The sequence below is a fragment of the Citrus sinensis genome, chromosome 8 (genome assembly GCF_022201045.2).
Source record: "Citrus sinensis cultivar Valencia sweet orange chromosome 8, DVS_A1.0, whole genome shotgun sequence".
NCBI classification, from domain to species: Eukaryota; Viridiplantae; Streptophyta; class Magnoliopsida; order Sapindales; family Rutaceae; genus Citrus; species Citrus sinensis.
Window position 1 is genome coordinate 28,819,355 of NC_068563.1, and position 280,244 is coordinate 29,099,598.

Genomic DNA, 280,244 nt, shown 5'->3' on the forward strand with positions numbered 1-280,244 from the left:
GAAAAGGAATGTGTGTGACTGTGTGTATATTTTTCAAATTTTGTGCATTTCTATGTACTTGGGTTGGACCAATGGTCCATCTGTTGATTTACTCCTGTTAGTCAAGCAGCAATGGAACAATGCGAAAGAAATAAGTCTAGGTTTTGGGTGTCAAAATGATTTATTTTGTGCTTTGAATGAGTTGTACGGAAAGTAAATCACCGAGAGAATCCATGATTGGAAGAAGTGTTGTTGTGGTGCTTCTAAAAGCATATATACAACCTTTAAAATTAATTTGTTATCCTAGACTCTAAGCTCGATCAAAATAATAAAAGTTAATACGACTATGTAATGTCCCTAATAGAGTTTATACATATTTGCTGAAGGGATTTGAATCAATCTCCATGAACTTAATTTTTCTTACATAAGGAATCCTCTCTGATGTACTTTAGACTGAAATGCACGTGTAATGTCGAATATGTAGGAAAACTAAGAATGTATCTTGATTTTAACATTGCTTACATTTCTTAACCTTAGAATGGTTTGAGTTTCATCTCATCAAAAGGGTGGTTAGCAATACTCTGTTTTCACATGTGCAGTTCGAATCATAAATCCATGGATTGGAAAGCAGGTACTCTGCACATAAACCCCAAGAAATTTCGGCAATATTGCTAAACCTTGCATGAAAGAGATGATAGCATTTCTCAACTGCTTGTCTCTTAACCAGATGAATAGCGAGAAGTGTGTTAGGCAAAAGGAACTTTTGAGCGCGGGAATGGATTGAGAGGTGATTTAAATTTGATGTGCAATTTTTGCATCTTCTCTCCTGTATAAAAAATTTCATCTATTAAGGGATTATGTCCTTCTTATATCCATTGGATATTAGACTTTATGTTTTCTATTAACTTTGATGCAGACCAACAAAAAAAGAAAGCCTTGGGGAAGCATTAATCACAACCTACAGTGGCTTAATAAGGGAAGGAAGTATTCTGGAACATTAATTTAACAAATAAATTTAGTTTAAAATAACACGTATATTTTTTAGGATGTTTATTGCGTTTGTGTAATGTGTTTAAAATTGAAGTATTATAACTTTTAATCTATAGTTGCTATATAAAAAAAAGTCTATAATGATAAAACAAAAGTTAATATTATGAAATAAAATCGTAAATATAACTTTCAAATTACAGCAATTAGTGTTTACAAAATATTTTAGTATTGTAACTTTTAAGTTACAACTGTCTAACCTAAAAAAGATATGTGTTATTTTAACTAGCTTTTGGTATGAAGGAAAAAGAAACTAAAAACATAATTAAATATAATCAAATTTGTATTAAGGGAAACATGGGTACCTCGAGTAGCCAAGGTGTGTTATTTGAGATGGCTTTGGATGAAGGTCGAGAGTGAAAGGAGGAAGGAGGGAGCTCTGGGAGACCTAGATCTAGAGAGAGGGTTTGCTTGATGGACAATATTAAACCTGCAAAATGGAGAAGAGAGGTTAAAGGTGGAGCTGGCGATGGCCAGTAACCACATTCCAACACTCAAGTTAGTTTTTGGACAATATTTTAAATATTAAGAGTTGCCAACCCTTAACAATGGTGGCTGAAGATTGAAGAAAGACTCAACCCTTTTTTGTATGTGTATTTATTATGAATGTTATGAATGAGAAAAATAAAAATAGAGTGTCTTTATATAAAGTGTCTTGGGTGCCCTGATCGTCTGCTACCTGGAGGATTTTTATTGGTCAATCCTAAAGAATAGGTCATTCCTTTGGCTTTTATATTCTCTTGGAGCATTGGAAGCATGCTTGAAGAACAAGTAAGACGTTATTTGCTTGATTTGATCTCTTTTACATTTGGCGCATACTGCATGGTGGTCTTGGATGTCTCAGCAGAGGCTGTCTGGATGACTACTATCCTTGGTGTACCGTCTTTTATTTTTTGCAAGTGCGACAGCCAGTTGTCCTTTATTTTTCAACAAGATATTCCTTATTTGATTTTGTCAAATCAAATATTCTCTTTTGGGTGATGGGAATATTTTGTGCAGCTAATATTCTGAATAATTTCTTTATACACTTTACTTCTGACATAGGGTACTCCACGTACTAACTTAATTATCAAGTGTACATGATATAGGCCGAATACCTCCAAGTGATTTCTTATAGTTATAAAACATCAAATCAACACATGTCATTCTATCATTAAGCTTATATCTTTCCCCAAACGGTGTGTGTACGATAGTTAAAGAAAACAACTATTCTAGTGTCAATATTCAGATCATTATGGGGACCAAATCCTCATCCAAGGCAAGGGATATAACTTGTTCTAATAACTTAATTGGTCGATCATAAACTAAGGACCTTGGCCATTAATTGTCAACAGATGAAAGAGCCCGCCATAGGCTCCGTTTGGAATTAAAGTTGGACAACTATAATTTAAAAGCTATATAATTAAAGTATTTAGTAAACACTAACTGTTGTGGTTTGGAAAATTAAGTTAATTTGATTTTATACTTATACGATAAAAAATATATTATATTTTTACTAATTTTATCAAAATCATTATTTAAAAATTATATTTACCAAATATTATTAATTTTTATTTTATAATTATATTTTTTTTATATCAGTTATACCTAAAAGCTACAGTATCTCCATGAAACAGGACCATAAACTTCTTGTATTATGCACAAATTATGATGTCTGTTTGACTTGATTTGTAGATTTTATCTTGATGTCTTCATGTCTTGATGTCTGGACGTTGGCCCGAAGTCCTTGCCTCTTGCAGCTGTCAGTAACTACATTAAGGGTGCGTTTGTCACATTGTATTATATTATGCTGTATTGTATTATTTTAATGTTGGTGTATTGTATTATGTTGTATTGCATTAGCACTGTATTATAATAATATTGTACAATGTTTGGTGCTACACTGTATTGTATTAATTTTTTTGTGATTAACTTAAATTATATATTTAGAAAATAATATTTATTAGCACCTAGAAAAATACAAAATATAGAAGTCTTAAATTTTAGAAATTTAACATTATTTTTTAGTATAAATATTAAAAAAATAATTTTTCCATAAAGATTGAAGCTTATAACCTTATAATTGATAACATAACATTTATTTTAAATTAATATTATTTAAATTTATTCATATAAAAATATTTTTATTAGTTATATTAAATTTTTATATACTAATTACTATAATATATTTAAATAATGTAATATCAAGTTATATTCTTATTTTTATATATTATTTAAATACTTATTAATCAATTTGATATATTAATTATTATATAATTAAATAATACATTATATAGTAATATTTTTAATATAATAAAAAGTAAAATATGAATAATAAATTATTAATTTATATTAATAATTATGATATAAAAATAAAAGAAAATAAAATTTTATATTATATTAGATTATATTAAAAAGTTATATTATTTATTATTATTAAAAAAAAGCAAAAGCAAAAGTAAAAAAAAAAAAAAGAAGTAGCAAATGCAAAAGCACAAAAGCTAATGCGGCAGCTTTTCCCGACTCCCAGTCGGGTTTAGCTAATGCGGCAGTTTGCTGCATTAGCATACCCCTTAATCCCTTGTAAAATTTTGTCAAACATGATATTGGTATTAAGTTAATGTGAACAGTATTTTAATACCCCCTTAATACTATAACTAAACATGTCCTAAATGACTTATGTCTGTGTTGGAACAGGGGAAGCTAGTGGGCCATAAAGATTAGAGTGGAAAGCATTTGGTTGTGAAGAGAATTTAGGTTAAGTTCCGAGTAACTTTTTTATAAATAGAAGAGAATGTTTATTTTTTCTTTTCTCTTTTTCATTTTTTTCGAATCAAGTAATAGATGATAATTTAACAAGAAGCTTTCTTATAAGTTATAGCTCCTTCTCATTCTCCGCTTCGCGCATTAAGCTACAATTTTGACAACAACTTTTTACGTAACTCATTTTTCTACCACACATAATATTACTCCTGTTTTTACCACACCTCACAACTACTCAATGTTTATACCGCTGGCCCTTATAATTTTTAACTCGGGATATTCTAGAAGCTTGCAAAATTAACGATGGGCCGAAGTTCAACGTTTGTGTGAAGTACATAAACAGCTTTTATTTTAGCACATTTTTTATGTGAACATTATTTGATTGCTGCGTCTATCGTCAAATATTTTGCTCTGATAGTAAAGGCTGCCCGAACCTGCCAAATTTGCTGCATTGCTACATTTATATTTATTTAATGTCAAAAAAGAGGGGCTATCCTCCTCATCAGTCAGCAGTCAGCTGTCAGCACCATACTACCAACAAGTCTAATTTTCATGCGCATCGTGGCTTGCGTGCTGCACTCTGTAATGCAGCAAAACCAAGAACATAAAAAAATATAAATATAAATATAAAATATGTTGCTAATAATGTTCAAAATTAAATCCGATCCACTCAATTTATTTGATCCATAAAAATTCAATCCCTAAAATTTTAATTCGTGGATTGATGAATTTGATTGAAATTTTAAAAATGCGTGGTTAGTGGATTGCATATGAATTTACATAAGTAAATTCATAAAAATCCACGAATTCATAAAAAATAAAAAATTATTTAATAAAAATTAAACTTGTAAATATAATATTAGTACTTACTAATAAATAAATATATTAAAATATAGTTACAAAACACCAGATTATATCTTACATGATAATAATATAAAATAAAAAATAATTAAATAAACAAATATAACTTCCTAAACAAATAATTTTCATGTATTGATCTAAACAAATTAGTTTTTTTCTTTTTAGTGTACTATATTTTGAAACTTTGAATGTATTTTCTACCTTTATTTAAACAATTAATTTATTTAAATTTTATTTAATTTTGAATTTGATCGGCACTAAAATCATTTTTATATTAATTTTTTTTTATTTAGTTAGTTCGTGAATATGACAGAATTAAAAATTTTTGGCCTGCAGACCAATCCACAAAATAGTGGATTGGATATGGATTTGGTCAAATCCGCATTTGATCTGCAGACGTATGGATTGGATTTGGATTGAATTTTACCAATCCGTGAATTGAATTTGATTAAAAATTTATAATCCGTAAAATCGTGGATCGGATATGGATTGATGCCCAATCTGCAAAATCCAATCCGCGAACACCTCTATATGCTGCCCATGTGTCGTTCCTGTCATTTTCAACTATTAGTTAATTATAATAATCCGTAATAACAAAACAAAATTAATAATAATTATTAACACCATGCCTGCATGCACGTAATTCTATATTTTTTTCATGTCAATATATATATATATATTATAATTTAGGTAAAAACTCATTTTTTCCTTATATTTTAAAGTTAGTTCTCATTTAATTTTTATATTTTTAAAAATATCACCAAATATTTTTGTCATTAATTATTAATAAAAAGAAAAAATTAAATTACTAATTTAACTCAAACTAAAATAAAAATAAAAAGAATATGTTTTAATTTTTGTGAAAGCTCACATTCGTCAAAAAAAATATTGTAAAAAAATAATTACTAATTTTTTAGTTATTAATAAAAAAATAATATATTAGCTCATGAGTAGAGTGTTTCATAAAAATTAATAGATATATATTTTTATTTTATTTTTAGATTTTAATTAATAATTTAAATTTTTTTATTGATGTCCAAAAAAAGAAACAGTATAATAAAGCATAATATTATAAAAGCATACTAAAAAGAACGAAAAATAATAGTAAAAATATCAATAATTTAATATCAGAAATATTTTAAAGTATTTTTAAAAAATAAAAGGATTAGCGAGATACATATATAGATTAAACTAGTTTTTATCCAATATAATTTTAAATAAATTTGGGCCTCCGGCACGATCTCACACGTATATATATGTCTATCTGGTGGGATACTTTCGAGTGGACAGTATCTTGATGAGGTGGGATCGGATCCTGAACATCTTTTTAATTATTTGTGCAACGCAATCGTTTTAAATAATTGATTAACCACATAAAATTTTCCACATGGTGCATGTGAACAAACAACTATATAAAGTGAGAACTGAGAATTGAGAGAGCAAGAAGCAGCAGCAGCAGCAGCAGCAGGAGATCCCCATATGGAGACCAAGCAAGAATCCCGTATTTCACCAAGAAATGGAAGGCGAGTGATACTTTTCCCTCTGCCATTCCAAGGCCACATAAACCCGATGCTTCAGCTTGGGAGCATCCTCTATAGCAAAGGATTTTCAATTACCATAATTCACACCAAATTCAACTCCCCAAACTCATGTAACTACCCTCATTTTGATTTCCATTCAATCTCCGATGGCTTAACTGATCCCTCCGCTGAGGATAGCACAACTATTCTTATAACCCTAAATGCCAAGTGCATGGTGCCATTTCGGAATTGCTTGGCTAAGTTGGTGTCAAATACAAATAACAATAATGCTCAGGAGGATTCTGTCGCCTGCTTAATTACAGATTTTCTTTGGCAGTTCACACATGTTGCTGATGAGTTTAAGCTTCCGACGATCATCTTACAGACTCATAGTGTCTCTGGCTATCTTGGTATTGCTGCATATCCATTTCTACGGGATAAGGGTTATGTCCCTATCCAAGGTGAGCGCCACATTTTTCTTTGTCTCTCTCTCTCTCTCCCCTCGTTATTTCTGTATAGGTGTCCAAGTTTATTTGTTTGTGGATAGAAAAAATCAAAAATTCATTTCCAGTGGTATGATTTTTTTTTTCTTTTTATAATATTAAGACAACGATATCTTAAACTTTTCGCCGGCATTGGTGTAGATAAAAATGAATTTTTTAAATGTTCTCCTCCAACCATTCATTGGTGGAGGTCAGATTGTGGGTTCACCACTCACAAGGGTCATAAATTAAAAAAAAAAATTACAAACTTGAGAAGGTCAAAGTAAAAACTCATATACTTAACGGGTCAATCTTATGAAAACCTATAAAGTCCTAAAGATTGCTCCGTCAACACTGTGCGTCAGCAGATCGAAGAGGCTCATTAATTTCGACTTGGTGTTGTGCAATAGTATTGTCTTCGAGAATTGAATGTGCCAGATAGCGTTAGATGAAATAATATTGTGCAACTAATGTTCTAGATATATGTCATTGGAGAAGAAGAATTGCATACTACTAAACATGGTGCAAGAACTCTGGTTTTAAATTTAATCATGACCTTTATATTTCAATAAATTAAGATGTGTTTAATATTTGAATTCTAATATCAAATGTCACTCATCTATTGATAATTTATTTCATAATTTAATAAAATGTATTAATCTGTTGAGACTTTTAATTTACTTGAATATTGATGTACCTTAGCATTACTCTTTATTTATAAACTAAAATTAGTAAAATGAAGCTGCAGTTGGTATACAACGATTCATATGTTTTTTAATGTTAATAATGATAAGTAGCAACTAATAAGTTTACTCTAATTATTGTATTTTAATAGATCTCGTGAATCTCGGAAGGGCGTACAACTATAAATCCCAATGTTATTTACGTGTATATATTTATTTATTAGCGCTTAAGTGGAGCGGAGTAGGCCTAATGTTATAATGAATGTATCTCATTTCATTTGTTTTTCCCCGTTCAGATCCCCAATCAGAGTCACCTGTGATAGAGTACCCACCGCTGAGAGTCAAAGACATTCCAAAACTTGAAACACGTTATCCGGAATATAATTATCCGTTGGTATCAGCCATGGTTAACAATATAAAGGCTTCTTCTGGAATGATATGGAACACATTTGAAGAGCTTGAACAAGCTGCACTGAGCACATTACCCGAGGAGTATTCTGGTATCCCAGTGTTCCCAATAGGTCCATTTCACAAGTATTTCCCAGCTTCTTCAAGTAGCTTACTATCACAGGACCAAAGCTCCATTTCTTGGTTAGACAAACAGGCACCTAAGTCAGTAATTTATGTAAGCTTTGGTAGTGTTGCTGCTATTAATGAGACCGAATTTTTGGAGATAGCATGGGGCCTAGCCAATAGCAGGGTGCCTTTTCTATGGGTGGTTCGACCAGGATTAGTTGATGGAGTAGAATGGCTTGAAGCATTGCCAAGGGGGTACTTGGAAATGGCAGATGGAAGGGGATATATAGTGCAATGGGCTCCGCAACAGCAGGTGCTAGCTCATCCTGCTGTTGGAGGGTTTTTGACACACAGTGGTTGGAACTCGACATTGGAGAGTATATGCGAAGGAGTCCCTATGATTTGCCAGCCTTGTTTGGCCGACCAGATGGTGAATGCAAGATATGTTAGTCATGTTTGGAGAGTTGGGTTGCACTTAGAGGGGAAGCTGGAGAAGAAAGAAATTGAAACAGCGATCAGAAGATTAATGGTGGAAGCCGAGGGCCAGGAAATGAGAGAGAGGATTACCTGCTTGAAGAAGAATGTTGATGCTTGTCTAAGGCAAGGAGGTTCTTCACATCAAGCTCTGGGAAGATTGGTTGATCACATTCTGTCATTCTAGATTTTGCAATCCTACATTCAATGATTCTGTAATAAGTTTTGAGTGTCCAAACTTGCTTGATGAAGATGCTCAAACGAGTTCAACTGTGCTTTTTATTTTCTGCTTCAGACGTTTTAGTCGACAATTAAGTAATCAACATGATCTATTTCAATCTTTAATCCTGGAAGTGTGTATTTTATACTGTTGAACTTCAACAATTTCAATTTCAATCTCCCTTTCTAAATTTTAGATTGTATTTGATATTGTTGCTTGTTTCATAACTGCAATTTACAATGCCCTTGCAAGCAATTTCTTATCTAGCTGTAACAGGGAAACATTTTTCCTCGATCATTGCCAAGAATGAGTTAGTTGAATTTTGGACTTCGGTAGGAATTAGGGCCTAAAATTGGCCCATGATATGGGCTATATTGGTTGTCTAGAATTCTTGGGCCATGGCATAACAATTGGCAATGAACTTTAATTAAATGAATCAAACTCAAAATTCCTTGTAATATTCCATCAACCACCCAAATTATTGAAGTTCAGAACTCATTAAAATCGTGAATTATTTTGTAGAAAAATGGTATGCTGTGCCTGTGGCCTATTGGAGCCTATGTCTTGTAAGCTATAAGCAGCTGATGATGTATAGTATCTTATTCCTTTGTCAGATGCATGTGCAATTATGAACTAAAGTTTCGTTACACAGTTTCTCTTTTGAGGCTGAAAAGCCTGATTGCGGTTGTGGGAACCATGTCAAGCTCGAGCTCGAATATCGATCCCACTTGACCCAGGCACCCAGCTGCTTACATCTGCAAAGGCTGTAATAGAAAATGAGGAACTGTTTTCATGCATCATTTTATCTGGACGTACAACCAGCCTTAACCTGTTTGCATGTCGTCATCGTCATCCATTATTTTTGTTTTAGAAAACAATAAAATGTTGCCCACCTATCAATATATCCATGTATAATGTGGAGAGACAGGAGAGGAAGGGGACAAGTCAATGTGCTAAAGCTGTAGTTTTGCTACCTTTCCAACTAATTAAAATCTCTGCATAAATGTGAGGTGGCTTTTGACACGAAAATGAGCAAAAAGCCGTACGTACCCTGTCAGAATGTTGATAAGGAATTAGATTCCAGCTCCACCAACGTAACTCTTCATTTCTTAGAATCTTTCACTATTAAACAAATCAAACCTCCTCCTTTCAAAAAAATTAAATAAATAAAACAAATCAAACCCTCCCACGTTCTGGATAATGTATATATTAGCCGGCGGTGGCACGATGCTTCATGCATGCAGATTAATTAAACTAATTAAGGGACATAGATAGTTCTTGACTGAGCCAAAAAGGCTAAAACTAATAGCTCCATATTTGTGAAAGTTAAATTGCACATGTTCACCCACATCTCATATATGTTAATTATCTTCTTGGATATATTTGTAAGACGCTTTAATTTTTAAATTATGAAGGAATTTGCACTTCATTGCTCGAATATTTCATACTCCTGTCATTTTAATTATTTTATATGACATAATTAATTATCTTGACGCACTTAACTCATTTGAAGATGTTTGAGACGATGTGCCTCCACTGGACTTTGATAATTCCACAGTTAAGTGTTTTGGTAAATACCAATTTTTATTTTTATTTTCTTTTTATTTTTCATTCTCTTATTTATATTTGACACTTTAGTAATTTCATCTCATATCTGATCTGGTTTCTAAACTATAATAATAATTTAGTTTCAAACATTTCCAGTCTAAAAGAAAAATTTGCTTCTCATTGATTTTTTTCTTCTCTTTTTCATTTAAATTACATTACAAGTCCACTGATATTTATAATAAAAAATCTAACGAAAATTTCGTAGATTAGCTCTATGATGGGTCAATTTAACTATCCAAATATGTGGAATTAAAAGAAATTGAATTTACTTCTAAATATTTGAAAGAAAATTACTATGTGACGCATAGGAGATGACTCAAAATCTTACCTATATGAGAAGAAAGGAAGGGGTTTACTACCAAGATATTTTATCCACTGATTAAACATGATGGGTAAACTCTTAAATTAGCTCGTGATTATACAATAAGGAAAAATCACTTTTATATTGAATTGCTCCTTTGCAAATTGCATTAGTATTCTTACGAAAACATAATGGATGTAACTGAATCCGTCAAAATCTCATTGATCTTAAATAAACTAACTAAACGTTCTTGGATATATGTCAATCTATTGCTGATCTAATGGTTACCAAAAAAATTAGTGTTATTAATACTCAATTAGATAAATAAGTCGAATGCCATGTACGTCATTAAAAGGGAAAAAACAGCTGTATAACCCTAGAAAATTCTAATAATACTTTTGCCAAATGGTGCAAAATAGATAAAAAGGAAATGCTTTGTCATGGAAAAGCAAGTGCATATAACGAACAGACGATGTATATATACAGAGATAACGAAGCACGATGCCAGCGGTGGCGGCGTATCGTGCTATTTCCACCGTCCAGATCGGCCCTAAATATTCCATAGGATTTGATTTTCACAAATGGGACCCACATTTGCTGATGTGGCACAAGGAATTTCCGACCGTGAGCATCTGATGATAAAGATTGATGTTGGCTGTACACTTTGTCGCTAAATCTTTAATGGGCAGGGCCACCCATGCAGCCCATTCTTCTTTCTTTGAGGCTTCTCTCTAGGCTCCCTCTGTGGTTATTTATTTATTTATTTCTCCTGTTAATTAATGAATGGGAGATTGCTGCTTCGCTTTTTGAAAAGAACGAATTTTACTGTGTTTTCTCCTCGATGTCTCATTACTCTCTTGGAGTTAAAAGATCAATTAACCTTTCAAGCAAAAAAAAAAAAAAAAGAGAATAAGATTATTAAAAGAATGATTCTTTGGTGGATGCGATGAAATAAGGTTGTAATGGGATAAGACGGGACAATATTTGTCAATCTTAATTCTCCCCTAAATAGTAAATTGAGACAAAAATATGTTTTTATTTCATCTCGATCGAGATTTGAATCCTAATTAAGATCTCGAATTATCTACGATGACATGAGTTTTTTTGTCATATGTTGCAAAATGTGTCACAAACAACATGCCTTGCACTTATGACTAACTTGTCCTATATTAGCTAAAAATTGACTTTTCATACACATGACCAATATATCATATTTACGTGATTTATTAAACTGACTTGTCATACATTTTTTGAAACTCAAAATTTAGGCCATTTGAGATCTTGATCGAAATTTTTAAATATCTCGAATCCCAACTCGAGTAGTAAATCAAAATAAAATTTTATCCCAAATCTCAGTCTGAACGGGTCGGGATCACGAATCTTGATTGGGATTCGGGGATTTCTGCCAACCTAAGATGAAATTCTATGCTAAAATTTGGCATCTAGAGAGGGAGGGAGTTGGAATTAAAAGTTAGGTGAGAAGCAAACTTTTAGAGGTCAAGATTTAAAAAGAATAATATTTGAGATCTCAACATTTGAGTTTTAGCTTAACTGCTTAAATATTAATATTATGTGTTATTCATTTATTAGATAATGAATATAAAATTACTTATTATACTATTGTTTATCTAATAGATGGATACTACATTAACTGGAACTCAGATTGAGACACAAATTTTAAGATCCTTAACATTATTAATTTAAAAGATTAAGCAAACATTGGTTACACTATCAAGATGCTAAAGTTATATAGGCGAATTCATTTCTAATATATTTTGGTGATAAAATTTATAAATATTTAGTATATAAAATAATTTTTATATGGGCTCTTGATGTAAGGTGTTGTATGTCGCGAGTAATGTACCTTCCGGAGGCCGTAATTTGGGGTACATGTGTTTGTTTTCGACGTATAATATATCGTTTGAAACTTGCAATGAGAGGAACAAAACCCAGAACTGCCTAAGTCGTTCTGCCCCATGGTCGAATTGAAAATTTCGTTTCTTTCCTCGTAATTTTTCAGTTTTTAGATTCTTTTGTAATTTTCTCGATTCTTGTAGGATTGTTATCTTTTTTTTAGAACTTGGATTTGAGTGCTGCTTATTTTCCTTTTCTTATTTTGATTAGGAGAATTTAATTATTGTATTATATTTCAGATTTGTCTATTTTGATAAATTCGCGATATTTAGACTTGTTATAAAAGGCATTTAAAACTCTAATTTTATTCATTCAGACTTTTCAATAAACCTTATCATTATTCATAAACCTTTGTTTCTTCTATCAAACTTCCTTAAATGTTTCCATTTCATTAGCTCCCCGCTAATGAGATAAAAAAGTACTATGAAACTATTGGAGGGAAAGTAATAAAAATAAATTAAAAAAATTAAAGAAAAAGTATCACTTCAAATTAAGTAAAACATAAAAGTAAGAGAATTAAAAAACAAATAGATGTTAATGTCTCACTTTGTTACAATAACTATAACATACAACAACACAAAAATAGTCTTTTTTGTAATTCCAAGTTGTTGCTACTCGGATAGCAACAACTAATTTGAGATGGTTGTTAATTTTAGGTTAACTATAAGTTTCAGTTAATGTAACTTAGTAGCTACCTGAATATTAAGTTCTTAGTGTAATATAGTGACTTAATCATCGAATTATTGTCATGTATATATCTAATTTAAATTATAAATGGACAGTATACACTGAAAGTATATATCAAATATTTTATATCTGGTGATATTTGATCCATTCGTGGTCTCTTAGCCCTAATAATTAATTTTATATTAGTTCTTACATTGTCTTTAGATAAGATTACTGAAAAACATATATGTTTTTTAATTGTTGTTTCCTGAAACTTTTAATCCCTTAATCACTAGATCTTCAGCAATTTGTAGCAACGATCTAATCATCTTTGTGAGGGTTAATGGGTCAGCCACTATTGCAACTTGCAACCATAACAAGAAGTATCACTTTGGTTGTGTGAAATTAAATAGGCAAATCTTACATTAAGCTGACAATGTACGACTATCAACAGGCCTTGCCATTACCATGACTACCACCATCTGCCTACATGAGGAGCACCAAATTGATCAACATTGGGTAGATTAGAGTAACACCAAACGCTTAACGAAATACTAAACTATGCTTGCATTATATTAGAATTAATGAGCAGATTTTTGGAGTTAAACTGGTAAAGTGTGTGAAAAGTAACAACAAGTATTAATAAGGATAAATTGGGAGAAAAGTAATCACGTGGTGACTCCTCAATGTATCTCACCAATTCTCTATAACTATTTATTAATTAATCACCACTCATATTTTATTTTATTTTATTATCTGGCCAATGGACCCAACATGCCACATAAGATTGACGGGACCAAGTCGTGTGTCAATTAGAAAAGTCGAAAATTATGTGCTGATCAAAGCCTGAAACTACTCTTTATCGAAAACGTGAAAAATAAAAGAAAGAAAAGGATAAAAGATCAACCAACTAATTGGAGAAGAGACGTGATTTTGTCTAAAAACCTTTTTTATTAAATTTCTATATCAAGCTAAAGTTTTGAGTCAATAAGCTTAATTCGAAAACGTATATACCTAACCAATATATGATTTAGTTTTTGGCTCATTTAAATTGCCTGATATATCAAGGAAAAGTTGTTAAGTCAAAAAATATGCTTACCTCAAAAGTTTAAATGCCAATAGTGTCGCATATAAATCTCTTATCATTCTTGAATATCCAATATTCCTAGTAACGATTTTTAAAAATTCCAAGTAATTTCATATATTTGATTTTTTTTTTTAAATGAAGTTTATCCAGTCCTTTAGCTGCTTGAGCAAATACGAATTTTTTTTCTTTTTGTTTAATTGCACCCAGTGGTGATATGATCTTTGTGCTAATATTTTTGTATATGTTATTGTAAATGGTAGTTGTTAGATAAAATGTTCTTGTAATTAAATATCAACTATATATTTTACAGGTTTTATGAGTTATGTTTGTGTTTTTTTCTCTTTTTTTTTTTTTTTGTTCATTGTTTTTGGGTAAGGCTCTAATGTCCGACCCTGAATTGTAATATACTTATATCAATTTTTTTTCTTTAATTTTATTTCCTCTCGTTTGTGAGGTTCATTAAAAAGACAAAAAAACTACATACTATTAGAAAATATACAAGTGTTACTGGATCAAAATTAGTGGGGCAGACACCACTCTAATACTATTTATTGTTATTTCTTGAGTATTTGTTGATTTCATTAACCATAATTAATGTGTCGATTTTATGCTAATCTTTTTTACAATAATTGACTATTTCTAAAATATATGTAATTCTAAAACAAAAGTTTATGTGAATTAACTAACTAATTATTAAATAAATAGAGCATATTAGGTTAAAACAGTATCTATAACATGTAGAAGTAGTCATAGCATCAATTACATGACTATGATATCATATCTATTGAGGCCTCCAGGCCACAGAATTAAATAATGCCAAGAGCAGTGGTTATTATAATCCGGCGATTCCCATCAATCGATGGCTCACAATAATTAGAGTACTTTTCAAATTTGGTGACGATGATGAGATTCCTTATTGCAGAAGATAGGCATGCATGCATGGCTTCCGTCTCATTCCTTTCCAAAAACTTCCACCCTCCAAATAATTTAAAGCGACTTGCATGATCCTCTACGACACGATTTCTGGTCTTAATCCAAAAAAGGGGATTCACGAACAGAGTAAAGGAGTAAAGAAAGAAGGAAAAGACAGAAAAGAGAAAAAGAGACAAATTGCAAATTGATGTTCTCAGTTTTAGGGCATGATATGTTCATTAAAGTTGAATTACAACTGGAAGAATTGTATGAAGCTGATAAAAAAGATTTGATAAAGATGGGTAAATTAATTCAGGGTTTTGATGTCGTAAACGATTAGAAAGAGACCTCTCAATGTAATTGAGTAAGTGCCGTGATCTACAGGAATTTCGCTCCTACGCTAATATAAGTTATGCTGAGTTTTTAAAAATCTTTTTGACAGTTTTGTGATATGGGCATTTCTAATGGTTTATGGTTCAAATTGTAATTACCAAATATTTTTATCAAATTTACGACATGGTATTTTGCCCAGCATAATATCATATCGATATGCATGGATTTCTAATCCGATAAGCAAAACGTTTATTGGAACCAAGCAAACAATATATGAGCAGTAATTCATGTGTTCAATGAGAATTTAATTTTAATTGATCTATGGAAAGGAAAGAATTAAAAAACTCTCCGACCATTATGTATTAAATATAAATTTCTGGAGAAAAAAAAAAAGGAGGGGGGTGGTCTTGTAAAATGATGTACTGATGTCGGGTAAAAGCTGTAGGTAACATGAAATTCAACTCAATGGCCCATTGTTTGATGTTTCAAGCTTAAAGAAAAGGTAAAAGAAACATTTTATCATCGTGAAGGAGAAATCGTCAAAATAACAAAAAATGTACGTTACTATATTTTCTTATGCCACCCCGTAAACCGTCATTAATAATTTATTGAAGGCTTGCCTTCCCCAACTCTTGGGAATATACATCTTTAAGACTGAACTTAAATCCTATCAAATACTTGTAAATAACAAAAACTCGACATATGAATCTCGTCTGTGTCAATAATGGCTCCATCACTTGATCGCTCAATCACCAATCAAAATTTGAATATGTCCAATACCTATGATTAATAGTTCTGATCAATCAGTAATTGACCTCTTATATAATTGTAAGTAAATACTTTCTGTTATTCTTTCTTTTCTAGAAATACTTGAAAAAACTTCTGTCACCCGGCGCACGTATGAACTTCTATCAGCAGTCACACGTGCGTCACACTATTAGTAATAACCTTAACTTGTATAATTAGCGCATGTAGATAGCTATTAATTAATAGTAACCTATTTTTCACACACACGAGATCTATACAAGTAATTAATGGTCGGCAGGGTAATAAGGTCTCTATCAATTTATTCATTCAAGTAAATTTGAACTTCCAACTTCTTTGAAACCCCCTTTGGCTAGTTAAAAAAGAAAAATTCAACAACTATAGCCGATCAGTTACTAAGTGATTTATTAATATATTGTATAGTACTTGAGAAAGTTAATTAATGTGTCAAAGTTGATTCCCTCGTTAGACAGCACATCATAGATCTTGCAATTCCTACGGTTGATCCGGAATTTTGATTATGAAATTGAAAAGTGATCCCACCACAATGGACCATTAAGTGATATTATTTTTACAAATGTTATCATCTTCTTTCTCTTTAACGAACAAAGTTTTGGCTCCACTGGCAATGGAGTCCCCTTAAGTGGCTTGATTGGGTTTGCTCCTCAGTTCGAGTCGCAAGGAAGTCCCCTTTGTTGGGAGAACTTGTGCCTCCCGATTCGAGCAAGAACTTCTAATATGGATTGTGGTACAAGTTTAAAAGTGTCTCTCACGGTTGGAGCCCTTCCTAGGATACCTTATTTTTTTTTAAAAAAAAAAAATCTTCTCTCTCTTTATCTTCCATGCAAATGCAGGAGGGGTCACAAAACTCTACTTTTTGAGCATTAAATTACGCACACACAGTACCCACAGCATCTCAAAGAAAGCTTATAGGCGAAGAAAATATCATCCACTCAAAACCCTAAAATATAATAAAACAAAAAGTTAAATGGAGAACGGAAGAATAAGATCAGCACAATAAACAAAAGCCCTTTGCCTAGCTAGCTATCTTTAATTTTCCCCTCTTCGTTGATCTCTTTCTTTAGTTCCCTTTTCTCTTTCTTTCTTTCTTGGTGGCTCTGGTATTCCCTTAGTTTGATTCTCCCACCATTTCTTAAAGACCCAATCAAACTTTATAAAAGATAAAAGAGAAAATTCAAACATGGTTTTTTCATCAGTTCCAGTCTATTTAGATCCCCCCAACTGGCATCATCAGGTAAAATTTTTTTTTTCCCTCTTCATTTTCTTTGAACCAACAAAAGCAGATTAAAGAAAAAAAAAAGATAAATATTCCTATTCCTTTGTAATCTCTTCTTGAATATACCAAATATTTGTTTCTTTATAATTATACTTGTTTTTGATGTCTTTGGTTTATCTATTTTTCAGCAACCAAATCATCAACAAGGTGCTGGCAGTGAAAATCCTCATCAGCTTCCACCTATTCCTTCAGCTCCTCATCATGTTGTTGGTGTTGGTGGTGCACCGGGCGGCGCTGGCTCTATTAGGCCTGGTTCAATGGCTGATCGAGCCAGACTAGCCAAGATTCCACACACAGAGGTACCCCTGAAGTGCCCTAGATGTGATTCCACCAACACCAAGTTTTGCTACTTCAATAACTACAGCCTCTCTCAGCCACGCCACTTCTGTAAGGCGTGCCGCCGCTACTGGACTAGAGGGGGCGCCCTAAGGAATGTACCCGTTGGTGGTGGATGCAGAAGAAACAAGAAAAGCAAAAGCAGCAGCAGCTCCTCAAAATCCCCAGCCAATAACACTGAGAAGCTCCAGCAAATGGGTAATTCAAATTCCACAAGCTCACTTCCCCCTGAGATTATTGGTCATTTGCAACAACAGTGTAATACACCTCATCAAATACCGTTGATGCCTTCTTTACATAATCTCTCTCAGTACAATATGGGGAGTATTGGGTTAAATTTTGGAGGAATTGGAGCATCAAGTGGTGTTGGTAGTAGCCATAGTACTGATCATGTGGGGTTCCAAATTGGAAGCAATTCAAGCATGAGTAGTAGTGCTATATTATCAGCGGGAGGTGGTGTGCAGCAATTCACTTTCTTTGAGCCACCCAATACAGGCTTATACTCTTTCCAAGCTGAAGGTATTGAAGCTCCATCTTCTTTAGTCGTGGCTTCAAACCCTAGGGTTTCTGAGCAGGCTCCAGCGAAAATGGAAGATCATCACCAAGAGCTTAATTTATCTAGACCATTTTTTGGTATTTCTGAGAATAACCAATATTGGAGTGGGAATAACTGGACGGATCTATCAGCACTTAATAATTCCACTTCTACAAATCATCTCTTATAAAATTTCAAGCTTTAGTACTTGAAGCTGCTTCATCTGATCATATCACTACTACAGCTTAACGTAAGATAGATGACTTGAAGTAGGTGCACGTTCCTGTGAGCTTCTTGGCTTGCATATTCGAACTTCGGAAGTGGATAGAGGTAAATTGTCTCTTCATGATCCATGAAGCACCAAAGACTCTAGATTTAATTAGTTTTTGGTTACTCTTTTTTCCTTTTTATGTTGTTTAATTACTAAATTTTTATGTCTTGTATTGCATGGGCTTGTTTACTAAATTGTCTCTGTGTTCCGTGTATGGGACGATCTATTATTTGACATATGATATATAAGTTGATTTCTGTAGAAAAAAAAAAATCCTTATGGTTACTTATATTTCATATATACTGCTTGATCATGAACTCATGTGATAGTATAAAGTTTCCTCACAATGACAAAGATCAAGAGCAGCTTCCACAGAATCACTTACATTTGAACAAAATGATCATTAAATTAAAATGAAGAAGCATTTGGGACTAACTACTGTATATTCATCTCAATTTAGGTAAAAGAGCATACGTGGGTTGATTGTTTTTGTTGAAATTTCCAGTGTTATGCTGTTTACATCAGCTGTGAATTTGTGCTTACACTTGGTGTTTAACTTCTCTCTTGTGCTTAAATTATCATGATAAATTTTATATGGGAAAAGGTGAAGTCTCATGCACTCCCTTTACGGTCTCAGCCCTCCTACATGAAGTAGATCTAGCATAAGCAATTAATCTCCAATCATTCTCATTCATTGGAGATCAAATTACAGCCACCACTCTTCATAGTTTTTGAAATTATAACGTTGGCAATTCCTTGACCCCTTTGGTTATGTTTCTCACTTTACTTTGCCCATTCCTTCACATTTGGCAAAATCTGAATTCCCCACAAAGCTTCTCGTCTCTCATTTTTAGGTGATTTATTACTTCTTTTCAGTCTTCACCTTCTCAAAAAAGGCTCAGTATGCGGAGATGTAGGTGGAGAGAGAGAGAGAGAGAGAGAGAGAGGAGAAATGGAAGAGGGTTTTATCATGTAACTGTTTTAGTAATGATTTTGTAATTATAAGTAAGAATCATGAGATGCGACGTACTTATTTGCTGGGTGAAAAAAGAGAAACAATTCTTAGAAAACGCCAAAACTCCCACTAATAACCATGCAATATTTATATTGCCATTTTCAACCAAACCCAAGTGCGAAGTATTCTAGAAATTTCGTTACAACAATTAGCTTACATCACCATACCATTTACTGTACAAATAATGTGGCCAAAAGAAAGTGAGACCTTTTTTTCAACTTTTTTTTTTTAGCTTATTTTGCCTCTCGATTAAGAAATCTTAAATGTATCTCGTATATACAAAATCTTCCAGAGTAATAATTACCTTTATGTTATACTCTGTTGATATTATAATCTAACCAGCAAGGGTTACAAAAAGAAAGGGAATCAAGGGATTTAGCTTTTGAAAGGACCAAGGGTGGTGCCTTGCGCGAACGAATAAAGCAAAGCAATCAAAGTATAGAAAACACAAGCCAAAAAGCACACACATACACTATGAACACTCTCTCTCTCTCTCTCTCTCTCTTCATGATAGTCAGTTGGCCATGGGACGCCGGGCGCGGAGTAAAAACAGTCAAGTGTGATTCCAAAAATAATGAGGATGCATGTGGATGTTAAAGAAAAAGGAAATTAAAGACAGAAAAAGATACACACGGTATCTACAGGCAGAGTGGTTACTGTTTTGTGGTGGGGGATACGACGACGAGCAATCAATGGAGGGCTCAGAATTCCAAGTGAAGAGAAGGGGGGGAAAAAAAAAGAAGCATTTATCCTAAGTTGTTCATCTTGTTGAAATGTATATGGATTGTCGTGAAGCTGCTTTAGACGACCCAGCTTTCGCTTTTTAGACTTACATTGGACCTTGTTTCTCGCATTCATTCTTGCCCTATTTAGTTTCATGAACAATTCTTCTAAACAATATTATTATATTGTTTGGTCAGATTTTTGTCACACATCATATATCTATTTTTTATTTGGAAGTTGAACGACACACGTAACAAGAAGCCAAATACTAAGGGTGTATGCAACAAGAGCATATAAGAGTTTCTCAACTTATTGACCACAGAATTAATTAAGCAGAAATTTTTTATTCTACATTCGCCGTATTACAACCTGGGAGTGCGGATATGATATGTGTGTATTTTCATTTTTTTTTTTTTGTTTTTTGACCACGAGGTATTTTTGGAAGGGCTCCAATTGTGAGAGGCACCTTTAAGCTCATACCACAACTGTGGGAGACACCTTTAAGCTCATACCACAACTCAGATTAGAAGTCCCTGCTTGAATCGAGAGGCACAGGTTCTCCCAACAAATGCGACTTCCCTGCGACTCGAACTAGGGAGCAACCCCAGTCAAACCACTTAAGGGGACTCCATTACCAGTGGAACCAACACTTTGTTGGTTGTGTATTTTCATTTTTAATTAATGTAAAGGTCAACTTGTTTGGCCATGCATGAATATATGACAAGCTACTATCACTGTTACATGTAAATATGAAAAAAAAAAAAGAGAGAGAAAGATGCATTTATTTCTTTCTTCTGGATCTTCGATGGGTAATTAGAAAGATCTATTAAGTTGAAACAAGAGATGTCGGATTCAAAAATGTTCACGTCCGTAGGAAATAAATTTACTTACCAGTTACATTTTTATTTTAAAAAATTAAAAAAAATTTAAAAAATTTCTCTCAATACTGTTTATTTTTATCAATTGGATTGTTTTATTACTAAAGTGATGCCTTCTTTTGAGTCCTTGTTTTTTTGGACAGTAACGGGCTTCTGCCAATTATTTTTATCATATGTCTGTTGATTTTCATTTTTGATTGATATGTACATACATTATCAGGTCATCTACTGGATGGAAGAAGCAGGAGTAATGACTAGTCGTTCGGATCATTCATTTTATTGGATGGTTAGCGATCAAATAACTAAACAAAATAATAGTCACATTATGAATTCTCTCTCTCAATAGTATAAACTTTTATCGTCATTCAATAATAATTGTTGAACAAATAATCCACGAGACGTAAACAATTATTCGACCCTACAACTTGATTGGAGAGAGGGAGAGTTATATACATGGTAAAAGAGCTCTTACAGTGTAAGAGAACTAATTTTGCAGAGAAAAATTTTAGATAGCAATAAGATGTCTTGATGAGATGTTTTGAAGTCATGAATGTCATGGTTGTGATAAGAAAAAAAAAAAAAAAACTAGAAACAAAAGGATTTATTAAGGGTATTTTTAGAATTCTGTTATAAGTGCGGAGAACAAAAGTTTGTAATTTAAATTTAATAAGTGGGTGTCTGATGCTCAAAATGTATTTTATTGATTTGATTTTTATCACACATCATGTATTTATTTTTGTGGTATTCAAAATATAAGAAAAAACATACGAAGAGATTTTAAACACTTGATTTTAGGTAATGCAAACAAGAGGCGTCCACTAATCGGGAGAGGAAATTAAAATGTTAAAGAATATTTCCAGTAGGGCTCGAAAATAAATTCCGAAACAGCTCAGCTTTGATAAATTATTCTGCTCCATGCACGTCATTTTTTAATTAGCCCCTCTTTTTAGTATTTATATATATATATATATATATATCATTCAATAATGCATAAAATTCGTCGTTGTTCAATTTGTTATATGGAATGCATAAAAATCCGCTCAGCTTCTTCTTTTTCCGCATCTCTATTTGAATTTGACTTGTGCGTTCTAATCGATGTACAGACATGGTTGCACGTAAAAGAAGAAGAAAAGAAACTGACCTCAAATTTTAATCGATTGGTCCACCATCTTCTTCGCACTCCAATCTTTTGAAAGGGGCAACTCAAGAAGAAGCTTTGCACGAGCTTCTATGACGCACCGACAGACCCCAATTCTTTTCTGACTTCGAACCTAGATGGTCCTAAGATGTAGTCAATGGAAAACTCGAAGTTACTTCTCATTCAAATTTTTCTAATTATATACTCTCTGTGTGTCCTTTCATTTTTTCAAATAAATTAGCAGTAACGTTAAATGAATAAATAAATCAAAGCATACGTCCATACTATGATCACAATTTGATCGTACGCACAAAAGTAAAAATTCTATGAATGAGATAACATTTTCCTACTATCAAGCTAAAAAATATAGCTAGTAGTTGGGGCGCGTAACCATATTTTCCTATATCTATTCACTATCAAAACACACGGCACTGTGAATCTGTGATTCACCTCAGAAACCCAAATTACATATATTTAAAACCTCAAAAATAACCCCGAAATTAATTAGAAAAAAAAAAAAACTTACAAGTTTCAAAAATGAAACACGGCCCATAGCTTATGCAATCTAACATCATCCTCTTTTCCCTCGTTCCTTCTACGAAATTTTGAGTGGACAACTTGTTGGGACAAAAAGATAATAAATTATTAAATCTTATTCATTCATGCGTAAAATAAGAAGTTTCGTTTGTTGTGGCGTCGGCTGCAGCAAATTGAAATAGGAATACAAAAATCCTCTCTCCATTGAAAGCTAAAGCTGGGCACGTAAAATTTGGTATCGACATCGTATATAAATTGGCTTGAATACAGGAAACATCTCTTCACTAAAACTTGAGGATGATCACAGTTGTACATGTTACAATGGTACATATCACAATACTGCATCTCAGTCTTTTCCTCCTCCCCCAATTTTTCGATTTGATGACTTTGTGAGTTATCTCGTGGGTGTTTGTCCCCATTTCACACAAACAAATGAATAACTTACAGATTGGACGGGTGATCTTCCACCCCTCCCCCGCAGCATCGCTGCCTCTTTTTCAATACACAAAATAGAAAACAAAATGATCAAATGAACAAATCGGGAAAAACAAAAACCCTCAGCTGTCAGCAGCATTTGATGGTAGCCTTGCCTCCTGTATCTGAGACTGAGACTCAGTTTGAACCTGAGCTTGCTTTTGCTGCTCAATAAACCTGCTCATACGTTCAAGCAGCTGTGCAGCTTTTCGCTTACCCCTGTCTGTGCCGTTTTGTGCCAAATCCACCAGAGGGCCCATCACCCCAAGTTCCTTAGCCTCTGCTAGATATTGTTGGTCTCCGGCACAGAGATGTACCAAGACAGCAGCTGCATTCTCTCTGTTCCTGGGAGATCCATTCCCAATAACCTCCACCAAAACTGGCACTGCCTCAGCAGCCCCAATGGCCGCCTTCCCTTCAGGGTGGCTAGACAGTATGGCCAGGATGGCCAGTGCTTCATCCACCATTCCACCTCCAGGTTCTGTGAGCAAATGCATCAGTGTAGGCACAACTCCAGCCCTCACTGCCTTTCCCTTGTTCCCTTGGTAAATGCACAAATTGAAGAGTGCAGTTGCTGCATCCTTCTTTCCTCTCTGGGTACCTTCGCTCAGCAGTGTCACAAGTGGTGGGATGGCCCCAGAAGCACCAATTGTAACCTTATTTTCATCAATAACTGAAAGGCTAAAGAGGGTAGCTGCCGCATTTTCTCGAGCCTCCATGCTCCCTATCCTGAGCACATGAACTATACTAGGAACTGCTCCAGATGAGACAATGCTTCCTTTGTTATCTTCACAGATGGAAAGGTTAAGTAGAGCTGTTACTGCATGTTCTTGGGTACGAGAATCAGGAGTTGAGAGAAGGCCTACAAGGAGAGGGATTGCACCAGCTTCAGCAATTGCCACACGATTATCTGCATTCCGCTTGGCAAGAAGGCGGATTTCACCTGCAGCAGATCGCTGATCCTCAGGACTTCCAGATGTGAGCTTGCAGAGGAGAATCTCAATTTTGGTACGTTCTGCAGGTGAGCATGCAGATGAAGTTTTACTGGGTCGCGAACTACTGGGTCGTTTTGGTGGTTCAATGCCATTTGCTTCACACCACTGGGCAATGAGACTACGAAGGACATAATTGGGTGTAACTGCAGTACTAGTGAGAGTCTGTTGTGTCTTTGGACATGTCCTATGCCCTGCTTCCAGCCACTTTTCAATGCAGGAACGCTCATAGGTCTGCAGCAGAGTACGACATAGATGAGAGATGTTAGAAAAATAGAGCATCTCTTTTATTAGAAAGAAAAGGCTAAGTTCAGACTGTCTTTTCATGAAGAAAATATCCTGGACTTCTGAGAAGTGGAAACTGGTTATTGTAAGACATTGTGGTCATTCAGTCAAAAAAAATCTTCGCAAGTGGTAAACCCCTCCAGAGTTTGGATATTTCTAAGGGAGAAAAGAGAGCAACTAGTCAATTACTGAATGTCAAGGAATATTTCCTGACTTAATCTTTGCCTAGGCAATCAACTGGATGAAATGACATAAAACAAACTTAATTAAGCTGACAATTTTTTTCAAAATGCATGCTGTATTTTACTGATATCTGAGTTAATTGAACAAGGTGGAAAGGAGATGGAACTTCTAGATAGAAATCTAGAAAAGGGAAGTAACTATGGTCCACCTGCGTTTCGCCATCAAAGAGCAAGAAATTCAAGATGCCGTTACCTGTCCTGTTGAAACAATGACAGGATCCTTCATCAACTCCAGTGATATTGGACAGCGGAAATCATCTGGTATAACTGGAGCCTTGTGATTCCTATCGCTGGAAGCTTGACCACCCTGACTTGGACCAGGATTCTTTTCTTTCAAAGGAGCATCCAAGTTAGGGTTCTCTGTTTGCACAAAATCCTTAATCTTCTTCAACAACATTGACATCTTCTCAATGGTCTCCCCAGGATCTCCCCCAGTGGAAGCAACCATCTCATGCAACGCCAGTGACTCTTGTGTTAGATCAGCTATTCCCATCAGTTGTAACTTCTCAGCCAATCCCCTTAGGACAGCTGGATCTGGTGTTACATCATTGTTCTTGTTATAGAGGGACAAAAGTTCCTCGTACAGCTCAACATCAGGTGCATCAACTCTTCCTTTGGCTCTTCTGAACTGAGAAAGAACAAGCTCAACCTGTACACCATAACAGTTAAAAGAGAATAAAAAACTGCTAGAATGATCCAAGGGGCTTGCCTTGAAGCTTGCTAGGAGTCACAAGGAGACCTTCACATTGTTGGTGTGTATGCATGTGCAAACAAGCATTAATGTAATCTCACAATATCGAAACCAAAAAATAAAGGCTCATATTTAACTGCTTATAGCAGTAGTCAGGATCCACCAAGCATTATCGCAAGATTCATACGCATCAAATGAGAAACATAACATATTTAGAGTGGAAAAGAGGTCTCGTCTGGTTCTTCATTTTTAATAGCCTTAAATAATGAGAGCACGATTATAAGATGATGAATCTCTACCTGTTCCTTGACTTCATCTGATATGTCGAGGTTTTCATAAGAAATTGCACTCAAAGCTTGTTCCAACTGCGCTGTAACCTCATAGAATTTTGTCATAATTTCACCCCTCTCTAAAACCTGCCAGTAGGGTGACTAAGATTAGAATATTCATAATCTGGCAGTAATCCTGCCAAAACAAAAAATTTCCTAGAATTTTATTAGAATAACAAATCCAAAAAGTGAACATACACAATAGATTACAAGGACAACCAGAGGTTCTACAATGTGTGGCTATTACCAAAACTTGTGTAAGTTATATATGCAACATACATGAATATTGATTCAGAAATAGTTTAAATTATAAGAGTATTGTAGCAATTTAAACATACATGTGTGTATACATGGATGATAGGACTTAACCTACCTGAATAATACAGGTTTTATTTTATATCTTTTTAGGACAATTATTGAACAGAAAACCAACGAATACAGAAAATTTCCGTGGTTCAATGATTTAAAACCAAAAGTTCCTTCAAGAAATTCAAGATACAGTCCTAATCATCCTAACTTGAATAATTGTAAACTTAATTTTTGAGAGAGCAGAATATTGTTCAGCCTTTTCAGGACAAGAATGAGTCAAAAACTTTCTCCTTCTTCGCAAATAAGCAAGGAACAAACTGTGGGCACCCACTGAAGATGAATCAGGTTACCAAACAGATTTAAGCAATATTTCACACTTCCATCCAATCCATGAAAGAATCTTCTGATGCCCTCGACATAAAAAATTTTAGAATCATAGCTGAACAAAGAAAAATCAAGAATACAATCTTTCTAGCCTCCTGCTTGCTCCAGGGTATTGTTGAATGTCTGCACCCATTTCTAACGATCAACCAGAGTTTTTCACTTTTGGAACTCCCCACACACTTGTGACAGTTCCATTCAAACTTATAATAGGTGGAGATTCATGCAATAAAATCTAAAGAAGAACATCTGCCATACTGAAGAGCAAAATACCGTGCCTTAAAAATAAAGAAGAATGTGGCCATCCTTTTCCTTTCCTTGGTTAGTTCCCCCTTCCAATGACAAACCATGGCCCATAGTTCACAGGCCCTAAAGGGGTGCTCTTTCTCAGCCGATAAAAGCAACAGAGCTGGGGTGAATGCTGAAGCTCATTTACTCTATACAGAGCTCATGACATCAAAATCTTCAAAACAACAACTACTTCAGATGTAATGAAAATTTTCTCTTAATTCACAATGGAGAATAAAAATCTGGTGCTAAAAGGCCAAAAAAAATATCACTAAGTCAATTATGACGTGCACATACTCACATATCTTATTTATCTCCTCTTCCTCCTCTCTTGTCATTATAAATTCACTCATGAAGTTACGGAACATTGAAAACATCTCCGAAACCAATTACACCAAAGCAATTAGAACTAACCGCAGAGTTCTGCTTTGATATGACTTCAATAGTGCTTCCAGTCTTTCACAATCAAATCTTGAAGGAGAGGCCAATCTTCATAGTTACATAGAAGAAGATCAAACAAGCCAAAGTTATCCTAACTTTATAAATTTTGTTTTCTTTATCTTTTCTTTCTGATTAATAAAAATCCTCCAAAAGCTACCATCAAAATTTTAGATACCACACGAATTCAAATCCTCGAAACAAGCCAAATTGGAACTTCAAGTAAAAGCCTATATTTGTACATAGAGCCATAGAGAAACAACTAAATATAAAACATAAGAAAAGACAAAGTAATACTCTTAAGTACTAAGATATAGATACAATCAAGATACACATGCTTGTCTTGACAAAAAGCGGAAAAATTTAACACATTAATAATGGGTTGGATTTCACAATCCGTGCCTGAAAGGGACACTCGCAAAACTCAAGGAAAATATATCAGGAATATAAGGAAAACAAATAAATTCTAGGATTTAGCTTGAGATTCTAGCTCCTCTAGCCAATAACTCATAAATGACTATGACAGTTGAAACTAGTAGTCCAAGAAACATGGATGAAATGCATCAACACATTTTTTATGGACTCGAGAAAGGATCTGAAAAAGAAGGGAGTTAACATTTTTCTCTACTTCATTGCAAACCCAGTCAAACTTATCAGAAAAACCAAAAGAAGAAAAAAAAAAGGGCCAAAATTCCATTAGCATGCGGTGATAATTACAATTGTCACCTTATAATCTGTCCCTAAAATAATCAAAGAAGCAAAGAGAGACAAAATCCAACTTCAATAACACTACTAAACATAATCGCCAATGGATTTCCAACAAAGCAGAGCAATACAAAAAATATAAAAGAACTGTAAATCCGCAATTTCTTATTATCTACTACATAAACCTAAACTAACAATTCAGCCAGGTTGAATTTTCAATTAAGTTTCATTTTTTATTAAGAAAAAAAACAAAATAAATCACAAAATCCAAAAGTTCATTTGGAAGGTGCTAATTGCCATGCCATAAACATATTAACTGCTTCCACACTTGTTCACGTGTGCATAACCGATCAAATGCTTCATTGCCCTTTTTATTTTTCCTCATTTTCTCACCAACCAAACAGATCGAACAATAAATGAACGAAAATAAAATAAGTTAGCAGTTATGATCTATAGAACAACAATACATACACACCAGGTAAATCTTGCTGCCTTCGCTGCCAAATCTAAGCAACTCCTTAGCCGAAGCTAACGCCTCCTTCAACGAAACCAAAGCTTTAGAAGTCTCTTCTGGAATCGCTTCTTTACTTTCTTTAATTTCCTCAAACATTGGCGTCAACAGCTTCAATCTCCTCGCCAAGTTGCAGTACTGCTTCTTGACCGTACCTCTGTAATCCGAAATCGTCGATATCTCGTTCACTGTGTCGATCAAGCTCTGCACGAGCACTCCTTTTTCGTCTTCCATTATGACGTCTTCAACTTCAAACTAAACACTAAACTACAATCAGATCTCGTTAAGATGCACCGTATTGTGAGTGTTTTGTTTGAGAAAAAAATGAACTGATTTTTGCGCAGATTTGTATTAAATCCGGCGGCGTTTAAGCTCTCGAGTAGTGGCTAGAGTCGTCTCGTCTCCATGAAACCGCAGCTTTGAGAGAGATAGAGAGAGAGAGAGTGTGTGTTTTTTTTTTTTTTTTTGGCGCGGCTTAAGTGAGCTTAGCTAAAGTGAGGTATTGTGAAATGGGAATGTGAACGTGATTTTGAGCTGGGAGTGCCCGTGAGTAAGAGAGGCGAGTGGGGAGGAGAATTTTCAGCGTGGCTCCTGACTCGGCTAACCGTAACGATTGGGTTTGTTATGTTGTCGATACCGAATAATCTAGGGTTGGTTGATTTCAGTTAAACTACCGCCGGTGAACTTGAATGGTCGGGTGACTCAGCAGTGAATTAGTTAATTTTTTTTAAAAGTTAATTAGTTGGTAAAATCATGTCTTAAAATTCATTTAGTTGTAAAAGAATATTGATGTTAGTAAACATCAAATATTTAATATTAAATATTCTCAGGACATTGATTTTATAAATTAAATTCCATTTTACTGAAATTTGAGACACATTTAACCTTGCCGATTGGATTGAGGATATTGAAAGTCAATTCGAATAAGCGTGTAAATTAACCAGTATATGTTTTTCGATCCGCGGACAATTATTATCTTCCACTAACAAGAAAAAATAATCCAAAACAAACCAGACTCGATGTCTTGTTTGACCAAAGCCTAGTGCCTTTAAGAAGATATCGCAATGAATATACATTAAAGAGTCGAAACTTGGAAAAAAAAATAAAGTAGCGAGCAACCTAATGCTAATTCCATCTTTTGGGAATAATGAGTCATGATGGAACAGAGACGTGACCATTCCACTAATGCATATGTTGGAAATTAAAGCCAAGCAATTAGGCATGCATGCAAATTGCAATAGATTTCATTTGAGGGTAGGATTAATGGATTATGTATGGTCCATCAAGAAGCCAATTCTTTCTGGGACTCGGACGCACACCTAATTATATTAATTTACAAAGGCAATACGCGCCATTAATGCACAATTAGCAGTAGATTGTCTGAAGCTATGTACGGTGTTTTTTCAACTTCCCCCGCCTCTTTAATTGTTTGCTATAAATTATAAATTATAAACTCTTTCTGGGTATGGTATAAAGCATTCTTTTTAAGGTTGTAGCTTTGATGATTAAAGTCTTTGTCTCCATTAAAGCCACTACTTTTCGTAAATTTCAAATGCTTATAAATCGTTGATAGTGGGAAGTATTAAATTGTTTAAAGCCATTAATAAAAGTTGAAAAAAATTACTATAAAAATAGTAACCATTTCTAAATATTCATGTGCTTACATTTAGTATGCTCAGGACAAGTTAAATTTTGCCTATTTGAGATTCAAAGAATCGACTCCTTTTCTTTATGTCTTCAAATAGGAAATTGTTTTTTTTTTCCTTTCTTTAAATCATTGCCAATTAGTATTGCCAAATTTTAGGAACATTTCGAAAATTGAAGGCGTTTATGAAAAATTCTTGAATATTTTCACTATATAATTTAATTCATTAGATTTTTATCATATATCCACACACACACACCCCCCTCTTAATTGATTATCTGTAAATAAATACGTGCACGACAATATTTCAACCAATGAGAGTGAATGTTTGTACCCGATATTTTTTAAGTTCATATTAAAAAATATTTCGATTCTATTATAATATAAAGAAAAAAAAAATCTCACATAACATTAAAAAAAAAAAAAAAGTACATAAAATTATCCTCCACAGCTCCACTTCGCGGAAATTTCCTCTATAGACAAAACAACAAGTCTTGAATAATCATAATCATTAAAGGATAATTTAAGTTCTTGGCATGATTGCATTGATCACAGGCTCGCAGCTACGAAACGGCGTGACGGGCAATAACACACGGCCTAACTGGTGGGCCCCGGGGAACCCGTGTGGGCGCGTCCTTTGATTTACAATTGGGAGACTGGTTCACACTAACGCTGCCCAGGAGTTACACGTGGCAAATCAATGGCGGTTTACAGCCGTCTGATCACTGCTCAGACTGGCAATTCAGGATCAGAGATACACGTGGCCCACATGCACGGAGCGGGTGGGATGCACAAGATAGATCGTCATGTTGCTCTATCTGATAGCGACTTGTGTCCAAATTGGAGTGGGTCGCAGTCGGCTCGGCTCATCTCGGCACGACATTCAAGCCTTCTTCAGCCAATCCTTCAGCTCCAGCAGCCTCCAGCTCATGCCACGTTAGCCGAGAACAACGGAGTAGCCAATTAACAATGAGAAAGAAGTCCACATGACTCCTTAAGTGGGCCCATGATTCTTTTTTAATACTATGTGATGAAGTGGGTTCCCGTGTGGACGAAGACCGCGGCACATGGTCTTACATGTTGGCCATGATGACGGTTGTACGGTAATTTCCGAATCCACCGTGGCACGATCCGGTCTTGGAGATGTAAACGAATCGGACCCGTCCATTTCAGGATCCCCCCAGGAAACTCCTTATCCTACGGGAATAATTCAAACAACCTTTTTAAATACACCGTCGAGTTTACATGGGACCCGCAAGTGGGACCTAGGAAAGTAGCAGGGATGATGCAGGGGCATGTGATCCGTCGTAAGGACAGCTCAGATACTTCTAATGAAGTTTTGGTGTTTAGTGCAACGGATTTGCCTTAATCTCACGGAAGTGATTGCATCACCTGGTGGTGACAGCAGGCCCGTTATCAAACAGTAACAGGGCCTTGTATTTTGATTGGTCGGCGCTGTGGCACACGTGAGCTCCGTTATCTGTGATTCAAATTTTATCCAAATTGTCTGCTTTTTATGAGTGATAAACGTTGTTGAATTTTTGTCATTCATGCTTTATCTTCCTTTTGTCAAATTTTCTTGAGGAAATTTGTTGAGTCCCACGTTGTATTTTTCAATAATTTTGAGATACTTCTACGTAGGGATGGTAAAATCCGGGTCCGGGTCCAGGTTTGGTCTTTCCGGTTCCGGACCCAGATATTAAAATGTTATACCGGACCCGAATTTAAACCCGGTTTTTATGACACCGGGTCCGGAACGGGTTAAACCCGGATTATTACGGGTTTTCGGATTGCGGGTTTTCAACCCGGATCACATACAAATAAAAAAAAATCAAATACTTTACAAATTTGCAAAACCAGATTCAACATAAATCAAATACAAAGTAATAAACCATTTTAATTTTACAGATTTTTTATTTCAAAACAATAAACCATTTACAAATACAGATCCATGACATACAGTCACAAAATACAAATCCATGTCTACAACTCAAAATCGTGATTCACAGATTTGGTTCACAAACTTCAACAATCGGTGTCTGGCGAAGTAATGAACATCAGTGGCTGATGATATGATGATGGTGAACACGTCACAGCCGCCAGCGCAATTCGCAAAAGACGGATGAACGGCAGCCAAAACAGAGATCGCAATGGAGAAACGACGGCCAAATGAAGGCTGGTGATGATGATGAATGCGAACACAGCGAAGCGAAGCGATGAGGAGTGACGACGATGATTTGATGAAGAGAAGAATTGAAGAGAAAAAGGATGATTTGAGGAAGAGAAGAAGTGAATGGGAACGAAAATGATGATTTGATGAAGAGAAAAGAAAAAGGTGAAGAGAGGCGGCTGTGAAAGTAGAAAATAAAGAGAAGAGAAAAGAAAGAGGACGAAAAGGATGATTAGGGCATCAGGATTTTTTCCCCTTTTTATATTAAAAAATTATTTAAATATTATGCTAAAATAAGAATATCCGGGTCCGGGTTCCGGATATGCGGGTTATCTCAAACCCAGAACCGGACCCGGATCCATCCGGGTTCTTAAAATCTATTCCGGACTCGGATTTTTTTATACTCCGGTACGGTTCAACCCGGCCCGGATTATCCGGGTTCGTCCGGGTCCGGGTTATTTTGCCATCCCTACTTCTACGGCGTCTTTTCCACGCGCACGCTCCATAGTGTGAATAAATTTGTGTTTTAATAGAAATACAGTATTTTAATACAATCTATTGTGAAATAAAAATAACAGTGTAAATACACATAAGTTGATAAAATAAATTATATGAATTATAAGAATCATATACTAATGATATGAAAAAGAATAAAAAAATCATAGAAAAGCTTATTTCTACATTTGTATTAACATAAACTTTTTTTTCAATCATGTTTTATACCATATTATGAGATTTATCAATTAAATGAATTAACACTTGATTAGAGAAAAAAAAATGGAAACACAAGGGGAACCGGGAAGATGGCCTAAGGCTGAAATTGGCAAACTAGGAATGTTGGTCCGCAAAAGTGAAGCCCAACTTTATGGACTTTCCAAATCTTTGTTGACCTCGACCGTTTGTAAATTGATTCCTTGAAGGATATTTACATCTTTTGACTAAGACCATTCAACCCACGTCATCTCTCGTTGAAAGGCACTAATTATCATTAATTCTGTAATTTCCTAAATTTTCGTTTGGATCGGAGCTTGTATTATACCAATTTTTGGCGCAATAAAAAAAAAAAAATGGTGCTAGTAAACGAGCAGAGGAAGCTCTCGGCTTCACTGCCGTTAATCTGTCGCTGTATAATCTCCTGCATCTTGGTCTTGCTCACTCAATTGACTCTCTCTCTCGTTCCTCGCTTCTTCGCCGCCTCACCATTCATTGTCCAATTCGCGCTCTCAGGTTAGACTAAGATGGATATTCAACATTTATTACATTTATGAGTTAAATAAAACCTGATTTATTTAGTTATTAATATTTATTATTATTGTTTTTGGTTTTGCAGGTCTGGTGCTGCTGTTAGTTCAGACCTTGTGTGGATGGTGCAGGCGCCTTCTTGGAGTGTGTGCGTCAGCTCCAGCTTTCGTTTTCTTTAATATACTTTTTATTTGGGGTTTCTATATAGCTGTTGTTCGACAAGGTGCTTCTATTTTCAATTCTTGTGCTTTCAAAAGTCTCACACATGCACACATGTGTGTATCAGATGGCCTATAAATGAATTTTTTTTTTTGGGAGCAATTCGCACTTCTTCTTGGCAACTTTACTACTCATGATTAAGCCGTTTTAACTACTAATGTGAGATTGAAATTAACCAAAAAAAATAAAAATAAATCAAGAGCTCATACTTTTGGATAGGAAGTTAGGCGTGATACAACCATTTATACTTGACAGCTAGTGATTCTATTCCATTGTAGCAGTGGATTAAAAGCTGTAGTACATCAATCTGTAAAGAACTCTAATTGTTGTATATAATTAGATATGATCAAAATATTTTATAATTCGTTTTTAAATCTGACAGTTCTTCTGCATTGTAGATTATGGTTATGAATGTATCAATAAACAATGCTCTTTTGTATTTTTTTGAGGGGATAACCCTATCTGAATTAATATTGGACTTCCTTACTACTTTACTGACTTGAAAATTTTTCCCACTTTGCAGCCGTCTCAAGTTTAATAGGTGGTTTGTTCAATATAGAGGTTGCAATGATCATAATTGGTTTGTGCAGGTTGTTTTCTTCCTCGTGTTGGGATTATTTTTTAGTTTTCTTTGATGCCATACAGTAGCTATTCATAATTATAATTAGTTGTTTTATTCAACTGTTTCTTTCTCTAATATGATTGTGCTAATTGGGCAGTATCATGTCAAAGGATCCTGGTTTGATAACAAATGAGTTTCCTCATTTGGACAAACTTGTAGAAGGTTCAGAACTTGGTGTTGATCCTGACAACGAGGTGGTAAAATTGAACTGAGTCAAGTAATTAAATAGTTTAATACTCATTTAGTCTCTTCTTCTCTTGTACAAACTGTTGATTCCAAGAATTGGTAAATCTCAGGAATACTGACCATAGTTATTTTAATAGTTTGATTTTAGGTCTAAAGAGAAAAAGAGAACTTCTGTCAACGTATCAAGTCTAACTGTACTTATTACATTTACATGAGATGATGTTTGAGCATTTAACGTTTACGTCTCTCTACAAATGAACGTGCTAGTACATATACAGTCAGCTCAACAATTAACAGACTCAAATGTTTCAAGTTTTACACTTTACCTTAATGCTTTACTTTGTTAAAAGTTAAAACATCATCATCCGGCATGAACTCCAAGATTTCAATCTAAAATTCATTCCTGCTGATTAATTCAGAAACTTGCACTGTAGGTTGATTTTGCATTATTTATCTTGTGTTCAATGTCCACGTTACTCCTCTAGCTGCTTCTGGGCTGGTTCGCTTCAGTACTTGAATCATGGTTTAGAGTTGACATCAAGCATTTATCTTTTCCTCTTCTGCTAACATTGGTCACTTGGAAATTCAGTTCTAGCCAGATGGTGCTCTTTTTATTTCTTTACATTACATATCGTACTATCTGTCTCTCAGTCATTTAGTTAATTTATTGTTTTTAACAATGATTACTTCAGAATTCCCTTTTGCGTAAGAGGGTAAGATACTGTAAGATCTGTAAGGCACATGTAGAAGGGTTTGACCACCACTGTCCTGCTTTTGGAAATTGTATAGGTAATATCAGAATTTCTTGTAAACCTTGAAATATTCTACCTTTATTTGTCCATTTAATTCAACTATATGCCTTGTTAGAGTTTTTTAAAACTCTTTGTAGACTCTGATATTGATAAATAATTGAGCAGGCCAGAATAATTATTTTCTCTTCATTGTTCTTCTGGTTGGCTTTCTTGCTACAGAAGCTTCTTACGTTGCATGCTCTGTTCAATGTAAGCTTAGCCTCAGTGATTCCACCTGCTGTTAATCTTAATTGCTTGATAAGGATAATTTTGCTTTACCAAACACATTACCCCCACCCCATTTTCTGTCATGATGTTCAGATTTATTCCTGCTCTTTCCTTTCAGTTGTTGGAAAATCTCAGAATTTTGATAAAAGTCAATCAGAGGTAGGTATGTTACTCTTTCCTTGTTAGAAATTGTTGCCTTGCTTTTATAAGGGGGCATTGAATTTATCATTGTGATCAGTCATGATAACCACTGAATTTTTTTCCTGTTGTTTGATGTAGAATGATTGGGTTGTAAATTTGGCTACTAGCACCATGCTATTCTCTATTCTCCAGTTGCTATGGCAGGTTTGTACCCTTCTTTTTCTTTTTCCATGTGCAGATTATGTTCTTTTCGGAAATTCACTCCTTAAAGACTTATTCAAGACCTATTCTGTTTGTAGGCCGTGTTTTTCATGTGGCATATTTATTGTGTTTGCTTTAATGTCAGAACTGATGAGTGGGTAAGTCCCCAAGTAAAACAAATATTAGAGTATTGACTAATTATCAGTGTTAATAATATTTAGTTGTATTTTTTTGTTTCGTCATATATTTTATCCTTAGGTTAACTGGAAGAAATATCCCGAGTTTCAAGTAATTGAATCTGAACCAGGTAAATATTTTCTTCAGCATGCTGTTGTTTCTAAATGTAAATTGTTTACTTTATGGTTAAATTTAAAACATTTTTAATTTGCCTACTCAGGAGAAAGCTTTACTAGGATGAGGTTTACAAATCCGTATGATAAGGGGTTTCTACAAAATGTTAAGGACTTTTTATCGTTAAGAAGATAACACGTATTGGCATATATTGTGCCTCTGAACCTTATTGCAATTTGTGGCTTCCCTGCATTAGTCGTGGTGACAATTTTGAAGTTCATAAAGAATGTCCTGCCTTTGCACTTCAAGATTTTGGTGTATTTGGCATTACAAAATAAACCATTCATAGGAGAGTATCATAGGAGAGTATAGATCAATGGAGCTGCAAGTTTGAAATATCAACTGAAGTACCAGAAGTGGTAACTGAGCCTGTGACGAGGCTCTTACGAATAGGAATGTGAGAGACTTTATAATGCAATATAACTTTACAGATTGAAACCATCTTGTATAGAGTAATCACATGTGTACATACATCTTTGTAATTAGTGCTTATCAAATTGACTCGTATATTTGGAAGCTAATAAAATGTGGAAGGATTGAAGTAATCTCAGAATGAAAGTGGAGACATGAGAGGACTACATGTCATAGGAATATGAGGTTGCTTTTTAATTTAAGTAAATGAAAATTCAGGTTCTTGTGTGGGCTCCTAGATATTTCATTGTATTATTCAATGTATGACATTTAATGTATCACAATGTACAAATGACAAATGACGTAAACACCAAATTTCACTTCAATAATGCCTCATCTGATTATCCTTCAACTCTTTCAATATGAATCAGCTAGCTGGTAGCAAGTTAAGGTGTGTTTGGGAGTGAGGTGCTATAGAGTAAAAGATATAGCTGTGGAGTAGAAGTTGAGAAAAAAAAATTATTAAGCTACCAAAACCCAGCTATAAGTGTTACCAAACACTTTAGTAAATGAGATTTAGCAGCCAGCTACCTTACCATACTCCCAAACGGACTCTTAATACCTTCAAAAAGCATTAGTTCTTTCTCTAAATATTTGATTTGATCATACCTGTGCCTTGTTACAAAATAGTTCCCAACTAAAGAACACAATATTCTCCTGAATGTGACCTTTAAAGATTGAGAGTTCAAGACAGTAAAGTTAAAATTGTAAAAAAACGTACAATTATGGTGTTTTTTTTTTTTTCTGTTATAGTTTCATCATTGTGGTAAAACTGAGAAACATTGGGGACCTAAGTATCCTCCTTCCTACCCATAGACCATTCTCGTAGCCTTGTGTACAATGTTAGCAAAGGATTATCCTGCAGAACGCATTGACTTTAGATGATACAATCCCAAAGAATTCAGCAGTTACGTTTAAGAAAATAATAAGAGAAATGAGAAAAGGGATTAGTGATAAGAGACAAGACAATCGGAATTCTAGAGCACTGGAATCACATATAATGAGAAAAATACAATCGCAATTCTAGAACACTAGAACACAAAAATATCAGAGGATCCTCTCTCCAAGTTCGCAAATAATTAAATTAAAGAAGAGGTCAACTAAACTAGTTAGGCTTTTATTGCATTATGCAAGCATTATTTCACAAAATTTCTAACCCATATGAAATTAGAAACCAAACAATCATTTGCATAAATCTAAAATCTAGCGAAATGAAGTTGAAGTTGATTGATATTAGGTAGTCTCGAGAAAAATTTACAGTTCTAATAATGAATGATCCATGATGAGTGCATGCCACAATGGAAAAGCAAGTAGTACTTTTGCTACCAAGGCAGGAGTAACATACCATAACACCCAACGCCAAGTCATTGAGTGAAACCAACTCCACAAACATTTGGAGTAGTATGCCCAACGTTACAAACCTCATTTTCAGGATCAACTCCAATACCTGAATTTTCAGCAAGTTTCCGGGAAGGTGTTAACCAAACCAGCTGGATCCCTTGATATTATACAGTCATATTGACATTACTGTGGAAGAACCGTCGGATACAACGACTAGTGTATGCTAGTATTGTTTAGCGCACTTTATTGACTGTGCTTTCAGAGTTATGTAGAAGCAAAAAATTATGAGTGCCATCCTTAAGATGACAGACAGTTATAACTGTAAAAACGAAGCACCTTTCCCTTCTCTTTTCCTCTTACTCTTACGATTCACAATCATCAAGAGCCTCTTTCTCCTCCTTTTTTCATCTCACTTCCTTTCTTTTCACCCAATTGTCCATTGCAGCAGCGTTAAAACTGATTCTAGTTCAATGCTGCAAGATTTTCTTGCAGGTTCTTCTAAAAAGCATTCGGCCCAGATCTTTGATCGATTAAAGTTGCAATGGCGGGAAGCCGTAGTGTGAAATATAATCAAACTTCATACACTAATTTCTACTTGTGCCGTAAATGCAAAACCCCACCTTGGTTTGGCTGCAGATGATCATATTGCATTGCATCTCTCTCTGCGCATCCTATACGTTTCTATTTCTTTCCGTGTGCCTCAATATTGTGTGTCTCGATGTGTTTGTTTATCAAGAGAAGCCAATTTCAGTAATGATTGAACTCTTCTTTGTGCTTTCAAAGAAACTGCTTAGAAATTTTATGCTGCTTAGACTGAACACAAATCTCAATAAATCAAAATTCATTTTCATTAAAAATTTATCATTTGCCAAAAAATTGACATATCTTCTAAAAATATTTTAGACGACATATCTTAAAAAAAAATGCTTCGACGAATATGCCGTTTCTATTCAGTTGAAAGTAAACTGTTAAATCCTTAGGGTGATAACAATACATAAAGAATCATATTATATAGCAACTGAATCTTGTACTTTCGCGCCTGAGGGCTAATACTTCAGATTCCCCGCGGTATACATTTGCTTCCACGGCACTCTGCAGCATCGAGAAAGGGGTCTTTTTCCAGTCAATTCTTGCCTTTGCAAATTGAAGCGGACACAGACACGGTTGTCACTGCAATGTAGAGGAACCCATCAAAAGGATCCCATATGTCCAGCGAAAATGAATCAAACACATTGGTCCTTCGGCCACCAAAAAATGCTTGGAATGAGAGACATGATCGGAAACCTGAAAGTCATAACAAATTCAGAAGAGCGGGACTTTTTTTTTTTTTTTTTTTTGGGGAATGATTTGGTCAAGTTCAGAACGAGCAAAGACACGTGAAAGGTCTATTTATCGGATTTTGATTTATTGGGAGGATTGCGGTTGGTTTGTACTAAGGTAAATGAAGTTTCTGGGTCTTTCTTGGGCATTCTCCATAACAGTTATTTTATAGGGTAATTTTTAAAAACATTCCATGAGGTTTGGGCTTGTTGTAAGTAGATGACGATAATTTATTTATTTGTAAAAAACCTCCTACTGTCAGTTAACTTTAACATTGACCGTTAGTTGACTGTGCAAAGATAATATTACCCATAACAATAGTTTGTAGACGGAAATAACTAAAAAAAAAATTAAAATTGTTGGTGCGAAAAGCACAAATCATATTTTTTGATAATTTTATCCTTGTCAATTCTAAAGATTTATAATATCATAGGTAAAGATTATAACTATTTCATTTTCAAGTTTTTAATTTTATCTTTTTTGTAGGAACTTTAAGAAAATATTAATAATTTAAAGAGGATTTTCCAAATTTTTAATTTTATCTTTTTTATAGGAACTTTAAGAAAATATCAATAATTTAAAGAGGGTAAAATAGCCAACAATTTTAATTTTTTTTTTAGTTATTTCCGTCTACAAACTGTTGTTAAGGGTAATATTATCTTTGCACAGTCAACTAACGGTCAATGTTAAAGTTAGCTGACGGTAGGGGGTTTTTTACAAATAAATAAATTATCGCCATCTACTTGCAACAAGCCCAAACCTCAGGAGAGGTTTTTAAAAATTACCCTTATTTTATATTATACATTCCCCTTCCCCGCTCACCATTAGCACTGATAAAATTTAATACGATTGGATTGTCCGATGTAAATAAATAAATATAAATCATAAAATTTAACACGATTATTAAATGAATTAAATTTAAATTGACATAATATTTTTTTATGTCGAATTAAAATTCGTAATCTATTTACCTAAATAATAATTTAAATATATTTTTATTTTAAATTAATTTTTAAATTTTTATCATTAAAACTCAAATATTAAAGTTGATTTTTTTTAATTTTTTAAAAGAATAAATATACATAAAATTTTATTTATAAAATTTTATATAAATTTAAAACTTTAATAATATTAATATATAAAATATTAATACACACACACACATATATATAATATTACTTACATATATATAATTTAAACTTTAAATAATATAAATATATAATATATTTTAATATATGTGCATAACATTTATTTTTCGTATTAAATTTAAAAATTATTAAATAAATTATATTTAAATCAAACATACACTCGACACGACATAACACGACATGTAACTCATTTTGCCAAAACTCTACTTATCATAACCAACAAGATGCTCCTGGGTTTTCTATGATCTTCTGCCATCTTACATAGGCTTCCACAAAACTTGCCAGCCCAACAACCTATTAATCAAATTTTTCACATTTGTAAAAATTATGATAATAGAAACAATGGTAGCGAATTAAGGCATATAAAATCTCTTTTCTCCTGCAGGCTTTAACGCAAATTCTAAGCAATATAATCTTCTAAAAAAAAAGATAACTAAAACAACAACCTCTTAATCTGAAACAGCTACCTAGTAATTGCCATTAATTAACAGCATCAATTAGTTCGTATGTAATCGTTTGTTTTGTTACAAAAGCTTTCTAGATCGTCAGCTATTTTTCTGCGTACTAAAGATCTCCCTCTTTCTCTACTTTCAATAGGTCGGTAATTACAAATCAATCCCAAAAATTTTCCTTGATTTAATTTGGAATGAAATATTTCTTATGCACTACAATGATCGCCGTCGGAAACAACTGTTCTATTTAAATTTAAATTAAAAAAAAAAAAAAACCTACAACAGTGATACTCGCATTACAAAATATATTTTATTGCATCACACTTTTTTATCATTTAAAAAACTAGTTACAACGCTTGAGACTGGCTCCTGAAGCTCTTGCAAACACACAAACATAATCACATCAAATTAAACAGGGGGAAGGGAAGAAAACAAACACACACACACATACAAACACACAAGGGCTTTGCTTTCGTACCAAATTTATTAGCAAACCAAAGACACTATCTTGAAAACATTTACAGTTATCACTTAGCCAGAGATCTCAATAGCCTTAACTTCAGGTTTCTTCTCCTCCTGTTTAGGAACGGTGACTGTGAGCACACCATTCTCCATGCTGGCCTTAACCTGTTCCACCTTAGCATTGTCGGGCAACCTGAACCTCCTCAGGAACTTGCCACTGCTCCTCTCGACGCGATGCCACTTGTCATTCTTCTCTTCCTGCTCCTTGCTCCTCTCTCCGCTTATCTGCAGAATCCTGCCCTCTTCAACCTCAACTTTTACTTCTTCTTTCCTCAGCCCTGGAAGATCAGCTTTGAATACGTGAGCCTGAGGAGTCTCTTTCCAGTCAATTCTTGCATTGGCGAATTGGGATGTTTCCCTAGCCGAAGACGGCGCGTTGGTAAGGGCAGAGGACAAGAACCCGTCGAAAGGATCCCATACATCTAATGAAACTGGATCGAACACGTTGGTTCTTCGGCCACCGAAGATGCTTGGAATGAGTGACATTATGGCAAACTGGGACGCTAATTAAATGCTCAACAACTTCGGAAATGCTTTGATCAATCAATTTGAAGATGGAGAAGGATGAGACAAGAGAGGCCTATATATAGGACTAATATGATTTATGTAGAGGATTCTGGATGCTTTCTATTAGACGAAATCTCTGGTGCCTTCGCGGGCCATCTCTTGTTGCCACGTGTCTTCTTTATCGGTAATATTTAATTAGCTTAATGCTTTTACCATCTCTCTCTTCTATCCACCGTATATGTCTTCAAAGGCATCAATGATTTTCCCGACAATGCAATTCCCTGCAATCTTCTTCCTGTTAACTTTTTAAAAGCACAAAAAATATTAAATTTATGATGATTATTATGTTATATAACGATGTAACATATATAATTATACAATCGTTAAATTAAAAATTTAACGATTGTAAAAATAATATAATTTTTTATCTTATATTTTTATAATCGTTGGATTTCATTCCACGATTGTTACATAATTATATAACATAATAAAAGCCTAAATTTTATATTTTTGATTATCTAAGAATAAAAATAAATACCAAGAGAAATAACAGTAATTGGGACATATCCAATTTCTATTACAAGCACATTGAGTAAATTCAAACTTCATTAACCGGCTTCCAAAAATGCATTAGATCGAACTTCCTATTACTTTTTTTAAAAAAAATTGTGATTAAGTGAGGGTAGATCTCATTTCTATTTGACACAATTAATATTTTTGCAATGCTCATTAGGGCTCCGACTGTGCTTTAGTTACATGGGTTTAGGCTTCCTGAAAATATCAGTAAATTGTAATATAATTCTCAAAAATATATGTGTTTAGCCCGGTAGATTAAACTGCCGCAATTCCTGATAATCACTTAAATGTACATACCTTCTGATCGATAACTAACCAAACGCCTCCTTCAAAAATTGTGTAGTGGAACAATTTGCCAAGAGGATATAATCAGGTGAGCTTAAAAATGGCTTGGGTTTTGGGAGCAAAATTTTGTAAAATTAGAATAGAAAATAGGCAGCCGCCCTGCTTATTATAATCTGATAGACATCACTAAAATTAGATAGAAAATAGCCTTTGCCTGAAAATTTCTTAATAACGCGCCGCCAAGTCAACAAAATTCTTTCAAGGCCTCTTCAAAATCATTGTTATCATTTGGATGGACTGTTTTTGCCTTTCCAATTATGAGACTCAACACAAGCACAGCATTGTTTCGATCTTCTTCGTACTAGTCCGCGTTAGAATCTGATCCATTTGGGTTCTTCGGCCTTTTTCTTTATTGTCCCGGCCACACACACTTTGTCAATCTTTACATCTGACAACGGAGCACGCACTGTTCGATTTCTGGAACCAGAATGAGTCACTACCCAGTGACTAGTTGCCTTGCAGTGCCAACAGTTTCTTGAGCTGGCCCAATTTCTCGGTCCAATTCTGCAGAAAAAAGCCCAATAACCAAATACGAGGTAAAGGCCCGGTAAATTCTGGGCTCTCTGGTCCTTGAGTCCGTCAAATTGTAAAAGTTTGCCTGCGGTCCGAAACATGGAGAAATGTCGGCATTTGGAAAATTGCGTGTGAAAAAGAAAAAGAAAAAGAAAAAAAGGTTTTTCATTTCATGTTTAAAGTTGCGCACATTCATCCCTAAACTTCCCAACCCATGAGTCATGATTTCTACTGCAAATTTCCTCGTGCAATCACCAACTGAGTATATGCAATACAGTTAAGAAGGTTCAATTAAAATTAGACCAAACTGCAAATGCATAATAAACACACACACTAAATATGAAGACTTGCTACAAAGTTGAGTTTCACAAACTTCACCATATTATTAAAATTAAGTTAGATGTGTCTCAGGGCCTCATCCGTATTATTTCTATTATAAATGCATCTATAGATGTCTGGGTCCTTTCCGGCCTTTATCTGCAACAAAAAATTGAGTGAAATCCACTCTTGTTATTTAAGGCAAAAGTAGGATAAAGGTACAAACCTCCAATTACATTTTAGCAACCTAAAGATCTGAACCTTCTCCAGAACCAATTGAACTCAAAATTTGACAAAATCAAGAGTAGAAGCGCTTTATACATGAAATCTTTTAACCTTTTTGCTGTTCAAAATAAGCACAGACGCGTCAAACAAAAGGTTTTTAATGTGATTAAAGACGCATCAAATAAAACCCCAACTGCTCTCAATACAGATGGATTACTATTGGAACCCAAGAAAAGAAATGCACCTACGTCGGGTATGATTGAGTTGCGTGTAACATCATTTGACATAATCCATGTATGGAGCACTCAAATCAACTAACAACTTATCACAAGTTGGATCAATACCCAATGCAAAGGAAATATTATTAAAATTTTTCATTCATTTTACTAAAGAGAAATTTTATTTACCATTTCATCATGACAAAATCTTTGTCGGTAACAGAACAATAATATCATTTCTGTTATATATTCCGTGAACCAAAAGGAACGGAAGCAGATTGGCACACATAAGATCCCCCATAATCCAAATTCTTACGTGCAAGCAATTAATTCTTATATAAAAACCTTCTAAAAATTAGACGAATTTCACTGTCTCAATCGGTAATCCAAGATAGAGTCTGAATAGTTCAACCAATGAATTGGGGCAACGTCTGCTTCTAAATTAGAATCTAGTTCAAAGACCCCCCCACAAGTTTTGCAACTTCCTGTAAGCGTACAAGTTTCAGTTTTTTCTTTTTTCTTTTTCTTTCCAAAGTTGTGTAATATTGACATGATAATCATGCCCCACTCACATTATTAAAGCTAAGTGTATCACATTCATGAGTCTTTTTCTCTGCATTGGAAATGTTGTTGCTAGAAGATACGTATGTGGACATTTACAGAAGATCCAAGAAGAAATAAATAACTTTGTTTCGTTCATTCAAACTAAAATTTAGAGAAAAGTAACTAATTTATCTTCATTGCCATTGAATTAAGCCTAATTATTAAGATTAAATTGGCAATTTTTTTCATGGAGGATTTTAACTGTCCAAATCTTTGTTTATGTTACTTTTTGTGCGGTTGAGATAATAAGTTTTTGGTCTGGATCTTCAGGTCTCACGCATGCCTCAAATTTGGAAGGAAACAACCAAGATCAGTAGAGAGCCCCTGGTACCGTTTCACCTAGGAAAGCCTGCTATGGTGGTGGTGCAGGGCTTTTTAGAAGGGCTCAAGTGGTGTAGCTCGATACATACGTGTGTGCGCAAATCAATCAAGTAGACTTCCGAACAATTTGTCAATTTGTTGTTGGATTTAGGAAAGAGTTTAATTCGCATGGAGGTCAAAGCGATTGGTGCGGTGCCCTAAGTAATTAATTACACAAAGTGCCCAATAGCCGCTTCTTGATCACGCGCTAAAGGGGTGAAACAAATTTGCTAGATCCGGAAGCTCAGATAATTTTTTAGAATCTTTTTTCAATATGAATTTAGTTCAATAGCGGACAAATTAGATAGAATTCAAACTCGTCCACCGATACATGTATGATCGCATTAGAAAAATAAAGCCCTGATTTTGATTTGACACTACATACAATACATTATTGATAGTTAATTTGATGACGCCTCCAGTTGAGTTCCGATTGTCTCTTCAAATGCCGCCAGCCATATGCCAAATTCCCTTAATAACATTAGATTACAAATCAATCTGACGATGGGTAAATTTCTCATTAGTCCCTTGAGTTTGAACTAATTATCTAATTGGTCTCCATAATTAAAAAACAAAAAAAAAAAACTCTCCCACGTCATTACTTCCATATTTAACTGTTGGATCTAACTCTTCAAGGCTAAAATAATATTTTCATCGTGAATAACTAAAAATTTAAAACAAATCTGACATTCGACGACAAGTAAAGATTAGAGACTAAGTAAATTTTATCAAAAACAAAGAAATTTGGGCAAATTTTTTTTTTTTAAGCAAAGAGATTGATTGTGTAATTAACAAAGACCCTAAGGACTAAAGGATCATATATTTATCATTAAAAAAAAAATCCGCCACGTTTAGTTGTTAGATATATAATTAGAGTGGGTGGCAGATTGTCATATAATACCAGTAAAATATATGTTGGAATAATGAGAACACGGTTTAAGCTAGGGCAATATAGACCCATATAGAAAAATGACATGGCGACCGACTTGAGCTAAGATTTGAAAAGATTTTTTTTGAATGACTCTCATCAAATTAATTTAGTAGAATAATTCAATACTGAAATACTAAAACTCTGTGAAATTGACTTATCAGGACAACCTGAAAGGTCAGTGCATATATTTTTAGCCCTACCTAGCTGGCTAGCAGAAAATTTTATGCATTTACAAGAGCCATTCCCCTTCCAAGTGCACATCAGAATAGTTTAATTTTGGATAATTTATAAAATTTAGTCTAGGCGTTACTAAGATTCAGTTTAATTATATAATAATTGTATGAATGCCATCGTAAAGTCTAAATTATCCAGCGCTAGGTGGATGCATGGTGGGCGAAAAGTCACAATCCCTTGATGTACAAAGAGATTAATTTATGAACTTGAAAAATATAATTAAAAGAAAACGTAATGTGGCGAAAGATGTCTAATGGATTGAAATGTCGTAATTCTTGACAAGAAATATATTGCAAGAAATAATTTTGATGTTTAAATTTTGAAAAATAATGAAACAAAGATATTTTATAAATGTTGGTTTTTCAGATACAAACACAGAAATAGATGGGATTTTTTACTCTAATAATTAATATCAGAAAATCGAGGGAACTGTTTACTTTAATTAATATCCGACATCGATGGACTTGTTTACTTTAATAATCAATATAATTTGTAATGAGTCATTCACAAGGAACATTTCTTCTATGGTCTTAAGTTATGGATAATTTACATAAAGACGTAGGGCACCAAAGAGAATGAAGCAGACATCTTTTGCTTATAATAAGCATTTTCTGTGAGCCACTGATTGTTAGAGAATAAAATCAATCCCAGAACAATATCACATCTATTCCCCATTACGCACGTATGCCACATCTGTAAAAACTAACCATTAGTTATGATCACTTTAATTGAATATGAACCTCAAAGCTGTAATGCCCTAGAAGATATGGTTTGTGTAGATATGATGGGTACTCCAAAGGGGAACCCACTGACAATAATAATTCTGATATAATTGGTAACTTTTTTTTCTGCAAAATTTTTCCAGCGTGATGTCCACAAGGTGAACTGAAACAAAATAGTTTGATTTACATCGTACGTATATATAAATATTATGGGGGTATACGTCTAAAGTTATTAGTACATTGTCAGGTATAATGCCCCCTAGTCTCTGTTGAAACCCTAAAATTTTTAATTTGTTACTTATTAGAAGCTTGAAACCAAAAAAAAAAAGGAAATTATAACCAAGAATTTAGAGTTTTCAACAAAGGATGTAAGGATTTATCTATAACATGATTGTATTGCAGTCATTCATATGAATAATGTGATGTCAATAAGGGAATCCTATGTCTTGATTGACCCTTTATCCATCGATCAAATCAGGCCAAATGTTCAGAAAGAATATGTGTCATTTACTTCGAATTATTGGTGCTGCATGAGACCTTTTTTTTCTGCAGATTCATTAAATAATTCATGTGCATGCTACCTTAATCATCTTCCTTCACTCACCACGTGATCTTGTTGAGTAGGTGTACCCCATAACACTTTCCTCTGAAAATTCTGAATGCTTGCTTCTAAATCATTTAACAACTCATCACATTATTATTCAATTAGTTTACAAGCCTTATAAACTAGTACCATCACCGACAATTTGTAATTTTAAATAATGATCACTGTTATAATAAAATCAATCTTGATCTGAGATTTAATCCGCCCAAATTAAGTATTGTTTTACATCACTCATAAATTAATCATATATAAAACCGATTTCTTTTTTCTTTCCCCCTATACTTCGGCTTGATGATCATAACTTGAACTTGAACTATTGTCCTCGCTGTCAATGAGGTTATTTAAAAAAGTTATTGGCGTGCATGTACATTAATTACTCTATTGTGATCTCACAGCTACTTGAAAGAAAAGTCTGACCACAGTCTTAAAAATAAAATAAAATTAAAAGGCATAAAAGGCTACTTTTTTTTTTTCTTTTAATAATCCTGTATGAGCTTACACAATAAATATTTTATAACAATGATTTATAGAAGATTATTTGACTAACAACTGGTTAGTGTATATAAGTAACGTGTTAATTAAAAAAGTGGAACAAAAGCTCGTATATGTATCAGAGCCTCAATATTTTAAGTGAGTGTTGTAGTCTGTGCATGCCTTGTTTTACTGATCATCTTCTTGTAATGAAAACATGTGCTGAGATTTTGAGAAACTTGTTTTGCATGTTTCATACAACCGCACTCGTGCTGTAGAAGCCAGACAAAGCCTCTACCTCGGAACTTGAATATGTAATAGAGAATTCAAAATCTAAGCCACCTTTTAAGATCATCAATTTTTTCGTGTTTTGCTTATAGACATGTGAAAAATATTAGACAAAACTAGAAACCCTTGAAAATTAACTATAAATAGAAAAAAGAAAATGCCAGTCTTGAGGATATTATCCCAGTTGGGAATAGTTTTTGGACTAATATTATAAGTTGAGATAATTTTCAATTCTTAATTTAATTTTTAAATTGAGTTAGACTCGTGAATTATATAAGAATGGATTCACATTACTTTTTCACCTGCCAAGGGCCAAGACGGCCGTAGATTTGAAAGTAATTTCATATGTTATGATATAAGATTTGTTCTTATATATTGAAATTTAGATAGAAGTATATTTATATAAACAGTTGTGCTACACTTGTCAAAAAATGAGCAGGCAATGTGGCAAACTTGTGGCTGGCCCTCATGCATTATGTGACAATAAATTATAAAACAAGTAATTAATTGACACACTTTAATCTATAATGAAATCACATCAGGTGGGATGACAATTTAAATACAATATATATATATAACAATTTCTAAAAGCGATAAAATCTATAATAATTGATACGGGAGAGTGAATTTAATTTTCTTAAATAAATTTAGAAAAGAATATAAATGTTTTTAATAGATATTTCTAATCCTGAAAAATATAAAATAAAAACTAAAAAGGGCAAAAAACTTCCAGAAGTTTGAAATCAGACATGTTGGGACAAATCACCATACCAAATAATGAAATAATGTTTCTTCTCATATTATTTTATTTTATTTTTGCCATAATTCTCAGAAAACAATGTAAAAAATAATGAAGGCAATTGGAACACAGAGATGGGAATGCATTCCCGAGGACCCAATATTTTACACGTCTCCCTAAGCATATAACTTGTTGACAAGCTACTTAGAGACAAAAGTGGCCTCCATCAATTTTGACAAACACATGGGATACGATAATTAACAAATGTTGCTTCAAATCAAATAAAACAATCTAGCTTTTATTATTGACCAAAGTCCGAATTAATGAGAATCGTGTTTAGTTTAGATACAAATGCTAAAAAATTTGGTCGCTCTGTATATACTTTTCTTTAGCTTGGACTTTTCATTTGATGGTTTAAAGAACCTAATCATTTCACCTTTGGTTGATGCAATTGTATCAATAAACTTTTGGTTTAATGAGAGAACACTTTCTCTCACGACGTGTAGATTGTTATGAGAGCAAGTGTACGAACTCCCATAAAGTAATCCTAGGGTTTAATTTCTTTATTTAATTATGAAATAATTAAGTAGAGAAATCTTTTTTATTATGAAATGTGGATGGAGTAGCAAGATATGATTTACTTTTTTTTTTTACAACCTCCGACATTAATAAAATTAGGGGAAACATGTCTATCTCAAATAATTTACCTTAAATTACTTTTTCTTTTGTTCTTTTGGTAGAAATTAAGGAGCAAATAACACTCGAATGGAGATCAATAATTACGACCTTGCTAAATTACATATAATTATAAGCTTCAACAATTAAAAAATTATATCTAATAATTCAAAAGTATTTGACAACTAAAATATACTTGACTTGATTGGTAAAATGCTTAGGTTATTGAAAGTTACAATATTTTGTAACTTAGTTATACCCTTCTATCTTTAATTTGTTGCTTCAGAAACAATTTACGTTAGAGCAAGTCGACGATAAAGGCACAAAATCTGTCAATATTGTCACCTCACCATATAGCTTTAAATATAGGGGAAGGTTATAGTACCCATCCAAACCACCACCTCCGACACATCATCTGACGATGCTCAAGTTATAGGGTGTGTATGGTTAATTCATAATTTATAGTCAACTGCTACTCTTTATTATGCATATAAAAACGCGTTGAAGTTTCTGTGCACTCAACTACGTAATTTTAGCTTTATATATATATATAAAAAGCTAGAATTTTTTAATTTATAACACTAGAATTTTTTAAATTTAGACCCTTATCGACATTTTTATGATATAATTCTTTTTTTTTTTTTCAAGTAATTTCTAATTCATCTATATTTTTTTCGCTGGAGAAACATTTTACACAAAAATTGAAAAATACAGAGTTTTCTTTTCAGATTCCAAAGTCCCACCTCGATGAGTTGTGCACTGTCACCGTCACTGTTACAGTGAGATGATAGAAAACTGTCATTCTGACTATTGTAAATATTCTTGAAAGGTACGGGGCAAAGAAGTAATATCAACTTCCAACCAATTTTACTTTGTTATTGGTCGGACATTGGTTCGTAACTTCAGAGATTATGTTACCTAAAATTAAAGCTTCCTTTTTATTCCACTCGTTCAGACAATTGCCGGACGCCAGCTGCAATAACATCTTTTTCCAAAATAAAATTCCAAATCTACCCTCCGTAATCTAACGCTCAAAAATGTCAAGCTCCGAGTTCCAACGGCCAGGATATACTCAGCGATTCGGAATTGAGATTTGGAAAAAAAATAAATAAATAAAGCATTTGTGTCTAGTAAAATATAAGATTAGCAAAACAATTAAGAACTGTACGTGGAAGTAACAACTTGAATCCCTTTTCGGCATTTAGTAGCTTTTTAGAATATGTAAATAATTTTTTTTAAAAGAAATCATAAATCTAAAACAAATAGCATTTCGATTTTCTATAAATTGATAACAAGAAACACTTCGTTAGACCATTATAATCTACTGAAGATCAACGAAGAGACCGACGCATTAAGTGAAATTTAGATCCAACGGTTATCCAAAAGTTTGTAATAAACTTTTTACGAGATTGTAAACTGCAAGTGGTAGTAAACATAAATCGTCATAAACATGCAAAGTAGCATAAAATCTATTACAAGATCAGCCTCTGTTTTAACAAATTGTCAGAGTTAATCAACTGTTTTTAAACAGTAGCAAAAATATCTGATTGCCCCGTGGCTGGAATTAACTGTTAAAAGGGGGATCTAGTCTGCCCGAAAAATATCTGACAGCTGCCCTGAAACACAGGGTAACTGCCCTTTGACTGACACGGTCAGGTTTCTCGCTCTTCGGGCAGCTTAAAACTCCAATACACGGAGACTCTATTACCACAATCAAATCAATTGTCTTAATTAAAACGCCAAGAACGAACTACTTAAATGTGTGACCATTTCTGTTTAAGTAGCCGAAAAAAGTAACCATTTTTGCTTGCAGACAGAGAGAGTTGTCACCAGCACCACCTCTGGTTTATGGTGGCGCTTCACCAAGAACCTATGGTGAAGTGCGCACCCCTCTGAATCAAAAAAAAAAAAAAAAAGAGAAAGAGAGAGACAGAGTTAAAGAGAGAGGGAGAGAGAGAGTGATGGGTCAGGGACTGAGTTGTGGAGCGAGTTATGAGCATGCTTTGTTCACCGCTGTGCAGCATGGTGATATCGAGTTTGTTAATGATTTGTTAGAGAAAGATTCAAGTCTCTTACATCAAACCACTGTTTATGATCGCCACTCTGCTCTTCATATTTCTGCTGCCAATGGCCAGATCGAGGTTGCTAGCTGCTTTGCCTCTTTTGATGTCATTTCTTTGATTTTTGTGTCTTTTTGGTGAATGGGTTGTTATTATCTTTGCAGATTTTGGAGATTTTGCTGAACCGATCTGTGAATCCTGATGCGGTGAATCGTTACAAGCAGGTGAGTGGACGGTCACCAACCGACCATTTTAACTTGATGTTTAAGTGCGAATGAATGTGAAAGTTCTTTTTTTGTCGTTTTGATCTTTTCTAATTGGTGATTTGATTTTGATGACTGTGAATGGTTTAGACTCCGCTTATGCTGGCTGCAATGCATGGGAAGATCTATTGTGTTAAAAGGCTGCTTGAAGCTGGAGCTAATGTATGTCAAATCAAGTTCTCAATTTCTTTTTTCTGTTTCCTTTATGATTTGTTGTTCTTGAATTGGACAATTTTATGGCTAATTTGGTAAAACTTTTGGCAGATACTGATGTTTGATTCTCTCAATGGAAGAACTTGCTTGCATTATGCTGCTTACTACGGCCACGCCGATTGCGTTCAAGCCATTCTCTCTGCTGCTCAGTCTAGTCCTATTGCCGTTTCTTGGTAGGCTAACAATCGATATCTTTAATAGATTTGTAAATAAGTTTGGCTTATTAATGGCTGATAATATTGATGTGTTTGGGATTGGGTTTCAGGGGATATGCGAGGTTTGTGAACATTAGAGATGGAAGGGGAGCGACGCCATTACACTTGGCTGCGCGTCAAAGACGGCCCGAATGTGTACATATTTTGCTAGATAGTGGTGCTCTTGTTTGTGCTTCAACCGGTGGATATGGGTAATGATTGTTGTGAACTCTTTTGTTTTTGTTGATTTTTGGTGTTAAATTTGTTTGTAGATTGATAGATTGTTGATTTCAGTTGCCCAGGAAGCACTCCTCTTCACTTAGCAGCTAGAGGGGGATCTATTGATTGCATCCGCGAGCTGCTGGCATGGGGTGCAGATCGCCTTCATAGAGATGTATCTGGGTAAGATTTAATTTCTTTTTTGGTTGATCACATCCATTGATTTTCATTATAATAATTTGCGAAGTCAGTGTTGTAATTGTTTCTTCGTTGATGTCTCACATTAATAGCTTCAAAACAAGTGCAAAAGGGCACATTTGGATGTCTGGTGAAGTTGCAAAATTTTTGGTGTTGTTTCCTAGTATTTTATTGTAAAACAAAACTATTGAATTTGATTGAATCCATCAAATAACCCAAAAGTTTTAGAACAGAAGCACTTGTAGGAACTCATTTACAAGTTGATCGTTTATCGTCGTTCGTATCTTTGTGATGCGTCATGTGCAGCCTGTTCCATGCAATCAATTTTATTCAAAAAGCAGATGCAAGTTGTCTTTTCTCTTGATTTAATTTTCCAAAGATTTGCGGCTAATGGTTTTGCTATGAAATGGTGATATCTATGTAGGAGGATTCCGTATGCAGTTGCGTTGAAGCACAAACATGGAGCTTGTGCAGCCTTGTTAAATCCTGCATCTGCAGAGCCTCTTGTCTGGCCATCACCTCTAAAGTTCATCAGTGAGCTTAATCAGGAGGCAAAAGCTCTCTTAGAAAATGCCCTGATGGAGGCAAACAAGGAGAGAGAGAAGAACATTTTAAAGGGTACTGCATACTCACTTCCATCTCCATCGCATTCTGATGTCGGAGCAGATGACAATATTTCTGAGGTATATTAATTTCTTAATTATATTAAATATCGATCAAAATTTAAACAAAGAGCAAAACTTTTGAATTACCTGGAAGTGCTGGAAATTTTGAATATGAAATTGGTGAATTTGGTTGAATTATTCAAACCATATGGAGTGTCTCAATTTTTGAACTGTAAAAGACTTGCTCTGCTGTTTTCAACTCAATTGTTTTCAACTGCATGGAAATGACAGACTTAGAAATTCAATTCCATACCGTGACTTGCTACATGGGCCACAAGTCTTTTTGCTGAAAGTGTCAATAAAAAAACACTTGTACAATTGCGAGTGACCTGATACTGTACTGCACTCTGACCAATTGATGAACTGAAAACCTACTTGCTAGCTGATTTGTTTTTGACACGGGTCACAGATTTCCTAGAGGTAGAATTTTTACGTTCCTTGTGCATATCATAGTTCTGTTGCTGAATCAACTCAGAAATTGTGAGAACTTGTGTATAGACTTCTGTATTTGGCAAATTCACTATAGTACTTTTTAGGCCTTGTCCTGATTATTCAGTGATTAGTTCTATATTGACAAGCCATATTACTTAAACTATTTATTTGAACATTTTTTGATTTTGGAAACAATGAGATTGATCTGTTCTCACTCAATGCAGGCTAGTGATACCGAGTTATGCTGCATATGCTTTGAGCAGGTATGTACAATTGAAGTCCAAGATTGTGGCCATCAGATGTGTGCACAATGCACACTAGCCCTATGCTGCCACAACAAGCCAAACCCTACAACTGCATGCCTAACACCTCCGGTGTGTCCATTTTGCCGAAGCACCATTGCCCATCTAGTTGTTGTGAAAATCGAGAACCAGGAAGATGCTGACCGTGACATTGGTGACATAAGTTCGCCAAAGTTGAGAAAGGCGAGGAAGTCACGCAACTTCAGCGAGGGAAGCAGCAGCTTCAAAGGATTATCCACATCATTTAGCAAGATGGGTGGCCGCGGCTCAGGCAGGATTGCTGCCGAAAATGAGTGGATTGATAAGCGTTGATACTTGGTAGCATTTGGTAATCAAAGATTCCATTTGGTCATTAAGAATCCCCTTATGTGAATTCAGAAGAAGGGATAACAAAGTCAAGAGTCTCCCTTCTGGAGCTGGTCCCAGTGGGTAAATATAGACATATGGTCCATTTGCGGTGTAGATTTGGGAAATAAGCAAAGGAAGTGAATTGCTGCAGGTTTGGTTGGTAAGTTTGGTATAATGGTTGCTTGGGGTCTCATATTGTTGTAATCTTTATTATCTTGAGATTGGAAGGAGCCTTTTGGTCATTGCAAGAGTCTGTTAGATACTTGTATTAGTGAAAAGAAAAAAGGGAAAATTCTTATCTCCTTCAAAATTTTTCAATGGCTGCCTCTTTGAAGTCCAGGATATGAACAGGGGTTTTAGTTAATTAGTTATTTAGTTTTGGCCCTACCAGGCATGATCTTTTTTTTAATCAATTATTTATTCGTATGGATTTTTATAATAAGGTACAGATAAAAAATAGAGGCCTGTACGGTTGTTGGCTCTCATGTGATCATGTCTCCAATTGAGTGATAATATAAAATGTTCAGTACAAATCAGGGTGGGGCATCTCAGTGGGCCCAGATAAACATGATCTGACAAGATGCTGACACGTGGTATGGATGCTGGTCTTGCGTGTTGTGAGAAAGCCTTGGAAAGCGTAGGCACACCGAACTTACGTGGGCCATAGACGCCTTTTGATTTTATCTTACGGGCCCTGCTGTTAAAAAAAAAAAAATAGGGAAATTATCATTCATATATTCTGTATTTATTCTGTTATTAAAAATATTATAATATTTTGAGGGTGTATTAATCATCTACTCTTAGTTGATAAAATGTATCAATCGATCACCAAATCGTTAATTGTCGTTTGAAAGTTAACGGAGTTACAGTGAATTGATGATTTTATTCTTGAAAATTATTACTTGTATACCCTTAAATTCTCTTTTGATTACTTGTATACCCTTAAATTATCACTTGTATCATATGAAAAGATCAAATTATCCTTCTGACGTCATCATACTTAAACGGCAACTAACGGTTTGGTGGTCAGCTGATACATTTTGTCAATTTAAGGTGGACGATTGATACACCCTCAAAGTGTTGTAGTATTTTTGATAATGGAATAAACTAATGGTATACAAATGATAATTTCTCAAAAAATAAAGTCTTCTATTTTGTGTTAGGATAAAAATGCAATTACACTGGAAAGAAAAAGATGAAAGCAAATATCTGTAATTATGAATTTCCCTTATTTTTTCAGAAAATAATGATGTAAATTTTTTAATTTTTTTAATTGATTACAATCTATATAGATTACAACATGAAGTCTACTAAAAATCTCTAAGTATATAAACTTTGCAGTATAATTCGAAGAACTATAGGAACTAACTTAAATATTTATTTCCATAAACATTTAATAAGATGTCTACTCTGATTCACTCTATATGTATATATGCCCTTGCTCAAACTTGGAAATGAAGAAGATTTGTTTGTTTCTATTTTTTGTTGTTTACTGTAAGAGCACTTTAGATGATGGTGCATGCGGTATTGCTGATGGGCCACCTAAAAAGATCTTTTGGTCTTTTCAATCAACCCCACTTCCCTGATCGCTGATGTAGACATTTTATTGAATTCGTTTGATCTGGGCCCCATGATTGTGACGTGGGTCCAGCAAAGGTCAGAAAATCGACGGTGTAAATTTCAGAAATGTGGATTGGCTGATTGGAGTCAGTCAGAAGAAGGATGGGTTATTGGGTTAGGAATCGTCTTCACTTGTTTACAATTCAAAGTAAACAATGATCAAATTATGAATTTGTTGACTTAAAACATTATCAAATTTGAGTGCATAACTGTTTGAAAAGTAAAGAGCTCAATTCATAATCCCAAAATATTTTATGATAAAAGCACGACTCATGAGTTAATCGGGTCTCATTAATTCACCTTAAAATCAACATAATGGAGCTTGACCAATTCCTTCCTATTAAAATATGCCCTTGGGGAAAATATCTCTCGAGAGTCATTTTCATGTAACCTTCATTAAAATCTTTTAACAGTTCTGCTAATGTGAATCCAATGAAAACGGTTGTTGCAAATTCACATGAATCTGCGAGAATAAGTGAGTACCCGTCATGCAGAAAAACCAAACATTAGCCGCCGATCACAAGCTGACGAAACCTTTTCAGTAGGTTTGAATCACGAGTTAAAATATCATTATATTAAGTCTGTAATTTTATTAAAAAAAAAAAGAAGCCACTACACAAGCACCGATCAACTTTCGATCAACTCATTGTTATTTCTGCAATGCAACTATCACAAGCTGTTCATCATTAATTTGAGTAAATTTATGATATAACTCGACATGTGTAACGAAAAAAAAAAAAGCAAGCTCCGGAAATGTTATTTTTTGACCATTTATCATGCCACGGTTGTAAAGTAATATGACCCAAGGGGCCAAGCTTTGATTTGTTGCTCCTAGTAACTGTCATGTTCGTTGGAGATGCACAGATACACTGAGATGCGCACACATATTACATACACATATAATATACAACACGGCAAATTGAAGTGAGAAAATTGAATGGAAAGAACACTATGTGCTTAAGATTCAAAAAATCCACTGGTCTAATAAATAGAAGTTTATTTCTTCCTGGAACATCATATTCAATCAAAACTATGAGACCAAAAAAATAAATCTGAGCAAACTTAATGGGAGGATTGTCCACACATGCATGAAAACAATGCTGGAATTCCATATCCATTACCAGTTTCGGGTTCCAATCCTCCATTGTTTCTCCTCTCAGCATCAGAAAATTGCGACGGACTTGATCGTGGGGGAGCAATACGACCATTAATGAAAAGTGAGTTTGATTCGAAGCTTGGTTGAGCCATGGCCATTTGATCATCAGGTCCATAAAGGTTAGGACTCTGGCTCCTTCTACATCCATTGTTAGCAGCTCTTCTTTCCACAGCAAGAAAGTGACCAAGTGATGGAGGATTGTTTCTATTAACATTCGCAGCATCAGTAGTGTCCCTTGGGCATAAAGAAAATAGCCAAGATCTTGATTTGTTGCCACTCTTTTTCTCCTTCACCGCCACTGCTTCTGCTTTTCTCCCTCTTAATGATCTTTTTGAAAGCTCCAAGATGCTTGAAACACCTATTAGGCTTCCAAGTGTAATGCTCTTGTCATGAAAGAAAGACCCTGTAGACTGAAATCAATTACAATACTAGTGTTCAGGCCATCGAATTATCTATCCACTGTTTCACAGCAGGTAGTTTCGTACATTCACATCAAAAATCAGAATAACAGGAAGGGAAAAATCATTTAAGTCACAGTAGCTCCCTTCACACCAATTTCAAAGAAATCTTTTGTAACCCAAGGAGATGTCAGATTGTTGTGAGAATTATGATTCCAATTGGTGATCTGAATTTCAGAAATTTCTGTATCACGTTATTTTGTTCAATTGGATTTACATTTCGGAGAAACTGCATATGCAGCATTCGATGAAATACAACAGCTTTCTTTGCTGAATTTATGAACTGTCACACTCCAATTACAAGGTTAATTACCACATTGTAGCTTCATGTCTGGTGATCCCGGTGTATACTACATAATCTGTGGATTTTTTGCTGGTGAATCTTTATTTTTACATGAATACTTGAAGAATAAACATGCCAAGAATCCGGCAAACAAGAGTGAACACCGGAAGCACACAAGACTTTTCAGGAAACAAATACTACAACCTTAATAGTTTAAATACCTATCGATATCAAGACAATAAAAAATGAGTTGGGTGAAAACAATCTCTAACTGCGGATTCCAGAGTCCAGACCAACAGCAACGAGATTTTGGACAAAAAATAATTTGAACTCTGAAATCTTTTAATCAAGTTATGTCCTTCTAACAGACACTGGACCCTAATTTCTTCTGGCATCTTCAATTAAAATAATCATGATACCCAGCAAAAATTAAGAACTACTACCTAAATATTGAATTATGAATGAGAGGCACGAAATTACATTACATTACCCTTAAAAAAAGCACCCAAAGGTTAAATTGAGCAGTAAAAGAAAATGAGACTAATGACTGGTTAATTTAGCAGAAAGTAAGTACAGTGATAATGAATCAAATGGCTTCCGTTTTTTGAACTGACCTCTGTGTCTAAATCTGAAGAGGAATCAGTGGAGGAAGTTGGGGAACCAGTGAGCAACGTGTTGAATGAAACTGATCCCAAATTATTATCACCGCCATTGTTTCTAACCAACCCAACTCTCGCATTCAGAGGCTGCAAACCCAACGGCCAGCCCTCTTCCTACAATCAAATCACCCCCCAAACGTGATTCAGTAAAAAAAGAATTGTACTGCCAGCAAAACCAAAAACAAAATGACAAAATCCAGAAGAACCCCAGGTGAAAAAAATCCAAAATTAAAGTGAAAGAGAAGACAAACGAATACCTGTCGAGCCATATCAGCTGCTGCCAAGTACTAGCTGGTATGGATATGGTTGTCTTGATTGATTGATCTTTTGGTTAAAAGAAAGTCCAACGAAGTGACCTCACTCACCTCATGAAACTAGAAACATATGAAGCAAAATTCTGTCATTTTCCTTTGGGGCTTTAATGCTTTCTACTCTTACAAGCAAACTGCAACTTTGGTCTATCACTGATGAGTGTAAGCTAGTAACTATTAGTATGCTCTATATAGTAGACGTTACTTTAACAGATAGAGATAGATGGTTTTGGTTCACATGTAGTGCGGTATCAGGACAAGAGCATTGCTTACATCAGAGAGACACAGTAAAAAACAAGCTGAGGAGGGTCAAAAAGTACAGAGTAATGACTAATGAGTATGAGGTCCTATCATTTGTTTGCTGAGCTTTCTTTCTTTCCTTTTTCCCTTTTCCCCATCTTTTCATTGGTTTTGTTGACGAGAAAGAAAAAGACAGAATCATTTTGTTGCCCAGAGAGAGATAAGAAAATCGAGGCAAAATTCCGAGAGAGGATCAGAAGCTGTCTGCCTAAATTACTGATTTACCCAACTTAGAGGTTCTTGGGGGAAAAAAAAATGAAAACAGAAAAATTATGAATGCACATTTTTAAGGATTCCCCTTAGGTGCAACAGTGGCACCGTGCCACAGTTGCACCTAGCCGTTGGATGCAGTTGGATGTCAGTGGATCCCACCAATTCAACTGCATCCAACGGCTAGGTGCAACTGTGGCACGGTGCCACTGTTGAACCGTAGCCTGATCCCATTTTTAAATTCAGTTAGAGAGATTTCTAAATAAATCGTAATTAGTAAACCGATTTAATTTGTCAAATTTCTTGTGTTTTGACAATTTGGTTCATTTTCTTAATTCTTGAATTAAATATGATCAAATCAATTCATAATCAAATTATTATTCAACCGAACCAAATTAAAATGATTGAATCGAACCATTTCGAAGAAAATGCATAACATTAACTATAGCCAATAATTTCTATAAAAAAATTATAAATTCATTTAAGTAATCTTGTGATTAATATTACATATTTTACGAAACATAGTTAAACATGTGATGTAATTTGTTAGTATTGTATAAATGGAGTTGAAATTTTGATTTAACCAGACAATGCCAAGAAAAAAATGTTGCTAATTAATCATTTATATTGGTAAAACTCTAGTTAGATTACCCAAGAATAATGTGGTTCACATTTGTGCCATGTGATTGGCTTCAACGCGTGTTTTGTTAGACCTCATTTTTACTAGAAAGTTAAGGGCATATTAGGAATAAGATTTGGGGATACGGCCGGCCCATTAACTAAGAAAGGTTTCAATGGCTTTTCATAATGATCAAAGAAAGCTTGTGGAAAGAGGAGGATCCGAGGAAGTGTTAAAAAGGAAAGCACTTTTGCGTTGGTGGATAGCAATAACAAGCGCATGAAGAAGTCTAACCTAATCAAGTGTGTTAACTTTCTCTTCAGTCCACGAGCTTCTTAATTCCTGAGTCAGCCCAAGCTTTTACTTCAAGGGTCCACAATCTTGGGCGTCTGGGGCCTGAGAAACTCGTCGAACTAATGCTTTCACATGATTCAACTTCTCTTTATCTTCTTCAATATTTAATTTCATGTTCCAGCTAGCAAGGAAGATTAAAGAAAGAAAAAAATCCCAGCAGCAGCAAGATCAGGGTCCCCCTACAAGACTAAAAGTGTTATTTCTTTTCTTTGAAAGAGAAAGATTTGGACTTAATCCCAGCGTGACATCCCCTTCAAATTCTGTAATTTGATATGCATTATGGAGATAATATATGTGTGTGTTCTTCAATTATTCCAAATGCATTACGGTAATGAAACATGCCACTCTTGAGTCAAAAGAAAACATATTGCATGTTTCATAAAAGATATATGAAGTGTTGACCAAATTATAGAAAAGCGTCAAAACTATATATGAAGTATAAGTAAATTTGGTATCAAGTCATGTTGAGTGGATGTTAATAAAGGGCTAAAAAAAAAGAAAGAATTAGTGGTAAAGAATGGGTCAAAAGCTGGTCTTCGCAACATATCATAGCAATTAAAAAGGCCTAAATTTGTGGAAGTATGATTGACAATAGATCCTTACTTTTTTCAGCATATTTATTTCGTGGGCATTACCTTGCGGAATCATTCTTTTGTGCATATGTTTATGTTTTATAAGTATTTATAAAAACATAAATGGTATGTAGAATTATATAATTTTTTTCGCTGTTTAGGTATTTTAATGGATTAAGATTTTCTCATGAACTGAACTTGTATGAAAATTCACTTCATTTTTTAATATAGACGTCCATATTTTATAAATATCTATAAAAAATATAAATCGTATATAGAATTATATGAATTTTTTTCATTGTATACGTATTTTAACAGTTCAAGGTTTTCTCATGAACTAAACTTCTATAAATAATTCACTTGAGTAATTGGTGGTTAATAAATAAACAAATAAAAATAATAAAATCATATCCATATGCTGAGAGACGTATGATAAGAAAAGAGGGTACTGATTCATTTGTAGCAGCAAGCTGAAATCAAACATAACTGGACTCTCTTGCAAGATTACCATAATAACATAACAAGGAAACAGAGATGATCTCTAGAGGGCTCGGGCTGAGGCATGAATAACATCGGCAAGCCCTAATGGGCTCAATTTTTAACTCCTAATCCATATCAATTTTAGGGCCCGGAGAATATTAAATCCAGGAATCAGGCCGAACCTCAAAACATTATTTGCAAGCCCAATTTTGATGGGAGGCCAAGATTTAAGTTTTCTTAATGCTAATAATTATTTTATATTAAGCATTCTGTTGTTGTTATCATCTTTTCCAAAACAAAAGAACTAGAATTAGGTCAACTGAAATGCGTATAATCACACCATTAAACTTCTTGACAACGATATACTCAAATATGCGCTTCATGGCTTCCCAAGAATTGTCTCTTCTTCCAAGCTTGTAATTAGCACAAAGAATCTGCACAACTTTAATTTGATTCATAGACCTTAAGCTTTCCAATGAGTGAGGTACGTGTATCAACTTCAGGAAAAAGAACTAAAGCTAGCTAGCTACCCTTTTATCACTTCTGCAGCTGCAGGTATATTTTTACTGCACGAAATTGTCTGCAAAAATTTCAAATATGCTTTAAGTTTTTCACGTTTATTAAATTTTCATGAAAATGATTCATTCTGCATCAAACTGACCGAAGATCAAGTACTTGCAACAGAATTCACTTTGTTATTAATTATTTTTAATTAAATAAATAATGAAATGTTCAACACCTAATAGTCTACCTACCCTTCAAGCTCAGGCCTCTATTGATAGCAGAAAAGTTAAGTTACATGGAACTGATAGAGTGTAACAGTTGGGACTTGGGACAATATTTCCTTTTGCTAGCTCCAATATTATTGACATCATCTTTTAGGCATGCATCATCAACAAGGGCTTTTAATTATATAGAAAGCATAGCCTAGAAGCAGAAAAAAGTACTGCTTTTAATTCTACCCCCAAGGAAAGTTGGGGCAAAAGCAAAAGATCATCAATTTAATTACTATGATCACAATAAATTCTGTCATAAGAGGGAATCTTATACATATGTTTCTGTTGGGAAAGTCAATGCATCCCAAAGCAAAGCAAACTTTGTTTCTGTTTTTTAACAAAACCAACGTCAATATATGCAATCAAAAAGAACCAAAATTAGAATTGCCCTATTTGTAGGTGCTTTGGTTTTGATCTTTTGTACTTTTCAAGTTACAGATTCAGATCTGATAGCTAGCTAGCTCATACAAAACCTTCAAGCAGTGATCACAGAGAAATTAAAAAGTTAATATTGGAACAAGATTCAGCGTTGAAACGTATATAAGAAAAGAAAGGAGCTTAGTTCTTCATATATAGCACATGAAGATACATGATGATGATAGCATAATATTGTTAATTCATTTTGTATATTTGATGATCTCAGTTTTGCTGTTTGGCTTTCTTAATCGTGTTACCAAGATCCGCACGGAGAGCCGGAGGAAACAAGGCTTCAATTTCGTTCGACAGATCATAAAGAATCCTTCTTTGAGACTGAGACCGCACTTTTCGCTTTGTCAGTATAGGTCGTGATTTGGGCTTTCTTGGTGCAGCTGGGCATTGAAGCAACACTGGAATTTGGTGATCCAAAGACGTTGGAGTCTTGAACCCACTATCAAAATCTTCTTGATGATCAAATTCTTCTTCAATCTTGAATTCTCCGAAAGAGGGTATTTTTATGTTCAAAGAAGCCACCACAATCTTGCACTCACCTTCTCCTTCATCGTGATGATCTTCTTTGTTAGCAATAATTTCACACGGATCGTGATCTTGAAATTCTAACGTTGATCTTGCCAAGAAATCCATTTCTAGGGCTTTTAGATCCAACATCTCTGAATTTGACACACCCATGATGAGAAAATTCAACAAAACAAAGTAAGAAACAGCCAAAAAAGGGTCTAAAGCAAGATAGACTCAGAATAGAAAACCTAGCAAGCTAGCTAACTTTGGGAGAAAATCAGAAGAGAAGATATATGGTTGATAAATAGCAAGCTAGATACAGAGGTGGGGGCTGGCTTATTCCTAAGAGGAATCAGAAGAAGCCACATCACATATGCTTCTGTCTTTTTGTTTGATATCTCTCAAAGCTTGCTTGGACTCTAGCTCTCAAGAGACACTACCTAGCTCTTAAGTCTCGATGACAGAGAGAGAATATAAGCTTTGAAACCAGGCCACTTCGGCGAAGGATCCAATGCAACATATATACACTTACACACTCTCTGCTAAATTAAAGAGCCACTCTTTCTAAAAAGTCTCTTTCGCTTAAATCAGCTGTTTTTTAAAAGCAACCAAAATCTCGTTAAATTAGGCATTAGCCTTTTTCTTTTCCCCTTCTGTTCTGATTTCTCCAAACTTTGATGCAACAAAGCACGTGCTTTACTACAGGGATACCATCTGATCGACCGCATGACATGCACGTTATCTTGCAAAGCACTTCTCGCGATAATTTGACATTTAGTTTCTCGCCAGAAAGGCCTTTTCTGATGATCAGAAAGTGTCTTGGCTTAAGTTGGCCGCAAGAACACACATTGTCTGGTGCATGCCTTTGTGTGTGGCCCAATGTCATATAATCTCATGATTTGGTGCTTAATATGAATCCAAGACCAAGAGGAAGGAGAGAAGATCGATCATTAACTAGATATATCAATGATAACGAAGGAATGCAAGTTTTATAGCAACATCATTGCCTTTTTTCACTTCTTATCCAAGATGTCTGATGAGAAATATATATAAATCAAATTTTGAAATGGGTTTTTATATATCTTCTAATTTTCATCTTTCATGATCCCGTCAAATCATAAACAAAATTGATCTCACATTATCTTGAAGATAATCTACCCTGTCCCTTAACTAATGGGTAATGAAAACTCGATTTTCGAATGTGAATTTTGGTTGAGCATGACAATACACAGCACTAAAAAAACATTTTCACGTACGATTATGTTTGGTTACGTTATTAGCATCCCAGTCTTTATCTTTAGAAGGATGCTATCATCATATTAATTAATTATTGGCCAATTTGGAATATAGAGAGCTGTTTTGGCTGCATTTTAACAGAATTTTTCACATGTTTCCCGCTCAAGGCCGGCAATTTCAAGTTTTGTGTCCTACGCAACATTGTCTCTCCCGGCAGGCCATTTTGAAATCTAGACTTGGGATTTTTCCCTCTCTTTTAAATGCACTATGGAGAGTTGGAGACGATAACTAGGTTAAACTTGCTATGCTATATTACTTAAATGAATTTTTATGTTTTACACCAGAAATTCGCTTGAAACTTTAGAAGATAGAGTGTTAACTGAAAAAAAAAATGACGGATCTCGGATTTTTGATTGCATATGATATAAAAATAACGGATGTTTCTTGTTTGCCAAATTAACACTGGTAAAGTTTGCCAATCTTGATTAATTATAGTGCGTATGATATTAAAAATTGATGAATGTAATTTTTGTTTACCAAATTAATATTGGGGAAGTATGTTAATTTTGATTATATATTTTCAGTGCCTTGAAAATTAACCTCTGCAAAGGATAGGTCAATAAACTCCTATCGTATTATATCCTGTGTTTAGTAGTACATTACAAAAACGATTATCAATATTATTCGTAATCAATAACATTCCTATGGTTATTTTGTAGCTAGTGTAATTTGACTGTAATTGACAACAACAATTTAAAAAAAAAAAAATTGAAGCAATAAGAACATTCGATAGCATAAAGAAAATTATATATAATACGAGGAACAATTTCTTCAAAAGTTTTAATTTTGATCCACAAACTCTATGTAAATGATCCACAACTATTTTATCGTCGAACGGTTTATGTTCTTCTCATGAAATGATAATGTGAGGATAAGAATGAGTGCAATTGTCTTCTTGAGCGGAAAGTGAGGGACCCAAATGGAGATTGCTTGGATTTCATCACATTATATATTAGACATTACATGGGTATGCAGATTTATCAAGGATCCCACTTTCCTGGCCTCTGTTTTCTCTTTTGTTCATCAATCTTTCTTTTATTTATAAATTCACCACATAGATTTCACAAATCTCCCAAACTTTTCCCATCATTAATCATTTGCCCTTGTAAAATATTAATGTTAGAATTATTTAATTTATAATAGTGTTGTTTTAAAATTGTAATCCAAAAATAAAATAGACAAATATGTTTACTAATTTATTTGAAGAGAGGAATGTGAAACAAAAAGTTGAAAAAAAAAATATATAATGAAAGGATTGAGCTATGGTGCAACGGGTGCACCAAATCATTATTATGATGTTTTCAATTACTTTTCTTCACAAAAAACAAAAGTATCATTTACATTTTTCACAGTTTTTGAAAAGCAATGTGAAAACAGCCTTTGATTTTTCATTCACTTCGATTAATTTTTCATTTAAAAAAAATACCATAATTTTTCATGTTGATTTTTTCAGAGGGTCTCATGTGATATAACCTTATATCAAGTAAAACACAAGATTAAGAGATTATATAATAATTTATATATAAATAATTAAATTATAATCATACACTATTTACATATACATTACTATCGTAAAAGAATTCAGTGAGATCCAAATTCATTTTTGTCTGCATCGGTTGCATTTCATGCATTACACAATTAAGTTAATTGAATAGGGAAAATAACTGAATTCAAATGAAAATACGCGAAAATATAGGGGGCCAAAAGAACAAAAGCTCTAGCGGTTGATACGCCTTGATTATAAAAATAGCAGCAAGAATCTCAGCTATTGATGATATACGAATTAATTTAATTAAGAAATGAAAACATTCCGATTAACAAAAGAAATAAAAGGGAAATGATAACGTGGGGTATGATAGTTAATAATTAACAATTAAATGAATAAACAAAAGTGAAGATACACAAACACACACTCTCATGGCACATAATTGCAGCTCATTCTCATGCTCATGCTTAATGATTTTGCTTCCCATTCACGATCATCATGCCCCACCTCCAACAATCATCTCTCCCCCAATTTCAACTCTTTGCTTCCTGCTTTCCGTACTGTTTACTCCATTTTTTTTTTAACTCCCGTTCTTTCCCGCCATTTTCGTTTCTACATCTTAATTATTCTCATCATTTTTAGTAAGGTTCCCAAAGCCTAAAAGGAAAATAATAAAATCATTTTGTAGCATATACCTACACATCAAAACGTGAAATGCGTACAAAGTTTAGAGTGTTAATGTTAAGAGGACAGTTCAGTTGGTTTGACCTCTTATAGCATTTCCAAAAGACTCTATTAATTTTAGTTTTCAAATATCTATTTGCTTACCTATGTGGCAAAAAAGAGAGTGAAAAAATATGTTATTCTCCAAAAGACTCTTCAAATAAATAATAAAATACTAATTTAAAAAGTCGTTTAGAGATGCTCTTACATTTGTAACTTAAAAGCAACATTAATGGTTTAGGGACAACCCCCGGCCGTAGTAGTTGAAAACTTCTAATAAGTTTTCTGCTGTTGATAATTACAACCCTAAAATTTTCACTATTAACTCCCCCAATCATGATGTTTTATATACAATACACGAAACATTATGAGAGTTAATAATGAAAACTTAAGGGTACATGCAACCAAAAATTTCGAGTTTTCAATGGTGGATGGAAGGTCATTGTGCCTAAGAGTGACTACATTGTAGACATGCCAAGATATGTGGAGGGGTATGGTAAATTTGAATGTGCATACAGTATCAAATAGTTTAAAATGCATGTGCCGGATCAGGTTAAAATTAGAATGAGTTGAGGGAAGTGCAAGTACGTACGAGCTAAGTATGTAATATCAATTTTTGCAAGACAATGCTTATTTATTTATTTATTTTGAATATCAATGTTCTTGATTCGGCGAGAGTGTAGCTACTTGCAGAAGCTCAAGCTTCAGGCTTCACTTCGTTTAGGGAAAGCTTTAGCATGGGAAGTATTTGCCTCACAAGCCGTTCTCTTCTTCTTTCCAACATAAACCATGCAATTATGCAAACGTACTTTACAAACGAAAGTGATTGGGCCTGGCCTCACTTGTATGGATTTCACATCAATCACTTGAGCCGCGGGCTCACGGTAATTTGAATCTCCGTTTTCTACTGGGCTTCGGCTTTTAGATTTTCCAATCCATCCACGGGTTGTATTAAATACACAACACCATGAAATTAAAGGTTGTAGTTAGAACTTTTGTTAGTATATCTATCAAGAAAGTCTGCTCTACGTTTGTGAGTATTCATTTATGGATCTATATGTCCATAATGGTTATACAATTTGTTATTGTTTACAAGGGTAGTTTAGTCAACAGATTTTGATTAATGAGTTCTGAAATATAAACTTCTTTTTTAATTGTTTCATTAGGCTCGCTTTGTGTTTTTTTTAGTCACTTTGAATACTTTTTAGACAATCGTTAATAACATTTACAATTAAAAAAATCATAGATATAAGTAGCCCTTAAATTAGTTTTAATGACACTATTTAGATATAGGTAATGTTAGGGATACTAATAATTGAGTCTAATTTAAGTCTCAAATGATGTGACATTTATATATTAAAGAATAAAATATTAATTTTGTCAGTACCAAGTTTACTATTTAAGAGATAAATGCTAAATAACAATTGAGATGGAATCTTTTATCAAATAGTGAATTTTATAAGTGATAAAATTTAATGTTCTACCCTCCACGACATCAATTGCGACTCAATTATTGAAATTATTAGTATTATTCTTTAGATATTGGTCTAAACTAAATTGGATCTACTTTCAAATATTTGAAAAAAAAAATAACTCTTAATTGATGGACATGAAAAATAACTCTTAACTGACGGACATGGGAAACTTTAAAGTTTAAATAAATATTCGTAATCTTAATATACATACCTCTATAATTGATTATTGGACATATATCATAATATTTAAGTTTTTAATTTTTTATCCATCAAGTAACAAAACGGAAAAAAAAAAGAATAAAAAAACGGGGGGCAAAATCGTAATTGCACTTTGCGTTTGACAAAAGCTTCGTGACCAGCTGTAATTACGGGGAGAACCAGATCACAGGTACACGCGTCTCGACAAGCTTCAATATAGAATAAAAAAACAACGAACGGCCAGGATGTAACACCGAAAACTGAGTTGTTTTATAAAGCGAATTTCATTTGCGGTAAGTTTCATTTGGACGTGGTTTCAATTTCATTTCTTAAATTTTGAATTGAACCCCAGGGCCAAGGGCGGGCTGCTGAGATCGGAGTCTCCTCTCCCCAAATTATCTGTTAATCTTACCGTAATTTTTTCAATTGCTCTGCTCATTCTTTCTATTTTAGCTTGGCTGTTTAATCTGTTTGATTCTTCAGAAAATGTGAGAGAAAGGAACATAAAATTTCAGATTCCGGATTCCCTCGTTCATATAGCTGCCTGATACGGATCTGTTTTTAATAATCATTATTTGATCTGGATTTTATGATTCTTTGTGATTAATGTGCTGCCGATGGATCTATAATGTTCGTGTTTTGTTCTTGTTTGCTGTCTTCATTGTGGAGCAGGAACTGACGATTGAATTATATGATTATTTCTTGTTTGAATCATTTTACTATAATGTGTTAAGCATCAAAGGAGAGATTGTACTTTGTTTCGATTTTTTGCCATGTATGGTTTAAGATTTTTAGTTTCTCCATGATGTTAAAAATTTCAAATCTCGAAAATTAAAACTTATGGTTTAATTACATTACTTATCAATTGTGTTCTGTATGCATGAGGATTGAGAAATTTTTACATAATTTTGTTTTTGTGGGACCATGGGAGAGAGTTTGTTTGTCATCTTTTGATGTGAACAATTTTTCTGTTCTATATGTGGAGTAAGTTAGAAATTGTGTAGATCAAATGACTCAAATTTGCTTAGTTGTGGTTGCTCATTGATTGCTGGAATTTATTATTGATGTCTATGTTCCTGCTTTGTTTTGTTTTCGTTAATTCCTGTTCTAATTGTGAGTCATTACTTACTTATTCCAGCTGGTGATAGAAGATGGCAGACGCTGAGGATATTCAGCCACTCGTCTGTGACAATGGAACAGGAATGGTTAAGGTAACAGTGGGATGCTTAATCTTCAATTTTCTTTCACATAATTGTCATTCTGAGCTCTTTGTGATTTTATTTCATGGTATCTGATATTATTTCATTCTGAGCTCTCTGATATTTTATTCATGATGCATTGTCTTTTTTCTCAGGCTGGATTTGCGGGTGACGATGCTCCAAGGGCTGTGTTCCCTAGCATTGTAGGTCGCCCACGCCACACTGGTGTAATGGTTGGCATGGGTCAAAAAGATGCCTATGTTGGGGATGAGGCTCAGTCCAAGCGTGGTATTTTAACACTGAAATACCCAATTGAGCATGGTATTGTGAACAACTGGGACGACATGGAGAAGATCTGGCATCACACCTTCTACAATGAACTCCGTGTAGCCCCAGAAGAACACCCTGTATTGCTCACTGAAGCACCTCTCAACCCGAAGGCCAATCGTGAGAAGATGACCCAGATTATGTTTGAGACCTTTAATACTCCTGCTATGTATGTGGCCATCCAGGCGGTTCTCTCCCTTTATGCCAGTGGTCGTACAACTGGTAAGTGTTTGATAATATGACCATCATATATATGCCATCAGGTTACTCTTAGGTGTCTCTCTGATTCAATGACTTGAACTGGTTTCAAAAGTTTCTACGATTTGTTTGAAGATAGTGTTAAAGTAAAGAAGAGTTTGGCTTTCAACTGTTTGGGGATTGATGGTAATGTGATCTACGGATGGTGCTGTTGGCAACTGTATTTCTGGAAATCATTCTTATAGGTTTAGATATAGGGTAGCCGTTACAAGCATTAGTAAAGAAGAGTTTGGCCTTGAACTGGTTTCAAAAGTTTCTACGATTTGTTTGAAGATAGTGTTAAAGTAAAGAAGAGTTTGGCTTTCAACTGTTTGGGGATTGATGGTAACGTGATCTACAGATGGTGCTGTTGGCAACTGTATTTCTGGAAATCATTCTTATAGGTTTAGATATAGGGTAGCCGTTACAAGCATTAGTAAAGAGAAATTTAAATATTTTGAGTAGTCTTGGAAGCATTCAGTGACTTCAGAACTTGGCGTACATGAAGCTATAGAGAATCTGAAGGAGAGATGGATCTGTGTAATTGATTTCTTCTGCTTCCAGTCATGTTATTAGAAGGGATGAAAAAATGAAAAATCAAGTTTGTCTTGTACTAGTGCTTCTTGTTCAATTCCTAACTATTCTTTTGTTTTCCTTCCTCAATTTTGCAGGTATTGTTTTGGACTCTGGAGACGGTGTTAGCCACACTGTCCCCATTTATGAGGGCTATGCCCTTCCACACGCTATCCTTCGTCTTGACCTGGCAGGTCGTGACCTTACCGATGCACTTATGAAAATCTTGACTGAGCGTGGCTATTCCTTCACTACCACCGCTGAGCGTGAAATTGTGAGGGATATGAAGGAGAAGCTGGCATATATTGCCCTTGATTATGAGCAAGAGCTAGAAACTGCAAAGACTAGCTCTGCAGTTGAGAAGAGCTATGAATTGCCTGATGGGCAGGTAATCACCATTGGTGCTGAGCGTTTCCGCTGTCCTGAAGTCCTTTTCCAGCCATCCATGATTGGAATGGAATCTGCAGGCATTCACGAAACCACATACAACTCCATCATGAAGTGCGATGTCGATATCAGGAAGGATTTGTATGGAAATATTGTGCTCTCTGGTGGTTCAACAATGTTCCCTGGCATTGCTGACAGAATGAGCAAGGAAATTACTGCATTGGCCCCAAGCAGCATGAAAATTAAAGTGGTGGCCCCACCTGAGAGAAAGTATAGTGTCTGGATTGGAGGCTCCATCTTAGCATCTCTCAGCACCTTCCAGCAGGTACGTGTAATTATGATGGTCACAATAACGGTTGAAATCGTAGATTGTGGGAATGGAATATTATCATTTCTAATCTTGTTTATAATACTTGTTCCACTGAAGCCTCTTTGCAGGATGTAGTTCTTGATATATTGTATTTCTGTTCTTATATTCCTTGTTTAGGAACAACAACAGGCACGACTATGGCTGAACTGTGGTATTATTTTCTAATAATCCTAATGTGATTTCATTGTTTATGTTTTGGTACGCAGATGTGGATTGCGAAGGCTGAGTATGATGAATCTGGCCCATCTATTGTGCACAGGAAATGCTTCTAATTCTGTGTGATGGGATAGTGGAAGCAAAGTTATGTTTTCTGCAAAGTTATTATTGTACCTTTGTTTCTTATGAATTTCATGTCATGTATTGTTGAAGCAATTAGCTAAGAGAGCATTAGAGCAGATTGCAGGGAGTTTCAAATTCTTTCATTCTTATTTTCTGTTACCGGTTGTTGAACAGCTTTTGTTCAATACTAAATTTGAAACGGTCTGCATTTTGTTATTAATCTGGATTTATATGCTTCTACTCGGAAGGAAAAATTTATATTGTTTTATTTTTAGGGTTCCAATTAACTTTTCATTCAGTAGCTAATAATCTTTACCTTTTGGATGTTTGATTTCATTTTTCTTATATGATGATTTACCTTAAGAGATTATGAGGTGCCTTTGGACTAAGAGAATGCAACTCAAAATTAAGATTTTCTCTGGGATTGAAGTGCTTTACCTTAAGTTTTACCTTAAAAGCTACAGTTATTGTGAAAAAAACATTGTAACTATAAAATAAAAATTAATAATATGTAAAAAATATAAATTTTAAATAATAATTTTGATAAAATTATTAAAGATATAATAATTTTTTTATTATACAAATAAAAAATTATATGCAGATATCTTTTAGGTTATAACAATTAGTGTTTATCAAATATTTTAATATTTTAATTTTTAAATTATAATTATCCAACTTTATTTTCCAACCTTATTTCCTAAAGCATCCTAAAAGATTTTTGGATTAAGGTTATTTTTACATACCTCCCCTGAGGTTTCAGATAATAACAGTTTAATAGAAAGTATCTTTGTATTTTTATATCCCTCCCCTACAGTTAGTATTTCCGTCAATTGACCGTTAATGGACCAATAGGATAACGAAAATACCCTTTCAAGGCTGACATGTACAATTTTCCAGTAAATTTTAGCAGTGTAATGATATGAGCGAGCGTGGGCTAGCATGCATTTTTTTTTTTTTTTTGAAAAGGGAAAGAAACACTTTCATAACTTCAACAAAGATAGTACATCCATTATAGGAGCTGGAACACCAACAGCAGAGCCCCAGGCTTAGCCTTAAAGAAACACAAACATGGGAGATCTGATGAAGCTTCTTCACAGCTCAAGAAGGGTTTTAGCCACGAGAGTAGAGCTTCACCGCCACCACCTGCTATTGATCAAGAAGAAACTGTCAAAGAAGTTCTCTCCGAAACCCATAAACCAAAACCAAAGCCAAACCCATACCCAGTTTTCGCTGCTCATATGAAACAAGAGTTGCAGCAACAACAAGAACGAGAACAAGAGAAAGAGGCCAAGATTAGTGATAGCCCCCACAAAGTTGAAGCCTTTGCCAAGAATGCTCAAGATAAGCAGAACTTGAGTAGCAGCAATGAGGAGGAAATCACATCTCAAGTGTCCGAGATTTGCAGCGTCAGCGTTAGTGAGAGCCTCTCAACGATGACTAATGTCACTGACATGAGAGACATTGAAGAAGGCGAGCAAGAAGTGAGGGAATGACCGAGAGTGATTACTAGATCTCCGGCAAAGCCGCCACCGAGAAACGGCTTCAGAAGAGACTGGGTCGTCAATCAATCCCCCACCAGGAGATTCGACCAATCACCCGCCAGACAAATTGGCAGTGGGTCCCCAGTTCAGATTCATGACTCAGGTCGGGTCAAATTCCCCGGGAGAAGGGACCGGGGCGAATGCTCGAGAGGAATGACTGGATGAGAAAGGATGTGGCTCTTAGGGCTCATTTTGTTTTGTGAAATTGGGAATTAGGGGAGCGAAACATGGTGCGACATTAAGGGATCACCGGGAGAGGTGACCACATAAGAGAGGATGTGGCTGTTAGGGATTTACTGCAATAGTTTTCCCTAAAAAAATAATAATAACCTTAAAAAATTTTCGAGTTTTTTTAATTTTAAATGAGATTTTACGATTTTAGCCTTGTATACTGATGCTATACATAACTTTGTGAAACTGCAGGGGAGGGATGTAAAAATATAGAGATACTTTCTATTAAACTGTTATTACGTGAAACCTCGAGGGAGGTATGTAAAAATAACCCTTTTGGATTATTCCAACGTGGGTTAAGGAGCTGGTTGATACGGTTGGAAAAACTATTTCCGTACATGATATATCATAACAAAATATGTGCCTAGATGTTATAACCTCATTTGGTTGTTTGACTCCACTAATTTTGGTTTTTACTCCACCAATTTTGGCGAGGAAAAAGATGAAGTTGATCTTTCATGCGTTGTGTACTACACTCTGGTCAACTGCTGGTTGGCAAATTAAGATATAAGTGGACAATATTTCAAAAAGACGATAGGTGATTTCTTTGTTTAGATGGCTCTTTCATTTAATCATCTTTCCCCTTTTGTTTTATAATTAAAATGTTATATCATTTGAAATTTGGATGCAACGTCCAAATTTAATTGGGATCTGCGAGTGGTTTGGTTGCTTTAAAAGCTTTTACTGTTTATTTTTGGGAAAATTAAAATTTGGAGGCCATTTATAATTTTTTTAGTAAAAAAAAATTACTTTTTTAAAGAAGTATCTCTAAATTACTTTAATCAAAACTTCAAAACTTCAAAACTTCAAAATTACGGTTGAGCACCTCGAGTGAAGAAATTTTAGAATGCAACAAAAGTATTACTTCTAATATATTATACAATTTTTCTCTTGAAGTGAATTGCTGATTTAGCACATATTGGGTGCGGCAGAAGAAGAATAAAGTGTTTTTAATTAACATTCAAATACGAACTTGGAGACTTGGAGTGGTTGTTTGAACTTGATTTAATGACGAATAAGATGATGTATTAGTATTTTTTTTTTTATCTAATTGACTATTATGTTATGTGTTACATGTGTAACAACGAATCTGCAAAAAAAACATGCACGTCAGTATGTATATGGTCTCAGTCTGAGAGACAAAGGAGATGAAAAGTTGACTAAGATTATATGTGACCCAAAAAGGTTTAGCTTGTTCGTTAATTTCCTTTCAATTTTCTTTGCTTGTTTTATTTAACAGCGTCATGAATTTGATGATACACATGATAAGCTCGACGACTATCCATAATTCCAAGCAAGACTCTACTGAATCAATCACGTGTGTTAGGCAGTCCCAAAATTCTTAATGACAAAGTAAATTAAATACTACCACTGTGGCCTGTGGGGCCCCTTGATTTGCTAATCTGCATCTTCTTGACGTAATTGGTCCATTGATAACGCGTCAAACAGCACACCCTGTGTACAATAATGGACATAATTAGGGATTAAAAAGCAGACATTTTCACGCAGTTATATTTGTTTACATAAAGAGAGGGAAAGTTAGTGCATAAAGTATGGTTAAAATATCAGCAATCAGTCTTCACATTAGTGGATTATGGTTTTCTTTTTGTTATTATTATTATTTTACTGGATGAAATTATCATGTGTAGATATTTCTATTTTTATAATTCGGTCTGTAAAATAAAACTCTTTCTATAAAAATTATTCGAAGAGGAGAAAAATCATAAATATTTAAATAATAATTATGGGGTGCTTTTCCATTGAGAATTTGATAAATTTTTAAACAAACGTGGATCTCCAAATATATAAAAGCATATGCTTGAGATTATTGTTTTTTTTTTATTACATGGGACTATTGCTCAAATTACAACTCATATTACATGAGACTATAACTGATATTTATAAATCAGATTATTATTGAAACCAATTTACATCAATGTTAGTAGAGCTCTGTCTAAATTTTAACCCTCTTAAATATTCGAGAGATATCTACTCCTCACATTTAAATAAAAAAAAAGACTACCTTTACGTAAATTTAATTAAAAAAAGGGAGTCCCTATGTTACAATTAATGTAACATACACACTCAACAACAACCACACAAATAATGGGCCCACACAATTTGTGTGGTTGTTGTTGAGTGTGTATGTTACATTAATTGTAACATAGCATTTGCCTTAAAAAAAATATCCTTCACAATATATTTGTAGGAGTTCGAACTGCTGCCTTCCAATTTGGAGTGGAGGGCAGCAGCCCTAACCTAGTGGAAGAAAAATTATTATTAGTCAAGACAAAAGTCAAGCACTCAAAGGAAGCTGAGCTTCATTTTCGTAGAAACTATAAAATGAATGAGGTACCAAGGAAAGAAAATCTCACTGCTTTTCTTTATACGCTTCCCAACTTAACCATCACATGTATGCGTCAATGTCATGACTCACCAATAATAATACCCACCTGCGTAACCCGAACCCGAACCCGGACGGACTCTATCATTCCTTCAATGGAGGTTCTGAGACCGCCACCACAACACAGGCCGACCCACGACCCTGCCCGGTTCATGCTCGAGCGGAAGGTAGCGGTTCCTTCTCAGCTGCCGGAGATTGTTGAAGAGGAAGGAGGTGGCGAGAAAGTTTACGTTGCCCTGGGGAAGTGTGTAGAGAAAGGCTTGAGCTTGCTTCATTGGACGCTTCAACGGTTTGGAAGTAGCAGAGAGATTTGTATTCTTCATGTTCATCAACCTTCTCCTGTTATTCCCACTCTCTGTATGTGTTTATTTTAATGTTAAGAAAAGAAAAATAATTTTTTTTTAGCCATTAATGTGTTCAAATTTTGAACTTTTTAGCTTTTGTTCCGGTTTTTGAGACTTGAACTGTAAATGGGATCAGTTAATGAAGCTGTTTGAGCATCTAAATTTTGTAATTTTATTTTATTTTGTAGGAAAGGGTAGCAAGTTTTGAGTAATATGAGTTTGAAATGATATTGTGTCTATGTGTGTTTGTTGTGTTATGATTTGCAGTGGGGAAGTTGCCGGCCAGTCAAGCTAGTGCCGAAGTGTTGTCTGCATTTAGAGCTGAAGAGAGACAGAAAATGAAGAAGCTTTTAGATAATTACTTGAGAATTTGTGTTGAAGCAAAGGTGATCTTGAGCTTCTCTTTCTCAATATCTATAAGTTGTTTCGATAAATATTGGCTGTTCCACCATGTTGATTCCCTGTTTTTTTCTTAATTAAGGCATAAAGGAAACAAGTAATAAGCCCTGTAGAGATTAGTACCAGTTAAGTTCAATATTTTGTTCATTTGGGTTCGATCGCATCTTAGTGCTTTGATTCAAGTATAATGATACAGACATCTTTTGGTTGGATGAGATGCTCGATAATAATTCTTACTTTATGAAAAGAAACTTAAATATTTGCTAGGATCACTTTGTTATTTTGTAGGGAAATCTAAGGAAGACAGTTAATTTGTAGGTGAAAGCAAGGATCATTACAACTGAAGCTGACAAAATACAGAAAGCAATTGTGCAATTAATGAACATACATGGTATTCAGAAGCTTGTAATGGGGGCTTTTCCAGACAAGTAAGTCGTTTATTGATCATCCGAATCCAACCATTCTTTATTCATTGGTTTATAAATGTTCGAATATGCCTTTATTCTGCAATTTGGTGCTATTTTGAGACTTCTTTGATTATCTCCCGATTTGGTGTAGAACGTAATAAGAGCCCTGTAGTCGTATACCATGTCTCCTAAGATGTTTCTTCTTCTTCTTGTTTGTTGTTTTCCATTTTTCATCTGGCTCTTAACATAATGTCTCGTTACAGTTGCATGAAGGTGAAAATGGGCTCTAGAAAAGCAAGCTATGCTGCAAAAAATGCTCCCATGTTCTGCGAGATATGGTTTGTTAACAAAGGGAAACATGTCTGGACAAAAGAAGCTTCTGAAAGCCCCAATTCTTTTCTACCATTTTGTGGAGCAGAGACTAGGAGTGCAAAAATGTTAAGGTCTAGGTCATTGGAGAATTGTAATAGTACTTCATTATTTAACCCAGAAAGCATTCTTTCCAGGTCTGCTACAACTTTAACCCATGTTGGAATTACTGACTGGGTTCAAAGTGATCCAGTTCACATGGTATTTCCTTCATCGCCCACTATATCTTGTTCAGATATGAATTTATTTAGTCCAAGAAGTAGTAGCACTGGCTCAGGATACATGTCTGAGAAAAGGGAATCCACAGATTCCGATTCAAAGGTTGAGGAAGACCCTCTATATGTTCAGCATAGAGAAGTAAGCATTAAAGCTGAAGAATTAAGGAACAGTGCTTTTGCAGAGTTTTTAAATCGCAAAAAGTTGGAATCAGAAGCTATGGAAGCCATTGGCAAGGTATATCCATGCTTAAGGAACTTGTACTCATCTTATTTGTATTACACTACCAGATTTTGAGGGCAAACTTAATGAAGAATGTGATTCACCTGAATTTATACATGTTCTATTCTTGACGTTGTATTTCTTTAGTATTAAAGAATTTGGAGGGAGAAATTGAGGGAGAGAAGAAAAAGAAAAGGAAGAAATGAAAGAAGCTAGGGAGTGTCATCACATGCATTATATAATCATTAACGAGTGAATATTTTCCATTTTTCTTTTCCTATTTCTTCAGGTCAAAGCTTTTGAATCTGCCTATGCTCGTGAAATGCATCTCCAGAAGGAAGCTGAGGATGCACTTCAAACTACAATACAGGACCAAGAAAAGCTCAAGCAAGAGAAAGCTTTCGTAACTCAGGAGCTGCACAGGACCATGAGAAATGTTGCTCTCTTAAATAGTCGTGCACAGGAAGCAAACCGTAGACGTGATGAAGCAACTGGAGAGTTGAAACTCATCCAAGCATCCATTGCTACTTTGCAGCAGGAGAAGCAAAGAATAAGAAGGCAGAAAGTGGAAGCAGTGCGCTGGCTAGAGCGGTGGAGAAGTCGTGGGCAAGCTGGAGCTGCAAATTATGATGGGTTCATTGGGTTGGTAGAAGATTTGCCTGAGTCAGCTGAGTTTTCATTGGCAGATTTGCAAACTGCAACATGCAATTTTTCTGAAAGCTTCAAAGTTGGGCAGGGAGGATTTGGCTGTGTCTACAAGGGAGAAATGTTGGGTAGAACTGTTGCCATAAAGATGCTTTATTCTCATAACATGCAAGGGCAGTTAGAGTTTCAACAAGAGGTTGGCTTCTCTGTCTCTCCTCTCCTCCAAACTCTTTAGTTTCTATTCTCAGTTATAGGAAACCTTGAGGATTTTAAAATATGACAATTGTTGTGCAAAGTAGCCTGTTTCCAAAGTGTCTGTGCAGTTGCGCCACAGACCTTGCATCAATTGCTAACCTCATCGGGGTTGGCGAGAGAAGCAGCGAGCACTGTGTCACTTGGTGATATGGTCCTATGAAAAGTTTTCTGGTTCATTAACAATTATTTTTGTGCATATCCAAAAGACGCAACAAGATCATAATGTGCCAATATTTATTGAGTAGAAGAACTAGCCATCAAATGTTCCATTACGACATGTGATTCCACCCGGGGCATAAGATTCTGCAGTAAGAGTTGTGACTCAGAAAATGCTCTTATGTATCCTGCTTTGATAGGATTGCCCGGTAACTAAATGAGATAAAAAATATGTATCTATTTATAATTTGTGGTTGCAGGTTCGAGTTCTTAGCAAACTGCAGCACCCTCATCTAGTGACTCTGCTTGGCGCATGCCCAGAAGCCTGGTCCCTTGTATATGAGTATTTGCCCAATGGTAGTCTCCAAGACCGTCTTTTCCGTAAAAGCAACGTTTCTCCCTTGTTATGGAAGGATCGAGCTCGGATTGCAGCTGAAATAGCTAGCGGCCTTTGCTTTTTGCACTCATCCAAACCTGAAAAGATTGTCCATGGTGATTTGAAACCACAAAACATTCTTCTAGACTCTGAACTCAGCAGCAAGATATGCGATTTTGGCATCTGCCGGCTGGTAACCGAGGACACCCTTTATTTGCCCAGTTTTCATCGGAGCACTGCGCCAAAGGGTTCTTTTCCATATGCAGATCCAGAGTACCACAGGACTGGAGTCCTAACTCCCAAGTCCGACAGTTACTCCTTTGGGTTGATAATCCTACAGCTACTTACTGGAAGGCTGCCAGTTGGGTTAGCAGGTGAAGTGCGAAGAGCTGTGTCATGCGGGAAGTTATCATCCATCTTGGATCCATTAGCTGGAGATTGGCCTACGTTTGTTGCAAGGCGTTTAGTGGACCTGGGATTGCAATGCTGTGAATTGTACGGTAGGGAGCGACCCGATATCACACCATCTCTGGTAAAGGAATTGGAACAGCTGCATGTTGCAGAGGAACGACCAGTTCCATCATTCTTTTTGTGCCCCATTCTTCAGGTGTGTTATCACTTGTGTATAAGTGGGTTAATAATACAACAATTTTAATTATCAAGAGCCTTCTTGCTTGGAATTAGCTAACGAACCATTGAGTGGATAGTAACAGATTTAGTTTAGCTTTTAATAATTTCTTTTACAATGCCTAGCTTAAATTTGTTGCAATCAAGCTCTGCTTCCATTTTTGGACATGCTTAGCTTTTGCAACACTAGGGCTCAACTTTCTTAGCAAAAGTCGTTGTTCTGCTGCCAAGCCTGCCACAGACATAATGACTGTTACCCCAGAAAACTCTATTATATAGCACTTTTTTTCAAAGTAGGATTTTGGGCTTCTGGGCAGATATTTATTAGTCCTACTTGTGCTTTCTGAGAATTAATATGTAATGAGAGATACTTTAGGCACGATCTAAACAGACTGCTGAAGCTGGGTTAGCGTCTTTGCTGCTAATAGTTAAAACTCTGAATTATGCTATGCTATTCTCATTTTGTTCTTTGATGAGTATGAAGATGCCATGTCATGATCATGGAGAGCTGTGATGAATGTTCAGCTTGTTTGCTTCCTGTGTGCAACTACAACTTATTATACCAATGCAGTTTATGCATGGGCTGGTTTGCTTTCAGGAAATAATGCATGACCCTCAGGTGGCAGCAGATGGATTCACATATGAAGGGAAAGCCATTCGTGACTGGTTGGAAAATGGCCGTGAAACTTCTCCTATGACCAATTTGAGGCTCAGTCACTTGCATCTAACTCCCAATCATGCTTTGCGGCATGCGATTCAAGACTGGCTGTGCAAATCTTGAATACCCATGAATTCATATATGTATGTAGTTTACATGTTATTAGTGTGTATAGAGTTGCATTACAAGACATTCATGTGTGTCCATTGTATATCATGCAACTAGTGTGCTTAGTCAGGAATAGCCTCATTCTATACGAAAGAAAATCAGAATATCTGAAGTGCAATTTGTAATAGTTTGTTGATATTCTATGGTGATCTGAATACGAAGTTACACTCTTATCAATAGAAAGACCTCTAGAAGTGCTTAACCAACATACTTTGTATGTACATACTAAGCAAGCACAACTGGCTGTTGAACTACATAACACGTGACAGCAGAAAAACCTAACAAGAAAAGCTTCATTGTTTTTGTAAATCTGCAGGCATCATCGGTGCTTCACTCAGATCAGTTGAATTCATCAACAACCTTGCAAGATTCCATCTCTTGCAGAAAGCAAAGATGCATTAGTTTGATTCTCAGTTTCACTGAAGGGATGATCATCTTCTATTAAATTTCCAATCTGATTTTCATCATTCTTGCTTTCTATAAGTGGAATAGATTCTCCTGTGATATGCCATCCATGTGACTCTTCCTTGCTAGGAACCATATTTTCTTTGAAACTTGTTTGAGTTTTGGGATTCCGAAGGACCTCTTCATCAATGCAACTACCCCAAGAGCTTGAATTCCCAGCTCTCTTGACGGGTTCAAAACTTGACTCCTCACTTCTGTGCTGTACTTTCTCAACTTTCTGAATCAATCCTCCATTCTCAAATGGTAGCTGATTTTCTTCATTTTCAAAGTTAGTGAACTGAGAGTTACATCTATCAAATGTTCCCCGGGACGATTCCCGAAGAATTCCTTTTGCTGAAGATCTCTGGCAAAAGCTACCAAACCCTTGAATCCCTCTTGTCAGCTTTCGAGCTCGGTCTCTTTCTTCCTTCAGAAGAGATCCCTTTTCAATCAACTTCAAAATTCTATCGGATTTCTTCCTAACAGCTAAACCCCAGTTGAATCTGCACATACATAGTTTTATTAAGATATGACATTAAAGCTAGTCAAATGAAACATCAGAGAAATCAACGCATGCAAACCCTTTCTCATCGATTAGCTGAAAGCTACCCATCTCTCCAATAACATCTTTGTCACTCTGAAATTCATTTGACACGCTCTCTGGTCCATGAGTCAGCAAGTGTTCAAGTACAACCAATGAGTTGTAAGAGACCCTCCAGTTCTTTCTTTCAAATTTCGAAAATCTAATAACATCAATTAACGCGCACACAATGTTAAAAATATAAACTCAGATAAATGTTGTTTACCTCCTTGATAATAAAAAAGAGAAAGAAATCGAAATGTTAAACAAACCTGTTGTGAAGTATTGCCACGATTCGCCAATAATCATCAACCTCAAAAGCAGCTCTTGATATTGATCCCATGGTCCTTGTATCCGGCGCCCACGTGTTTCCATTTGTAGCTTCTTCAGTCAACCTTCAAGACAATAGAAAACCAACACAAAAATTATTTCAGATCATCCAAGAACCAAAACAGAACTTCCCCAGTAACACAAACACATCAAGTGATTCAAATATTGAAAAGTTAAAGAGAGTCTTTTCATCCATAAAATAAACTTACAGTTCTGCAGGTGTGACGTCAGTCAACGCTAAACGAGCAGTTTTGATCTTCTCCTTGAAGAAAAAGGAAGCTTGCTTCTTGAATTCATGAAAAGAAGAAGAACCCGTGTTGCTGTTATTGTTTTTGCTTAATATTGACATGATTTAGAAGAGAAAAGTTACAACTTTGGATCAGCTTTTTCATACAAATGGTAGCTTTGGTATAGGCAGGATGCAAAGCGCAACTAATCCAATCAAGGCAACAGAAAAATAATACTTAAAGTGGGGCTTTGTCTATGTAATCAAAATATTATTATTTTTTTTAAATGCTACACTATTTACTGCTAATTTAATGGAGAAAATTTCAAAGTAGCTCTTGTGTGACAGAAACAATGAGAGAGTTCGAGATTGAAATTTTCAACTTTCTGAAAAAGATTCATTAGTATTTAAAAATACAGAAAAGTTTAATAAATTATGGAGGTAAAGTCAACATCGAAGAAAGTACTGGCTGATGGGTGTTTTTCTGATTTGAATTTTAAATTTCTTGATGCCAATTAGTAATAACAAGCTGTGCCACCAGATCTTGGGGATGAGCAGGTTCTTCTGGTGATTGCCTTCGTTGTTTTTTTGTCACAAAATAAGATGTGATAAAACAGTCATAAACTATGTTATATTATAGCAACCTTAGGTTGTTATTAATAATAATAATACAAGCATCAGAATTTGAAATGAGGATTTTAATTTAGATGGCTCTTGGTTTTTTTTTTCCCCCCTTTTTTTTTTAATTTTATAACACTATATAGTTCTTCGATTTGCTTATCAAAAGTAAAATGTGGTAAAGACCTAGGTGTAGGTAAATTCAGTTTCAATTATGTTTTCTCAAAAAATTAAACCCAGTTTAGTCTAATATTTGAAACGGATTAATTTTTCTCTTTTTTTTATAAATTCAATTTTTGATTTTTTTTTTTATTTAACAATGGGTTTATAACTTCTAAATCAAACATCAAATTAGACTTTCGTTTAGAATTGAGGTTGAACATTATACAACTTAAAAGTTACAGTAGTAAAGTATTTGGTAAATATTAGTTGTTGTAACTTGTAAGCTAAGTTCATTTAATTTTAAACTTGGATAATGAAAAATCTATTATATCTTTACTAATTTTTATCAAAATTATTAATTAAAAATTATATTTTGTACATATCATTAATTTGTATTTCATAATTACCTTTTTTTTTTTTCACAACAGCTGTTAACTTAAAAGTTGTAGCATCTCAATATCAAGCGGGACCTCAATTGATCTGAACTTGTTAAGTTAAAATTAATAGAATTTGAATCATTTTACCCACCCACACATAAAATGTGCTACATAAAGTAGTAACCTTGGTTTGTTTTCCAGTCGTTGCAACCAATAAATTACATTTTAGAAACTTTGCTAATTTATTATTCTTCATGTTCATGTTTCATCAGCTACATGTTATAGTTTTAATGAGATTAACAACGTTAAGGGAATTAATGTTACAATAGTAATGGTATATGATCAGAGTATTGATCATAGTATTTCTTACTGTATTGTAGTAATAGACTTCGCATTGTTTTGAGATGAATCAATTTGATTTGGATGAAGCAACTCGACCCCAAGGATAAAGTTAACATTGGGTAAGTGGGTGCAGCTGCCTTGGCCGATTTAAAAAATCCATTAAATTACATTCATTGTTTAAATCTTAGTTCCCATGAATTTAATTAAAAAAAATTAAAATTAAAATTTAAACTCCTAACTCTGTAAATTAAATTAACATACCCCATAAATTAAGGCTATGAGCATTTATATTAAATTTATTATAAAGTTATCTCCCATGAACTAAATTTCTGAGTTCACACCCATTTTGGTTGAAAGTATTTTCTTCTTCTCTACTAAAAAATAATTTTAAGATGATAATGTAAATTATCTTAACATGAATAGGACGAGGAGGAAGAATGGATTCCCCCGATTCGCCGCCGGCTCGCCATTGTACATAATAATAATTAAAAAAAGAAATCCACTGATTTGAATGAATATAAAGATTAAATATCTGATGAAACGCGACGAAGAAGCTAAAATATTCAAAGCACGACATTCGTCTTTTGAATTCTTTAAGGCTTCTTGGCTGTACGAAGTTGAACGTGTCCACACCTCGCTGCCTTCATCTCGTGACACGTGTCTCTCCTTCAAATCAGATAGCCTTCCCCATCAAATGTGTGTGGTAGAAGGCAGTGCAAACAAATTGGGTTACCTCTGGAATGAGCTGGGCAGGTAGGTACAACCCAAGTCAATAAAATTCTGAGCCCAAGTAAAATCACTTTCACGGCCCGTAAAATACACATGGCAAAAGCCTGGAGAGAAAAGCCGACTGATTGGAAGTTGGCAGTTGAAATAAATAAAATGGTTTCATTTTGCGAAATCTTGATGCAATTAATACATACAATACTTGCAGTTCAAAAGGTATAGTAAATTGGACTGCCCAGCAATTACTGTTGGGCTTCATATCAACGAGGCAAATGCTTGGGGTAGGCTGATGCTGCAGAGCTTGACCTTGAACGCAATGCAATATTGGTATGAACTAAATGAAAGTTTTTAATTGCTGACACCAATCTCTGATCTCTTCCCAACTGCATACAATGCATTAACTTCTAAAGTAGTTAGCAGTTACAGGGAGTTATATCTGCTCAGGCACAGGCAGGATCTCATAAGTACTTTGATCTTGACTCTTCAGGCTCTTGTTTTGCCATGTGAAGAGACGAATGGGACCCAAAAGGGTCTAAGATTTCTTTTGGTATTGGTCAGTTTTGAGCATTTTTTAAGATGGGACATCATTGTGCTTACCACGGTTTTGACTTTTGACGATCTTGTCTCTTGAGAAGCTTCACTGCGTGCTGTCTTTGAAGCTCAAATTGGACATGTTCGTCCGATTGCATTTTGATTTTAGTATCCAGTTCTGATTCTCTGCAAACATGAAAATACCAGAGTACGTGTTGCCCATAATTGATAGCATTCACTCAAAGGTGTTGCCTTGCAAGTGACCAATCATCCTCATCAAATTTCAAAATATTCTCATTAGCAAAAGCGCCAGTTGAATTGTATACAAAGATGCAGATGCTGAGATGACTATTGTTGCCAATTCCATCTGGCGGGCTGAGTTGAAAGCAACTCCGAGAAAGCAATTGTAGAGATAAAGACGAACAAAACCCTTTTTGCCAAAAGGAATATCATTTTATTTATGGGGAAAAATTACAATTTTGCTATGACAGTATAATTATAAAAAAAAAAAAAAAAAAAAAACCAGCTCTTACAACTTTACAAATCCTCACCACCCAGAACATTTTTTTTTTCCACAACTAAGTTTCACTCAGGCATTCAATGGAAGCTTAATTGTTTATGTTATAAAGGTGGCCAAGGAAAAAGAACTGCAAAAAAGTGAATTGCCTGCCCGACTTTTTAGTGGCTGCCTCTGCACCTTTTTCTTCTTTAATCAGTGGGTTTCTCTACTTACACAAATGATCTCCATATTCTTCCTTCCAAAGATATTACTATGATGGAAACATCATCATGGTATCGCCTTCGATCCCCTTGAGGTATTTCAAGTAACTCGTGAAAGTCCATTCCTGCAATTAACCAAAAAATAAATAAATATACAAATATTTGGTACCATTAGATTCTTGTGGGAATTAGATTTTAATATGCCTAATGATTCTGATCATAGCGGGTTTTGATTAATACCAGCTTTCTTTGCAGCCCGGAAGAGTACTTCCTCAACCAGATGCTGTGCTGGATCCCCCTCTGGTTGTAGCTGGATGAAAAGTTCAACCTCAGAAACAGCTTCCTTGTTCGTGAAGTATTGATAGAGCCCGTCAGAGGATAATATCAAAAACCTGTCTTTCGGTCCTAGTTTATGGTGGTATAGAGATGGTAAACAATTGATGTAGGGAGCAGTGCCCTTGTAGTCGATTCTGAACATCTCTAGAAGTGCATTATTCCACTTTGGCTGCAGACAAAGAAGGGAAATCAGGTGCTAGAACTGACAATCATAGCAAATTAAAATCAAAGAGTTTTTCCAAGAGCAAATGTGAAAATAATAGTCAGCTGGACTCAAAATTCCCGATACCAATCAATTATGTCACAGAAGCTCTAATGTACTCATAAGTTTATCTGTGTAAAAGATAAAAGAATCTACTTGGATGCCATTTTGCATCAGAAACTCTCATGTTTGGCTACTTCACAGAAACTAAACACATGAGATTGGCAGCCTATATTTATAATGACAAATATCACTGCTATGCTAATCAACTGGAAATTTGTGAAGTCTGCATATGTGGTGTTACTTATGTAAAATTGGAAATTGCCCACCTAAGTTTCAGGAAATTGGAGACCGTGTTCTAAATATAATAATATTTATGTTGGTATGCTTGAAAGATATTCCAAAGATCATTCAGGACTTATGCAAACAATGGATTCTTTCAGACACCAAATGCAGCCAAAAGCAACAGCATAGTTAACTTAATATCTAATATTTATGGGGGAAAAAAAAAGAACACCTGTTTGAGAAAGCCAGCACCAAAAGCCCGAGTGACCTTCAATGAACCTTTAACGCGATCATTCATCACAGCACAAGCATCATCCGAGTGTTCATTTTTTATCCTTTGAACTTCCTGAAATTCAATAAAATACAAACCTTTCAATCACTAAACAAAAACTCCCAAGAAACTGAACAGTAAGTCAATGATAGCCAAACCCTTTACCTCTTCCACACTAGTACTATGATCCACAGAAAGCTGAAAAGCATTCAGATCAGATATACAAGGCTTATCTCCATCAAATCCCTCAAGATCATGCAATGTCTCTTCATTAATCCTCTCCAAATCCTGCCTAAATTTGCCAAGCCAATAATCAGGCTCCGCCTTTTGTGCCAAAACCGCTCTACTATCACCCACATTCATAACATACACATCCTCCCCTTTCATTAACATCACAAGCACACAAGAACCCATCAAGGCCAGCTCCGGATTCTCCATCAACATCCTATCAGCTATATCCAAATACGCCTCCTCTGTTTTCTTCAATGCTTGTGACAATGCTTTTAACACATCCCCATGAATCACATCCTGTACCTTATCTTTATAATTGTTATTCAATTGTTCCTTTAGTTTCCTATCAAGTTCTAATCTTTCCCGGTCCCACTCGCACTTCCACTTCCTCTGATTCTCCTCCCATTTCTTAGCCGCCCCTCTATAACTACTTCTGAATTTCTTGCTTCTGCTTCTCCCCGTATTAGAATCAAATTCAACATAATTTGAACAGCTTTCCGCGGTACAATTCGTTACCGTTTCACTTTCTAAAGTAGAATTTTTACCCGGAGACGAAGTAGGTGCATCCATTGATAAAGGTTCAAATTTATCATCCCACAATAACCCTTTAAGTTCTTTATGAACAGCTGAGTATAAATTTGATAAAAGAAAATCAGGCGCATCAGGGCCATTGAATCCATCGTAGATTCCAACAAAAACCCAACCGTGTTCCTCCGAAACGACGACGTGTACACGATCTTCGCCAGCTTTACCCTGAGCCCATTGAAGATTTTGACTCTCTAAAGAATCATCGTCTTCCAATAAACTACCGTCGCTACTCACTGTCAAGTTGTTGCTGTTGTCGTTTTGGTTCTTATCCGACGCGAAAACCCATTCGGGTTCTTTAACCGAAGCCGAAGCCACTCCTTTAATCGGGGCTACGATTGAGTTCAAATTCTGGCCGCGAGAGATTGTCTTGGATATTGCCCTTTGCAGGACCCGAATCAGCGACGTTTTTCTTGATCTGGGCCGGAGAATAAAACTCGAATGTGAGAAGCTTCGTTGGAACCGGTCAGGGACGGAGCTATCCTTTTCAATCGGACCGGAAAACAACCCGCCGCGGTCGAGAGGACCCGATAAGAACCCTCTCTCAATTGGACCCGAAAGAAACCCTCTTTCCAACGGACCAGAATTGTAGTTACCCGGAAAAATGGGACCGGAGTTGATCAGATGCTTGGAAATCGGCTGAAGAGGAATCGAAGAGAAGTTGTTGGAGCAATCAAAAGCGGCGGCTCGATCGAAGCTGCTGTAAGTGTACGGATCAACGAAGGCGGTCGAAAGCGGGGTGGAAGTGTTGGCGCTGACGGAGGCTCCGGAGATAGTGCGGAACGTGGTGGTTTCTTCGGAGTAGACCTTGGAAGAAGAGTGGCGGGCCTGCTCGGGTCGGACGTAACAGAAAGAGTGACCAAGACCTTCGTCCAGCGGTTCGGATATTAAAACAGACATGTCGTTTCGGCGGCGAGCATGTTCGCCTCCCGTGAAACACACAGATAGTTTTCCGATACCGTTGCCCATACTAAAACTAAAATTTAACAACCCCCAGAAGAGAAAAACAGAAGATTTATAAATTTAAAAAAAAAAAAGAAAACAAAAAACAGAGAGATTAAGAGAAGCTTTTAATGGAATCTAATATGAAAGATTTTGTGGGGAACTTTTGTGAAGGGTGAAACAGAGAGAGACGAAGAAGATGAAGAAGAGGCGGTGAGGTTAAGAAAGAGAGAGAGAGAGAGAGAGGCGTTGACTTTTGAGCAATGGGGGCGTGTTGAAAATAAAAGAAAATGCTTTTGTTTGATTAATTTTATTTGTTTATTTATTTTAAAAAGCGGGGAAATTCTTTGGTGGCTTTGCTTTTGGTTCTATTTTTGTGCGTGTGGTGTGGACTGTGAATAGCGAGAAGCGTTGACTATGGCTGGGGGTTTTGAGTAAAACCGGTGGGTTTGGGGAGGATTTTAGTTTGGATTAAAAGCAGTCAAGTCGTAACTTCCTCTATAGAAATAGGTGAGCACACTTTTTAACTCTGAAAATTTTTGTCTGGAAAGTATCAAAAAAGTCAAAACATCTTTAAATAAGCCTGGAAGTCCGTGCCACGATCACCGTTGGATCGAGCGTAGTGGATTAGACAAAAATCAAGGGTTGACTGACACCTGTCATCTCATTATTGCCTCCTTGTGTTCTTTCGTCAACTTGAGGTTTCCCGAGTACTCTTCTCACTCTTCACACTCCCGGCTACAACTTGCCTTGACTTTCGTCGATACTTCTCAGAATATTATTTATTATTACAATAATATTATCAATTTGAAAATTTAACTCCCAATGATGACATTTACTTGAATGATAAATTTTTTTAATTAATTAACCACCAATTAATAGATAACTATCATATAAATTAGGATTAAATTATAATTTAAATATTAAGGATGTCTGACATTGCTTTTTTTAATTATTATTATTATTATTGTCATCATTGGCAAGTTGGCAACTCTCACCAAAATTTTTATTTTCCTATTGTTCTTATTGGGAAAAATTTTGGTTTCTTTATCTAATAATCTTAAGTGGGGTGGGGTGGGGTGGGGTGGGGCTAATTATCAATTAAATATTGTTGTGTGCGTCGGTGTGGGGGGTTTCAGGCAATTTCTTGACCAGTTAATGGCATGATTATTATTCTCAATTGACTTTGATACAAGTGAAGAATAATGAACAAACAAGGATCCATTACCGTTCCAGGAAGGAGGTCCAGTGAATTTCTAAGGCCATTTTTAACTTTACGGAAGAAGTATGTATATTTCTCCAAAATTTAGTAGATAGATAACCTAAATAGGTATAGATGTCACATATTATTCATTTAAAAGTTATAAAATTTTACCATCTAATACACAAATGATGAATTAATAATTTTAATCGTACCCTGCCAGAATAAAATCAAGAGATGTTTTGTATTAAAATTATCATTCTATCAATGCACATAAAAGTTCAGATAAACATTAAAATGTCTGCCATGTCTTGTGTTTACCTCTAATTTGGTAAAATAAAAACCCATCATATGTAGCATTCCCCCCCCCCCCCTTCTTTTTTTACTTCAAGACTTCATACATATTGATACTTATGGGAGAGTTAGGAGATGCCATCATATTGTCCACTCTATAATTACATCAATTAAAGATTTGCATAATAACTTTATTATTATTATTTTTTAAAGGAGCATTCACCACCATTCACTATTTACGTGCAAATTGATAATTTTTTATTTTTATCTCGATACGTGGCAAAATGGGCATCTGCCACGTTTCAACTAAAAAGTCAATGTGGCACATCATGATACAAAGGTAATTGGTTTTGGGTTGATGATTGTTTCCAACACCTTCAAAGAAATTAAGTGCGGATGGAGACTAACCCATTTCATGTACAAATATATTTTAACAATTTGAGAGTCCAACAGAACCTAGGTTCTAACATTAATTTAATAGGAGGAGAAGAAGATTAAAAAGCTTAATTAATTAATTACAATTTCCACTTTCATAATAATATCCCACTTGAGAATTCAAAGCAATCATCATTTCAATATTGCAAGTGGAGTGAGCTTCTTATCCACCATCTCCACGAATTTCTTGACCCCCACCAATATTAACTTCTCTTCATTTTGTCATCTTGAACAGCTCCTCAACATTGCATCATTGTAATAATATATTTTCCTTTTAGAGTAGATGTCAATAAATTAAAGATATTTATTATGTTTTATTTGAATAATAGTTAGCTGCCTTAGTAGAAATAAAATTATATACAGTTCTTTAAAAAAATATTATACAATTTATTTTTATTTCTTTGTTTTAAAGATGATATAATTATATTAAAGAACCAGTCTCGTGCAAATAAACACTCAAAGTGATATTGACTTTGAATAATTTATTGTTGCAAAATAATAATAACAACTAGAATTATAAAATGTTATAGATGATATCTAGGTTGAAATCAATTTTAAAAAGCAAGCAACACTGAGAATATATTTTACAAAAGACACATAGGCATATAAATTTTTTTAATTAAATAATTATTAAATTATATAATAAGTGGGCCATGAAGGAAAATTTACTTTTTTTAAAATAATTAGTTCACATTGGCCTCAAGTTGAGGTTGACAAAATCTATTATTTAATTAAGTTTATTAACTAATGGAGTATTATTTTATGAAGGTTCTACTATATATCTAAAATTTTGTTACTTAAATAATTTCCCCTGTTATAAAAGATTTTGACAGCTAAAATTTCATGTAAAATTGTAAATAAATTTTTAAGAGATAGAGTTATTTTAACCCACTAAATTCCTCACAACATCTTTTTTAAATTAGAAATTTTTAGTTTAGAAATATAATTTGGTCAATTACTAATTTGATCTTATTCTTTGTCCATCGATCACCTTCCCTTATCAATATTTATCATGATACATAAAATAGATATTAAATTTAACAATTAAAATAATAAATTATAATTTGACAATCATTTTAATTAAAAAATAGGTGTTGAAAAGAAATTAATGAGTTCAAATAACTTCATCCTTCTTTCGGAAGTGTTGTTATTGAGTAATTTTATTGAAACAGCCATCAGGCACAATTGTCATTATTATTTTGTTTTGAGAAAAGTACTTTTACACTAAGAAAATTTACCTCTTTTAAGCACCTTTTTTTTTTTTCATTTTTACCCGTAATTTTACTATTACAATCTCTTAGTAAATTTTTTAGTGCTTTCCCGATCATGATCTTGTTAAATATTCTATGCAATGAGATCCAAACAGCTCATACCAAAATTATTTATGTAATGACTAATGAAGCATTAGAAAGAAAAAAAAAATGTTATTATATTTTGAACAATCAACCATCTTCGTCCCGAAGAAAGACTATGGGCCAACTACGTTGACTCAAAAAGTTGGAGGAAAAAGAATTAATCTTGTTTTAGATACTTTAATTAATCTTTGATTTGATTTGATAGTACTTATATAAATTATATGCAAGTGATGGAAGGTATGTAATTGACTTGTTTCAATTTCACCTCTGGCCAACACCTCGATGTTGTCATCTTTTCTGCGTATTTTAGTGGGTTTTTCTTTGGCTTTGCTGGCACCATACATATGCAGGTTTTGTTGAATCGTTAATGCTTTCCAATTCAGCTAAAACCTTTCTTTGTGGCTTTTGGTAAAATAAAATTTTTTCTTTAATTATAAAAAAAAAAAAAAAAAAAAACAGTGAAGTGAATAGCAATTTAACAGTTTGATCCTGAAGAAAACGAACCCGCAAAAGGAATACACCCATTGATAAAAATTATGAAACAAAGCTCTCTTTTTTTACTTTAAACAAACGCTAGGATGTGATTTGCTCGCAGAAACATAAGGAAATTCAGAGACTACCCTAAATTATTTAAGCAAATTTAACCAAACTACAAAAAGAATGTTGAATTTGTACAAGACAAAGGAAGCTTAATTTGCAAAAAAGAAGATGCAGGGGGCGTGGGGAAATTGTAATTTGCAAATAAAGATATTTCAAAGAAGAGAATGTAATGCTAGCCATTGTGCGAGCACAATCCAGATAGATTTTGACTTGAGAAAGGAATTTTGAGGCACCTTGGTCATTGTCATTAGGCACCACCACCAAATTCCACTTGCAAATAGTAACCATTCTTGCATTTTATCATCACTGTTTCAATGCCATTCATTCCCCTTTTCTTTGGCCCTATTTCATGTGCTGCCAAATTTGACAAAAGAGATCAATAATGTGATCTTATAAACTTCCCATCTTGTTCCTCTCATGTCTTCCCTATCTCTTAAGATACACTCATACACATACACTTTCACATATAGGACACTTGCCTATTTTGCTATATATATATAATTCTTATATTCATTTTGGATTGAATTGATAGTGCTTTTTGACATGAACGAAAGCATTACCGAACGTCAAAAAGTGTTTTCTCTTTTTAAGATGTGATTTGAAATATTTTTAACGGGATCCGATTACTATATATAAACAAATTGTACATAAATAATTTTTTAAATAAATATGTTTCAAGTATCTAGTTTGATTACTATATAAAAAATATAAAAATATTGTGTTTCTCCTGATTTCATGTGAATTGATCACTCGAGTCGTCAATTTGTTCACACACACATAGAATTGATCACTCGGATCTTCAATTTGTTCACACACACACACAAATATTTTCCAATCAAAGATTTTAAAGTGTGGAAAATTCCAGAAAAAAATTTAAAATTATACAGTTTTAAAGTTAAATTTTACAATACTATTAAACTCCACATTTTATATATATGTGTATGTATGTATGTATGTATGTACACACACACACACATGGTTATTATTTAATAAAGGATCTCTTATATTATTGAAGTAGAGGCACATTCTAATACGATATATTTTATCATATAATATATTAGAGTATGTATTTTTCTTATCTTTTAACATTTAACATGTAATGTATTAGTTTGTCTATTATGTAATATATAAACAAACACTCAAATTTGTTTACATATATATATAATAATTATCTAACCATTATATTCTTATTTTGAAAAAAGTAAAAATGCCACTAATAGATAAAAAAAACACATATTTTAGTATATTAACCAACAAAAAATAATCTACTATAAATTAAAATAAATGTATTCATATATATATATATATATATTCATAATATCTTCATTAGAGAAAAACTATATATATAAAATTTTCTGAATACATCGAAATCAAATTGGTAAACCCTTCTCATCTTTTTATATGCATGCATGTACCGCACCATATAGAAACAGAACTGGCTTCTAGACCATCTCAGAACCAAATCAAATAAGAAATAAACCTTTTTTTTCTAATAATAATTGATCATATTAATTTGTCAACTTTGAACACGTCAACATTCTCAACATTAGAAACCGAATTGCATGGTCAAATTTTTGATTTGGTTTTCAGGTTTTGAATCAAGCAATACTTTATTGGGTTTCCCAAATAAGGAGACAAAATTCTTCAAAAATATGGACAAAATTTCTGTTTGTGAACAAAACAATTTCTACTTCCGTAATTCAATAGCAACTCATTCACGGCACATCATCTTATGTCCACATTCAACTGACTTTCTGTTACTTGTAATCAAATTTCAAACCCACGGCTTTGACCACAGATAATATTATACTTAAAATTGTCAAAGACAAATTTATTAATTATATTACCAAGCAGCCCCCAGTTGAACTTTGTTTGTAAAAAGCCATGTGAAAAGAATTAATATCTAATCAAATTGTTGAATTAACTGTTGCTCCGACATTGACAATGAACAAATGCTGAGGGCCCAAAAGAAAACTAAAGGGCTGGCAAAGGCCCGCACGTCATTCTTATGACGTTGGTTAAACAGCCCGAGTTGAACAAACGGGCTTTCCGTTCACATGAGTATTTTCAGCAGGAAGTTGCTGAAGAACAAAAGGGACCCAAAATCAGTCATAGGGGGAATCGGTTTTAAGATTTTATTAAAAAATCAAAATTACAGCGGAGTTTATGGGTTTCTTGGAGATGCCTGTAGGATCGGGCTAGAGAATTGGTAGTAACAAGTTCAAATAGAATAAATAAACCATATGCGTCCATCTACCTTACAACAGTTTGTATTTTATATTATATAGGTCGTTACAGAATTTTCATTTTAGCCACAAAATCCTTCATTATTCTTCCTAACTTGTTTATTATGCTTTTCAAGTTTGCATTATGCATAAGGATGCAATCGAAGAATTCAATCATAGAAGAGCCACTTCAAAACATACTGATAACAACTATGGATATGATGTTTGAAAAGCTCCAAATTATACGGGAGAAAAGTGCAAATTTTCAAAACATTTATAAGGGTTAGATTTGATATTACACATCTCAAATTAGGGTTTAACTTTGTAAAAAAGAATAATTTGTGACTTATTTTTACTCTTTTTTTTTTTGAGGTATAATGTAAGTATCGTTTTTTTTTTTTTTATTATATGAGACTATTGCTCAGATTACAACTCATATTACACGAGAATATAACTGATATGTACAAATCAGACTATAACTGAGACCAACATACATCGAAGCTAATAAAATACTGCCCAAATTTTAACCCTCTCAAATATTCGATGGATGTCTACATGTAAGTATCGCTTTATTATCGCATAATCAGGCTTTCCCAGTAAACAACATTTTAGTACGCGACAAAGCGTATGACAATTTCATACACGGGGACATGATCGTTAAATCCATCAAAACCAGTAAACATAAGATCAGACAGTTCCCACGTATGCATAGTGCAATATAGGGCATGGGAACACACACTGTAGATTCTCTGTCCGCTGTCAGCATCAGACGGCATAGAAAAGCGTGGAGGCATCAGGCAACTGTTATCAGATCATATCAGGACCATCGAAAATATTGTGGGGCCGGGCCAGAAAAGAACATAACCCACTTGCCTGACCGCGTTCTGTCACCCACTACTACTAATGCTTTGGCCAACCAACAATTAACATCTAGCAAAATGCCATTACAATCCCAGCAGGATAGATTCTCTCTGTGTCCATCTTTTGACCAAAATACCCCTCAAATTCTAGAAAATTCACTGTAAGTACCGAGTCCGTGATGCGCGCGTGTTTTATCAGCGTACGGTGTACCTGTTGATTCCCCATGCTCCATTTGTCCAGTTAAAAATCTTAAAAATATTTGTCCGCGTGTAATTGTCATAAAATTAATTTTTTTTTAAAAAATTAAAAATAACGAGAATTAAAAGGCTTCAGAAAAAGCAGTGTTTGAAGAATTTGTGGTTCTGGAAAGCTCAGAGTACAGGATGTTACCGAAAAAGAATGGTAGCTTTATCACTTTATGCCAGAAGAAGGCAAGCTAGCTCGTTATTTTCTTTCCAATAAAATCAGCAAAATAACAAAAATGTATAAAAGTAGATACAATCCCTTCATGCTACTCGTACATACATTGCATTATTAAATACTCAAAAGCTCCTTTACAAAATTACAACCCAAGAAAAAAAAAAAAAACACAAATTGAGCAGAGCAAAAATGGTGCTTTTGAATGTAAAGTATTTAAATCATGGACACAATTAAATAAACATCCCCTCTTAAAAAAACCCAAAAATTAAACAATTCGGCTGCTTTTGTAGCCAAATTAAATTCAGCAATGTAACAAAAATAAGAACAGAAAAAAAAATTGTACCCGAAAAAAAAAAAAGGATTCATACCAGTACATACAACAATCCTATACAACACAGAGCAGCTGCAACAACGTAGCTCCTCCACTGCAACTGCAATCCATCAGCGTTTGATCTCATATCTTCGCGAAAGCCGGGTGGCGACGTCAAATGCGAAGAGGGCCCACCGAGTCCCGGTGATTTCTCAGGCGACGGTGATACACCCGGCGGCCGAGCATTGCCTATCTGCTGATTCCCCGGCTTCGTCGTCACCGACGGCTCCTTCCCAAAAATCTCCCTTGGCAGTAACACTTTTGATACCCCAAAAATCGCCAACGGATTCTGATCAAAAACTGTTTGCGTTACCGATGCTTGAACGAGCCCAGTATCGATAGCCACTGAACCATTAACTCTCGAAATGTTTAACGTAAACCGACCGGCTCCCATGTCTTCGGTCGCCAATGTCGGCTGAACCGGGTTCACTATCGACTCGAGCGAACCGAGCGGATAATAAGAATGCAAAACATGGAATTTCAAAACGACAGCTTTTTTATCAGCTGGCAGAGACTGCAGCTTCACGTTATTGGGCAGATCTGCGAATGCGAGATCGGTGGGGACGAATAGAGTAATCCCGGCGCCGCCTTCATCGGCCTCGAATTCCTCGACGACACCGGAGGCTGCCAGCATCGACGCCGCGACGTTGAAGTTGTGGCCGTCGATCAGGGCCTTGGTGATGTTGAGTCCCAACGGCGGCCTGGTCTCGGAAGCCATAAGATCGAAGCCGTAGGGGACCAAGAGGGAGTTGATCGAGAGAATTGTGATGTTGTAAGGCAGGGTTTTGATTAGGGTCAACACGGTGGCGTTTGAGGCGGAGTAAGGAGCGGGGGAGTGGATGGCGATTGCGTTGGTGGCGGGGTTGCGGCTGATGTTGACGGAGCCGAAGTTTGACGACGCGCGGCCGGTGGTTTGGAAGAGCGTGGTGACTAGAATGCCGGAGGAGGGGATCTTGCGGAGGTCTGCCCAGGACAAGTACTGTAACAGGACGTGGTAGCGGAGGAGGTCGGCGAGGGAGGAGGGAGAGAGGCGGCGCGTGAAGTCCACCGAGGAGGGTGAGTTGAGGTAGGAGTTCGATACGGCGAGGAGGGTGACGGAGGATCGGTGGGAGAGGTCGGCGGCGACGGCTGAGGACGTGGAGGAGATGAGGGCGGAGAATGCGGAGAGGTCCGGGTACGGTAAAAGGAGGTCGGTGATGTTGAGGGCCAGAATGGGTGGGGTGGTGATGAGGAGTAAATAGGTTATAATTATAGGGGTAAAATTGGAAATGCGGAGTTTAAAGGCCATTGCGTGTGTGTGTGTGTGTGTCTCTCTCTCTCTCTCTCTCTCAGTCTCTCTACTAGAATTTGCAGAGAGTGAAGTGAGTGGAGTAGGAGATCGCAAGGGAAGGGAGAGTGAAAAGAAGGGATTGAGTGAGAGCGTGATGATGGAGGATGATCAAAAATGATTATGGTGATGGCGATGTTGATGCATTGAATTTGTTTAATTGTTATTTTCATTGCGGATCTTTGCCCACTCGCGATGGAGGTGCGAGTGAGGACACTCGCTTGCCAGACAGAGACAGGGATTTGTGTTCATACCTATCTTAGACAAGTTTTTGCTATCCAAATGTAATAAATAGCAAGGCGTTAGGCGTGAGTCGAAATTAGTAATTATATATATATATATATATATATATATATGGGGTATGATTTGGAGATTGATTCTGAGTAGTTTTATAAAAGAAGGAATCTGATTATGGACAGGATTTGTTATTTACGGCATTATCACATGGACGAATGGATCGATATTCTTATTTCTAATTCATTATGGATAAAACTATTGAATGTGACGGTAATGATTACTTTTTCCAAAACTTCGATCTATGAGAATGGCAATCCAATAATAAAGATTAACGGTAAACTCTAATAACATCAAATTTATTATCAATTATCTACTTATCATATTATAACATTTTCTCTCCTGTGTATGTAGAGTCTTAAAAACAAGACACACAAACTCTGATCTAAAATTTGCATATCAGCTGCACGCCAAGTTGTTTTCTTTCACAAAACTAATCTCATCATGGTATTAATTCCTTAGAAAACAAAATTTGCTAATAAAAAATTATTCTATGCATGAATTACTTATTTAAGTGATAAACCTATTTATAAAAGAGTAATATTAGGTATCTCAATTAGAGATGACAAAAATTTCCTCGAGGACGGGGATCTTCCGGAATTTTCCTTATTCGGAGAGGATATGAGGAGGAGTTTATACTCAATTTTTTACTCGGGGAAGAGATGAGAACGATATTTTACCTAATTTCTTATTAAGGGAATGAACGGGGATGAGATGGAATCACCATCTCTCTCTATTTTCCCATTTTTTATTTTTTAAAATTATTTGTGAATAAATAAATAAAAATTTAAATTGTAGATTATTAAATATTAATATAAATAACAAATATCAAAATATTTATATTATTAAACTTTTGATCCTAATTGACTAGTTGTATTTTTAAATTTATATTTAGGCCATTAAAAAGGCTGGATAGGATCCTATTGGCCCAAATTTTTTTAATTATAATATTCATTAAATATTTTAAACTTTTATCTTATAAAACAAAAATTAAAGCAAAATTATAAAACATAATTTCTAATTTTCAAAAGTAGCAAACATCCGCCTCACTTCTACTTTTATTTAAATTTTTTATTAATTAAATTAAAATAAAAACTAAAAACGTATCAATTATTTGAAAATTGAAGACTTTCAAGAATCCTTTATTATTATTCGGGTAAAAGAGAGAGATTCCCTCAAGGAATTCTAATACGGACGGAAATGAGATAGGGACATATGCAGAATATCGAGAATGGATATGGAGATATCAATCCCTTCTCCTCTCCTCCCCATTGCCATCCTTAATCTCAATATTCAAATCTGAATTTAAATTTCAACTTTGTAACATTCATCTATTGAATGGTGGTTAGCTAATTTTACAAGTTATGAAACCTAACATTCATCTATACAAGGGACGTATGATATTGAAATTTAATTTAAGACTAAAATATTGAGATCTCTAATATTTTTATTCATAAAATAAAACAAACTTTTAAGTTTACAATGTCAATATCTCTCCAATAAAAATTAAAACAGGTTTAATATTATATATTTATATTCATATACAGTACAATGTTTGCAAGAGACTTTCGCGGAAATAAATTCGTAGGATAGAAATTTCATGCTGGTGAGGGTAATATAGTAATAAGGCGTTGCAAGTGACAGAGGACCGTGTGTACGTAAACGGTTGGACGGCGGCTACGACAAAAATCAGCGTCAATAAGTGGAGCAGGCCGGCGAGGCTCTCCCCGGCCTTTTTGTCAAATTTAAATAATTAAAATAATTTATAAAAAAAAAAAAAAAAAGGATCAGCAGCGTCATGAAACTTTTCCGCGGACATAAAAAAAGCTTTGGCGATGACTGATATGACGCACTGTTATTTGGCTTTCTGTGTCAAGCATCTACATGGTCCCACCCCTGACCCCTCTTTCTTTTCTTTTTTTCTTCAAAGCTTTGACTTGTTTTCACACCTCATTGCAGCTCGTTACAAAAGCATACGTTAAAAAGATTAACAACTTAATTAAGGAAAATGAATGTTGAGAAAAACGAAGAAAGTAAACGCGTTTTTTTTTTTAATACTGGTTATATATCATATTATTATATTATATATATATATATATATATATATTTATAATTATTATAGTAAATATTACATTAATATTTATAATTAAATATATATAACTGTGATTTATTTTATTATATTAAATTTTATGAAGTACATACGCAAATAAATAATCCTCACAAACGAGTAATATATCTGCTGCACTAGCATTTTGTAAGAAAAAAAAATTTTAAAATATTTTAACCTCCACAATATTTTTATGGGAGCTTGAACCGCTACTCTCATGCTTACAAGGACATCAGCTTGGCCGAACAGTAAACGCGTTTTTATATATTATTAAAGGGGTAATAACATACGGTGACGCATTAATTTTACGTTGTCTTAAATAAAGATATAATTTGTGTATATTATCAAATAGGTCCCTCGCACCTATTGAAGTAACCTAATCAACCTTTATGAATAACATTGAATTTTGAACCGAAGGGATCGACACTCAACAGAGATATATAGAAATGGATGGGGGGGTCAAGGTCCTATCTTATACAAATGGAAAAACTACATACCTGTATCTTTATTTACGGGAATGTAAAAAGCATAGATCACGATGTTATTAATTACTTAATTTTTATCTAAAATCAAAAACATAGGTGTCACTTTTGTAGCCATTTGATAGAAAAAAAGAAGAAGAAAGTTTAATGCAGAAGTAATGTACAGATCATAAGTCCCAACAGCAGACAGAATTAAAGAAAAGGTTAAGGTAAAGAAGTGGAATATCCAAATCTTTTTTCTTCATTTTTGTGGTGAAAGAAAAAGGTAAAAGAGTGATGCTGTCTTACCCTGTAAACGGTGAAGTTCTGTTGCTTTAAGTTGGTGTATAAATTACTACATCGTTTCTTCATACGGTAACCAGAAAAGCATTTTTTTAAATAACAAGTTGCACGCATTTGGATCTTGCAACAGAAAGTTGAAAAACAACACATATCTGGTTCTGGTGACGCTTATATAACGCCAAACTTGTTTCATATCTTTGCCTGCCCCATTGTATTTATGCAAAAGTTGCCAGAAACTCTAGCTTGTTGGAGGACCAAAATTTAAATTTTGCTTCAAGATGTTGTTTTTATGGGGGAAAGAGAATGAATTGAATTCTTTTTTAATTGAACAGAGCTGGGTACCAAATGTTTTAGTCCAATTACATCACAACGTGAAATCAGAAATTGAGCTTCTGTTTTCGGGCCCATTACTTAAGCTTGCCCATCTGGACCTACATTGGGCCGAAGAAAGTTTCGAGTTTAGCCCAACTCACGTTTCTGTCAACATCTCTCATATATGCTGATAACACCCCTTTTATTGAGTAACACAATAAATTAAGACACGTGACAGAGTCATGTATGCGACATTCAGTTTAGAACGCAAGTTTTGTTTTATAAATGTGTAACACCATTTCTATTGCACCGCGAAAGAGAATGCTATCTAATGGCGCTACTACCAACGATTAATTTGAGTTTTTGGTTGAATAAGGCGTACCACATGCTTTTTAAGCTCGTTGAGTAGAATAAAACTGTTGCCTTCGGGTGTGTGTTTTCAACTTTCAAGATGATTTCATATACTTAATTTGATTGGTCTCATGAAGTGATCATGAAACACATGTAAAACATTGATATGGTGCGTTCTAGTTAACCTAGTATATTTTCAACTTTAGACAAGGAAAATATTGTCAACATTTCAACTATGTGAGGTCATTTTTATATAAACACAAAAATATATATATATATATATATATATATATATATATATATATATATATCTTGGAAGTTTTCAAATTGAGGTCAAGTTTGGGACAGTATATAACATTGGCCTGCCAAAATTGACCTTCTTTTGATAAGCTCTAGAAACTCATAGATTAAGACAATTAATCAAAAATATATTTCAAATTTCCTTTTATAAATCAAACTCTTTCTCCAACCCATACCATTTACTACGAAACAACAATAGATTATTGCGTAACCATAACTTGATTCTTTGGCTGGTCCATAAATATTAAGTAGCCGGTTCTTTACTTTAATAGAGGATAATTGTCCCATTCCGATTTTTAATTCTCCCTTTAATGGATATTATTGATGATGATGACGATCTTATGCTACAAGTGTTACAAGTTTGACTATATCCTATCATACACTGAGTGACAAGAAAGGGTTCAAAGTTCTATCATATAGTATTATAATGCAACAATGATAGAGAACTTTTTCTTCTTTATCTATATGAATTAATACTATTCATTTCCAATTCCTTCCCGATACCTCCCAAGGAAAATCCCGAATTGGATCCCAAATGACATAAGTATAAATAGCGAGTTCTTTGCTACCGACAATCACAATAAATTACATAAAGATAAAATTTTTTTAGTATGGTTGTTCGTAGTACTCTTTGGGTAGAAACATTGTTGAAAAGAAACATTATAAATTATAAGGCATTAATTTTATAATAGAAAATTTTTAATTTTTAACACAAAAAGCTGGACGTTTTGGGTTTTTGAAATAGTGGGGATGCTGATATTTTGAGGATTTTCATAGTTACATATATTTTAAAGAACTTTGCATTTGTATTTAAGAGAAATATTTGGCTTTTGTTGTGATCGCCAACACGCTAAGTAAAATGGGAGAACAAAAGAGTAAATTTTCAATCTGAAGGCCGTTTAAGCCATTTGACGGGGTAATTAGGCTTTGAATTTCTAGAAGTGTGTTTTATAATAATTAATATAGCTGACTTATCTAGAAACAAAAGCCACGAAAACATTATTATTTCTACTTTGGAGAATTATATTAATATGATAAAATTTAGGTTAAGAAATATGTAGCGGGCATATATAACATGCGCTGAATACGTTTTCGACTATTTGAAAGATTATACAAACTTACATTTTGGACCCAAATATGTATACTGCATCATAACATATCATATACGTTAATAGACTTTCAATACAATCAACGCTTAACTAATAACCCCGACACACGTAAAAGAGTAAGCAAATACGTTGATCAAAGTGCTTCGAAACTAATTAATTTGAAAGGTAATTATAAATAACTTAGGAGTCAGTTACACTACACAATAAGATAATACCCAAAATCTTAGAAATCATATATCTTGGGTTTAAAATTTATTGATTTTTGATACCACAAGCCAAATTAACGTGCTCGTATTTTTACATGCATCATGCAACAAAAACGTTTCTTTCTTTTAAAGGGTTGATTTAAGCGAAAGCAATGGCAGAAAAATTCCGTCATAAGTCCATAACAACAAGAAGGCAGTACAACAGCTTTTTTTTTTTTTTCCCCTTGCTTTTTGAAATGCAGTAGAATATACACTGATAAAAGTGAAATATATTTTTTTCCTTCGAGAAACGAAAATTGATGTACCTAAAAACGAAGAAATATTTGTCAAATTACGTGGGCTGCTACCCCAAGTTAAAAATATAAAAAAGTACAAACTGCATGCGATCGCATTTCAGATCATCAACTCACAGCAACTTAGCTTTCCGGCTAGGTGATGGAGTAGTATCAAAGCTAAAAGCTCGTGTCAAATTCATATCTTCAATCTATGAGTCGGTGAGCATTATACTCTTGATCGCATTGCACATGCTTTTTTTTTTTTTTTTGGTATAATTTGTCAGAGACGATTGACGTATTGATTATTTGTTGAATGCGGATCACCCATTAATCACTCGTGGAATAATACTGGACACTCGATCGATAAGCATGTTGATTGTTTATTAATTCTTTGTCAATTGCATGTCTAGAAAGGCAAATTACTTGAGAGATTTTGTATTTGAAATCCATCTCGTGTTTGACTCCTAAATTAAGAAAATTGTCAAATGACAAAGATGTACAACTACTATACATAAGTGATCAATAGAATATATATACATGCAGGATACCGCATATGTGTACGTTCTGATGGGTTGTTGAGCTAGGTCAAGTGCGGTCAGTTAGTTAAACTTCCTCGTCAGTCGTTCATTTTGATATATAAGATTTGGTCATCTGATCAAAATCAAACGTTATATGTAAAGCCAAAGCCCATAAATTACTTAATTGACTTGGCTCTGGTACGCTTGTTAATTTGGACCAGTCTTGCAGGGAAGCCTCAGCTCAGAGCGTGACCTCCTCTGGCGGGTCAACCAAGCGCGCGCCGAAAATACTTTTAACGACTTCTCTTCACGGTCGTTTTGGTAAATATACCCCCATTATAACTGCCAACCTTCTCTTTGCCTCTGTTTTGCTTGTTCAGAGAATTTTATATAGAGCTTCAGCTTCCCAAGTTGTTAATTGTTGATTTTCATCAGGTAGGCTTGATGCTTTATGACCTGTTACTTTGTTGCTGTTGTCGTTTATTTAATTAATTGCTACAAGAAACGTTTTGTGGGGTGTTTTAATTTTGTATATGCTGAAGTTAATGAAGGCGGCTCAGTAAATTGTTTGAAGTTTCAAAATAACATGAATTTAATGTTCTGATAAATTATCTTCTCCGCATATACTTGTTCTTGATGATGTTTTTCTAATTCTGTCCGCTTATGTTTTTATTTTCCTTTTCCTCCTCTTTTTTCTCGGTCAAGGAACCAGCTGGTTTCTAAAGGTGTTTGGTGAAATGAAACTGGGTGGAATTAAAAGAGCATGATTCTTGCTTCTTCTTCTTCTTCTAGTTTTATTACCGGATTCTCTGTTTTATCCGCTTTCGTAAACTGTCAGGTTCGTGAATCATGAGTTTTGTAGTCACGTTCTTCACCAAAGATTAATAATATGAACACAATCAGATATCTGCTGGCTCAGTGTATCCGTTTGGCAACCTGTTTCTGTTTGCTTTGTTTTCTTTCTTCTCTTTCTAATATGTTTGATGTTTAAAGGTTATTGAATTCATAATCTTCTTGGCTATCTTACTTGTCATGATACTTAGCTCTTGCTGTTGTTGACCTTTTTTTTCTTTTCTTTTTTTTTTAAATTTTAGGATTCTGAAGATTCTGGGTTCAGAGGTTGAAGCAAAATCTTTGTGATTGAAGTATGGGAACGCAGTTGCATCGAGTAAACTCCGGTGTTCAATTTGAAGACTACCACCCAGGTTGCCTGTGGGGCATACTCCATGTCCTTCACCATCATCACAGGAATAATGCCAAAAAGATTGTCCCACATAAAAAGCACCGTGAAAGAAGACATGCCAAATGTAAGCAATGTCAGTTTGCCTCATGGATTTTTGCATCTAAAGTTGCAGAAACAAAGAACTGTAAAAAAGTATCTTAATGTTTTAAATAAGCTTTCTAAACTATGTAGTCGAAGGTCTATACTCTATAGGATGAATATGGATTCCCTTACAGAGGCATTTTTAGTTTTTTGTCCTCCTTATAAACTGTGTTTTGAATTTTATACGCAGTTAATAATGCATATCAACAATATTGTAGGCTGTGGAAATCCAAAGACAATTTCTATGGACCGCGATAAATTTGAAGCACGGGGTTTATTGGATGCCGAAGCAGATAAGTTCTTTGTAAGTTCATGATCCTCATAAATTACCTGAGAATCCAGAAAATGCAAATGGTGGTTCATTATATTATTCATAACTAATGTAATCCCTTTAACATGATCAGGTTGAACAGCATCCTACAAAAGTTAGTCCAACTGACAAAAGCTTAAAGGCATTAGTCACTGAAGAGATGTCTGAGGAAGAGAACCACAAACATTGGCTTTTAGGATTCTCTGCAGAACCAAAGTTTCAGCGAACAAATTCAATCAATCATTTAGAGCCCTCAGATTATCGCCTTGGTAAAATAAGCACTGATTGGGCGAATCCAATTATCATCCTTCACAAAAATGCAAATAACTCAGCCAGTGAGTTGGAGTTTTCATCTGTGAAAAAGACAAACAGGAGATCAATTCCAAGAAACAAAGAGTTTGATGTTTGTGATAATGCAAATGTTGAGGGCAGCATTGGACAATACCAGCATTCTGGAAAGCATGTAGGGGTTAAGACTGAGAAAGTAATGGGAACCTCAAAAAGTCTGAACCAGATTGATGTCGATCATCAGGTCAAGGAATATGTGGATGTTCTGGAGATATTTAAGGTGAACAAGGAGTTGTTCCTCAATATCCTGCAAGATCCAGACATTGCAATTTCAAAACAGAGTCCTGGCCCGCTGATTTCCAACAGGAAGGCAAAGTTAACCAAATCAGGATCATTTCCAGTAGCTGATATTTCTCAAGTCAGATATCTTAGGCCAAGTACGCTAGAACATAAGCGGAATGAAGCTTGGACCTACCCCAGAAGAGAAAAGTTTGTACCAAGTATTCAAGTATCCAAGCCGGATGCAGTCAGGTCTCAGGAAGGTTACAATGAGAAGACAAGGCCTTCCTTCGATAATCAGGATGTGGACAGCACCATAAAACATGAACCAAGCACTTCTTCTTCGGGTTCATTGCGGCTATCTAATCATCAAAATTGGAATCAATTGGTTATAGGTCGCCTAAGGGGCATTAAGCAGAGAATAAAGCATGCAATTAAGGTGGGCAAGAAGGAGGAAGGCAAAGCAAACAGAAATCAGTTCCTCCAAAGAGTTCCTACAGCATCCGCAGATGGAGAATATATGCCCAAAAGTTTTGAGCACATTAGCATGAGCCAGGATGGTTCAGACAACTCCATAAGTTGCAATGAGACTGATGGTTTTGATCACAATCTCAGCAACACGGTACTACACCGCATGAGGAGAACTGCCTCTTTGAATGAGTTCATGGATAAATATGCTCGGTTGTTTGAGTCTAGTTCCAGAAGAGAAATGAAGTTGCCTCACTCTAAGAGCTTGAGATTGAGGAATGAAGATAATATTTCATCAAAAGATAGTGCTCCAAAGTTCTTCAGAAGGATTTCCTCTCTTTCTGATGTGGAGTCATTTTATTCCTTAGTAAGAGAGGTGGTTCGTGATTCAGAGAAGGCAGTCAGGACAGAAAATGACTGCAGTGCAAATGCTGGAAGTCATTCTCGCAGTGAAGCAAAGTCCAGTAGCTTTGTTATAGATACAGATAAAACTCAGCCTCTAGATGCTGTTGTGGAGACACAATTTCAAAAGAACATGGATGAAGGAAGATCAGGAGATGAGGGACTTCCTAATACAGACGAACCTGCTGAGAATATGGTTGAGCCAGAAAACCTTACAAGCTTCTTCCGGGAAGATCAGGAGATTGATAAGGCAGTGAATCCTACCGTGGACCCTTCACAATCAAGTCTAGCGTCAGAGCCTGAAATCGTGGACACTACAAAATGTCACATTTCAGAAGGTAACAATATACACCTCTTAGTCTGTTATAGTTTGCATTTCTTTTATTGACTTGTTTGAATATTATTTCCGTTAATAACATGAATTGTCAGAGAATATTTCTGCATATCAATTGCTTGAAGCTTGAAAATAATTACCTCATGCCACATTCATTTTGCTAAATTCTAGCAGGATCAGAGTCAAATCCTCTGTTTATTCATATCGATGAGGCAGATTCTTCTAATGTCATGAAAAATGAGTCCGTAGAAGATTCTTTGCCAAGCTTGTGCAGCGAAGTGAACAATGAGAGCGACAGTCGCTTCCTTCCTTTTGAATTGGGCAATGATGAAGCTTCCTTTAATTATGTAAAAGATGTTCTTCATCTGTCTGGCTTTACTGGAAACGAGTCCCTTGGCAACTGGTACTCGCTGGACCAGCCATTGGATCCTTCATTGTTCAAGGAAATGGAGAGAGACTTGCACCATCAAGTAAATTACTCTGAAGTGTTGAGTGGCATCTGCGATCACCAACTTCTATTTGATCTAATCAATGAACTCCTACTCGAGATGAACGAGACATCCTTCACCTACTTCCCAAGAGCCTTCTCTTTCAATCACCGCATGCGTCCAATGCCTAAAGGACACCGTCTTATTGAGGAAGTTTGGTCAAGAATTTGCTATTACTTGAGCTTCCGATCAGAGGCGGACCGTTCACTGGATGACATTGTGGCTCAAGATTTGACAAAGGGTGATGGTTGGATGAATCATGAGTTTGAAACAGAATGTGTAGCACTTGAACTGGAAGATTTGATCTTCGATGAACTTTTACAGGAAGTTTGCTCATGGTCGTGAGGTAGCCTAGGCCACGTTAATATTGCCGTCCCAACTCTCAAGGTTTTCTTTCCTGTTTTAAACCAGCCTTGTACATAAAATTTTTGTTTCAGTTTGATAGTAACCTAGAATATGATTCTTGTGTAATAACTAATAAATGAGAGTTGTCCTATAATCACAAAGTTGTGATATTAAATTTACAATTTTTGTTATACAAATTAAAGATTTGTGTCATTTATTGTATGAGCGATAATGTATGGATATTAAGTATTTTTATTGTTTTACATGTTTTATCAATTAACCACTAATTACTCACGTAAATTATGATCAAAAGAAACCCAAATTAAGAGAGAATTTTGATATAAAAGGATTGATTGATACAAGTTACCTAGGGATACAACACTTATACATTTTTTTTTAATAAATTAATGTGTCAATGCATGGCTCACTTTATTAATTACATTGTATTCATCGATCAATACTATACCGACACATTATAATGTACAAGATTTTGTATCTCTATCGTTAGTGTTTTAAGATTGCTATGCTAGGCAATGTGCATGTAACTTTGAAATTAAGCACAACATTATTTAATAAATAAACAAAACAACTAGAAACAAGCGTATAATAACCTTCGAGTCGTTATTTCAAATGGTCCAATTCAATGGTAGTCCATAAGTGTGGCCCAATTCAATTATGTTTCGGGGAGAAATGAAAATTTTATAAACCCCCCCTAAAACCATTGTGTTTGCGACTTTGCGTCAGACGGCAATGCCTGAACAGCGCTGGAAATGGTGATTCTGATGTCGAAAGAAAAGCCGGGTTCCTAAAATTTAAGGGTATTCTACGATCGTCTTGTTTACTTTCCTGTGTTTTCTTTAGGGGGGTGGGGGGGAAGTATTGCGTTTGAATATTTCACTCGAACTATCCAAGACAAAACCTGCAGCAGCTTCCAATCTCCTAATTTCCATTTTCTGTTTCTTTTTTCTATAAACAATGAACTGGGTATTCTTCATTTTCTCATTCATGTTTGCTTTATGAGAGGTTGGACATAGGATTTGAGTTTGTCAAATACAGTTATGCTTGATGAAATGCCTCACCGAAATTAATGTTTTAATTTTCTCTTTTTTTTTTTTGTTTTAGGTCACAAGCATTTTAGAGACGCTAATTGAACAGTAAGTTTGAGTTTGTAACGTTCATCGGTTTGTAAAATTTACATTTTGGGAGGCGATAACTGATTTAACTGGGAGACAAATGTGGATGCAACGTGCAAAATCCGTTTGGCACCTGGAATTCTTTCACAGATCTTCAAAATCACCATGGATTTTTGTGTCAGTGTGTTCTTACTCTGATGATTCTCTGAAGAAGACGAAAGCTACTCCTTTGCAGGTTCCCCCCCCCCCCCCCCCCCCCCCCCCGGGTTCCCTTTTAAAAAAACATGCTCATTCATATTTTTTTCTGAGCATTTTGTTTACCTTTATTTTTGTTGAAATATTTGGGATGTTTCTGCAGGAAACTAGAATGAGAGATAGGTTTACGATATATGCCAAAGGAGGCGATGGTGGCAGTGGTTGTTGTAGCTTTCGCCGTAGCCGGCATCTTCGCCGTGGTAAACCTGATGGTGGGTCACATATGATAGCTTTATGGAAAAAATCATCCTTCTATTAAGCATTGAGTTATGTTAATTTCTTTTAATTGTTGTTTATAGTAGCATTACTGTTGTCTTCTTTGACTGCTTTGTTTCTGCCTTTACTCTCTGTGCATGTCAAGATAGGCGATCATTGATAATCTGGTAAGTTTTGTGAGTTAGAAATGATTTATTCGGTGAAATGGTGTTTAAGTAGTGCTAACTAATGTAGGTGGGAATGGTGGAAGAGGTGGTGATGTGATACTTGAGTGTGCTCCTTCAGTTTGGGACTTCCGCAGTTTGCAACATCACCTTGTATGTTACTCTCATCTTTTTGTCATCGTGAACAATAGATTAGCTTGCCAGTCTAGCATTGAAGTGATTGATAGTTATGCTGTGCTGCAGAGAGCTGGGAAGGGGGGGCATGGAGCTCCAAAGAATATGATAGGAACATGCGGGGAAGACAAGGTTCTGTTTGGCTGCTCTCTTTACCTGCAGATGGTGTAATAGCTTTTATTATTAGGCCATTTAATTAAAATTCATTGAATGATTGTTTATCTGGTAGGTTGTCCTGGTGCCAGTTGGGACTGTTATTCATCTTATAGAGGGTGAAATTCCATCTATGGTTGACAATCGTTCAGAATCAGATTTGGATCCGTGGGAACAACCAGGCTCACTTGTTGATGATCCTTCACTATCTAATCAGCAGACTACCATTCAGAACCCAAGTGCTCCAGAGGAAGTCATGTCTACATGTAAGAATGATAGTTCATCTTCTCATACTGAAATTACATCGAAGGCATCAACAAACCTGCAGCATGCCACTCAAGCTGAGCAGGAAGGTGAAAAACAAATACAATATAACATTGCAGAATTAACCAAACAAGGTCAGCGAGTCATAATTGCTTATGGGGGGGAGGGTGGTTTGGGCAATGTGTGTTGCCCAAGTGTTTCAAAAAAGCCTATGGTTATGAAGTCCAAGTCCTACAAGAATGGTCCTTCTGATCCTAAATTAGCCAGTGATGATCAATCCTCCCTTGTTGCTGGTGAGCCTGGTTCAGAGTCGGAACTTATACTTGAACTCAAGAGCATTGCCGATGTGGGCCTTGTGGGGATGCCTAGTGCTGGTAAAAGTACTCTTCTAGGGGCCATATCAAGGGCTAAGCCTGCAGTAGGCCACTATTCCTTTACAACTCTTAGGCCGAATTTAGGGAACATGAACTTTGATGACATACAAATTACAGTTGCTGACATTCCAGGACTCATAAAGGGTGCCCATGAAAATCGTGGGCTTGGACATGCTTTCCTACGGCACATAGAACGCACAAAAGTTCTGGCCTATGTAGTAGACTTAGCTTCTGGTTTGGACGGTAGAAAGGGTATAAAACCGTGGAAACAGCTTAGAGATTTAATTATAGAGCTGGAGCACCATCAGGAAGGTTTATCTGATCGGCCGTCCTTAGTTGTAGCGAATAAAATTGATGAAGACGGGGCTGAAGAAGTGTATGAAGAACTGGAAAGAAGAGTGCAAGGTGTTCCTATCTATCCAGTGTGCGCTGTCTTAGAGGAAGGAGTGCCCGAGCTGAAAGTTGGTCTTAGAATGCTTGTGAATGGTGAAAAATCTGAAAGACTTAGTTTAGATAAAATTCATGTGGATTAGGCTTTGGCACCCACTTTCATAGCAAAAGAGAAACAATGAATTACTTAAATAAATAAATTAATTAATTATATTTCTTTTCCTTTCTGTAGTATTTAGTGCTTGGCAATGGCATGGAGTTGAACGTCATCTGGGTTGTTTCTGTTTCGAATGGCATTGGAGTTGCTTTCGGACTCGACTCGATTTGTAAATTCAGAGTCATTTTCCAGATGTAACTGCTGGTGCTTTTGTTCATATTCTATTGTTTCTTTCAGATAGTGGTCCGTGAAAGTTGTAGTTTCTGGTGTGCTGTCTGCTGGTTTTTCTCAATCGAAAAGTTACATGTCTTGCAACTAGAAGAAGTTGCCCTCGTTAAAGATATTTTCCTGCCTGTGAATTGTGAGTCTTGAAAACAAGAATATCCGAAGGGGTCTATTCCAAAAAGAAAAAGAAAAAAAAAAATCTAAAACGTCAAACTATGTTAACAATTGTTTTAATGCAGGCAGCAGAACCGATAATTTAGTGCTGCTGGCAGCCAGCTAAAGTGCTGAACTTCGGAAATTTGATTGATCCTTTACTGTGTCTTTTTTTTCTCACCACCAGCTAAAGTTGGAAGTAATGTTAATGTTCATTATTGTACTCTGACCAATGAGAATGTGACAACTTCATGGAGCCCAGGCCTGGCCACAAGCACCAATGCTCAGCTGAGGTCCACTTGACATATGAAAGTTAAAGCTTCATCGATGGTGGGTTCTTCCCGTTCTATTGCTGCCCTCGAAATAATTGAACCCGGCCACTTATCAGTCCCACAAGAAAATTTACCTTTTTGTTTAAGAATTCGATCAATGCAAATTTCAAGGTAGAATTATTGTTCAAATCCTGTTACTACTTTCCACGAACTGCAATAATTAAGAAGAGTGCTAATCTACATGCGAAGTAGTTTAAGCACAGCGGTTTTAACTTTTTAAAAATTTTAGTTTTTTTTTTATTACACTTACAAATTTTTCATTGTTGATACCACAAGTCTTCTAATAGCATTTTTATACATAATATATCAATAAGTTGAGAAAAAGTAATTTACAATACGAACATAAGACTGGGAATCCGGCTACCTTGCGACGTAATTTAATCCTAAAACAGGACATTGACACAAGGAACCTTCACAGGTGATAATTTATACATAATCAAGGATTAATTTATGATATAATTTTGTTCTTGTTCCAGAAGAAAAAAGTTGTTGCTAGCGAACATAAAAGAGAAAGGGTAAGTGAATAAATTTTAAGAGGGAATAACAAGTTGAAAAGAAAAGCAAATGCCACAAACAGGGGATACAATCAATTTGAGGCCCACAAGCAAATGCCACAAACAGGGGATCCCATCATCTTCATCAGGACCGCATATGCACTTTGGAGTTGACGATGGAATCGTCGCTTTCTTATTGCCCACAAAGAAAAAGCTCAAGACAATAACCAAAGCAAAAAGTGTTTGATAAATTGCTGCGAAAAATGGAAAATGGGCGTGCAGCGAAAGCTTAGTGCACCTTACTGATCACTCAAACATCTCTTTTCGCAGCAAAAGGGCAGCTGAGAAATTTCATTGTTGATCGATTCACAAAACAATCTAATTCTTTGCGAAGCAATAATCTCCGGAGAAACTATGTTAAAAGAAAATGGGTATTCTTTGTCCTTTACATATTAAGCCTTGGCGTATAAGCCTGGGCTGGGGTGGTAAAGAATGGATCATACTTAAGCAGAGGGTGAGCGTGTAAACATCAAGTTACATAATCATCTCGCAGCATCAAAGCAGAATTGAGGCATTCACGCAAGCAAATTATAGAGAATGAAAATTTCTTAAAACGACGATTCTAGCATTTTCTCGCGGTTTCCATGAAATGAAAGACTAAAAATACAAAGATTTAGGAAGTCAAATGCATTAGGGTCACTCAAAAGAATAGAAGGTTATAGAAGAAAAATATACACCATATAAATGCGTAACTTTTAGCATATTAAAATCTCATTGAAAAATGGTGATAACTTCTAAGAACTTACAAATCTTATTGCCTCGAAGAATCAGTCAAATGCTAACCATTTTGATGATTGCATTTATTTATGAAAAAGAGAAAGATCCATGCTCCATGCCTCTTTTTTTTTTTTTTTTTTTTTTTTTTTTTTAACTTTGATGTGTAAGTATACAATAGAAAATCTGTTGATGTAACCGAAAATTTTATTAGGGCTATAATTTAATTCTTAAAAAAATTGAAAGAAAATCTGTTTTATTCAGATTAGAAGGAGAGATGAATACCCTACTCAATTTTAAAATAACAGAAAAATAGATTCTCAACCCAACCCATTGCCTCAAAGTTTTTGAGAGCTTCATGCATTCTTTTTTGTGAGGCTGTTTGCCGACCCGAAAAAAGATGATTATTGTTAATTACTTGCCTCGAAGATGATTACTTTGAATAAATTTCCAGGGGCCCTACAAGACTATTTCGATATTCCCATTTTTTATGGTTAAGGCTTGAGATTTTGACAGGCAAAATGAAATGACTTTATTATAGCCTCCGTAAGTTGGCCTGCTTTTTATAATTGATCTATTGTTTAACTTAAAAGAAAATCAACATTTCACGTCTCGGTCTCTCCTTTTCTTTGGCTTTTGCGACTTTTGTCTAGTGGGTAACTTGAATGTCTTTTACCTTTTTCAAGTATTCATGTATCTCCTCCAAACAAAAAAAAAAAGAGTATTCATGTATCTCATTATGGGTTAGCTTTGTTACATTTCGATATTATTTAGTGGACTTTTCGATGTAGGATATGTATTGTGGGACCGACATTTAATAAAATTATGTAAATTTGGATATAGTAAGTGGGAGGTGGGAGGTTGTCAATTTTCTCTCTACTTAAATAAGTGTATACCATTTATTTTTATGCAGTTTTTATAATAGTTAAAGACACCAAAAATTAATAGGAAAAGGAAGGTAAATAGGTTGTTCATTCGCTAATTTATCTTAGAAATATAAAATATATATTTATTATAAAATATATGTATAAAGAAAATATTGTATTATTATTTTTTATTCAGTCCAAAATATATATTTTCTTATTTCTAACACTTAAATTTTTATTTGAATTTGAATTATTATGATTTATTTAATTTATAATAAATATAATTAAAAGATAATTTAAAAATAAGATATCCTTTTTTTAGGAAAAAAAAATACCTATCTCCCTTTTTTTTTAAAAAAAAAACTATCTTTATATTTTTCAATCTCCCCCTCCTTCACGAGACCTCAAATCTCTCAACGTGTGAAAGATGAAACCAAGCTTTCATGAGGGGCAAGTATAACCACACAAAACCTCAATAATAAAATTGCATGTTTATATTTATAATATTGCACGAGAAAATCAATTCAAAAAGGCCAATGCTACGTAACGTACGTCATACACAGCAACAATAATAGATTTCATCATAAATATTGTTGCTGTGTGTGGATGTACGTTACATCAACGCAACGCAGGGGGCTCCATGAAAAAAACCTCTTCGTCAGGGACAGGCACAGGGACACAGGAACGGGAGCGGAGCGGACTTCTCAATTATCATCCCACCGAATAATCCCCAGAACAGTGCGTTTATTTGTTTATTTAATTAATTGACGACAGAAACGAGGGGCCAGAATTAATTTTATTATTATTTTACAATGTCAAAATATTACGTGGACGTGGGCAAAACGACATCTAATACTCTACCGTGCGGTCGTGCGGCATCAAAGACGCAATCGCTTTAAGATCCATCCACGTGTACGGTGGAGATCCACAACTTCATTCACCAACCGCACTATAAATACTGGTCAAGGTCCCTGCAGCAGCACTCATCCCAGTAATCTGATTTCGATCTATTTGTCTGCAAATCTTCTCATCGTTATATCACCAAAGGAAAACAAAAAATGTCTGGCTGTGGTGGAAACTGTGGCTGTGGTTCTAGCTGCAAGTGCGGCGGCGGCTGCGGCGGGTACGTTACGCTTTCCATTTATCCAATCCCTTTTATTTAATTAAATTCATCCCACAAACTGTAGTCTTTTTTTTTTTAATTCGTTTTTTGGACATGCAGTAGCGCCATGTACCCTGACTTGAGATCCTTTGAGAGCACCACCGTCGCCACCGAGACCCTCGTCCTCGGTGTTGCTCCTGTCAAGATGTACGTAAATGTGCAGTCGTTACAGAACTGTGTGTTAAATTATTGATTTTTATCAACTGATTTAAAGTAATCTGACGTTACATTAGCCTGCATGGAAAAGGAATCCAAACGGTGTCATTATTTGTATTTTTATATAAATTCAGGGACCCAAATGATGGATAGGTTTGGACTGTATTTGATTTTATTTTTTTAATTTTTTTTTCCTCCTTGGGATCAGGCACTCTGAGGGGTCCGAGATGGGATTCGGAGCCGAGGGCGGCTGCAAGTGTGGACCAAACTGCAAGTGCAACCCTTGTAACTGTTAATGAAGATTACGAGACGTGAACATGCCCCATAATAAAGCAGCGCTGTGAGGTCGTTTAAATTGTAGTATCAATAAAAAGAACTATTTGTCTTTTGTGGTTGGCTTTGTTGGATGTCTTTTTATGAGCTTTTGTTTGTAAAATAAAAACCAGCCATGGCTGCTTCTCCGAATCCTTAACTGGGTTTGTTGCAGATCCATGGCTAGTTAATTAATCATTAAGTGTATCTGTTACTGCTGCTTTTCTAATGGGAAGCTTCCTCTCAGACTTTTATCTATATTGTAAAATGTGTTTGGTTCATGTACTGTATAATAAATTTACAACGTTTGGATTTGGATTTTTGTTGGAGGGTAGGTGAGAAATATCAGCAAGACTTATCTTCTTGGGATTTGTGTGTCAGCAGATATTAATAATAATTTGTTGTGTATAAGATGCCAAGCGTTTGTTCGTCTACCTATTTCTCCAAACTTCCAAGAATAAAATTTCATATTGGGGACATTTGCCGATTGCCATTATGGCAATTGTGGACTTTGGGAACGAATAATTTATTAGACTTGTGACTGACAGCTGAGTACCGACCTGACAAGTTAATATTGTAATGGAAAGATACATTTTTGTCAACCAATCATAGAGCCCTGATTAGGCAAAAAATTACCCATCTGTCAATTTCTTGGCCCTCCGGGTAAGGGGTGACGGTATGTCAGTATGATCTCTATTCAGCCAGGTAGATTATGTGGCCTAGAACAGATTGCTTGTATGGAGATCTTAATTGAGAATGCCCTGTGCGTACTGTAATTTGTGAACAAATAATTTTTTTTTTCCTCCTCCCCCGAAATGTTGTAAACAAAGATGTTAGATGTAAACGAATTCAATTTTGAAAGTTCCATTCTTCAGCGGTAGCGATACTTGTAAATTGCTGGAGCTGTGATTATGATTCTTGTAACGGGCCATTGTTTTGTCGTCTTATTGGGCATCTAAATTCTTTTCACTGGGTTCCCTATGGAGAGGGTGGAACCCATTCCTATAAAGTGACAGCCCACCAAATCGATTATTATTATTATTTTTAAATTGTTTGACATACTGTTTGATATTGAAATTTAAGTAATTATAACTTATTGTTCATAGTTTACAATACTAAAATATTTAATAAATATTAATTATTATAGTTTGAAAATTAAGTTGATTGAATATGTTATTTATATAATAAAATTTTATAATATTTTTTGTTTAGGGGGAAATTTAGGTGTTAACGTGGGTCAATAACTCAGTGAAAGTAAATTAAGGGAAGTCAATTTATTTCACTGGGCGTTATGATAGAGAGACATGGATAAACTCTTAGAAAAAAAATAGTAATTTCGATAAAATACACAATATCAAGGAGCATTATTGAAAGTTAAATTTTGGCGATTAAGACCTGCACGTGAACAACGTACGTGACCTTTTGATACTACTAGAAAAGCAACACGACCACAAGGCTAGGAGGCTACCACATGTCCAACTGTGGAGGTAAAATGGTGGTTGAAGGTTTTTTATCTCCTAAATTCATATATGTCATTATCAATGGACCACAAGGCAAAATACTCAAATAACCTCACCTGAAGGAGGCCAGCCATTAAATGAGCGTTATGTGTTCAAAATTACCAAAATACTCTTAGGAACACTTCTATATAAGCTCCATCTGTTCAATCTTGAAGAGGCTGTCTCCTTTTGCTCCATCCAACTCTAAGCTTGCTTTTTTTCTTTCAGATTTGATTTCTTGAGAGACTGCCTCATTTTCTTCCCCCCAATTTTTACACCTCCATCGAAGATCTTGGCTGTCCATCTCTTAAAGGAGCATTTTCTTTTGTTTTTTTTCTTAGAAAATTCTCTAATTTTCATAAAATTCACATCTCTCTCATGCTATTGTTCACCATAAATAACCTTTATTGAGGTTTTGTTGATACTGTAGAGCAAATTATATAATACTTCATTTATATAGCGGATTAAAGATGAGTTACTTCCATAGATATAGACTAAAGGGCCGAACCACATAAAATCTTGCGTGTTCTTTATTGTTTATGCTATTTTTCTACTTGTTATGATGGTTTTGATCCATATTGTATTTCATAGATGAGTTTACATGAGTTATCTTACAAGCTTAGGGAGTTAATCAGATAACTTCTTTAGAGCTATCCTCGAAGCTCTCTTGAGCTCTCTATGTCAACTTCCTAAATTAACTCCTATAAGCTACACAAGATTGCCATAATATTCCAAACTTAGAACACGACAGCTCACCTCCTAGATCACATTAACTATACCTTATATTCCAAACATTAGAAAATTAAGGTTGGCAAAAGAGCATGAGTTGGCCCAAGCCCGCAGCCTGAAGCTTGGGCCACATAGGTTGGGCCTGGATGTGGGCAAAACATTATCAAGCCTGCATAAATTTGGCTTGTTTAAGGGCCTAGGACAAAAGAGCATGAGCTTTTTAATTTATAAAGAAAAAATAAATCAAATTTAGAAAAAGAAAAAAACTCAAAATATTAAATTATTTTTTATATTAGTATTTATGATTTATTATGTTGTGTTACTAATATTTTGTATATTAGGCTATTATTCTATTATGTATTAGATAATTATCTTTAATTTAAAATTTTTACTTTATTAAACATTTATTTCATAATTAATGGAAAGCCCATACCCGGCCCAAGCCCACAATTTGCGAACCCTACAGAAAATACACCTACACCCAAAATTAGCCTAATTTCCTGTTAAACTATAAATTTCATTTGTTTTAATCATATTTGACCTAGATCTAGTGAGAATAACCACTTAATGATTTGGATTAGGGGTGGCAAAACGAATCAAATTCGAATCGAATAGTAAACGAATTGGGTCAAAATTCTACTAATTCGGATTCGATTTGTTTATTAAACGAATAGAAATCTTAGGATACGGATTCGATTCGTTTAATTTATTTAGTAGAATTAATGAATGAATCGAATCCGGATGCATTTATTATTTATTTATCCTATTGCGAATCCATAACGAATCGAATTAAATCAAGATTTGTTTACAATTCATTTAGAAAAATATAATTAATAAACAAAATTAAGCAAAATAAAATATAAAAAAACCACAAATTTAATATCCTACAACAAAATATAAATAATCCAAACCATATTCTATGATTAAATATACAGTCATCCAAATACCAAATTACAAATCCCTAATAATACAAATAACAATAATTCAAATTCAAATTATAAAGTAAGGTAATTTCTTTAATTCTCTCCATTTTGTCTTTGTCACCTTGAAAATAAAAATCCTAAACCAAAAAGTAAATAAAATATAATTAACATGCTACAATTTTGATAATAGTCATTGTAAAATTTTAAATATTAAATATATAGCAAATTTACAATACTATTAAGAAAATAATAATTAAATCTATAAAACCAAAAAAATAGACAAGATAAATCTACAAAGCCGAAAAAAATAGGCAACATTTTAAGTACTCATGATGCATAATATGCTTCTAGGTTTGGCCAACTGTTACTTGGGTGAATTTCCAGTACGTCCCTCATTTATTATCTGAGCAAGAAATGAAAAATTAACATTGATGGCTACTAAGTAGTGGATCCTCAAAAGACAAATCCAAATCAAGATGAATAAAAGACAAACCCAAGCCAAAACGTAGCACTTGTTGGATGCAAAAATAATAAAAAAGAGAAAAAGAAGTGGAGCTTACTGTGATTTATGCAAGATGATGACTGCTGCTGGACTGTTGGTTGAGAAATTGTGAAATCGTGGCTGAGTTGCTAAGAGATGAAGGGAAAGAGAGTGTGAAATGTGAGATTAGGGCCAGCTGCTCTAATTGCTATTTCACTTTGCTTTAGCCAATTGCTTAAAATTATAATATTAACCTCCCAATTTTAAAAAGTTTTCAAATAAATTTAAGGATAAAAAAGTAATTTAATTAAATGAATTGACTTGTATTCAATTCGTTTATGACATGTCTATTAAACAAATCTTAAACGAATAGACGAATCTAAATCTTTAAACCCGCATTCGATTCGTTTAATTAGCGAATCGAATCGAATTCACCCATTTATTAAACGAATCCATTTTTTCAAACCCAAACTCATTTAATGCGAATCGAATCGAATCGAATAAACGAATCCCGACTCATATTGTCACCCCTAGTTTGGATGAGATCTTAGTCAAAAGCTGGCTAAAACATCCTTTTTACTTTTGTTAAAATTATTGTTAAAAAGTCATCATAGACTACATATTATTAATTTTTATTTTATAATTATAATTTTTTTCACAATAATTTTAATTTAGAATTTACAATACTTCAATACCAAATAAGATCAAATAAGATTTATGATTTAAGAATCTATTGATCCATTAACATTAACTTTTGATACTTCTAAAAAAAATTTAATAACAAAAGCTTTGTTATTTTTGAAATAAAAATTTATTGTATTTGGTATGTACGAGTTTCAAAGACTAACAATTATAAACAGAAGTCATATCCACTTATAAATCATGGCTGCAGGTGTTTCAAGCACTTCGTCAGTGCGGGTAGCGCCCCCCGGTAACAATACCAAATGGAGTCTTTCTTATACACCCATTAATAGAAAAACAAAAGCTAAATGGTATACTTAAATTCTTATGAATTGCTTAAGTATGCAAGCAGAGCAGAAAGACAAACAACCTTTTCATATATTATGATGACATTAAAAAGATATACACATCCTTCACATATTTATACTAAACGTAAAAATGGTAGCTTGCTCAAAGGGAAAACAAAAATGAATAAAACAAAAGATTACAGCTGCACTAGCCAATCATTGAAAACATTCTAGAAACTCCAGCTTGCAGTATTCACGTGAAAATATTCCCCTGCATAACAGTTTTGCTAGCTCATTGAATACACCTCAGCTTCTTCATCAGCTGGCTGCTGGATATTACAGCTCAGGTGGTGTGCCAACATGGCCTTGGGGTCAATTGTTGACTCATCTTCATAGTCTGAATTCTCAACACCCTCTCTCAAACTTAAGGTCTTGTCAAAGACATTAAGTTTGCTTCTAAATTGACTGAACTTGTAATTAGGCAATGGCTTGGTTAGTATGTCTGCAACTTGATCTCTACTGGCTACAAAACTGATTTCTAGCTCTCCTTGAGTGACTTTGTCTCTAATGAAATGAAGGTCTATCTCAAAATGCTTTGTCTTTGAGTGATACACTGGATTTGTGGCTATTGCTGCTGCACTTGTGCTATCACTTAAGATCATTGGAACTCTTTGCATCTTGATTTCCAATTCACCAAACAGAGAATTTATCCAAGTGATTTCAGTAGTACACAAAGCTATGGCCCTGTACTCGGACTCAGCTGTCGATCTTGCTACCATGCCTTGCTTTCTTGAGCTCCAAGCTACTAAATTGTCTCCCAAAAACACACAATATCCACTTACTGATCTTCTGTCATCTGGATCACTAGCCCAGTCAGCATCAGTATAGGCTATCAAATCTAGATGTTCTGACTTCTGGAACTTTAAACACATGTTTGCAGTGCTCTTTAGGTACCTCAACACTCGTTTGCAAGCTGTCCAGTGAGATTGTCTTGGGTCAGACAGGTATTGGCTGAGCTTGTTAACAGAATATGCAAGCTCTGGTCTTGTTAGAACAGCATACTGTAGACTTCCTACAACACTCCTATAAAATGAGGGATTGTCAAGCTTGGTGCCTTCACCCTTCTTTAGTTTCTCTGCTGTGCTGAATGGTGACTCTATTCCCTTGCAACTCTCCATCTCTGTTTTAGCTAATAGGTCTTGAACATATTTAGCTTGAGAGAGCAGAATGGAGTTCTGATTTCTTATAACCTGTATCCCAAGGAAGTAGCTTAAATTTCCAAGATCTTTCAGTGCAAAGGCTCCACTTAACTTTCCTATCACTTCCTCAATACCCTTGCTGTTATTTCCAGTCATAATTATGTCATCTACATACACAAGCACAATGATTATTTCAGCACTGCTTCTTTTGAAGAATAGAGAAGTATCACACTTGGAGTTGTTGAATCCCCAAGAGCACAGAGCATTCTTTAATTTGTCAAACCATGCTCTGGGTGCTTGTCTTAGTCCATAAAGAGCTTTCTTGAGCTTGCATATGTAGTTTGGTCTTCTCCTATCCTCAAATCCCTCAGGTTGTGGCATGTACACTGTCTCTGTCAAATCTCCATTCAGAAATGCATTATTTATGTCAACCTGCCTCAACAGCTAATCATTACTTACAGCCAAAGTTAAAATGATTCTGATTGTTGCAGCTTTAACCACAGGGCTGAAAGTCTCATTAAAGTCAAGTCCTGGTGTCTGCAGAAACCCCTTCACGACAAGTCTAGCTTTATATCTATTTATGGTGCCATTTGGATTTTCCTTTACTTTGTACACCCATTTGTTGCCAATGAGTTTGTAGTTCTGGTCATGTGGAATTAAGGTCCAGGTTTGGTTTTTGACAAGAGCATTATATTCATCGTCCATTGCTCTTCTCCATTTAGGATCTTTCAATGCCACAGTGGAGTCAGGGGGTAAGGAAGTTTGAGATTGAGTGGATGTTTGATAAACCTTTGGCTTGAAAATCCCTGCTTTTGACCTAGTGATCATGGGATGTAAGGAGGCTTGAGTGTTTGGTTCTGTTATGGGAGGCAAGGTGCAGTTTTCTACTGAGGTGTTTGGTGAGAGTTCAACAGGTGAGTGGTTGTCTGATATAGAGTTGAGGCTCAAATTCTGACAAGCTTCATCTTGACTAAAACTTGGGAGCTGTTCTGAGTTTCCAGCAGTGGCCTGAGATTGACTATGAGCTGCATTTTGTTGTGTTGACTCAGGAGGAACACTAGTAGAGAAAGATACAACTTGAAATTTTTCTAGAATTGTGGGGGAATCATTTTGGTCAATGAGCCTTTGCTTGCAGAAATTTGAGTCATTTTGAAAAGGGAATGAATGTTCATTAAATTTGACACTGGCTGAAATGTAGATCCTCCCAGAATGATGCATGCAAATGTAACCTTTGTGACTGATGCTAATGCCTAGTAGTGTGCACTTGGAAGTGTGAAAATCAAACTTATGCTTGTTGTAGGGTCTTAAGTATGGATAGCATTCACAACCGAAAACTTTAATTTGGGAATAATCTGGTTTGGTGAGATATAACAGCTCAAATGGAGTTTTGTTTTCAAGAATAGGTGAGGTTAATCTGTTTATGATGTAGGTGGCATAGCTGAAAGCTTCTTGCCAATATCTCAAAGGCATTTTTGCTTGGGCTAGTAATGTTAGGCCAGTTTCCACAATGTGTCTGTGTTTTCTCTCCACCTTTCCATTTTGTTCATGTAAATAAGGGCATGAGTGTCTTAAGGCTATTCCTTCTTTCTTGAGAAAGGGTTCGAAAGTTTTAAACTCCCCACCCATGTCTGTTTGTAAAGCCTTGATTCTTAAATTTAGCTGATTTTCTACTTGGTTTTTAAACACAATGAATGTGTCAAGGGCTTGTGATTTTGTTGTTAAGGGAAACAACCATGTGTATCTTGTCTTGTCATCCACAAATGATATGTAATATTTGTGTCCATGGGTAGATGGAATGGGTGCTGGTCCCCAGAGATCATTGTGTATTAGTTCTAAGGCTGTGCTGGTCTTGGTTTCAATGCTTTTAAAGTTCAGTTTTGATTGCTTTCCATACTGACAAGCATTACAGAATGAGGGAAAGATATTTTTATTTAAGTTGAGCTGATTACAAGATAATAGAGTATTTTTCAGAACTGACTCATTTGGATGCCCCAGCCTATGGTGCCAGAGATCCATTTCATTTGTTTTAAGATCCCTACTGCTTGTATCAGCTCTACTGGACTCGACAACACTGGCACCAACACTGGCACCTAAAGACTCATTACTACTGAAATTGAAACATGCCATTGACATTAGATTGCTAATGCAACTTATTGACTCGGGTATTGGAAATGAAGATAGCTCAGCAGCATAAGTAACCTTGTTGCCACTCAAATGAGTTGGCATGCACAGCAACTCATATAGTCCATCTCTAGCCACTCCTTTCACCAGAATTCTCCCTTGGCTCTTGTCCTTGATGAAGCAAACAGATTTTTGAAACTCAACATCAATATCATTATCATGAAGCAATTTAGAAACACTAATGAGATTTTTGGTAATATCAGGTACAAACAAAATATGATTTAATTTGATATGTTTGTGTGGACTGTGAGTGCGCAATATAGAATAACCAATGTGAGAGATGTGAAGTTTGTTACCATTACCAACAGTGAGCTTGTCATTACCTTGGTACTCTGAGTTCAGGTTCATGTTTCCAATAGTATTGGTCACATGATTTGTGGCACCACTGTCAAGGTACCAGGCATTGCTGCTTTGTCCTTCTGCTGTGGCCATGTAGGCTCCTCTCCTCCTATTTGGCTGTGGCACATAATTTTTCTTAAACATATGCCAGCATTCAGCAGCTGTGTGTCCCATTTTGAGGCAGATTTGGCATGGACCCTTTGGCTCAGAACCTTCACCTTCTGCAGCAACTTTGCCTTTGCCTTTGTCTTGAATAATTTGATTTCCCTGACCATGACCACCATTACCACCATTTCCAGTGCCACCACCAGGATTTCTGAAGACTATCCCAGGTTGTTGCTGACTGCCAAATCTTTCACCATTGCCCCAGTTCCTCCTGCCATTTCTCATCTGTGTGAAGTTAGCCTTAAGAGTCCCTGGGCTGAGGTTTTGCTCAGTCCTGGTTTCTTGGCTGAGGAGCATGCTGTAGACCTCTGACAATGAAGGAGTTTCTGGCATATAGTTAATGTTAGTGACAACAGAGTCATATTCAGATCCTACTCCAGCTAAGACACACATAATAAAGTCCTCATCACTCATGTTATTTCCAGCTGCTCTGAGTGTGTTTAGGATAGTTTTCATCCTGGAGTAATAATCATGGATTGTAAGAGAGCCCTTTTTAGTGGTTTGAATCTGTGTCCTCAAATATAGGATTCTAGCTCTTGTTCTTGCACCATACTGATTGGTGAGAGTTGTCCAAACTTCATGTGAAGTAGAACAATCCACCACAGTGCCGAGGACACCCTCACTGAGAGATGAGAGCAACCAGCTCAAAAGAATGTGATCCTGTTTCTTCCAGATTTGATATTCTGGATTTTGGTGGGTAATGGTAGCTTGGTTAGGTCCAGGATTGGTGAAATATCTGGGGGGACATGTATAGCTTCCATTTATGAAGCCTTCGAGCTCATTTGCTCGTATGCTGGAGACCACTTGTGATCTCCAGAGCATGAAATTGTTCTGTGTTAGCTTGATGGGAGTGGTGAACACATATGTGTTGCTGGTGATATGTTGGGTAGGAGATGGGTTCATTATGGTCACATTTCTTGTGTTATTATCTGGATTCTGATTGTCGATATTTTCAGGTTGGTTTTGATTCAAATCATTTGGTTGATCATCTGGATTTTCCAGAGTTTGATCCATGTTTGTTTGTGAATTTCTGCTGCTTTCCATAGCTCAAAGTTGCTCTGATACCAACTTAAATTCTTATGAATTGCTTAAGTATGCAAGCAGAGCAGAAAGACAAACAACCTTTTCATATATTATGATGACATTAAAAAGATATACACATCCTTCACATATTTATACTAAACGTAAAAATGGTAGCTTGCTCAAAGGGAAAACAAAAATGAATAAAACAAAAGATTACAGCTGCACTAGCCAATCATTGAAAACATTCTAGAAACTCCAGCTTGCAGTATTCACGTGAAAATATTCCCCTGCATAACAGTTTTGCCAGCTCATTGAATACACCTCAGCTTCTTCATCAGCTGGCTGCTGGATATTACTGCTCAGGTGGTGTGCCAACATGGCCTTGGGGTCAATTGTTGACTCCTCTTCATAGTCTGAATTCTCAACAGGTATCATCCTCCATCAAAATCTTCTGCCATTGTCTCTCCCCTCCAAGAATCACTTATATATCGCTAGTGGGTTCCATGGTGAGACCAGCAAACATAAAGTAAAAAGCCTTATAATGCTACTGTAGATTTGATGGGCATGCCACCCGGCAGCTAATTATACTTGTCAATATATAAATGTAACATCTAGGGGGCCATGGAGATTTGCATAGTTTCTCGTCTAGTTTTTCCCAAACCCTTCTTCACCCTGTATAGGTTGTTGATCCCTTTGTCCAATCCTAAACGGCCTAATAAATTTAAATATCAAACAATCTAAGGAAATTCAATAATTAGAAGATTAAAAGAGAAAAAAAGATGCAAGCAATAGCCCCATGGGGGCAAAGAGGGTTGTTCATTCAGGCAATACGTTCAACAGTCAACCAAACGTCCTCTATTTTCAACTTTTTCTGTACTCAACCTCCCAATAAGCTTCTAACGAGCAACATAGAGCCAGGACTAGAAAAACCTAAGTGCTTATCTTTAAGAATTGAGAGGCTGCCGAGAGGAGAGCCTGTTGGGTCCGCATTTCAAAGCTGGATGCGCGAGGGCTTTCCCGTCCATCGAGGCGAAATTTTTCACTCTATAAATCGTTTGAGGAAGCTTCAACTGAACAAACGAGCTCTTGAGGTACAAATGTCTTTGTTTCTTTATGTACCTTGAGTGGGACACTTATAAAGCAATGCACATGTTTGTCTAAATGCTTGAGTGAGCTGTATTAGATGCTTTTATCATATATGTTACATTAGCTCGTTATTTGTGTTCGTTTTAAGAATTTATCATGTCATGTCCGTTTGCAGGAAACGAGTCTGTACACATAGTTAGTATGCATGAGCGTTGAACGGATTTAAGGCTAAGGTTTTTGCTTTTTTGCCAGGTGATGGAATGGGTGATTAGAGAGAGACCCTATAGGCCAAAAGAATTGGACTACTCTTATCTGTTGGAATTTACTATTAAAAATCATGGGATATCACAGGGTGAGAAGCTCTTTTGCTGCATCCCTAAGGATTATCAGAATGAGTTGCTTTATAACAATCTTGTTATTGCATGCTTGGACAAAGGCGTGATCAAGCTTTCCCTTGAATACATGAAGAAAATGCGGGTGTTGGGTCATTCCATTTCATACTTGGTCTTCAACCGCCTCATAATCCTCAATTCGTCTCCTGGCCGTAGGAAAACCATTCCGAATATCCTAAGGCAAATGAAGGCTGATAAGGTGGCACCACATGTTTCGACCTTCCACATTCTGATGAAAATAGAAGCTAATGATCATAACATTGAAGGGTTGATGAAGGTTTACAGTGACATGAAGCGGTCAGAAGTAGAGCCAAATGAAGTTTCTTACTGCATATTAGCTACTGCCCATGCAGTGGCAAGGTTGTACAGTGTTGCCGAAACCTATGTTGAAGCACTGGAGAAGTCTATGACGGGGAATAACTGGTCGACACTGGATGTCCTTATCATATTATATGGGTATCTGGCGAAAGGAAAGGATCTTGAGAGAATTTGGGCCACTGTGCAAGAACTCCCCAATGTTCGGTCGAAAAGTTATGTGTTAGCAATTGAAGCATTTGGTAGGATTGCACAGGTAAGTCGTGCTGAAGAGCTTTGGCTTGAAATGCAGTCAGTGAAACAGTTGAAGGCAACAGAACAGTACAACTCTGTGATATCTGTATATTGCAAAAATGGATTTATTGATAAGGCCTCTGGGCTTCTGAAGGAAATGAGTATGAATGGCTGCAAACCTAATGCCATAACTTATCGACATCTTGCTCTGGGTTGCTTCAAGGCAAATTTAGTGGAGGAAGGGTTCAAGGCTCTAGAGCTGGGGATGAAACTGATAACGACCAAAAAAGTCAGAAGCTCAACTCCATGGTTGGAGACAACCCTCTCAATAATTGAGATTTTTGCTGAGAAGGGTGATGTCGGGAATGCTGAGAATTTATTTGAAGAACTAAAGAAAGCTAATTACACCAAGTACACGTTTGTATACAATACATTGATCAAGGCTTATGTCAAAGCCAAAATTAATGATCCAAACCTCTTGAGAAGGATGATTCTAGGAGGCGCTAGACCAGATGCTGAAACCTATAGCTTATTGAAACTTGCCGAACAGTTTCAAAAGAAATGATAATCTGTTTATGACTGATGAATTTTATTTATTCTTTGCCACTGATTCTTACTCGAGACAAATTAAGTCTTATGTATTATTGTTGTATATTGAACAAATTATGATAGGCAAGATGGAGAAGGTTCTGCGGAATTTTCCCGTAAAGTATTGGGAAAGATGATTGAAATACATTCACAGATTATATTTATAATTCTGGCTGTACGCATTCAAAGATACAATGCTAGACATTTTTTCTGTTGCATGTTTATAGTTTTTGAAAACGAGTTTCATTGAACGAGCTTCTTAGTATGGCGCTTAACACAGATAGGATTCGTTAGAAGTGATAACCCAGAATTATGATGATGCACATTGCTGCCCATCATCATTGGCGTGATCTAGAACCTTCTTTTGGACCTGCTGCAATGGAACGTCTTGATTGCTTTACCCGTGCTTTTGTCCCTAACCACTATTCCAAAGCCATCATTTACCATTTTTGGTTTTTCTTCTCATTGGCAAAGGATATTATATGAGAACCCCAGGTTTAGAGGTTAAGTGCATGTTTTGATTAACAAATATCCATGTTCATTGTTTCCATCATAAGTTGGATAAGAAATTACAATCATCTTAGTTCAGATAGTGGAGGAAAAAAAAAATACTTCACTTGCAGTCACAACAACTCTTTTCAGGAAACACACCTCATGCAAATACCAGATCATTATACGTTTTCTCTTTCTTGATTAAAAACTGTTAGCCCTCAGAAATTGGTAATGAGGAAGAGCATACAATGAGCTTCCAAATCGTTAAAATGGCTAACATTATTATATGTTTCTTACAACCATTGAAAAAAGTGAAAATGATAGAAGGAACAAACCACGTAGTAACTCAAAAAAAGCAGAGATCAGAAAGAATTCTGGTTGACATTGCTCAGCTGCGGTAACTAAGGAACTCTGCAGCAGCTGCAATGGCACCTCCTGTGAGGGCATCCATCACAACCTTGTCCCTTTTATTTTTGCCAACCGCAGAGACCAAAGCCCCAGTGAAAGCACCTCCAATCATCGCGTTCTTCTGCAGTATATCCAAAGACACAGATAGCTGGAATTAGAATTATTGATTGAAAATCACTATCAAGAGAAACCTATAGATTAAACTTACCAGATTCTCGGAGTCATCAATACTCATGTTCTAGAACAATTTGCAAATAAATCACAATAGTTACAAGCGAGTCCTGGAGGAAATTATACTTTATAACATACCCAGTCTTTGGTGCCACGGACCTTCTCGACCCCATACTCCATGCCTACATAAACCCCGGCCACAGTTCCTGTTGGAGAATAAAAGAAAAACTTCAAATCATTTGCTCTCAGTACAGAATGATCTCAAAGGAGACAAGTTTCATAAACAACTACATGGCTATATATGCAATATGCTACATACTTACCCCAATATGCACCTTCTTTACACATCTTCTTCAACTGCAGAAACATCGTTCTCAATTGGTGAAAATGAATATTTAGCTCTTACAGATAAACATATTATTTAGTAAAAGAGGAAATCTACTAATCAGGCAATAGATATAGAAACACTCACTGCATGCTCAAGATGGTGACGGGAAAAGTTCCCTGCAAGAAAAATGCAATATTAGACCAACAACTCAATTTAGTGACAGAATCCCATTTGATGCGAGATAATCATCAATGCATTTACATCCGAAAAAAAGAAAAAAGAAAAAGCAATTTTTATATCAGTAGCAGTTTTTTTTTTAAAAAAAAAAAAAAGAAAGAAAGAAAAGAAAAGGAGGAGGAGGAGGAAATGACCTCCTTTAACAATATTATAAGTATCCTCAGCAACTGCTCTTGTTGCTGCAACCTGAAAAGGCCAAAAGCGTATAGTTTTGATGAAAAAGATTTGAACGATACAGAACAGCACATACGTAACAAAAAACGAAGAAATGTATCGCTGAAATTACAGCTCCGATCTTCAAGAAGCCATCGACAGTATGATTGAGGAAATCATTGCCCGTGTCTATTCCAACATCAACCCTTGGGGTTGTTAAAGCGCCTGCAAAGCTGCTCTTCGGCATTTTTACTCTTCTTCTCTGCTCTTGTTCTGTTTCTTCTTCACTCTCTCGGTTTCAGTGTATGAGATTCAGATGCATGCTGCTCTGATTTTCCTTTGTTAATATTGTCAAGTGGGTGACTGCCGACAGTTTTTCTTTTTTCTTTTTTAAATATATGCCGGTTTTATTGCTGAGTGACAGGCCCTCCTCTCGAAGGAGTCTCTGCCACCGGGAGTCACTCATCTCCAAACGACTTGTGTCACGCATACGTGCGTCGTGTTACTACTGGGTGAGTGTAAATGCATTTCCTGTAGATTTTTGCATTTTTACTTCTATACTTGGTCTGATTCTGTGATTTTTTGAACAAATAGTTAAGGAAATAATGAGCTGATATGCTTACGAGGTAGCAGCACATGGCGGTATGTAATTAGGTTGTCATATTATCAAATGGTATCCGCACAACCTAAAATTTCTTTCGTGATGTGTACTTGAACGGCCACGCTCTCCCACCATAATCCGAATCTGCTTGCCAACTCACCGTGCGTCACACGGCTTTTCTACTTGCCTTGCTTTCGTGCTCGCCACGTGCACGCCCATCTTTCCGCAAAGACTTGGCACAAGGCTACAAGCCAAGCCGCGACACTCGGCCCATCCGGCCTAACGTGGTGACACTGTGATCGTGATTTTGGACAAAGAAAAATGATATTTGACCACTAACAAAATATTATCATAATAGAAGTATAGTATTACAGTATGAACAGTACTAATGCTTTGTGTAGTATTATTTGTGCATAAATAAGATTCTGTTTTCTATCTTGGTGGTGTTTAGATGGTGATCAAATATTAGTGCTATTTGAACAAATCACTAATAGTGCTTTAATCATTCTCATATCTCATGAGTTGAACTTGTATATCTTACATGTTTAGAAACATAGCAGCTAATAATTACAAACAAAATCACTTAGTAAGAATTGTTTCGGCCACAATACATAACAACGTATCGATATGGAACCTAACCCTAATGAAACATCTAAAAGAACTCACAAGCAGTGGCTGGAATTAGAGCTGAGTGACGTGTCACTTCCCTATAAAACAACTTGTGAAGTTTGCTGTGAATATGTGAGTATTTTTTTTTAAATTTGAACTATGTTACACTATATTTATATTTACAATTGTTACAATTTGAAGTTCTATTGCGTTAGTTTTATGCTTGGATATCTGACTCAAAATGAGTTCAATTTTTTTTTTTTTTTCACAGACCACATAAATAGTCTGGAACCGCAACTTATTTAAAGGTGGTTTATTTATTTATTTATTCAAGTGGTTCCATTCCAACTTCCGAAATGTATGTGATATATCAGTGTTATGAGCATTTGGCAACTCTCACCATTCCTCCCGCTCCATATTGCCCAAGAGCTACAGGCCTCAACTTGTGGGTTTCAGGGAAAAGTGGCCCTGAGTATGGGATTGGGCCGGGTTGCAAGGCTCGATTGATTATGAAACAATTGGAAAAATATTTTTTTTTTTTCGTTTTTTATTTATGGAGGAAAAGATCAAAGGAAGTTGAGAGAAAGAGAAAGGAAAAGAGGAAAGAGAGGAATACGAGACGACAACGTATTGGTGACTGAAGGATAAAAGAGGAAAGAAAAGCCCTCTTTGCCAAAACCCTACCTCTGAGTTCTCAGTTCAACAACATTCAACACAGAAAAGGAGCCGGAATGGACAAGAACATGTTGGCTGGACTTGACGGTCTTCCCGAACAGGACAAGGCCAGAATGGCTGCCATGATCGACCATCTTCAATTACGGGACAGGTTTTGATTCTTTTCCCACTTTGCCCTTTTAGTTTCTCTTATTTTCCGTTTCTATATATCCTGTTCGTGAATCTACCGTTTCTTCCTTGATTGAATTAAAAAATTTTTTTTTATTATATCGCAATCCAGATGAATTATCTTGCCGTTTTTCGTTAAAAAGGATTCCTTTCTTTGTTTTAGCTTATTTTTGTGAAACTCGACTTTGGGATTTAGTTTTGGTTTTCATTTATGGCTTTGCATGTGAAATTTGTGTAATGCAAGTTGCAAGCTTAGTTTTTGTCCTTGTGGCTTGGTTGACATGTGAAGCTAAAGCAGACTAATGTACTCCTTAAAACCAGGCCAGCATTTGTGTTGCATCTGGACGTTTTGGGTACTACATTTGCTTATATATGGTGATTGCTCATTGATATAGTTTAACTAATTTGAAAAGGACATCTTAGTCATGTGGGGGTTTTAATCTTATCATTTTAAATAACAATCTGTATGATGTGTGCTCGAGACCTTGGAGACTATAAACAAGCGGCTTAAGGGATTTAGACTGTCCTTCCTGTAATTTAAGGTCTTTGAAGAGTTCTGTTATTTTTTAATGAGTTTTTCTGCTTCATATTTTCCTTGAAGTAAGATAGTTTTACTACTACCATTATTATTATTTTGTTTTTCTGCTACATTCTGGTCCTTCATGTTAAGTCATCAAGTTTGAATTATATGATGGGTTTGAAAGTTATAGACTTTTTTTGCTAAGTTATTATTTCTTAGTAATCTGCAGAGCTTCACTTTTGTAATACTGGTTTCATGATTGGATTTAACATCTGTGAAAATCGTTTTGGTGAAGCCAAAAGTTGGTTCTCCTTAAAACCAATGCAGCATTTGCTGTGCTGTGTTTGGACGTTTTGGGAACAAAATTTGCAAATCAGTGCTATCCTTTTTCTCCTTTTGGTGATTCTTGTTTCAGATTTGATTTTGCACCCATGTTAAGATTTCTGTTAGAGAACCGAGACCGTCGTTAGAGTGAAAGCCCTAAAAGTATGCAGTCGTCATGCATCCTATTGTGATTCCCATTACAGAACATGTTTTGCGCTTGTTAATGTGTACTTTGGTTTATTTGTTCTATATGCCTCAATCTATCAGTTTTGCCAGTTTCTACTATATTGGGAGCTTCCATATATTTTTCTTGTTAAGTTTTAGCTTGTTGAACTGCTTTGGAAACATCAAATTCTTCTCTAATCTACTCTCTGGCACAGATGTTGATCAAGTGTTCTATTTCTTTTTATCTTTGAATCGAATGTGTAGTTTGAGGATGTACAACTCCCTTGTGGAGAGATGTTTCAACGATTGTGTGGACAACTTTACACGCAAGACCCTACAGAAGCAAGAGGAGACCTGCGTCATGCGTTGTGCTGAGAAATTTCTGAAGCACTCAATGCGCGTTGGTATGAGGTTTGCAGAACTCAATTCACAAGCAGCTACACAAGAATAGTATCCCCAGACGACCATTAACGGCGCCAAGAAACCATTTGGTTTATTCCTGTAGAATTTCTTTTGGATCAAATTAGTGGCTATTAATTTTCTGCTTTTGCCATCAGTGGAAGCCCAAGTTTGCGGTAGGATTCATAATCATCGTCTGAAAAATCATTTTTACACATTTTATCATGGCTTCACATATTGAATAATTGAATCAAATATAACGGAATTCCATCTTAGAATGTAAATGAAATTGAGTCAAGTGCAGCAGCGGCCAAAGATGCGCTAACCTCGGTCAAATTCAGTGTTTGAATAATTTTTCTGTTGTGGTTATATTATCTATCATGCCTATCTATATTCTGATTGATGATTGCGTATATAAAATTGTAGATAGTTAAATGTGCTGTTATGTTATGTTATACGCCTGATAACATCGAAGGATTTTTGCACCATGTACGAACGGAAGATTGCTTCTTCCACAACTTGAAAGCTATGCATTATCACCCTGATTTCATAATTAAGAATCTCAAGGAATCCAACCATCGTGTTACATCGTGGTAGGAATTTCCAGATGAAAGAGATTAATAAGAACATGTACAACAGAACTTAAATAAACACAGCAAGCAACCTCAGTATGTAAAACATAGCGTAGAAATTTATTAATAGCAAATCCGGTGGCAAAAACAAATGGGCAACATAACTACATAAGCATTCAATTTAAACAGCGAAACTAGATATGTAACGCTCTAATCAGCTCAGTCACAAATCAACAGGACACAAATCACAAGAGAGAACACAAAGTTTCCTTTCATCCTACTACGAGGAAAAAAATGACTTTTAATTCAAAGCGTTCAGACAGATTACAATAAACTGTTGTCGTGGTTTGCCTCCATGATAGGTTCCATCACGGAGAAGTTACATTACCGACCGTCACATCCATATTTTCTCATCCTGGCAAAACCAACAAATATTAACTATGAGGAGTTGAAATGTGATAATATGCAGATTCAACAGTGAGAATCATTATCATTTGTTCTTAGAATAAGATATACATCAATGGATTACAATCAAACCTATAACAAATGCTTCAGAATGAAAATTAATAAATTCATAACATGAAGTCTGCAGATACCTTCCTAGGAAGTCTTTATTCATAATCTCTGTGGTGGCGATTCTGGCTCTTCTTGTTAGACCTCTTTACACCCCTTCCAACTCGTGAATCATCCGAACCACTTGCATCAGAATCAGATGGTGTCACAGACCTTCGGCTCTTGCGCTCATACCTTCCACCAGAATCCTCGGATGTACCAGAATCAGAATCATTTGCATGTCTATGACTTCTCCTCCTCTTCTTCTCCTTCCTACTCTTCCTCCTACGGTGTTGACGTTCATCCTCTTCATCTGAGGACTCATCCCTCTTCCTCCTCTTCTCTCTTCTCCTCTTCCTCTTTGTCTTATTTTCATCCTCATCCTCTGAATCACTATATCTCCTCTTTCCACTCCTCCTCTTCTTAGACCTCCCCCTCTTCTTCCTCTTTCCTGACTCTGAATCTGAATCTGAAAAACTTTCATCTGAATCATCCCTTTTCTTCTTCCCCGACGATCTCCCTTTATTGCTAACCTTCTTCCCAAGCCTTGCAGCTATAATCCTCTCCATCTCTGAATCTGCATCTGAGTCTGAACTTTCGCTCTCCTCTTCTTCATCCTCGTCACTGTCATTCTCACTCTCAACCTTACCTTTTCCGTTCAGCTTCCCCACCTTCCCCTTAATTTTATCCAACTCAGACAAAACCGCAGCCTGAATTGCTTCCTGGTCTTTTTCCTTATCTTCCTTAACACTCAGAAAGTTCCTGCACTGAAATGTCAAGTGCCCAACACGACCGCATTTCTTGCAAGCTCCACGAGCCTCGTCGGCATTGGTATTAGTTATGCGGGCAAGCGCTAAAAGACCTTGGTAGCTATTGTACGGATTATCAGCATCTGGTTCATTGCTAGAGGGTTTCGGCTGTGCTGAATTCTTGGAGTCATCTTTGTTTGGTGCATAAGGGTCGTACCCAATGGCACTTTGCCATATACCGTGAGTTTGCAGGGCTGCACTACTGTGAACCCTATTGTTCGCGGGCATGCGAACTCGTCCAGCGGTGGCCGGCATATTGAAGTATCGTACTTACCAAATCTGGATGAAGAAATAAAAGTTAGCAGCGGTTAGGATTTTGAATTCAGTAAATCAAATTCAAGAAATTTCTATCATTCTGTTGTAAAGTAATTTCAATTACAACATCAACTCAATCCCCAATCCAACAAACTAAGAACAAAAGAGGAGAAAATACCTTACGCTCAATCATACGGAACCGACAAAACAAAGAACATGAAATAACAAAATAAAAATTAAAAAAAAAACTCACTATTGGGTTTCAAGATAATTCATCTGGAGATGGATCTTACCTGTGCAGTGATTGATTCGAAATCCCTAATCGAAGAGCTACAGTTCTTTTTTTCTTTTTTTTTTTCTCCCCCTCTTTTGTTTCTGAATTCACGAGATTCCTTTTTCGTTTATGTTAAAACAAAAGTCGGTGGACCAAGCAAGGGACGAGACGGCACCGTTTATCCGAGGGAAAAAAACGACAACGTGTCGGTGGTATAAAATTAGGATGCGAAAATTTGTGTGTGTGTCAGTGTGTGTACATACATATATATAATATGTACGGATCTAAAGAAAATAATTCCTAGAATTAGACAAAATCGCATAGATCTGTCAAAGCCTAAAAATTGTTAACAAATCCGAGCCTCCCAAAACAAACAACGAAACTATATCTAATTTTTTGAAACTTAATTTGCTACATATCATCGAGCTAAAGCAATTTAGTGTTTTGTGCCCAACTTTTAAAAAAAAAAAAGAAAAAGAAATTGTGATGAATATATAATAACGAAATTGAAAAAAAAAAAAAAAAAAAAAATCCCCCTAAGATTCCTACAAATTCATATCATTATATAACACCAAAATTCGTGACAGTTATATACACACTCTGTAAACTCAAAAGTACGCATCGGTAATTATGTCTTCTGGTTCTGCTACGGTGCTGCCCTTGACTATCCTTAACTTAATCCTTGGGATGGGCTTCATTATTTGCATCGGCTTGTGTTGTTATGCGTTTTTTTTTGGGTTGCTAATTAAATTGTTAGATACATGCTCTGCTTCTTCTTTCAACACCTTAAGAGATCATGGCCATATGTGAAAATATCACTATCAAGAGAAAGGAATATCAGAAGCCGTGGTTTTGGACTTATTTTAACATTGAGAGTTAAAAGAGTTCTTAATCTTACGGTAAGGTAAGCGAATGTGCCATATGCATTCACTTTTTTTTTATGTCTATTTTTGTGCCATATGTATCGAGGGCTCGCACCGAATTTGTGGTTGGTTAAGGATTAAAAACAAAAAAAAAAATAAAGATCTTCTTGCCTTGTGTTTTTAGACATTGCATCAACAAATTTTCTAATTCCGGAGATTAGCTATTTCAGCCTTTCTAAAATTTATTTTTATCACTTGGGTTATGGTAAAGTTTTAAATTTTTAATTAATAGCTCATTTCATCAAGAGTGTTAAAATAGTAATAAAAAAATATACTGGTAAAAGATAAATGCGATACTTTTACATATAAATTTAATTATTGGAGGGGTTGGTCTATTTAAACCCATTAATTTTTTTAAACTAAATTTTTATTGTGAAAATATAATTTAATCAATTACTTATCTTACGTTATCCTCTCTCCCTACATCTCCTTCCCTCATCAAACATTTATTGTTATATATGAAGTGAATATTGAAATTTAATAAACAAAATTGCTAAAAAATTAATAAACTATGAATTAAAATAATAAGTTGCAATTTGATAATTATTTTATTCTAAAAAATGGATGTTGAAAGGAAATTAATAGTTGAAATAGCCCCACTCTCAAAATATCATATTTGCCTTTCCAACAATGTGCACTTATCTTTCTAACAACGGTTTTTTATTTTTTATAGGAACAGTGGCTTTATTTACCGCGTAAGATGGCCTCATGGTATTTTAAGTACCAGTAATTTATAGAAAAACAAGTTCTTCCGAGAAAAAAATTTTGTTATTGAAAAGATGATAAAATTGAAGAAAAAAAATTATGACAAATTACTAGGTGCGCGCCTTTTTTAAAAAAACTTTTTTTATTTTTTTATTTTCTCTTTTTAAAATTTCATTTCATTTCATTTTATTTTATTATTTGGTTGGGCTATCCCTCCTTGAATCCCCCATTTGTAATAACAAGTTACCGTATATATTTTTTAAAAATTTTGTTGTGATCAAACAATTCCAATACCTGATCGGAATATATAAAGTTTCCTGAACTATGGTTACAATGATTTCCAATTCCTAATCCGGAGTAGGATTGTTGTCACTTACAATATTATAAATAAGATACTAATTAATCAGAAATATTACTCAACTGTCCCATTCACTCAAATTTGTTACTTTTTCTTAACTGTGAAGCTAGAAGCCATGCCCTTTGCCGCAACACCCTCTACTTGTCCCAACGATGAAGGCTTAAGATTGTTAGTTTTAACCACACCCTTGGTCATATCATCCGTGGTTTGTTTAATTCTCTTCTTATTCTATATATCCTACTATTTATTCACGCAACTCTATAGCAGTCGAATTCAAACGCAGAATCAAGATATCGAACAGGGATTATCCTCACAGCAGCAGCAGCAGCAGCGGGTGATCATTAATAGTACGGAGTACAAAGTGAAGGAGGATCCGAGGGCTTCCAAGTTCAAGAAAGTCTCATGGACAGCTTTCAAACGAGATATTATTAACAATAAAAGCCATCAAAATGATGATGCCGTCAATAAGACGAGTACTTGTGTTATATGCTTGGAGGAGTTTAGGGACGGTGATGAGTGTAAGGTTCGTTCAAAGTGCAATCATATTTTCCATCAAACTTGCATGGATGACTGGCTGGACGATCATTCTACTTGCCCGCTTTGTCGTGGTCGTGTACGGCGTATCGCTTGGCCTTCTTTTACTACTGCTGATGATTGGAGTCCCGACTAATTGTCTAATAATTACTCCACGTTTTGTTTTTCACTTTCCGAATCCATTATAAGTCTTTTGTTTGTGATGATTATCTAATTTTCAGTTGTTTTTCTCTAATATCACTCTGAATTTTAAGTGTTCATTGTTTATAAGAGAATTTGTGTTATTAAATATAATTTTTTCGCAAGGATAGATATCAAATGAATATTTCCCTTGTAATGTCATACGAATATTAATTAGGAGAAGTAAATAGGGGCAATTTATTCTGTTGACATAGACCTCCATATCACTTAGCGATGGTTAAAAATTGCCACAAGCACGGCACCTATTATGTTAGGATCAGGCGACGGGTCTAATTTTACTCTCGCTTTATAAAAAAAGATTAGGTCTGGATATAATTTTTTATACCTGTTGATTGGGCGGGCTAGTATGGGTATAAAACATTGATACCCATATCTGCTTAGTGAACCTATTTGACTATTGACTTTTTTTTTAAATTAAAAGTTAAAATTAACAACTAAATGAAATAAATATTAAAGAAAAAAATTAAAACCATAAAACATAAAAGATTAGCACTTAGTAGCTTAATAATCGGAACAACCGTCTAATACGATGTTATACTAAACATTTACTTTGAGATTTTAATCATTCAATGGACTACTATATTATTTAAAACCTTATCCTAACTAGGAACAAATAATAATAAAATAATGTTTAAATTAAAGGTCAGTTGTAAGGAGTAAATGATGGACAAAGAAATAATAAAGTGGAGAATTTTATTCTCAACCTAGATCTTTTGTAATGCATTGATTAAAATTGAACACAATAGCTATCCAATTATGAGGAATTCCCAACCCATACCCGTTCAAGCCTACAGTGGACAAGAATATCTTTTACCAAATAGATAATTTCAACTTATTACTGTATGCTAAATTACACCTAGTTTCTAAGAGGCGATTAAAGATCTTTATTCCAAGCGATTTTGGACCTGCGTTGACAGTTAATGAAATTTTGCTACCAGTACACCTAGCCTACTTGTAGCAGCATTTTCACTTTCCCCTTACATGCGGTTTACATACTTGTCGATATTAAAGAAGAAAATTCGGTAGCATTGTCACAGTGAAATGACATAAATCCTTCAGAATCTAATTTCCAACAAACGAGAAAAGTTACAAATCGTTAATTTCCAGTTCAATTTATTCAAATATTTAGACTCTACTATATAAAATACCAATTCCATAAATACATAGCATACTTAAATATAGTTAACATGCTTTGTTAGTTTCTAAATTTATTTTTCTTACTTATGAATTAGGTGTTTGTCCCAGTTAAAAAACAAAAAAGTTTTAACATAAGTATCAATTGAATCTTTTAGAATTTTGATTCTCATTGTTAAACCAGAAATAGAATGGGCTAGTTAGGACCCAAGTAAATTTAGTCCTTATAAAGCCCATGAATAGATGGACAAACCACGTAGAATAAACTTCCTAATTAGTAAAGTTTCAAAACCTAAAAGATTTCAAAGCCTAAAAAGTTTCAAGGTCTGAGGGTCCTATCATAAGACAAACCACTTAGGATAAATCTTCTATGTGACAAGACTCTAACGTCTAGAAGATTCTAAGGTCCTAGGATCCTATCCTAAGACAACCTACATAACATAAATCTTTCAGATGATAAGGCTCCAAGACTCAAAAGATTCTAAGGTCTTAGGATCTTATTCTAAGACAAACAACTTAGAATAAGCTTCCTACGAGGAAAGGCTCCAAACCCCAAAAGGTTCCAAGACCTAGGATCCTAAGACAAATCACCTAAGATAAATCTCATAGATTCTAAGGTGCCTATGATCTTAGAGTCTTAGGAAAAACATCTTAAGGTAAAAACGCTTATTCCTTTAATCCACAGACAAGCTAGCATATCCATTTGTCAATTAACATGGGTACAAGAAGATAAGTACAGCTAGATGTCACGAGAACAACAACACTTGCCATCAAAGTTACTAAGACTCAAGTTAAATCAATTTCGCTTATAAATATCCCCTCAATTCTCACCAACAGATAAGAAAAAAATGGACTCAAGAGGGGAAATACTGACTTTCTCTTTCTAAATTTGTATTTCCAAAAATCCAACGATTAACTTGACTATCAAAGAGTTTACGCAGGTAAAGCCGACCTTCTAATCATTTTCTTGTTTTTGCACAGTATTATTAGACAAGGGCATTCTCATCTCCTAAAAAAGTGGGTTATGAGGAGGAGATTCAAAAGCTCATTAAGATTAGTAAATTCATTATTGTCGGGTCCAACAAAAAGGAACCCCAATCTTAAAAAGGTTGGAATCACAACCTAGTAAGGTTGGACAAAATTTACACCTACACCCATTATGAGTAATACCTTTGGAAAGCTTTAATTTCCCTAGTCTCAATTAGGGTTCTCTCAAAACCATGTCCGCTCCCCCTCATCTCAGTGCTCCTCCTCCTTTTAATGATTTTGGATCCGGAGAGTACACAAATAATTATCTCTCCATTTGTTTTAATGTAAATTGCGTTGATTTTAATCTGTTTATAGAGAATGTCTCATCGTCTTATGTGGTGCTAACACTAATGTCATCACGTCACCATACAATATTACAAGAGCAAAACATGATAAAATCAGTGCCAATTTATGCACTTAATTGTAGAATAAGATAAATCGACATTGATTTTACATTGTTTCTGTCCACACTTTGATCTCTTCAATATTTTTCATGTTACATACCAGGGTATGTGCATAGTCGTACACATCGAATTAGAGTCCCCAAAAATCCGTTGTAAGAGCTAGAGCAGCTGGTATAGTTTCAAGAAGTATATATCCCATTTTTTCCAGTGATGTAAGTTTTTTTCTTTTTTTAATATTCTTGTTTGCTGCATTTTTGCATGCTGAAAATTAAAATAAATAAAAATATAATCATATTACGTTTTTGTTTGCTGTATCAAGAATACGTCCGCATAATTTATACGTCATCACGACAGTTAAGGTTTAATGAGCCCAGCTCGGTTCGGTTTTGAAATTCTAAACCGTTCAGCTTCGGTTCGGTTCTGATCCAAACCGTATGAGGCAGCCAAGCCCAAATAATAGAATACACATGAAGTAAAAAATAATACAAGGTACAATTAAGCACTACACCATGCCTACCAAAAGAAAAAATAAAAAACCATCAGGCAAAGACAACATCAAGGCCCAATTTTAAACCCAATGGCGGAAGCTATGCCTGTACATAACGATCCTCTTACAGGTTTTAAATTAGAAAAAGAAGTTGAATAAAAGCTACGACAATAATCTCTATAACGGTGCACAATCCCGTTGAGATTCCCGCCACCGACTTTTCCAATTTTAGAGCTTTTCCTTCCACATGGGTATAATCACATGCCTCGTAACCTGCCCACCACCGAAGAAGCAAAGCAACCCCACTTTTAGCTTTATTTACCAAATAAATTAATAAATTTTATTAATTAATTAAGGAATGCACATAGAAGTTGTGTACTTGGGTCGGCTGAAGTGAGGACTCCTGTTTTGTTGAAATCACAAGCATAGTCATGAAGCCCGTTGGCCTGATAGAAGGCGTTCATGGCGTATGCTGCGTGTGACCGCACATTGTTCGGATTGAAGCAGGGCCCACCGGCTTGTATAGGCTTGCAATCCACGCCAGTGCCGCACACGTAGTCTATGTTTGCCTGCAGCGCTGCATCCGAGGCGTCTGATTTTGGCACGCACCATTTCCTGCCCGTGACCGCGCCTGATGGCGGTTTTGCAACTGGAGCTTCGGTGGGAGGTCTTCCACCTGGTGCTTTCGCGGGACCCTGTGCCTTGAATAAAAGATCAAAATCAACTGTTCAAATTGATTCGACTTTCTTAGAACCAAGATTACGTGTTGTTTTTTGCTTGCACTCTTTTGACACTGAGAAGACGCGGGAATTTTTATAATTTTTGTGACGAATATAGCCCTTGAAAACTTTACATCAAAGACGTAAAAGGAACAAATAAAAAAAAAAAAATCCGTGAGTGGAACGTGGCAGCGGACAGCTAATGCTTGTACGATCTGTCGTCCACAAAAGCATATACAACATTTTCAATTCAAAGTAAAGAAAAGGCTGCCTGCCGGGGTGTCAGAATGACGATGCATACATGACCGGGTAAAATTAACGGATAAAAGACAAATGGGACGACAGTACATTCAAATTACGTGGCAATCCACTATTGGTTAAAGATAAAGACCAGCACAGTCAACGAAAAGAAGTAAAGAACCGACTCCGGTGAAAACCCCATTCACACACTCAAGCTACTTTTCAAGACTCATCTGTAAATCTCTGAGATACGCATAATTTACAAAACTACCCTCAATAATATTTTACGAAAGAAAGCTGCAGAAGAAGGATTTATACCTGTTTATTACGCAAAATGCCCACATCATAAACCGGCGTAAAATCGGGTTTAAACAACCCGAAATTCTGCTCCGATATGGATGGTTTCAGATTCTCGTTGAATAAGGCGAAAATGTACACCTCAAAAGTCCTGTTAGGCATCAGAGGCGTTCCTTTTCCAGAGTTCACGTGCTTCACGAGATTCCCATTATACGACAGCGCATTGGCCAAGTTCGACTCCGGCTGGTTCGGGTCGCCCGCCGACGGCCACCCAGTTTCCCCAACCACAATGTCGACGTCTTCGTACCCAACTTTCTTCATAGCCGAGTATACCGCATCAAGCTGGGCGTCAAACATGTTGGTGTAATTCTTCCCCGTGGCAGGATCAAAAACGCCGGCGTTTGGTTTAAACAAGGCGTAGTTGAGCGTCTGAGGCTTGAACCCAAAATACGGGTAGGGGTTAACCATAAACGGGGATTTAGTCTGTCTGTGGAACTCGAGAATCCTAGCAAAGATAAGCCTATCGTAACCTTTACGGAACCTTCCGGTACTCGGCGGCTCAGAGGTTGATAAAATCCCCAGGGAATGAGGTGTCGACACCTGGACGCTGCTCAGATTGGCAGCATCGAGAGCTGATTTAAGAGTTCTCATGGCGGGCAGGAGAGAAGCGATGAGGACTTTATCCGACGTGGCCAAGATTTCGTTGCCGAGGACGATGTATCTGAAGATGGTCTGGGGGTGATGCGGCAGGATGTTGTTAGCGACCCAGGACTGGGCGGCGGGGAGTTTTGCGAGGGCAGGTATGTCGCCGTTGCCGACTGTGACGGTGACGGGGATGTTTGTGTGGGCGAAGGCGCGGAGGAATTCGGGGTTGGCGTCGAAGAGCTTGACGCGGTCTATGGTGGTTTGGGTTTTGAGGAAATTGGCTACTTGCTGAGGTGGCGGGAGGTTGTTGGCGATGGCGCCGTAGTTGACTCCGATGGAGTCAGCGGCGGAGGGGGTGATGGCGTTGCAAGACAGGGAGAGGAAGAGGAAGAGGAGGAATTGAGAGAGTTTAGTAACAGTAGCAGCCATGATTTGAGAAGCGAAGGAGACGGTGAAAGGGGGAGCTTTGTGTCCGTTTTATGTTTTTGTGTGAGAGAGTGGTGGGTACGCGCTTTTGTTGGACGGTAGTGGGGGCCATTGGAGATTCTTTGATTGAATGATTGTATCAGGTTATGCGACGCGCCGTGATGATGGTGGAGCTTCAGACGTGCGAAAGTGGGTTATTGGGTGATGTTGGAATATTTAGAAGGGCTGCCGCTGATGTTGGGCCAGGCCGATGTTTAATAAAAGCAACGAATACGTGGAGAGAGGGAATTGAATGGAAAGTTGTTGGAATTTATTAATCGCGTCAAACTAGTCCCTTCAAAAAAATAAATGCTTACTAATTGAAGATTATTTCATGCAAAATTTTAGCCACACACACACACACACACACATACATGCATATGAAAGGGATTCATTAAGTAGGCTTTTAGGGAAATCGCTTTGTTTTGGTGGTTCTATATGGTTTTTCTAAATTTTTCTTCTTGTGATTTTTTTATTTTGATTTTTTTTTTCATTTGGGTCGTGTTGTGTTGGTGGTAGTGTGCGTTGTTGTTGCGAACACTACACTAGATTCTTCTTTGAATTAAAAGGTGATTTTCACCTATTTGATAATTTAATATGTGGAGCCATTTAGTCTACTTTCAATTTTATGTCTTAAAAGTTAATCAATATCTAATCATCTCATCATCACACAATGAATTAGATGAAATGGCTATCAGTATGTCCCATCAATTGAAATATAAATTTTGCACTGCAAGTGTAATATTATTCCTAGTTAAATTTCAATCACTTACTTTTATATCGAAAAGGCATGATATTAATTATTTGAGAGAAAATTGTTACACTTGACTTCCAACCAAAATTTGAAAGATGTTGGATTTAAAATGATAGAACCGTCCACTCAAAACAGAAATAGGTTAAGATGTTAATATATTTTCTCTGTCGTATATATATATACTTGTCGAACTTTTGTTTAAAGAGCCTCGGTATATTCATGAGATGAACAACTCTAGACTTTCTCTTAGTTTGGGAACTCACAATCAAGGTCCAATCAAGGTCCAAGACTACTTCTATTATGTTAACGGTTGAAACTCGTTAAAGCCTTGATGAATAATAATTAATAATAAACTCCCATCATCATAAAAAAAACAAAAAAAAAAAAAAAAAACTCCAGTCATCTACCTTAAGATTAAGGAGAGAAGAGTTCGACAACTCAACTAATGCACCATTAGCGAAGTTTGAACCTTACTTCACACTACACTAAATTTTTTTAGAGTTGATTTTTTGATACAATGAGCTCTTGCAAATCTGAACCATTAATTACAAATTTAATTAGTTTGCTAAGTAAATAGAGCACCAGTTCTATATGGGGGACTCACGCAATGGCTTCGAACTACTTACGCATCAAACGAAGAGGTGCACGGTAGGAAATAAAAAGGTATAAATGCCTACATGCAAACCACGAGTAGCAAGCAATCAACAGTCAGAATGGCACAGAGGAAGCAAGGTGAAGGTCAAGCTCTCACTCTTAATCTAATATCAAGAATGGCGAAACTCCCACCACTCAAAGCCTTCTCACTCTTCAACTGGGCGAGTCGGCAAGGCCTCCAGCACACCCCACAGTCGATCTCAATTATCCTCCGCCTCCTACTCTCAAAAATGAGCTCCCATTCCCACGCCGCTGCACAAACCCTCATTTTAAAAATAATCTCCGGCCGCATTACCTCTTCATCATTCACTCCCCGTTCTCTCCTCTGCCACTTAACACAATTGTTCCCATCAAGCTCAAACCCAGTAACAAAATCCCGTCTTTATGAATCTATCATCGATGCCCACTTAAAATCTCGGTTATCAGACCAAGCCCTGTTTTATTTCCATCAAATGCTTGATTCGGGTGTTAGACCCAGATCAAACACTTTTAACAGTTTGTTAATCTTTGTTATTAAATCTTGCTCTTTCCACAAGGGTTGGTTGTTTTTTAGTGAGAAAAGGTCTAAAGTTGAATTGGATGTTTATAGTTTTGGGATTCTGATTAAGGGTTGCTGTGAGGCTGGTGATTTGAACAAAGCTTTTGAGGTTTTGAATCAATTGGAGGAGATGGGGTTCTCTCCTAATGTTGTTATATACACTAGTTTGATTGATGGGTGTTGTAAAAATGGTGATATTGAGAGAGCTAAAATGTTGTTTCGTAAAATTGGGGAGCTGGGTTTGGTCGCTAATCAACACACCTACACGGTTTTGATTTGTGGGTTATTCAAAAATGGGCTTAAAAAAGATGGTTTTGAATTTTATGAAAAAATGCAGCTCAATGGGGTGTCACCTAGCTTGTATACGTACAATTGTTTGATTCATGAGTACTGTAATGAGGGGAAAGTAAATGAAGGGTTTAAATTGTTCGATGAAATGCGTCATAGAGAAGTGGCTTGCAATGTTGTTACGTATAATACTTTGATTTGTGGGTTGTGTAAAGAGATGAGGGTCCAGGAGGCTGAGAGATTATTGGATCAAATGAAAATGGCTGGTATTAGTCCAAATGTGATCACATACAACAAGCTAATTGATGGGTTCTGTGATGCTGGAGAAACGGACAAGGCTTTCAGATTATTCAATCAACTAAAGTCGAATGGTCAGTCTCCATCGGTAGTGACTTACAATGTTCTAATTAGAGCTTTTTCCAAGGCAGGAAATTCGAAAATGGCTTCTGATTTAGTTAGGGAGATGGAGGAGAGAGGCATAACTCCTTCTGAAGTGACCTATACAATACTAATTGATTCATTTGTTCGATCTGATGACATGGAGAAAGCATTTGAGATGTATTCTTTGATGCAGAAGTCTGGTTTCAGTCCTGATGTGTACACCTATGGTGTTTTAATTCATGGATTGTGTATGAAAGGCAATATGAAAGAAGCTTCAAAGCTGTTTAATTCAATGTGGGAGACAAAATTGGAGCCAAATGATGTCCTGTATAATATGATGATTTTTGGGTACTGCAAAGAGGGTAACTCCTATAGGGCGCTGAGATTGCTTGGAGAAATGAATGAGAAAGGACTAGTTCCAAATATAGCTAGCTATAGCTCCACCATTGGTGTCCTTTGCCAGGATGGGAAATGGCCGGAGGCTGAGGTTTTATTGAATCAGATGTTGAAGTTGGGTTTAAAACCATCGGTTTCTTTATATAATATTCTCTATAGAGCCAAAAATAATATAGAATAGAAGATTTCAAGACTCATTGTCTCTCTAAGGCGGTATATATTCATTGCTGAAATCGACGGAGTAAAGCCACTAATGTCAATGCTGAAGCTCGTTTTTGGAAAATGGTAAAAGTCAATCACATTTTCTATCTCTGATTTATACACTTCAAGTATTACAGTATGCATTTTGAAATATGCCATACATTTTGTCATTGTCATTAGAACTTACAATTTGTTACTTTTTCCCACTTTGATATTCAGAACAGTTCAAGAAACTACCAAAGCTCGTCAAATGCACTTTAAATATATGGCTTTCAGAAATGGTTTCGTATAGGTGTTAGCCGGTATCTTCCTCGGAGATTTCTATGTCTGCAAGTAGTTCTTGAGCTAAATTAGATTCTTCAAAGGAGGGACACGCCGCAAGTGGAGCGCACAAACTGATGACTAGAAGATGGAACCTCTTGTCTATTGCGGATAAGTAAAGAGATCATGAGTGGCGATACCATCTATTGACTTACTGCTTGGAAAATCTACCGCCAACTTAGTGCTACGTTTAGGTTTCTTTATAACAATTTTTAACCTGGATTACTCTTGGCATTTAAATGACCAACCCTTAAGTCTTAAACAAAGAGTACAGCACTTGAAGCCAATTAAGAGATTCGTCCCTAGCATGCACCTACAAATTTGCAATAGAATCTGAAAGCTATTTAAAAAAAATGCAGTGAGAAAAGTTTTTTCTTCCCCACTATTTATTTAAATAGTGGGGAAGAAAAGTCCTTTAAAAAAAAAAAAAAAGAACAATGCAGTGAGAGAAGATGTTGCAGCTAATGTAGCCCAAAGTGTTTAGATTTCGTAACAAGTTCATCTTTTTGGTTGGTGCAAATTACACAAAGAATAAAGTCACCAACGTCTATATCAAACTTTATGCACCTTATTTATTTTTACTTTTAAAATTTGAATCTACCTAGCGTGTCCAAAAGGACAGAAAGGCTAGTATATGGGTGCTTCACTATTCTTATTATTTGTACGTTACAAATAATTTATACAAATTTTTATTGGGACTTAATAAACTCTCAACATCAAACGTGCAACACATGTACATAATAAGAAGAGGCTCATTTCCCCTCTTGTGCTTCTTGTCACGAGCCGCTCAAATTTGTCACTAAAAGAGATTAAATTGACCCGTATGAGTTCGTTCGGTAAAATTCCACCCAAAGACTGGATGCATTAAGAAGCAAGGTATGCTCAATAGTGGGCCGCCTCATACAATTAACGAACTGTGGTGCCCTTAGTAAGCAAACAGCTCAAAATCACAAACGGAAGTGAGCAAGCCTATGCTGATCATAAAATTATTTACAACTCACTAGCACCTGTAATTATCTAGAGAAATCCACACTTGTGCATAGTTAATAGATTTTTGGGCAAGTTGTGCATGTTATGTAGAACTCTCTAGATTTAGGCAAGCCACTCTATAATCCGGCATGAAACTTGTCATTTGGCTCAACACCACACCACACACAACACATCACACACCAAGCAACTCAAGCATCCTCATAAAGCTCTCTTATATTCTCTTTTGCGAATAATAAAATTCACTTTGACCATATTACTCTCCTCTCTAATTTTCTCACAAGCATCCTTATTTAACTAGCTTGAGAAATTTGATAAGCTTATAATTTTTATGCTAAAAATTATTTAAGTGCTGCACAGATTACCGTGCAACATACTTATCATGTGACATTTTACTGTCTTTTATGTAGAGTTTCAATAAATTCCTAACTAACCTGGTTAATATTAAAATGACTCCTTGAGCAACATCCCTTATTATTTTCTGAGCAACTAAACGTACCATACAATTTATCACTCGTTGATGGTATTAATGCTGGACAATAATTAGATATAAATCATTGTTGAGAGTATTGAAGTTAGACATTAATCAGGTAGTGTCATGTAATAATATCATTTAAAATTATGTGAGTAGCATTGCTCATTAGATTGTCTTGTCTCTATATTATAATTGGTCTCCTGTATACTTGTAACTCAATGTCCAAGTAATGACAACACTAAAAAATATTTTTTTTAAAAAAGAACTCCATTAGCAAATGCCAAGTTACTTCGTAACTTAAAATTAGTCCCCAACTCTTAAAATTGGCTAACTAGTTTTGAGTTAAGTGTAAATTGCATACAATATAACTACGGGGTATTCATCACATCTAGAACACCGAGCATTGCTATCTGAACACAAGCAAGAAAATATGAAGACAAAACATACATACTGTTCATACTACAGTAATATTATAGCATACAAAACGACAGCAATGTTCATGCTACAATACTGTTGTTTCTATCTTCATGCTGCCTTGCTACAGTTCAAAAAACATTTTCCAACATATACACTGAAGCCTAGCTGCAAAGTGCTTTTTCCACAAATAAGTCAATTAATGCCTACACCAAATCCATGTCAAAATACTATTAGCTCCATATTCAAAGGGAACCCAAAAAGAAAAAAAAAAATCTCTTTGAGTTCTGCTGGAGCCTGGAGGTGAAGTTACTTTGACGGGGAGTACATTTCTATCTTACATATGAATAGAAAACAATACATGAACAAATGTAAGACAGTGATGATAACCCATTAACCAGCAATCATTTTAACTTGTGGCACAAAAATTGCTAATTGGCTGCTTGGTTGAGCAAATGCGAGGGTATAAACCCAAAACCAATCTATTAAGCAATAGGGCTTAAAAATTGGAGAATAATTCTGCAAAAACTGCTTATCGGTCTAAGAGATCATTCCCTGAATAGCAAATGAGAAGTGCAGTGAAAATGCATTCAACAGATTTTACTACCATTATTGCTCGTTGTTAGGTCTGTGAATGCAGCAGCCCAATCTTGCCTAACAGATTCAGGCACCTCCACTTTTCCAATGAAAGGAGTCCATGAACCCTCGGAAGGGTCTGTCAATACCCATTCAACATTCTCAGGTGAATTAAAATAATCAAAGTTCAAAGCAGAAGTCTTGGCTTTTATGTTAGGCTTCTTCTGCTTAGTGCTGCCAGCGGCACTCCCAGAAGACTGCAAAGAATTGTAGTGCAAGGACAATGGGTGAGTGAGACAGAAGAAGGGATAGATCTTGGACATACATAGCCAATAAAAATCACATTTGACTCACATCCATATCAGCATTAGAGTTCTCTTTCCTCCTTTTTCGCTTAGTTCCAGTTTCCAAAAAGTAAAGCACCTCTTTCTTTGACCGGAATCGACGGCCTGAGGCCACATGGAAATAGTACTGTGCAAGACAAACATATATTAAGCTGTGCTTGAAATTGCACTATCAAAATGTATTGTCATATTTTCACATCTTTATGTGACAAACATTATCATTCTCTCTTTATTAAGTAAACACAACATGCATTCATGAGATCCAAACAAGTAATGAAGTAACAAGTAACAACATATCCTATGCAGGTGACAAAATTATTCATTCATCAACATTTCAGAAAGAAACTGATATCAGTTCTTTCTGTATAAAGACAATGACATAATCATCTTCAATAGGACCCAAACTTGAGACAAATGCTTTGTACCTTGTACCAGTATCATAAACATTGATTATGTGCCAAAAAGTCAATGTGAACCATAAGCATCCAAGCACAACCAATTCAATCAATGAAAAAAATTGCGTCTAAGGTAACAACTGTAATTCAAAATGGAACAGAAATCTAATCCTTAAAAGAAATAATGTATCCAAAAAAACACAACAGTTTTCCAATGACAATTTTAATTATTATGAAAAATTAAATAGACGAAGTTGCAGATTAACTTTATGCGGAAATTTAGTAGCAAGAATGAGAACTTTCTATCGCAAAAGTACTGAAAAGTCCTCTGTTTTTAACCTTAATGAACAGGAAACTAATTCTACATCAAAGCCTCTGAGGTAGCTAAAGCCAGCATTAAAATAAAGGGCAAGGGACTAAACACAGGAAATTAGCCACAAAATCGGCCAGGACCGGCTTAGTATTCACTTGAGGAACTTCACAAATATGGCAGCTAGAGAATAGATACCTACAAATCCTCATTCACGAATCAATAAAAGTACAGAAACATCAAAAACTGACCAAACATAAGATCAGCATTATAGTTCATTAGTTCTTAATAACCTCCATCATTTTTATGTTTTATTTTTGGCTCGGCTATTTGAAAAATTGGTTTTTATGGTTAGTTTAGAATCTAAAGCCATAACCCACACTTTAGCTCAAAAAAATAGCTTAAAAAGTTTCGATTCCTTACTAAAAAATTTCAGTCGTCGGGTCTTAAAAATACAAGCTTTATCACAATCTAAACACGGTTAAGCTTTTTTTTTTTTCTTTAAAAATAAACGAATATACAGAGGATTAAAGAGGTTTCGAGATTAGAAGGTAAGCAACCTTATCCACCGTTCCAGCTGTTGCACCAGAAGTCCTAACCCTATCTTCAATTTCCCAACCGGGCGGCAACCACGCCTCCGTCGCCGTCAGCCGACGCGTCGACGCGGTTTCCGGAGTCAGTGCGGACTCCGTGCCGTTCGTCGTGGCCAGATTTTCCGATTTGTGCTCTCTGATGGTCCCTCGTTTCTTTGAAGTTTGATCATTTGTGGTGGTGGTGTTGCTGCCGGAGGTGGCGGGGGGAGCGGCGTCAATGAAGAATCCGGAGTCAAGTAGCGGGTCGGGTGGCACATTCACAGTTGAGAATAAGTTAACGGATTCTTTTGGTTCGGGTTTGTGTAAATTCGGATTCGGGTCATGGGATGCTTGAGCTCGCGCAGAGGTTGACATAGGGTTGGACCGAATTGGGAGCTTTTGAATTTCGATTCGTATGACTTTGAAATGCCGTGCCTTTTATTGTGGGGAAATATAATATGAATTATTAAGATAATTCATTTGACCTGGAAAGATCATAGCCGTTGGATTCGGCGAAAATCTACGTGTACGATATAACTCGATGTAGTATACTGACACTTGTACTTTTTTCGAACCCAGAAAAACATAATAATACAATGAGGAAGTTTTCTGTAGAAGACTAGAAGACACATATTAAGGTGATTTAATTTGAAATGGAAAATGTTAATTGGACAGTAGGAAAATAGAAATGATGGAAATATAAATAGTACTATTATTTTATATGTTATAGTGCTACTTTTTTTTTTAAGTCACATGACTCAAATTACAACTTAAATTATATGAGATTATTATTACTGAGATTTTTAACCTCTCCAATATTCGAGAGACACCATTTTTATTTCTTCTTTAATATTCGAGGGACGGTTACACTACTCTCATTTCAAAAAAGAAAAAATTATCTTTACTTAATTATTGTCTTTAATTGAGAAGGAATTTAAGCCCCCACAATACTTTAGTGACTCGACCACTCGACTAAAGGTCGAATGGTTATTATAGTATTATTATTTAATAAACAATACCTATATTTTTATCTTCTTGTAGTAATAGTAGTGCTCATATATTTTCTTTTACCTGGAAGTTATCATTAGAGGACGGGTCCAATTAAGACTGCTCTAAGGTAGAACACACATTTATAACCGCACAATCAAAGTTATAACATATTTTTTAGTATTTATCATTGTGCGTGTGTGGCTGTGATTCCTGCTTCAAGATAGCCATTGCCTAAGATGACATGTACATTTGAGTTCTTAATTAACCAAAGAGACTTGAAATATGAGCAATGTTATACTTCTCAATTAATATCTCAGATATTATAACCCAACAAATTGGTGTTATTCACTTATTAAATAGTAGATTTCATCATTTTAAAAATTATTTATTAGTCCATTTCACCTACCAATAAGTGAATGCTACCTCGTTCCTCATTCATTATTTTAGCAATGGGTGAATGTCACTTGTTGAAATAATAGTTGAATTTAGATTTAGGTGAAAGCTTTATGAAAGAAAGAGTCAATAACAATTCTAGCAATATTAGGGCATCAGTTTGAACCCCCACAAACGTAATGTGGGGGTATTTCCTTCCTTAATTATAATGTATAATTGAGTGAATGTAGTTTTCTCCCTTACCTAAGTGTGAGTGGAGTAGACATCCCTCGAATATCAGTGAATGTTAAAAATCTAGGCATAACTCCATAAACATTTATGTAAGTTGGTCTCAATAATAGTCTGATTAATAAATATCAATTATAATCTCATGTAATATGAGTTGTAGTTTGAATAATAATCTTATTTAATTAAAAAAAGACTAATCAAACTCAAAAATATATTAAAAATTTTGATAATGTGCACAACCTCTACGTACGTATCATTATCTTCTTACGATAAGAAATAAGATAATTAAATTGATATCATTGAACATATAATGTGATAAAAAAGTTCAAACAGGGATGCTGTTAGATATATTTTATAATTGAGTAATGATATAGCCACAAACTCTTGTACAAGCTTATCTTATACAAATTAACGTGGCATGATAAAATTGGTTAAATTAAATATCTCTTAACTCACATGATTTATTTTCATTATTTTATATTTTCATTCAACCAATGAATTGATGTCACATCAGTTTATACAAAATAAATTTATATAAGAATTTATGACTGTATCGTCACTCTTTATAATTTCTTTTTATAGAAAAACAATATATATTATAACTTAATTCATGTATATCTAGTAAATTTGATTAATCTGAAAAATGATGTGTGGTCGATTCTGGGCGGTTAGACTCTTTGATTGCTCTTTACATAGGAAGTGACAAGTGGCATCAGATAGTTTACTAGTATGAAACTAGCACCTGTAAAATTTTATTAAAAAACAGTACTTGAAGTTTTTTTTTTTTTTTTGAAATAAGAATGAGTCTGAATTTAGTTGAAGTCTAAATAGGTATATGAATGTACATGTTTAAATGACAAGTTTTTTTTTTTAATATGTAAATATAAGATCTGAAATATGATATTTTGACATATTTAACCTTATAAATATTAATAGTACTAATATTTATTTGTTGAGCACATATATAACAAGTCATAAATAAATTATTGGACATTAATATATATGATACTTATAATGTTATTTTTAATATTTTACAAAATATTTTTTCCTCGTTAATTATGTTAGCCAACCAAGAATTATTTAATCATTTGAATTAAAAATTAATGTATTAAATAATATTCAAAATCTATTAGAAAGGTTATAATTATAAATACAAAGAGATTGACCTATTATAAAAAAAACACTTACCGAAAGTCTATTATTTTTAAAATTATCATTCATAATTAAAAAATAATAGTTAAATACGCATAGAACAAAGAAAATGGATATATAAAAATAATGAAAGGATAATTTATATAATAGTAAATAAATATATTTAATAGGGTAATTGATGAAAAAGAATATTAAAATTTTATTCAATATCTTGCCATTTAGATAGAATAGCTGTAAAATATGATAACAAATGAAAGAGAATATATTATTACCGATGATGCCATTATTGACTCTAAGACTCAATGGATTAATTATCAATCTTCCGTGTTACCCAGAGAGAAGAAATTAATCAATAATGATAGCATCTCGCTAACTACTTTCAATGAATCCTCGTATCTATTATATTCTTAGATCAAACTCATCACGCACTATAATAACGATTCGTATCCAACTATAACTATATACTTATGTTTGTTCTCATGATTTAAAATTACTACCAAAGAATTTATTTTTTCTTTTTTCAAATACAATTAAAATAATATTATTTTGAAGCATATTATTGATATTATTATTGTTATTTTATAAATTATATCTGTCTATCAACAAATATCCTATAAAAGCTCAAGAATATCTACTCTCAAATATGCATGAGTTCCGGTAATATGCGGAACTCTGAGGCCCCCGCTCAGCAGATATTGTATCATAATTGTACCATGTATGTGAAAAAAATGGTGATCTGAGATTATTTGCGCTTTGCTCCCTGGTATGTGATGATATTGAATGGGAACCGAAGCTGGTGGCCTTAAGGAGGGCTATGGGACTTGAGCCACCTTCGCCTCCACAGGCCCAACCACCAGGGCCACTAGTACCAGCAGCAGTACTGAACCCTAATAAATTACGAGTAGGAGAGCTCATCATCAGCTGATGGCAACCACACCAATAGTTCTGTAGACATTTCATCATCAGTAGAAAGCAAGGATCATCCTCAACAAGTGGTGTAATAGCGAAAGCTGCCGTGGCCAGATGGCCGCCTCCAATGAGCTCAACCGGTGCCAATGATCCTGATGAAGTGGTAAAGAAACAAAAGCTAACAGGCAGCAGGCGGGCCAGGCCAAGGAGGTCGGTTTGCTGAGCAAAAGTTTAGGGCTGCACCAAACAAGGTGATGATCAGAAACAAAAGCGGGGCCGCGCAGGGAAGGCCAAGGAGATGAGCTGGCTGATTATGGTCAACCCTCATGCATGAAGAATACTTGGAATATCAGAAAGAAGATTCGTCAGCATGGTGCAAGTGCAGGCCGCGTTGACAAGGTAATAACAAATAATTAGGAACTGAACTGTGCGCCGCGCCCTTAAATCGAATCACAATTAATTTCTTAATAATTAACATTTAGATCAAATGAACTTGAACATGTGTGTGTGTGTGTGTGTGTAGGGTTTTGTGTGCCAGTCTTTTTTATTTCTGCTTGTGCTGTTATGATTAATTTACGGTGTCGTAATATTTATTGCTTATATCAATTGCCTACTCACCCTTCTGAGTAGATCTATATGCGCCCCACAGTGTGTACGAGTGTGTGTGTATATATATATATATATCTGGATGAATTTGCTACAAGTATACAAGAACTTCTTTATTTGAATTAATTCTGCTGAGAAAAATAACATTAATTATTAGAATAATTTTGAGCTATGATGTCAATCTGCCATAGAGCTGCACTGAAGTGTTCTTGAACTCCAATAAATTAAAAGGTCATCTGTAATGGCCCATGTCCAGCTACTTTGTAACTGATGCTTTTAGCGGAGTATATGTATTGTTCTCTTACTTCAACAGATGATAGACTTGGGATAATATATTGGTAAGATCAAGACATGGTGATTGGCGTGTGAGTCATCAAGACTATTATTTTTGTCACTTAGAAAATGAGTAATTATTTTTAGCTTTTCATGGACTTTATGAGTTATCAGTCTTAGTGCCGTAAGTATGCATAAAAATGCTCACTTTTACGTTCATCGATTAATCCTCCTCCGTTTCTTGTGTAAGTCCCATGCAAATTAAAACTAATCATGGTTCATGGTCATGGTGTAGTGATTAACTAACATATTAGCCAATTATATGCACTTGTAATCGATGCAGTACTATGAAAGTCCAGATGGCTGCAAATTTAGGTCCCGAAAAGAAGTGGAAGTTTATCTAAGCAAAGGAAAAGCTAAAGTTTGCTAAGTGCGTGCGTAAAAACTTTAAATGGATGAATTTGTGGCATCATGCCAACTTAATTTCATATTAATTTAGTGTCAGCTTTTGTAACTCCTGGTGATTAATTATCACACTACTGCTGCTTCCAAATTAAAAGTAATCAACTCCTGCTGGGTATTGTTTCTCATTGTCTCATTTTCTCTCTAAGAGGGGTTATCACTAACATATATCTATATATATCCCTTTCTACGTTTTAATGTTGACGGTGGTTTTTGCAAACTCGAAAGTGGCTGCAAAGGTTGCCTAATAAGAGAACGGAAGAAGAATTCGTTTGCAGTTTCTGAACTTTTGCTTCAAATTTAAGATTCTCATGTGGACTTTTACAAGTTGGGTAGCTTTTTATATTTAATAAATTTGAATTAAGTTGATAAATCATATGTAGATAGTTATTAAGTTCAAGAACTAAATGTAGGTAAAGTAGTGAATCCCAATTAGTTTAAATTAATTGTAAATTAGTAGGCCCCCTTATCTTACCACACAAATGATAACGTGGTACACCACGTTAGACGAGTAAAAATTTATTTAATCCATTTATTTTAAGATGAATGTTCATTTAGTTTATGTGTTTTTAAAAATATTTCGAAACATCAAACATGCATGTTGTTAAACTATTGACACTTCTACGGTTATTTTTTATTTATTTTTTACTTACTTTTATAATATTACATTTTTATAATAATGTTTCTTTTACAATATCAAATCCTTAGAGACCTAGTACTTTATATAGCTATTTGTTTCGCTTCATTTTCCTTTTCATTTTGTTCCCTTTGACTGTCTTTAGAACTCATATAGTGTTAGCAATAAATGATTACAAATCGCACCTATAATGCATGAATTGGAGATGTTCTTGTTTTGGTTTGTGAATTTTTTTGACATTAATTAGTTGGTAAATGCTAAGTTACATGTAACTATAATTTACACCACTTACACAAATTATGCGAGCCCCACTATTATATTATTGTTCCTGTTAAGTGATGTAAGTTACAACTAAATGTAACTTAACAAACTCCTAATTAGTTTTGTATATGTTTGGGCCATATGCAGTACTGCTAAAGTCCCCAAGGAAACAACTTTAGATCGAAGAGCTGATAGTTTTAAGAGTATTAATGAGGTATATATGCGGGCATCGGAGATGGCTAAATAGAGTAAATTATGTGTGATTAGTACTCTAATCCGTCTTTATTAAACTTTAGTACATGTACATAGATTTTATGACTAAGCATTTTTATTTTTTTGGGGAATTTTTGTGAGTATGCCTTTTTTTTTTTTTGATAAACAAAGGGCTCTAAAAGAGAAGAGCTAGAGGGGCACAAAACGGGGGTGTGCCACCCTATACATATCCGAATACAAAATAGATCTCAAACCTGAAGGTACAGAGTGAAAAAAATGCACTCCAAGAGGCAAACTCAAAGCATGCGTAGAAAGAAAATCAGTCGCCGAATTTGCTTCGCGGTAGATGTGATCAATTTGAATCCTCCAATCCCTCCTTATGAGTTCCTTAATCATCTCGATTATATTCGAAAATTCGGTGACATTAGCATTGTTCTCCTTGATAAGCTGTACCACACTACAGTTGTCTGTTCCAACTTGGATACGTCTATATCCAAGGTCCCATGACATTCTTAACCCATGCAAGACACCCCAAAGTTCAGCCTTTATAACCGACAAACTCCAAGATTTGCGCTGAAACCATGAATAAAATTACCATGGCAGTTCCGCAACAGGCCACCTGCACTCGCCTCTCCATTTCCTTTCCTTGCACCATCCGTATTCAAGCATAAGAAAGGCCATGGTGGAGGATCCCAACGAATCCATTTCTGAATCCTTGCATTTCTTCGATAGCCTACGCTGGATAAGGTAGAACAAATACTCTCAGTCCTTGCCTTAATATCCCGGATGATCAAGTCACCATTCCAGCTCTTATTGTTGAACATCACCTGATTCCTCCAATACCAAATTCTCCAAGCGGTAATACCAAACATAACCGGCCAAAATAAGATCCCCATATCACAGGCTCTTCTATTAAGATTTGTTATGATCCATTGTCGAAGAGGATAACTAAAGAAATCATGTTGTCTATGCGCGGGAACAAGTTTCCTCCAAATACCTCTCGAATAAACACAATCTCGGATTGCATGCAAAGAACTCTCAACATCTGCATGGCATCTCCCACATAAAGGATCAATATCCAAATGCCTTCTAGCAAGCTCATATCCCATTTTCAATCGATAATGGCAGAATAACCATAGAAAAAATCTTATGCTTTGAGGCCCCTTTCATTGCCACAAATGCCGCCAGTCTTGATAGTCTTCAGCGGGGTCGAAATTCGTAAGCACTCGATAAGCGGAATGGACTGTAAAAATGCCAGTATTTGATGCACCCCAATACACCCTATCATCGCCTCGTATTGCCGACGGAGGAGCCATTGAAGCAATCCTTAAAACAACATGGTTATTTAAGCAAAAGCTGAATTTGTTCCACAACCAATTCCCATTTTGATCCACACAATCTGCCACCAACATATTTCACATGCTATTAGGAATTGAAGTCACCGTATAGTTGGTTAAGGGATCACCATTCGTAGCCCAAATATCATCCCAAAACTTCACCCGTTGGCCATTTCCAATACTCCATCGCAAACCCCTCTGGAAGTCTTTCCAAATCTTACCTATAGAACGCCATAAATAGGAGCCATTTTTAGATGGAACATCAGTAATAGGCATATCACAAGGTGCAACATATTTAGAGATTAAAACTTGGGAGCACAACTTGCTAGGATTTATGAATAAATCCCAAGCAACTTTCATTAATGGTGCTTTGTTCATAAGATCCATGTCCTTAAACCCGAGCCCTCTATTACTCTTAGGCCTACAAATGTTGTCCCAGCTAACCAGACTTAACTTGCGTTGGGAACCAGCCCCACTCCAAATGAATCTTCTACATAGTTGATCAATTTTAATTCTAACACTAGACAGGAGATACGTGGTCTGCATAGCGTAAATCGGGATTGCCTGAAGCACCGATTGAGCAAGAGTAACTGTCCCTGCCAGAGACAAATGCTTTGCTGCCCATCTTGAAAGCCGCTGATCAATTTTGTCAATAATACTCTAATACATTTTCTTAGAAACCCGATCATGTAGAAGAGGCATGCCAAGATATCTTCCCAAATTATTTGTAACCGAGAAGCCTAAAGCCTTGCCAATTCCACTAGCTAAAGTGACCGGGACATTTTTGGAGAAGAAAACTTGGGTCTTTTGATTACTAACTTTAACGCCCGAGCTCCTACAGAAATTCTCCACACGTCATTTAATACATCAACTTGGCCGTAACTTGCTTCCAAAAAGAGAAGCAGATCATCCACAAAAAATAAATGGCTTAGAGGAGTGCCAATTCTAGTCAGTCGAATGGGCTTCCATCTACCTTGATTAATCGCCTGAATAATCCCATGGCTTAATCTTTAAATACAAAGTACAAAAATATAAGGTGAAAGGGGGTCTCCTTGTCGAATTCCTCTCCCTGGCCAAAAATCTTCAGTCATTTCTCCGTTCCACAAAACATTCATTTGGGCTGTGGACAAACACCCCATTATGAGCTGAATAAATTGCTCCGGGAGCCCAACTTCTTGTAAAGTTTCCTGAACAAAACGCCAACTCAACCGGTCATAAGCCTTTTCCAAATCCACTTTAACCGCTATCATTCTTTTACCCCCCCACCTTTTTCTTCATTGTATGGATTACCTCTTGAGCGATGACAATATTCTCTGTAATATGCCGATCCGGTACAAAACTGGTTTGTTGGGGTCCAATGAGATCTGGAAGAAAAGCATATAGCCGATTTGCAATAATTTTTGTCACCGTCTTGTACGGAACCGTGCAAAGGCTGATCGGTCGAAACATCTTGAGGCTTGTTGGATGATCAACTTTAGGGATAAACACCAGCAAGGTTCTGTTGATCTCTGCAGGGATATGATTAGAAGTAAAAATATTTTTAATAAAAGAACTCAACGACATACCAACTGTATTCCATTGCGCTTGGTAAAAACCGGCATGAAAGCCATCTACTCCGGGAGCTTTGAAAGGACCCATACTGAAAATAGTCCGTCTGATTTCCTCATCTGTTACCAGAGACATCAAGCTTAAAAAAAAATCATCCGACATCACAGGGAAATACCCCCTGACATTATAAATGTTATGCACCCCTTGTTCAGGAGTGTATAGATCCGAAAAAAATCTAACTGCAAGTTGCTTAATGATCTCGACGTCGTGTATCCACTGGCCATCATCATTTTGAATCACAGTAATCCGATTCTGACGACGACTAGTTAGAGTTTTTTTATGAAAATAGGCAGTGTTGCGGTCCCCATACAAAGTCCAATCTCTCCTAGATTTCTGAAGCCACAATAATTCTTCCTGAGTGAGGACCTCTTCGAGGTCCTTCTGAAGTTTAACTTCAAGTCTAGTAAGGTTATGATTAGGCTTCGTTTCCAAAATTCGTTGGATCCCACCTATTCTAGCCAACAATTTTCGCTTCCGATAAATAATATTTCCAAAAATGTCTTTGTTCCACCGCCTAATTTGTTAAGTAAAATCAACCACAGCCTCAAGAAAATTCGCTCCCTTATTCCAGCTCCCATTCACAAAAATCTCAAACCTCTCATCAGTGAGTCATGCAACCAAAAATCGAAACGGCCTCAGGCCCCCATGCCTGGAATCCATGTTATGGAACTTGACTAGAATAGGCCGATGATCTGAATCAATTTTTGGAAGATGCATGACACTACTATTTGCATGTTTTATTAGCCATCCATCATTGCAGACCGCTCTGTCCAGTCGTTTAGAAAGGTTTCCCCTAGACCAAGTGAAACGAGGGCCTGAAAAATTTAGATCAAGCATCCTGCAAGAATGAAACCAATGATTAAATAAATGACAAATGCCACTTGTTCGGTTAGAGCCACCTTTCTTCTCATGTGCGTATAATATAGCATTGAAATCCCTGCCCACCAACCACGGATTCGACATTTGAGAAGCAATGCTTGCAAGGTGATACCATAATTCACGCCGGACTGTTGGAATAGGGCTAGCATACACGGCAGTAACCCAACTCTCCAATCCATTGCTAGAAACAATTTTGAAGTGGACAAATTGCCTATGGTTTAAGGCTACCTCTACTGTGATAAAATCCTTCCATAAAATCCAAATGCCTCCAGAAAAACCCACCGTCTCTATCCTGTGGGATCTCCCAAAGCCACAGCCCCGAATGAAATTGTCAGCTTTTTTACCACTAATTCTTGGTTCAAAAATCACCACCATAGACGGATTATAGCATTGAATAATTGTAGCAAAAGAAAGTTGAAAGTCTGAGGCTCCCGCCCCTTGAACGTTCCAAAACATAACTGAAATCGACATAACCATAAATAAAAACCAAAAAGGTAGAGCTTTCTTACTGGCTGGATCCATGGATCATATCCTCCGTATTCATCTGCGTATCCTCCACAAAGGAATCCTCACCAGCTGTTGTCTTTGCATCATCCTCATCCTCCACATAATTCGGATCAGCCTCAATTTCAAGATCCGTATCACCACCATGTAAATCTGGAGGGTCTCCCAAAAAAGGTAAAGAACGACCCTTAATCTCCCGGCTCATTTGTATTGTGTCACCATCCAGCTCATGTGTATCTATAAGTTTATTATTTGGGTTATGGAAGCTAATTGTCGTATGCATGAGAGGGTCAAGGGTTGTAGGTGCATGATGAGGAATCATCATGGGGCTGGGTTGGGTATCGAGTGGCATGGCTACGTTGTAGCCACGTTAGGATTCGCCACATGGTTTTGTGTATTGGTTTTGGGATGCATGGCTATCTTACTGTTTCTGGTGTCTTTGGCTGCAATAGGAGGCTTTCCCTTGTCTATAAACTTTGATGGAAATCTTGTGGAGTGTCTATGTTTGAATTCAGATGCATGAGGTTGCAAGACATAATTTTTACGTGGCTGTTTTGGGTCTGCATGGCTGGTCTCTTTTCCCTGAGTGTCAGTAGCCACATGTTCATGTTCATTGTCCCCTGGATCTTGCGATGCAAGCACAGCAAAACGAGAGTTACTTGGCTGCCCATTCGGCTGCTCCTCGACGGTGCCATGTGAAAAATTCTTGCTAGCATAATTTCCTGTTTTGCCTTTGCGCGATACAACCATCCAAGGGCCAAACTTGTTTCCTCCCGTTTCAGCTGCTCTAATATTCTTCTCGTTGGCTACCACTGGTGCGTTATTTGCCACTGACTTAACTATACCAGTCCCCATCATATTCTTCTCCCCACAATCCTCCGTAAAATGTCCATATTTTCCACAAGAGAAACATATCATGGGCAGCCCCTCATATTCCACCAGTTGGATTTGCCCATTTACCTTAATTTGCGAGACTAACGGTTTCACAAGTGAAATCCTTACTGCTAGCCTTGCAAATTTCCCTCTCTTCTGTATTATAGTCAATCTTAATAACGTCTCCAATTTTATTGCCAAGTCTTCGCATGCTGCGTTTGTCATAGTATTGGATTGCCATGCCGGGCAATCGCACCCACACCACAGTCGATGTGAGTTCATTAGAGAAGCAATCAAAATTCGGCGTCCAAGGTTGAACAAAAAGGTTTCTACCCATAACAGTCCATGGTCCTTCAGTTAGGGCACGTTCTGCATCAACTGCAGTTTGAAACTTGACTAAAAAATAATTATTTTCTAGATCAATGATGGAAAAACCAGCTACCATCGACCGCCATAGGATCTCCAATCTATTGCATAAAACCCGATAGCCTATCTGTCTTCCCAATAATTTGACTATGATAGAGTAACGCCATGGCTGCTGCAGTTTCTCTTGCACCATGTTGGAGAAGTATATCGCAGGAATCCCTTCCTCTATTCTCTCAACCACATCTTCATCTTCAATATTCCAATCTTCTTCTTCACTTCTTGTCTGACCTGCCATCACCGTGACTGCCTCCATAGCCTTATCTCTCCAAGAGGGTTTCTGAGGATTATCAGCATCAATTCCCTCAGCCCGAAACCGGGCCTTCTTAGTCGTCATGTCCTCTTGCAGTGGTGGCGGGTTAGGGTTCTCAAACCCTAGCCCTAGGTTTTCGTCGCTTTCAAAATTTTCGGAGCTCATAATTAATTGTGAGTATGCCTTTGATACATGATGAAGTACAAATTTTCCTTCAACACTGCTGTAGTAAATAGAAAATATAAGGGATTATGAAACTTACATGTAAATTAAACTTGTAAATAATATAAAAGTGACTTTGTAGAAGAAAATAATTAATAATGATCAACAAGTGGTTTTGTAAGTTTTGACTGGTTGGACCGGGGACGCTCAAAATTTGAACAACCCAAGCCCTTCTTATAATATTTTCTCATTTTTGTGAAGGTATTTTTCTCTAATTTTTTTTTGTATTTTTTGTTATTCATACTTTTAAAGGGAAATTTTATAGAAATGGCAAAATATTTAATCAATATGTAGAAATGACAGCATAAATTAAACTATTCTTATTTTTATTCTTGGACAATAATAACCTTAACTAAAATTATCAATTATTGCGTTTGTTTGCCACAATGTCTTATTGACATTGAGTTTTTAGATATCAAAATTTTAGTAAAAAGAAAAGTTTTAAGTTATACCTTTTGAAAAAACAACCATAATTTTATGTTATTTCCATAGAGTCATAAACTTTGCCAAAATAAATAAATAAAATATGTTGATGCAGAAATCTGGTCGTATGTATAAAGACGACCAAGTTGTCTTACCAACACCTAAATTTACTTTTAATAAGGAATAGAGCTACTTGCCGTCACTCCAACGAGTAGAACTTAACGACCTTGTTACCTTTATACTCCTCACACCTGCAATCACAAAAAGAGTCGGAGGGGCAGTGATTTTTCTGGTGAAAACCTCCGATGTCTAAGTCAGTTTTCAAGTTTTTTTGAAAAAACTTGATTCACTTTTCAATGTGACTCAGTAATTAATTTATGGAATAAAAATATTCAAAATATGCAAGGGAATGACTTCTAGATTCAAAATGTCAGAGTTTCCCTTTAGTCTCTTGTCTCTTACCTCCATCTGCAATTTTCAGAGACTTCATAGGCAGTTAAACGTGCAGCGAAACGTGCAATATCATCATTGATTCGTGGGCCTTAGCGGGTTAGTTGATTGTGCAAATTAAGAAATGGTCAAATGTGTTTGTCTTGGGACAGTTGGAGGTTGATGCAATAACCGTCTGGGTGCGGGCATCATGCCTGATTTTTCTAAAACAACTCTCTGGTCGACTTTTGGTCACGCTCTGGAGAGGGTTTTGGTATCTCCTCGTAATTTTCTGTTAATCCTCACATCCGCGAGCAGCTGAGAACTACGTCTACTCGTACATCCCCTTAACCATGAGGAGATTGCGCTCTTGATCAGACATGTGCATGTGTAGATGGTGGCACTTTAACCACCCAAACAAAATAGATGACCAAAATATATATTTTGTTTATTCCCTAATTAAAATTAAAGATATAAAAATACATTTTTTAAAAAATAATAAAAATAATAAAAATTTTTATTATGTTACATAATCATATACTATACATGATTATTTAATAATTATTAAATAAAAATTTAATTATTATAAAAATAATATAATTTATTATTTTATAATTTTACGACCGTTAGATTCTGATCAAACAGCCAATGTATGTTACGCGATTATGCGGTCTCCGAAAGTGAAAAAGGCCTCGGGTTCACCAGTTTAAAATGACCATTTGCATTATAAAAGAGCCACTAAACTCGAGGTTCGGATCACAAACAGGGTGTTGATTTCTCGTATTTTCGTCTCGCTTTCATCGCCAAACCAAACAAAATTCAATCGTCGTCATGGCCCGCAAATTCTTCGTCGGCGGCAACTGGAAATGCGTGAGTCTCTCCTTCACACTAATTTTTTTCTTTTATCTTTTCATTGAAAAAAAAATTAATAAATTGATCTTGTTCGCACTCAGGACTTACCGTGCAGTTACTTGTATAAGTAGATCTCGGTAGTTGTTGCTGTTTTATAATGAATCAACATGATTATTGATTATATAACATGGGTTATGATCAAAATCAATTTTTTTTTAATATACATATATATATATTGGTGTGTGGCAGAATGGGACATCTGAGGAAGTGAAGAAGATTGTTTCTACATTGAATGAAGCTGAAGTTCCTTCTGAGGATGTTGTGGGTAAGTCTTTGTGAACTTTATCTTCTTGGGTTCTTTAATTCATCATTGAAGCAATCATTTTCGTTAATTTAAAAGTATAATTTTTTTTTCAGGTAAAATAGAAAATTCATTGTTTGAAAAGTAAATCCCTTTCTTTCAGAGACTTAGTAGTTAGTTTTATAGCAATCCCTTTGTCAGTTTAAAAACTAATAAGTTTGTTTACTGAAGTCACTTTTGAAAATGAAAAATTGGAAAGCAAAGAAAGCTTGATAAATGATGCTTGATGTAGATGTTGTGTGCTCTTTTAATGTGATTCGTATTTTCAGTTCTAATTTTTGATGTGCTGTCAATTTATTTTGGCTTGCAGAGGTTGTTGTAAGCCCTCCGTTTGTGTTTCTTCCTTTGGTCAAGAGTCTGTTGCGGTCTGATTTCCATGTTGCCGCTCAAAATTGCTGGGTTCGCAAAGGTGGTGCTTTTACCGGGGAAGTTAGGTCTGATTTGCGTACCATCTCTATATTAAAATAGTCCTATGCATGCATTGCTTTAGTAAAATATGCCTTTATTACTTACCAAACTTGCCAAACTGAGCATTTTATCTTCTCTTTTATATTAATTGTTGATATTCTTTTTTATGTTTGCTTCGATCACAATTAAGATGGTCGTCCACTTCAATGAATTGCAAGATCTATATGCATATGTTTGTGTGTGCACTGTCCTCTTTTATATTGATCTCTATGATCTAAGTCACTACAGGAAATTTAGTTTATCTAAACTGTTTGCTTTACTTTCTTTTAACTAGATTTTGATTTTATGCTGGTAATAAGGTGGTGTATTATGCAATTTAGATCGATTTATGCGATCAGTATGAAGTTGATATCTCTTCTCCTTTTTCTTTGGTTTTGTTTACAGTGCTGAGATGCTTGTCAACTTGAGCATTCCTTGGGTCATTCTTGGTCATTCTGAAAGAAGAGCTCTTTTGAATGAGTCAAATGATGTAAGCTTGTTTTACCGCCATTGCTTTTTAACTTTTTTTTCTTGTCAACGCATTATGACATAGTGCCCAGTCTGTCTTTTGTTTATGTACCTCTGTTAGTTACAATATTTACAATCTGTATAGGATTAGTTACAATATTTACAATCTATTATTCCTATACTGGTGTGTGCAGTTTGTTGGAGATAAAGTTGCTTATGCACTTTCTCGAGGCTTGAAAGTCATTGCTTGTGTTGGAGAGACTCTGGAACAGCGAGAATCAGGATCTACAGTGGCTGTTGTGGCTGAACAAACAAAAGCAATCGCAGGTACTTCCATTTGAAAAAAATAATTTCTCACTTTTATGATCTTAGGTACACGAGGTTCTGTAGTTTGCTTTTCTTATGGGATGATTGTCTATGGTCTATGAAAGACTGTATATTTTGTAATATTAGATTCTACACTGCATGAACAATTAATTTTTTTGTTCTGCTGCAGAAAAAATATCCAACTGGGACAATGTTGTGTTGGCTTATGAGCCAGTTTGGGCCATTGGTACCGGGAAGGTTGCAACCCCTGCTCAGGCTCAGGAAGTAAGTTCGGGTTTATGTCTTATTTAATTTGATGTTTCAATGGCAATGATCTTCGTGCTCATAAGAATGATATGACTATCCTTATTGGCTTGCTATCAACATAAATTATGTTGGATTGATTATGAGTTTTTTTTTCCCATTTTCCAATGAATTGATTATGAGCTTGTTTAGTGTTTTTGTCAGCATATTTCCACATGTTTTCACCATGTGTATTTTACCGTAGGCAGGGCACTTCAGAATTTGTCTATAGCCGTGGTAATTTGAAACAAGTAATAATAAAGTAGAGCTATTTCAGATGGTTGTCATCATTTTTTCACCTTATAGATTCATACATGTAGCAAAGAATTATATTTGTTTCTCAATCCATCTTCAGACTTCCGTGCTTGTGGATGCTCTCTTTTGTACATCTTCCTGAACACTCGCACAAACCCACAGATAATTATGCTCGTGTCATGACCTTTTCAGATGGGGAAATGCAAAAAAACCTTTTTCTACTTTGTGTTTACAAATTGAGTGCAAGTAAATAGCTGTTTTCAGTCTATTTCAGTTGTTGATTTATCTCTCTTTGCCTATAAAACTTGTAGACATAATTGCTTTCTGTTTTGCTTGTGAAGATGACATTCTGTCAATTTTTTTGTAATTATTTTTCTCACACCATGTTTTAAATATATGCGACAGGTCCATGCTGAACTGAGGAAATGGCTTAAAGACAATGTCAGTGCTGAAGTTGCAGCATCAACTAGAATCATCTACGGAGGTATCTCTTCACTGCTTAGTTAGCTATTAATTGTGACCACTGTTTAAAATTAATTTTGTGTATGTTGTAGTCGTTACTAATACATACGGAGCCAAAGCATGGGCTCATGGAAGCTTATGGCTGGTCTTCCTTTGACCTTTTTCTTGTTCAGACAAAGTAGTAAACTGCACCTTACAACTAAACATGCAATATTATTACTCCAAGCTATTTTCTGAACTTACTTTGGCTTTTTCTATTCGATATCAAGGAGATGTATTCTTATGTATATGGTTCTGAGGAGAGAAGGATTCTTTCTTTCTGTTGTGTGCTTAATATTTTTCCTTTTGCGACAATACTTTTAGTTAGAATGATTCTTAAACAGTTCCAAATATTTAGAAAAATGGAAGTTGCTTAAGGATACAAAGCACACTGTTGAAACTGAATCCAAGAGCGGAATTCTATGCCACTGATATTGTATTCAGCTTAATTAATTTGAGGGGTAATGAATAATAATGCTGTGAAGCAGATTGCCTCTTTTTATATTCTTCATTTATATGTTCTAACAGATTCACGATTCACTTTTCTTTTTCCATCTCCTAAATAGGTTCTGTAAATGGAGCAAATTGCAAAGAATTGGCAGCACAACCTGATGTAGATGGATTTTTGGTTGGTGGAGCTTCTCTAAAGGTGTGTTTTATTTTTGCTACCAAAAGCCAAAAAGAAGTTATTGTCTTTTGACTTGGCTGACTGACTTTTTTGCTATATTTGAATTAGCCGGAGTTCATCGATATTATCAAGTCTGCCACAGTGAAGAAGAATTGAAGTTAAGACCAAGCTACTCGGCTTGCTGATGCCTGCAGTTTTCTCTGTTATGCTTTCTGGAAACTAGCGTTGTAATTTTTGTGGTCTGTTAAGTGTTACCAACGCCTTTCGAGTATAATAAGTTAAATTTTCAGAATTGTTAAGAATCTCTTTCCTATTTCAGTGGGGATTTGAAACTTATCATTGTGGATTTAATAAATGTTTGCTTTTCCCTTCTTGCAAGTTTAAGAGTTTGGTTGGAACACAAGTGTTGTTTAGTGAACGGGATGCTTTCGGAATTAAGCTGAGGCACAGCAGTTGTATGTAAGTAAACAGGCTGTAAATGAAAATGGTCGAACCAACTTTGTTCGAGCTGTGGCTGGCACCACCCAAACGCCACCTTGAAAGATTCCTCTTTTTGTAACTTTTTTGAAAATTTCAGCCTTTTTTTAATCGACTTTTTTTTGCACACAAAAAAATCAATCATCATGATCGTGCCCATCACCCAGGCTTTCAAATTCCACTCTCCTTTTTGTTTCCAAAGCAGCTTCAGCTGTAGGGCCACTTATTTTTCTGGGTGTAAAGCAAAAGGTCACGAGGGTGTTTTGGTGAAAAATATTTGAACCAATCGGTTTCTCTATGGTTTAGCTCAAAAAATTTATGAAGGAAGCCAGCGGTTTGATTCTGCATGTTTTAGAAATCTGTCTGACCCGAACTTACTTGCAGCAAAACCAGGTAAACATATACAATAACAACTCTCCCTTATCCCGAGTGGCCAGGGCTGCTGCCCTCCAACTTGGAGGGCAGCAGTTCGAACCCCCACAAAAGCATTGTGGGGGTATTTCCTTCCTCAATTAATTTGAGTGAAGGTAGTCTTCTCCCTTACCCATGAGTGAGGAGTAGACATCCCTCGAATATTTGTGAGGGTTAAAATCTGGGCAGAGCTCCATTAGTATTGATGTCAGTTGGTCCCAGTAATAGTCTGATTTGTAAATATCAGTAATAGTCTCATGTATATGAGTTGTAATCTGAGCAATAGTCTCATGTAATCAAAAAAAAAAAAACAACTCTCCCTTATAATAACGTAAAGAATAATAATACATTATGTTGCTGATTGAGATGGTGGGAAATGGGATCCATCCGTAGAACTGTTGAAATTCTTCTTCCAATTTGTTTACTCCGTTATCTCACTCGTAAACTTTTTCAACTTCCTTGTAAAGGAACAGGTGTGTCAAAGTAATTTATAATAATAATTATTATTATTTCAGATTGACTTTTCTTTAATATCGTCGAACTGTTTGCGGCATCAAATTACAGAGTCAACCTACCATGCAGCGCTGTATCTCATACAGCACATGCATGCAACCGGTACAACCGGTTTTTAACCGGATAATATAATGAAAATTATATTTTTATTTGTTTTTAATGTGAAAAAATTATGAAAAAATTTGGAAAAAAAAGAGTAAAATTTTAATTAAATAAGGAAAAAGATTGTAATAATTTAAAATTTAAAAATAGTACAAAAAATATAAACATATCACAAAATGGTTACATTCCTACTTATTTTGTCACATTCCAATATTTATAATGCATATTTCAAGTTTACTTTTCAAATTCCTATTTCTAGTAATGATTTATCTAAATTTTTGTAAGTTGTTTCAACTCATTTTCCCACTAGCTTTTGGTTCTATATTTCCACTCTTTTCATCAACTTCCATATTTTTTGATAGATATTTCAAGTTTATTTTCATATCTCTACAATTTGTTAAACTTTATCTAGTTTTTGGTAAATTATTTCGATTTATTTTTCCACCACTTTTTTGTTCTATATTCCTACTCGTTTTATTAAATTCCAACATTTTGTTTAGAAATTTCAAGTTCAATTTTTAGATCTCTATTTTCTGTTAAAATTTATCAAATTCTTGTTAAGTTATTTCAACTTTTGGGTTAACTTCTTCTACTCTTGTTTCCACTACTTTTTGGTTCTTTATTCCAATTCTTTTAATTGATTTCTAATATTTTGGTTAAATATTTCAAGTTCATTTTATAGATCTCAACTTATTGTTAAACTTTATCATATTCTTGTTAAGTTCTTCGAACTTTTAGGTTATGCTCCCCAACTCTTGTTTCCACCATTTTTTTTGTTTTATATTTCTACTCTTTTCATTGAATTTAAGTATTTTTCGTGAATGTTTCAAGTTTATTTTTTGATCCCTAATTATTGTTGGATTTATCATATTCTTGGTAACTCTTTCCGAATTTTAGGTTAACCTCTTCAACTCTTTTTTCCACCACTTTTTGGTTTTATATTCCTACTCTTTTTATTGAATTCCAACATTTTATTTGGAAATTTCAAGTTAAATTTCTAAATTCCCACTTTCAATTAAAATTTATCAAATTCTTAGTAAGTTGTTTCAATTTATTTTTCCACCGGTTATTCGTTCTATATTTCCACTCTTCTTATTGAATTCCAAATTTTTAGGTTGATTTTTCAAGTTTATTTTTTATATCTCTATATCCTGTTAGACTTTATCTAGTTATCGTTAAGTTGTTCCAACTTATTTTTCCAGCACTTTGTGGTTCAATATTTCTGCTCTTTTTATTGAATTTCAAATTTTGGGTAAATATGTCAAATTTACTTTTTAGATCCCTACTTTGCGTTAGAATTTATCAAATCTTTGTTAAGTTATTTCAACTTTTGGGTAACTTCTTCCACTCTTGTTCCCACTACTTTTTGTATTTGTATTCCAATTCTTTTAATTAATTTCTAATATTTTGGTTAAATATTTCAAGTTCATTTTATAGATCTCAACTTATTGTTAAACTTTATCATATTTTTCTTAAGTTCTTCGAACTTTTAAGTTATGCTCCTCAACTCTTGTTTTCACCATTTTTTTTGTTCTATATTTCTACTCTTTTCATTTAATTTAAGTATTTTTCGTGAATGTTTCAAGTTTATTTTTTGATCCCTAATTATTGTTGGATTTATCATATTCTTGGTAACTCTTTCCAAATTTTAGGTTAACCTCTTCAACTCTTTTTTCCACCACTTTTTGGTTTTATATTCCTACTCTTTTTATTGAATTCCCACTTTTTGTTTGGAAATTTCAAGTTTAATTTTTAGATCCCCACTTTCCATTAAAATTTATCAAATTCTTGGTAAGTTGTTTCAATTCATTTTTCCACCAGTTATTTGTTCTATATTTCCACTCTTCTTATTAAATTTCAAATTTTTAGGTTAACATTTCAAGTTTATTTTTTATATCTCTATATCCTGTTAGACTTTATCTAGTTATCGCTAAGTTATTCCAACTTATCTTTTCACAACTTTTTTGTTCAATATTTCTACTCTTTTCATTGAATTTCAAATTTTGGGTAAATATGTCAAATTTACTTTTCAGATCCCTATTTCGTGTTTGAATTTATCAAATTCATGATAAGTTATTTCAACTTTTAGGTTAACTTCTTCTACTCTTGTTCCCACAACTTTTTGGTTCTGTATTCCAACTCTTTTTATTGATTTCTAACATTTTACTTAGATATTTCAAGTTTATTTTCTAGTTCTCGACTTATTATTAAACTTTATCATATTTTTGTTAAGTTCTTCAAACTTTTAAGTTATGCTCCTCAACTCTTGTTAAACTCTAATAATGGTTTTATGTTCCTATTATTTTTATTATATTCCAACACTACCAGTACATGTTTCAGGTTCTTTTTTTTTACTAATAATAAATTACTTGTTGAAAATAACAATAATATCAATAAGGCAAATTATGGTTGACCCCTTACTATTTTAACAAATATCAATTTACCACATAATACTAAGAATTTTTTTATTGCAACCCTTCATCATTTTCAACATTTTGAGTCCATAATCTAAGTCCTTTTTTTTTTCATCTTCATTACTTCATGCAATCTTTTGAGTTTGATTGTATGTATACTTGAGCTTTTAACTTTTATACATATCTATTCTCATTGTAATCATTTTAATTAATAGCGTTTAATTATATTAAAAATAAATCTATGCATTTATTTTCATCTTTCTCTTTACTTTTCAAATTAATTGCTTTAGTTTTTCATAACGTCAACGGTAAATAAATAAATAACAAGTAAGAAGGATTGCAATTGCTATGCTTCTAAAGCTATGATGATATAAGTTAAGTTACAAAAATACTTTAATTTACAAGATTAAAGTTTAGTTAATCTATTTTAGTTGAGCATCTCTATTTTTTTTTCTGTGTGCTTGTTGGATATTACTACAGTTATTATTATTAATATCATATCCTGTGGGATTTATAATTAAATATAATAAGAATGTACATATGTCCTACGCTATTTTTGCACTCGATGGATATCATTAACATTTTGATTATGCAATTGATTTTTGCAAGTTACAAAAGAGTGATGATGTATGACAAAACTTCCACGGATAAATTTGTTGTGACCATTCAAAATCTAAAAATTCATTTTTGTAATTTGTAAATAATATTTTCATTGAGGCGGTAGTTTTACTTGCCAAAATTTTTCTATGTATAAATTTTACATAAAAAAGATATATTTTAAACTTTTGTGCTAATATAAAATTAATTTTCTACAAATATATTGATAATTTAATATAGATGAGATATATTACTTTGTAAGTATATTAATAATCACGTTGTGGGTACTAATTAATGCAGTTGTAAATCATTTGAATTAAAAACAAAATAGTTGATGTTTGAATCCATGGGAGTAAATTTAGTTGTTATTAAGCTAAATTAGCCACTTAGGCTTTAGCCCAGTGGTGAACCATTGACCTTATGGTGCGTTTACGTCATAGAATGAGAATGTGGTAGAATAGGAATGGGCTGGGAATGAGAATGAGTTGGAATGAGAATGCGATTTTAATGTTTACTCGGCAAAAATAAATGGGAATGAGAATGTGCTGAAATGTCATTGATGTATTTACTTGACAAAATAAATGGGAATGAGGAATGTGAATGAAAATCAATTTACCAAAATACTTATAGTATTAATAATTAATAAAAATAATTAATTTATCATTATTAACAATATTATCATTATTGTTGTTTTTATTATTACTATTATTATTAACATTTATTATTATTAAATTTTATTGACTTTATTATTTTAGTTATTATTAATTATTGTTATTATTATTTTTATTAATATTATCATTATTAACATTTATTATTATTATTATTAAATTTTATTAACTTTATTATTTTAATTATTATTAATTATTGTTAATATTATTTTTAATAATATTATTATTAACATTTATTATTATTTTTAATTAATATCATTTTTATATCTAGATAATGAAAATTAGATTATTATTACTATTAAATTTTATTAACTTTATTATTTTAGTTATTATTAATTATTTTTATTATTATTTTTATTAATAATAATAAAAATAATGATAAATTAATTATTTTTATTAATTATTATTTTTATCATTATTTTTATTGTTAATAATGATAATATTAATAATAAAAATAAAAATAATTAATAATAACTAAAATAATAAAGTTAATAAAATTTGATAATAATAATAATTATCATTAATGACATTTAAAATAATAATAAATTTTTGATAAATTAAAATAATAAAATTAATTGTGATTTGAATGAGGGTAATTTAGAAAATATGAAAAAATTAGAGGAATACAAAAGTAAACATATATTTCATTCACATTCCCAACCCCCGGGAATGAGATTCCCATTCCTTATTCCCAAATTGTGTGGGACCCACACATTTTATTCTCATTCCCAAATTACATTTTGCCAAGTAAATATATGTTTCATTTTTATTCCTTCATTCTCATTCCTCATTCCATGAAGTAAACACACCATTAAAGTAAAACATGACTATGAGGGCAATAATTCGAGTCCTCATAGACTCAAACTCCCTTAATTAAACATAATTATATGGAGATTATTTGTAAAATTTTTCTCCCTTACGAAATACAAGTGGAGTGGAGACACTCCTCCTCCGTGAGGGTTATTTGTCTGGGCACTTACTTCATAGAATTTAAAATGTAATAATATAAGTCTCAGTTTGTATATCTAATTGTAAATATCAGTGTAATAATCTGCTGTTATAACAGTTGTAAATATCTGTGTAATACAGTAACATGATGCTTAATCAGTTAAAAAAAACTAAATTGAAAAAATTATATTCAAATTCAATTTCTTTTACCACTAGAATAAAAGTATATAAATTAAATTTAGCGAGAATTACAGTGAAAACATATTTCATGTGGCAAAGATTATAACAAGCTTAAGACGTATAAATAAAAATGAATTTAAAAGACTATATTTCTCCCCAATGGCATAAAATGTTTTAAAAGTAAATTTAGTAAAACATACTGCTTACTATGAAAATGAATTTATATTTTTCATATTTTTAAATAATTTAATTTTTTTTGGTTGTGATATAAATTAACTTAATTTCAAAAAAATATAGATATAAATTTAAGATTGAACATATTTTATAATACTTGCACATCATTTAGTAGACAAATCATGTACCCATATAGTGAGTGCAATGTTACTCAAATAATTTAATTTAATTTAGAAATATAACTGTCATGCTTAAATTATATAACTATAAGTATAACATAATACAACATTATTCAATATTAGTTGCATTCAAATTGTAATTATCCATGTTATGTACCATTATGAATTTGATTAATGTTTAACAAAAAAATTATTATAGCAAAAAGGATTAAATAAAATAATTAATCTCACTTAAGATAGTATGAATTAATTTGCACAAGAGATTGATTATGAGTTTTATTTAAAAATATCAAATATTAGATGCTTTATATTTTTGTAATATATGAATATTTGTTTTAGAGGGTATACATAAAACATACTAATATTGGCCACTAATAATAACAACAACAACATTTGAGGGGTAATTACGATGTTTGGAATGATAATTATTTGATAGTTGGATAAATATTGTCCTCATTTTAGTAGGTAGGGATTTAAGTCCTTGAATGTGAATCGTGAGATCCTGGAATTGATTTCTTCTAAATATCTGGAAATAAATCGATTTCGTTATATGTTTAGATACTCGGATTCTAATGTAATTAAAAGTTGATAAAATTATTTTGATAGTTTTGTAAGCAAAATATCATTATATTTATTACATAATATTAAAAATAGTGCAATTAATAAATTAAATTTTTTAATTAATATATAATTATTTCCATTTATTATATTTAAATAGTATTCTCATTAGTACATAAGTTACATTTTTTAAGGCAAAATATCATTAAATTTATAATGTAATATTAAGAAAAATAATATAATTATTTTTATTTAAATATATTAGTCCAATTAATTTTATTTAATTATGTTTCTTTTAGGATATAAGTTAAATATATTAACTATATTTTCCATGAATCAAAAGAAAAAGGAAGTATTTTTTTGGTGTAAAGTTGAGGGGGTCTTTGATAATTTACTAGTTTTGAATTGATTATCTTAATATTTCCTAAAATGAGGGAGTTCTATGATAGTTTCTTTTAACATTTGCCGCTTTAAGCGATTAAAAGGAGCGAATCGGTGGCCGGTTACATCCGCATTATTAAAAAAATAATAAAGGCAGCTGCATGACATGCAGCACTGCATTACAGCCCGACCCCAAATTACAAGTTTCGGAAAAGCATGTAACTGTCCATCATCATCAATAAATGTCTTTGTGCATCATTAGTTTGACTCTAAGAAGCAAGAAGATGAGCTTCACGTTATATCTTTTTGACAAATTGAGCCCAAAAAGAAATAAAAAAACAACCCAAGTACTTGAAATCCGTACGCTCTCAAAGCCATGAATGTATTATAAAATGTTGATATTGACGTGCCACAACATCTTGGGTTGCATTCACTGAGTTGAGAAATTGCTGAGCATTAATTAGGCGAAGCAGTTAACTAACTACGACATTAAACTAAACTATGCTATTAAAAATAGCACTTCTAAGCTTAGTTGCATTATTTTTACATTAGTTCAGCACCATCAAAGTTAGCAACGACTAAGTTATTGAGACCAACCAAACTTTTGACAAGCACTCAGTGACAGTGGTGCAATTCTCCTTTTGACTATATCCATCTAGATTCACGATGAATGATTTTTTTTTTTCCCATTTAGTTCACATATAATTTTCGTTTGTATATTCAAAGCCTCTAAAATCTAGACCTGGAAAATTCATAATGCGAGAAGAGATCTCTTTAATGGCCACTCTAATTTGTTGATTACACATAATACGCACATGGTTTAGAAAAAAAGGATAATAAAAAAGATGAATGGATTCCTGGAGAAACCTTTTCTTCTTTTTCGAAAGGGTTCACTGAGAAACAAATGATCACATGGGAAATATCATTCTAGGATTGTGTTTTGTACTTCTAGTTTGACATCCATACAGTCGTGCACAGTCCATTCTTTCTTAAGCTTAAATCATTAGAAAAGAAAAAAAAAAGGAAAAAAATTGTATAATTGCTTAATTTATTAAAAAAAAAAACTCGATGCAGTGTGGAAACGTACGGAATCACGGCTTTAGTGGCCGTCAATTTCGTTCACTAAATCGACAAAATTGCCCCCCAGCCCTGCCCCCAAAAACATTATTAACTTGTAATTAATATAAAACATCAAACTTATTCCTTTTTAAGATGCATATATATGTAGCTATTCTAATATCTCAACTAAGTGAAAATATTATTAATATATATATATATATATATATATATTCAATACATTAGATTTTTTTATATTTGTTGCAATATTAAAATCTACATTTTTTTAACATGCATGTATGTAAACATGGTCCAGCTATGGTATAACTATGGTAACATACTACAGTTACTTTTAGCTATTGGATCCAACCATGGTGATAACTGTAACTAGATCCAATAGTTGGGTGCAACTGTGGTATGGTACCACAGCTGCATCATAGTTTTGTCCATATAAACATCATCTATCACTTAGAAGACTAATTATTTTTGTCATAACAAGGATCTAATTATCCATTTTAAAAAAATGGTAAAGATAATACACACATATTATGTGTTGGGAATTACTTTTCTCCCCCCTTATTATAATTGGCAACTTCAAAATGAATATATGTATGTGTGTCAAAAATTGTATTAAATATGTGCACCATGGCGTTTTTGGGTCAAGCTTTTCTCACGTATTGGTACTCTTCTCCTTTAATTAATAAAACCATGTATTCTAATAATTAATTACAATCCTTTTCTTCCCATAGCTTATCCAAATGATTTTTAAATAATTTTCTTTGCACTCAAGTTTGAATCATGAGCACCAATTGGCAACTCATGCGTCTAATGACTTTGGGTGCATGAGTTCGAATCTCAATAATTATTGAGACCTCATTCTCTTTATAATAAGAGTTTATTTATCTTCTCACTTCATGAGTAGAATATATTTCACTCCAATAGTAAAAACGAGGGTCGTTATAACCTAAAAGAAGACAAAAAAATTAAAAATTGATTGGGACTTCGTGCCCCTTCCTCGTTCACTCGAACCTTTGAGAGAAATTAATAACAAAAATTACAAAACCCTAATCGAAATTGGCCAACGGCTCATAAGCCAGTCTAATCAGACCAAGCCGATTAGTGATGAGCCTTTTTAACTTAATTTAATGGTAATTTAATTTTCGAGGACAGAAGTGGTACACAAAGGCACTTGCCAGCGTGCATGTTACGACTAATGTCAATGTGTGGAGCCCAGTTTTGTGAGACTTTTGACTTCTTAGTTGAAAGCTCAAAAGTCAAAACAAATCCGGATAATCACAGATAACGTGTAATGGTTTCTTTCACAGGATTTATTTTTGTTTAGGACAAGAATGTTCACGCCAGGAAAAGTCTACGCCTTGGGCGGTTCTGATTTTATCTTTGATTAGGTTCGGGTTAGGTTCTATCATGGCCGGCGCATCTAGGGACCATTTAATTTTAGAGTATTAACTAACATATGGGTCCCTGGGTTCTGTATATTTTGAAGAAAAGAGTATAGTTCTCTCCCGTTTCTGTCAAATCGGTCCTTAAAACTGATACCTCTGCACCTCTGCCAAAATAATTGTAGTCTTTTTTACGAGTAGCAGGCAGCCATCCTTAGGTTGCTTGTTCACAATAACAATCACAAAATCATACCTATACTCATTCCATTTTTGAGATGATTCTGATGAGATCCGTCAAATTTAATTAGCGAAATAAAAATTTCTCCCCTTCACATGATAGAGACATAAAGTTTAGTTGGATGAACTCACCAACTAACATGGTTACGTTAGTAGTATGCTTTCCCGCTCATGTATTTCTCGTAATTAATGAGAAAAACATGAACACGAAAAAGGTACTTAAGTTGTTTTGATTGGAATTAGGGACCTACTTGCTACATATTGAAATTAACATTATTTTGTTTAAAATATTAGGGACCTAAATGTTATCACTTCATTGATCTCTCAACACATTCAAAATTCAATTACGTAAGCTATACATAGCAAGGCTCATTCGTCATCGTTGTGCATGCAAAAGTAAAATTTTGGATTGAATGAAACCCATGTATAAGAGAGTCAATTTGGTGAAAACTAATTAAGAATAGGCAATCCTCATTGGAGGAAAAAAAAAAAAAAAAAAAAGAGGGCGGTGTTGGCTATTAATTACAGGGACAAATTGAGTGAAAAAAGTTTGTCTCGTCAAATAAATACTTAGCTGCAAATGGCTAGCTAGGCATGTTGTTCTTGTGACTTCTAATACAAGTGCTAAAGAGAAGAGAGACGAGAATGGAGGCGCAAAAAAAACAAAAAAAAAAAAAAAGGTTAACAGACAACCAAGAATTGAGTGATTTCTCGTGATCACATACTTTACATAAATAGATATATAATTCATGTGTACGTGTATTTTTTTTTTTTTTTTGGTTTTAAACCATCCGGTGTGCCACGACCGCATTGGGCCTTGATTAATTCGAATTCGGAGTGTAGTCATAGTTAAGGCTTTTTACCCCTCCCAAATGGTGTGTTTAGTGGAGATCGAACTCGAGAACTCTTTCCACAAACTCAGCTTGCACTGCCAACTGAGCCACAACCATTTGGTTGTATTTTTAATTTTTTAATTTCATCCTAAACATTAATTAAATAAAAAATGCCATTTTTTTTTGGTATCACGTAACTAAAGTATACCGAAACCTTTACCAGGCATCAACTAGCTTCCGTCACGTGTGTGTGTTTGCCCTCTTTAATCAATCTTTCAGATTAGCTCAAATCATAATGTTGAGTCGCACTACAATTTGATCATCTCCTTATCACATTATTAATTACAGAGAGTTTTCCAGTTAAGTAAAGTTGATATGGAATAATTATTGTAATTGTGAAATAAGCAATTAAATACGTAAGAGTTGTGTCATGCACGGGTCCATGCAGAAATGTGCCGGCATAAAAGTATTTTTTTGTTTTTTTTTAAAAAATTCAAAGTATCAACTTGGCTGGCTGTGACTTTTAGTGCATAATGTACGTACATTATCCTGATGAGGTATCATCTTGAGCCACAACGTTGCAGCTCCCGTTATACGTATTTTACAAATTAATTGCAGCCATTCCCTTCTACAGTCACGCCCCAGTCCCACATTCCTTTAAGATATTGCTGATTTCATTGATAATATCATATAATTCTATCAGTTATATGATATATTATGGTCGTTACAGACCATCAAGAAAAACACTTGAAGATGAAACCGGAAAAAGAAAAAAAAAAAAAAACTAGTAGAGGGTAAATATAAACTAGGGTGAAGTATCGTAAATATACTCTTTGAAAATGGGGTCATTATTCATTAACCGACAACAATAATGAAGTGAATTGTATGGTGGCAAGTGGCAACAAAGCCAAGCCAAGTAAACAGACAAGAAACGAAGCCGCTTTTAAGTCCAAGCATCGGAACTCGGATAATCTAGAAGCGAAATCCAACGGTCGTAAATCGATAGTGTGCAGGCTTATCTTCTCTGAGTTGACTCTGTACAGTAACTAACTACAGAGACGGAGAGAGCGAAAATTTTATTTATTCACTTATTATTATTATTTTTTTATAAGAAAGCAACAAAGTTGAGACACTGTGTACAAGAAATATATTAATGTGTTGCTTTAAAGAGGGACCAGCCCGCCATTAATGCAATTCCTCTTCACCTCCTCCTAATTTCAAACAAACAGCTCCCCTTTCCTCCATCTCTCTCTCTTTCCCCTTCTCTTTCTCTTTTTGTTTTTGCTTGCAAATTGAATCAAAGCAAAGCTCGAGCTTCAGGGCTGGATTCTATAAAAGAAAACGGAGGGAGAGGTGGGTTTTACTTATTTCCTTTTTGTGTTTCTATTTTGTTGCAGCTAAGAAGGTTCCTTAATGGCCAACTCTTGTTGTTGCATACATATAAAAAGAAAAATAAGTTGTTGCTTCCCCACTTAGATCTGCTTTGTCTCCCTCTTGAAATATACAGCTCATTTGAAGCTTCAATCTTGTTGTGATCTGTAGGGAGGAAGTTTAAGAAAAGGCTTCTTGGTTTTCTGGAATTTGGTTTTATGGGGATTTGCTTGAGTGCTCGAATCAAAGCTGAGAGCCCATTCAACACAGGTATCATAAGCTTCTAGCTTCTGTTTACAGCCTATTTGGAATACAAATAGAGTTCTTTTCTCAATAAACCACACCCTCACCCCTTCCCTTATGTTTCTTTTTAACTCTTTTATTCTAGTTTCTTCAAAGTTCAGTTACAATTTTGGGGTGTGGATTCTACTTTAGTGGCTTGGGCAATTGGGTTGATGGGAGATTTTTCGTTTGTTTATATGTTTGCATACCAGTTGGTGTAGCTTGTTGATAGCCCGATGAAGAGTTTCATAAGTTTATGTGGCTCAGTTCCATTGTTATATAGTCTATTTGGTAGCCTAAATCTTGCCACTTATTGAAGCCTTTGGATAGTGAATAGCCAGGTTGAATTTTAGACGTGTTTTTACTAGAATTAAGCAGTAAAACAAAGAAAAATAAATAAATACTCTCGTTAGGGTTGATGCGGAATTCAGTAAATACTTGCCGATTGTGTATTGGATTTGGTAATCCATGATTTGAAGAATTTAATCTGTAATGAATCAGTGACGAATGATTTAAATAGAGATTATACGTTTTTGTGTGCAGGGGTGAGTTCAAAGTATGTTAGCTCAGATGGGAATGATATGAGCAGCACGGGTAGTAAGGTTTCATCATTATCTGTTCCTCCTACTCCTAGGAGCGAGGGTGAGATCTTGCGATCCCCTAATTTGAAGAGTTTCAGTTTTTCTGACCTCAAAACGGCCACCAGGAATTTTCGTCCAGATAGTGTGTTAGGAGAGGGTGGTTTTGGTTCTGTTTTTAAAGGGTGGATTGATGAGCATTCATTCGCTGCTACCAAGCCTGGGACTGGTATGGTTATTGCTGTGAAAAGGCTTAACCAAGATGGTTTCCAAGGTCACAAGGAGTGGCTGGTGAGTTCATTTCTACTTCAGCTGCAAATTCACAGAGCCAAATTGGTGTTATTCGTGTTCTAAATTTAGAACATGTTGAACTTATTTTCTTGAAGTCTTTGGCGATAGTAGCCAGTGCCAGCTTTTAGTATGTCCAAAATTGATTCTAGGATTGAACTGGATTTCTTCAGAATCAGGCAAACATTCTGTGTTTTTGAACTACTTTAATATACTTTGCTGACTTCGGTGTACATTTTCACTTTTTTCCCCCTTCTTTTCTAATCGTATAGGCAGAAGTAAATTATCTGGGGCAGCTTTACCATCCCAATCTTGTGAAATTGATTGGATACTGCTTGGAGGATGACCACAGACTTTTGGTGTATGAGTTCATGCCTCGAGGCAGCTTGGAGAATCATTTGTTTAGGAGTGAGTTTCTAACCGTGTGCTGCTGGCATCCTTGAACTGTAATAATGTCTTCAATTAATGTTTTGTGGTTAACACTCTTGGTTGTTGTATCAGGGGGCTCTTATTTCCAGCCTCTTTCTTGGAACCTTCGCTTGAAGGTGGCTCTTGGTGCTGCTAAGGGGGTTGCCTTTCTTCATGGTGCTGAAACAAAAGTTATATATCGGGATTTCAAGACGTCAAACATCTTGCTTGACACTGTATGGAACTTCTCAAGTAGATCCTTGCAACAGTTATTTCCATTTTGATAGATCTAGGGTCTATTCTCTTTCTCATTAGCTTTTCTAACTTCCATTTTCTAATAAATTATCACACAGAACTACAATGCAAAGCTTTCTGATTTTGGTTTGGCCAAAGATGGACCAACAGGTGATCAGAGCCACGTATCTACCAGAGTTATGGGAACATACGGATATGCAGCTCCAGAGTACCTTGCAACAGGTACTTAATTCTGTTCATTTGTTTCTTTAACTTAATTGATGTAGCTTCTTTTAGTGGCTTCTCATCAGCTTTTATAGACCTTTTGTGTGCTGGCCCAGTTCCTAATATGTTTATCCAATAAGCTCTTGTGATAATTGGCCAGTATTTTCACTGATTGTAGGCCATCTAACTGCTAAGAGCGATGTCTATAGTTTTGGAGTTGTTCTTCTAGAAATGTTATCTGGCCGGAGAGCAGTAGACAAGAATCGGCCATCTGGAGAGCACAATCTAGTCGAGTGGGCTAAACCCTATCTGGCAAGTAAACGTAAGATCTTTCGGATCATAGACAACCGACTTGAAGGCCAGTATACATTGGAGGGAGCCTACAAGGCAGCTACTCTTGCATTGCGATGTCTATCAACTGAAGGCAAGTTCAGGCCTATGATGGCTGAAGTTGTTACAGTATTGGAGCAGCTTCAGGATTCAAGTGAAACAGGAAACATCCGCTGCAATACACACAATAGGCCAAAGATTCGTAGGCACAGTGCAGATGATGCCAGGAGCAGAAGTGTTACTGCTTACCCTCGGCCTTCTGCTTCGCCTCTGTATGCTTGAAAAAGAACCAGAAAACTTTATGGAGACAGTTTTTTATTCTCTTTCAACATATTCAAGTGGTTGGCAACAAGTCGAGAAACTCAGGCATTCGGTTTTCTCTACAATTTTCTCTGGCCTGTGACTGTACAGTTCATGTGTTGGCTAACGTATTTAAAAAATCAATCCTCTGTCGACATGATGATGCGGTTCAGCCTGTAAAACACGAATTGACACAAATATTGTCTCTTTTGTGATTTTATCATAATATTTGTAACACTTGAAACGGCTCCAAGAAAAATTCGAATGCAAGTGCTCTGTATGATTCAGAGGTAGAATCTTTGTAGCTTTTTTCTTTTTTCCAGCCTGGATTGTTATATCTTTTAGCTATTATTTTTTTTTTTTTATGGGCCTTTCAGATGCTAAATAATGTAATGCATGTACTTTCTGTTGTAATACAATTTTCTTTTTCACGAAGGAAAAATAAAGTGCTGAAGAGATTTGCATGTTTGGCTTGAATCTGTGTATGTGAAAAGTGATCTGATTTAGATTTATCGTATTCCAAAGTGACAGAGAAGTGAATTTAAACACCAACCTTGTTATGCCAACAGATTGGAGTGGGAAAACAAGTGATGAGCACACGTGGGATGCCAATTTGTAATGCTTTTAGTGACGAAGCTATTGAACTTTTTACCAAAAAAGTTGGAAGAAGACTTTTTGTGCTCTTCCCAATGTCAGACGGGGTCGGCACCACTAGTTAATGGTTTCACTTTGAGTAACCCACCTTCATCAAGGAATGGGTCCAAGCACCAGTAGTGCTGTAGTGTTTTTCTGGTCTCGGTGGATTTTAGCCTTTGTTCCTGTTCCCATCTCTACGAGACAATACGTTTCCTTCATTTCATCATCCAGTCAAGCATGCAATTGCAATCGAACAAGACGAAATCTTGGACCGTTCTGTTATGTAATGAATACTAATTACAATTTATTGGTGACTTTCTCGAGTGTGCTTGCAGTTGCCGGTCAGCCGGTGAGTTATAAGCAAACCAGGAAGTTAATGATTAGTTAGTTGTCTGTTTTCATGGTTCACCGATAGTAGCGATATTAATGAGACATGCTGGCAACCCGAATTGAATAAGCCGCCGTTTTGGAAATCCCCGGGAGAAGGTAAAATTACTGAAACGTTAACAAGAAAACGTTCCAAATTGATTGGCTGATGATTTTGGTTATTTGAGCAAGTTTTCTGTCAGACCAGGTCAAATTTTCTCATAAACGTAGAGTCAGGCAGGAGCAGGCCTCTAAGACACATTCAATCAAAGTCATTGGCTGCATTGTTTGTTTGAATTGCTTGATTCATCGATGATAATCCTATTTGCACAACTCATTATCCAAACCTTGAATGTCCACAATTTTAACAGTACTACAGTAGGCATCCAATTAAGTGGGGGCACGATGCAGTTCATGGCAAGCCCGGAATAGGAACATCATGGTCCCCGCAGCAACTTGTCCACAGTTATTGGGATGCAACTTGTTGAGTATGGTTAGGCTGAAAGCAACCATCCAATTACATCCTATTCGAATCATGGTTCTATCTCATCTCTTTGTAATCACTCATGAAAATTACATGTCATGATTTTATTAGATAACTAGATGGGTGTATGTACGCTCTATGTATGAAGGTGTTTTTTTTTTTTTTTGCCCTCTTTTTTTATGCAAGTGGCTAATTTCAATATCGCACCCCAGCATTAAATTTAGATAATACATAAATGTTAGCAATCAGATGATTTGCACATCTACCCTTCGACAATTATGATAACGAGGTACAACCGTGTCCTTGCGTAACACTATCCAAGTAGTGTTAAGCTGCCAAGGGATTGACACTAGAATCCGCAGGGATACAACATCGTATATAGACAGCCATCATGTGGGGCAAATTTACATACATAAGTGAAGAAACGTGAACTTAGAAAGTGAGTGTATTCGATAACAGCATGCATAGAAATGCAGCTTTCTCTTGAAGCCTGTATCTACAACTAGATTAACAAAAAGAATTGGGGGAGCATAACAAATAAACTCCAACTGTTCAAGGGATAATGTGCGTCTCTATGTTCATTTTTTCCAATCTGCAGGTAGAAACGCCAATTATATGCCTATTACAAAGGGGGTGGAAGGTCGTCGGGTCTGTTAACTGCACGAGCTGGTATAGCTAATCACCAACTTCTTACCAACCCAGGCGTCCAATTTCTCCAATCTAACTTGCCAATGGATTTATTTCTTAAGTTGACCAGATCTCGAATATCAAAAACCTTCTTCAAATAACTGTTTCCTTGTTTGGCAGACTCGACCACAGCCTCTGCTTCTGGTTCTTCCTTCACATCTTCAATTTCAGCAACAGGTTGAAGTGTGACTTCATCTTGAGATGAAATCTCACTAATGATATTTCCTAGTATGTCTACCACCTCACTCATTTTAGGACGGGACTTTGGCTGCTTCGTTAAACATTTGCTTGCTAGAGCGGCAAGTTTTTGAGCGGATTTAATGCAGTAATTTCCTTCAAGTCGTGGGTCAATAATGAGGTGGAATTTCTTAGAATCCGACACATAGGGTCTCACCCATTCCAAAAGCTTCTGCTCATTCCGAGGAAGATTTCTCTCAACTGCTCGCCTTCCTGTGATTAGTTCATAAAGAACAACCCCAAAGCTCCAAACATCACTCTTAGCAGTCAGCCTTCCAGTCTGAACATACTCTGGAGCAGCATAACCAACTGTGCCTACAACCTATTAAATCATAAAAAGGTAATTGGTGAGTAAACCATTCCACGTGTTAAGCATAATATCAGCATACATGACATTGTCAATTATTAGGATGATCGTTAACTCTTGCATCAGATAATTTAATTGCCCAATGAAATCTATCAAGTTAACAATCAACCACATAACAAGGTGCACCATATCATTGTAAAAGATAAACAACTTACTGATGTTGAAACATGGCCAAGACCTTCTGGTGGCCCCTGCCTAGCCAGTCCAAAGTCTGAAAGCTTTGCTTTATAGTCCTCATCTAGCAGAATGTTTGATGTTTTAAAATCCCGAAATATTAGCTGCACAAATAGTAAAGCAGATCAAAATCATTGGAACCAGAAAGCACCCCAGTCGATTAACTCCAGAGATGATTCCATTCAATACAAGCAAGACTTAGAGGCATAAAGGGACAACATGCCTGAAAATCCATTTCTTCATGCAAGTATGCTAAACCACGGGCCGCATCTTGAGCAATTTTTAACCTTGCTATCCAAGCAAGAGGCGTAGGAACTCGAGACAATAGATGGTCCTCCAAGCTTTTATTATGCATAAGCTCATAGACCAATAGCCTTTGCATCCCTCTTTCATCATCTTCTGCACAATATCCAACTAACTTGACAAGATTCGGGTGCTTGACCACACCCAAAAAGTTCACCTCATTGATCCATTCCTTATGCCCCTGCATGCTAGAATGCAAAACAGAAGAACCCCATAAGCAAAACCTCGAAACCACCAAAATTACACTTCAGTCTTGATACTTATTTTCCAGAAACTTATACATTCAACATAAATAGGGATCGATATTTTATCAAATTTTTTCCCATAAAACTACACAAGTTTAACCTGTGATTGAGAGAAATAATTATGTCCCATTCCTAACGCTTGAAAGGCTAAAATGCTTTCTTCGAAAAAAATAAAATGAACCGTAGAAACATAAAAAAGCAAGATCCAACATTTAAAGAACTGGCAAATACCAATTAACTGAAATTGGACAGAAATAATAAAATTCTATTTTCATTTTTCGTTCAAATTAAACAGCCCCACATGACTAAAAACAAAAAAATAAAAATACAATGTTCAAATTTTTCAAAGAGCTGAAAAGGGTTCATGCCTGGAAACCTTGACGATTAAGCTGCTTAATAGCAACATCCAATTTCGAATCATGACCGCTGATTTGATGATCATCAGAAGAAACCCTAACAACACCTCTATACACACAACCAAACCCTCCTTCACCAATCAACAAAGCTCTACTGAACCCTCTAGTAGCAGATTTCAGCTCAGCAAACGAAAAGACTCTCAGATCATTAGCTCTCCGCTGAGACAACAACTCGTAAAACGCCAGCGAGTCAGACCAGTCCCGGGAGTCAGAGTCAAACTCCGAACGCCTGGTGTCAACGCTACTAGACGCCACACTGAGTGAACGAGCCCATGATACCTTCGAAGTCCTCGAAACGACACCGCCGTCGTCGCCGCCGTCGCGCCTCTCTCTCTCCCCGTTGCTGAAATGGAAACACTTCATCTGCTGAATTATTGTTGAACGGGTCAAATGAAGGAACGGAGGTTGTTTTGTAATGGGTTTTTGGTGGGCAGCGTTTCTACAAAAGTACTACTAGAAATTACGGGCAACGGTTTTTTGTTGCGAGAGAACATTAAAAAATTAAAAAAAAAAAAGATCGAAGAAAAGCAAAGCAGGTTAACGTTTGGTTTGGTTGTTGTCGTTTTGTAAGGAAGGAAAGATGATCACGAGGGAGCGTTCAGAGATAGAAGCTGCTTATATTATAATGCAGATGATTGCAGCGTACGTATCAGTCACCATTGGAGTTTGAGGCTCCCACTTTTTCACTGCTTCATTGATGGGCCCAATGTGTATGTTCTGTATTTCACCGTGTTCCATTATAATTTGATATTACTGTCTGGGCCATTTTGTAATTTGTCATGTACTTACGAGGTAATGACACGGAGGTTCCTATGGTTTTAAAGTTTATCAAGGAAGAGCATAATTATTCTATTTGTATGGAATACATCCTTATCAATCTGTAGCGAAATAACCGAATTACTCCGTGATGTATGTAATTATAGTTGCCTAGTCCTCCATTATCTTGGTCAAATCTATGTTGTGAGGGTATTTTGTACCGTAGTTACTTAGAAATTATGAGTGGTAATTTAGATTGACTTGTTGTTTACGCGACGTGTTTTGTCTATATTATGAAAAATTTAAATTGATATATTCAATCTTTATTAATTGTGTCAAAATTTCAAACACTTACTCAATACGATTGGTAAACCTGTTACAATCGTGTCATATAAATAACATATTAAATTTTTTTTTTTTGTTTAAGTATAATTTTATGCTTCTATTTTAGACCAATACTATCATATTTTTTAGGTAGTGACATTGTTCCTGATATTTTTCAATGTATCAAACATATTTTGTGTGTTTGTATCATATAAGTCCCGACTCGGTACCCAAATAACTGAAATAGCCTTTCTGAGTGTTTGGTTTCATACTCCACATTTCATTGGTAATGAATTGTTGCAAGGGTATTTTGGAAGCTTCGTTTGGAGTCGGGGACCTTTCTGAAATAAATGGACAAACTATATTTTATCTGAGAAAATATAAAAAGCTAAGGAATTGGAGGTAATTTTTTTCCTTTTTTTAAGGTTGACTGGGAGTAGTTAAGACTTTTACCCTCCGTCAAATTGATTCTACTATTCATTCTTTCTTCAAATAACATAGGGGTCCCTCTATCTTACATGCATGTAAGATACACTCCTCTCACATAAATAGTGTGTGGGTCCCATACATACACTATTCATGTGAGGGGAATGTATCTTACATGCATGTAAGATAGAGATTGCCATAACATAGGGTCAATAAAAGGGTACGATTTGGTGGGGTTTTTAACTTCGTGAATCATGTTTTGGAGAGTAATTAATCAAAAAGGTTTTGTCATTTATTTGGAACTAAAATAGAAAAAAACACAAGGAAATGTTTTGTGATCACGTTAAAAGTACAAAACTTTTGAAAAATAATCTCGTAAACGTCAAGATTTACATAATAATGATACTTTCAATAAAAGAACAATTGATATCATCATTATGTTTGCGTGAAAATTAGATAAATCCAAGTACTTTTAAAACTTTGTTAAAAGACATTATATTGTCAAAACGGTCCATAACTATATTCCATATGATTATATTTACTTCATTTGTAATTAAAGTAATAATTAAGAGATAGGCCAATGTTATTTTGTGTTCGTGTTAAAAGGCAACCGGCCAGCCGGGCGGCAAGAATGGACCGGCTAGCTAGCTATTATGTTGCAACATGTTAATGGCGTAAACAACTAGGCACTTAGTTTATTAGAGGCCTGTGAACGACACACATGTTTCTTGATTCGCTAAGCACAATTAATTACAAATCATTAAAGGGAAAGACAACTCTACAAGCAACGATTAATTGCATATAATTAAGTTTGTGGTTACATAATGGAATAAGAGGGTGGCTTATTTTAAAGCAAAAATGCATGCATCTCCCACTCTTCCGTCGCCAGCAACAAGAAGCAAGTCAACGCATTGGGTTGGTGATTTGGTCTCCGCTATCAAATTTCCGCAGCCACAACCAAATCACGTACATGAATAATACAAGTAAAAGACGAAACACAAGTCCGAAATATATACGATATCTACCGAGACTATAATGTAAATTATGTAATGTTATCCGAAAATGAAAAGCTCTTGGGACAGCAATAAATACGTTGATGCTTTGAATCTCTTATTAATTTTCTGGAAATGCCCGAAGGCGGCCTTGAAAATGTCACTTGTCTGTTACCACCGCGCAATGTCACCATCTTTTGATTATAACTCTCAATAATCTTGAGTAAAATGTACGTTTCTAAGTTTCCATAGACATAAACTCTATTTATTGTTTGTTGGTAGGAATAAGACATGATTGTTACGTTACACAAAATCACGCATGCAGACGCACCAGTACAAACATTGAAGCCACCACTTATTGAAGTCTCGAGACACCAATAAATTAAGATTGATACGCCCGAATTTAGCCAACATAAATAATGGGAAGATGAATGATTTGTGTAGGACGAATAGGGTGAAATATTAATTAATACATTCTAGGTAGTACATTCTCATTTTTGTTTGCTTTGCTTCTAATTTATATATGTTCTGATGTTCATATATTTTATTAAATTAATTTTCCTTAATTAGATTTCAATTTTTGTTATTCTAGCTTAATTGGTAATTCTAAATATTAGAGTTGTAATTTCATAGATTGGAAATGCTATATTATATTTGATATATCAATAATATTTCAGTTTAATTTTCCTATAGATTAATCTAGGAGAAATATCCACCGTCCACCCGTTTTTTTCAACTTTTTTAAAAATACACAATTCTTTTTTTATTTTGGCTGGAATCCACCTAAAGTTACATTTTGTTTCACTTTTCCACTTCCGTTTGGAATCCGTTAAGAAAACTAACGAAAACTTTAAAAAATGGCCATTTTATCCCCCAAAACGAAAATTACAATTTCACCTTAAAAAATGCTAAAAATAATCAAATTTAATGATAATTTTACTTTCTTTATTAACCAATGGGGAAAAAATTTAGATTTAATTTGATTATTTTTGGTAATTTTTAGGGTGAATTGTTATTTTCGTTTTGGGGGGTAAAATGGTTATTTTTTTAAGTTTCTGTTAGTTTTCTTAACGGATTTCAAATGGAAGTGGAAAAGTGAAATAAAATGTAACTTTAGGTGGATTTCAGCAAAAAAAAAAAAAAAGAATTGTGTATTTTTAAAAAAATTGAAAAAAACAGATGGACGGTGGATATTTTTCTATTAATCTATCATCTCTTGTGGTAGTTTATCTCTTTTTTTTTTACACTTTAGATACACTCTGCAATGACATTTAAAATCATTTTTACAATGGTATTAACGAATGTGTCATATAGTTTTTTTTCTTGGGGTACAAATAAAAGTACCTTAATCGAAGATAATTCTTATAAATTTTATTGAGAGAGAGAGACTTAAATTTCTAAGATTTATTCAATATAAGTTGGATTAGGATTTAATGTTGAGTTAAATTTTTGCCGAGTATTGAATGAATAGTTAAAATTTTTTAAATTTTGATTTTTTTTTATTTATCTTATCAAACAACTATTAATTTAATATTCAGTAAAAATTCAGATCAGCATTGAATCTTTATCCATATAAGTTAGACTCCAATATTTTAAAGTGGACATACAGATCTCGTTCCGTTAGTATTCTTCAATTTCTTTGGATTAACGAGAGCAATAATGTATAATAATAATGCCCATTATAATGTCACGAATGAGCGGAGATTTCGATGGCAGAGTGCTAGGATAGGAGATCAACTTGTGAGTCTGATTGTCATTTTCCCTTAGAAATATATCCAATTTGCAAGTAAGTAGTTGAATCAATGTGTAGATAAATATTCTTTACGTGGCCGTCTTCTATTTTTTTTTTATTTTTATTTTATAGAAGGTCGAAATCGGCCGTGGCAACGTCGCCCGTCAAATCTTACTAAATATATTTGAACTTGAAAAATTCAACAGCCTCCACTCAGAAAATAAAATTCAACATCCCCAGTGTTTGTTGACCACACAAAATTGACAGCTATTATTAAAATATTTAAGTTATTTCACGTGGCAAGAAAAGATAGAACCAGGCACCAGCAAAAGATTGTTTTATTCTGCACTCTCCCAGTTTCTAATCTCAAGAATGTTCGGGCCAGGCCCAAACTAATGCGTTCGATGCATATAATTGAATAACTTCGGTTGCCGAGTTGGTGGACGGGTTATTTTCCGCAATAGCAATTGGTATTTAAGTTTTGGTGGGCCTTGGTGTAATGTATTATTTTTAAGCATTAACGTTTGAACGACAGTTTGGTGGGCTATACTGTAATATATTATCCTTTCTCCATTTTTTAAATATTAATTTATAAGAAAATTCTATAATGCTGTAATTATTAACACTGTAGTTATTGTGTATCGTTAAATTATATTAACGATTCATAATTAATAAAAAAAATTTAAATAAATTATATTTAATCAGTTAAAAACTGGTTAATTTTTTTTAAAGTAAGTTTAACTAATTTTTTAAAAAAATAGATTTGCCTTTAAAAAAAATATATAAAAGGCAAAATCCAATTCCTAATTAATATTTCGCGAAAGAGAAAGACACATCCTAACCCTAAGCTAAAAAGCCGCCATGTCGCCACCGTGTTCACTTTCGTTCAGTTGTGCCTGCGTTACCTTAATAGTTGATCAGTCGATCTACAACTTCTAGCCATACTTGACCCCATTTTCTACGTCGTTCCAACTGTTGTCCTCTTTGCCGTCGCTGCCTATGTCTTGGTTTGTCCATCATCACCCGCGCAAGGTAAGGTCAACTTAAGGCTTCAATGATTCATGTTGAAGTGGTAAATTTTCTTTGGAATTAAAAAAACTGTGAAATAAGACAAAATTTACATTAAGTGTGAAATTAAAAACATGTGTAAAATTAATGTTGGAGTGGTAAATTGGTCTTCAAAATTATAAACAAAATAAAAACGTGTAAATGTAACGTGAAACTTATAAATTAACAATAAGTGTCGGATAACACATTAATTTTGTAGATCACACATGAGAATAATAAATGTAACCTTCAACTTGAACTGAAAAAAATATAATTACATGTTACTTAAGTAATTAGTTATATATTTATTTAGAATTAATGGTGAAAATTTTTCATTTAAATATAACGGTCCACATTTGTTATGCCATGTATACCATAATTTTAATCACAGTATCATAGAATGATTATACTACAATTAAAAATTTATTAAAATGATCTTAGATATATAATATCTATTATTTAAATTTCTACACCCATTTAATATGAGAAAGATAAATGCTCCACCTACATTAATAGGAGAGATATCCACCCTTAATTAAATTGGGCTAAGATTCGATGTCTTGAGAGCATTGGGGGTTGCTGCCGGACTGTATGAGTCCATTTACGTAATGAATGATGTATTGAGTAGATGAAGAATTGTCAGTCGAATTTTTTACCGTCAGCACATCACATTGTCATCAAATGGCAGCGATTAATTAGAAAATGAAATTGTCAGATTAGTTTCTTATTGTCACTGTGGCGCCTGCAGATTCCAAACAAGCCGTGCTGGCTCTTGATATGGAATTATACATACGATCAATAACAGCCTATTAATTTGCATAGGAAGATGGAATAGGTATGACTTATGAGTCAATGGTAGCCGCAGATTTATACAGATATCGTTAGACTGTAACGTGATAAAGCAAAACAGAAGGGAGCTGGAAAAGTAACTGGGATTAGCTTGTACGTGGAAAATGAAAATTGTAAGCATGCATGCAGCAGCGAGCAGTAGCGGAGTAGAGAGAGTACTACGAACTGAAAGAGAAAGTGCTCAAGGAGATGATCGTGAATGAGATCACCAGCTTGGTGATTTGGACATGTCAACCGGCTCATGCTGGTGCTCGTGCTCATGCTCAAGCATCAAGTGTCAGAGTCAGAGATGCAGCTGTTGCTGCAACGTCGTACGTACATACCGACAGATAATTAAACCTACCTCAGTCAGTCAACCTTGACCTACGATATGCCCTTGCCCTTTCATGATCATCTATCTTGTTCTTGTTGCTCCTGTCTTCTTGTGTTTAACTCATTCGCAACTCTCTATCTCACTCTCACATGATCATTAATTTATGCTTTCTTTTGTTTCTTTAAAAAGAAAAAAGAAATTTAACCGACCGATTAACTAGATTATATAGTGAGCAGTACACTAGCCAGACGTCGCATTCCAGCAATAGTGTTGTAATCATATGAAATCTTGTAATTAGTGTTAAAATTGTAGATTTAACTATAGATAAGATGATGATCAGGAGATAATTTATTGCAATGTCAGCAACATTGCTAACTGGATCATTACCCTGTCCGATTTCTGGCATAATTAATTTTATTAATTACGAGATGCACGAACATAACTCAAACTATATACAGATTCTTGGTAGCTAGCTGACTATAGGTCCAGGAATGTATATACATCATCATTGACAGCAAGACAGCTACATTAATTTGTGTGGCCAGTGAGTTTTCAAAATGATCAGGGAGTCTAGCTAGGCCGGACTAAATGAAAGATCATAATGATTCTGCCATTGAACCTATGGTTTTAGGCTTCAGAGCCGCAATAATGATCTCTGACATGAATGACAGCTGGGTACATGGTACAAGCACGGGGCTTGTTCCACGCCATAACATAACAGTCTCTGCTCAGAACTTCAGCTTTTGCACCCATCTTTTTACGTTCTTCAGTAAGCTGACATTTTCAAAAAGACACAAAGACTGCTCCATCAAAAGCTTGACTGGAGAGCTCTAGCTAGCTAGCTGCTAGCAGATCCTCCTTACAAAACCGACCATACATCCAACAGCCAATAGCGTGTACAATCAATGGTCTTGAAGGGACGTTACTTGCTCGTAAAAACTACCGATTCCATCAAGAATTTCCATTTAAATTTTGGAATTAAAGTTTTTTTTATTACAAAGATTATGATTGTTTTCACGTGCAAAGAGAACTTTTTTTTTTTTTAAATTTTGATATGTATCTTACAAATAAAAATTTATTACAACATATTACAGCATATGATCGTAGTTATTTTTAGATTGTTTTAAAATAGAGTACTGAGTTATAATTATATAAATAAAGTAATAAATAATAAAAAAAATATTATAATTTTAATCATCTGATTATAAAAAAATATTTTATCTTAGATGGATTTCAATATATATGGACCCATAACATATATATAAAATAAAATAATCTATAAAGACTGTTTAAAATCAAGTCTGTTAGAACCTTGTCCACTCGAGATTGATACATCTACTTCACCTATATTAATAGAGCAGATGCCTATTTTTTACGTAATTCTTAGTCAGATGAAAAACAATAGTGGGAACTGTCCATCAAAAGTCAAAACTCGGCCCGAGTAGGGGAAAAAAAACTGAAAAAGCATCCACACATGGTTAGTAATTACTATATTTGATTAACGTTGGCAAATTATTCTGATTAAAATAAACTACAGTATTATTATTCATTTACTTTTTTGTTTAGTGATGTTGCCTTTTTTTTTCCCCCTCTCTCTCTCAAGGAACTGATACTGCCTCTTACTTCAAAATTAAGAATTAAACCCTTATATTTGACATGCACCCCCCTGGAGTTTACTGATCTGATGCACGATGTAAATATACAGTTGCGTAGACCTTGACATTTTATAAGGAATAAACACGTACACAAAACCTAGCTTCTGCATCGTCTCGATTTGCCAAGAACAATATTGTGTGTGTGACTCCTACCTTGCGCTAGCTTTAATTTTGTGAATCTAATCTGATCATCGTCGATCTTAAAGTTAGACAACGGTTCATTTGATGTTCTTAATTAAATAAATGAAAAAACTATCGAAATGTTTCCATGTGTCTATTCCTAAACAGAAAGGTATTAGTGTGTCCATTTCTTGAATCTTTAAGGATCTATCTATACCTCAGCCAAATAATACGCCACTAATTTAGACCTAAAATTGATACTTTTATTTATTTTTTAATAATCCGCGGTGGTACTGGTACATTAACTCATTATATCATAATACATACTAATTAATCACCTGCGCTGGACAAATTTTGTTACGGTCTAACCAAGCACATCGAATCAGTGCAACCAATTAGCCAACAAATTAAGCCTCTTATATATATATTTCAATTTGTTACGGTGCATAACAACCAATTAATAATATGAAGACTAGTAAAGTAATAAATTGGTCAAGCATGCAGTCATCACCTTGACATTTCATCTTCAAGGACGATCACTCGCATCGTCCATTTTCAGCTGTGGGCGGGCTCATGATAAGATCTCGAACTTCAAAGAAAGAACGATTCTTAACAACGATGTCATACATATGAATCGACCTGAAGTTGGCAAAATTAGTGGGCAAAGATATGAGATGAGCCGAGTCCTCAGACTTGTGGAATTGCAAGAGCCTGTTAGAGGAGCTGCTGTTGTCGTGGTAGCGAGACCAGCCGAGTTCAGTGAGTCGTTGCTCGAGTTCAGCGTAGGAGCGGATCACTTGGTTGGTTGGGAGAAACACTAGGACCCTGGGTCGAGCCCCCGGTGCAGTGGCTGTGCCTGGTTGCACTGGCTCTTTTCGCTCGAAGGATTCTTTGGTTGGGTTTTGTATCAAGCGAGCCACACCATTTTTGTCAAATACCCAAACACCAGACATTAGTGAAGCAAATTTATGAGATCGCAGTAAGTTTGTTCAGGGAGTCTATATATATAAAAATAAACCTAGCAACCCTAGCTAAATGCCAGAGTTGCTGTAGGAGGGTAGGACCGTAGGAAAAAGTGAACATAAATTATCATTCTTTAATCTTTGATGCTTTGCTTCTAAAATATATAACCCACTGAATTTGCAAGATCTTCCTCAATATATGTTAAGTGAGTTCTAGGTTTTTACACTTGTTAGTATGATAGCATCCATAATATTTTGCATGCGGGGTCGGAATTAGGATCTTGGTTTAACGTGTCAAAATGAAAACACGACATACTTAAAAGAGGATAAAATAAAAAAAAAGTATTATAAATTAAATTTACAACAAAGTATAGTACTTTAATGAAGACTACCCTTAACCTTTTTGTCATAATTTAAATTGTAACAGTACTTAATAATTTCAACTGAAACTATCTCAAGTCTCCAATCCCCTCTTGACATTTGGAAAATCGTTGGATCAATTGTCCTTGAATTTTTTTATCTCTCGTATGAAACTCAGAGTTACTAATATGTGTATACAAATAATTAAATTGCTTTGCAAATCACTTTACTAATCGTGATCTTCCGTGTGATTATCTTACTTGGGGTGAAAGATGTCAAGGATTTATCCGACTTTCCAAATTACCGATTTTACCCGGGTCGATGACTCTTTCAACAGGTCTATGCACATCAAAGCTTATCTAAAGCTTCTTAAATGTGGGACACGGTTTATTAAACTAGCTACGATATACAACTTGCTTCACTAAAAATAAAGGAAGCTAAAAAGTATAACTTATTTCACCGAAAATAAAAAGAGCCAAGATATAGAACGACTAATTAACTAAACACATAAGTAACCTATAATTGCACTTCAACGGTTATTTTATTTTAAAATACTGATTACACATCAAATTAATATATTACACAGATTACAACTGCTGCTATTATATTACACTGATATTTACAATCAGATATACATAACTGAGACTTACATTGTTACGTTAAATCTATAAAATAAATGTTCAGACAAATAACCCTTACAGTTGAAGGATGTACTAAGACTTACATTGTTGCATTAAATACCCTCACAAGCGAGGGATGTACTGGGACTTATATTGTTACATTAAATTTATGAAGTACATGACCAGATAAGTAACACTCATAGGCGAGGGATATCTCTGTTCCACTCGCATTTCGCAAGAGAGAAAAACTTGCAAATAAACTCTACACAATCATGCATAATGCCTAATTGAGAGAGTTTTAAGCTCGTGAAATCTCGAACCCCTACCCTCACAATTCTTTTTAACTGTAAGAGTAGAGGTTCACCGTTGGGACAAAGACCCATTGCCCACTTCAATAGTCATTGATTTAAAGTGAATGATCATAACTAACAAGTATGCATTAATTGATGGTGAAAAATGATAACTGCCCTTTAAGGGCACAGGATGGGCACAGAAACGGCAGCCCCCTGCTGCCGTTTTCGGCCCTCGCTCTGTGGCCAGAAAGATTTAAAAAGGGAAAAAAGGAAAGTGTAGGCAACCAAAACGGCAGCTGAGGGCTACCGTTTTCCGAGCCCATGATGGGGTTGGTAAGGGCAAATATCAGTGCTCGTTGATGGCACCGGTGGGTTTTCATTCAAACACCTTATTTAAAGAGCTTGTTGACTTTCCAATTCAAGTATAAGTCGTCCCAAAAGTTCCTCAATTGCTCTTCTCAGCTGTTATTCCTTAGGTTTTAGAGAAAACTGTGCTCTGGCAAATTAAGAAGTAGCATGATGCTTGTAGGTGATGGACCGATTTTGAAATTTGAATACCATGATGAGCTCTTTAATACATTCTTTGGGATGAGAATTCTATTTCTAATCTGAGTTTTACTTATTTATTTGTCACTTTCTTTTTTATTAGCTCATATTAACCACATTTATGTACTTGTGCTTACGTGAAAGTTAAGATGAGAGTACAATACTGAAATTTCAGTACAAGTGGAGAAAAGAATGAACTTATATAGTTTGTGTTCATCGGGTGATTTTGTTGTAAATATTAACTTGGTTATTGTGTCAAGTCAATTTTCCTCCTGTGTCATCCTAAGCAAAAAGGTTTAATATAAAGAGATATCATAGAAAAAGACTATATAAATGCTGCAATTTATTTTATTTTGTTTTGTCATGTAGCCACCTTAGCTCATGAGCGTGTGGGTTTTAACCACGTGGCTACATGACAAAATAAAATAAAATAAATTTTAGCATGTGTTGCCACTTGTAATTCTTTTATTGGGTCTCAAAAACAAAGGATTCATTAGAATTCCATATAAACCCCTATTTGCTTATGTATAATAACCATCGTAGTAGTGCTATTATCTCAGAGACCAAAGTGACATACTGTTGTGATAATAAATTAGAGTGTAACACTCATTTATTATTAAACGATTGAATAATAATTTTACGGCTTATTAAATTCAATCTCAAACTTAACGTTTAAATATCCAACTAATAATACTAAACTCTGAATCAACTATCCATTAATTATCTTCATTACTGACTTGATCATAATCATCAACCCACTTCCTCGAAGGTATTTTTCATAATGTACCTTAAGTTTCACGCTTTGACATAAATACCCAAAGATATCAAAATTTATCATCAATACCCCAGCGTTGCCCAAAAGGAAACGGATCCGATTCTGATACGAGCAAGTCCTGAACACCAAGTCCTAAATAATTGTTGACCATTGATCCGGTGCTCGGGACTTGCTCATATAAGCACCGGATCCTGGTCCTGCCCAAAGAACGTTGTTGCACCCCGACATGCTTGCTCACTTTTGCTGATGGAAATTGACCGATGTTTTGGCACGTGGCATTTGAAATTATGAATGCCGGCCTTAAAACCGTATAAGAATTTTTTGGGTTATTTCCGTAAAGAGTAAAAACTTAGGCGTATTGTTGTAATTAACCAGCCCTCCATCCCCAGAGGTTCAATTATTTTCTTTTGACCTTTACCAACATTCCAATCAAAATTCTCGGCTCCACGCCGATTGGCAGGTCTGATTAATTCACTATCCGTCCTCCACCTGTCCATATGGGTCCCGCTGCACCAGCCTCTCGCAGAGAGAACTACCCGAAGCAGCAAAAGCAAACCGAGTGAGATCGTCGTATTGCTGGCCGAAGAAGGAGGCTTTTGTTTTGCCTCGCCGCCTTCACTCGTTCACAGATTACTTCCTCACAAAAATATCCACCGAAAATTTCTCTCATACGCTGTCGCTTCGCACTGCTCTCACCTTATCCCCGGCGTCACTCTCTCACTTTCTTTCTCAGATTTACACAAAGGCAAGAACTTAACTTGTACATACGCTTTGCAATTTGACTGTTTTTGGGAAGTTTACTATAAATGAAACGAATATTAAAATTTATAATCTCGTTCTCTTTTTGTTTTACTATGTTATTGATATTTGTACTGCTCTTTGTTTCTTTGTTGAGAAAGTTTATAAATGAAAATAAATGTGTGTAAATATTTTTGTTTTCCGTTTTATTTTTTCTGTTTTTAGTGTTTAATGAAGTAATTGTTTTAACTTCTTATTATTTATTTTTCAATTTTTTTTGTTTCCGTTATTATACTTTTATTGAAGTTTTCTCGGCAGCCAAACAGGGAAATGTGCGTTGTTGATCTGTTTGGCTGCTGAGAAAATGTTAATTTGCAACGGTTTTGACGAAGCCGTTTGTACGTTTTCTAAAACAATATCTTTCGTGTGTTTTCTAAAGTAGCAATAAGTATCATGTTTTGTCTTGGGAAAATCTATTGAAAGGGAATCTGTTGTTTCCTAATTTTATTTTCTAATTGGAGTGAGTTTTTAGGTGTTTATTGTTTTTTCACCCTGGTACTTATCCAATGAAGTTTTCTCAGCAGCTAAACAGAGGGTTTGCTTGTTGGTCTCTGTTTGGTGGCTGAGAAAATGTAGAGAAGCATAAAAGTATAAAACAGTTGCGAAGGAGATGTTTCCTTCTGTTTTATGTCGAAACTGATGAAAAAACATTGTTTGGTATTTTAACTGAAATATGGACCAAATCTAAAGATCAGTTAAAATGTTTTCTGTGTCTCTGAACTATTAGGATGTGAAACCACTTAACAATTTTTGGTTACTTGGAAGTCGGAAATGGAAACTTCCAGTGTTGTGTTCAGTTTTAATATAAAATTTTGCTCTGTTTGCTTGCTGAGAGAAAATGTTGCAGGGGAAAAGGTAAAATTGCACCGCATCTTATGATCAAGAACCTCCATGTTTGGAATTCCATTTACTGTTATGTTGGGTGACTTTTTAATTTCTTTTTCCTGATGTTTATCTCTGAACATTTAATAATTATACAGAATGCAGGTTTGAGATGCCACGCAATTTTGAAAAAAGTGACCTTAGTTGGTCTGAGTTAAAAGATTATGAATATAAAAAATATAATCAACTGAAGAAAGGGGACCTCAAGGTTGAAGTTTCAGAGACTGCATATAGATGCCCATTTTGTCGTGGGAAGAAGGAAACAGATTATTTGTACAAGGAGCTTCTCCAACATGCTTCTGATGTTGGTAGGTCAAGAAGTAGGGGTGCAAGAGAAAAAGCTCAGCATTTAGCACTGGAGAAATATGTTAGCAAGTATCTTGTGGTCAAGGATCGATCACAATTAGAGCCTGGCACCAGTTCTGAGTGTTTGAAGATAACTGATCATCAACCAGATCAGCTGTTAGTCTACCCTTGGGTCGGTATTGTTGCAAATATCAAAACTCAGCGGGGAGAAGATGGGCGGTATGTTGGGGAGAGTGGCTCAAAATTGAGGGATGAGTTCAGAAGTAAAGGATTTAATCCCCTGAAAGTTCATCCTCTTTGGTCTCGCAGAGGTCATTCAGGGTTTGCTGTTGTGGAGTTTTACAAGGATTGGGCTGGATTTAAGAATGCAATTATGTTTGAGAAGAGTTTTGAAGTTGATCATCATGGGAAGAAAGACTTTTATGCAGTGAAAAACTTAGGAGATAAATTGTATGGATGGATTGCTAGGGATGATGACTACAACTCCAAAAGCCTTATTGGTGATCATCTCCGCAAAAATGGAGATCTTAAAACTGTTTCTGGGAAAGAAGCAGAGGATCAAAGGAAGACATCGACACTTGTGACAAACTTGACTCGCACATTAGAGGTAAAAGATATGCGTTATAAGGAGATGGAGATGAAATATCTTGAGACTAGCACATATCTTGACTTGACAATGGAGCAGATGGATGAGATGAATAAATCTCGTAATGAAGGTATGCTCAAATTTGATGGAGAATTTGCATTTTTTTCATTTCCTACTTCATTTCCTTGCTTTAATTTTATTTATTTATTACTATTTTTTTGGCTGTCTAATAGAAATCAGAAAGATGCAGCAAAGTGCACATGATCATTTTCAGAAGATTTACTTGGAGCACGAGAAGGCTACATCGCAACTGGAAGCCCGGAAAAAGCAATTAGAGGAGCGTGAGAAACAGTTGCAGTATCGAGAAGCCAAAAATGAAACTGAGAGGAAAAAACTTCATTCTGAAAAGATAATGGTAATAATATACCTGAACTGAGTAGGTTTATTTTGTGCTTAATTTATGTTTTTGCACGATGACTAAAAGTAATATGTTTAACTTGAATTCACTTAAACTTAATCATATACTTTGTTTTAACTACTTTGTTTAACTTGAATTAACCTAAGCTTTTTAGTCTACTTCAGAAAATGTTGCAACCGCAATTTTTGTCTGCATAATCAGTAGTTGATCTAGATAGATGGATAGATAGTGTTTGCAGCAGGTATCTAATCTTAAAAGGATAGAGAAACATTTTCTCTTTTTCCTTGGTTCATTGGAACCTTATCTTTGAATACTTATTTCAGAGTAACACAGGTGTTCCGACACTTCTGTTTATCTCTTAACACCTCAATCAAAATTAAATATCAGTCATCAGTTTTGAAACTCGACATTTCAACCCTGTGATTTTTCCTCTCTGTCTCTCTCTCTCTCTCTTTTTTCATTTGGTTTTCTTTTGAACTTGTTATCTATTTTATGGATTCTCTCCCTAGATTGCTATTTACTGGCTTTACTAACGGTAGACATGATTCTCTTTATTGTGTTAAGATAGCATTTTCTTCTTTCAGAATGAAAGGGCAACCTTGGAGCAAAAGAAGGCTGATGAAAAAGTGTGGAGGTTGGCACAAGTTCACAAGGTATTTTCTTTTTCACCTAACTTGGACATATAAAAAGTCGGTAATTAAGCATTGATATGGATTTTCTTTTTATTTTTAATCTGTGACTTGGTTTGTAAATGGCAGGAAGAAAAGGAGAAACTGCGCAGAAAAATAATTGAGCTACAAAAAGGACTTGATGCCAAGCAAGCATTGGAGTTAGAGATAGAGCAAAAGAGAGGAACTATACAAGTGATGAAACACATGAGAGAGGAAAATGTGGAGGTCCAGGAGAAGATGGATGCAATTATTAAAGAAATAAAGGAGAAGGAAGGGGAAATGGATGTTGTGGAAGCGCTTAATCAAAGTCTTATTGTCCGGGAGCGGAAAAGTAATGATGAATTGCAAGAAGCTCGCAAGGAGTTAATAAATGTAAGATATAATCCCTCCCCCACGGCCAACCCCCGCCACACCACAAAAAAAAAAAAAACCTTCAATTTAAAGGATTTGTTTATTAGTCATGACAGATAACATATCATTTCACTATTCTTCAAACTATTAAAATGATCAAAAGCATGTACTCAAATGGCATGGCTGAGCTAGTTATCCTTAAAGAGTTGACTATTAATCCACTCTCTGGTGCAATTTTGCTTGAGGGTCCTTTTAATGTCACTCTGTCAATCAAATTATGATATTCCAGTGAAGAGTTTTGATAAGGAAACCAACTGCATATGATAATTACATGATAGGTGAGGTTCAGTTAGTCGTTTAATTATTTATATATATTTTTTCCAATCTTGTTTTACTTGGATAGAATTACTTGCTTCGATTTGGTTCTAATTTTGTTGTCTCTCAGAGTTTGAAGGAGGGGAGAACCCGAGCTACTATTGGAGTGAAAAGAATGGGAGAAATTGATAATAGACCATTCCTGGCTGCAGCAAAGGCAAAATTTCCTGCAGAAGAAGCAGACGAGAAAGGACTGGAGCTATGCTCACTATGGGAGGAATATTTAAGGGATCCTAACTGGCATCCTTTCAAAATCTTGGTGGATAAGGAAGGAAATTGTAAGGTATCCATCTGTCTATTCTTTTGGTCCTAAGTTACTCATCTCTCTATATTTTCTTTTTCCCTTTCTTTTTGATATTGGAAAAAAGAAAAGAAAACATCTAAAACCATTGCTGTGATTGTTTCTTCATTTCAGTGTCAAGTCATCAGAGGTTGACAATGTATATGTTATAAGTCAGATGGTGTTTCAAAATATGTAGGTTAACACTGCTGATATTTCTGGCAATTTGAGTTTTTTCTGTTAGTCACTAAGTTGGTGTTAATTTCTTTGATGGACATGATTGTATCTGTAGGCTGCTATGAACTCAACTTTGCTTTTGTTAAGATTATCTTGGGCTCTTTTTGCTCATAGCTTTATATTTATTGTTAACAAATCTAATTGAATGACTTTAACTTTTCATATTTTTCAGTCGTTTCTCATTCCCCTTTCGAAATGGTTCATATTGTTTTGTAATATATTCTCGGGGTTCTGGTTGAAATTCCTCTGCAATTCCTCTTTTTCTCTTTAAATGGTGCGAATTGATTATAAATAAATGGGTATGGCAAGCAGGAAATTATAGATGTGGAGGATCAAAAATTGAAAAGTCTGAAGAATGAATACGGTGAACAAGTTCATAATGCTGTGGCCTTAGCTCAGTCTGAGATGAATCAGTACAATCCAAGCGGTAGATACACAATTCCAGAGCTATGGAACTTCAAGGAAAATAGGAAGGCAACACTGAAGGAGGGAGCCATACATTTATTGAACCAGTGGAGGGTGAACCGGAAGAGGAAGAGAAATTGAAAGGTATGTTTCTAGATATGCTTCTCTTTTAGGTCCCCTGTATTTTTTCACTTGGAACCAAATGGTTGGCTGTCTTGTTAGTTGTCACTTTTGCTGTTTTGCTTTACAAGTGTCGTCACCTACAGTTTTATTGTCCTAATATTGATAGAAGTCAAAGTCAGATTGGTATTGAAACATTTTTGTTGTGTTGAAAAGGAAAATAATAATAATAATAAAAAATCACAGCTTCAGCAAGAGCTAAATGGATTTGGAAGGGCATCATCGGTCAACTTGATGCTGGCATGCTAAAGTGCTTGTCTAATTTTGTTCTCATAATCAACAGTATATTTTTTCTCTTTTCAGGATGTGGGCCAGAAAATTCTTGTTTCACACGTTGAGGATGTTATTCTTGTGAGCTTCTAGCATTCTGCAGCTAAAAGGTTCCCTTTTAACCGTTGTAATATGGTTTTTATCGGATCTTGGAACCTTTTATTTGGCTAGTTTGAAAGCACTCAGTGGATTTCAAAATTTGCTGCTGGATTGAATTTGTCAGTTCTGTAAGTTGCTTTCATGTCTCGGATGCTTATGGCAGTTCTTTCCACAGAACTTGGTGTTAGAATATATTAACTTGCATTCGCCCGTGTAGAGAGTACATGTTATTAACTTCCAAAGATAATCTCATATATTATTGTTAGATTTACAGTTTCGTCAGCTACTTTTTATATGGGTATCATTTAGCACAAATGTATTGGACGACATGCCAGATAAGAAAAAATAGAATTTAATGACGCGATGGCGGAATTGCAGCAAATCCTATTCGATTGGTTCAAATTTTACTTGGTATCCGAAATTGAGAGCGAGGTGGATGGATTCCTCCAGGACTTCATTGTAAGATTTAATTAACAATTGTTAATTGCTGTATTTATCGAAAAAAATTAGTAAAGATTGACTTGGTCAAACTAATAGACGCAAGTTTGCTTGATTTAAGGTGGAATACCAGTTGTGTGAGAGTTTTGATATTCTCAAGTTGCTACCATTGAGAGTAAAGAGCTCGATGGTTGAAATTTTCCTTTGTTCTAGGGTTGCTATCATTGGGAGTGAAGAGTTCAGTAGTTGGAATAATGTAAACAATAACCATCAAGGGTTGTTAAGGTGTTAAGAAATTGAGAGTGATAAGAGAGAGAATAAGAGAAAAGGCTCATAGGATATTATAATCCTCTTCTAATATATTATTTTCCTATGATCCTACTTTTAAGTGGTGATTCTTTGAGAAATAATCATGATTGTAATTAAATTTAGAAAACTCGGTAGAATTCAAGTGTGGTAAGGACTAAAGATTTGTGTTGTTCTATCATGCTTTTTAGATTAGGACATGCTGTTAGCTGTGGGTTCTCAGACTCGGGGGCTTATGTGATGAGTTTGCCTTGGATACTTGTTTCTGCGCCACTTGTTGACAAATCTCTCTCTTAATCGATCAGCTCGCTGCAAATGATCCGAAAATTGATCTCTTTTTCAAGGACAAGTAAATGAGAAGATACCATTCTATTTATCTTGCTGACGGGAGAGACCACGGTGCCTTGCTGTGGTGTTGTGGCAGTGGAATTCACAGCTCTGCTCTTTGCTGATAACATGGCCCCATTTACTTGTGTGGATATTGCAAAGATAGGTCTGCGAGCCCATGGACATACACTACCATATGGATTAAACAGGAAGACTTATTCAGTGACAGAACAGGAAGAGTCAGATTTAGATGATGAATTATGGATTGAGGTGCCGTGCATTGCCGCAGTTACATCCACGGGAATTAGCTTATCAACTCTTCGACCAGTACTACATGAATCGGTAGTCGGTGCTGAACATCCTTGTTTCTCTTTCTTATTCTGTATAAATGAATTCTACTGCCTAATTAATGAATTCGGGAGAAGATATACACTAAACTTTTGCATTTGAAAAGGGCAGCCAGGGGAGAGGCAACCCGTATCGAAATCAACCCTCCAATAACCATAATGGGAAAACTGGAATTCTGTGATTACATTTTCTCAGTTTCTTAGAAGATAATGAGAATTAAAGTGGGCTGCAGGTTTAAACTTTACAGTATGAGTTCACAAGTACTTAGATTTTTAAGACTGTTTTTAGAGTTTAATATTATATAAATTAAAAAAATGTCAACAAATAGTCAAAACCTATTAAAGATACTATATATGATTAAATTCTCCGGTTTAAATTTGTCGACGTTAAGCAATATAATATATACATGCATGCCGGCTTCTTGTTCAAATTAAATTATCCGTAGAAAAAATAATGATAATTTGATCTTGGAAAGAAAAATGTGAACGCACGCATTCCTTTTAATGAGAATAAGCTGTTGAGCTATGCGATTTATTAGAGTTAATTTTTAATACACTATGAAGTTATGTGATTTAATTGGTCTTAAAAACTGACTCTATTAAATCCCAGGTCTTAAAAATGTGTTCGCATGAAGAAAAAATGAAATGAGGGCGCTTGTATTAAAGAAAATATTTTGGAATCAATAATAATGTTTTTTTTTTCTTTTTAATTGAGTTCTTGCTAGTTTAACATTTTTTATTCCACTGTAAAATTAAATGAGACAACTGAACATGCAGATTGGTAGCATTAAGGATTGGATGCAACTTCTCTCCTTTTATTTTTACTATCGTTTCTTTATTCATGAACATCTTTTTCATGAGAAGTGAGATCAGATGTGTGCAGGCATCGCATGCGAAATAAATCTCTTTTCGGGCAACTTTTGAGTTTTGAGAAAGTAGCTCTAATTTGCAATCATGCTTATTCATTTTCCACACGATGCTCAAACTTTGGCTAACTTCGGTGTTTGTGGGTTAATTTATGATCAAGAATCCTCTTAGAACAAGGAAATGACATTGCTATCATACGGATAGTAATGATACATTTATCAAATAACTCAAAACTCCTGATATTGTATCAATCCAAGCCTAAATTTTATGTTGTCATAGTGCGCGCCCTCAAAGCCCGAAGTTAACATGATAACATCACATACCATATTAATGTGAAATGGACTACAATATTAGAAGCCTAATTTGAGAAGCTACATTGGAAAAGTCAATAAAATGCCGTTAAATTAAAATTTCAGAACATTATCAAAATATCGCTTTTGAGGAGCATACTTGGCTGACAAAAATTGATGCAACTTAGGACTAGTTTGATTATTTTGTAATTTTTAAAATAATTGTTGTTAGTTGTGTTGTAGAATTAATTAACTGTTGAGGTTAAATGTTTAATAAAATTTATTTTTAAAGATGGTATGAGTTTTAAAATCAATCGTATGTGTTTGATAAATTTTATTATTAAACTGGTATAAGAATGTAAATAACTGAAATTTTATTTGCACATTTATAACATGTATATAATATTTTATTATGTATATAAAATAATTGATAACTAAAATAAATATTTTTTTATCTCAATATAATAATAATAATCTCTTTCAATTTAATGATTTTATTTTTAATTAAAAAAGATAATTTTAGATTTTTTTTTAATATATGCAAGGATATATATGGATTGTATTAAGTACAAAATTGATTTTTAAAATTAAAATTTAAAAAGTTGCTCTTTTTATGCATTTCAAAATCTGCTATAGGATGGCGTTTTTTTTTTCAAAAATAATTTTTTAAAAAATTTACCAAATACCAAATTAACTTTTGACTTTTCAACATTATTTTTGACTTTTCAAAATCTGCTATAGATCCTTGATGTTCTCACTTGCTAAGCAAAGCATGTACTTAATATAAATTACTACTACTGTGTGTATTTTTTTTTATAAGAAATATATTTTTAGTTAACATGGTTTTGGGTACCTGAGCACTAATCCTCAATTCCTCATCTCCATTGGTAATTTTAATTTACTTGATATTCCTTTCGTAATTTTCTTCCATATTCATCTTTTTTCCCCCTTCTAATGAATGTACTCTAGAGGGTTTTATTACAAATCAATACAACATATAATTCCTAGATAGAGAAGATAATGCGTCTTACTCCCCAAAATTCAAAATACTAGAAAAGAAAGGGAACCCTAAAATATGAGCCAAAGAAGAAATAGTAGCTAATAAAATGAAGCAACTAAGAAAACCATTCTCATCTTTTGGAAGTAAACTCAGAATTTCACTTGGGGAAGGTCCCACCAGGTGAAGGAGCAGCAATGCAGACCCATGTTAGTCAACTTATCAGCAACATCATTTCACTCCTGATTCGAAATTTAAGCTTTGGATTGTTAAAGAAAAGAGCCACCAGCGTAGAATCACTCTCGAGCCAAAGATTGTTCCAACAAGTACACGATTAAGAGCAATCTCAATAGAAATAATAGCAACCAAAATCTGAGCATAATAGACCGTATGATGACCAAGTTATTGTCCAAAGCAACCTAAATAACAGCCATTGGAATCTCTGAAGACTGCCCCACAGGTGGAAGCACCCAGATTGCACCAATCAATATCAGGGGGACGCCTATTCAAAATAAAGAACTTGGGAACATCCATCAATACCAAGAGAAGCTATAATTTCCCTATTCATACACCATAATGAACGTACCCAGGATAAAGCTTTGCAAATAATTTAATATAAGCCATGCAATCTATTTGGACTATAACAACAACAACCGCTGACGAATAGGACTCCCGGCCCTTGGACTCTACAGGAGCTTACGTGACAATATACTTCTCTCTTAGGTACCCTTGTATTTTTTAACTTGGAACCAAATTGTTGACTGTCTTGCTAGTCGTGACTTTTTGCTGTTTTGCTTTACAAAAAGTTTTGTTGCCTGCAGTTCGATTGTTCAGATAGTGATGGAAGTCAATCAGATTGACATTGATACGTTTTGTTGTACGTATAGAATATCTTAATTTACTTTCGTTTGGAATCATCCGACCTTGAAACCTTTCATTTGGCTATTTGTCAGTTTCTTAATTTGCTTTCGTTTTTACAGAACTTGGTGTTAGAATATATTAACTCGCATTTGCATGTCCAGAGACTACAAGTTATCAGATGCTATACGATAATGGGGTTGTTGTGAACCCTTGGATTTAAATCTTTTAATTAATCTTCACTATTGATTTATTTAGTGGATAAATAATTAATTACTTTTCTAGTAATATATATGTAGGTTCATAGATATAAACAATTAATAAATATTTGCTAAATCACCAACAAATTAAAAAATTAGATATGCAAATATACATATTAGTTTAGGGAGTTAGGTTCTAATGAGGAACCTAGCACCTTAACTAAATGTGTATTAGGCAGTCGCCATCTTCTTTAGAAAGCTAGTTGTTGTTGGCAGTCATTTTCACATACGAATATAGTAATATTAATATTAGATGGCATATGCACCCAACACCGTTCATTTTATTAAACTTCGATTGTCGAGGATTGTGTTGTCAAACTTCCGGGAACAAATTAGATTCAAAATCGATAAGGTTACTTCGTTGATGGCTATGAAGTTTTGCTTTCCCGTATTTCATAGATTTTGAAGTGCAGGTAAAATTTCTGAAATCAGAAGAGACGTGCATGCTCGGGCCGGAGAGATGATCTTAGGATCCTAATTGGCGTCCTTACAAAGTTATCATGGATGGAGGAAGCTGTAAGGTGTTCACTTATATAAGATAGTTGTGTTGTATATGCAACACAGGTGCTGCTGTTGAGATATTTCCTTTGTTAGATGTGTTGAAGCTTACAAGTATTACATTCAATTTCAAAGAGCTTATTTGAAAAGTGGGCTTCAAAATACGTTGAATTTTGATTGAGAAGGTAAGATTTGATAGCGTTCACATATAATATCCAAATCAATTCCCTCTCGATTAAAAAGAATTTTTACATTTGGATGGAAAATTGAAAATTTTGAAGATTTGGATACAGCGAAAGAGTTTGTATGCTGTGGTTAAAGCCATGAATGAATACAACCCAGGCAGTAGATATACAGTTGTTGCAGAGCTTTCATTATAATGGACAAGAAATTGAAATATAAATCTTTAATTTACTTTTTAAAAATATAAAAATTTTAATTTACCATGATTATGGCATCCCTTTTGAATTTTTGGGAAATTACGATCAAGTCCCTTGTGAGATTACTACTTGTCAAATAAATAAGTCTTTTAAATAAAAATAAAAAAATTGAGTGAATATAGAGATTTTGCTACATAAGTACTTTTGGTAAGAATAACCATGATTATGGCAATAAGTATAACAGCTGGTCATAAAAATAATAGGCAAAAAGGCTTTCCATCTCCAGAAACGTGTACGTATTGCACACTCACATCCATTGAACACGCATATGAGCAGATACACGACTTGGTAAAAAAATAATATACACTCAAATATCTCAGATTTTGAGTGAAACTTTAAAAACAGTTCTTTTAAAGGACACAAGAACCTAAACAATTTTTTTCTTAGAAAACTCAATTCATAAATAAGTTTTACAATTAGCAATTTATATACTTAACAAAGAAATATTTATTGAACTTACAAAGATAGTTCTAAACATGCATAATAGATAACAAAATAAATTTGTTAACGATGACATAAATAAATAGCTGGCGTTCAATCCTTACATAAGCATTATTAAAACCTAGCCTTGCTAATGATCACAAGTTTTTATTGATCCAATAATAAAAAATAAATAAAAACTTCAAGCCTTATGCATATCTACAATTTTTCTTTACGGCTCTTATAACGAACCTCGTTTGTCACCATTAAAAGCCATGCATTTGAGAAGAATAAATACTCGGAAGAAGAGGAAGCTGCTGCTCATAGTGCTGCAATGGCTGCAATATTGTTGTACCAAAAATACCGACATCAGCCCTTGGATTGTTCATCATCATCAAACGGTTGTTAATCATTGCACCCATCATTGGATCGAAACACCTTGCATACTGCATTGAATTGTACATCGAACTACCCATCTGATCACCGCCGTTCATCATCAACATCATCATTGGATTATCAACCGGATTCAAGTCATAATTATAAGGAATCATCTGAAGAGCCTGATCACGATGATGATCAGCAGCAGCTATGCAGCTTTGTTGTTGCCCTCTCATTATTGTAAGCTTCCTGGTTGCGACATCAATGTACTCATCAAACACAACAAGCATCTGCTTAAGTTGATCAATCGAAAACCGATTGATCATCTCATCCCAGTCATCAGTAGAAAACAGTGATTCATAATTAGCCTTACGGGTCTTGGCGATATTCTCATCAACTTTTCGCTTCCGATCGGCAAAAAAGTCAAACAGGCTGAGGGATTTCACTCCGCGTACTGAAGAATAAGCCTTGTCCTTATACAAGTTAACCACTTGCATGAAATCTTTTTCATCTTTAGGCCAAATTTCCACGTCGACGGGGCGGTTGTTGAGCCGTGGACCGTAGATTATCATGCACGTCGGAACCCCGCAAAGGGTGGAGAATTCTTCCGCCTTCTTCTTCAGACCTCTCTTTCGTTTTTGATACGTTATCATCCGAGCCTTCTCCTTCTCAATGAGTTGCATTGTTAGTTTCCCACGTCCCATTTTGATTTTGTTCTACAAGAAAGCAAAGTGAAAATAAATAAGCAATTAGAGTTTATATGCATAAAATATATACGGCTAACTCGCAAGAAAAATTAAGCAGTAAAGAATCAAAGAACGCGCACATTGAACGTTGCTGTTTCTATGAAATTCAAGAAGAAGAGGAGTAGTTTTCATTGATATTTATAGAAACTATGTACAAGGATTGAGTTGGATATGAATTGATTCGATTTTTTTCTTTATGGGTAAGTAAATCAAATTAAAATTATTCGGTTCATAATTACAAGTCAAACATTACTTCACTTTCCTGAATAATTCTTTAATTGCGTGCTATTTTATAGGGAGTTTGAATTTCATTACCACAGGAGAAGGAAAGTACGAGGAAGCACAAATCATATATGCAATTATAAATTATTTTGATGATTTGATACAATCACTATACATCATATGATTATCACTGTCAATCACCTAATTGGGCGGTGGGTTGAACTGGATCTATTCAAAATTAAAATGTTTGAAGCAAGTAATTTTCTTTGTGGATCAAACTTGAAATTTTATACATTTGAAATTAAAATTATAGCAAAATGAAATACGTAGTAAAATTTGCCTCCGTATGCATAGGGTTGTTTGATGAACTACGGTTCTTTTAAAACATTATTCATAATCGATCCCATTGGAGCTTGGTATTAGGCAATTGCATACGTACTAGAAGATTCAATTATTTCACAGGAGATTAAATAAAGACTCAACATATTTTGATGTATTGACGGATTCAACAAGGTTTAACAAAGCATTTAAAAGCTTTGTTATATGTTTCGGTGGACTCATGTAGCTTGCAATTCCAACCTAGCTTGCATTCAAGAGTCATGATGCAATATTTATTTGTTAAGATATCCTTATAAATAATTATCAGTTTAAAATTTTTATATTTGTGGCTTGCAAGCCATGTTTAAATTGGGGGTGGCGCTATTTGAACCCACCAATTTACTCAATAAACCCATCTTTAAATTTTAAAATTTTAAATTTTACTGAGTAAACCCACTAAAATACCTAATATGTCATTTCTAAACCCACTTTTTATAATAATAGTGATTTTACTCATTAAACCCATAACATTCATTTATAAACCCATTAGATTGGAAATTGATTATTAATTGGAAATTTAATAATCAATTTTGAGTGAATAATAAACCATACACTAATTGAGTGGAAGAAAAACTCTGAAGAAAAACACATTAAAGCAAAATAATAAATCATACATTAATTGAGTGGTTTTTATCAGTAAAACAAAATATGAAAGATGGGATTTGATTCTCTCCAGAGCGTGGAAGAAAAACTCTGAAGATGTACCTGAAAAAAATAATGAAAAAAGCACCAAATAAACCAAGCATTAAGTACAGATTATCTATGTAAATATTCAGTAAAAGCTGGCATATTTTTATTCTCAGCTTAATTAGTTCTATGCCCTTGAAGCCTTTAAACATTTCAGCCAACGAGCTGCATATATCAAAGAGGTAATAGTGGACGTGCACTATTATTTTCTTTGATTTTCTTTGATTTTTGAATTTACAGGTGTATGGTTCATGCACTGCCATCTGGACGTGCACTTGCCGTGGGGGCTGGCCACGGCTTTTGTTGTCAAAAATGGACCGACTCCGTCGACTAGGTTGCCTTGCATTGCTTTCAAATTCCACCACTCATTCTAATAAAAATCAATTCTAGTTCTACTTCCTCATAGCATATTGTAGAAAGAAGAATTCTGAACTTGCATGTAACCACAATTCATTTGAAGAAAAGATTAGTCATTTGACTGTGTTGTGTCAAATTGAGTTGTTTTGGTTGCTAAGAGAAAAAAAAGAAAGAGATGATTTTTTAAAAACTCAATTAAACAATTTTGAGTGAGGGGTCATTCCCAAACGAATCATATCCATCATCCATATCCATGAACGTTGAGCTGGAAGAACAACGCGAATGACATGCCAACATTAAAGCAAAAATAAATAAATAAACATATGAATAGTATTATAGAGTCAATTGTCTAAAATTATTCTATCTATAGTAGCCACCTTAGGACTTATAATTTCTCTAAAATGTTGTATTTGAGAAGCATATGAAGTCTCCCATCCATTTGCAATAGGGTGATGATATGTGCCCCAATCAGGTGTAATAGGTGGAATAGGATGGCTTGGTGTTAAAAAAAACCTGTAAAAGCTGATAATTAATAATTGTAAATTATAAATGGAACAACATTTAATTGATAAAATAATGAATTATACCTCAACAAAATGATTGCCAAATACATAGCCAAGAGCAATATTTCTGCGAGATAGTATATGCACTGGCTCAGATCTCAAAGGCAAAAATGTAAGGCATTGTACTGAGGACAAGTGGAATAAGACAACATTATAGCACGATGCTATAAGATGACCCATGTCAGGCATAGTCATCCATCGATCAGACGATGCTGGCCAATTCTCATAATATGAAAGGATGTGAATAAGCTAATTCACTCTTTCAGGTCCGTATAATTTGTCATAATCATCTAAGTAAGAGTACAACTCATTTAGTAAATCTTTCCTCACTTGTACTCATCCATCCTCGCCCAAGCCTATTAAGTCAGCTATTGCTCTAAAACCACAATTACCATCAGCTACAACATCTTTAATGTGATGAATGTATGATTGTAATCCAACCGGAAATTCATCAATAAAAGTAATTGACTTGACTGGCGTGCTCTTGTTAACCTACAAATATAGGTATTATGTATAATAAAAAAATTAAATTAAATAACTTAAGCATAAATTTGTGTTACCTTTGTTGTCGGTCTTCCTCTACGTTTAACCTCAGCTTTTGATTTAGCAATTGTAACTGAATTACTCTTCACATTAAGTGAACAACTTTCTTGGCCAGATAATGATATCTCAAAAGTAGATGGGTCGCGACGGGTAAAAGTATCGACTTTGATAGATGGTCGACCTCGTGTTCTTGTCTTCACTTCTGGGTCTAAAAGAAAGGTACACCCATGATTGGCTATCTCCTTCAATTTTTTCAAAATATCTAACTGGATTTCAATCGAACTCTCATTAAACCGGTTAGCAATTAACTCAAACTTCGGTTGAAAACTTAACTCCACCTTTTGCTTCTGAGTAACAGCCACTGAATCAAGTTTTTTCCAATGAAGATCAATTCTCTCAAGTGGAATAGGCTAACATTCTCTTTTGTATTTTGCAATCTCATGAGCACATGGTAAACCATGTGTTTGGCGAATAACACACCCACATGCAGAGCGGTCGACCCCAATAGAAATAGCACGTTTCAGCTCACTAAGGGTGATATTTAATGCAGTTATAGAGATGAAGCCTCAAATATGTTTGAATTCTTTAGGCTTGAATTGATGTTGAACAACTGTCAAACTTTTTTCAAATGATGTTTTAATATCTGTATGTTACAGCTCAAGTAAATTGTGTATCTTTGCCCATGATGTCTCAAAGTTTCCTTGACTTGTGGAAAGATACTTCTTCAACCTTGAATGTGAACTTTCAACCCTATTAAAAAGATAATATTAACAAAAAAAATTAATAACAACAATAATAATAATGAATAAATTTAATAAGTAAAACCAATAAGTTATTGGTAAAATTAAAATGTTATATACCTGTTTGTTGTTAAATTTCCAAAGTGCATAATTTTATCTGTCCATGCTGAAACAAATCTTTCTTTATACTTGTTCAACCATGTATTTATTACATATTCCATCATTGCCGGAAAAGATGCAAAATCTCTCTGCATGGTTTTAAAGCGATCAATGAATTCAATTTCATTTGAAGATAACACCAATAAGTTCTAACTCATTATGAACTTCTCCCACTTATCATTTGCTGCAAATAACTTCTTGCAGTTTGCCATAATATTCCTACTAATATGCCATCTACATAAAAAAATGATTTGCATGAGGAAATATTTTCTCAATGGCATTCATTAAAGCCAACTCTCTATCAGTGACAATGACCCTAGGTAAAAAATCATTGTCCATTAAACCCCTCAATCTATCTAATGCCCATGTGTAGCTATCTTCCCGCTCAGAACTGAGATATGTATAAGAAACATTAAAAGTCATATCAGTTGATGTCACTCTTATAATCTCAAATAAAGGAAGATGATATTTATTGACTTTATAAGTACAGTCCATTAGCAAAACGCTTGGAAATGAACGTAACAACTCTATGCTCTTAGGGTGTGCCCAAAACAAGTCTTTAACAATATCTGTATTGTCATAACACCTATGCCACTCAATGTAATTATGTTCAGATAACTTACTCAAAAGTTGTTGCATTTGTGATCTGCCAGCCATCTCAATCACCTTATATCTCTGTCGTGCATTGTATATTGACTTCATTGTAGAAACATTAAATGGATCTTTTTTTTTCAAAGTGACTAAAATATCTTTTGGTCGTACCATATTTTTTGACATGTCAACTAATATTGATGCTTCTTCTGCAGTTAATCGCCCTGCAAATGAGTGCCCTTCAAGATGTTTTGCAATTGGATGATTATGAACTCCGTACATTACCTTTAACATCCAGTCACTATGAGTGTCTAACTTTTAGCCCTTTAGTTTAAAAGGACATCCGCATTTTTTTGTACCAGTTATTCTCGATTTCAAATCTTTTTGGTTGTCTTTCTTCTTTATGTTTTCATACTTTCCACCTCTCTCACAACCAAAAAAGATCCTTGCTCTCTTACCACCACGACTCACTTCAGATCTCTTGATGACAACCATTATACAATTTTTCTTTCCGACATTATGAGTCCACTGAATCATTGCTTCTCTACTCTTAAATATCTAGATAGAAAGAAATCTCATGTAAGTTAAATAAAATTTGGTAAAAAATTAATCCAAAATTAATTATAAACTAAAGTTACCTCATGAGTTGTAAATTCATTGCTATAATCCATCACACAATCTGTATCATAATTTGTAGATTTGATGGAAACATCATTCTGCATATAATAAAATGTAATTACTAAAACTACAAACTACATTTAAAAAATTAGTTTTATATGACACATAAAGACCAAACTAAAACGATATAATTTTCTTAGTATTAGATCGGTGAAAATAATAGTTACTCTCGGAAGAAACATAAAGTTACAAAAACAAACTATTAAAAGAAGTGAACCTCAGCAAATGAGTTAAAATAATGCTCAGAAGCGACTGGCTCCATCTGTGCTTTAAGCTGCTCACTTGCATCCAAAACTGCAGCATTATAAATATCAGAACTTGCAGAGGCAATTGTTGGTGACGCATTAGGAACCTAATTTATTTTGGCAAATTCAAATACAATAAGATATAAATACATCAGCTACTATTTACGAGGCTACCAAAAACTAATTAAAGGCAAGGATTAATGCATAACACAAAGAGAAAATTTTCAATAAACAAAAAGGAATTAAAGCACGATTCGTTATTCTTGTAATTATAAAACCATAATTTGGAAAAAGAAAGCAAGATAGTCAATGAGGAACTAGTTTTTAATGATGTGGTGCTTGGTGGAATAACGTGGTGACCTACCTGCATGAAATTGTTTAGTTTAAAAATTGTAGCCAATCCCTCTCTGAAACTGAAAACATTCAAGTGCACAGGGAAAATTAATGCAATGAGACGAAAAGTCAAATAACAGCCAACTTTGTTCATGATTCAAACAAAGGGAAAATTTGTCAACATTGTCTGTCAATTTCAAATGAAAAAGGGAAAAAATCAAATATAAAAAAAAAATCTTACCCGTTCATGATTGTCAGTATTATTTTGTTCCTCCATAAAATCAATATCCATCAAATCAATAACAATTAATTTTGTTACTCTGAATCAACTCACATGTGCCTATTTAACAATATATATGGCTTGAGAAAAGAATCCCACATCTTGATTGATTAGGGTTTAATGAAAATTTGATTAGGGTTCTATAAAACTATATTGAATATAAAGATGGGTTTAAAGAGTAAACATTCTTTTTTTTTAATTATATTCTAGTGTCCATAACTGTAATTTAATTTAGGGGTATTTTAATGATAAAAAATTATTTTTAAAAGTGGGTTTATTGAGTAAATTAGTGGGTTCAAATAGCCACACCCTTAAATTGGTAGTTTTATGTGAGATTGATAACAAACTATATATATTATCACGAAAAAGGCTACTGGTGCACTTGGAGCATTGGTTTTATCTATTTAGTGCTTGCACACGGGTATGCGTATTATCATCATTAGTTGAAGCATATACGTGATAAAAATGAACAAAAAAAGAAACAATACTCTAAAAACACCCAAGACTTCTTTATCGTGGGAATACTATATATCAATAAAGTTACATCTATTACTTATAAGAAAGATACTTACCACACTGCTAAACTCCACTTGGAAAAGACTCGGGCCAAAATAATTAAAAAAAATTGATGTAAAAAATAATAGTTTGGGATGGAGTTCAATAACGAGGCGAGTGTCATTCTATGTTAATTATTAAAAATGCATCGTGTGTAATTGGGTCAGCCTCACCTAATACTGTAAATTGAACAATTTTGTTCAAATAAGTGGCATTTTTCATATTTGGGGTCAGCCTCACCTGAAACTTCTCGGCACCTGTTTGTGGATTGTTCGCGGGCCCGTCATCTTTGGGTTCATTACCAGTGGATCCTGGGATGTGAGAGCTTGGTTTTATGTCTCCCCGTGCTTTACTTTTATTTTGGAGACATTGTGCACCCTCTCTCGGAAGCATCTTTGAGTCCTTATACCATGCTTCATTTTGTGGCAAATTTGGAAGGCCCGAAATGCTTTCCGGTTTAATTCACAGTCTTTCTCCACTGATGCGGTTATCTTTCAGGTCGACTCTGACCTTAGGCTCGCTAGCTCTGCTTTTGGATTCAAGCCTCCCCAACTGAGCCTTGGATTCTTGTATTGCGGAGGGCTTGCGAGTTATGACTCCCCCTAGGAGGTCGATTCGTTTAGTTGTTTGGACGAGGCCGCTCCTAGGGGTGGCTAAGCTGACTGTGGATGGTTGCTCTAGGGGCAATCCTGGGATGGCTACTTCTGGGGCTACTCTTCGGGATCACCGGGGCATGGTTTTAGCGGCTTTTGGATCCTTTTTAGGCTACAAGCCGATCTTATATGCTAAGCTCATGGCGGTGTGCAAGGGTTTGGAGCTTGCAATTCAGCTTGGGTATTCAGTGCTCGAGGTTGAGTCGGACTCGGCTACGGTGGTGTCATGGATTCACAACCAGGGTCTTGTACGATGGGAGTATTCTTATTCTCTGCGTCGGGTGTGCCGTCTGGTAATGTCACTCCCTATTCAGGTGAGACATGTTCTTCACGAGGCTACTTCTGCTGCTGATTTTCTAGATAATTGAGCGTGCACTCATCGGACTAGCCGGCGTTTTTTATCTCCTCGGGAGCTTCCCAAAGGCTTATCTAGTATTCTTTACTTGGATGCCCAGGCAATTCCCCATGTTAGACGTTAGGATTTTATCTTTTTCTTGTATCTCATTTTCTCTAGGAGGTTTTGACTCATGTCCCCCTCCTTTGTATCTGGTTCATTTTCGGATTTATATTACAGGTAAGGATCCCGCCTAACCCCCCAGCACTCTGGTGGTTTTAAATATAAAAAAAAAATTAAGATTTGTCCGACTTAGTTTGTAATATAATAAATAAGACAAAGAAACTATGTCCATACAACTCACCGGATCAGTATACAATTTGGTTGATTTTTAATCATGCTACCCATCTAAAAAAAGTTGCCCTCCAAATTAATTTTTTTTTTTTGAAAGACCCCTCCAAATTAGTTATGTGACATGTTTTTTCTCGATGAATTTTTATAATTTTTAGAATTATTTATTACCACACTTCCAAAAATTAATATGATAAACGTTATCTTGTTTGATATGAAAATGTTGGGATAATTTTTTTGTTTTTAATGTTCTGAATTATTATATTGCAATCAACTAATATTAAACTAACATATAATCATTTTGAAAGGGTTTGCTGCTCAGAGATTGAGAAAGTAGTATCACTGTCTCTGGAAGACAAGCAAAAAGAAGTAGAGAAGCGTGAGAACTCGAATCCTTCAAATCATATGATGAGGAAATTTTGCTTGACACTCGATATGAACTTTTTTATGGGCATTTTTTAGTGTACGTTCAAAATCTTCTGTTACAGGTTCTATTAGATTCTCATTTTATGCATTAATTTGGAAATATAGTAGACACATAGAATACTGATGGAAATGTGGCAGTAGAAGCAGCTGTGACGAACATTCTTATATAAGATATGATCAATGATGAATTTTCTGTTAGATTTCCCAATTTATGCATTAAATTTTTTTTTGTTGAAAGAATTTGGAAAATGTCACTCAAACTTGAGAAATTTAACAGAGAAGTTGGGAAATGTAACCGAAAAAAGTGGTCAGTTTAATGTTACAGCCGATGTATTCCCTTTTTTCCCTGTTTAACTATTGTTTATGACCGTCTTGTTTTAGGCTGATAAAATTGTGTCCAAGGTTGCAGAAGAACGCGAGGTTTCTTTCTTTCTTCTTCTTCTTTTGGTTTCTTGTTTTGCATCTAATGGTAGACCTATAAATAGATGTTGTAAATGCCTCAATTTTAGGAGTTTATTGTGTTTATTTTATGACTGAGGGTTAATGGCAGATAGCAAAGCAGGAATTGGACTGAAAAATATGAGAGATTGAAAAAGAAATTAAGAAGAGAGGAAGATTGGAGTTGGAGATAGAGCATTATAAGGAAGCTCTTAATCAAGCTATAATTGATGAACTGCAGGATGCTCGTGAGGAATTTATCCATTTAAGTAATCCAATTGATATACGGTATGACATCTGTGCCTGGAAAGGTTGGGATCATCATCTATTTCTTTTCTTGGTGACTGAATCTTGGTATGGCATTTATCAAATTAAAGATTTGTTATGAGCCTTCCCTTCATGTTATTTGCCTTTATGGAAATGTTTAGATTTATGTTTTTCAACCTCAATTTTAAATATTTAAGGATTTGGATGCATACCAGGATTCTTCAAATGGAGCTTTGACAAAAGGAGTCTTTGCATCATTGAGCAGTCACTTCAAAATCTTAGTACCTTACTAAATTTAGCTCTTAACCATAATATATTGGGAAAAGATAATGTCTTAATGATTGAATATGCTTGAATTCCATGTATTAATTCTGATGTTTGTGCATTTTCAGATAGTTGGACCCTTGTACTAGTAATTGTAAAGTCTCTATTTTAGTAAGATGGAAAAGTCTGTATTTTTTGTTCTAATTTTTGTTGTTTGACAGAGTTGGAAGAGGAAGAGACTATTCTATCATAGTTGCGAAAGAAATGAGCAAGCTAGACTTTGACCAATCCTCTCTGCAATGAAAATGAAATTTCCGGGTGAAGTGGCAAAGAAGAAAGCTATGGAGGTGTTCTTGCTGTGGGAGGATTATCTCAGGGATCCTACTTGGCATCCTTACGGAATCATCACTGATGAAGGAGGATGTTGCAAGGTATGTATTATGCTATTTATCTGTCATGTTTAAGCTGTTTATTTCTGTTTTACTAATTACTATGTCCCAACTAGTGTATACTAATCACTGGTTGACAGTATACACATTTGTAAAATGGTCAAGTTGCAAGATGCATAGTAGACTATTAGTAATAGAGTAGTGATTTCTGGTACATTAACTGTACAAATTGTTGTTTACTGTATGTGGTCAAACAATGCAGGAAATAATCAATGGAGAGGATGAAGGACTGAAGCATCTGAAAAGTGAAATTGGAGAAGACGCGTATAATGCTGTAATTAGAGCAAAGAATGAAATTAATAAATACAACATAAGAGATGGATTCGTAGTACAGAAGGTACGGAACTTCAGGGAGAATAGGAGGGCAACTGAAAGAGGTAATATCACGTATGTTTAAGCTGTTGGAAAAGTAAAAGAAAAAGAGTAGAAGCCGGAGGTGCATTTCACAAGTATTGCCTCTTAGACCTCTAACTTGAAATGTACAGCTTAAAATATTATGCCCATGCTAGACTAATGTAAGAAGAGCGGCTTCTATTTTGCCACCAGTATTTTGTTTCTATCTGAGATTCTGAAATCAATATGCATATGCTTTATTTTTCATAGTGGTAGAAAGCCAGATTGAAATGAAAACATTTTGTTGATTATATATATATAATTTGTATGTCAACTTTGTAAGTTTACCATTGCTCCATATATACAAGTAGTTTTTTAGGTGGAGTTATTGGCATCTAAATCCATCGTGATTGGTTAGTTTAAAAAATATGTTATACTGAACCATTAGGGCCCGGCCCAGTGGCTAGAGTCACTCTCTCACACTTTCTCACGAGTGTGAGAAAAGTGGTTCGAGCCCCCGTAGACGCATTGCAGGGGTTTAATTTAAATTTTCTTTCTTAAAACTTGAGTGAAAACAGTTTTTCACACAGGAGGAGAGTTGACGTGACGTCCCTCAAATATTTAAGAGGGTTAAAATCTTCTCGAATATTTGAGAAAATAAAAATATGATCGGTGTCATATCAAAGTTGATGTAAATTAATCTAAAAAATTGTATGATGATAAATATCATGAGCAATAGTCTCCAAAAAAAAATGTTAGAATGTTGTTAGATGGCCGCACCGATGATGACTTGATAGGGTTGTTTCAGGCAATTCTTTCTCGTGTATGCCTCCTTAATCCGAAAATTTTCTATTGGCAAATGATGAGCATACATAGGAGAGGAATCTTAACACACTGTCTCACTCTTAGCTTGTGAGGAATTTTCACCAAAGAAAGAAAAGAGCCCACTACCACTATTAAAACACGAGTGAAAAAGTTAACAAATATGCAGCAGGTATCCAAGGCCCTAGCCTACTGTGTTCTCGCTCAACTCATTTCAACTTTCATGTTTGGAATCCAAAGTTAATTTTTCCCTGATAAAATCAACAAAATTGGAAAAGAGAAACCAGCCCAACTTTCTATCCACATGCACACAGAGCATTTAACAAAACCCAACACCACCCACGTGCCTTTTGCGCCTCAAGCTAATCCCACCACCGGCCCCTTATTCTTCTTCTGATTGACGTGACAAAACTTTTGTCGTGGCTTTCAATCCGGAAAAGAAAATGAAAGCGAAATCAAGTAATTTTGTGACTTTAATTTATTGTGAATTTGGATTTTAATTGCTATTGCTTTTGCTCTTTCATAGAGTCTAGCATTTACATAGTATTTTTCTGTTTTTTTTCCCCCCAAAAAAAATTTGTTAAATTTAACAAATTAGAGAAATCAAAATTAGAGAAATCTATCATAGAAAACCACATAAATAACGACGAAATATTATCAATTTTTGAACTCTCGCTTCCTTAATTAACATATTTACAAATAGTAAGTAGTATGTGGAAAACACCCTCCTAGAGAACATTCTTTGAAATTTCCCACTTGATGGGACTTTAGACAATCACACATTCTCTATGAAAGAAATTGTACTAGATTATCCTATTACTACTGCCTCCAGTTTTCATTAAGGAAGGGTTTCAATCATGAATCAGTTTTGGCAAAATTTGTGAAGAAATTAAGTAGAAACTTCTCCACTCCAATCGCTATTGAATGTTTGTTTCTTTCCCTTGCAAAGGAAACTTCATTCAATTTGATTGTCTTGCATCAATTTTGAAGTGGGATTCTGCTGGTACTTGTGTAACATTGTTAGATAAGCAAATGTGGGTGGGCACATCAACGATCATAGAGAATGGAAAAGAAAAAGCAAACCAAATATCTTGCATTAATTCGATATTTAAGTTACTACATTATATATACCAGCACCACCACCACCTCCATCATCTTCATAATACACTTAATAATATTACAACACTAAACGAAATATAAAAGCTAATTAATTAAAGCTGCGGGCTACATCATTCCACTGCAGCCGCTTCAGCCCTCATCTAGCTTTCCCTAAACACCAATCATTCAACAACAAAGCCATTAATTAACCCACCAATCAAAAAGAAACCCAAAAAAAATGAAAATGATAATAAAGTTTCACTCTTTTCCAACCAATTACCCTCCCGATTTTACTCTTTAACTTTCACGTTCTCCAACAGGACCATCACCCACAAGTCAAAGCAAAAAAGAAAAATATACATATATATATATTTAAAGTTATAATAAGAAAGGGTAAAATTGGAAAATGGCCATGGCGGGAAAGATTGATTAATTATTTTTTTTCTATTTTTTTAAAACTCCTCCGTTAACTTAGACTCTGAAATTCTTTCCAACGAATGTTTGACCAAACTGCCAGTTAGCTGGCACAATGTTCCACGAGGTGGAGCTGCGTCGGTCACTGGCTTTCACCCTAAACGAAAGTGACTGCCCTACCAGCACTGCGTTAGACTGCCAGTTTTGGCCCCAGTTACGGCTCATGCTCATCCAGCCAGTTCTTGACCCTTTCACGTTCACCCTCAGGATATCCCCTGCACCCGCCACGTTGGTGACCAGAACCAAGTTGAAGTAGCGGAACCCGTTTATTGTGAACCTGATTCCTCCCTTCTTGCGGCATGGTACCCTGCGTAAATAACAACAGCACGTCAAGGACAATTCGGTAAAAAGGGTTCGTCAAACGAGGAGCGCGGTTCTTGGACTGACACGACATCATCGAGAAGAAGACTTCTCATGTCTTTGGAGACCGTGTGGCGTATTTGACGAAATTGCTACATAGAAAATAATGTCATTTTGAATATTTCTCTGCGTGAAGAATATGCAATCATCCAACGGCTCAGATCTTCCCACTAATTTATTCACCAAGTCAAGCTGATCGGGACGGTACAATAAATACTTTGACGTCGGACGATTTTAGTTATTTTCGCACCTAACGGCCAACGCACGTCTTATGAATAAAAAAATCCATTTTGTAAGAGAAAATTTGGTTACAAGAAGAAACATATGAAAATGGACCTTTTGGTTTTTTCTGTTGGAATTGGAGAAAAAAAAAACTAAATGTATACACATAGAAAGAAAACAAACTAACGAAAGTGACCAGAAACGGGTCCAACCGTCCAAGATCTCAACAATAAGCTAAAATCTCTCTCACTTAAACAAAAAAATGAGCAAAATTTTAGATCACCATTTATAACATTTTCTAGTACAACAATCCTATTTTTATAATACAGATTTTTGCTTTTTTTTTGGTAACCCCAAATTTTAATGTTACGCACCCAAATTTCTTTAACAATCTACAACAAAATTTTAAGGGTATAACGAAAATCTTTGAAACGTTCCAACGTAAAAGTTAAAAAGAGTCGCGGTACAAATTATAGACGATGTTAAAGAGTAGTAAATCTAAAAGGGACAACAAGGGCATTTTGGTCTTCCAATCGACGCTTGAGGTAAAAAAACCGGCGTACGATCTGACAAAAAGCAATATTGTCCAACGGAAACAATAAAGATCCGAAATCCGACCCACATGCACCAATTACTGACTGACCCCACCACCACATGCCACAAATGCCACACACAAAAAATGCAAGATAATTAGATTTAGTAGCCACAAAACTGTAATTTGGCGAAAATTACTTGTGTAAAACGGCAGCGTTTTTGATGCATTCACGGCGTATGAAAGGAAAAACAGGGCCGGAGCAGAGGAAAAACAGAGGTGAGTGTTTGTGTGTGTGAGAGAGAGAGAGAGAGACTGAGAGAGCATACCGGCGGTAGGAGACGGGGACGATGCCGGCGCGGTACTCAGCAATCTTGAGGAACATGGGCATGGCGAGGTCAAAATGAGGGCGAGGAGGGTTACACCAGCCGCCATTGTCACTTGGGAGTGCGTAATTGGGCGGGCAAAAGTTTGTAGCGGTAACCAAAATGGAAGGGCTCCCGGAGTGACACCACGCGGGTTCGTTTGCACACTTGATCTCAAAGCAAGCACCGCAGCTCAAGCCATTGTTGAACAGCGCCGTGCTCAGCGCCGCCGTATTCACGCCGTAGCCCTGGCTGTACAAGTTACCGTAACCGCACGCTCCTCCTGCAGTAAGTACATTGTAAGAACGTATAATGTCAAAAATGCTTGACCAAAAAAACTCGAGCCGTGCGTAAAGGTACTACGTACCCATGGTGCCGGAGGCGTCAGAGCCGCCGTAAAAGGTGGCATGGGCGCTTTGCCATGGGCCACCGGAGTAATCGCCAGGGAGTCTTGCATCAGCCACCCACATTAAGCATACTAAAGAGAGGATAACGCCAGCCCAATTCACCACCGCCATCGTTTCTTTATTCTCTTCACTCACAAAGAAGACACAGCTCCGTGTAGTTAGTTTTGGGTTGAGGAATGAGGGAGGCAAGAGTTGTTATTTATGGAGAAAGACTAGTACTTCCACAGGGGCACTTTCGGGAATTTTGAAAATTGGATGATCTTTAATGTAATGTTAATGTAGCTGCCATTTGGTGTAAACAGAAAACAAATTTTCTATTGTTACGGACTTACGGCTACTTTCCTTCATTGACAATTTGACGCATGTAGCGTACGGTGTTTGAGTCTTTGTGATTGGGTTGTTACTAACTGTTAAAGAGAAGATAGTGTTTGACAGGAAAATGTAACGGGAATATTCGTAACGCTTGTGACATTTTTTTAATTGATTTGACGTTTATGCCCCTGAAAGATACTGTACTAGCTCATGCTGAAGAGAACGAGGGTAACTTTGGAATTAAAAATTTGAGCTAAGAGTACAAGTCAGTACTACTCAATAAAAGTAAAGGTATAGAGTAGGAAAAGCTCATTTGGTGATTCTAAAAATTCCTTAAAAAAAAAAAAAAAAAAAATTCTCTTCAAAATAGAGGTTATAAGTTTGGGGAGAATTGATTTGGTGAGTAAAGTCTCTCATCTTACTGTGGCCAATAATTTATGCGTCCGTTTTTATTGGAAGAATTGTATGGTAGGATCTTAATTTTTTTTTAAATAAGAATTAAAGATGTGTGAGCTGTCGCTTATTATAAGGTAAACTATTTTACCTATCAAATTATAATTCTAAATTTAAATGAGATTTTTTACAATGTTTAATTTATTCAGGATAAAATTTATTTTGTACTCCAAGTAATGTTAATATGTAATATTATGATTTATCATAAGTCAAATGATTATTTATTTTTATTGTTTTACCGGTTAATGTCTATTTTTATATTAAAATTCACTTTCATATGCCACGTAAGTTGAAATGAAAATTTTGTAATACTAAATTTAAAAATGTAACATTATTTAAAACTCGAAAGGATTATAAGAGAGTTTATATTAATAATTATACTTTAAAAACAAACTGGGAATTTGATTTTTTTTTTCCCATCTGAAAATAAATAAATAAACAGAAAAGGGGGGCTTTGCGTTGGGCAGAACCGCAGAAGTTGAGGCGTGATGAGCGGTCGTGATGCGAGGGACAGTTGGGTCCACTGAAAGATTTTATGGGGTATGAAGAGGATAGATACAATAAAAATAAAAAAAATAAATAAATAAAACCCACACTTATTAAAGGAATCTTAAACGCGATGGTGAGTGGTGAGTGGTGACCAGAGAAGCAAACGCTAATAAGCCAATTAAGGAGAGATATAATAGAGGAGGATCCAACGTGGGTTAAAGTGGGACCCACTTAATCCCGTGATCAGCGGTCCCTATAAACCGCTGTGCTTCAACTGTAAGTGGGGTACACACAATCTCGAGCCACACGCGCGCACTTGATTTCTGCTCTCCCACGCTAAAGTGGTAAATCGAAAATCATAATGCATGCATGTTCTTTGCCTAAGTTACGTCATTTCATGGTCTTTTTATTAGTGTATTAATAACACAATTTTGACCTAATTCGATTGTTGGATTTTTTAACTTTAAATGATGTTTAAAATTTTTGAATTTTGGCGGAAAGTGAAGGAAATTAGGCACAAATCTAGATAAATTCAAAAGTTAGACACGCAATTTGGATGTTTGGATTATTATTTTTAATTATCTTTTGAAAAAATTGGAGTGTTTATACTTTGATAAGGTTGGATTTTGGACCCAAACGGTGATCCTGAATAGGTTGAAAAGTTGTTGGTAGCATAGGATTTGTGAGTTTTATCAACTCTTATTTTGATTTGACAAAGTATTTTTCATGAAATGTCTTGGAAAGCTTATACATACTGTCGAAAAAGAATCTAATTTTATTACGATCTTTAGTTGTCAATTTTGAAAAAAAAAAATGAGTCGAAGAATAAAGTGAAGGAAGTTGGGCACAAATTTAGATAAATTCATGAGTTAGACAGGCAATTTGGATCTTTGGATTATTAGTTTTTTATTATCTTTTGGAGAAATTGGAGTATTAATACTTTGATAAGGTTGGATTTTGGACCCAAATGGTGATCGTGAATAGGTTCAAGTTGTTGGTAGCATAGGATTTGTGAGTTTTATCAACTTTATTCTGATTTGACAAGTATTTTTCATGTAATTTCTTGGGAAGCTTACACACATAATTCGGTTTCGATCTTTACCTATCAATTTTGAAAAAAAATGAGTCGAAGAATAAAGCTTATGCATATAATAAATAAAATAAAGGGAAAATATCCACCGTCCACCTATTTTTAACACTTTTTTCAAAAATACACAATTTCTTCATTTTTTAGCTAGAATCCACCTAAAGTTGCATTTTTTTTCATTTTTCCACTTCCGTTTGGAATCTGTTAAGAAAACTAACGGAAACTTAATAAAATGACAATTTTACCCCCAAAACGAAAATTACAATTTCACCTTAAAAAATACCAAAAATAATAAGATTTAATGATGAATATCATTATTGGTACTTTAATGAAGTACAAAAAAATCTTAACTACTAGAGATTATAACTCAATTAATAATAAAACTCTACTTATCTTAAATTCAATTGATGATTTGTGAGATTGGGCTATTTTTAATACTACTGTTATAATTTAGCATTCTAATTACAGATATATTTAAAAAAAAACATGCATTTGATGGTTATGGAATTAATTTATTTATTGACCGATGGGGAAAATAATTAGATTTAATCTAATTATTTTTTATAATTTTTAAGGTGAAATTGTAATTTTCGTTTTGGGGGTAAAATGGTCATTTTTTAAAGTTTTCGTTAGTTTTCTTAACGGATTCCAAACGGAAGTGGAAAAGTGAAAAAAAATGTAACTTTGGGTGGATTCCAGCCAAAAAATGAAAGAATTGTGTATTTTTAAAAAAGGTGTAAAAAATAGGTGGACGGTGGATATTTTCCCTAAAATAAATCAACATTTAGATTTCTCTTTATGAATACAAGTTGCAAAAGCGTAATTGATCGTCACAAAGAAGTCAAGAACCGGATAAAAAGAGAAAAAAATAGGGCAAGAGCAAATTAAATGATTACAAGCCAATTAATTAATTGGGTAAAATTTGTGGGCTTAATGGCTTGCACTCATGCTCCTCCCGACACAAGGAACATATTCGTTCTTAATTTAATTCCATCACAGTAAAAATTAAATCATTTAGTTGTTAATTAAATACGGTACAAACCATCGAACGTGGAATATCGAGCTGATGATTATTAATCGAATGAGGTATTTACACTTGAACCAATGTCATATGTCCACGTAATGTTCGATGAGCTCGGGGGATTTGATTGTAAGGGACCAGCCTGAAGAGTGAGCCATGATTAAAAATTGTGATCAGAACATGCTTCTCACTCTCAGAAGCATGTGTTCGCTAATCATTTTAACATTGCTTCATTGCTTCTCAAGTCAAAATGTACGAGTAAAGAAAAGAAAGAAAAGAAAAGGGAAGCTGCTTGGTCACTTTCTTTTTAATTCATCACTACTTTGATATTTGGGACACATTTGACTAATATTTGATTAAATGGAAATCTAAAATCTTAGACTTTAAAATTAAAAATACTATTAAGTCGTCTTTAAAGATGTTCTCTAGAGGAAAGCTATATATATATATATATAGATTTTAATACATTAGAGATTGTATTTTTTTTTTTAATTTGTTAGTGGCATTTTTATTTTGTTATAATGAGGGTGTCATCAATTTGTTATTTATACATTGATTTATAATTGCCACTTGACGGAGTATATTAACTCTTATTTATTCACAGATAAAAGTATAAGTTAAACAAAATAATATCTCAAATTCAAATGAGAATGCGCAAATAATGTCTTCTCTATTTTGAAATTACTTGCAGTTTAAACAAGACTTCTTATAAGCTTATCTTCTAATTATTAATACGTACGACTTGCATATGCAATCATAAATTTATACTTTGTTTTGACATTATTATTGCTTATAATAATGAATGTCAAACCCTAGCGCTTCAATTTTCTTCGTTGGAATCTTTTGTTCGTTCGTTAGCGTATGTAAGTTTCTTTCTCCACAAAATCATCTTTATACATAAGAAAACAATTTTTATTTACTTTTTGTATTTTTTGTTTCTTTGTAAACGAGACGGGTTCATTTGTCTAATTGTGTTCTATATATTTAGAAAGGGTCCGCCTAACTTACGTTCAAAATAATCTCTATTTTTAATTAAATAGAGATTATTTTGAGAATTTAAAATTATGGAGGCGAATTCATACTCTATGATTTTAACAAAATAAAATTGAATAGAGGGGGTTAAACGAAATTTTTTATTTCAAAAAGTTTTTAATATTTATAAATATAATATAAATAGTATAGAATATAAGGGGACTATATGAAATTGGACGGGCTGAGCGTATCTTACTTTGAACGTAAGTTAGGCGGATCCATTTAGAAATACAAGGCACCTGGTAATTTGGTATAACCATCTATCTACCTATATTTTATTAAACGTTTTTTTTTTTTTTTACTGTTTTTACTTGGCGCTTTATGGGGTCAAATCATTTTACTTTTTCTCATTTCCTTTTGTTCTTTTCCAATTGGAAAGATGCGATTAACTTGTTAATTAAACTGAGGTTTTTTTTTTTTTTTTTTTAATTTGATATCTCTAGCGTTTGTAATTTGGAATTTCAAAGATAATGACAAATTACATGATAATGAATAACAGTGAATTTTTAAGTTTTTTTCAAAAAAATAATGATAAAGTCCATTTGTTCAGTGGTCAGTACAGCTTTATTCAAATGGGAGGAGAATCTCGCTTCCGTCACTTCTACGCGTTTATCGTTCTCGGCACGTGTATGGTATAATGTCATATTTACACTTATTTATGTTTTAACATCAGAGACAGAAATAAAAGTTTTAAAAAAAAAAATTATAAGATTATTTTTATTATTTAAAACGAGGGATGAAACTGTTACTTTCCCTAGTCAAGTTTAATACCGTGCCCCATAGTTTGATATCATAAATCTCGTAGGTAACCTAATACTTGTGTCAAAATAAATGCTTAACTCTACATTAAATTTCAATATATAATATAGTAATTGCAGCAGAACAATTAGAAACAATTTTAAAGGAAAAAAAAAAAGAGAGAAGAATTTAATTGACCGTTTTATTTATTATATAATAAACTGTATTCTGTTTATACCCAAACTACTTAACATAAATACAATGTCAAATCAAACATCTAATGATTGTATGCCAAGTTGGAGACTAACAATAAAACAAAAAAAAAAACATGGAGCCTTGATTTTGGGGGGGAGGCAGCACCGTCTGATCTTGTTTTTACACAAAATGGAAAAATTATTAATTTTCGGTCACCGGGGTCGAAGCCCCGACCAACAAGATAGGGTTTTGCGGGTGAGGGATTATTTGGTACGTACCAGCTGCCCTGCCGCTGACCCGACCTTTGCTTAATAATTACAAGATATAAATCTGGGAAGATGACTTTTTAATTCAACTTTAATTTGGTGAGTCACCATTTTTTTTTTCCAACAACCGCCTTCAAACACATGGAATTTCATCATTCTTGGGGGCCTTTGTTGTTCTCTTTTTTTCTTTTCTCCGCCCTGAGTCTTGGTCCTTTGAATGAATGTCGTGCTATCGCCACCTATTCAGGCTTGATTATTGGCACAAGTACGCAGCAAGTGCCCTTAGTCTTGGGTCAGTGACTCGCAAATAACAATTGTGTGAACATCGTGAATAAACATTACATTAATTGCCAATTGCCAATTGCCAATTTCCATGGCCTTTTTTTTTTCTTTTTGACCAGCTGCGATTGCATTGACATTGTTTCTTATGTTACTATCAAGGACTTATGTCGTATACATAACCATCTATTCTTTCACCTTCAAACAATTTTTTTTTTTTTTTTCTGAAATGTTATATCAACAGAGTCGAGATGAGTCTCAATAAAGAGGTCATTTTGGTTGATAAACACGGCGAATAAAGGTAAAATTCTGAAGTAGACTCAATCTGGGTCATCTTTGCATGTATGAATGCAAATGCATATAGAATTTAAGAGGATAAGACTTCAAACTCTTTGAAAATGGATCCTGTCACTCACATGGTATGTGTCACATATGAATGAGAGAGTGAGATATATAGATGGTGTGATAAATAAATGGGATAGAAAGACCATTTTGCATGCGGTGAGAAGGAAGATAACAGCATAAGCTCAAGCAAGTGGGCACCGAGCTGTAGAGAGAAGACTTTGCTATAGCGACAAGCCAATGTGCCCCCACAATTTTTATCCATGCAAGGTCCTTGACTCCCTAGTAATCTTCAAAGAGCAATCCTATTTAAAATAATAATAATAATAATAATTTATTTTATTTTATTTTTTCTATCTTCCTTTTTGTATCTTTAATAATTTTCATCTTTAATTAATATTAATTAAAATGCTTAATACAACATCTAATTTGTCAAATTTAGGCCCATTTTCATAAGGTCCCCATGAATGTGACCTCTCAAATAAATAAAGTGGTTCGATCACATCATTCTTAGTTATGAGTTATTGGATTTGAGATTACGAGCTATTGGATTTGACGAAAGGGTGGGCGAGTGCGTAAAATCACCAATTTAATTTGATTATTGTTTTCCTTACTTTAGGGGGGTCATTGGCTACAGAATAAAATATTCTTTTCTTTACTGTGTAGAGAGTAAATATTAGAGTCTCACTTTTTTTTTCTCTTTTGAAAATGCCATAAATCTCTCAAAACTATAAATACAATGGTAAAAACAAAAAAAAAATCTAAATTTTAAAGGCCATGGCTATGTATGTAGCAACTCGAATAGTCGTGTAATTATAGTCGTTCCTTCGACCGTTTGATTACGGCTATGATCGTATCATTATTGGAGTTGCTCCAAGGTGGAGGAACTCCAACATAACCAGCCCCAACTTTAGAAATTCACGTTTCAAAACCTTTAAGTCGTCACAATTTTACAATTGAGAATTTTCAATTTTCATTTAAAGAAGGTGAGGTCATTTGATGAATTGCAAAAGCATGTGACCAAAGCAGCTGGTGAGATGATCAGAAAATGCAGTGGTATCATTGCATTGATGAATCAGAAGGCTAGATGATGCCTGATGCACAGCTGTTGGGTTTGCAAAAGCCAAACTGAAACTAGTAATTTTTCTGCAACAAAAGAGGCTTTTACAGTTTGGAATAAATGGACAGGGACATTCATTCACGGAGCTTTACATTAAAGCCTTGTTTTGACTAAAGAGGGAGACAAGCTTGTCAGCTAAGTGGATAAATTCGTTGCCACCATGCTACATAATTTGGAACCTGAAGATTGTAATTGTAAGGGAAAATATAGCCAAAAAAGAGTCCTATCATTGAAGATATTATTTGCTGCTTGCAACTTGCAACCGCATATCTTGGATACTCTTCACACTCTTCACAGTATTGTCGCAGTGCATACAGCCATGCAGTTTAAAATTAAAAAAAGAAAGGGGGAAAAATGAGCGTGTGGGGGAGAAGGGTGCTTCTAAAAGTGCTTTTGCAGCAGGTTCTTATGAATATAAACAACCATACAACACTACCATTCTTCATTGAAAACTTCCATATTTTTGTTGCATCTTTAAGTTTCTGCTGCTGGCATCCTAGATTTTACACTAGTGTTCGTAACACAAAAAATTCAACATGAACAAAAATTTGAGATGTCAACAATAAAATTTTTTTGAGATTTTTCAGATGTGAGGGTTGCATTAGATAACCCCTGTGCAGGAGGCATTTTCTTAACAACATAGTACTGATGGTGAATTTAATTAGCCAATTTTTTTCCTCCTTTTTCTAAGATAATATAGCATGGATATAAAATAATTGCGATCAAGGAACAAGTAGACCAGTTGCCAATTATGTAATATATGTAATATGTTAGTGTGATTTATGACTTCATAAAATGATTGAAGCGACAACCGCTACTTCCCTCTCTTTTCAGTTCATGAGCAGTCATTTCATCTACATAGTGCCTAGAAGCCTGGAAGGAAATTTAACAGAGAAGCCAAAAGTAGGTTGCTGGTTTCTTATTTATTGGGAAAAAGGATAAAATAAAAAAATAGTACAGTTGATGGTTAGAGGAGACATCACATGGTAATTGAAAATGAAATTTTTTTTGCAAATCAATTAGTAGTCAATTCTAATTTGGGACAATAATATTGAACTCATGGAGCATGCCATCATCAAGAACCCTCTGCCTGGGGTTTGTCTACATTGTGGTTGGTAGTTGGGACCATCAATTTTTACTACTAAATCATGCATTCCATTTTGATGAAACACTGCATGCCTACCCAATTCTTGTTTCAGCTTTAAGCAATCTCTTATGAAAAAAAAAAGCTGGGTTGATGATAGGCGATGGCCCAAAAGAAAGATTTGAAAACAAGGACAAAAGCTTCTAGTTTCTCAGGCAAAGCAGAAAAAAGACGGTAACATGGCATCATTTCTTGGAACTTTCTTTGTTCCCATGTCACGCACCGTCACTACTACTACTGCATCAATCCTCAACCCTTTTGCTTTATAGAGCACAAAAGCAGTTGAAATTATTCTTCATAATTTATTTATTTTTCACTAGCAATGTTATTATCAAGGCTGGAATAAAGAGCCAACCACCACAACAACCAACTTAACTGCCTTTCAAAGATATTCTAAAGGGCTAAAGATGCCCTTAGTCTCTTAGCCAGTCAGCCCGGTAAGCAGAAAATGGAGGGAAAGTAGTTAAAGAGTAATAATACTTAACATGCAGGCAAATGACAGAATTATAATAGCAAAGCCTCACAATATCGTTACCTTTATTGAGAGGTAGTTAGCTTGTCCCCGTAAATCTTGATGAATTATTACTAAATTTCCATTTCTCACCAACATTTACAGGGTGGGTCCGCTGCACAATTATTCATGCATTTATTGAACCGGTTTTATTTTGTATTTTTAAAACAGTGGTCATTTTGCCCCAAATCCCAATTCGTATAGCCAGCTGATCAATTTTGACTCAGTTTGGACTTCAAGAAGTGGACCGTAAACCGAAAAATTAAAGGAAACCGATGAAATAAATTGAACTTAAACCGAACCTGTTAGTCTGAACCGACCAGGTTCGGTTTCTCCATCTGGTTCTCAGAAAAACGAACCGACCTCAAAATTAATGATCCCCTGGAAGTATTTCTTGCTTTTGTGTGGACAGGCAACAGGAAGCAAGAAACTCAGTCAAATTACTGATGCCTTGCTTTGCTTGGACTTGAAGATGTGTTTTACTACACCTTTTTTTTTTATCTTTACATCATATAGAGTAAATGCTATGCCCTCATGTCATGAATCGTAATGTGCGACAATAAAACTATTTTTAAACCCAAATTAAAAGTAGTGATATTTGTTTCACAAATCATGCATGATCTCATCGTCAGCCACACCCGCACCTCATGAAATGAAATTGTGTTTAGAGTCGAAAAATAAATAAATAAATAAATGTTTTCGGTCCAATTCATTCTATGAGCTAGAGTAGTAGCTCTTCCCATTTCTCAATCTACATTTTCCTCACAACTCTAAAATCTTCATGCATAATTACAACTTAATAATTTCGAATGCTACACAGAAGGCTTTCCACACCAAGTGCTGCAAAAGGCAATTATTATGCAGTCAATATTCCAAAAAATGAACATTGGGAAGAAACCTATCACCCAGTTCAAACTTAAATCACTTTGGATTTAGTATAAGGTACCAAAACGAAGGGATGGTAACCAGAGTCCACGGATTTGCTGACTACTCCAATCATTAAAGAAATTTGAACATTTGTTAGGCACAGCAATCTCTACCTACAGAGTCGCTGCTTCCCAACAAATTACTTGGAAAGACAAACTTCATATGGATGGTAGCCCATGCAAAATTTTATTTCAATGCAAAGCTCTAAGGATAATACCCATATGCAGTGCGATGATGCTGATAGTCAGGTGGTGAAGCAGCAGATAAATGGTAGGTGGAGGCTGGTGTTCTATAAGCAGGAGTATAATGTTTAGATGACTGGGCAGCAGAAGATGATGGATCATGGTATGACAAATACCCCCTGGATGCTAAATAAGAGCCACGATGATCAAAGTCATCTTGATATCGTGGTATTGCATAAGAATCAAGATGCTCAAACTCATCTCGACGCCTCACTCCCACATCCAAAGGTCGTAGGTCATGATACTGAAGTTGGTCCCTCCAGTAAACATCTCTCTCCGAGAAAGGTAGTGAAGAGGCTAATGGTCGGTGTAAAGGTTGCCGTGAGAGTGGATGTTCCAAGGGAGATTCGTATACCGCCCTTCTGTATGCCACTGGATCTTCTGGATACAATTGGTCTCTGGCAAGAGTATGATGCCTCTCATCTTCCCATCCATGGTGCCTACTATCTCCATATAATAAGTTTTGGGTTTCTGCTCTCGGACTTCGTCGTAACCGTTTGGGCTTGTGGTCCGCAAACTGGTGGGTTTCAGCCTTCCTGCTCCTGCGAGGTTGCTTGTACTTACGATCTACAAATGCAGGAGGTTCTCCTCGTGAGCTTTCAGCCTTCCTGTTTTTATAAGGCTGTTTGGGCTCACGATCTACAGGCTTAGGAACTTTTGCTTGCAGGCTTTCAGCTTTCCTGTTTTTACGAGGCCATTTGCGCCCACGATCGGCAGGTCTAGGAGCTTCTACTTGCTGGCTTTCAGCTTTCATGCATCTGTGAGGCCGTTTGGACACGTGATTTACAAATGCAGGAGCTACTCTTCGTGGCTTTTCTGCTTTGCTGCCTCTGGAAGGCTGTTTGGGCCCATAATCTACAAATGCAGAAGCTTCTACTCGTTGGCTTCCATGCAACTGTTTGAATGTGGAGCCTTTGCTGACAACTCTGAAAAGCTCGCACAAACCTTCCACCTACCGACCAAGACAAGCAACAATTACCAATTGTCACACTATACAAGGACAAGGAAAGAAGACCCTGGAAAACTGAGACACTTGCATCTTTGCATCTAGATGTCTATTACTGGAAACGGGATCAGACCTGTTTAGAGTTCAATTGGCAGTCAAACTTGATCTTGCTGTAATAATTGTCTTTGATTATCTTTTTAAACTTTTCCTCTGCCAATGGCAAGCAATCCTCCAAAACTGAAAACCGCACCTTAATACAAAAAATATAAAGTTTTCACCTAAAATTAGTTTTGCAAACCAGTCATAGCTACTGAATAAAACTTAAATACTATTACCAAAGATCAACATGCCAAGCAGAAGATTAACAAAACTAATTAAATTAACAAGCTACTGAGGCATCCAAGATCTAGGTTTTTCACGTAATAACATGAAAATGAATACCAAGACAAGCATATAGCAAAAATGAACGAACACATCATATTTAGTGAAGCAGCTGAGCAGAGTACCTGTACTTCATACATCTTGAAAACATAAGACATCAGAAAGCACTAACATTAGCTTTAAGCCAGCAGAAATCAATATTCTTAAGAAGGATTGATATATGATTTCACTTTTAGAAGTTTCAGAAATTTAAAGCACTAATATGCATGTCAGATTGAAAAGTAAAAGATTTACAGTTTTATTGTTTTAAATGCTTTGTAAATCCTATAAAATGAACAAGGAAACTAGACTGTTGCAATTTGCAAGACTAGGAACTTATAGACCATTGCCATTTGCAAGACTACCAGTGATTTAGTCACTACTTTCCAAGAATATATAATGTAATTAGTTTGCAACTCAGCTACTCATCTGCATCTTCAACCCATAATCCATCTCCCCAGCAATTTTTCTCTACTAAGCCATCTGCCATTACTAACACGATCATAATTAACAAAGTAAAGCCTCCATGAACAAACACCAAACACAAACTCAAATACCCACCATATGGTAGATTGCCTTTTACTCTCATGCATTGAAATTGGACTGGAATCACCACCTACACCTTTTAACAGGGGATCAGTGCTTCCCTACACATGAACTAACACAAAAAATTTTCAATCTACACAGTAATCTGTAAGAAGCACCCTGGTAAGCCACAGCCGTTACACATGCTCTCTAGCATAATGTGCAATAACCAATATAAGATCTGTAGGGAACCAAAACAAGGCACTCTTTTATTTGAAAAGAGGATTAAAACCCTTCACGCTGTTAGCTTATACATACCCCCATCTTTGCATTGCCAGACTACAATATCACAAATATCAGAGCAACAAATTTTACCGTATTTGAGTTCCATGTTTCATTGCTAAGTGGTAACTCCTCCAAGATAAAGTTTAGCGTAGAGAATGAGTGAAATAGAATACTTAAAAACAAATTTAACCGGCACTTAATATCATCAACGTGATTGCTGCCCGTAAAGTTGCAGAGTTGCAAGGGCAGATGAATAACAACACTAGGAAGCTTCAAGATACAATTTTTGGTCATACAAAGTTTGAAGGTCAAGTATAAGTTGAAACCCAACAGCATGGGCAGATCAAATATGTGATTCATGCACTTTAAGTCCTTACAGAAAAAAAAAAATCAATTTTAAATATATACCACTAACCTGAGATGGAAATGCAGATTTGAAAGCTTTGGGCTCGATGTTATAACCCCCAGGTCCTGCAGCTTCATAGATCCCATACATCAACTTCAAATCAAAATCAAACAAAAACAATTTCATTCCTTCATAAATTTCAAATACTATATCTCTCTTGCTGGCAGGCAATCCTAAAACCTGGTAATGATAGCAGTCTTTCTTTGTCTTAGAGCTGCACATGAATATCATCCCCTTGCATTTCTCCTTAATTGTCACCTGCCTTTTGGAAGATTCTGGATTTTCTTTATTATTGACAACCACTTCATTCTTAACCCCCAAAGCTTTTTTCTTCTTTTTGTGTATTTTCCTCTGCTTATTCGCTTTCTTCTTTGAATTCCCTTCTAATTTTTCTTTAGCTTTCGCTTCATTTATCGGGTATCCTTCATTCTGCGATTCCTCTCTTGTGTTTTCTTCATCAACTGCTTCCCCTATTTCATCCCCAAGAGCAACAACATTCATTTTCCTTTGATTAGATAAAACAACCCCACTATCAAATATGCTATTTTTCTCTGATGCAAACTCTCTAGTTTCAGCATCATTAGGGGTGCTGTTTTCATCAATCATTGGCAGAGAAATCATCTCAGTATCCTCATCCAGTTTTGATGTAGAGATATGAACATTTTTAACCTTTGTCCTCAAAGCAGTCTTCTTCTTTTTGAGCATTCGAATTCTTTTTCTCAACTTGCTCACCTTCTTCTTGGAAATTGCTTCTAATTTTACTTCATTTCTTACATAATTCATTGCATCTTCTCCTGGATTATTTTCATCATTCCTCACTTCCTCTTCTGGATCTTCATCATTATTTTCTTCAACATTCTCCTCTTCTTTTGTATTTTCATCATTCCTCACCTTTTCTTCTGGATCTTCTTCCATATTGTCTTCAATATTCACCTCTTCTCTTGGATCATCGTCATTCCCCACCTCTTCTATATAATTTTCATTTTTCTCTTCATCTCTATAAACCATTTCAGATTCTTTAGGATGCCCTGCCTTGTCCTCAATCCCAATAGCCACAAGTGGTTCTTCAACATTCAGCTCCATTCCATATAAAAGAACCATCTCACTATCAAAATTATCAATCATAGTATCTTCACCAAAGTTTGATGTAAGCCCAATCTTGTCATCCACAATCAGCCTGTATGTAGGGAAACACTCATCATGGAAAAAAAAAAAAAAACTCTAAAAGATTCTGCAAAAGGAAATACAAATAAAAAACAACAAGAACGAGATATTGAGCAGGCAAGATTCAAGTCCTCCAAACTCTTTCAATTTGCCATCCTGCCTGTAGTAGCTTTGCTAGAATCTTTTTACTTGAGGAAAGCATTATGACAACACATTGAGCCAAAGGGCGGCTACATCAACTTCTAGGCACTTTGCCATGGTTAATCAACTTCCAATTTACAATCCAAATTTCACCATCTGAAACATGTATATACATCATACATGAAAGCCCACAAGGGTTTCATAATCCTAAGTCTGAATATACACATAAAAAGAATGTTCTACTGCCCGCGCCGGCTGTTTCCTTATAGTAGGAGTTATGAGACTGTTTGGTAGCTGAATTTTAGCATTAACATAACCAGAATATGTATCAGGAAAACCGAGAATTGATTAATAATTCTTTTAGCTCATCATATTTCTCAATATTTAATAACTTCGAAAAATTCTTTCATAACATAGCTAGGATTTTCCCAGGTTTTATTCATAGCCCATGAATTCAAACTCATTTCGTATGTCAAAAACCGCCATTAAAAAAAATAAATAAATAAAACTAGCATATATTTGATCGAATTAAATTTTGAACAATCAGCTGTTTTGGCATAATTAGATTAAAAGCGACAACTCAACAATCACCTCATCTATATACATTTAGCACATAAATCAAATTACCAAAATCAAGCGATTAAATCAAATAGGAGAAGAAACTTAAGTTAAAATTTGTTAAATAGAAAAATGAAACTCACCTTTGTTAACGAACCGTTCATCTGAGCGTGGGAGAAGAAAAATGGATCTACTAACTATCCGCAACCACGGTATCGCTTCTAAAAATGTGATTTTAACCATGCGCAACTACGGTGCCGTTTCTAACATGTGAATTTTTTTTTTTAAAAAAAAAATTCAACAACGATAAATGCTAATTAAGATCGAAAAAAGGTACGTGCGGATGGTCAGTTTAAGAGTTCCTGGAAATGCCCGCCGAGCCACTGCCTAATTGGCCGCTGTCAAAGAGCTGTCACATTTGTTATATACCCCACTGCACATTATCTTTTAAATATGGGAGCTGCTGCCTTACATGTAATGTAAGGTATAATTTTTCATAAATTTAGTTGTGGGTCTCACTTAGACTCATCAATTTTGTGAGAGACTATATGTAAGATAGCAAAAGCCTTTAAATATTAGTAAGAGTCAGACAAAGAGTTTGAACGGTACTTTATAAATTAAATATAAATAATCACAAAAAAAATGTCTAATTATAAAAATCACCAGTCCTTTAATAGTGATATCAGACCATTAAAAAAAGAAAAAGACCAAAGAGTATTCCAAATAAGTTAATATTTGAAATTTCCTTATATCAACATAAGAGTGTGTGGCGCCTAATGACACAAAAAAGTTGATAACTAACCTTCATTTGAATTATAAGATATTACTCTTATATTGGTGTGTAACTTAGCAAGGTCTTATATAAAATCCTTAATTAATGACCCATCATTAAGGATATAAACTTTACAAGCATTCGGTTTTTCTTCCTCAAAATCTTCTAAATATTTCATAAATTTTTTAATCAATTAATTTGTAAATAACTTGAGAATGTTATAGCTGTTAACTTTGTGCGCCTACTTATTGCATTTTATTAGAAAATTTTTTTGCAAACGCTTAACAGGTTCACAACATGTGATACATCAATTGATAGATACAATGTTAACATAACGTTATTGGGTAGTACAATTATTGATTTTACCAAACATCGTTAATTTTAACGATTATAACCTAAAATACACTTTCTGTATTTTCCATGACTATATCCCTATCGAAATTATGAAAAACAAAATATATATCAGGAAGAAATGATAAAAAAAAAAAGAAGAAGAAGAAATGATTGCCAAAAGAATCTCTGCTCAATGGATGCAGAGGAATGGTCCATATAGGTGAACGAATCAATCATATAAAATAATACAGCAAGCATTTGGACTAAATAGTTGCTCAAGAAACCCTTATACTATTCTCCTTTACAAGCACCTAACTGCAGAGCTGGGCACATAACTGCTGGAGGTCGAATTGTTTATCGCCTGGCATTGTGTACGCTTTGCTTTTTCCATTGCTTGTACATGTCATATTGAGTTGACTTCCCATTTGGCTCGACTGCAATGTCGAAGATACATAAGCATACGGCAAGACATCAATAACAATTATATTTCATACATAAGAAAGTAAATTATAATGCTATTAATGGCAAATTCATTGCAAACCTAATTTTTACTTTTTTTTCTTTCTTAAATGTTCTGTTGGACATTACATTGCCTGCTTTGGTCTGGTATGAACGACATAACCATAAAAGAACATAGCTAGTGAACAGAAACTAGGAAAAAGAAGAGTGTTTGCATCAGTTACCTGACAAGATAATTGTTGAGCTTTGCAGTTCCACCAAGGAGTAGGGACACAACTCAAATAACGGCACCAGGAACAGTGATTGTTCAAGTTACCTCCTCTTAGCAGCAAAATCAGGCCAACTGTATATCTGTCAGAATTAAAAATCTTCAGTTAAGAGAATTCCAAAAAGTAATGAGGCCAAGCACCTAAGGCGTGCATGAATCTTATAAAATGATTATGATGGTGATATCTATACGTTGGCTCATTCGATTAATACATGCCTTCTCAATATCACCAATATAAGAGTGATCAACTGAAAAGGAAAACAAAAAGAATAGGAAATAAAATAAAGTTTATATTCCATAAACAAATAAATGGCAGGAGTGGTAACAGTTAAAGAGGTCCAAGAAAGTTGAGCATCTCAAACTAAAAGAAGTAAAAATAGGAAAAACTAAATTTCGTTCTAGGTAGCCTGTTTACATCTATTCATCTCATCATTTGTCTATGCAGATACTTTAGGGAAAAAGAAAGCACTTCGATTTGTTCTATCAGAATCGGATGCACTCTTCAAGGGGATTTTACAGTTGCAATGTGTCAAATAAATTATTTCAATTCAGACAATTACAAACAAGGACTGGGGATCTTACCCGGCAATCAGCAGAATCAAAGAGATGACCCAAAATACATACTGATATGGCTTATGTTTAGACTTCACGCAATTTATCATGTATCCAGGAGGAGCTTTTTTCTGACTAATCCATCCAAACTGAGGCCGGATTAGAAGCACAAATCCAAGAAGAAAACCAGAAAGAAATCCTCCAATATGAGCAAAGTTGTCCACTTTTGGGAGGATTCCCACTGCCAAATTTATACTGATGATGACAATGAGAGTAAGCAATGCTGCCAACTGCACACAGAAATTTAAACTGTGAGATACCTAAGATATACATACAGCAAACTGTGAAGAGAAACTATTGCAACTTTATGTACCTTATTTGCATAGATAGTCCAATTTGTGAAAAGCTCCGAGAGCATTGCTCCAAGTAAACCAAAAAGAGCTCCAGAGGCACCGACAGATATACCCTCTTGAATAAAAAGAGCCGACGTCAAACTCCCACCAAAACCAGAGAGGACGTAGAGGAATCCAATTCGAACTGTTCGTACAAATCAAATTAGAGCTTTAAACCATGCGTCAGTCCAAAATCCAACTCTAAATTAACAACATTTAGATCAATGCAGCTGAGTGTATTACATAATCATGTTTGAAGTGACCAGACCTGAACAAGCCAGGCATGCGACAGTCTACGTTTTGACCCTAAATAAAATCAGTAATTACAAGTAGTAAAAGCACGGGGATATGAATAACCTTATTAAGAAGATATAAGGTGGCATACCAAATCCAAATTCTTGTTCAAGCCGAATTCCAATGAATAGTAGACTCAACATATTGGCAAGTACATGGAAAACCCCACCATGCAACCATATACAAGTCAACAAACGCCACACTTGGTGTTGAGTTACCACCTTGGCTACTGTTAAAGCACCCATCTTGTCTAACCTGATCAAATGAAGTAATGACATCATAATAAACAGCATTAGCCCACTGAAAGGGAAAAAAAAGTAAAAAAAAAAAAAAAAAACCAACCAACAACTAACAATTCTATTAGCTCTAATAAGCTTCAGGTGTTTTCTCCTATTCCAAATGCATTGACATTTAATTAATCGAAAGAAATTGCGTTAGGAAGCACTTACGCGGGAGAGGAAGGGCCGAGGAGGGGATTGTCTTTCAGGGGCAAAAATGAAAATCTACCCAAAAATTTGGCACCCAAACAACCAGTAGCAGAAGTTTGAGGGCAATTATTTTCGTACATTGTGATAACAAACAAAACAATGTTGGCTACGACGAAACCCGGGACCATCCACGGGAAATGCCGTTTAAACGGGCTCAAAAAATCACTGTACATCGCCGTTTCGGGGATTCCACGTGGCGGCGCCGTGGACGCTGGCCGTGATGACGACGAAGACGATGCTCCTCCCGGTGACGATACCGAAGTTCTCCTCGTTGCCGTTGTCGTTGATGATGTAGATTCCGTCTCCGCCGGCGAACTCGCTGCCTCAAGCGGTGGTGGAGGCCGAGGCCGAGGCGAACTCATCACCGTGATTTCAAAGTCATTTGGCGTCTTGTTATTGTTGGTTGCCATTATTGGTGGTTGATTTAATCACCGCCGTCTGATTTGAAATAAAAAATCCTGTGAGTGGCGCTAAAAGGACAACGTCAACATCTGCAACAGCTACAGCGTTGAGTTTTAGAATAAAATAGAATGCCAAAAAGAAAAAAGAAAAAAGAAAAAAAAAAAGGGGCAAATTGGTTCGTTTTGTTTCGCGTTTGAAAGTTGAAGAAGAATTATGAAAACGTTTTTATTGTTTCTGGGTTTGTGTCTATTTTTAAACAATTAAATGGTATTGTCGTTGGAATTTCAAGTGATTGAAAAACGGTTCGTTTCTGTTCTAATTGAATTAATTAATTGTTCTTTTTACCTAAAACATTCTTTTATTTAAAGAAAAAGAAATATATTTGCTCATCCTCATCGCGATTTATAGGTAATTTTGGAAAACCCATAGGTTTCCTCAAAAGTTTCAAACTGTTAGTGAATTTTGTTAATGATGAAGATTAAAGTACATAAATGCCGTTATCTCGATGTAAGTAGATGAAAATTCAATAATAAAAGGACTCTAATTGCCTATTTCTCAAACAATACGGAACCTAGCAGTGTGTGTTTTGCTGTCAATTGGGGAAGTTTAAGTTTACTTTATTTACTGTTAAAAAACTAAAAAAATCAACCTCTTTTAAATGAAAATAAGATAAATTAAAGTTTTTATATTTTTAAAATAAATTAAAGATTATTATTCTATTTTAGGATGAATTAAAAATTTACTTTTTAAATATTATTATTATGATGATGATGATGATGATGCGCAGATAACACCAATGTGGCAGGAATTATGCTCGGTTTAAATTGATGGCTACTTTTACCTTAATAAGTTGAAAGGAGTAATAATTTGGTTGGTTTGTTACTTGCCACAACTTAGTATTAGCAGAGATTATTCATGATTAACATGATAATGGTTCTTAAAAAAATAATTACATAATAAAAATGAATGCTAAGAAGCGAGTGGTTGATTAACATGATTAACATAGTTTTTCTTCTTTTAAAAATGTAAAAAAAAAAACAAATAAAAAAACTCTTTGGTATTTTAGGAAAAAGAAAGGATAGAAATGTACTTTTTCATTTCTGATTATTTTTAATTCTCTACAAAAGAAGCGATGGAAAATGTTTAATGTTTGATTTAATTTTTTTTATTACATGAGACTATTACTCAAATTACAATTCATATTGAAATTATAACTGATATTTACAAATCAGACTATTACTGGGATCAACTACATCAATACTTATAGAGCTTTGTCTAATATTCGAGAAATATTTACTCCACTCACATTTGGGTAAGAGAGAAAACTACATTCAGTCAATTATACATTATAATTAAGAAAGTAAATATTCTCACATTGTGTGCTACCCTCCAGCCCTAACCACTCAGCCAAATTTTTTGTTTTAAAATGGGAAAACTCGTCTTTTTAACCATGCATAAAATTCTCAATTACAAACATGATGGGAATTAAGTAAAAACAAAGCACAAAAAAAAAACTTCGAAACCTGATTTCATTCTGACAATGAGAATATACACTTTGCTTTAGGACGCATCATTTTCCCTGTAGAGCAAGACATTCTCCTAACTCTTGGAAAGACTTTACTTTTAGTTGATCAAAACTTCAAGACATCATAAACGCAACCTTTTTAACTGTTATTTGTTTTCAAAGGTTCAAGATGTTGTTATATAAGTTGAAAGCTCTGACATGGAATATCGGAACCCAAACTTAAAAACTAATTAAGAATGTACTTGAAAAACTTATATCAGATGAACACACCACGTTAACAATATCAACGTACCTATTCATTCAAATTTGGACACTAAAGAGTAATATGAAAATTGAGGTCCAATTTGAAGACTCGAACACGAAAGTTTGTACTCTTTATAAACCTAATAGTTAAGTTAACAGCAGAGAGTTTTGCCTCCAGAGATACCAAACGGTTTGAAGATGCTGAACTTTATGTCTTTCAACGAAGTTTCAACTTCAAACTCATAAATGGTTTGTTTGGTAAAATGTCTACTAGCTTATTATGAAAGCCACTTGATTTAGAAGATACCGTAGTTTGGTTCATTAACAGTAAGCTTATTTATAAGCTGACCAAATGCGGTAAATGGCATTAAAATATCCAAGCTGTCTGCAGTTGGCTTAAAGCTCTCATTTTTAGAAACTGTGAGCTAATGACGTACTCTCTCTCTCTCTCTCTCTCAAAATAATAATAATAATAATGACGAAACTAGATTAGAAGTTGAAACTTTTTAAAATAAACTCTGGCCAGTATCACTTTTGTTAGCCCACAATCATGGCACTTTTGTTAATAACTAAGAGCTTAGTCACAATGCGAAGGAAAAAAAACAAATGGTAGCAATCCCATTGAATATTTGTTCACATGGGGTGAATATTGGGTAGAAGTTGCTGATGAAGTCTTGAGAACTCACTATATATCTGTTAAGAAAGCTACCGATAAGCTAGATTTTGAATCCTGTAAAAGCTAAAGAAATGAGTGGGTTATGAGGGTAGCTTCATTCACTTGTGATTTTGTGAATCATCTTCAAAACAGATTCAATGAAGATTTGCTGACGCATTGCGAGTCAATTAGCAGTAAACGGACTAATATGTGTGGTGTGAGTTCACATCAAACAAAGGACTTGGTCCGGAACTTGTTTTTCATTTGTGGGCAATTCAAAGCCAAATTTCACAAATTCTATCAAAATTGTAAAACCATTGATCAATGAAGATTGAAGAGCTTCAAGAAAATATAGATTTTCATATTGTGGTACGAGATTTTACATATACTCTAGGCTAGGGATCGCAACGGATTGAATGTAACTCAAGATCCACGTAATCCAAATTCAATTAGATCGGATTTGAATTGGTTAAAATTGATTTGAATCGAATTTAGATATCAATGTGCGGATCTAATACGGATATTGAGCAAGTATGGATCTGTCTTAATATTTAAATCTACATTCACATTCACATCTTTTAATTTTAGTCAAATACGATCATAATAAAAATAATAAAATACTAAATATAAATCACATTTAATTTATATGTCATTATCTAATGTTTTAGGAATGATGGTGGGTGTACTGCAAATATTAGAACGATGAATAAGACATTATAATATTAGATTAATCTTACTTTTACAATTACTTTTGAATAATATTTTATTATCTTTCTTATTTTTTTGTTTTGGTGTAAAAGCATAAGCTACAATATTTATTATATTTTTGAGACAAATTATATAATTTAGTTGTTATCAATACATTTTAGTCTTTAATTTCCATTTTAAAAAATTATTGCTCTTTTATTGTTGGATTTTAGAATTCATGACGAACCTAGGGCATATTTGGATTATTATTTTTTTTAGGATTTGGAAGAGATATGGATATTTATTTCTTTTTTTGAACTGAATATGAAGCGAAAAATATGGATTTATGATGGATTTGGAGCATATACGGATCTCAATTATTATTATGAATTTAGATCTGGAGCAAAGTAGATCCAACCCATATATGTCTCATTGCCATCCCTACTCTAGACAACCTATGTGAAGTTCAGTAATAAATGATAAATTTGTTAGTGTTTTTTGGGTATGATTTATTTAATTGTAGTAAGTGTTTATTTTATCTTATAAGCTTTTTTTAAAATTTTTTTTATTGTTGTTTAGTTATTTTTTAGTAGAGTTTTTGAAGATTAAATAAGTTATTTTATCTCTATTAGTAAACATTTAAATTTTAAACTTTTGAGAATTGAGAGTAGAGGTTGAAAATATTTTTAAATGTTAAAATATATAATATATCATTTACTTATTTGACAATCTTATTTTATTCTTTTCATAACATAATTTTAAAAAACTTATCTATTAAAATAATTTTATAATTTTTAATAAAAGTTTTAATTGACAATCCAAATAAATAAAATCTTTTGAGTAAAAGCTCTACTTTTGAAAATTCTATAAACGTCTCTTTAGATTTTTTACAAAACAAGCGTTTGTAGTCCAACGGTTAGGATAATTGCCTTCCAAGCAATAGACCCGGGTTCGACTCCCGGCAAACGCAGCTTTTTTAAATGTCTTAAAATTTTCAAGACACTTTGTTTTCATTTTCAGAAGACTTTGGATACGACACGTCGTTGGTGTCTTTTTGTTATCGTAGAAAAGTCCAAGGCCAATCCCGGAAGCAAAATGAAAGTCCGCACAGTCGCACACAACCAATCAAACGAGAACCTCCGAGGGCAATCCGGTCAAATTATTGCCCCCACTGTATGTATATATACTAATGTGGTCCCCGCTTCAAGTTTTGTGGCTAAAAACATTCACTCTCTCTTCTTCGCACCGTTTCTTTTCTTTTCTTGAATCTCGACCTTATTCAACATTCAATGTGCTTAAGCTTCGCCTTAGCAGCTCTCGTAATCTTCGGCTCATGGCCGGCACGGGCAACTCCATCACTCCTCACGTGATCGGATCCACTTTCGTCGAATTATCTCGGAGCGGCAGAACTGGAGCTCCGTTTTCGGTTCGGATATCCACGAAGAGCCATGGGAACGGAGGAGGAGGATTTGCCGCCGCCGCCACCATGTGTAAGAACGAGGAGGGTCCTTCGTGTATATTCGTCGGACCTCTTGAAACCGCCAGTAAAGAAACTCTAGAAGCTCTCTATCGCCAAGTAATTTCTGCGTTTATCGTCTATAATATTTGAACATTTTTCTTCTTTTTTTTTACTTAAATTCCTCAAAATATTTTAATTTATTTCTCTTTTATGTATCTATATAACATTTTCTTGTTGTCTATTGAAACGAAAGTAATTTTATCTCGAGAATTAAGTGCTGGTAATTCCGGCTAGATGTACATGAGTAGGCCTTTGTGCTTTCAAAATCGAGCAGAAGCGCAACAGTTTACAAACATACTCTTAAGCTCCCATTTGGTTTTAATTTTTCGACAGCTTAGCTGCAAATTTGTTTGTTAAATACTTGCAGCCTGGGTTGGGCAACACTGTTGATTATTTTTCACAGTTGTTTGCTGAAAAAATAACCTTGAAAATAGCAACAAATAACTCCTAACTAAATGACTAATGATGTTTACCAAATACCCATCAACTCTCTTCACAGCTAAACCTTGCATTGTACAGCAGTTTTGGCGTTTTAAGCCAGAACACCAATATTACCAAACAGAGCCTTAGTTATGTTTCAAGATTCTATTTACTAAAGGTTTCTGTTGAAGCTATAGTTTTACTAGTTACTTAGAATTGTGTTAAAATTAGTTCATAACTACTGTTTTTCGGAATTTCATGGATGAAATATGATCCTACAGTACTCTGTTTTTCTTTAGAGTTTTGTTCCTTTATTTGCAACGTGTAGCAATAGTGAGAAACTCATATGATATTTGTGGTTGATCTTGTTTAGGCAAGGGATGCATATTACAGTGGTAAACCTTTGATAGTTGACGACATGTTTGATAGAGTGGAGGTGAGTTCACAGGCCATACCATGATTGATCTTGTTTAGATTTATATGATGCCTGTTCTTTGCAGTCATTAGAAATTACCTTTTGTTTTCAAATTGAAACAGCTAAAACTGCGGTGGTATGGCTCGAAATCTGTTATCAAGTATCCCCGTTGTAGTATTAGGAGACAGTCAACATATGCAGATGCAGAGGTAACTCTTCTACTCATTACATTTGTTATGCCAAAAAATGTAATTTGGCTATACCGCTAAGAGTTGTGTGAGATACTGAGTAAGAGCATTTTTTATTTCTTTTCTCCCTGTGAATATCGAGTTGACATGGATGTAGGGCAGGAAGATCTATCACAGGTTTTGGCGTTAGGAATCATCTGGATCCTGATATTAGCGTTTGGCAGTTCCATATGCTTTGTGCCAATCATCTACACTGTTTTTCTAGCTTATCAAGATGCATTCAGTAGAGGTATTTCCTATGGCAGTCACGCATCCGTGTCGGGGTTTCTTGCTGCGGTGAATGTCATTCTTTTCATGGCAGTTGGCTCATTAATTGGATATCCGATTGCATCAGCTTCTGGTAAAGTTTCACTGATAGTAAACTCTTTCCTTCAATAATCGATTAAATAAGGAACTTTAGGAAATATTAACTATCTAAATTCTTTGACGGGGACATTAGCTAGTTAGGTTTTTGTGGGTAACCCTTGATATTAGAAAATGGTGAATGTGAGAATTCTGCAACAGATGGGAAAACATGTTATTTTGTACGTGATAATGTTATTTACTTGTGCACCACAATTCTTGCAGTTAGAGTTCTTCAAGGCCTGTGGAGGAATGACTTGGTGGCATTAAGAGGAGCATGCCCTAATTGTGGAGAAGAGGTCAGTCTTATCAAATCGGATACATCTTGTAGAAGCAGTTTTATTCTGCTTTTCTCTTCAACCTCAATTTTTGCGCACATGTTGAATGTCCAATGATCATATCTTATGAACCTCAAATTGGCTGTTGCTTACTGGTTTCAGTGCCTTCCCTGCAGGTATTTGCATTTGTGAATTCTGATCAGACTAAAAATTCCCCCCATAGATCAGATTGTCACGTGTGTGGATCCTTACTAGAATTCCGCACCAAGGTTGAGGTAAGTAAGTTTCTTTTGTAGCTCATCCTTCAAAATGAATGTGTTATTTAACATGAGCTTAATGGCTTTTGTCATACTTATGAGTAGCTAATAATGAATTAAAACTCCCAAGACTTGAGTAAATTATTATTATTTTTTTCTAAATTCCCATGATTTCATGAAAAGAACTAAAAGATATTCAAGAAACGATGACTTTTTGTCACATTTGTAGTTCCATAGTCTTTCTGACATTTCATGGTTCTGAATTTCTGATATATGATATTAATTTTTTAGCTTTTGAGGTGTTGGAAATGCCTAAGTCAGCCATTCTTCATTTTCCCATTTGGTTGCTCGTTGCTGTTTATATGATCACCAAGTAGGTGTAAAGTAAAGGCAACTTTTGTTAGTAGAATCATATATTTGACTGCTTTGTGCAGCAATCAAGTTCCAGACTAGGTAGACAATGGGTTTATGGCCGCATATATCTTCTATCAAGAAGAAACCGTCGCCAGAGATGGATGTAAAATCATTGCCCACAAGTGGACGCACATTTCTCAAAGACTGCATAGAAGCTTAATTCTTTCCTTTCTTGGTGACGAGTGACAATCTTAACGCACTGTTACATTTGACAAATCCAATGGACTGTCGGGCATCTTCATTCTTGAATTAACTGTTGCTACGATACCCTCCTTGAATATGGGAGATTTGTTAAAAGTTGATTGATATCTTTCTATAGAAAATGTTTGTGTTTCATTCTCGGAACTTCTTCTTGTGGTCCTTGATACCTGCATGTAAAATGTACTTCGTTCTTGTGATTAAACCCAATTTTGATTCATTCGCTTCTGATACATGCAAACAGCTTTCCGTTTGAGGAACAGCGCAGCTGTGGGAACGGAAACCTATTTTTCAAATCCGCAGTAAAACATCCTAGAAGAGGTACTATAAAATCAACGTATACAACCCCCATTCTGTAAACAACAGAGTAAAGTAACCGTACACAGAGTAGAATGACAGATACAAATGAAACACTTTGTAAACTAATGCTTAACCATGAGATATGTGATTCCATCCTCTTTTCTTTTGGGAAAAAAGAAAAAAAGATTAAATTTACAATGCACCATGGGCTTGAAAATAAAACGAAAAAGGAAACTGAACCAAATATAGCTAAAATCTTCAGAGTTCTCAAAAAGCATACAAAATCAGAGCAGGTGTACCAGAAGCTTTCTCCCAAGCAATCTTATTTGCAGTATGGAAATTCCGCGTATGATCAGTATGTGGAGGATAAATTGCTACATAGCGTGGGATGTTTACCAATGATTGTCAAATTGAAACATCTATCTACTACAGATTAAAAACTAGCATGTTTTTGCTCTGCCAAAACAAAATGTGTCACAATCCAAAGAGAAAAGCAAAATAACAACAAAACGATTCGTTCTAATTGTTTTCAGGGCCGAGGCAAATGGTGCCACATGTAACTAAGTTCATTCAAACATCAATGGGCGATCGAGGACAGTCAAATTGGTGATGCCAAACCCATCAGAAGTGTGCCAAGCTGTATACTAGAATCCATACCAGCTGAACAATATAAAAGCATGTGTTAGTTTTAAGACCAGCAAATGCACTCTCATTCAACTCAAGTGCACAAAAAAAAAAAAAAAGGAAAAAAAGTTATGGGATGCCAGGATACCAGAAAAAGAGTGGTAGAAGCAAAAAGCCCCTCTTGAAGGAGAGCTCCATGACCGCCAAAATCTTCTTCGTCAATCTTTAGTACCATTGCATAATAACCGTATATAATTGCAGATGATATCAGCAAAAAACTGCAAAATCAAAATCAACATAGAAAAGATGGCACATACAGCATCAATATATTACTTTGTGGAGATGTCAACTATATCTGGTTTCTAAATCGAATAGCAGCAGATGTAGACGTCATATTAATATACCGACAACTCTATTATTTGCTGAGGTGAAATGTTAATATACCGATAGCTATAATTTCCATTTGGTTTTCAGTTCCAAGAGATAAGATTATCCAATTAAATTAGACACTGTTGCCCTCCAAATACTTGAAAGGTCTCTGATGATGACAATACTCTCAAAACCATAACCCGTTAGGCATTCTGAGCTCTAAACGTCTTCTACTATTCTTATAACCAACAAAAATCCTCCTACCAAGAAGCCGACCAATCCATCAAACCCTGTGTCCACCTCTTCCTACCTTCAAAGGATCCTCAACTACAACCATATTACATAATTCACAAAAACACAACACTATGATCCTATAAGAACTAAAACCAACCCACATTATTCCACCCAACTAAGAGATTGATTAACAATCAATATGCAAAACTAATACGCGTAAGCATAAACTTACATGACAATCCATATGCCCCCAACTAATGGAATGGAGCCCCATAGCAACCCGCACACAAGAGCCACCACTTGTCTAATCCAATGCAACACATCTCCCAATTGATCCTGCCCCAAAAATTAAGCACAACAAACAGTAGTAAATCAAATTCATGCCCAAGTTTGCCACTGCACATACAAATTCATTAATCCACTTCATTTACCCAGAAGAAAAAGAAAAACCAAAAGAACACGGCCATAATATTACTTAATTAGTAGAATTAGGTAAATAACTGCAATAACGGGGATTAATACTCACAAAAGCAGTTACTAATTTCAAAATTATTAACAAATAAAACCAATAAAAAGAGAAGGTTTATCAAGGATCGCGATTCGACAACCAGTTACCTTGTCCCAGGACGCGTCTGGATCTAACAACTTGGCGAATTTGAACGGAGACAAGTGGCCGCCGTTGGCATGCTGTTGCTGTTGCTGGTGACTGTGAAGATTGAATTTAACGGTTTTTCCCTCTTTCATTCTCCGAATCTCAACGACGACTTACAAAATCGCGACAGATTAATTGATGAATTAATTAACAAGTAGTCAGAACGAATTTATGACTTCGTTATGAAATAAAGAGCGGCAATAATCATGAACTAGGGTTTTCGCAAATTGGAGAAAGTGATCGGATTGAGAAATTGAAATTAAAAATAAAAAAATAATAATATTAATAATTGAAATGCGTTGCTGTAGATCTGAAGTGAGCGACAGCAACCGAGAGTCTGGGAACTGCTTTTATGTAAGTATAATCATTCGTTAACGCAACTAACCACTAAGTGTAGTACTACACGTGATTATATATATGATCAGCATTCAGAGTTTATAAATATGAATATAATCATATGATAATTAAATAAAGTAATATTATAAATAATAATAATAATAATAATAATTTTAAAAAATAAAAGGGAGGGCGATTGTTGGCAGGAGGAGTCAAATAAAAATGTCTCATTTATAGTATCAAATCAGTTGGTTGCCGATAACTATTTAGTTATTGGTATAGGGAACTCTTTGAATGAGGATCATTATATGAGATGATCTTAATTAGATTTTTTTTTTCATGCATTAAGATTTTATCGTCAAACCACTTTTAGCAGGGGTGGACACTATTAAGTTTGATTCGGTTTAGCCCTAAAACCGAACCAAATTGAAACGAAATGATTTATGAATTTATGAACTAAATACGAATTAAATTATAGAATCAAACTGAACCGAACCAAATTAATTTAGTTCGGTTCGGTAATTTGATTTGATTTAGTTTCAACTTATACATTCATTATTTAATAAAAATGATATAATAGTAATACACTATTACTACAACAATAAATCAATAATCCTTAGTCTATAAATCCACAAATAATAAACAACATAAAAAAAAATCTAACAATCGTAGATTAACATAATAAAATCCAACAATAATCTAAAAATCCACACAATAAATAACATAACCAAATCTAACAATAGTAAATTAACATCATAAAATCCAACAATAATTTAAAAATTCACTATATATTACAAAAGAAACTTCAAACTTCCATGGCCAACGAGCACTCTTCCTATCACCACTTCTTCATCCTTTCACATTCATAATGCCTATATTATCTCTCCAAGTCAAAATAAGTCATTAACCAAGCACCAACAATTAAATAGAATAAATAAAAATATATGATATGACATATATAAATACAATCACATGTATTAACTAGCAAATAAAAGTATTAACTTCATTACCTAATATTCTTCATTTTCCTATTAATATATATTCACTTTATTTTTTTTCTAATTTTAATTTTAAACCGTTTGGTTTAGTAATTTGGTTCGGTTTGAAATCGAACCAAATTAAAAACCAAATGGTTCAGAAATTTTGAACCATTTAGTTTTATAATGCGAACTGAACCGAACCAAATTACTATAATACAATTCGGTTCAGTTTGGTTCGGACTGAACTGAACCAAATGCCTACCCCTAACTTTTAGGGAGGCACTTGACAACTCGAGTGTGTGTAGGTTGATCTAAAAATCTTTCATTTTTTTAAATTCAAATTAAACATGGAACGTTACGGGCTTAACTCGTACTAAAAAATAGTGACAATATCGAGAATTCGATGTAACCGGGATAAGTTGAAATAGTAATATAATACTTTTAAAATATGTTCTAACAAGTACCAAAATACAAATTCATTAAAATATTTTATTCAATACATTTTGCAACTGTCTCGATGTGTTTTTATATGTTTCAAACATTTAAGAATAACCTTGTTATTAATGCTATAATATGAGAATTAAAAATTTCCTAAAACATAACTTTAATTCTTTCATCCAAGAGAAATCCATAAAAAAATTAAAGAAGTGATAATCAACTAAGACTCCTTGCCTAAATAATTAGGGCAGCCAATCAGTCATGAGCTTCCTTAAACAGTTTTTGACAATTTAATTTTTGTGAGATAAAAGAAGATGGAAGCAGGAGGGGGTGTGTGTGTGTTTCTTTTTTTTTTAATCATAATGAGAAGTGCGGAACAATCTTGCTGCTAATAGATATGCAGTATCTATTGCAATGCTGATGGTTTGATCTATTATTTCTTGTTCCTAAAAAGAACGAGATAGCTACTCGCAGATGATGCAGAAATATATAGGCTCAGATGTTACATCAATGGTGACATTTCCAGTCATCATGTTCGAGCCAATGACTATGCTTCAGAAGATGCCTGAGGTTTGTGCTGCCTCTATTGGCAACACCAATAGTTTGTGTTCCTCTATACGCAGCTTAAAATATGTCTTACCATATAAGATGTGTAATGCCTTTAACAGTTGATGGAATACTGCCACTTGTTGGATCAAGACAGATGAATGTGAGGATCCCTATCTGCGGTTGATAGATGCCGCTAAGAATGTTGATTGTTTCATTGGAGCAGCAGAGAATAGTTGACATGGCTCCCCCTCATTGCTTTGCTTAAAGAAACCTACATCCTCATTGGCTCAAATGGGCTAATTGCATTCTAGTTGGCTTCTTTTGACCACGTGCTTACTAGTCTTTTTTTTTTTTAAACTGATTAAGCATCAGTTGGTTACTGTATCACACAGAGATATATACAACTACTATGACACCAAGTCATTACACTGATATTTACAATAAGATATATATACATGGGACTTATATTATTACATTTTTATTCTATGAAGTACATGCCCATTCAAATACCCCTCACAGAGGAGGGATGTCTCTGCTCCACTTGCATTTCGCAATGGAGAAAGACGTTATAAGAAATCTCCACACAATTATGTTTAATTGAGGGAGATTGAATCCGTGGGGACTCGAACCATTGACCTCATAGTCATGCTTAACTTTGAGGGCAATGGTTCACCACTAGGCTACAAGCCCAAGTGTCACGTGCTTACTAGTCTAGATACCAAATTTCCCACCAAACAGAGTGTGTCCTGCTTTTCTCCTCCTCTCTTTAGTTTTTCAATTAGGTTAGCTAATATAGAACGTGCAAAGACCACCCTCCCTCTTTCTCTCCACTCAATTGTTATATTATTCATCATTTGTCTATATACATCTGAATATCAGGTTAGTCATCTTCCTCCAATAGGAGTTGGGCATCTGAAAATGAGCACTTTACTTATGATGTGACATCAAAGTTAAAAAACTAAATATTTGGGGAGTTCTGTTGATTTTTACCCTGTTGGAAGGTGAGAGTCTAGTTAAGTCCTTGAAATGACTATTGTTATTGTATTCTGGAGGTTGAAAATAATTGAAATGACTGTTGTTATTATATTGGTTGGGGGAAATAGGATGGCTGGGCTCAATTAGGGAGTTTATGCTAGTAATCATCTGATCTTTCTTGCCTTCATAATGGATTTTGCTTTGCCAATAAGAAGTAGAAGCAAAAGCTATATTTGGACTGCAACCAGATTAACAAATAACAACTTTAATTCATTGTTACTCCTTTCCAATCTTGCAAAAGACTTACCCATTTCATGTAATTTTCTGTCATTTGCAGAATCCGTGTTACTCTTAAAAGAGATAGTGTTTACCCCACGATGGTTCGATTTAACAGAGGAAATTACATCTACGCCTTGAGGTGACTTGGGAATCTGCCAATTCAATGGCAAATATAATGAACTAATGAGGTTGATGTTATAGATCAATCGAATTCAACCCATGCCTGTTGGATCATCTGCAGTTAGTAGATAGATCTTCTTGGGATGATACGGAAGCAATGTGTTGTTTTTTTGCTACCATGCATTACGTCCCAATGACAGATCCTAGTATATTTATTCATTCATCAATCCTATCAAGTATCTAATCCTGATGCCGAAAATTCTGTGCTCCACCTTCTTCTTTCGAGTAACCTTTTTTTTTTTTTTTTGTGTGTGTGTGGTCTTTATCGGTTACCATTGCAGGGATGATGTGAGTATTGGCGGTAAGATTAGTAGCAAATTGAATATATTAAAAGAAGGGAAGGGGTATTAGCCGCTGGCGCTGCCATGCTTTCTTTCAATAACTGGAATAACAATCCCCACGATCAAAATTTTAAATAAATCTGCAAAATTACTTATTACTTGGCCCCATGATCTAAATTTTGAATTTGTGTGAATCATCGTTATCAACCTCCCACTCTTGTAGCAGAAAAATCTTCAAGATCGATTTCATCATACATTTATAATTTATTACTGTGCTGGCCCCTGAGAAGTAAAGATTCATTTATTTCGCAAGCTCCTCCAGTGAAAGGTGCATGCTTCCTATGTTCACAACAACCAAAAAGCATATACATATGTTGCAGGGAACTTGGCCCATGAGGCTTGCTTTGTAGCCCAGAATCCAATTTAGAAAATTTCATGACTACTTCATGGTTAAGTTTCCGAGTGTACTTATTTTTCAGTTGTTAGTCAAACACTCTAACAAGCACGAACAATGCCATCATTAAAAGTTGGTTTTAAAGTTTTGGGTATCAAAGCTAAAAGACATACCTACCGAGGCAATTATAGCGTACCGTTGTTTACAATACAGTCCCTCACATTCTTTTTATTTCAAATTTTAAATTTTTTTATCGTTTTAAATTTTTCGTTGTCGATATTTGACACCTCAAATTTTTATATATTATGTATGAAATATCTTAAGATAGGAGTTAAGAGCGAAAACTTAAGGGTACCAACAATGAATCCAATAAAATTTAGGAGATGTTGTACATATTGAACAGCAAAATTGATGATAAATTTTCATATCTTGTAAAATTTAAAAAGTTTAATATTATTATTATTAGTAAAATATTAATTCTTGATTGATTACCCAAAATAAGAATCAAGTTCTCTTCTCCATCATAAGGTTACAAAGTCCGCATTGAAAGGTGCCACCGAACAGAAAAGGAAACAAAAAATAAATAAAAAGCAAGGAATTTTCTGATCCAAGTCACACCATCTCCATTGACCTTCAATTTAATGAATGAGTTAGTTGATAGTCGCTTTAACGTCAAGAAAGCTCAAAGAGTTCCGTAAACTATAATCTCTTCCAAACTTGTTATTCTTTCCCACCCTTTAATTTGTAACAAATTGGTGCTTTTGCTTGCCCGTAATAGATAATTCAACGATTTACATTCTCGTGACTTTCGTTTCCAAATCCAATCATTGTGGCTTCCGAGATTGTCAGCAAACCACCACAACATTCAATCCCAATGTGATATATTATGATTTTTTTCTTTTAACTTCCGTTTGCCAATGGTGTATACATGTATAAAATATACTTTAGTAATGTGATTAAACAAGAAACACAATAATTATTGCTACACAAGTTAATGCATTTATCAAACAAAATAATGCAATTTTACTCAAAGTTTATATTTCACATTTAAAAACACCTAAATCCAAAATTTGTGTCAGTTGATAGTTAAGCCCCGCTGATTTAAGAATGTAAGATTAAATCTCACGGCTTAAAAATGAATGGATATTTAAATTATGTTAGTATTAATGTATTATCATATTATGCACACCAATAAGCACGTAGATCAATATTATGCACACCAATAAGTGCGTAAATTAATTGGTATGAGATTGTTTTATCTTAACTAAGGTTCACGGTTCGAAACTTGGGAATGCAGCTGCGTTAAATACGTGTTGAGAGATTTTTGCTGCCGTAGTGGTCCCACCCGACATGAATTTAGATTAGTCGGAGCCCAATGTGATCAAATGGTTTAATATACCAAAAAAAATTATGCACACCAAAATCATCTGTTTAAAATCTAAACAGATGAAACTCAAAATAAAAAAGATTGAAAAATGCTAAGTATAGAGAAATATGAGAGAAATAAAGAAAAAAGAAGAAGAGAGAGGATAAATTTATCTCATCTTTCTTTACGCTAAACACTACTCTAATAATAACAACAACAATTATAATAATAATACGATATAACTGTTAATTTTTAATACGGTGGAGGTGTAGTTTTTCGGGGTCCGGGGGGAAGCGGGGAATTTTCTCCTTTACCCATATATGTGTGTGTTTTTTTTTTTTTTTTGTATTTTGTCCTGCGGATTGTTGTGGTGCCCCATCGATGACAGCCAGCATGAAAAGATTAGCTGGCTGTGCACGAGTCAACATGGTGGCACATATGTCACTTAGCCATCTCATGCAAATTAATCAGACCATTCTCAGCTCCTACAATTTGTACTGTACTTACTTTTTAACCTCAGAAAGACAAAAGAAAACAACAAATCTGCAGTACAAATTTAATAGAGTTGGCTTCTAAAAAGTTTAATGGAGTCATACGTATTTATTCTACCTCCATTCTGCTGCATGCAATGCAAAATCTAGTCTCATGCATTCAATCTAATAGACAACAAATGCCGCCCCTTTCCAGCTTTCTTGGGGAGTTTTTATGTGTGTGCGTGTAGTTATTTATCTTTTCTCTCTCTCTCTCTCTCTCTCTCTCTTTCTCTCTCCATCCAGCCAAGCCTGCAAAAGCTTACAAGGCAAACCAGAGATTGTCGTATTAGTACGCGTGGTACTGCTATAAAGGTAGCTGGCTTGCTCGTTGTTCTTAACGTTTCATTTCAATGCATTCATGATCAAAACATGCATGCGTATAAACGGGGTTTCGTGGGTTTTAAAAAATATTTTAATTTTGACAGATGGGAAATGATTGTGGGTTATTATTATTATATTATTATTATTATTTGATAAGTTGGTGGGTTATTAGATTAGATATAATAAGGAATTAATAAAGATGTGCAAGATAAAAAGAAGGTGAAAATTTTTATGGCATGAAAGAGCTAGCTCTGGAATAACGCAACAATGAAATTAGCATAATTATTTGTAACTTTCGTTGACACTTAACAGGCTCAAATGAGCCGGAGTTCACATTGGTAGTAACACTAACAGGCTCCCCTACCCCTATTTCTATCTTCTAACATCTTGCATGTTATGTCTGGTTGCCCCATCTTCATAACTGATGAGCTGGAACTCTAATAATAAACTTCATTAAACTGTGATCTCCAAACTGTCTATATTTAACTTAATAACTATATATAATAATAATAATTGTATATGCAATTTTTTTTTTCATTATATATGGATGATCAAACGACCAAATGAAGGTAACTTTTCTTCCATGATAAGGACCAATCAGTACATATGTCATTAATCTCCCAAATCTATGTTTGTGATGGATTAAAAATTAATTATTTCAAGTTCAAATAAAAATTAACGATTAAATAATTAAATAGAAAAACATGCATGTTTATTTCTTTATTTTGAGATCAAAGCTGCATGCTATTATACAAATATACAGAGTTAAACTGCAATCACGAGGAGATATCAACTCCTTTCAAAATAAAACTGAATATTCTTTGTCATTAAAAAATTCCATTAACTGACTAAATTTTGCGTGCTTACCGATTCTGTTTATTTTAGTGAAAATATCCTTGTGCATTTAATTTTATAGGTCATTTTATCACTGTAGAATTTGTTTTCTTTTAGGTTGGCTTTATATTGAGAGATTATTTATTAAATACCCAACTTGTAAATTGTTATGGGGCTTATATTGAACCATTATCTACCAGTATCAAGTAATAATTGTTAGTTCATTTGCTGCGGTGCATAAACTGTAACTGTTCATCACAGATTTGGAAAAAGCAAAGATATCAATAAACTTTTTTTTTTCATTTAATCATAATCATAGTTCATTTTAACTTAATCGATGCAACAAGTCTATGAAGAAGTCATGCCCTTGCAACACTTGCAGATATATTCGCATTTAGCGGCCGACCAATTAATGATTGATTAATTTATATGGAATTTTGATTTCACCTTAGCCTTCGGTTTTGCCAACCGTATACTCTGTCTAATTTTTGCACTAAAAGTGAGAGATTTTCTGTCGTAATTAGTCCCCTTCACACTCTGTGAGTACAGTGGAAGTATATAATATATATAGATTGACACGTCAAATGATAATTATTTATCAATGATGTAATGAGGGACATTACTTACATTATAGTGCGTTATTTATTTAACCGACGGTTTCGGTATTAGATAAAAAAATATTTATATGTAATATTTGTTGATCTATGTGGTGGGATAAATTATCCACTAAATCATTTATGTTTAACTATAAACTAACCAACCCTATAAAAAAAATTTATATTATTTGTGATAAGGTTACAAAAATGACATTATTTTTTTCAAAAAAAAATAAAATTGATCTTGTTATTGGCGCTTTAAGGCAAAAAGAGATTGGGACAAAAAAAACAACGATGACAGTCTTTACTTGCTCTGTGTCATCTATTACACTTTAATATTATTAGTATACAAAGTTTGCATTTGACCTAATGTGGCTCACGTGTGAAACTCATATAATTCACCACATGAAATTTTTTTATTTATATAAATCTGAAAATATGTTAATAAAAAAGAGAAATTCACCACATGAAAATGGCTAATGAGATAATATGATAAATGACCAATTATATATAGTATAACAACTTTATAAATATATTGTATAATTTATCTTTTCAAAGAGTTCTTTAACATGCACTACTATAATTAGATTAAAAGATTTGACCCAAATTGTTGGCTTGAGGATGATTTGAATAATATTAAGAGTTAAAAACAGAATTTCATCCTAATCAATGACTTAGATGTTGTTCTAAGGGCGTTTGGTGAGTGGTTTAATGAAGTGCAATGATAGAACACATGATTACACAAATTAGAAAGTCTATGGTTCGAACTAATTCAATTTTTTAAGTAAACGATCATTCCTATCGCGAAAGAAAACACGAATTTGCTATACAAAACAAGATTCTTCCAATATATAATTAAGTGAATCAATCAAGTTGATTATCCATTTTGTTGGTTCAATTAAAAACAACTATTCAATAAATTAAATAATATAAAAAAAAATAACGTCAATAAAGTTATGGCTAATATCCAAATTAATCTCATTTCTATTCAGAATTTTCTTTCACCTAGTGGACATAACTACCACTTACCAAAGAATCGGTAAAAGAATAATGGCCTTTTGTGGTTCAGAGAATTGAATAAATCCCATCCACAACGCAAAATAATAATAACACGTAAAATGAATACAAATAAACTTCCAACATATTTTTCTATTTCGGTTAACCCATAACTTCGGACCTTTGGCCACGTGTCAATCAAATAAGACGCTCGCTTCATTTATTAATTACTAGTCTTTTTTTCATTTAAAAAAATTAAGAACCGAAAATTTTTTACACCTTAAAAAACGAATAATCCAATATGGGGCCCCCCACTAGCGTCGGACCCACCACAAGCCCCATGCGCCTTATCCCCGAACATAACGCCGTTGACGATTCTTATCCTTGACTTGCCACGTGAGACGCAACCCTGCCGTCGGACCTTCCATCCCAAACGGAGATTCCCCTCACGCCGTCACTGTTAATGATAGCACCACCTGTCCCTAGGCTAGTCTGCGCTCCCTTTCGTTTCAAAATTTTAAAAAGTTTTAAAATTTAAAACCACCGCAACACGCACAAATACCACCCAAAAATTAAAAAAGGAAAAAAAAGCGTCCTGATAATACTGACCAAAAAGCCGCCAATAGGAACCTTTCTCTTTGCCACGTCATAAAACTTGTCTTCTACAGGATCCAACGTGGCACAAAAACATATGGCTACAAATACTTGCTACAACTGAAAAAAGTACGAAACATGCTTATCGGGATAACAAGTTAACAACTGCTTCAATCAACCTACCATCTACGATGAAAAATGTAAGCTTAAATGACGTAAACGCCCCTGTAATTTTGTGTATTAGCCCATTAGGACATCAGATCCCCTGTAGATCTGGGCTGAGAATCTCCGCCATCTGATAAAAGAATAAAATATTGGTATCAGATCTGTTTGCCACGTGATGGTTATGTAACTGCCCCGCTGGCGTTGGCTTGCGAGTTTTCAGTTGTATGCGGTAACTTCCCCTGTCCTCGTCCTTAAATTAAACGTGCGGTAAATCTCTAGCACGATTAATTGAACAAGTTTATTTATTTATTTTATTAATTGAGCGTGTTTATTTATTTTTAATTTTCTCCAACGTCTTTAAGTGTGATTCTACTAGTAATTAAAAAAAGAAATCGGTTTGAATAGTAAAAATGATGGTTTTTCCTCAAACTTATCCAAAATTGACCTTAATATTTGTACTTTAACGTGGTTGAAGCCCATAATTTGCGCATGAGTACAAATTAAGACCTTGATTTATACGTCCAATTTTTATTGAACTTAATATTGTCCTCTAATCCCCTATTTCTTAACAAAATTTTGATATACAACAACGAGATTCTACAAATAAAGTGAAGAATATAATAATAAAACTCATAATACAATGTGGATACATACGTCACGAATATTTGTGGGTGAAATTTTTATATGATTCACAACAATTTAGCATGAAATTTTCACAATCAATATTGAATTGCTGACAATTACATATACATTCACATTTTATAATCAGCAAAATAAGATTGAGCTTCTGTGCTACATATATTTGTACCAAACTTTTGTGTGACCGTGAACCAAAAAACAAAAGATGCCTAATTCATACAAAATTTTGAGTGCTAAGTGCACATCCCTAGATTCTACCAAATATTAAGGTAAAAATAAATAAAGTACAAAAATTCGGTATCTTTGTGACCCAACGTTTTTTTCGATTGTGGAAGGCGATACATGGCCACAGGATACAGCAACCTTCCACGTGGCAGAATCGGAGCACAAAGGAAAAATTGGAGGGTCACCAAATTAGGAAGAACCGGTCTTAAGGTGGTTTAATGGAAACCGGCAATAGCCAGTAGCGAAATGGGTGTTTACCGATAGGCTCGGTGACAAGGGTCAATGGTATAAGTGCTGGGGTTTAAGCAAATTGTTGGGTGGTTTTCAGAGGGTTTTGGTGATCGGTGAGAGAGAGAGAGAGACAAAAGAAAAAGAATTAAAAAGAGAGAATTTTTGTTTATTGAAGAGAGGAATTGAGAAGGTAAATTTTGATGGGTTGAGTTTAAAACGTGGATTTGTTTCCTTGTTTTGTTTGTTTGTTTGTTTCTCGGGAAAATATGGGTTAGAAAATGAGGGAAGGTTTTGGATTTGGAAAGAAATTGAGCGAATTGATTTCTCTTTTTCAATTATCCGATCTTTTCATTTCTGCCAATTTCGCTTAAAGGCTTCCCGTTTGAACGATAAATTGCTTTCAGAGGTGAGGAATTTGAACTGCTGTGAGTTTTTTTGGCTGGATTTTTTTTTTTGTAATTTAAAATAATGTTGTTGTTTTTGTTTTTTTTCGGGTGACAATTGTGTTTGGGTGCCGGAAAAATTCAATTAAAAGGAAATTTAAACCCCGAAATGCCCTGCTTCCAACTACTTTTGGCACCAAAATGTTTATTCTTATTTTATTTTTTTATTGTTTTTAATTTTTCATTTCATCTTCTTTTGCGAAATTGGTTGATGTTTTGGGATTTTATTGTTGATTTTGTTTTTAGACCCCAATTGGGACTTTTTCATGGGTTCGATCTGGGATTTGACGGATAATTCAATATTTCACCAAATATTTTATATTAAATACTCAACATTTTTTAACAAATGACTAAGCTTTACACTTTTTAAAACTTTTTTTTTAATTTGCTGTTGAGTTTTGGAGATCGATCTTTGTTCAGGGTTTTAGATCACTTTCCTTTTTTCGTAATTTGATTGCAAACTGGCCAAATTATCCCTAATTTTTGTCTTTCAAGTCTGGAATAATTCTATGGATTCTATGCTTGGATCCTTCTCTGTTTCGGGGTTTTGTTGTGGTTTAGGTTTTATCTTTTTGAGAAAATTTCATATATTTGAAGGAGTTTTTTTTTTAATAGAATTTTTGGTTTTTAATGGTTTTTATGCACCTCTAGTTAGTTACCCATATGTGCATCTGCATATAATTTTCACTCAATTTTGTGTTTTTGAGGTTTATCTTATTGATTATTGTATTGGGTTTTAGTGATTTTGGTTTTAGAAGGTCAGATCATGTGGATCTGGTGGTAGTTGCGGAAATAGGTTTCTATGTGAAATTTGGTGTGTGTCGATGAATTTGTCTTGGTTGTTTTCTTTTAATCAAATTAAGGCCCTAGAATTGGTAGTAATTATCAAATTTTGAAACCGTTTTCTGTGCAAATGGAAGGATTTTGACTGATTTATGCCGTTCTATTTTATTTACCATTTAGGAGATTGAAATTTGGTCTATTGTATGATATGGTACATTGATGCTTATAATTTAATATATAGAAGCAGTTTCGGGTGTAAATATGTTGTCACTTCTACATTTTCTGTAAGGCATGAAAACTTTTACGCTAATATTTCCCTGGGTACTATTTCAGGGGTTTGTGGGTTTAAGATTTCCGTGGTGCACCATTATTGGAAAATAAATTAAGAATGCTGTTTGCTGAATTGTTCTTGGTGTGATCTTTGAGATATGGTGTTGCAGAAAAGGTTAGATTACGGATTTAATGGCTATCAGGTGCCTTATACACCTCGAGCCACCAGATCAGCTAGGGTAATATATTCAACTATGCTTGTCTGGCCCAATTTATTTCTGCACTTCTGTGTTTTCCTTCTGCTGATCCATGACAATCATTTTTTCCAGAAGAGGTGTTCGTTCAAGAAAAGAGCTGAAGACAATCAAATGTGTGCATTTGACTTATTGGCCACCGTAGCTGGAAAGTTATTGCTTGAGAAACAATGTACTCCTAGTTCCAGTAACACACCTAGTGATGAAGATCAGTCTGCAGTTGCAAAAGAGATTGAGCAAAAAGCAATGCAGGACGAAAACAAACAATTGAAAGTAGAAACATGTGATCAAGGGAGCTGTGATAGGGGATTCTTTGTCTCTGATCTTGTCTCACAAGCTCATGATCAGAAATGTAGTCTTAAGCCACCATCATGTCAACAGGCTGATGCCCATCCTGGATTTGCCTCAGTAATAACAACTTCTGATTGCTCTGAGGGGTTTGGTGATCAGAAGTTGGTGAATGGCAAACCCAAGAATGAAATGGGAACTTTAGCTAGCAAAGTAGAGGTGGGTCCATCTGGGTACATGGGGTATGGTAACTGTAAAGTAGAGGCCGAAACTAATAAGTTTATGAAAGATGAGTCACATAAGACTGCAAAGGTGCAACTTGGTACTAGGGCTGATGGGTGCAGTTTTGAGGATCCATTGGTTTGGGATGGGAAACCTCCTGCAGTTAGTTCAGATAGTAGTGCCAAGGCGCCTTTGTGCGGGGACCACAGTCCCCATATTTCTTTTCCTGCTAGCCAGGATTATGTAAATGTAGTTAGTAGAGATGATGACGAAAATTCCTCAGGGTGTACTCACCCTAACACCACCAAAAGGTCCTTTAGGCCAGCACCACGTATTGGGGACAGAAGAATAAGGAAAATATTGGCATCTAAATATTGGAAAGTAGCTCCAAAATTGAAGGATGCAACACTTTCCAATACTGGTAAGTGGCTAATTTGTGATAGTAAGTGGCTCCTTCATCATTTTGTCTCTCCTTATTTTGAGATTATATTGCAGTATTTTAAACATGATTCACTAATCTGACTATTGTTATCTTATAAATGGAAGTTCTGATGGTTTCAGATGGTGATCTAAAGACTGTTTACCATAATAGGAATAGCTATTACAGAAGTATAAGATCTGAACGGAATTATCCAATCAAGAAAAGGAGACTTTTTAACTGTAGCTCAGTACCAAATTATGATCGAAAAATTCGTAGTGAGGGTATTTGTGTTTCACCTGAGAGATGCATCAATGGAGATGTTTCTGCTTTGTGTGCAAAGATGCATGAAGGTATATTAAGATACATGCTTTTTCTTAAGTTTTGATGATTTATTATATTTGGATTTAGCTTTACTGCTACCTGCAGTCTTTGATCAATTCTAAATTGTTATGCAGTGACTGGCGCATCATCTTCAGTGGCAGGTTCACACACATCATTTCAATCTAGGGATTCTCACGGTATGAGAGCCTTTGATGGAGTGATTCATTTGAACATCTTTGAATTGATTGTTGTATGACATTCAAAGATATTCTTACACGAAGATGTCTTTCCTTTTGCCCAGTGAAACTTAGGATCAAGTCTTTCAGGGTGCCAGAGCTTTTTATTGAACTACCAGAGACTGCAACTGTTGGTTCTCTGAAGGTATACGGTCTTGGATTTTGATGATCTTGATAATGCAGTTGGCAGTTACTTCGGTGTCAAAACATATTGGTTGATGATGCTTAGAGATTGTTCTACATCTAGTCTTCTTCCATTCCTTGCTTTCTTGTCATTTTGGCTGACTGAAGGATGATGTCTGCATGTCTTTATTTTTTGGTTTTGAAGAATCATAATTTATGTGGTACACCTGTGTATTTTGATATATTTGTATACATGCATGCTTTGTTTCTATATACTCAACATGGTGAAGGATAGCATCTATTGCAATTTGCCATTTGATTGATGGGCTTCATTCATCAACAACTTGGTTTCTTCAATGCATTCTCATTTCTTTGATACCCGCGATTGTTTCTTAGAGGAGGGTTATGGAGGCAGTGAATGCTATTCTTGGAGGCGGATTACGCGTTGGCGTACTTCTTCAAGGAAAGAAGGTCAAAGATGACAACAAAACGCTACTTCAGACCGGGATTTCTCATGATAACCAGAAGGATGTTTTGGGTTTTAGCCTGGAGCCTAAGACTTCACGAACTCCCCCACCATTGTGCAGTGGAGATTCTCCCTTTATGCTTCCCTCCAATGCACCTCAGCCTCTTGCCAGGTATTAGGAATTTGCTTCTACACCCCCCCACAAACTTGATTTCTCATGTAGCTAATTTTGCAATGTTTGTTTTCTTCATTTTAAGTTATCAGCCTCTAGAGGCAAGAATCTAGGTCAAACGTGAAGAAATATAGGTAACTCAAGCTTATATTAATTCTCTTTGTACAAGGTATCCACCCGCTCCAGGTGTTGTTCACCAGGGAACTTGTGATGCTGTGCCTGAGCTGCAAATGGCCAATGCTGTCAACTTTATTGAAAGTGATCATGATTCAGCACCCTCTCCTACTGACATGTCAATAGACAAAAGCACAAAGGACTCTAAAGCACTGGTAACTGTTCCAGCAATGAGTGTGGAGGCACTGGCTGTGGTTCCAGTGCACCGGAAATCCAAGCGATCCGAAATAGTGCAACGCCGAATTCGTCGACCTTTCTCTGTTGCTGAAGTTGAAGCTCTTGTTCAAGCTGTTGAGAAACTTGGGACTGGAAGGTTTGTTGAAATGCTATATTTTTGCTTGTAAGACGTGACAAAGTGATTAGATATTTGCCAATCTTGGATTATTCTGGAATGATACCCGAGGAAAATTTTATAGGGATCACTTGCTTTGAATTGTAATTTTGGAACTACCAGCCAACTGACTCAACTTTGTTACAGATGGGGTTCTAATGTTTTCTTTGATCCACAGATGGCGTGATGTTAAACTGCGAGCTTTTGATAACGCCAAGCATCGAACTTATGTGGATTTGAAGGCAAGTAGAGCATTTCTCATTTTCTTTCTTTATTCAAATACATTTTTTTTTCCCTCAAAAAGTTTACCCTTTCCTGCCCAATCGTTCTTCTATTTAATTCTACTGTAATTTATGGGGCTGTAACTTCGATGAAATTGTTTGATTGTTCCCTGACTGTTGTATTTTTAAATCTGTTTTTAAAATTCAAAAGGCTACTTTATGTCTTGGACCCACAAGAGCAGAAATGTTATTCTATTAAGGCATATAGTTGCTTGTGCCACAGGTAAATGATTAGATGGTCTTCATAGCCTTGTTATTAAAACTTTTAGCTTTATCTGTAAATACAACAACTGTCCCACAAGGAATCTCCTGAAATCTCATTTTACACTGACTTGTCCTGTATACCTTTTGTTCCCCATTCTTCTCTTACATGCCTCTTTTTGTCAAATGGCATTAGCCCGCCTTTTCCCTTTCTGTTTTTGCTTATAATATAAAACTTTTATTTATTTATCAGCTCGTAGTGATTAGGCTAGCTGTATTCTTTTGTAATCTTCTTGATGTGGGTTGTTGATTAAATGTTGGTTGTCACATTATTTTAGTTTCAGTTTTGATGGTTTCTCCTCTTTGGGTTTGTCCAGGATAAGTGGAAAACACTAGTGCACACGGCAAGAATATCCCCGCAGCAAAGGCGAGGAGAACCTGTGCCACAAGAACTCCTTGACAGGGTCCTGACTGCCCATGCTTACTGGACTCAGCAGCAAGCGAAACAACAATTCAAGCAGCAGCCTGAAACTTGCCTTCTCCTTTGAGAAACTGTCGTTACATGTTTCGCAAAACCGACAGATTGGTTTAGTGAAGGATTGACGATTTATTATTACTATTATTTCCCCTTTTTTCCCCCTGTATTTTGGTTATGTAAAAAGTTGTGAAAGGAATAGAAGTATGAAGGTATATCTATGTAATATGTTACTTCGCTCGCGCCATTGATTCTTTTCCGGCGTATGGAGAGAGGCCTGGCGTCTGTAAATGACTGACGGAATAAGAGCTTGCTAACGGAATTCAATTCGTCGACATGAAAATTTGGTTGCTTTTTTTTTTTTTTTTTTTAACACAGTTCTCTCTTCATTTTTCTTAATAAAAAAATTATAGTGATTGTACTCCCCCTCCATTGCTTGGTTACTAGTGTCATTTGTGAATGTTTTGTTCTCTCGTTCTCTCAATCTGCTTTACTGAATTCTAAGCAAGTGTTATACTTGAAGAGCCTGTGTATTTGTTGCCTTAAAGAATACGCAGCAACTAAAACTTAAAAAAAAAAAAAAGGAAGAAGAAGAATAAGCCAACTCTTAACGGACAAAGAACTGAGATTTTCAAGTTCTTGATAGTTGTTAACAAACTGAACATTGTCAGAAAGGAAGCTCCAATTGCAATGGAATCTTTATTGGATCGGATGCATTCAGCTCTACAAGGCTCACCTAAATCATGAGTCCTGTAGTTGTAGGACTCGAGCATGCTGCTAATTTATTAAAAGACAATACAATGAAGGCAAAAAATTGGGTTATGGGCATGGCCTATGTTAAGAAAAGGGAAAATTTTCTAAGTGGTAGGCACGTGGTTGCATGTGATTAAAAGTTAATTACAAATTTTTTAATGTTTATTATTCTCTTTGTGCTTTTACCGAACAATTAGGGTGGAGGTTAGAATCTAGCTTCTTTGTACAAACAATGATTAACAGAGTTCATATGCTATTCTTTAAAAGAAATAAAATAAAATAAAAAATTAGAGGATCTCTTTCAACCATGCGAAGGGGGAGGCCATTATGCTGAATTTAACAAAACTGGGTATGTCAATGTTTTTTGGTCATTCCATTAGCCTAGTTTTATTTTTAGTTCCTAATTTCAAAGGACTAGTAGTAATATGGTTACAGCATTAAATAATCAAAATATACGATTTCTTTTGATAATATTTTCCTTTTGCAAAATATTAGAAGAAAAAATGTGACTTGTAATAGAAAATTTTAATGTTCCGCATATAGATAAAATTTGAATTAATGATCCAATTGATACAAATACGAAAATTTTATTATTTATTTGAATCTAACCCATTTATGATCCTAATATTAATATATATATCTTTATGACTTTATTATATGTCATCGGCACTTATCTAGAAATTTCAACAAAAAGATTTTAAAAAAATATCCATGAAAGTGGGATTTCCATGTAGAAAATATTGTAGTAAAATAAAAATTTATGTAGAGCATCAAATAAGGAGCAAAAAAGAAGATTACGTATTCATTGAGCAAGTGGTGAGAAATGCCATTAAGAGTTGGTTAAAGTCATTAAAGTTTCTTAGCCTAATTGGTAAACAAATAATGCACTCGCTATGTCACTTTCAGTCGCTTTCACCAAAAGTAATCTTTGCATTATTTGAGTTGGGAGAAAAAAAAAAAAAAAAAAAAAAAACAAAACAAAAACTAGTGCTTGATAGACTGACGAGGGCTATCCGTAGTACAAGAGGCCACGAAAAAAAATACAAATGTTTTGTTCCAAAACAATAAAATGAAGATTAAACGAGAGGCGGATAGGCACCATGCCCATAAAGCTAGAACAATATTTTGTTTATTTTATTTGTGGTTCATGTTTCAAGATAGGCTTGGAATATAATAATGGAGTGGAATATAGAATTGAAGATTCCTTTGTTCTCATCATAATCAAATCCATAATTGGGTCGATTTTATCTGCTCATGATGTGTTTTTTGCAATATAATATCGTAACTCACACCTTCCATTATTATTTTCCAATTAATTGTCATCGTTTTGACCTCGACATATTACAATTAAGGATCTATTAAAAGTCTAAATTATGTAATAATAGTATAATTCGAGGGACTTTTAAGTTGGTGAAATGGGTTACAACATTATATATTTAGAGTTGGATTATTGGCACCTCTCTAATCTCTTCATAAGACCCTATTTTTAGTTATATTCATTTTATTTTTGAAAATACCCCTTTTTTTTAGATATACTTTTCTAAGTTCTCAATTTTCATTTGATTTGTTCTATTGTTAAAACTCAAAGTATTATTGTGCTATCTTTTTCATTATTTTCAATTTTATTATTACCCTACACACAAATTAAAAAGTTATATGGGTGATAAGTTTTTTAGTATTAATCATTGGTTGAAATTATACAAATTTCAAATTATAATTTCAAAGCAATTTTAAGTATAAAAATATTTAATCAATAAGCAATCAAAAGAAAATAATAGATTATCCTAAATTTGTACAATTTATTTTCGTTAGATAGGAAGTAACATATAGAATTTTTTTTTTAAAGGATTGATTATGAATTAAGTAATTTACTGGAAAAAAAAAATTATATGCGTTTAATTTTCAGTTGTCTTTAATTATAATTTTATTTAAAGGGGGGTTTTGTAAGAATAATGCAGGAGTGCCAATAGCTTGGCTCATATATTTAATGAGTTCTCGTGGAAGTGTGATCCAATCCGAACTCTACTTGTTAATTTCAGCCCATTTTAAGTTGGTGAAATGGGGTTGCCAAGTTGGGCCAATGGGCCCAAAAACACAAATTCAGGCAATTTGGATTGATGGGCTTTGGCTTATGCACAATTCCTAACAAAGAGGACAAAATTCAGAAAGAAAGAGAATAAAGACAGGCTAGCAATGGCAATTGTATAGTTTTGGCAATAGGAGTGGGTATAAATGAGACTTGGTTCAAAATTTTCTAAACCGATCCTTAATCGAATTATAGTAGCTAGTGAGCTGATTTGGCTAATTTTATTTTCACTTTTAGACATTATATATAGGGTATGTTTGGGAGTGATGTATCGTAATTTTTAAATTATAAATTTATATATATATATATATATATATATATATATATATATATATATATATATATATATATATCCAAATCGGTTCCCAAAATTGAACCGGTTGATTTAGATCGGTTATGTAAACTTTTGGCAAAGCCGCGTCGAGTGCTGTTGAAACCTCAACATTGAACAGTGCATCGTCCATTAGGACATAAGAGCAAAATGGGTCAACTTACTTTATTGGCAGCTACTAAAAGTCAACTATTACAAGTATCGTTTCATTGCATACAAGTATGAACACAAGAATAGAGGAGGAGAGATCAAAATTGAAAGAGCCAAAATTTGTAAGAAACCGAAACTGGATTGTTCATAGGAAACATCGCTGAAAGAGACACCAGTTACTCCGGAAAGGGGTCATTTTTTATTTTGAGATGTCACTATTGCTTGGTGGGAGTGGGACACTAAAAACTCTTTACTTTTGTTACAAAATTTTTGTTTCCAAGAAACACAAGTAAAGTCATACATGGTGACTTATGCTTCAGGAAACTAAAAGGATTTTGACTCCTTCGAAGAATTTGCGTTCGACAGTGATCGGAGTTGTGTTAATTTTTTTAAAAGGATCTATGTTTTTTTCGGTATAAGATCAAATCTAGCATTAGATCTAAAACTATTTAAAAGTTCTTTGGTTTTGCTTCAACTATTGTCATGGTGTGACTTCCAATTTTCTCAATATCATCACTTTTGAATTTTTAGTAGACATTTGTAAGATGAAAAAGGGACCAAGAGGTTCAATGAGTTAGGACCATGTAAAGTTGAAGATGTGCTGTCCCTTGTCTGTTTCTTACCTTATTTTAATCAATGTGCTTTCCTTTTGTTTAGGCAAATCCTATCAATAACTTGACTGATTACAATTAAACAATTAAATTGTTATGGGGTTCGTTCAACTTAAAATAAATTGTTATGAGGTTCAACTTCAAATAACCCTTGGTCCCTTTTATCCAAGCTATTATCAATGCATCATACAGTGTACATTTCTTTAGTCCTGTTCGGGATTGAAGTTCGACAATTGTAAATTAAAAGTTACAGTATTAAAGTATTTGGTAAACATTAGCTGTTGTAGTTTGGAAACAATGTTTTTATGATTTTTTTGTTGTATGATGAAAAATATATTATATCTTCAATAATTTTGTCAAAATTATTATTCAAAAATTATATTTACTATATCTTATTAACTTTTGTTTTATAGTTACGATTTTTTTTCCACAATAATTATACTTTTTAAATTACAGTATCAATCGCAAACATGAACTTTGTCACATGGTTCTGATATGCACTTTTCTATTTCTCTGCACTATTGAACATGTGGGATGCCAACATTCCCCGGGAAGATGAGATGAGGTTGATGTTTGAAAAAGAATTCCATAGAATGGTTGTTATGAATATTTTAGCATGCGAGAGCATGGAAAGGGTTGAGAGACCGGAGATACACAAACAATGGTAGGTTCGAAACTCCCACACTGGGTTCAGGCAATTGCCACTGGACCCTTGACTCATGGAGAAATTGAGAGGTAAGTTAAATGATTGTTATAACAACGATTTTACAGTGGATGAGGATGGGAATTAGATGCTGCCGGGATGGAAGGGTCGAATTGTCTATGCTTCCTATGCTTGGTACCTTCATAGGACTTTTGAAAGAGGGCAAGTGATGATACTAAACAAATTTCGTTGCTAAAAATGTTTCCTCTATTATTGTTGTGGAAATTGAAAGAGGTAATTCTATCTTTTAGAATAGAATTATGTTTTAAGCAATAAGTTATTATTATTTTAATTAAAGCGTAAGCTTTATAATTTTTAAAATTTATAGTTTGAATTTATGGGTTTATAAATTGATGGTGGCTATTTTAATAGATTTAATAAGAGTAAAATAGAAACTCAAATTAATTTTCTTTTTTATCGTTTGATCTTATTTTTTTAGCCTCGCTGGTCACATGGTGAATCCATTACTGCTCACCCTTTCCTGCCTTGAAGCCCAAGCAAAAAGTAAAAATATTAAAAATTTATCTTGTGAAAATAGAATATAAGAAAGAAAAATGCTAAAAGTACAAAATAAAAAAGAAGAAAGACAAAACGAATAAGGTGGAATGATATTAATTAATAATTTTATCTTTTTCTTCTTATACTATCTAGTATAATAGTTACTGATTTTTTTATTTAATTTTTGTGTAATTATCCATTAACCACTTGTTTTTTGTGCTTTTTTTTAAAAATATACATATATATCTATTTTTGTCAATCCACCTGAAATTGCATTTTCTTGCACCTGTCCATTTCGTATGCATGTTATTAAGAGAACTAACCGAATATTGAACAAATGACTTTTTTACCCCCCAAATATAAAATTGTAGTTTTACCCAAAATGAATGCCTTAAAAAAAAATCCATTGAGAAAAACTTCCATTCATTGATGGTTTGGTTGATTTTCAAACTCAAATTCAATTTCACTAAAGGCAAATTCAGTACAAGTAGTACAACTTGAATTCGGTCACTGTTAAGTGATAAAATTCACAAATTGCATTGAGCAACCAACCATTTTCAACTACTTATAATTCTGAAACTAGAAAAACGAAAAAATTCCACACCAATCAATGGAAGCTAGCATACGGTTCGTCAGTCAATCACCATTTCTTCACGAAAACAATAAAAAACCATTTTCTCAAATTTCCCAGAAACGACGTCGTGATGCCCAGTCTGACACTTGTTTCTACGCTTCATCATCCATCACTGCAAACCCCATTAACAAATTATTCAATCACTCTTATTCTCAACCCCCAGCCAATGATTTCAGCCCATTTCCCTTTGACCCAAAAGATGCCGGAATCGCATGGCGCCGTCCACTCAGCAAAGTGTGGAGATGGCAAAATTCGGATCTAGACCCGAATGTAAGTGCATCCAAATTCGGATACATGCATCCAGATCTAGATCCGGATTGATATTCTTATATCCGAAACGGCATTCGGATCCGTAAAAAAAAAAAATGCAGGTAATATCCGCACGGATTGCGGACGGATATTCCGAATATTCGGATCTGTAAAAATTTAAAATATAATTTAAAATTCAACAATTTACATAATAATATTAAATAAAATCCAATCATAATTCAATAAAAATAATTGAATACCTAGAATAACATACAACACCATAAAGTCACAAATAAAAATAACACAACATAAATCAAACAAAATGAATAACATAAATTCAAATCTAGCATTACCACAAATCCACATAAAATAATGTGGATCCCAAAATATTTCTTAATTTAATTTAACTTCTATATTTTTTAATTAATCCTATTATGTTTTTTTTTAATTCAACTTATATAATTTTTCATTTAACTTTAATTTAACAAATAATTTAATTAAAAAAATAATGCGGATCCCAATATATTTCTTAATTTAATTTGACTTCTATATTTTTTTTAACTAATCCTATTATGTTTTTCATTTAACTTATATATTTTTATTAAATTTTAATTTAATAAAAAATAATGCGGATCCGAATATTCGATTTTCCAGATTCGGATCTATACGGATTCTAATTTTAAAAAAGATCCGAATCCGCATTTTTTAATGTGTGGATCCGAATCTTCTAGATCTTTGTGGATCCATGCCGGATCTATATACTTTTGCCATCCTTAACAAAGTGATCAATGAGAAATTGCGGTCTCAGCTAGCTTTTGCCGGCCGACTCCTTCTGAGTTGATGGAGGTCTTGATAAACGAAGGAAGGCGCCAATGAAGACTGAAGAAATCGTGCGGTTGAGTAAGGCTGGGATGCCGTCAGCATGCGGTGAGGGCATCCTCGTCGTGAGGCTGGTTGGCTAGATGTTAATGTTGATGGCTCCAATTGGCTAGGATCATGTTCTACCATGGGTCGTTTATTATATATTCGGTGGTGGCTGCTAGGTTCTTCTCTATGATTATTTTTCACCAATTTTTTTTTAAAACACAAATTAGCTGTAATTTGCACGGTGGTTCTGATTGAAATGAAAGGATCTTACAATAATACACTAACTAATTAAAATGAAAAAAATAATTGGAAGTTATTGAAACAAATATTCTTAACCAAGTGATTCTTAGATCAAATGACAGAAATTTCTTGAAGACGATAAACAAAGAAACCAACACAGATACGTACCGTGAGAGTTAAATGATGAAATTTTGTTGTATAGATAAAATGATAATTTTATTCATATGACGTTAATAAAGTTTAAAAAGAATACAGATGAAAGTGGACGGGTGTAAAAAAATACAATTTCAAGTGAAATTAAATTAAAAATATATATCTATACTTTTTAAAAAACACAAAAAAAAGGTTGTCCGTGAATAATTATCCTAAATTTTTCTTCCTAAATAACGTCCAAATTCGATTGAAAAAAAAGTAGCTTTGTGGATAAACAAAAGAAGCATTAACCATTATTATATAATATTCAAACGACCCTTGAATATTGATTGCTCCTAGGAAACTTGACTGAAAGCGAAACATTACACATTCAATGAATTATCACGAGTGGTGGGGGCGTCACCACTTTGTCATTTATTAATTTATGAACTATCAATCATAGCTTTATTAGAAAATTAAAGGTGAAAGTGAATCGCTAGAATGATAAGCATTCTTATGATAAATAAATATTCAAAGAAATATTTACTTTCTCTCCTTGTGTTCTTGAGGTCTCAGTCAACAAATTATAAATATTCAACGAGTTGGTTGGTGTAATTGGTCCTATCAGGATGAAGTAACTCCTTCGTTATCATTATTAACTATTAATATATAATAATTAATATGAAGTCTCACTAATTAGTTGTATAAATTGTTTTGGTAGCTGCACCAAATTGGCAACCAAGAATATTCTAGAAAATATTTAAGGGAGTTTTTTTTACTAAATTTCAAAAACTATAAAGATTAGTTGAAGTTTCATTAAAAATTTAAGAAGGTTAATGGGATTTTTGTTGAGAAATAAAACAGTACTATAAATTAGCCTGGATGAAGCCATGCAAGGGTGTAGCACACTGGGTGGGTACTAAATGTACGTTGTTGTTATTTTCATGAATAATTTGTACAATAATACAGCGGAACTTTACATGATTTGGACTGTACTATAATTTGTTTGAATAGCAATTAAGCTCGTTTGAACAACTGAATTAAAATATTGAGAGAAAGAGAAACTTTCTTCTCAAGTTTTTACTAATCCAGAAAAAGAAGACGACGATTCATGATTTAGTTTTCTTTTGGACCATACAAAATTCAAACTTCAAACAATTAAGGGCCAATGGAAAAACTAACCTTGATTCCCAAGTCATCCCCTTTCTACCTTGTCAAGTCTTTTTTTTTGGGTGGGGGGGAAAGAAGGGTAATTAACATGATAACGTTATGTTATCTTAAATAAATTAATGACTCAATTATATCAATAATAAAAATACTCAATTCAAATACATATTATTGGAAATAAGGGCATAACTAAACTACAACCATTATGGCCCATTAGACATAATCTGGTTGATCGTTTGAGTATGAATAATAATAACATTAGAAAGATTAGTGTCTAGTGAGCAAAGTTTTTGGGAAATTTATAAAAATGGTCATAAAACTTTTGCATTTTTTAACTTTAACCCCCCAAAAAATTTTCTATCATAACTAGCCAAACACCATATTTTTGGACTAGATTACCCTCACACTTTCATCAAATTTACAAAGGCATGTCACTTTTTTAATTCCAGCACAACTAAATACGGATCTTCCTCAACAACTTAACAAACCTTCATCACTCTCAACAAACTTCATCACTCTCA

The 280,244-nt window shown here is 34.8% G+C and overlaps 34 protein-coding genes, 2 long non-coding RNA genes and 1 other non-coding gene across 57 annotated transcripts; 19 read left to right on the forward strand and 18 right to left on the reverse strand.

Annotated features, from left to right (window-relative positions):
• The first annotated feature begins 5,969 nt into the window (after positions 1-5,969).
• Positions 5,970-8,714, forward strand: LOC102611417 (UDP-glycosyltransferase 76B1-like). The gene is made up of 2 exons (XM_006488239.4): positions 5,970-6,610; positions 7,611-8,714. The coding sequence occupies exons 1-2, from the start codon at positions 6,109-6,111 to the stop codon at positions 8,489-8,491; spliced, it is 1,383 nt and encodes a 460-aa protein (XP_006488302.1). The 5' UTR covers positions 5,970-6,108; the 3' UTR covers positions 8,492-8,714.
• An 8,317-nt stretch (positions 8,715-17,031) lies between these two features.
• Positions 17,032-21,086, forward strand: LOC102611718 (dof zinc finger protein DOF2.2). Its single transcript, XM_006488240.4, has 2 exons — positions 17,032-17,365; positions 17,536-21,086. Exons 1-2 carry the CDS (start codon positions 17,312-17,314, stop codon positions 18,466-18,468), a joined length of 987 nt encoding a protein of 328 aa, XP_006488303.1. The 5' UTR covers positions 17,032-17,311; the 3' UTR covers positions 18,469-21,086.
• Positions 21,087-23,071: 1,985 nt separating this feature from the next.
• On the reverse strand, positions 23,072-29,085 carry LOC102612007 (U-box domain-containing protein 13). Of its 2 annotated transcripts, XM_025102173.2 has the most exons (5): positions 27,133-28,429; positions 26,822-27,006; positions 25,824-25,940; positions 25,027-25,482; positions 23,072-24,540 (listed from the first exon to the last, which is right to left on the reverse strand). In XM_025102173.2, exons 2-5 carry the CDS (start codon positions 26,891-26,893, stop codon positions 23,398-23,400), a joined length of 1,788 nt encoding a protein of 595 aa, XP_024957941.1. In that variant the 5' UTR covers positions 26,894-27,006; positions 27,133-28,429; the 3' UTR covers positions 23,072-23,397. The 2 variants fall into 2 exon arrangements, with proteins under 2 accessions (XP_024957941.1, XP_006488304.1); XM_006488241.4 differs by lacking the exons at positions 26,822-27,006; positions 27,133-28,429 and adding an exon at positions 28,450-29,085.
• Positions 29,086-33,243: 4,158 nt separating this feature from the next.
• Positions 33,244-36,826, forward strand: LOC102612302 (uncharacterized). Of its 3 annotated transcripts, none has more exons than XM_006488244.4 (11): positions 33,244-33,527; positions 33,631-33,690; positions 34,285-34,351; positions 34,481-34,577; positions 35,262-35,358; positions 35,487-35,570; positions 35,707-35,747; positions 35,868-35,933; positions 36,029-36,088; positions 36,189-36,237; positions 36,328-36,826. In XM_006488244.4, the coding sequence occupies exons 1-11, from the start codon at positions 33,368-33,370 to the stop codon at positions 36,414-36,416; spliced, it is 870 nt and encodes a 289-aa protein (XP_006488307.1). In that variant the 5' UTR covers positions 33,244-33,367; the 3' UTR covers positions 36,417-36,826. The 3 variants fall into 3 exon arrangements, with proteins under 3 accessions (XP_006488307.1, XP_006488308.1, XP_006488305.1); XM_006488242.4 differs by having other exon boundaries at positions 33,252-33,527; positions 33,631-33,765; XM_006488245.4 differs by lacking the exon at positions 35,487-35,570 and having other exon boundaries at positions 33,250-33,527; positions 33,631-33,765.
• A 4,415-nt stretch (positions 36,827-41,241) lies between these two features.
• LOC102613214 (17.4 kDa class I heat shock protein-like) lies at positions 41,242-42,046 on the reverse strand. Its single transcript, XM_006488246.3, has one exon. The coding sequence runs from the start codon at positions 41,959-41,961 to the stop codon at positions 41,485-41,487; it is 477 nt and encodes a 158-aa protein (XP_006488309.1). The 5' UTR covers positions 41,962-42,046; the 3' UTR covers positions 41,242-41,484.
• A 9,469-nt stretch (positions 42,047-51,515) lies between these two features.
• On the forward strand, positions 51,516-55,183 carry LOC102613504 (putative E3 ubiquitin-protein ligase XBAT31). Its single transcript, XM_006488247.4, has 8 exons — positions 51,516-51,945; positions 52,029-52,088; positions 52,218-52,289; positions 52,392-52,513; positions 52,606-52,746; positions 52,829-52,936; positions 53,376-53,634; positions 54,273-55,183. Exons 1-8 carry the CDS (start codon positions 51,766-51,768, stop codon positions 54,660-54,662), a joined length of 1,332 nt encoding a protein of 443 aa, XP_006488310.1. The 5' UTR covers positions 51,516-51,765; the 3' UTR covers positions 54,663-55,183.
• Positions 55,184-57,275: 2,092 nt separating this feature from the next.
• Positions 57,276-59,562, reverse strand: LOC102613797 (uncharacterized protein At3g17950-like). The gene is made up of 3 exons (XM_006488248.4): positions 59,132-59,562; positions 58,830-58,988; positions 57,276-57,884 (listed from the first exon to the last, which is right to left on the reverse strand). The coding sequence occupies exons 1-3, from the start codon at positions 59,141-59,143 to the stop codon at positions 57,381-57,383; spliced, it is 675 nt and encodes a 224-aa protein (XP_006488311.1). The 5' UTR covers positions 59,144-59,562; the 3' UTR covers positions 57,276-57,380.
• Positions 59,563-63,018: 3,456 nt separating this feature from the next.
• Positions 63,019-63,984, reverse strand: LOC102614104 (cyclin-dependent protein kinase inhibitor SMR3-like). Its single transcript, XM_006488249.4, has one exon. It carries the CDS (start codon positions 63,601-63,603, stop codon positions 63,136-63,138), a length of 468 nt encoding a protein of 155 aa, XP_006488312.1. The 5' UTR covers positions 63,604-63,984; the 3' UTR covers positions 63,019-63,135.
• Positions 63,985-68,860: 4,876 nt separating this feature from the next.
• On the forward strand, positions 68,861-72,202 carry LOC102614385 (actin-like). The gene is made up of 5 exons (XM_006488250.4): positions 68,861-69,023; positions 69,749-69,821; positions 69,965-70,358; positions 71,045-71,658; positions 71,910-72,202. Exons 2-5 carry the CDS (start codon positions 69,762-69,764, stop codon positions 71,973-71,975), a joined length of 1,134 nt encoding a protein of 377 aa, XP_006488313.1. The 5' UTR covers positions 68,861-69,023; positions 69,749-69,761; the 3' UTR covers positions 71,976-72,202.
• Positions 72,203-76,029: 3,827 nt separating this feature from the next.
• Positions 76,030-81,183, forward strand: LOC102614975 (U-box domain-containing protein 33-like). 3 transcript variants are annotated; one of them, XM_052432056.1, is made up of 7 exons: positions 76,030-76,470; positions 76,770-76,888; positions 77,220-77,329; positions 77,572-78,130; positions 78,405-78,956; positions 79,432-80,154; positions 80,773-81,183. In XM_052432056.1, the coding sequence occupies exons 1-7, from the start codon at positions 76,098-76,100 to the stop codon at positions 80,953-80,955; spliced, it is 2,619 nt and encodes an 872-aa protein (XP_052288016.1). In that variant the 5' UTR covers positions 76,030-76,097; the 3' UTR covers positions 80,956-81,183. The 3 variants fall into 3 exon arrangements, with proteins under 3 accessions (XP_052288016.1, XP_006488315.1, XP_052288017.1); XM_006488252.3 differs by having other exon boundaries at positions 76,032-76,515; XM_052432057.1 differs by lacking the exon at positions 76,030-76,470 and having other exon boundaries at positions 77,190-77,329.
• On the reverse strand, positions 81,109-83,109 carry LOC102614672 (uncharacterized). The gene is made up of 4 exons (XM_006488251.4): positions 82,564-83,109; positions 82,297-82,419; positions 82,026-82,187; positions 81,109-81,947 (listed from the first exon to the last, which is right to left on the reverse strand). Exons 1-4 carry the CDS (start codon positions 82,701-82,703, stop codon positions 81,353-81,355), a joined length of 1,020 nt encoding a protein of 339 aa, XP_006488314.1. The 5' UTR covers positions 82,704-83,109; the 3' UTR covers positions 81,109-81,352.
• Positions 83,110-85,757: 2,648 nt separating this feature from the next.
• Positions 85,758-89,324, reverse strand: LOC102615266 (probable protein phosphatase 2C 23). The gene is made up of 4 exons (XM_006488253.4): positions 87,316-89,324; positions 87,112-87,225; positions 86,297-86,561; positions 85,758-86,181 (listed from the first exon to the last, which is right to left on the reverse strand). The coding sequence occupies exons 1-4, from the start codon at positions 88,933-88,935 to the stop codon at positions 86,066-86,068; spliced, it is 2,115 nt and encodes a 704-aa protein (XP_006488316.1). The 5' UTR covers positions 88,936-89,324; the 3' UTR covers positions 85,758-86,065.
• A 7,165-nt stretch (positions 89,325-96,489) lies between these two features.
• LOC102615547 (fasciclin-like arabinogalactan protein 4) lies at positions 96,490-98,286 on the reverse strand. Its single transcript, XM_006488254.4, has one exon. It carries the CDS (start codon positions 97,955-97,957, stop codon positions 96,662-96,664), a length of 1,296 nt encoding a protein of 431 aa, XP_006488317.2. The 5' UTR covers positions 97,958-98,286; the 3' UTR covers positions 96,490-96,661.
• Positions 98,287-103,757: 5,471 nt separating this feature from the next.
• On the forward strand, positions 103,758-108,672 carry LOC102616142 (uncharacterized). 7 transcript variants are annotated; one of them, XM_006488259.3, is made up of 6 exons: positions 103,758-103,933; positions 104,462-104,553; positions 105,327-105,539; positions 105,775-105,860; positions 105,961-107,641; positions 107,809-108,672. In XM_006488259.3, the coding sequence occupies exons 3-6, from the start codon at positions 105,380-105,382 to the stop codon at positions 108,468-108,470; spliced, it is 2,589 nt and encodes an 862-aa protein (XP_006488322.1). In that variant the 5' UTR covers positions 103,758-103,933; positions 104,462-104,553; positions 105,327-105,379; the 3' UTR covers positions 108,471-108,672. The 7 variants fall into 7 exon arrangements, with proteins under 7 accessions (XP_006488322.1, XP_052288941.1, XP_015388906.1 ...); XM_052432981.1 differs by having other exon boundaries at positions 103,759-103,933; positions 104,462-104,667; XM_052432982.1 differs by lacking the exon at positions 103,758-103,933 and adding an exon at positions 104,290-104,308.
• A 444-nt stretch (positions 108,673-109,116) lies between these two features.
• On the forward strand, positions 109,117-111,815 carry LOC102614389 (probable GTP-binding protein OBGM, mitochondrial). Of its 2 annotated transcripts, XM_052432534.1 has the most exons (7): positions 109,117-109,288; positions 109,593-109,624; positions 109,754-109,838; positions 109,962-110,070; positions 110,309-110,391; positions 110,482-110,544; positions 110,642-111,815. In XM_052432534.1, exons 4-7 carry the CDS (start codon positions 109,971-109,973, stop codon positions 111,734-111,736), a joined length of 1,341 nt encoding a protein of 446 aa, XP_052288494.1. In that variant the 5' UTR covers positions 109,117-109,288; positions 109,593-109,624; positions 109,754-109,838; positions 109,962-109,970; the 3' UTR covers positions 111,737-111,815. The 2 variants fall into 2 exon arrangements, with proteins under 2 accessions (XP_052288494.1, XP_052288493.1); XM_052432533.1 differs by having other exon boundaries at positions 109,118-109,288; positions 109,593-109,838.
• Positions 111,816-115,549: 3,734 nt separating this feature from the next.
• Positions 115,550-116,538, forward strand: LOC102617427 (metallothionein-like protein type 2). Its single transcript, XM_006488261.4, has 3 exons — positions 115,550-115,717; positions 115,817-115,903; positions 116,121-116,538. Exons 1-3 carry the CDS (start codon positions 115,653-115,655, stop codon positions 116,206-116,208), a joined length of 240 nt encoding a protein of 79 aa, XP_006488324.1. The 5' UTR covers positions 115,550-115,652; the 3' UTR covers positions 116,209-116,538.
• Positions 116,539-119,279: 2,741 nt separating this feature from the next.
• Positions 119,280-120,079, reverse strand: LOC127899228 (uncharacterized). The gene is made up of 2 exons (XR_008051213.1): positions 119,936-120,079; positions 119,280-119,512 (listed from the first exon to the last, which is right to left on the reverse strand). It is a non-coding gene; the product is annotated as an uncharacterized LOC127899228 (long non-coding RNA).
• A 665-nt stretch (positions 120,080-120,744) lies between these two features.
• LOC102617719 (pentatricopeptide repeat-containing protein At1g07590, mitochondrial) lies at positions 120,745-128,345 on the forward strand. The gene is made up of 3 exons (XM_006488262.4): positions 120,745-120,848; positions 126,160-126,822; positions 127,070-128,345. Exons 2-3 carry the CDS (start codon positions 126,511-126,513, stop codon positions 128,321-128,323), a joined length of 1,566 nt encoding a protein of 521 aa, XP_006488325.1. The 5' UTR covers positions 120,745-120,848; positions 126,160-126,510; the 3' UTR covers positions 128,324-128,345.
• A 653-nt stretch (positions 128,346-128,998) lies between these two features.
• On the reverse strand, positions 128,999-130,694 carry LOC102618004 (outer envelope pore protein 16, chloroplastic). Its single transcript, XM_006488263.4, has 6 exons — positions 130,269-130,694; positions 130,117-130,168; positions 129,890-129,921; positions 129,741-129,774; positions 129,556-129,623; positions 128,999-129,367 (listed from the first exon to the last, which is right to left on the reverse strand). The coding sequence occupies exons 1-6, from the start codon at positions 130,380-130,382 to the stop codon at positions 129,227-129,229; spliced, it is 441 nt and encodes a 146-aa protein (XP_006488326.1). The 5' UTR covers positions 130,383-130,694; the 3' UTR covers positions 128,999-129,226.
• Positions 130,695-131,920: 1,226 nt separating this feature from the next.
• Positions 131,921-133,999, forward strand: LOC102618282 (mitochondrial import inner membrane translocase subunit TIM9). The gene is made up of 2 exons (XM_006488264.3): positions 131,921-132,171; positions 133,462-133,999. Exons 1-2 carry the CDS (start codon positions 132,077-132,079, stop codon positions 133,646-133,648), a joined length of 282 nt encoding a protein of 93 aa, XP_006488327.1. The 5' UTR covers positions 131,921-132,076; the 3' UTR covers positions 133,649-133,999.
• Positions 134,000-134,267: 268 nt separating this feature from the next.
• LOC102618569 (CAX-interacting protein 4) lies at positions 134,268-136,246 on the reverse strand. Of its 2 annotated transcripts, none has more exons than XM_006488265.4 (3): positions 136,078-136,246; positions 134,765-135,808; positions 134,268-134,583 (listed from the first exon to the last, which is right to left on the reverse strand). In XM_006488265.4, exon 2 carries the CDS (start codon positions 135,782-135,784, stop codon positions 134,780-134,782), a length of 1,005 nt encoding a protein of 334 aa, XP_006488328.1. In that variant the 5' UTR covers positions 135,785-135,808; positions 136,078-136,246; the 3' UTR covers positions 134,268-134,583; positions 134,765-134,779. The 2 variants fall into 2 exon arrangements, with proteins under 2 accessions (XP_006488328.1, XP_024957760.1); XM_025101992.2 differs by having other exon boundaries at positions 136,038-136,189.
• A 5,535-nt stretch (positions 136,247-141,781) lies between these two features.
• LOC102618856 (glucan endo-1,3-beta-glucosidase) lies at positions 141,782-144,381 on the reverse strand. Of its 2 annotated transcripts, none has more exons than XM_006488267.4 (3): positions 143,111-144,381; positions 142,213-142,528; positions 141,782-142,106 (listed from the first exon to the last, which is right to left on the reverse strand). In XM_006488267.4, exons 1-3 carry the CDS (start codon positions 144,161-144,163, stop codon positions 141,967-141,969), a joined length of 1,509 nt encoding a protein of 502 aa, XP_006488330.1. In that variant the 5' UTR covers positions 144,164-144,381; the 3' UTR covers positions 141,782-141,966. The 2 variants fall into 2 exon arrangements, with proteins under 2 accessions (XP_006488330.1, XP_006488329.1); XM_006488266.4 differs by having other exon boundaries at positions 142,213-142,534; positions 143,111-144,374.
• A 926-nt stretch (positions 144,382-145,307) lies between these two features.
• LOC102619343 (pentatricopeptide repeat-containing protein At4g11690) lies at positions 145,308-148,106 on the forward strand. The gene is made up of 2 exons (XM_006488268.3): positions 145,308-147,495; positions 147,631-148,106. The coding sequence occupies exon 1, from the start codon at positions 145,631-145,633 to the stop codon at positions 147,389-147,391; it is 1,761 nt and encodes a 586-aa protein (XP_006488331.1). The 5' UTR covers positions 145,308-145,630; the 3' UTR covers positions 147,392-147,495; positions 147,631-148,106.
• Positions 148,107-149,620: 1,514 nt separating this feature from the next.
• Positions 149,621-152,236, reverse strand: LOC102619833 (methyl-CpG-binding domain-containing protein 5). The gene is made up of 3 exons (XM_006488270.4): positions 151,794-152,236; positions 150,539-150,655; positions 149,621-150,441 (listed from the first exon to the last, which is right to left on the reverse strand). Exons 1-3 carry the CDS (start codon positions 152,178-152,180, stop codon positions 150,199-150,201), a joined length of 747 nt encoding a protein of 248 aa, XP_006488333.1. The 5' UTR covers positions 152,181-152,236; the 3' UTR covers positions 149,621-150,198.
• Positions 152,237-165,583: 13,347 nt separating this feature from the next.
• On the forward strand, positions 165,584-169,379 carry LOC102620111 (triosephosphate isomerase, cytosolic). The gene is made up of 9 exons (XM_006488271.4): positions 165,584-165,750; positions 165,982-166,057; positions 166,404-166,527; positions 166,946-167,030; positions 167,203-167,335; positions 167,505-167,599; positions 168,278-168,356; positions 168,940-169,022; positions 169,110-169,379. Exons 1-9 carry the CDS (start codon positions 165,712-165,714, stop codon positions 169,155-169,157), a joined length of 762 nt encoding a protein of 253 aa, XP_006488334.1. The 5' UTR covers positions 165,584-165,711; the 3' UTR covers positions 169,158-169,379.
• Positions 169,380-181,252: 11,873 nt separating this feature from the next.
• On the forward strand, positions 181,253-184,445 carry LOC102620394 (probable serine/threonine-protein kinase PBL9). Its single transcript, XM_006488272.4, has 7 exons — positions 181,253-181,482; positions 181,672-181,770; positions 182,326-182,651; positions 182,921-183,056; positions 183,150-183,292; positions 183,410-183,533; positions 183,694-184,445. Exons 2-7 carry the CDS (start codon positions 181,719-181,721, stop codon positions 184,125-184,127), a joined length of 1,215 nt encoding a protein of 404 aa, XP_006488335.1. The 5' UTR covers positions 181,253-181,482; positions 181,672-181,718; the 3' UTR covers positions 184,128-184,445.
• Positions 184,446-186,058: 1,613 nt separating this feature from the next.
• LOC102620669 (serine/threonine-protein kinase PCRK1) lies at positions 186,059-188,828 on the reverse strand. 2 transcript variants are annotated; one of them, XM_006488273.4, is made up of 4 exons: positions 188,013-188,828; positions 187,320-187,580; positions 187,078-187,200; positions 186,059-186,877 (listed from the first exon to the last, which is right to left on the reverse strand). In XM_006488273.4, the coding sequence occupies exons 1-4, from the start codon at positions 188,421-188,423 to the stop codon at positions 186,311-186,313; spliced, it is 1,362 nt and encodes a 453-aa protein (XP_006488336.1). In that variant the 5' UTR covers positions 188,424-188,828; the 3' UTR covers positions 186,059-186,310. The 2 variants fall into 2 exon arrangements, with proteins under 2 accessions (XP_006488336.1, XP_015388879.1); XM_015533393.3 differs by having other exon boundaries at positions 187,320-187,587; positions 188,013-188,160.
• An 11,410-nt stretch (positions 188,829-200,238) lies between these two features.
• On the forward strand, positions 200,239-205,955 carry LOC102620954 (factor of DNA methylation 4). 2 transcript variants are annotated; one of them, XM_006488274.4, is made up of 8 exons: positions 200,239-200,575; positions 201,616-202,532; positions 202,636-202,817; positions 203,405-203,473; positions 203,579-203,863; positions 204,288-204,500; positions 205,047-205,283; positions 205,623-205,955. In XM_006488274.4, exons 2-7 carry the CDS (start codon positions 201,623-201,625, stop codon positions 205,278-205,280), a joined length of 1,893 nt encoding a protein of 630 aa, XP_006488337.1. In that variant the 5' UTR covers positions 200,239-200,575; positions 201,616-201,622; the 3' UTR covers positions 205,281-205,283; positions 205,623-205,955. The 2 variants fall into 2 exon arrangements, with proteins under 2 accessions (XP_006488337.1, XP_006488338.1); XM_006488275.4 differs by having other exon boundaries at positions 200,240-200,575; positions 201,609-202,532.
• A 5,849-nt stretch (positions 205,956-211,804) lies between these two features.
• LOC102614979 (agamous-like MADS-box protein AGL82) lies at positions 211,805-213,102 on the reverse strand. Its single transcript, XM_006488602.3, has 2 exons — positions 212,941-213,102; positions 211,805-212,830 (listed from the first exon to the last, which is right to left on the reverse strand). Exon 2 carries the CDS (start codon positions 212,816-212,818, stop codon positions 212,003-212,005), a length of 816 nt encoding a protein of 271 aa, XP_006488665.1. The 5' UTR covers positions 212,819-212,830; positions 212,941-213,102; the 3' UTR covers positions 211,805-212,002.
• An 8,410-nt stretch (positions 213,103-221,512) lies between these two features.
• On the forward strand, positions 221,513-222,990 carry LOC127899438 (uncharacterized). Its single transcript, XR_008051295.1, has 3 exons — positions 221,513-221,681; positions 222,146-222,355; positions 222,576-222,990. It is a non-coding gene; the product is annotated as an uncharacterized LOC127899438 (long non-coding RNA).
• A 1,604-nt stretch (positions 222,991-224,594) lies between these two features.
• Positions 224,595-227,174, reverse strand: LOC102621431 (expansin-A4). The gene is made up of 3 exons (XM_006488276.3): positions 226,947-227,174; positions 226,544-226,862; positions 224,595-225,407 (listed from the first exon to the last, which is right to left on the reverse strand). The coding sequence occupies exons 1-3, from the start codon at positions 227,095-227,097 to the stop codon at positions 225,098-225,100; spliced, it is 780 nt and encodes a 259-aa protein (XP_006488339.1). The 5' UTR covers positions 227,098-227,174; the 3' UTR covers positions 224,595-225,097.
• A 9,479-nt stretch (positions 227,175-236,653) lies between these two features.
• Positions 236,654-241,988, reverse strand: LOC102621725 (uncharacterized). Its single transcript, XM_006488277.4, has 4 exons — positions 241,733-241,988; positions 239,736-240,903; positions 238,224-238,340; positions 236,654-238,096 (listed from the first exon to the last, which is right to left on the reverse strand). The coding sequence occupies exons 2-4, from the start codon at positions 240,849-240,851 to the stop codon at positions 237,107-237,109; spliced, it is 2,223 nt and encodes a 740-aa protein (XP_006488340.1). The 5' UTR covers positions 240,852-240,903; positions 241,733-241,988; the 3' UTR covers positions 236,654-237,106.
• Positions 241,989-242,870: 882 nt separating this feature from the next.
• LOC102615270 (RHOMBOID-like protein 1) lies at positions 242,871-245,980 on the reverse strand. Its single transcript, XM_006488603.4, has 6 exons — positions 245,109-245,980; positions 244,751-244,914; positions 244,347-244,510; positions 244,004-244,263; positions 243,378-243,504; positions 242,871-243,128 (listed from the first exon to the last, which is right to left on the reverse strand). Exons 1-6 carry the CDS (start codon positions 245,555-245,557, stop codon positions 243,006-243,008), a joined length of 1,287 nt encoding a protein of 428 aa, XP_006488666.2. The 5' UTR covers positions 245,558-245,980; the 3' UTR covers positions 242,871-243,005.
• A 3,577-nt stretch (positions 245,981-249,557) lies between these two features.
• TRNAG-UCC (transfer RNA glycine (anticodon UCC)) lies at positions 249,558-249,629 on the forward strand. Its single transcript has one exon. It is a non-coding gene; the product is annotated as a tRNA-Gly (tRNA).
• Positions 249,630-249,873: 244 nt separating this feature from the next.
• LOC102622011 (PGR5-like protein 1B, chloroplastic) lies at positions 249,874-252,897 on the forward strand. The gene is made up of 7 exons (XM_006488278.4): positions 249,874-250,235; positions 250,972-251,034; positions 251,136-251,222; positions 251,364-251,601; positions 251,829-251,902; positions 252,058-252,156; positions 252,573-252,897. The coding sequence occupies exons 1-7, from the start codon at positions 249,993-249,995 to the stop codon at positions 252,657-252,659; spliced, it is 891 nt and encodes a 296-aa protein (XP_006488341.2). The 5' UTR covers positions 249,874-249,992; the 3' UTR covers positions 252,660-252,897.
• A 449-nt stretch (positions 252,898-253,346) lies between these two features.
• Positions 253,347-255,387, reverse strand: LOC102622315 (uncharacterized). Its single transcript, XM_006488279.4, has 4 exons — positions 254,893-255,387; positions 254,510-254,613; positions 253,823-253,952; positions 253,347-253,710 (listed from the first exon to the last, which is right to left on the reverse strand). The coding sequence occupies exons 1-4, from the start codon at positions 255,019-255,021 to the stop codon at positions 253,672-253,674; spliced, it is 402 nt and encodes a 133-aa protein (XP_006488342.1). The 5' UTR covers positions 255,022-255,387; the 3' UTR covers positions 253,347-253,671.
• A 10,490-nt stretch (positions 255,388-265,877) lies between these two features.
• LOC102622616 (telomere repeat-binding protein 5) lies at positions 265,878-271,637 on the forward strand. Of its 5 annotated transcripts, none has more exons than XM_006488281.4 (10): positions 265,878-266,031; positions 267,401-267,576; positions 267,667-268,543; positions 268,648-268,872; positions 268,978-269,040; positions 269,145-269,224; positions 269,599-269,840; positions 270,010-270,327; positions 270,524-270,587; positions 271,205-271,637. In XM_006488281.4, exons 2-10 carry the CDS (start codon positions 267,496-267,498, stop codon positions 271,373-271,375), a joined length of 2,121 nt encoding a protein of 706 aa, XP_006488344.1. In that variant the 5' UTR covers positions 265,878-266,031; positions 267,401-267,495; the 3' UTR covers positions 271,376-271,637. The 5 variants fall into 5 exon arrangements, with proteins under 5 accessions (XP_006488344.1, XP_052288121.1, XP_052288122.1 ...); XM_052432161.1 differs by having other exon boundaries at positions 268,663-268,872; XM_052432162.1 differs by having other exon boundaries at positions 267,667-268,522.
• Positions 271,638-280,244: the final 8,607 nt, after the last annotated feature.

What these genes read in the sequence shown, in the direction of transcription:
- LOC102611417 (XM_006488239.4), top strand. Translation starts at nt 6,109, where the DNA reads ATGGAGACCAAGCAAGAATCCCGTATTTCACCAAGAAATGGAAGGCGA. An exon ending in GGGTTATGTCCCTATCCAAG is followed by an intron (nt 6,611 to 7,610) that starts GTGAGCGCCACA and finishes TTCCCCGTTCAG; the next exon opens with ATCCCCAATCAGAGTCACCT.
- LOC102611718 (XM_006488240.4), top strand. Translation starts at nt 17,312, where the DNA reads ATGGTTTTTTCATCAGTTCCAGTCTATTTAGATCCCCCCAACTGGCAT. An exon ending in CCCCCAACTGGCATCATCAG is followed by an intron (nt 17,366 to 17,535) that starts GTAAAATTTTTT and finishes TCTATTTTTCAG; the next exon opens with CAACCAAATCATCAACAAGG.
- LOC102612007 (XM_006488241.4), bottom strand. Translation starts at nt 28,719, where the DNA reads ATGGAAGACGAAAAAGGAGTGCTCGTGCAGAGCTTGATCGACACAGTG. An exon ending in AAGGCAGCAAGATTTACCTG is followed by an intron (nt 25,941 to 28,449) that starts GTGTGTATGTAT and finishes CCCTACTGGCAG; the next exon opens with GTTTTAGAGAGGGGTGAAAT. An exon ending in TCATTGTTTCAACAGGACAG is followed by an intron (nt 24,541 to 25,026) that starts GTAACGGCATCT and finishes ACTCTGCTGCAG; the next exon opens with ACCTATGAGCGTTCCTGCAT.
- LOC102612302 (XM_006488242.4), top strand. Translation starts at nt 33,368, where the DNA reads ATGGTGCTAGTAAACGAGCAGAGGAAGCTCTCGGCTTCACTGCCGTTA. An exon ending in TGCTTTTGGAAATTGTATAG is followed by an intron (nt 35,359 to 35,486) that starts GTAATATCAGAA and finishes ATAATTGAGCAG; the next exon opens with GCCAGAATAATTATTTTCTC. An exon ending in TTCTCCAGTTGCTATGGCAG is followed by an intron (nt 35,934 to 36,028) that starts GTTTGTACCCTT and finishes TTCTGTTTGTAG; the next exon opens with GCCGTGTTTTTCATGTGGCA.
- LOC102613214 (XM_006488246.3), bottom strand. Translation starts at nt 41,961, where the DNA reads ATGTCACTCATTCCAAGCATCTTCGGTGGCCGAAGAACCAACGTGTTC.
- LOC102613504 (XM_006488247.4), top strand. Translation starts at nt 51,766, where the DNA reads ATGGGTCAGGGACTGAGTTGTGGAGCGAGTTATGAGCATGCTTTGTTC. An exon ending in TGCTTGAAGCTGGAGCTAAT is followed by an intron (nt 52,290 to 52,391) that starts GTATGTCAAATC and finishes AACTTTTGGCAG; the next exon opens with ATACTGATGTTTGATTCTCT. An exon ending in CTTCATAGAGATGTATCTGG is followed by an intron (nt 52,937 to 53,375) that starts GTAAGATTTAAT and finishes ATATCTATGTAG; the next exon opens with GAGGATTCCGTATGCAGTTG.
- LOC102613797 (XM_006488248.4), bottom strand. An exon ending in CTTCAGATTTAGACACAGAG is followed by an intron (nt 57,885 to 58,829) that starts GTCAGTTCAAAA and finishes AATTGATTTCAG; the next exon opens with TCTACAGGGTCTTTCTTTCA.
- LOC102614104 (XM_006488249.4), bottom strand. Translation starts at nt 63,603, where the DNA reads ATGGGTGTGTCAAATTCAGAGATGTTGGATCTAAAAGCCCTAGAAATG.
- LOC102614385 (XM_006488250.4), top strand. Translation starts at nt 69,762, where the DNA reads ATGGCAGACGCTGAGGATATTCAGCCACTCGTCTGTGACAATGGAACA. An exon ending in TGCCAGTGGTCGTACAACTG is followed by an intron (nt 70,359 to 71,044) that starts GTAAGTGTTTGA and finishes TCAATTTTGCAG; the next exon opens with GTATTGTTTTGGACTCTGGA. An exon ending in CTCTCAGCACCTTCCAGCAG is followed by an intron (nt 71,659 to 71,909) that starts GTACGTGTAATT and finishes TTTGGTACGCAG; the next exon opens with ATGTGGATTGCGAAGGCTGA.
- LOC102614975 (XM_006488252.3), top strand. Translation starts at nt 76,098, where the DNA reads ATGAATGAGGTACCAAGGAAAGAAAATCTCACTGCTTTTCTTTATACG. An exon ending in TCCTGTTATTCCCACTCTCT is followed by an intron (nt 76,516 to 76,769) that starts GTATGTGTTTAT and finishes TATGATTTGCAG; the next exon opens with TGGGGAAGTTGCCGGCCAGT. An exon ending in AGTTAGAGTTTCAACAAGAG is followed by an intron (nt 78,957 to 79,431) that starts GTTGGCTTCTCT and finishes TTGTGGTTGCAG; the next exon opens with GTTCGAGTTCTTAGCAAACT.
- LOC102614672 (XM_006488251.4), bottom strand. Translation starts at nt 82,703, where the DNA reads ATGTCAATATTAAGCAAAAACAATAACAGCAACACGGGTTCTTCTTCT. An exon ending in GACGTCACACCTGCAGAACT is followed by an intron (nt 82,420 to 82,563) that starts GTAAGTTTATTT and finishes ATTGTCTTGAAG; the next exon opens with GTTGACTGAAGAAGCTACAA. An exon ending in GTGGCAATACTTCACAACAG is followed by an intron (nt 82,188 to 82,296) that starts GTTTGTTTAACA and finishes TGATGTTATTAG; the next exon opens with ATTTTCGAAATTTGAAAGAA.
- LOC102615266 (XM_006488253.4), bottom strand. Translation starts at nt 88,935, where the DNA reads ATGGGCAACGGTATCGGAAAACTATCTGTGTGTTTCACGGGAGGCGAA. An exon ending in GTGCTGGCTTTCTCAAACAG is followed by an intron (nt 86,562 to 87,111) that starts GTGTTCTTTTTT and finishes CTTTGTCTGCAG; the next exon opens with CCAAAGTGGAATAATGCACT. An exon ending in CCGGGCTGCAAAGAAAGCTG is followed by an intron (nt 86,182 to 86,296) that starts GTATTAATCAAA and finishes GGTTAATTGCAG; the next exon opens with GAATGGACTTTCACGAGTTA.
- LOC102615547 (XM_006488254.4), bottom strand. Translation starts at nt 97,957, where the DNA reads ATGGCCTTTAAACTCCGCATTTCCAATTTTACCCCTATAATTATAACC.
- LOC102616142 (XM_006488259.3), top strand. Translation starts at nt 105,380, where the DNA reads ATGGGAACGCAGTTGCATCGAGTAAACTCCGGTGTTCAATTTGAAGAC. An exon ending in TGAAAGAAGACATGCCAAAT is followed by an intron (nt 105,540 to 105,774) that starts GTAAGCAATGTC and finishes ACAATATTGTAG; the next exon opens with GCTGTGGAAATCCAAAGACA. An exon ending in AAAATGTCACATTTCAGAAG is followed by an intron (nt 107,642 to 107,808) that starts GTAACAATATAC and finishes GCTAAATTCTAG; the next exon opens with CAGGATCAGAGTCAAATCCT.
- LOC102614389 (XM_052432533.1), top strand. Translation starts at nt 109,704, where the DNA reads ATGTGGATGCAACGTGCAAAATCCGTTTGGCACCTGGAATTCTTTCAC. An exon ending in GCAGTTTGCAACATCACCTT is followed by an intron (nt 110,392 to 110,481) that starts GTATGTTACTCT and finishes GCTGTGCTGCAG; the next exon opens with AGAGCTGGGAAGGGGGGGCA. An exon ending in GAACATGCGGGGAAGACAAG is followed by an intron (nt 110,545 to 110,641) that starts GTTCTGTTTGGC and finishes TTTATCTGGTAG; the next exon opens with GTTGTCCTGGTGCCAGTTGG.
- LOC102617427 (XM_006488261.4), top strand. Translation starts at nt 115,653, where the DNA reads ATGTCTGGCTGTGGTGGAAACTGTGGCTGTGGTTCTAGCTGCAAGTGC. An exon ending in TGCGGCGGCGGCTGCGGCGG is followed by an intron (nt 115,718 to 115,816) that starts GTACGTTACGCT and finishes TTGGACATGCAG; the next exon opens with TAGCGCCATGTACCCTGACT. An exon ending in GGTGTTGCTCCTGTCAAGAT is followed by an intron (nt 115,904 to 116,120) that starts GTACGTAAATGT and finishes CCTTGGGATCAG; the next exon opens with GCACTCTGAGGGGTCCGAGA.
- LOC102617719 (XM_006488262.4), top strand. Translation starts at nt 126,511, where the DNA reads ATGCAAGCAATAGCCCCATGGGGGCAAAGAGGGTTGTTCATTCAGGCA. An exon ending in TGAACAAACGAGCTCTTGAG is followed by an intron (nt 126,823 to 127,069) that starts GTACAAATGTCT and finishes CTTTTTTGCCAG; the next exon opens with GTGATGGAATGGGTGATTAG.
- LOC102618004 (XM_006488263.4), bottom strand. Translation starts at nt 130,382, where the DNA reads ATGCCGAAGAGCAGCTTTGCAGGCGCTTTAACAACCCCAAGGGTTGAT. An exon ending in GTCACCATCTTGAGCATGCA is followed by an intron (nt 129,775 to 129,889) that starts GTGAGTGTTTCT and finishes ATGTTTCTGCAG; the next exon opens with TTGAAGAAGATGTGTAAAGA. An exon ending in TCCGTGGCACCAAAGACTGG is followed by an intron (nt 129,368 to 129,555) that starts GTATGTTATAAA and finishes GATATACTGCAG; the next exon opens with AAGAACGCGATGATTGGAGG.
- LOC102618282 (XM_006488264.3), top strand. Translation starts at nt 132,077, where the DNA reads ATGGACAAGAACATGTTGGCTGGACTTGACGGTCTTCCCGAACAGGAC. An exon ending in CATCTTCAATTACGGGACAG is followed by an intron (nt 132,172 to 133,461) that starts GTTTTGATTCTT and finishes TCGAATGTGTAG; the next exon opens with TTTGAGGATGTACAACTCCC.
- LOC102618569 (XM_006488265.4), bottom strand. Translation starts at nt 135,784, where the DNA reads ATGCCGGCCACCGCTGGACGAGTTCGCATGCCCGCGAACAATAGGGTT.
- LOC102618856 (XM_006488266.4), bottom strand. Translation starts at nt 144,163, where the DNA reads ATGGCTGCTACTGTTACTAAACTCTCTCAATTCCTCCTCTTCCTCTTC. An exon ending in GCATTTTGCGTAATAAACAG is followed by an intron (nt 142,535 to 143,110) that starts GTATAAATCCTT and finishes CTTTTATTCAAG; the next exon opens with GCACAGGGTCCCGCGAAAGC. An exon ending in CCTCACTTCAGCCGACCCAA is followed by an intron (nt 142,107 to 142,212) that starts GTACACAACTTC and finishes GGTGGTGGGCAG; the next exon opens with GTTACGAGGCATGTGATTAT.
- LOC102619343 (XM_006488268.3), top strand. Translation starts at nt 145,631, where the DNA reads ATGCAAACCACGAGTAGCAAGCAATCAACAGTCAGAATGGCACAGAGG.
- LOC102619833 (XM_006488270.4), bottom strand. Translation starts at nt 152,180, where the DNA reads ATGTCAACCTCTGCGCGAGCTCAAGCATCCCATGACCCGAATCCGAAT. An exon ending in CAGCTGGAACGGTGGATAAG is followed by an intron (nt 150,656 to 151,793) that starts GTTGCTTACCTT and finishes TGTCTTGCACAG; the next exon opens with TACTATTTCCATGTGGCCTC. An exon ending in ACTCTAATGCTGATATGGAT is followed by an intron (nt 150,442 to 150,538) that starts GTGAGTCAAATG and finishes AATTCTTTGCAG; the next exon opens with TCTTCTGGGAGTGCCGCTGG.
- LOC102620111 (XM_006488271.4), top strand. Translation starts at nt 165,712, where the DNA reads ATGGCCCGCAAATTCTTCGTCGGCGGCAACTGGAAATGC. An exon ending in ACAAACAAAAGCAATCGCAG is followed by an intron (nt 167,336 to 167,504) that starts GTACTTCCATTT and finishes GTTCTGCTGCAG; the next exon opens with AAAAAATATCCAACTGGGAC. An exon ending in TTGGTGGAGCTTCTCTAAAG is followed by an intron (nt 169,023 to 169,109) that starts GTGTGTTTTATT and finishes TATTTGAATTAG; the next exon opens with CCGGAGTTCATCGATATTAT.
- LOC102620394 (XM_006488272.4), top strand. Translation starts at nt 181,719, where the DNA reads ATGGGGATTTGCTTGAGTGCTCGAATCAAAGCTGAGAGCCCATTCAAC. An exon ending in CAAACATCTTGCTTGACACT is followed by an intron (nt 183,293 to 183,409) that starts GTATGGAACTTC and finishes ATTATCACACAG; the next exon opens with AACTACAATGCAAAGCTTTC. An exon ending in TCCAGAGTACCTTGCAACAG is followed by an intron (nt 183,534 to 183,693) that starts GTACTTAATTCT and finishes CACTGATTGTAG; the next exon opens with GCCATCTAACTGCTAAGAGC.
- LOC102620669 (XM_006488273.4), bottom strand. Translation starts at nt 188,423, where the DNA reads ATGAAGTGTTTCCATTTCAGCAACGGGGAGAGAGAGAGGCGCGACGGC. An exon ending in ATGAAGAAATGGATTTTCAG is followed by an intron (nt 187,201 to 187,319) that starts GCATGTTGTCCC and finishes CTATTTGTGCAG; the next exon opens with CTAATATTTCGGGATTTTAA. An exon ending in TTGGCCATGTTTCAACATCA is followed by an intron (nt 186,878 to 187,077) that starts GTAAGTTGTTTA and finishes ATGATTTAATAG; the next exon opens with GTTGTAGGCACAGTTGGTTA.
- LOC102620954 (XM_006488274.4), top strand. Translation starts at nt 201,623, where the DNA reads ATGCCACGCAATTTTGAAAAAAGTGACCTTAGTTGGTCTGAGTTAAAA. An exon ending in CTCGCAAGGAGTTAATAAAT is followed by an intron (nt 203,864 to 204,287) that starts GTAAGATATAAT and finishes GTTGTCTCTCAG; the next exon opens with AGTTTGAAGGAGGGGAGAAC. An exon ending in ATAAGGAAGGAAATTGTAAG is followed by an intron (nt 204,501 to 205,046) that starts GTATCCATCTGT and finishes TATGGCAAGCAG; the next exon opens with GAAATTATAGATGTGGAGGA.
- LOC102614979 (XM_006488602.3), bottom strand. Translation starts at nt 212,818, where the DNA reads ATGGGACGTGGGAAACTAACAATGCAACTCATTGAGAAGGAGAAGGCT.
- LOC102621431 (XM_006488276.3), bottom strand. Translation starts at nt 227,097, where the DNA reads ATGGCGGTGGTGAATTGGGCTGGCGTTATCCTCTCTTTAGTATGCTTA. An exon ending in TGACGCCTCCGGCACCATGG is followed by an intron (nt 226,863 to 226,946) that starts GTACGTAGTACC and finishes TACTTACTGCAG; the next exon opens with GAGGAGCGTGCGGTTACGGT. An exon ending in GTCCCCGTCTCCTACCGCCG is followed by an intron (nt 225,408 to 226,543) that starts GTATGCTCTCTC and finishes TTATTTACGCAG; the next exon opens with GGTACCATGCCGCAAGAAGG.
- LOC102621725 (XM_006488277.4), bottom strand. Translation starts at nt 240,851, where the DNA reads ATGATTGATAATTTTGATAGTGAGATGGTTCTTTTATATGGAATGGAG. An exon ending in AATCTGCATTTCCATCTCAG is followed by an intron (nt 238,341 to 239,735) that starts GTTAGTGGTATA and finishes TTTTGTATTAAG; the next exon opens with GTGCGGTTTTCAGTTTTGGA. An exon ending in GCCAATTGAACTCTAAACAG is followed by an intron (nt 238,097 to 238,223) that starts GTCTGATCCCGT and finishes CTTGGTCGGTAG; the next exon opens with GTGGAAGGTTTGTGCGAGCT.
- LOC102615270 (XM_006488603.4), bottom strand. Translation starts at nt 245,557, where the DNA reads ATGGCAACCAACAATAACAAGACGCCAAATGACTTTGAAATCACGGTG. An exon ending in CTCGGCCCTTCCTCTCCCGC is followed by an intron (nt 244,915 to 245,108) that starts GTAAGTGCTTCC and finishes TCATTTGATCAG; the next exon opens with GTTAGACAAGATGGGTGCTT. An exon ending in TGAACAAGAATTTGGATTTG is followed by an intron (nt 244,511 to 244,750) that starts GTATGCCACCTT and finishes TTGTACGAACAG; the next exon opens with TTCGAATTGGATTCCTCTAC.
- LOC102622011 (XM_006488278.4), top strand. Translation starts at nt 249,993, where the DNA reads ATGGCCGGCACGGGCAACTCCATCACTCCTCACGTGATCGGATCCACT. An exon ending in TAGAAGCTCTCTATCGCCAA is followed by an intron (nt 250,236 to 250,971) that starts GTAATTTCTGCG and finishes GATCTTGTTTAG; the next exon opens with GCAAGGGATGCATATTACAG. An exon ending in AATTCCGCACCAAGGTTGAG is followed by an intron (nt 252,157 to 252,572) that starts GTAAGTAAGTTT and finishes TGCTTTGTGCAG; the next exon opens with CAATCAAGTTCCAGACTAGG.
- LOC102622315 (XM_006488279.4), bottom strand. Translation starts at nt 255,021, where the DNA reads ATGAAAGAGGGAAAAACCGTTAAATTCAATCTTCACAGTCACCAGCAA. An exon ending in CAGACGCGTCCTGGGACAAG is followed by an intron (nt 254,614 to 254,892) that starts GTAACTGGTTGT and finishes TTTTTGGGGCAG; the next exon opens with GATCAATTGGGAGATGTGTT. An exon ending in CTTCTACCACTCTTTTTCTG is followed by an intron (nt 253,711 to 253,822) that starts GTATCCTGGCAT and finishes TATATTGTTCAG; the next exon opens with CTGGTATGGATTCTAGTATA.
- LOC102622616 (XM_006488281.4), top strand. Translation starts at nt 267,496, where the DNA reads ATGGTGTTGCAGAAAAGGTTAGATTACGGATTTAATGGCTATCAGGTG. An exon ending in TCAATCTAGGGATTCTCACG is followed by an intron (nt 269,041 to 269,144) that starts GTATGAGAGCCT and finishes CCTTTTGCCCAG; the next exon opens with TGAAACTTAGGATCAAGTCT. An exon ending in GAGAAACTTGGGACTGGAAG is followed by an intron (nt 270,328 to 270,523) that starts GTTTGTTGAAAT and finishes TTTGATCCACAG; the next exon opens with ATGGCGTGATGTTAAACTGC.